The sequence below is a fragment of the Candoia aspera genome, chromosome 15 (genome assembly GCF_035149785.1).
Source record: "Candoia aspera isolate rCanAsp1 chromosome 15, rCanAsp1.hap2, whole genome shotgun sequence".
Classification (NCBI taxonomy): Eukaryota; Metazoa; Chordata; class Lepidosauria; order Squamata; family Boidae; genus Candoia; species Candoia aspera.
This window is the reverse complement of record NC_086167.1, coordinates 14,916,535-15,191,922: the sequence shown is the minus strand read 5'-3', so window position 1 is coordinate 15,191,922 and position 275,388 is coordinate 14,916,535. Positions and strand designations below refer to the sequence as shown.

The following is a 275,388-nucleotide window of genomic DNA, read 5'->3' as shown; positions in this document are numbered from 1 at the left end:
ATCACTTCACTGCTTGCCATTTTAAACAAGAGTTTAAAAAACCCTCTCTTACATCATCGCAGTAATACTTAATTGCAGTTCGCACGTGGAATGACTCCTCCGCTGCCTCCTGTTCAATAAACTTCTCAAGGTGTGAGTTGGAGCTGCGTAACACACTAAACCATACGCTAGAGTTTGCTTGACTTCGGTTTAATGCAATGTTTCTCAGCTGTAGCAGCTTGAAGATGTGTGGACTTCAACTCCCAGAATTCTGGGAGTTGAAGTCCACACATCTTCCAGTTGCCAAGGTTGAGAAACCCTGGTTTAATGCATCATTTGTATGTTGCCACTGTAGCTTGCAGACTGTGATTTATGGTTTAGTGTTGCCATTATCCTAGCCAAGTGTGCTTGTTCAACCAACCTTAGTTAAAATGGACCCTCATTCAGTAAGATGTATGAATGCAATGGCTGTGACCGACCCTTACCGGTCTGTAATAACACAGGAACGCTTTGAGACAGGAATCAGTCCAAAAGTTCAGAAGTTAAAGTACAGCATGGTTGTGATTTAATTGTTACTCAGGTATAGTGAGCCCCAATTCAGTTAGAAGATTCCAGCACCATCTGCACAAGAAACAATTGGTAAGACCTTACGATTTGCCCCGCTTGTGCCTATGTAAGATTTTTTAGGTTGTTTTCTTCTATTTCATGAGGGGTAGCTACCTCAAAATATGCCTTTATATCTGCTGCGGTGCCTTTAAACAATTTCTAGCTGAAAGTTGGACTCTTTATGCCGATTCTCTTTGTTTCTTTGTAATCCTCTGAACTGTACTTTAAAATGTTTTTTTTTATTATTTTAATAGAAAAATAAAAATTAAAAATAATCATGGAGGGGACAATCAAATATTTGGAGTAATGGTGGGGGAGGGAGGGAAGCGTTTCATTAAAATACAACAGGAGTAATAAATAAGAGGATAGAACAGGTTGTCATTTCTAAATCATAAGCTTATTGGATCAGTTAATTTATGCAGGAAGAAAATCGGTTTATATCATATATCAAATAATTCAGATCTTAATCAGCAGAATTTACCCAGGCACAGATAGCAGACATAAAAGCAAAGAAGATTTTAGCCTTGGATTCCACTTGCACCTGTCATTTCCAGAGCTCTCTTTTTATCAGGGAAAAATAGCTTCATCTGTGGCAGGAAGATGAGGAATACCCGGCAATCCGTGCTCTCCCCAAACTCTTCATGACTAATCTTAAAATGCCTCGCAAGGAATACATTCCACAACTTAAAAGTTATGTCACAGAATCACAGGGAGGAGGGAAGAGCCGTTCTTTATTTGCCATCTTCTCCCTCTCGAGGCACAAGGAGGTTTGAAAGAAGGCTGAATACGGAAAACATCCATGCAATTTTGGGGTCAACAAAACCAGAAGCAAACTGTGAGATTATTCATCGGGCTGCAAGAAGCTCGTGTAATTCCTCATCTCCCACCCTTGCTAAAGTCTGCTGAAATAAATGACAGAGGAGGACTGGAGGCTACTTACTGCGTGTATCAGATAAGCAGCCTGGCCATCCGGAGCCACAATTCACACATTTCTCACCCACCCTCCCCCTGCGATTGACTGCAGAGAGATGCTGGGCGCCTGTGCAGGCAACTGCAGCTACGCAGGGTTCTAAGAGACTGAGCTATCTGGATTGGATGGCGTCAAGCAGGCACAAATACGTTCCCAACCCTGGCACTACAAACAGCCATACAATTAAAGCTTGCTTTATTCCAGAATAATCCTATCTCCTTAAAAAAAAAATCCCATCCATGTCCCTCCCAGAGAGGGCCAACTTTATGGCTGGATCCTCCCCAAGAGTTGGGGTTTTGCATTCAGTATAAATATATAAACAGGTCATTCATTGGGGGGGAGACAGCAGCACTGACAAATCAGTCAGTTTTGGAAGACACAGCAGGAAAGTGTTGAGCGGCATTTCCTCCAGGGCTTCGCTTAGCAAAGGGCTGGTGAAGAAGCCGGAGAACTGGATGGAACGCGTGCCGAACTGCAGAGAAGGCCACAAGGGACCAGGCCTCTGCCCCACATTAAGTTGTACTGCCCGCAAGTTCAGCCCTCCTCCTTCACAGCTCCTTGGTTTTGTTCTTCTGGAATTTTGTATGCACAACTTTCAGAGTGGTGAGGAAGTTGCCGAGGAAGAGGATCAGAAATGTGAGAGCAAGCACCAAAACCTGGAGAAGACAGGAAGGAAAACAATAGGAACATACCCACATAGAGAGACCCGCTTCGGGCGCAGACGTGTCACCTAATGACATCACACTGGAAAAGCACGAGGAACAATGGCAGCCAACAGGTGAAAGGCTTGGACTGGCAGTGTGTCAGAGCAGACTGTCCTCCTGCTGTGCCAGGATCAAGAATCATTAACTCCCAGCAGCGGATCTGCAGGCATCGGATTGGGAAAGCATTTGAGTTATCACTTAAACGAATAGCTAACAGGAGTTTGTCATTGTTTATTCACCAGTGGAACAAAAAAAGGGTTTCTCTTTGTTCTCTCAGCAGCAAATTCTATCCAATTATGGTATATTAGCTTAATAAGGAAAGCAAGCATCTTGGATATTAGTTATCTCAAAACACAACCAAGCTGCTTAAGCAGTGAAGCTGGTTGCCTCTAAGTATACAGGGCATGGCTTTTGGCTCAGCCATACCACTCAGAAATGTTGGAAACTGGATGAGAATATGGGAAAAGCAGCATAATGTTCAAGTCTGCCAGATGTCTGTCTTCATTTGGATGAAAAATGAGGCCAGGACATTCAGAAACCTTCATTTTATTAGGCCTTTTCAACTGTTAGCAACTCAAGACATTCACAAACACGAAAGCATGAATGATGTTCCCTTATTTCTCAACCGTCCTTGTGTTCTGTTTCTAGGTTTCTCAACAGCATGCAGCATGAAGCCCCAATCAACTCGGGCAAAAATTATTTTGAACCCAAACACTTACTTGCCATTCTTTACACTTCTTGTGCCTGGACAGTTCAAAAAGGGTGATCGCATTGTAGAGTTGCCAAAACTTAAGCAGAGGGAAGGAGAGGAAAAAACGGAGATTTAGGAACAGCCTTCCACATGCAGAGATCTGAGCAATAATTGTAACCAAGAGCAGCTGGGAAGAATTTTAGGAAAGTTCCATTCATCACGAGATGACTAATTTGAAAGCCAGCGAAGGACCACATATGGATTAGCAGCCTAGAAGAATTCATACCAAGCGCTACAGTTCTGCCACAACGCACAGCCTTGGCATGGAAAAAAGTCCAGTTCTTGGGCAACAGATAATGGGAATGGTGCAATCAAAGCCCCATTTGTTTTTATGTGTACCTCATGTGCAGCACACTTTACAAACAGGCAGAGCAGCGCCATCTCGGTTTTTTTACCACATGCTGCAGAGGCCCCTGCCTGCCCATCAAACTAGAAATATTGGGCTAAATGAAGCTATAATCCAGCCTCAAGAAAACTACAGCCAGGTTTTATACTCATGGTATCTACAGACTGGTCCACTCATATTGGTTATGACAGAAACAATGCATTCCATTCCTTTGACTTTTGTATATACCTAACAAATGTATCAGCAAACAATGTGGCATCCAACTTACATGTCCAAAGAACAGAAACGGGAGGAGAAATGTCAGTCCTCGCCACATCCAAGACTGAAACCCCTCTATCAAGAGATCAAAATAATCACAGGCATATTAGGCAGTGCGCAGAGCATTTTTAATCTGATTTCATTATGGGTGAAACAGTTTCTTACGGGCACAGGAGACGCAATCAACCAAAGAGCAAAAAAAAAAAAAGTAACTAATTTATTTCAAAAAAGATTGAAACAGATCACTGGTGGGAGGATCCCATTTCAAATATCCCCCTTGAAACCCTTTGTATGCAAAATTAAATCGCTACCCAGTCAGAAAGAACAGATGGGATCAGTGCTGATGCAGAGCGATTGCAAATACTTGCTCGTAGTTCCATTAATCGGTGAACCCTGATCCAAATATTGGAGAATGTAGGTTAAATGCCTTGAAGCAAATAAAAGTGCCTAACACAGGCACGCCACTTACCCACTGTGAGATCTAAGTGGTTTTTTTTCCCGAGTGCACGAAGTCGATAAAGGCACCCGCTTTGATAATAATATTGAAGGAATTGAACACAGCCTGGAAGGGGAAGAAAAAAGAAAGGAGGCACCACTTTTTAAAAATGGGATTGGGGCTGTAATTCATTAGCCTTCCCTTATTTATACCTGGACACACTCGACCACATAGTAAATGTGAGAAGAACTTTCCGGATTAAATATGCTTTTCCTCTGACCCAAGTTTGCTATGCAACATGCACGCTGCTCCCCGACCCCAATCTGTGAAAAGTCCAGGTTTTAATGTGGTAGGTATATTTACTTACTCTGAAAAATGGAAAAAGCTAAAAACTGGTTGCGGAACATTTGGTACATGAGACCATCTGGCCTGTGAGAGGAGGAAGGAAAAGAAAGGAAACACAGGAATGATTTAACAGGCATTGCACAGATGCGGCTGTCATATCCTATTGCATCAGAGGCCATTCAGATGCAGAGAGGAAATTTAAAGAGAGAAAACAAGATCTGGAACTAGAAACCGAAGAAAAGGTATCTGGGTTCGGGTAATTCAGCCTATCCATCCTAACCATCGCAGATGGAAGGGAACATGAGATTCAGTGGAGTCCAGAAGTGAGAAAAATCTACATGGAAAACAGAGCAAGGAAGTAATTTATTTTATTTATGTTTATTCAACTGACTTGATTCTCTTTTCGTGTGCAAAGAATCTCTAAGGCTGGTCTGACATTCAAAGGATAAAAAAGGGAAGAGTCTGCTTACCACGTTAGCATCACCCCGGATAAGAATGCAGAGACGTAATGATGGGACACCCACCAGCCTTTAATCCTAGGATGAAAGAGGACACATTTTAAGCCATTTCATGCTTTACCACAGAGACGCATCACCTGAGCCTCCAGCAGAGCACAGACCCTCCCTAACCCTTCTTTTTGTTTTAAGAAACTTTATTAAATTTCAAAATACAAGTAAAATATGTAAAGATAGAAAAAGATTGAAGAAAGAAGCGAAAAAAGAACAAACTTAAAAGTGCAGAAATAAGAAAAAAGAAATCTAGAAAAAAGAGTAACTTCCAACCATCTTCAGTACAGATAAAAACATAAAACTACATAAACTGATTACTCTATTTTTAACGATAGTACACATTATTTCTATATGCTTATACAGTCCTAACCGTCAAATCCCAAAATCAAAACTTTGTGTTTTTTTCAGTTCCAAGCAAAAAAGTCCAGAAGAGGTTTCCAAGCAGAAACAAAGTTAGATAAATTATTTTCTTTAATCAATGTAGTCAGTTTTGCCATCTCTGCCAGTTCCATTAATTTCACCATTCATTCTTCCGCTGTGGGAATTTGTTAAGTCCTGCCACCTTTGTGCATACAAAAGTCTTGCTGCTGTTATCATAAATAAGAGACTCCCTAACTCTTCCACGTGGTTCCCAGAATCTCTTCCAAGTTCCATTATAATTTTAAATCAGAATTATTCATTCCATGGGGAATAATCATGTTACCAAGATTTAATTTACATTTTAAAGGTAAAGGTTTCCCTTGACGTAAAGTCCAGTCGAATCCGACTCTAGGGGGCGGTGCTCATCTCCGTTTCTAAGCCTTGGAGCCGGCGTTGTCATAGACACTTCCGGGTCATGTGGCCAGCATGACGACTCGGAACGCCGTTACCTTCCCGCCGAAGCGGTACCTATTGATCTACTCACATTTGCATGTTTTCGAACTGCTAGGTGAGCAGGAGCTGGGATTAACAACGGGAGCTCACCCCGCCGCGCGGTTTCGAACCGCCGACCTTCCGATCGACAGCTCAGCGGTTTAACCCGCAGTGCCACCGCGTCCCTGTAATGTAAAATTTACATTTTACATCTATATTAATGTAGTCCTGGCTTTACTCCCTTGTTAGATCTGGCTATTGTGACTCAAAACAAGGCTGTACACTTTTGACTTACACACCTCTAGTTCCTAACTCTTTAATCCTGGCTAGGAATTCTGGAAGCAGAACTCTATCTGGAGGGCACCAAATTTGGGAAAGGCTGATGCAGAACCTATTCTCTAAATGCACACTTGTCCCGTGATTTGATGCATCTCTGATTCCCTTAAACTCAGGATCAGAGAACAAGACAGGATATTACATAGTTACCACGTTAGTCTGAAGTCCCATCTCCTCAAAGCACTCAATGACCATCTTGAGGACTAGTACCTTGATCCATTGCTGATGAGGATACTTTCTCTTATCGTCAGCGTGCAGTAATACCAAACCAAGAGGAAGTTGAACACTTCATCAGTGACCCTGCAGGAAAAACTGGGGATTATTCCCCCCACTCAAAACAGAAGGAAAATACACAGAACAATGTTTATATAGGTTTGTGTAGGTACATAATTTTTTAAAATAAAACTATGAATAAAAAAAATCTTGCTTCAGGGCAGGTACTAAACCCCCCTCATTTTCTACATCCCAACCCCAGTATTAACAACTATCAATTCAAAATAATTAAAGAGGGTAAATCACCGGGTAACCAGAGGGTCTAATTGAGTAAACACTGTTCTACTGTGCTTTTTAAGTCCATCCTGCTCCCCTACCATTAAGATTCGGAACAGAATGGCCGAAAGTAAGAAAACCTGTTTCCGTGACTGAGAGGTTCTATTGGGCGGAAGTTTGCAAATGCAGCGTTAAATCCTTCTGATCCTGTTTAAGGAGACAGGTCTGGGCAAATCCTACAAGGAGCTCCCGTTAACGCTAGATAAATCCAATCAGCTGAGAAACGCAGGCCAGCCCTGGCAGGGAAAGTCTTACGTGTCTCACCCACACCTTTTTGGCTGTGTAGCTACAGGAGAGAGAGGATAAGCAGGGTTCTTCCAGAAAAAAGTCAGGGGTAGCAATCTACCATCACAAACATGGTGCTGCAAAGACACTGGCAGGTCTTATACCGTGGCAACCACCCGGTTAGGTGGACTTGGGAGTCTAGATCCTAGAACCTCATTCCTCCTTCTTCCTGATAATCTCCCCTGGAAATTGGATTCTCTTTTTCCCAGCAAAGCTATGGACAACTGCATTTTGGTCCTCAGCTTTAAGACTTGGAGCTGAGCTCCAGATCTCATGCAATCTCAGCTTGCCCTTGAGAACGTGGCCCCGGATGCCTCTGCTCAGGGCCAAAGGTGGAAATGTTTCTCAGAGGGCCCAGAACCACACAATCGGGCATATAACTCCACCATTACATACGCTCAACAAACTGCGTGTTGAGCCCTGGTGGTGAGCTGAGCCCTGGTGGTGAGCCCTGGTGGTTTCGCACCAGCATCTTAGCAAGCTGGAGGACTGCACAGAGTTGTGCCCAGCGGTGGTGAGCTGAGAATCGCTGGGCACAACTCTGTGCAGTCCTCCAGCTTGCTAAGATGCTGGTGCGAAATCCATGGCCACAGTTAAAAAAAAAATAAAAATTACAACCATTTGCCAGCTAACCAAGTTGCCATCTTACCGATAATGGAGAACAAACCGGCAGGCGACTGCTCCAAGCAACAGGATGATGGTCAAGTACAGTTTAAATTTTTCATATTCGTCTTTGTAGGCAAACCTAGAGCAAGAGGAGCAGGCTTGAAAAGATACACGCCATTGTAAAGCCAGACTGAGCTGGCATTCTGTGCCCTGTGCTCGCACATTGCCCTTCTGTGGCCAGAACACACTGCAGCCTTGTTCTGACAGACCACAATTCCTGGTTCACTCAAACCAGGATTGATACTTGTAGGCCAGTGCAGCCCATCTGGACAGACAAGATGTAACCAACACAGGAAGAGGCTCTAAGCTAGCCAATCTTCTTGATAGGCATCAGCCCGCAGTGCCCATCATCCCAGCTCACTCTGGTTGGGGAGACTAGGTGCTGTAGTCCCTTATCCAGAGGGGCCGTATCAGAGAAGATTCCCCTCCCTTTGTCTGCAGGCCGCCCCTCGCCCACCACTCTCCTCCCTCTCCTCTATACAGAAATGACCTAGAATAGCAGAGAACTTACTTACTTGGCCTGGTTACTTAGCAGAGTGACATCCACGTTTCCCAACACCAGATTTAAGTACAGACTGAAAGGGAGGGGGGAAAAAAAGTCACAACAGTAGAAACCCATCAGACTTGTCAGTGGGACAGTTTTCATGTTATTCTCCCCAGGTTACCCCTCTATTGCTAAGAATATCTGTCAGTCCAAAGAGCTGGTTTTCTCTTGCTTTGCAGTGCTTTAAGTAGCTCTCGGGTTGTTCTCCTTCAACCTGAAACCCTTCAGACACCTTGGATCACTATTCCCATCAACCCCAGCCAGCAGGCTACTCCAGACCAAGGTCAGTGGGAATTGTAGGCCAACAGATCCAGAGGGAACCCAGCGGTATTTATAATGCCCTTCGATCCACCCAATAACCAAGCCTTTATTTATTCATTCATTCATTAGATTTATATGGCCCATCTCAAATACATGACTCTGGGTGGAGTTGGAGAGCTTAAACTTACTAAGAAGAAGAGTGGAAGCAACCTGTGCATTAATAAATAGCACAACAAAGAGACAATCAGATCTCTAAAAGCCCCCATCAAGGTACAACATGGGAACACAATAATATTTTGGCTATGGGAGTCAAACGGTCCTTGGTGGAGAAGCCGTCCTACAAGCAGGGCCCTCAACCCAGAACCCTTCTCCATCTTAGCCCCACCTTCGGCTTCGCTTGCTGGGGGCTCCTGCCCTCCAAGAATGGTCTGGGCAGGTACGTATGGAGCCGGTCCTCAAATACCATTGTTTCAATGAGGCAATTGAAACTGTACGTGGAAGGAACAGCAAGGAGGAGATTCAACAGCACAAAACGCTGCACTGAAGCTCTTCTGAATGCAGCCAACACCCTCCCATCTCCAAACGGTTCCTGGTCCTCTCCATCCTCTGCCAACTGTGGATTTATAGATGGATCTTAAGGAGGTTACGGAAAGCCTCTCCAAAATGCAGCTTTCAGCTCCCTGGATGGAACATTTCACGTTGTGCTAAAAGGACACCAGGCCCCACGGGAGCCACACCGGGAGGGTTTGAAAAACAAGGTCACATGTTTCCCTTTTAATAGCACCCCTCTGCAAAACCTTCATCCTTGCAGCTCCTGATGAGCCTTAGGGAAACGCCTACCCGTTCTTCTTCGGCAAGTAGGCCTCCACGTCAAAGAAAACATTCTGGTGGTCTCTGATCTGGTTGTTTATTTGCAGGATGAGCTCCGTTTCCAAGCTGCCCTCGCGCTGGCATCTGGACATTGGGGATGAACACAAGTGCAGGTGTTTAAAAAGAGAGCCTGACAGCCAATTGCACCAGTGGAAAATGGTAACTGCCCTTGTGTATTTCTTCCTGCCCAATATTAAGAGAACAAGCTGCCATGAAGCAGGAAAGCTTGCAAACTAGACTCCCAAGCCCTAGGTTTTTAGTTTTGAAAGTGAGATTAAGGTTCTAGCCCTCATGATCATGAGAACATACCCATGACCCACGGAAGCAGAAACACAGTCATCAGCAAAGTAAAAGAAGGGGGAAAAGGAAGTGAAGAATTCTCTGAAGACACCATTTCTATTCCTTCCCCGCTCCCCCCAAATCTTGGTTTTAGGTTTCCCTGCCTGTAATCCTGAATTTTTGTTGGGAGAGATGTTAGGAACCACCTTATCCCAGGTTTGAGTATTTAATATCTCTTCTGATCGATGTCAGCAGCTGAGGACTTCTGGCAGATGAAGTCTTTCCCCATCTAGGACACCTTGGGTTGTTCCCTCTACAAGTTGTCCACAACCTGTTAAGTTTTTAAGTAAACAGAAAAGGGGGAGGACAGACAGGCAGAAAACTAGCGCATCTGTGAACACCAGCTAGCAGTCAGAAGACACAATGAAAACTGCTTAATCTCACAACACATGGACAGACTCAACCACAGTTTCAACCGGGAAACTCTGAGCATTCTAGACCAAGCCGAATCCAGAAATGCTAGGGAATTCCTGGAAGCTTGGCACTCAGACACATCAGCCATCAACAAACCACATTTACACACTATTCAGAGTCAGTAAAAAAGCTAAGAAGGAAACCAAAAGACTAGAACACATCTCCTCCAGCAGCCAGCACCCAGATAAGCAGGGATTAACACCAGACAAACAATCAAGCAGAAAACAATGCTCTGATCAAGGAACTACCAGGAGAAAACTGCACCCCCATCAACATGGGCAGGGCAAGTGACTGAACAGAACAGGGAGCAAACCCCGCACTCTCATGCATGGATGACGTTACTTAGTCAGGCCATGAAACGTCTGCCAGCCAACCACCAAGCTCAGAGAGCACCAAGGACTCCACCGTTCAACCCTGAGCCACAGAGATTCTCTTCTATTCAAAAAGGAAGAATCTGTTACCTCCGAAAGTTATACTGCAACTCCTTCAGTCTCTGTTTTTGCTTCTGTATAGAACTGCTGCAAGCTGCCTGCAAGCTTGTCAGTTCCTCCAGTTTGTGTCTGTAAATTTTGTGGGTTTCCTATAAATAAAGCATTTAAAAGATGCGTTAGATTCACAGCAGCAAGAAACAACAACATCAAGTTTGCTCGTTCAGGTTTAGGTGACTTTGGTTGATTCAATTTCCACATTAGTTGGAGAAGGTGTGACATTAGGACTGGTTATGTGGGAAGATCACCAGGCACATCAATTCCCTAATTTTATTGAAGCTTGTGCCACCTTTGGAGCAGCATCACAACTCCTAAGACAGTATCAAGCAAAAACACCACGAGGTCTTAAAAACAGATTCCGAAAAGATGCAATGGGGAAAACACCCAAGGACACATTTTCAATCTTTACTTCCCAGTTTTGGAAAAAGGCCAACATAAAATCACCAGCAGTCTTTTTCCATGAGCAGCTTGTAAGCATAAACAAAACACAGGCCTGCATTCAAACGTAGAAGCAACGGATGGCATTAAAATCGGTAATAGATTCCCAGGAAAAGCAAGTGTCTGCCTGGGGCTGGAAGAATGTCTAGTTTAAGGCCAGGCAAGTCAAGAGTGCACTCCAGTGGTGCAGTTGGAGATCCCACACAAGGTTTCAAGAAACTGGAATGCACCACACTGACATTCAGGGGAGAAGCCAGGATCCAACTCCACTTGTGCGGCTAGATCCGGATTGACTCACTGCCCTGGTCCGCAAAGGCAGGACTCACACGGCACTTCAGACCCGCCTTGCTAGAGACAGTACGAAAGAATAAACACCAATCCAACCAGATAGGCAGAATTCACCTAAAACAGCCTTCTGCAAAGGAGCAAGCAGCTGCTAACTGCTAATGAGTAAGTTAATTACACTAACACGCAAACTATTTTTCTGAGAATCCAAGGGCCCTGTAATTTAGCCTGTCCTTCCAGGGAGGTGAATTTAGAAGAGTAACTGGAGAGCAAAAAAAAAAGGATGACATCAGTACAAGGTTTTGAAAGACCAAATTGAGCTCAAGTGCTAATAATGAAAAACAACAACAACCCAGAAAGTTGTAACTGATATGTTCTTAGCAACCTTCCCATCTCTATGGCCAACCAGCTCTAACACCATTCCAGAGATTGAATCCTACATACCAACTTTTTTTTTCTGGCCTTTTTCGAACAGCTACAGAAAAACAGGGCACGCAGTCCTACTTATTTACTCATTACTGACATTTCACGGATCCCAGAAAGAGGGTGATCCTTGGAGCAGAACCCTTGAACGCTGGGTGAATCTCTGCCCTCTCTTTCACAACACCAATTCCCTGTCCAGGGGATGCCAAAGGAGTTTCAAAGGGGTGACTTAATGAAAAACGAATAAACCATTAACGTAATCCTCTCCACTTACACGGTTACAAACAGGCATTTTTTTCCCTGCCTTTCCAATGGAAAAGCTTACAGATATTGGGGGGGGAGAGAAAAGCAGATCAAAGTACTGTAGATCGACTCTTCAATTTCGTTCCCGCATCCTTTAAAAAAAAAAAAAGCATTTGCTTGCAAGGCTTAGCTAGGAGTTCTCAAAAAGTGAAGTGCTCCAAAGGGACTGCCAGTTTAGGGACTTTGGTGCAGGAGCCTCTGTCAATCAAAGGGGAAGGGTTCAGCAGCCCCACCACCAGGAATTTTCACAAAGAGGTCACTTGTGAAGGACAAGTGTCAGGTGGATCCCTGTCCCAGCAAGCAGGGGAGGAGGGCAGTTCGAAATGCCATCATCCAACCACCACTTCAAATTTCAATGCGTTATCAAGCGTTCTGGGGCATTGTGGGGAATTCTTTAAGGGTGAGTGACTCAGGGCCCCCCGGCTATCGATTGGGATCCACCAGTAGCCAGGAGTTCAGGCAGCAGCTAAAATGGCTGGATGGTGATGAATCCCCAGCTGCAGGGACAGCTCGTATGACCCAGAATGATGGTCTGCTCAGAGCTGTGGCTTCCTTGGGGCTAATTATGGTTATGGACTCAGCACAGATCCTCCAGTTGCAAGGGAGAAAGCGAACAAGACTTGCCAGTGGAAACCCATACTTTACCAGCCCAAATTAAGGTTTATATAGTCAAGAAATTATGTCTTGCACAAAATAGGGACCTGTGCTGATTTTTCTGCAATCTGTGAGGTGTCTGGAAATGGGGGGGGGGGTTGGCACACCCTTTTGCCTACTAGCAACCACCCATTCCAGGAGCCTCACAAACTGTTTGGCCAGAGCCCAACTTTGGCACAGATGCCCAAGGCTGAAGGTCAGTGGTTTCCAAGAAAGCTCCTTCAGGAAAGGATGAAGAAAGAGTGCAGCGGGTCCAATGCTGCCCACTGGAAATAACTGGCCAGAGAAAGCCCACCACGCAAGCTTCACACTCTTTTCTGGGGCTCTGAATCCACTTCTTAGAAGAAAGCAGCAGCCCACAGACTGGTGCCTGCCTGGCCGAGATGCGTTCTTCATTCGTGGGCTCGGCCCCTTCTTGCCCCCTCCAGCATTCCGCAATTGCCCATCAGCAAACTGGTGGTTCGCGCCCAAGGGCCAGGTCCATTTCCAGCCCCAATTTCTCCAGACCCCTTTCCCTGTTCACCTTCCAAGGAGGCCACGTCTGGCTGCAGCTTCACCTGAGGGCCTGCAGAAGGTTGATCCCGCCCGGCAAGGCCAGGAATATCAGGCCAGGTCCCAGGACGGCGACTCAGCCCCCCTCCCCCGCAGGCTCTGCAAGGACCTAAAAAACGCCCCGTCCGTTGAGGCAGCTCAGCCCACCCTTCCTCCCCGCTTCTCGCTTTGCTTAAAGCGCCCACCCGGATGGGTCTGGACTTCAGCTGCCAGCCAGGGATGACGGGGGGTGGCGGGATGTCACCTGAAGACCCCTGGGAGGGCCTAACGCCGGCTTGTTTTCAAGGAGGATGCGGGCAGCGCTAAGCCTTTCCAGCGGTTGCGCGGGATCCAAAGGGCCCCGCAGCTCCATGGGGGCGGGGGGAGGTGCTTTGCTCTCCGTCCTCCACCGACCCCGCGCTCGGGAGCCCCGGCCCACATCACGCAGGGGCGGGGCGCGCCCGAGCTGGGGGAGGAAGACGTTCGGCGGAGTTGGGGCGGCCCCGCCAGGTCCTTCCCACGCCAGCGAGAGGGGTGGGGGGCCCGCTGCGAGGAGGAGCGGGGGAGGGGGGCCGGGAGGGGGGGAGGGGCGGGCGGGGAGCCTGCAAAGGCCCCCTCCCCCGAAGAAGTGCCCGATGAAATCATCAGCATCGTCATCGTCGTCATCGCAGCAGCAGCAGCAGCTCCCGCTTCTCGCCCTACCTGCAGCTGATGGAACTCCCCCTCCAGCTCCTTCCACGCGCCCAGGGAGCTCGGCGAGGGGGGCCCCATAGCGCGGGCCCCGCGCCCCGCAGGACGACCCGGCCCCTCCACGTGCGCAGCCGGCGTACCCCACCTCCTGCCCCCCGCCGCCCGCCGCGCTATGAATGGGCCGGCCACGCCCCCGGCCACGCCCCCTCGCCGCGCCGCAAGGTTAATTCATCGCGGCCGCCCCTTCCTCCCCGGGAGTGCCCGACCGCGCAAGCGCACCTCCCCGGCGCCGCCCCCCCCCGCTCCGATTGGCCGAAGCGAAGGCCCGATCTTCCCGTGGCCGCGCCCACAAGGCGGCCTCGCGCCCCACCCACCCGAGTTAACCCTTCGTTCGCCGTTCTGAGCGTCCCTTCGGCATCCCCTGCCGGGGGACCCAGCCGGGAGTGGCTGGCGGGGGGCTCGTGCCAAGGCGGTGCCCTCCTGAGCGTGTGCAGAGGGTCGCTTGGTACTCATTTCTTTATAGAAGCCCCTAGCCCTGGCCGAACCTGGCTGATCTTGAAGAAGCTAGCTGTGGGGTTCACGGAGAAAATCTATCTGTGTCAGCGTTTCTCAACCTTGGGAACTTTAAGATGGGTGGACTCAACTCCCATAATTCCCTAGCCAGCCGCAGTAAAGATGTAAAGATTAGAGATATAAAGAAGTATATACACACATTAAGTGTGTCTGCTGTGTATATAACTTGTTTATATCTTCATATCTTTACTGGATTAGAAATTAAAACAGACATTTCAAAGTATTTGACTTCACGGACCCCCTGAAAGGGTCTTGGGGAGCCCCAGGGGTCACCAAACCATAGGTTGAGAACCACTGCCCTAGCCCTTTAAAGAAAAGAAAAAAGAAAGAAGAGAAAAAAGATAAAGAGAGAAAAAGGAAAAAGGAAAAAGGAAAAAAGAAAGCAAAGTCATTATTGGCAGCCACCAGATGGCAGCGTTGCGCATACATTGGACTGCAGATGGCTGGCTTGGCAGGGACTGAAGATTTCCATCTTTTTGCATTGCAGCTCAGTTGCCCCGGTTGAATTACTGACCCGGATCAGCCATGGGCACCTCTGCATGGCAAGGCTGGGCCTCCCATGGCCCTTGGGAAGTTGTGACATTAAAACACACAGCATCCTGCCCTTCTGGCCTTCCTGGGTGGGGCCTACATCTGCATCCACACACCCCAACGAACAGGAGCAGATTAATTTACTTAAGCAACGCCTGACTCGGGAAGGAAGACTCTGGGTGGCTCACAGCATAACTAACAGGATAAGATATATCCTTTTGTCTCCGGGGTGCATTTGCTGTGTGAAGAGGCTGCAGATAGTCCTCGCGTCCCTTAAGTTGCTCTACCAAAGAATCTCATTGCCTGAAACAATCAGTATCAACATCCGTATTTGTGAGAGATCCTCAGGGCATCTGCAGATTACAGGAAGGGCAGAGAATGTCCCAGGACCTTGGCTGAAAACCTGCAGTTTAAAAAAAACAAACCACTCGGGCTAGATTTTTTTTTTAAATGCATCTGCCAATAGGAAAACGTCATTACGGAGTTTGCGAAGATGGAGCGTGAGAAAAGGTGGCTGGGGAAGAGTCATCTGATTTCCTTGGCAAGCTGGGCAAAATCCAGAGCAAGTCCCTCAGCCTTCTTAACCAGTTTAAACAATGAGAGAGGAAACAGATCTTCCCAGCAAGTGTGTTTCTGCAAAGAGGCAGCACCACTTTCACACACAAATCAACAGGGATCAGAGAAAGGGGACGAAACGGCTGGTTGCTGTCTGGTGTGAGTCAAAGCAAAATTTAAGATGCCGCTGGAGAAGTTGATACCTCCCTGTTTACATCCCCTTCTGGGTTAGAAAATGGGTCTCCTGGGCACCCAAGGAGCGATTTGGTGGATGGGATTGGCTTCCATTCATCAGAAAGACCTCTGGGGGGCAGGACACACTCAAAGTCCGTTGTGGATCTGCTGTAGCAGCAGTGTGCCTGCCGTGTTGCCATGGCCACTTTAGTTGCCACACAAGCTTTGGTGCCTGGGTTGAGCATAAATGACCACACAGCATTGGCCCTGCAGTTCCACTGGGGCAGACCCACTCACTGCCCAAGACTGGAGCCACCTGAACTTACAATGGCAGATACAAGGTCGGTCTCTATTCCTACGTTTTATTTGTCTATTTATCTGCAGCCTTTTCATCTTGCTTTTCATCCCAAAAAGTTTCCAGAGGGATACAAGTCCCTTCCTTTGGACTTCCAACAGAAAGGGCATGGCATACAAGGAAAAAGCGATGGGGAGGGAAGAGGAAAGAGAAACAACTCCAGACACCAGGCCTGAATAATGGCCAACGGGGGTCATAAACTATGAAAGAGGGGAAGAGAGAGGCTGCCTGCGATCTTCGTTCCAGTATTATAAACATCAGAAGGAGCCTGTTAGCATGTTTTGGAGACTAGCAAGTGTTCACTTACGCCTCTTGAGACAATTTGGTAGTCTGAAGAAATGCTGCGAGACCTTTTCTGATTTTTGGCTCCCCTAGACTACCCCGGATCCCCTTCTATGGTAGGACTAAGCCTTAAGTCTCAGGGGTAAGATTTGTAAGCGCTGAACCAGGGTTACCCTCTCCGGGCTGCAACATTCCTGAGGATTGGATGATCCTCTTTGCTCCATCTAGGGCACCTCTGGATGCTGGCAAGATGGACAGGGCAGGGGCGGCTTGGGGCCCTGAGGTTCTGAAGGTGAAGGCGAGTGTCCTGGGGCTGCCGCATGGGCTGCATCTGCAGCAGCAACCCAGGTGGGCTGGAACTGGAGAGGCCAAGGCTGGCCGGTGATCTCCTGGACGATCAGTGCCGCATAATAAGGGGAGGCTCTTGATGTCACCGTGACCTCGGAGCAGGCCGGGACCACTCGGGCCCTGCTCCACTGAAGGAACATGCCAGCAGGGCTGCCTCGGGGATGGTGGTGAAGCCGGGGGAGAAGCTGGAGGAACATCCCCAATACTGACCTCCGCCCACAGGTGTAAGACCAGAAACACGGGCCTGGCCAGGTAACTCGATTTGGGGACTGAGAACTGGGAGATGCTGCCCTGGAGTTGGGGGTCTGGGCTGATCCCAAACCAGGTTCACCGACGGTGCCGAGTTGTAACAGGGCTGGCATGATCTGGTTGGGCTCAGCGGGTTGGCACACACCTAGGCATCGTGGCTTATGAATCAGGGCTTGTGAGGGGGGCATGGTGCCCAACCAGCCCAGGGTGGCTTCTTTCAGCACCCACGGCTAAACAAAGACGAGCATGTTGGATCATTGAAACATCGCAGAAAATTGCGTGGGCCAAATCCCACCACAGGCCAGTGGCTAGGTGAGTATTACCTAGGCTGCCCTTTCCCACAGACAGGGTGGTGGCTGCCCACAGGTTATTTATTTATTTATTTATTTAATCAAATTTGTCACCGCCCATCTCCTCCCACTCCAGGGAGTTTAAAAGAACTCTGCACATGTTCATAGGCAGTCTAGTTCCCCTGAGCCTACAGCTTCTGATTGGAGAACTGTGGAACCAGCTGTTCCATACGAGAACCCGTTCCACGGTACGTCGTGCAGTTTGTTCCTTACGGCGTTCCGACTTTTTAATTGGTTCCTTTCTGTAAACAGCACAGGTTTCCAAATTAGGGCTGGGATGGCTTTTATGCTGCTTGAACGTCCTTTCCCATCCTGACTCCTTTATGCGGTGCCGAGCCCTCAAATCAGCGATCGTCGGCCCCAATCCACGGCCACACAAGCCTGCTCAGAGCGTCAGGCGATGCTTCTGCGTCTCTTCTTGTTTCTCTCCTCCAGACGAGATGCCCATTGTAAAATACCCCCGAAGAGTTGACCCACTTTGGTATGAATGGGATAGGAAGGCGCAGAAGTGTGGGCTGAGGCACACCGTCTACGCGGTAAACGGAGATCGGTACATTGGGGAGTGGCTGGACAACATCAAACACGGTAAAAGGGCAAGGCAGGGGAGCAGGGCCAGACCGCCGGACGTTCACTGTCCTGGAAGGGGGCCTTCGGCTCGCACGGGGCTCCTTTGAACATCTGGCACGCCCAGCACAACATCTGGCGGGCTCTTCAGAGGCTAACTGAACTTACCCGCCGCCTTTTGAACCTCACCAGGCAAAGGAACGCAGATATGGAAAAAGAGCGGAGCGATCTACAGCGGAGACTGGAAATTCGGAAAAAGGGATGGCTTCGGCACTTACAGTATGCTGGATCCCGTGACAAAGGATTATAAGAAAGTGTATTCCGGCTGGTGGAAAAATGACAAAATGTGGGTAAGTTATTAGCTTTTTAATTTGCTTTCGGCGACACGTGACAGGAGAGGCGAGCCATGTCACTGAACTGCCACAGACAGTTTAGAGCAGTGTTTCTCAACCTTGGCCACTTGAAGATGGGTAGACTTCAACTCCCAGAATTCCCCACGCTGGCTGGGGTATTCTGGGAGTTGAAGTCCACCTGTCTTAAAGTGGCTAAGGTTGAGAAACTGCTCTAGGAAATGTATGGGTGGGACTCACAAGAACTCAAACTGTCCTCGTTTCTAGCATTCTCTTGCTGATTTCTGGAGGGGCATCAGCGCTCTAATTTTTGTTATTTGAAAGGTGTAGACATTTTGCCCAGAGCCCAGGGAGTGTTAAGAGTTTGAACTGAGGAACTGGGAGAGCGTGGCCCCTTCGTGAGCCAGATTTAACCAAGGCAACAATGCCCTTTGGAGAATCCCCATCATTTCACACCCAAAGAAAGTTGGCCAAGGTCATTCCTCTCATCCAGCTTCTTTTACAATTTCAGGGCTATGGAGTTAAGTTCTACTCCGACGGAGAGTATTATGAGGGCGAATGGGCCTGGGGGAAGCGGAACGGCTGGGGACGGATGTACTACAAAGACGGGTCCATCTACGAAGGCCAGTGGTCCGAAGACAAGCCCGGCGGACAAGGGATGTTTCGCTGGAGTAAGTCTCCATCTCAGTTGGGTTGATGGTGGCCACAAGATCGTTCTCTGATGGCCGGGGTTCAACTCTCGAAAAGATTGGATAGGTGGATTCCAAAACTCACTTGGTAGCCGTGAACCCATCCCTCCTTCTCAGCATGGCCTACTTCATGGGGTTGGGGTGAAGAAAAGAGATGGCCAGAAGAACATGGGTACTGCTGCTTTGGAACAAGCAGAGGACTGAAGTCCCATTTTCAAATACTGGTTTACATTTTAAGAACGGGAATAGCATATCTGATGCTTAACTGGGTAGGAAAAGGGGGGTTAATCCCATCTACCACTCAGCTTTGATGAGATCCAGACCGTTGGCACCTCTCTAGGAACTAGAGTTTAACTTCTAAAGGAAGAGGTCTTTGGCCAAGTTTCATGAAATTCTGGGCAGGAAACTTTTGCCAAATCCCAAGAGTTTAAACCTCCCCCTCCACAGATAAAATAATTGTTTTGCAAAGGCATTCCTAAACGGAGTGTCTCTATCCTCTCAGCTGGATGTTTCTTAAGGCTAAAATTAGTCCCTGATGATGATGAGTCCGGCTTGCTGGCAAGTTTAATTTTATCAGCCTCTGCAGTTGGCAATGTACTCCAGGCTGCAAATGGCGCGAGTCATGGGGCCAGGGGTGTCTTCTGTTTAGGATCATGACGAAAGGGCTGTCAAAGACCATGTTGGCTACGTGCTTGCAACCTGACCCTCACCATTAATGAAGATTTGGCTCACTTCACTCTGTTGCAGAAGGACTGGAGACAGGCAGACACAGCATCCCAAACTGCCCCGCAACCTGGTTTTCCTGCAATAAAAAAATATTCGCCTCCACCAAAATCTGGGCAAATCTGTTTTTCTTCCCCCCCATGGCAGCTCATTAATATATTGTTCTTCTGAACACAGTCTGCATTGTCTTTTGGGTTTTTAAACAACTTTATCTCAGGATTATGAGATCCTCTGCAACAAAGCTGAAAGGGAGCAGATGATGATGATGATGGTTTTTAAAAAGGGGGGGAATCTCAACCATGGCTGTGTGTTTTGCCTTCGAAAGTAAGTTTTGGGGATTTGAATGAGACTTTCCGGTGCCTCCCGGTTCCATCCCCGACCCACCTCCCGTTGCTTTGGTCTCCTGACCCACAGAAGCTGAATCTGCCCACCCGGGGTATGTGTGTTTTGCAATGGCAAACCAGCGTTTTTCTCTCCCCTCCTTTAAAGCGAAAACATCGCTACCTCTCTCTCAATTGCAGAAAACGAAAACCGCTACGAAGGTTCATGGAAAGATGGGAAGAAGCATGGCCCGGGGAAGTTCATCTACCTGGACACAGGCCAGCTCTACGAAGGGTTCTGGGTGGCAGACATACCAAAGTGTGGCACCATGACTGATTTTGGCCATGGCGAGGCCCCAGCCCCCACCCAGTATCCAATCCCCAAGGTAAGGCACAGCCTGCGTGAGCCCAGACTTAGAGGTGCTCCTTCCTATGACTTTCGCTCTTAATCCCAGGGCCTGTTGGAGAAGGAAGGGGCAAATTTGCACCAAGCCCAATGGCTCTCTTTTGAAGGGACAGTCCCTCGGTCCTGCCTTGTCCTTTCAGCTCTGAGAGGCAAGTCGTGGTGTTGCTTAGGAGCACGAAGCTGGAAGAGTGGTGTTCGTCTTTCCCGCGTTACTTATTAATGCGTTTTATTGTTTATGTGTCCAATGTTTTAAGGAAGTTTGCATGCCATCCCGATAGCTATCAAATAATATTTTATGAATAATAAGTGCCTTAGGTGCAATTCCAAAACATCTGGAGCACCCCCTGAACACTATCAGCACTGACAAAATCACCATCAGTCAATTGCAAAAGGCCGCTTTACTTGGAACAGCTGACTTGCAACAATACCTTTAATATTATTAAACAACATCTGCCTATCCCAGGTCCTTGGGAAGGACTTGATAGGTGGACAAAAATGCCAATTCCAGTCTAAACATCTGGCTGTGCGGCAACCATAATAAATTATTGGTTAGAACACCCTAACCAGATGAGCATCCAGTGGATCTTGAAAGCTTAAAGGTGTAGATTTTTAGACTGTGCAAAATTTCAAGTTCATTCTCCGGGAGGTTCAGAAAAATTCTGCCTCAAATACATGGCAATTGGGGTAAACCATTCTCCCCCTCCCTGGTGCTCCCCAGATGTCTTGAATCATAACTTCCAGCCAACAGGCCAAGCGGACATGAAACAAGAGGACACTGCCTGCTGCGGGCAATCACTGAACACACCAGACCCATCGTCCATCTCCCACCAAGACAGCCGCCCATGCTTCTGTGTGGCACCACTGCCATGCTGTGGTGAAAGGAGGGAACTGCAGTGAGTCCACCCAGGAAGGAAACCTCTGAACAATTATGCACCAAAGAAAATCCATGGCAACGTCTTATCTTCTGTAGATAGGCCCCAGAGGGCAGGGCTGCTCTGTACAGCTGGGGGGAAAGTCTCTCCACCAGAAACTTAATCGGGCTTATTCTCAGGATTTATTCAAAGCAACCCCAACATTTTGCTAAGGACAACTCTCTTTCGACACACCTGCCATAAAGGCCATGCTAATATTCCAGCCTCGACGCTGCACTATCCTGAAGCTTGTTCAAGTGCAGGAACTGCACCCAGAAGAATCTGGCCCAAATGCTGCTCCAAGGAGTGCCGGGTTCAGCATTCCCCCTCCTTGCTCTTTTTTTCCTTTAGTTTCTGCAGATAACGTGATGTCCCAGCCTTTCCCGGATTTTCAGTCAAGCTGGTCCTCAAGCAGAGCCTGGGATGTTGCATGAAGAATAAAATTTAAGGGGTCACTGTGGTGGGGGAGATGGAAGAGAGGCCCGGGCTTAATTGTGGAGGAACAATCAAGACCAGCTGGAAGGATAAATATTTGCCTTACATGGGCTTGTTTACGGCATCAATAGCCCTCTCTGGCTCTTCTCTGTGGGCGTTCACCAATGTATGAATCTGAGATTATCTTGATCCTATTCGCCCCGTGCTGGGTTTCCAGTCAGAATCAAGTGTGCTGGAAACTGGCGGCACCTGTGATATTTTGTGTATGTACCACAATGAGAACAGGGGAGGAGGAAAGTTTGATGTGGCGGATGCTGCCGAGGTACCGAAACTCATCCGTCACAAACTTATCATGCTGGTGGGACCCCACGTGAGCATAGAGAAAAAGTGGGGTAGGAGGGCTTTGCCTCCTGTAAAAATAAATGGAGGCCACTTAGAAATCTCAGGATAAGTCCCGTCCAGCCCAGCATCCAACATCCCTGTTTTTGGAAAGATCTTAGCATCCTCTCAGGCTTACAGCGCAGATACTATTTCAAAAATAAATAGCCCTCTTCCCATTTTCAACTGGTTCAATGCGTTCTTAGTTCTCTGTTCGGCATCCTTCCTTTCCAATTTGTCTAGAATGGTGTGATCCCCGACCCAACACTCTCATGAAGATTATTTCATGTATGTCCCCGCTTTCTACTGAAGGCGGCCAGCAACATTTTAAAAAAATCCCCCCCAATTAAACATATTAATACTAAAATGGATTAAAAGGGGAGAGGGACTCCTATTTCCTTCCTCTTTATAAAAATACCTATTTATAGAATGTGATCAATGATGATGTTATAGAATCTGTGATTACAGAATGCGTCAAATTGAAAATTTCAATCAAATATTGGGGAGGGGGTGTTGAAATAAGCTAAAGACTAAGCATTGCATCCTGATTATTATTTGAAACGGGAGAGGCCTGGAAGCTTAAGAGGGGCTTTTGAGCCCTCGAAGGACATACCTAGTACATCATTGGATAGAGCAGAAACCCTCGGTAGCTCAGGGTTGACCTGTGGAGCCCTTGGTGCTCTCTGAGCTTGGTGGGTGGCTTGCGGACGTTTCGTGACCCAACTAGGTAACGTCATCCTTGCGAGGGAGTGTGGAGTTTGTTCCCGGTTTATATACAGTGGCTTGCCAGCCACAGGCTGGGCCACTAAGTGCTATTCTGCTTTTCTTCCAGATTGAACTGGCAGATCCAGAAGGTGTCATAGAAGAAGCTGTTCTGATGTTAGAGAATGCCGAAGAATTCAGTTCTCAGCCTCAGAAGGAAAGATGATGGCTGTAACTCTGCAGATGCTTCACCGGTCAAGGCTGCTTTTTAACAGAAGGGCCTCCCTGGTGGATGCCCTTCCCAGGAATATATTGAGTAACCTGGCCGAGCCTTCTGGCCTGTTCCTTGTTCCTTCCTTCAGCAGGGTACTTTAGCAGCTGAAATGGACATAGGGATGAGGGACAAATCAGGGATTCTCGTATGATTGAACCTCGAGAGCCATGGATCGATGACGACAGAAACGGAGTAATTGAAAAGGAGTCTGTGGTGTGCTCCCGATAGATGCTAACCCAGGCGGATTGACTCAGATCCGGGATTCTAAAACTCTTCCCACTGGTTCTACACTTCCTAAGAAGTTTGGGAAAGTTGCACGCGCCATCTCAGGGGAAGGCTGAGATGCAGATGAGCTGCCCCTTAGTGCAAAAAGCAGATCCAAAGTCAGGAAAATTGTCTTGGTCCATTGGAAGAAAGTCCGCACAGCCTTTCCCCCACCTTCAGAGCTCCTGGGATTCCAACCAGTCTGGCTTTTGGCGTTCCCAAATTGGGGTTAAGACTGTTGGGTGAGGGAGCCTTTTAAAAATAGATCAGTCCAAAGGAGGCGCACTGGACTGGGCTGAAAGTGAGAAGAAAGTCCCAGCGTTGTGCAGCCTTTGGGGTTGGCATCTAACAAGAAGGAAGATTTCAAAGTGTGAGAGAGAATTTACCATTTGCTCCTGGACAGTGTTTTTCCACCTTGGCAACTTTAAGGTGTGTGGACTTCAAGCTGGCTGGAGAATTCTGGGAGTTGAAATCCACACACCTTAATGTTGCCAAGGTGGAAAAACACTGCTCGTAAAACTAAACTGCATTTTCTTTAAGAAGTTTCTCCTTCCCAAAGCAATGATGCTTTGATTCCTCATTCCCTCTTTCCCCCGTTCCATCTTTGGGGCTAAAAACTCCGTAGCCCACAGCTTGAGTTGAAAAGCTTTCTGCAAGTGAGCCAATTCAGGTTTTCTTATGCCAAAGGGAAAGGAAGAGAAGGGGATTATGGATGGGGGAGCTGGTTCACATACCGTGTTAAGCCAGGTTGTTCATTTTGGTTTGGCATAAGGTCATTATCATCAACAAATCTGGGTTAAAAATGGAGGGTTAATTTTATGATTAGCCAGGAATTTTTTTTTAAACAAAAAAAAAATCACCGTTTCTTTTTTACAAATGGAAAACGACTGTTGCTTAGACTTAACATACTTTCCAAGCCAGGATTTCAGAAACCTTCAAGAAACGTTGGACTTGTATTTTATTTTTTTTAGGTCAACCAACCCAAAGTTTATCAATATTAGAAAACTACAGTCTGTGTAGTTTTCTGTGCCAAAAAACCAAGATCAAAAGCCAGGGTTTGAAGTTCTGCCTGAGTGAAACCTGTAAGGAACCCCCCAGAGCGATGATAAATATTTTGCTTCTGTTTTGATGAGCCAGTTGTTCAGAATCAGCAGTCAGAAAGGAAAACCCCAATGCTCTTCCCAGAAAGCAGCAAAAAAGCTTCTCTACAGGCAGAACACACAACAAAGTAAACTGGAAAAATAATTTTTAATTTTCTACTTTCATTTCTAGTCATCTTGGCAATTACTGAGCAGGCACACGTTCTTCAAAGAAATGCGATTAAAGAAATAAATGCCCCTGCAGCCCCCAGTCAAACGATGCGTGGGGCAGAATCACGTCTTTTATTTACAGACATTGTTAGTTATCACAAAATGCAGCAGAATATGGTTTGTGTGATGGGGGGGGGGGGGCGGAAGAACTGATTGAGAAAACCCCCACTTTTGCAAAGAGACAAAAAATAAGTTTCGCTTAAAGGATGTGAGGAAACGTCTGCCTTTGGAGAGCAACTGTCAAGAAATGGGGGAGAAAAAGTGTTTTGGAAATTGTTTAGGAAAAGGGGTGGGCAGTTTTTTGGATGGGGCTCTGCAGCGGTCAGGATGATGGTACAAAATGTAGCCGGGTTGCAGAGCTGGGATTTTCCATCCGGTCGGCGAGTTTAGGTTTTTCCGAAGATTTTTTGTGTTGGCCGTCCCATTTTTTAGCAACCGGGCTGTCAAATTTCAGCAGCGTCGTTCCAAAGACTGCCAACAATAAAAAAAATAGTAATAGAGCCACACAGAGTTGGAAGGGGCCAGAGAAGTCATCTAGTCCAGGATTTCTCAACCTTGGCAGCTCTAAGCGGTGTGGACTTCAACTCCCAGAATTCCTCAGCCAGCTGGGGAATTCTGGGAGTTGAAGTCCGCACCGCTTAGAGCTGCCAAGGTTGAGGAACCCTGATCTGGTCCAACCTCCTAGTCTGTGCAGGATCCATTACAGCATTTCTGACAGATGTTCTGTTTGAAGGGAACCCACCACTTCATGTGGCAGTCTGTTCCACTGGCTGACAGCTTGTACAGGCAGGAAGTTCCTCCTGACATCTATCCTCAGCCCCCATCCTTGGTTCTAGACCTGCCCTCTGGGGCAACAGAGAAATTGTAGTTCAACAAGGTGTGATTCTGGCATTGTAGGTTGCCCACCAGGCCTGTAGCCGAGCCTGGGCTGCATTAGGACCGCACTGTTCCGTTTTCCTCAACCTGGCACCCCCAGATGTGTACTCTCCAGTTCCTTCTAGCAAGCATAGTGGGTCACTACCACCCTTCATGTCTGGATGGGGAAGGTGAGTCCACATCAGCGGTGGCCTGCCACGATTTCAGACAAGGTTGTTTTCTTCTAACCAAACAAGTGGTAGCAGCAGACCCACCCCGTTTGGCCTGCAGAGCCAAGCAGGGTTGAGCCTGATTCATCACTGGATGGGAAACCATCAGGAAATCTTAAAGAGACAGGGAGGGAATTCAAAAAACCACTTGGAAGAAACTTTTTTCCGCATGATTGCCCAGAAACTATGTAGGTGTCCATGGAGTCCCAAGGGTCAGGTTCAGCTTGAGGGAGACTTTCCTTCTTAGCTGGAGAGTCTGAATGTCAAAGCTGGGGTTTGCTGCATGCAAAGCCAATGTCCCCCCCGCCCCACCTAGGCAGTTCTACGCCCCCTAAATATTACCAGCAATTTGACATGTTTGCCAAGTATATAAATTTTGAGGATATCTTCCCATATCTTTTTCTAATCCTGGCTCACAAGATTTTAATATTTTACAGCCACAATGTTGATTAAAGATTTGATTTTTTTAAAGTTTGTCGAATTGGGAAGTTTAAAGTTTGTTTTTTTAAATTTCTGAGGGCTGCACATATAAGGAGAGGTGGACCAAAGTATTATACAAAGGCAACAATGACTTCAAAGAACACAATTGCTGGATTAAGCACACACACACACACACACAGGAGTACAAATGTGTTTTCATATTTCAGCACACCCAGGCGTAGCTCTCCAATTCAAACACTTCCCACATTCCAGACCTCGAGAGGCAATCGTAAGGAGTCTCTGCTTGGAGGAAAAACTCTGAAATCTACCATGTTTGGACACCAGAAGTCATCAGAATGAAAAATGGAGCAAAAAACACAGAACTCGAAGCCCATTTCAACTCTCCCCTTGATCAACACTTCCAGAATGGAAAAGCCATCCCTGCATTGGATGCTACGACTTACGGTCCAAAAATTAGTGCTCTTAAAATATATATCTTCAAGCAAACACAGAAAAGATTACATTTAAGGAGCCAAGCCCCACTCCTACAAATTTAAAAAAAATGCAAACAAATGTCAATACTTGTATCTAATTTATTCTTATTGATAAATGTATACCCACACTTTTTTTTTTTTTAAAGAAAAGCTATTATTTAAACCCATGGCTGTTTCGAAAGCAGAAAAACCAGCTTTTCCCCCCTTGTCTACGAGTCAGTCTGTTAATGCAAGCAATTAAAAATACTCTCTTCTGGAGCCCCCTGAATGGTTGAGGAACACCTGAGTTTGAAACATTTTGTAGCCTCTCGGACCCTCCAGCGTCAGACATCCAGACTCAGAAATCTTAGCCAAAATCTTCCTGATTGGGAAAAGAAGATAAAGTGGGTGGGCCAGAAACATGGCGATAGGAAGTCCTGTATGAAGCTGCCAAAAAGTCTAATGAACGCAGTGGTCTTTTCTGTCTGGGGAGAGGGTAGGCTAAGCCCCAGCGTACCAAAACAGCAGGCTCTGATTCTTCCAAGCAGAGGTGCACCCCATTTCCAGAGAAGACACCACTCTGGGCCTTGAGCAGAGCATCAGTGGTCCCCACTTCAAACAGAGAGCATGGCCGCAAAAACTTTAAATTGAACTGAGCTCCTATGGTGAGATATGGAAGAGGCTTAGTGACTTCCTCCATGGCCTTAAAAACAATAATTCGGGGCCAGCAGCTGGCAGAGCTCAAAGTAATGGGCAAACTTGTGGTTGACAGCCCTGCTCTGCACCAGCACTTAGCAGCTTCCCAGGTCGCGTTTCCCACCATTTCTGGACTCCCTGCCCCACGTGTCACCTGTGCAGAATCTCCCCCGCTCTGCAACCTGTTTTCTTTATTTTCTCAGGAAGGAAGTATCTAACCACACCAGATGGCTGCAGGATGGAAGCAGCTTGTGCACTCTTTCAAAGCAGCTGTTTTGGCCCTGCATTCGGTTGAACAGGAAAAGCGTTTGGCTTCTTTAATTTCTGGTACGAAATTCCACGTCTCCCCTCGGCCTCTGGCTTTTAAGCAGGTTGGGGGCAAGGGCGAGAGACGAGCTAAGCAGGGGGAACTCCATCTTTATTTTAAAGAGAGGAGAAGGCCAAACGCTTCTCCAGGAAACCCAACGGTCATCCATCCCCGTTTTTTCTAATTGGAGAGAGAACAGTACTCCCTCACCATCCAAGATCTCTACTATTTCAAGTATCCCAGGCTAAAAAAAGAAAAGCCAGTGGTAAAACGAAGCTGAGATATTCCAGTAGTAATTTCAACAGTGCAAACTCTATCAATGCAGCACTAGACTGAGGAGGAACTTCTGCCCCTAAATCATCAGGAGGCACAGTGAGCAAATGATGATTTGGGTTAGGCAGAAATCGGCACGTGACCCATCCTGCACATCCGTGGGGAGGGCAATTCGCTCACTCCACCAAAAGGTGCCCTGGATCATCCCCAACTGTCTGCCCTCCAGATGTTTGGGGCCACAACTCCCAGAAGTCCTAGCCAGCACAGCTGAGTCCTCAAACATCTCCAGAACGTCTGTGGAGAACACCAAGCCACACTTGACAGCAGAAAGAGGCAATGGATGCTCTACAGAGATTTTGGATTACAGACCCCTTGTCCTTACTATCAGCTGATGGAACTGTAATCAATGCATAAGAAAGTGCGGGCAGGTCACCTCCCTCTACCTTCCTGGGGCTCAGCCAACGTATCTGCCATCGAAATAATGGCCTACATTGGGTCACCACAGACATTCCCATTCCCTTTGCCTCTTGCTGGTTTTATCTTCCAAAACCTTTGGAGACAGGGACCAGTCAAGTTGGTTCCTTCAGATAAACAACACCCCTGCTGTTGGTAGCCTCTCAGGTCCAGAGGACATGATACAAACAGGTAAAGGGTTGAAAGGACAGATCACATGGGGGGTGGTCAAAAAAGTCAAGACATTGGCCAGACACTGCAATCCAAATTCCAGCTTTGATTGCAGCGTTGTGGCCACCATATTGACTTTTTTGACCTCCCCAAGGACACCCTTTGATCAAAGCATGTACATCAAATGCTGTACATTTGCAGTTCTACCAGGGGCGGTCGGGGGGTGGCATTGACATAACCAGAGGACAGAAGGATGTGTTTGTTAAAATATGAAGAGCAGTGTAGAGACAGATGAAGGGTCATCTCCAGCCAAGTCTTCCAGGATCCCCCCAAATTCCACTCGCCTAGGACAGGGATAAACTCTGGCGGAAGCCAAGGAAACCAGTTTGAAACCTTTTTCCTTTGGCAAGGCAGAGATCTGCAGACTTGATGGACTTTGGGCTGCCACTGTAAGACAGCAATAGAAAAAGCATTTAAAATAAAATCATCACCATCACCACCATCATCCAGGGGAAAGAGATGCAGAAATCCAGAAAACTCTTTTGAACAGAATTCTGTAAGGCAGGAATAAATAACTTATGCCTGGGGATGATGCTTTACTTACATACACGGGCACCTATGCACGCAGATGGAGTTTCGTGGGCTTTACCCAAAGGCCAGCGTGTTTCTCAGCCTGGTTCCCTCCAGGTATGTTGGCTTACAACTTGCTTGATCTCCAGCCGGGACAACTGCACCGGTTTGGGGAAATGTGGTGATTAAGACTTCACCCCTGGAGAGAAATGGCCTGTTAGGTATATCCAGGGTTATTGTTCCTTCTGTCCTTAAAAGGAAGGGTGGAAGAATGGCGAGAGATGCCCCACATTTTGCAATAACAGAACCTGGATTCTGATTAAGCCCTGGGAAATACAGGCTGATTTTTCTCAATTCTGTCAGTGGTGGGAAAAATTAAAGCGTATGAAAAAGCTCACCGCCACACACAACCCCAGCCTGATTGCACACTCATTCCCCACAAGCTTGTAAAATTCCTAACAGGCTTGGCAGACGTGCCTTTTTAAGCCTATCTCTGCCTCTATGAGGACTAGGAACGAGAGGTTTTGTTTTCCTTTTAAAAACGAAGAGCCACTTCTTAGAAGCTGGTTAAGGGCTGCCCTGTGGTTGGGATGTCTCTCTCTCTCTCTCTCTCTCTCTCTCTGCTGCCTGCTTTGCTTCCAGTTTGGCCGGTGAGCAAAGTCAAACTTCGCCGTTAGTCCCTGGATGTTCTCAAGAACTTCTGCATTCAGGCTGCGCATGACTCCAGCCAACACCAGTTAATTGACACAAAAGAGTCAAAGGAATAATAGTTCCCTCCAAGCCTCTAATTTCCTCACCCACCCACCGCCTGACGCTGTAGATTTTTCCATTTCCTCCGATGATGAATCGCCATTTCAAAGAAAAGAAACCCGGCTGACGACAAGGGGAGGCAGGGCCGCGAGAAACGTGGGCGATGGGCAGGAATCCCAGGTGTTAAGTGTTCCATAATGTAACCAGAACAATTCTTTGCCTTTTATTGATTTATTATTATTTTTTTAAAGCCCTAATAAGTCACGGTCCAGTTCAACTACCGTCGTCTCTCTCCCCACGCAGAGACTGCAGCGCAGCCAAATTTGGGCCAGGAAGGGTCAGGAGGATGTAGCTGGCTCCTCCATGCTTGATCTTCCCCTGCCAACCTGATGGGCATCTTTCTAGGCAAAATGGCCACCGGGAGATGGTAGGGAGTCCCCTCTGTGGTCCAGCTGGTCCTGCAAGCGGGCAAACTCGGCCAGCTCGCTCAGCTCTTGAAACTGACGATCCGTCTTGTGAGTCACCAGCGAGCGATAGAAGTGGACAGCGAAGATGATGAAGACCAGTCCGAAGGGGACCATGATGGTGGTGGAGGTGATGGCCGCAGCCTCACCGGCGGTGATGGTGGTGTTGCCCGCCTGCCTATCGGCACCCGTTTTCTTCTTCAGTGGGTGGAATTTCACCCAGCAGAGGAGCACTACCTCAGCCAAGAACAGCAGAGTCCCAATGACGGTGGAGAAGGCCCAGGCCAGCTCAATGTGGCGGTGCATGCGCTCGTGGGGCGACTCCTTGACTGAGTTGAGGTTGTGGACATTGCTGACGGCCTCGATGTTGGGCAGGATGCAGGTGCTGATCATCAGGGCAAAGAGGTGGACCGCCACCAGCACCGTCGTGCAGGCACTGAAGGCTATCAAGAGGCCTGGTGGGTAGTCATGTTCGGCATCTAGCTGGACTTCCACCATGGCCACCTGGAATGGAGTAGACAATGAAAAGAAAGGTTCTCAAATAGCTCTTGGGGCTGATGGGCATGAAAGATGGGGCCTTACTGGTAGTGTCCCCTTTGCTCATGGAACTCTACTGCAGTTGACATCAGTTGGCCTCCAATCTGAAAGCCCTTCAAGCAGGCCCTAAGGTCAGAGTAAGGCACCTCATGGGCTTCCTTTTAGCAAGGCCTTACTTGGAACGTTCCTGCCCTGAAAGTGTCCCTCAGAAGGTATTATCTGGACTTGTTCATTTGTTTTTGTTATCCAGTGTTGGTATTTCAGGAGAACATCACCATCCAGCTTCTGTGGGCCCTCAGCCTCATAGCTAAAGGGGACCTCCTTGTTCAGAAGCACCCCAGCCGCACCCACGCAGAGGGCAACAAATAGGGGGAAAGCTCATGCTTTGTGTTTTGCTGGTGAACCCACAGAAACATCTGGAGAGCAGCTGGTAGAAACGGAGTATTAGGATGCTAAGAACTGGGTTCAGACAGGATGCTGGGCCGTTAAACACAGCATATCAAAAGGCAGATTTTGAAATTTGCATCTCTCGGTCCATTTACATTGCGTACTTATGGTTAAGGCTGAGTAATTACTGTGATTTTTGTAAACTCCAGAAAAAGTCACAGCATGAAACCCTCGTCCTGAAATCAAGCTTTTTGAGAAGTTTTTAAACTGAGTTCAAAACATGTGCGCAATTCTTTACAAAAAATTCAGATGAGTGGTTGTTTCCCAGTATTTGTGCATGGGTCTCGCTTTGGTCTCTTACACCATGGAGGATAAAAGGTAAAAAAGAAATTTACCCAAATGCATTTATTCTGCAGAAAATTCCTTAACCGTTTTGGAACCCTGCTCTCCTTGATGTGGAAAGCAAAAAAAAATGCCTATGCAACTCTGGCTACCATGCAGCATTCAGAACAATAAAACTAATTGCTCATGTCCCATTTTGCACCTCATACCAAGCCCAGCTTGGTTTAACCATGGTTAATTGAACCACCCGCAGTTTGCAAACTGCAATGGCTAGGTTTGCACATGTCAAGTCACCAACCAACCAACCACTGGTTGGTTGAGCGTCACTGGGGAACTCAAGCAAAGAATCCAGAACTAAAGGCAGGAAAAAGAAGTTTTCATCTTCTGGATCAACACATCAAAATGGGTCAAAAGGGGAAGGAAACAGATGGCTTTCAAAAGAAGAACAAACAGACGTTTTCTGGAACCAGAGAATGCCAAGCAAAGTTTAAAAGCTCACCCTTCACCAATGGGAGGGGGGTGGTTGAGCTTTTCACCCCCCAAGCTTTGAATTTCCACCTTCCCAAGAACTAGGCGAGGTTCCCACAGGGTAGGTAGCATCAGAGGACCGTAAGGCACCAGAATCTGACTACATCACCAATTTTACCTCCTGGGAATTTTTTGAATTCTGAACGGGGACCCAGAAGAGGTGGAAACTCTCAATCAGCTTCAGAAGCAGCTGTAAAGCTGGGAGACTTCTTGGAGATGCCCCCTCCCAAGTTCATGTACAGCAAGGTCTATTTTTGTCCCCCCCTGCCCCCCAGGTGGTGTAGAAGCAACAGAAGTTTTACTCAAAGAATTTTCTCATGGAACAGGGCTTGTTTGCATCTGCTACTTTTTGTCTCTGTTAAGGCTTCTGAACAGCAGAGGCCAAATGCCTAACTCATTTCCTAGTATTGTACAATTCCACACTCCACTCCCCACTCTTCCAGCGAAGAAAGGCGGCAAAGGAAAGAAAAGAATCGATTGAACCTTGGGCGGCAGCCAGCATCATTTCGCTCAGCAACAGCAAGAGAATCGGCTGTGACGCATTTATCGAACAGCCAGTGCGCTGCACCAGAAATTGAGAAAACCACCTTCCGATCTGGCCTGAAGCGGCGCGAAGGAAATCACCACCTGCCTGAAACCAAAATTAGCCCTGCCAATTAAAAAACACTTCCGCCTTTTCTTCCACCGCCAATAAAAAAAACACTCCCCAGGATTCTATCTGTTTTGCAGCGGAAGTGAGGTAAGACAAATAAATTACATTTCAGAAGAATACAAGGAGATTGGTTTCCCCCAAGTTGGAAAAACTTGCTCCATCTTAAAAAAAAAAAGAGTAAAAATGCCCCTGCCCCACCACACTGGTATGCTAAATACCACCTGGCCATTAGGGGGAAAATCCAGGGGTACGGACGGCTACTGAATCAAGTTAGTTCAAGTTTTTACTTGAGCGACCAAGCCGGCAAGCTTTAACTGATTAAAGCTTGACTCCAGCAATCCGTGCATAATAATATTTTTATTTTTCAACAATCACTTTGGAGAAACTGGTCAGGGATTTTACTTGGTTTTATTCCCCACAAACTGCCCCTGCAGAATGTTGGTGATCGGAAGGCTTAGCAACCGAAGGAACAATCCCCGCTGGCTGCCTCTGTTTATTCAGCTGAGTCCAACCTGTTTTACCCCGAGTTTCCAAAAGATTATATTTCCATTTGAAAGTGACTCCCTAAGCAACTCATATCACTTAAAAGGTAAACAAGGAACTGACATTTCCTCATTTTGCTTGATCGCTCCTGCAAAGAGGCTAGGCTGCCCCAAATAATTTCCAGTAAAATGTGGATGGCAAGCGAACCAAATGGGAAGCTGAGGTTGCTTTTTTGGAAACAGCAGGCCTTTTTTTGCTCCCGCGAGTAGAACTCAAGAGTTCCGCTGGAGCCATTTTAACATTTCAGACTGTTAACCAGCTGTCCTTGCATACCGGCTGAACCACGCAGCCCGCTGACCCCCAGCAGGATACTATCAAAGAACGCCTGAAGCCAACGCCCTGTAGTTTAATTGTGTTTGCTGACTAAATGACAGCACACCACATAACAGGTAAGAGAAACCCATAAAACCATATTGTGGTTTGGTCAAGCCCCATGCAGCTGGGCAAGACCAAGAAAATAAGAGCTACAAAGACCTCAGGAAGGCTTGCAGAAGAGCTGTCATAGTCTACAGCAGTGTTTCTCAACCTAAGCAACTTTAAGATGGGGGGACTTCAACTCCCAGAATTCCCCAGCCTGCATGCTGCCAGGGACTTCTGGGAGTTGAGGTCCACCCATGCTAGCTAGGGGATTCTAGGAGTTGAAGTCTCCCCCATGTTGGCTAGGGAATTCTGGGAGTTGAAGTCTCCCCATGTTAAAATTGCTGAGGGTGAGAAATACCAGTCTACAGTAGCCCATAAATATATTCTTCTGAAAAGGTGTAACCCAACTCCTCCTGATTTTAGACCTTAGTAAAGTATCTTTCATGCTTGTCTGAAGGTGAATCCAGAAAGTCCAAGAATTGCCAACTCTCGTTTATAGCGAGTCATAAAGGCAGAGCGTCCCTGAATGGTCTGACATGCTCCTGACCAGCTTTCTTGCTGTGTGAAATGAGCTGCCATTTATGAAATCAACTGCTGATGGACTTGCCTTCTGTCTCTCGATTGTTCATGTCTATCTTCTTTTCTGTCACAGGTGTAGTGGGGGACGCAAACCAGACTCCTTTTAGCGAGGACCATGGCTATCTACTGTTGCACACCGGACAGTCTTTCCCAAGCTTGTGCTCATCAGATGCGTGGGAATTCTACCTCTGAGAATTCCCAGTTGCCTTACGCTTTCAAACGCACCTCTAACATAAACAATTCACACTATAATATGGTTCACACTCACGTTAAGCCCTTATAGTTTGGTTACAGCATAGGGAAACTTGCACACTCAACGGTGTTTTATTCAACAGACCAAGGTTAAATAAACCAAGCTTAGGGCAACGCATGAACTCAGCCGTTGACCTAGCATGGTGAAATGGATAGCTTCTTTAAGCCAAGAAGGCTTTTCCAGCCGAAGAGATGGGTTTTATTCTCAGCATCTTCTGAGGTCAGGGCTCTGTTAGTAAAAACAGTCCTACATCAAGAGGAAGGTAAGTTTTCCCAGCTACGGCTTCCCCTTTCTCCCAAGAGGTAAAGGCCTCATTCAGAAATCATATCCGGTTTGCAGCTCAAGTACAGGAATCACGACAACTAAGAGCTAAACTTCCAATGAAAATCAGCTTCCTAGGAACAAAATAAATACTGCTGCGCACCAGCAAGCTTCTTTAGGGCTTGAAAAAGAAGATGCGTTTTAAAACTATCAGTGGCTGTTCTTAGATGGATGTGCTTTTCATGGCAGGCTGGAACTTATCCTCCTTCAGAAGTAATGGAGTAGCTGAACAGTTTTGGCTAGGCTGCTACACCTTTGAACTCAACCTGGCTTAAACCAAAAACAGCAGCCCATGTCGTACTCTTCCCGAATTTTTAGTAATTTCAATAGACAAAGTCTATGTCACTTTGAGAACGCCCGATTCACCATGAATACAAAGTGCAAAGTTTGGCAGAGAGACCCTAAAATATAGTTCGGTACCTATATTTTAATCCAGCTTCCATTATTCCCTGGAAACCAGGTTTGTGGAATTGATTTTTGTGGGTTCTAATGCTGCATTACTGATTTGTTGATGCGTACAGTGCGTGGAGCCACAGCTCAGTCACTCGCTTGGGGTGTTCTTCATCTGCAAGAAAGTACTTTGAAAACCCCTGCAGTGGGAAAATCATAGCTCATGGCTCTTCAAAAGAAAACAGGTAAACCTCTGGGTTCAAGCATTTGCGATGGGTTGGCGGGGAGGCAGTGGTTTTACCTGGCAGATATGGAGAACCCCAGAGGAGCCTTCTGCACTTGTACACTGTAGCTCCCAGAATCCCCCAGCCAAGCATACCTGCCACTGAGAATTCTGGGAGTTGACATTCTCACATCCCCAAGATTTCCAGGTGGGTGGTAACAGCCAGAAAACCCATTATGCAACAACAACAAAAAAGATGTGTGTGTGTGTGGTGGTGGTCAACCTGGCAGCCTGTCACGCTAGGACCTTTGATGCAGCAAAAGTGCCTGCCAATGAGGACTCACACGTGTACTCCAGGGTGTATTGTGGGGAGGAGGGGGAGAGAGAGAGGGTCAGGGTGAACTTTGCACTCAACTCAACCCCCGCCGGTGCAGGAAATGACTCGACTCCGGGTGGGTTGCTCAAGGCCACTTGGAACACTTTTGCCCAAACTACGAAGACTCCTGCATTCTGCGCGTGCAAAAGAGCCGAGAGACCTACCGACCAGCACAGCTAATTCTGTGCCCGTCCCGTCCCAACTTCACCGTCACAAACACACACACACACACACACACTCACCGCTACGTAAACCCTCCAGGGGTCCGTTTCTAGCATACTCCGACGGGCACATCGGGCATCTCTACCCAAAGCAAGGCCCTCGCGCGCAGGGGCACGCGGGATCCCGGGCCGGGCCCCCAGCGGGGCTGGCGATGCAGACCCGCCCCGGAGGGGGGGGGGGGCCTTCCGCGGCCGCGGTTCCGCCAAAACGGCGCCCGGAGAGCCGCCGGGGCCTCTCACTCCCTCCCCGGCCCACCCTCCGTGCCCGAGGCCGGCGCGGAGGCCGCCCCGGGCGCGCACTCACCATGGCGAAGCCGGAGAGCAGCGCCGAGGTGCGGCTGGAGGCTTTCAGCTTGGCCCGGCTGAGGTAGAGCTTCCGCCAGGACAGCGCCTGCATGGAGTGCTCGTTGAGGCTCATCGGGCGCAGCGGAGCCCGGCCGGGCCGTCGCCCTGCCCTCTCCTCCGGGTCGCGGGCTGGCACTCCGGGCGCCCGGCCGGTCCGGCTGCCTCGCCCGCCGGCCCGCCCTCGCTGTGCTGCGGCTGCCCGCGCCAGAGCGCCTCCCCCGGGGCCGGGCCAGCGCCGGATAAGCGGACGGCCCACCAGAAGGCGCCCCCGCCCGGCCCAGGCGCGCCCCGCCGCGGAGAGCCGCTGCCCGGTGGGCCGCTGCCCGCGCCTCGCCGGAGACAGCCGGGGAGTCCCCAGATGTGCGGACCCCCAGGAGGCTCAGCCGCGGCCGGGCTGGCCGGGAATCCTGGGAATTGCAGTCTAGCCGAATGGAAGAGCCCCCCCCCCCGCTCTCCGCAAAACGCCGGACGCAGCCTTAAGTCTCCCCGCGGGGCAAGTAGCCAGACTCGGCTACAAGGTTTCAGCGGTGCGAAGCGGCGAACGCAGTCTGGGACTCCAAACGTTGCAAGCTGGGAATCATGGTTCACCCAACGGGGTCAACTCTTCCCAGCTTGGGCTTTGTCGACAGGCTGCGGTCTCCGCCAGCCACAGCTTAACAAGGGTAGGCGCTGAGCGGCCTGACACGGGAGAAATCCGTGCACGCGGCACTCTCAGCAGCCCATGAGTGGGGAGCAAGGTCGGGAGGTCCACCAGCAGCAGCCCATGAGTGGGGAGCAAGGTCGGGAGGTCCACCAGGAAAGGTTTAATGCAGGGTTCCTCAACCTTGGCGACTCTAAGCTGTGCGGACTTCAACTCCCAGAATTCCCCAGCCAGCTTTGCTGGCTGGGGAATTCTGGGAGTTGAAGTCCGCACAGCTTAAGAGCTGCCACGGTTGAGGAACCCTGCTTTAATGGCACCAGCCACCAGCCCCATTTAACAGCTCTCCCATTAAGGGAAGGTTAATGGACTTGCCACAGCTTTGGGAGGCATTATATGACACGTTTCCACACTTAAAAATCAAGTTAAAAAGCGCAGCGGATGTGAGGTTTGGAATATTTTAAGACCACAGCAAGGTAGTATCTTTTATTTCAGCAGCACAGATGTCTTACGAAAACTTTCAAGAACTTTGTCAGCAAAACGCATGAAAAGGAAACACAGGAGAAAGGGTGCAGATTGTGTTTACCTATCGCCCAGACTGGCTCTTTCTGTGCTGGGATCAAAGCTCCTGAAGTAAAGCAAAATTGGATCCAGGCAGGTCACCTCAGTCAGGATGAAGTTTACCCGGAGAGTTACCCTCCCTCCAGGTTTAGGAAACAGACAGCAAAAGCAAACCTGGATTTGGAGTTTTTATTTCCCAAAAGGTTGTTCTGACACAGAAATGAAGAACCCCACGTTTTTCTCCGGGGGGGGGGGCGCGGGGTAGAAGCACATTCCCAGCCACGGTCTCCAGCTTTCTGACAACCGCCCTACAAAGTAGGCCCCTTTTTCCTCCGCCCCGTGGCACCCCTTCCAGTCGGGAGGTGCCACCGCCGGGCGACTCCCGACCAACGGCGAACACGTCTCCGCCCGCAATTCGGCCTTTGCACCCATCATCCCCGGCGACCGGGGGGCTTTCAAGCCGCGCGGGTCGCCCCGCGAAATCTACGCGAAGGCGGAAAAGCGGGTCGCCGAGGCCGCCCCCCACCCCCCCACTCTGCAAGCCGGCCAGGACGCGGGTAGCACGGCGACGTCTGGCCGCTCCCCGCCCTGCCGGCATCCAGCACCCCGAGGACGCACGCTCCAGCGCGGTCGTGGGAACGGGGTTTGCACGTGCTTTTTCCACGCCCCCCCCCACTTCCGCGTCCTGACTGCCCTTACAGTTACGGCTGCGGCGGTGGCGGTGGCGGCACGACGGGGCGGGCGGCCAGCCCAGGAAGAGGCGGCGACGCTTCGCCCCCGGCGGCCCGGCTTCCTCTTCCTGCGGCCTTCGGGGTCTCTCCGCCGGCCAGTGGCCGCCCGGCCCCCCCACGCCCCCGGAGCGCGGAGCGGAGCGCGCGCTCCTGCCGCCCGCCGCCCCACCAAGCGCCGCGGCGCGGCCCCCCCGGGCACGCGGCTCCCCCCGCGCGGAAGGGAGGGCCCCTCCCCCGGCCATGCGCGCATGCACGCGCCTGCGCTCCCCGCCCCGCCCCCCCGTTGCAGGCCAGCTCCGGCGCCTGCGCGCTCGGGGAGACTCGTGATCCGGCCACAACACCCCCCCCCCCGCGCCTCGCGCGCGCTTTCCCAGCCCGTGCGCCCCCGAGGAGGCAGCGATCCGGAGCGCCGCTGGGCGCCCAGATCCGGGATTCCCCGCCCCGGCCCCCGCCCCACTGTTTATGTTCCGGGGACTAGCGTGACGCCTGCGCGCGCCCCCTCCCCTTTCCCCGCACGCTCAAGGCTGGGAAAATGCGCGTTGGAGGACTTTTGCATACGAAACAAACGCCAGGGAGAGCAAAGCAAAGCAAAAGCAAAAGAACAAACAACAACAACAAAAAGCAGAAAAAAAAATAATAAAACTTCGCCCACCCCCTTCCTCCCCCGCTGGTCGCCCGCCTGGCTTCGCGGCCGGCGCCGCGGCTTTGCCCACCCCCCTCGCGCTCCCGCCCCCCCCCAGCCCGGGTTCCAGCCTCTCCAAAAAGTGCTGATCGCCAACGCGGGGGGGGGAGAAAAACTTTAGAGAGACCCGGATGGCCTTTTCAAAAAAAAGAGGGGGGGCAGGAGGCTGGTTTTTTTGTTGGGAGTTGGATTATTTGGGAAGCCTCTAAATTGGAGGGGAGGGGAGGCGGGGGAATTTTCAGGGGGTTTCCTCTCTCTCGGTTCCCCCCCTCCCCGCCCCAGTTTTGGGGCCCAGCCCGGCAGGAACCCCTTCCGACCTTTGCAGCAGGACCTAAAAGGAGGAACTGTTGACAATTAAGAGATGAAAGTGTTCAGATCATGGAGGCAGAAAGAGGCTCGCCAAGAAGACTGGTGTGTACTTTCTCTTCCATAAATATCTGGGCGGGGGGGCGGCGGGGGGCGGGGGCGAGGCCGAGAGAGGACGCCCCTCGGACGGCTTTTCCGCGAGGACGCTGCTGCGGGGCGGCGGGGGGGGCGGCGGCGGCGGGGGGGCCGCGGGCCGGGGCTGCGCGCGCGCTCGGGAGGGTCCGCGCTGGCTGGGGATTTAAACGGGCGGCGGGGAGCTCCTGGCTGCCTTAGCGGCGAGGGGAGGGGCGCCTCGCGCAGCCCCCCCACCGCCCGCCCGCCGCTGCGCGAGAGAGCGCCCGATCCCCCGGCGGAGGGGCGCGCGAGTCGCGTTCCCACATGCGAGCGAGGCAGACGCGATGCTTTTCGGCTCCGCGAGCCCTCTGGTGCCGCCGCCTTGTTTTTGGAAATCTGGGCCTCTCCTCTCCGGCTGGGGGGGGGGAGGGGGCGAGGACGCTTAACTCTTTCCTAACTCCCCTTCTCTCCCCCCTCCCGCCCCCCCCGTCCCCGGGTCTTGTCCTGTTGGCCTGAAAAAACCCCAAACTTGGTTTCCGGGCTCAGCGCGGGGGAAGCCGAGCCGGGCGTTGGACGCAGCGATGCGCGGGGTGGGGGGGCCGGGGCCGGGGGGGCGGGGGGGCCGCGGCAGGAACCCCCTGTTACATAACGCCGGGTGTTTTTTAAAAGGCCGGCTTCCGGTATGACTAGGGAAACACTCGGCTTATGTAAATCGGGCCGGGCTGGCGGCTGCCGGGGCGCGTGTTGGGCAGCCCGTTGCTGAGAGAACCCCGCGATCGGGAGAGTGGTCGTGTGGAGGGGGGGGAGATGAAGGTCGCCTTCCGTCCCGGGGGGGGGTCTCCTGCACGCAGCCTGGCGGGCAGCGCGCGTGCAAGACGTATCCAACCGCGGGTGCTTCTGCCACCCAGCCGAGGGGCGCCCCGGTCGCGCGCGCCGCCAAAGCTCGGCAGCGTTCACCGGCGCCCCCCCGGGAGGTGGCGGGGAGACGGGGCCGGGGGGGCGGGGGAGACAAGCGGCGCGGCTCGGGACGACCAGGCTCGCCTTGCAGACCCGCGCTCCCGGGGGGCGCGTCGAGGGCTCCCTTTCCGCGCGGGGCTTTTCCCCGCTGGAGCGGGGGGGCCGCCCGCTCCCTGCCGCTGCCCGCCCCCCGCGGGGGGAGCCCTGCGCCGCGCCCGTGGGCGAGCCCCTTCCGCGGGCACCCACGGACGCGCGGCGTCGTGTTCCCTGCCCTCCCCTGCAGCGATCCATCGGCCGGCGGCTGTACGACGAGAACGAGGACCTCTCCGACGTGGAGGAGATCGTCGGCGTGCGCGGCTTCAACCTGGAGGAGAAGCTGAAGAGCAAGATGTACCGCGGGGACTTCGTGCGGCCCATGGACGGGCAAGGTAACCGGCCGCGCCGGGGGGGGGCAGAGATGGGGGACGGGGCGGGCGCGGGGTCTGCCTGGCGCGCCGCCGTGCCCGAACGCCGCCCGCCCCCGCCGGCCGAGCCCGCCACGTGCCGCCCGGTCGACGCGCTTCGTATTTCCCGCCAGCATCCCCAGTTCCAGGGGATCCGGTGACGCCGAGTAACGGGAGGGGAAGCGGGCCTGGAAGGAGGCGATGCCCGGGTGCCAGGCGCGCACGGAGCCTTTGGCCTGGTCGGTCCGCGCCCGTCGAGCCCTCGGCTTCCCCCGGCTCTCTTTGATGCCCTCGCTGCGCCCCCTCCCTTCTCCGGCCTGGGTGCGGGGGCACCGTCGGTCCTCCGGGCGCGCCACCCGGTGGGTCCCTTGGCGGTGACTTTCCGACTTCCTCCAACGGGTCCCGGCTAGCCCACCGCCTCTGAACTTAGGGTGTTGCAGGAAACTGGCCTGTTGAGTGAGTTAGGGTACCCTCTGTGGTGGGAACAGAGCACATCAGGATAATGGGTGCCAACCCTGAGATGCGAGTAGCCAAGAACAACTCTTTTTGCTCTGACTCCAACACTGGGGATTAGCTGTGAGTAGGGAGAACGATGTGCTGCGTAGACGGGTTGTACATCCTCAGGACCACTCCCCACGCCGGCAGTTCCAGATATGCTGGCTTGCAATTCTGGCATTGGCCCCAGCTGGGGATGGTGCGGGTTGTAGTGCAAAGGAACTGGAAGAGCAATAACTGTGTGAATTGTTAACTGTTCTCAGGGCCTCTTGGCGTATAGGAACCGCTGTTCCAGGGCACATTTGGAGTGCTTACCCGGAAAGTAGTCCTTGGTCCATTTCTTGGGGCTAATTCTCCACAAAACATTTTTAGGATTTCAGGTTGTTCTGGGCTAAATCAATTTTTGAAAATGTTCGGCGTGGGTTTCCCCTGATTTCAAGAAATTTTAGTTCCTTGACTTTTTCACGTCTGAGCAGTTGTCGATGAAAATGTGCTTCGCAGAGAGATTGCCAAGAGCTTCGTGCCATCTTGAACCTGAAAGGAGTCTTTGCTGGTTAAACTTGAGCCGGCCACCTTGGCAGGCATCCTGAGCCATCCTGCAGGGTTGTTGTGAAGGGGGAAAACTAAAGCCACAGAATTATTAGGATGAATGAAAGCAAAGCTAGCCCACGCTTCGCACCTTTAGCTCTGAAGGGAGAGAATACAATGTAATAAATGAATAACTCTCAAAATGGGCATGAAAGAAATGCAGAATTACAGAACCGGCGCCCAAAAGACCGTGAATATTTTTATTCGGTTTACTCTGTCTCAAGGACGTAGGATGATGAAAGATGTTAGGAAGAAGTTCAGGCCTTGCTTTGAAAAACTAACCACAGTGTCTGGGTTCAAACACGCTAAGCCGAAAACAGAGCGTATTAAGACCGCAGCTAAACGCCTACTCTTAAGAATTGTGGATTTCTTCTACTTGCCAAGGCCTTTTCAGTTGGCTTATGGCTTATTGCCTAAATCTTATGATTTACCTGTCTCCTTATCCACTTTTTTCTTTTAGATTTCACTTTTGAATATGTGCAGCGAGAAGCACTCAAAGTCCCTCTCATCTTCAGAAGTAAGGCTGGACTCGGAATTAAGTAAGACTGTACTCCTAATCTATACTATTGTTTGCCTTTTTCTAGTCTTCCTTTGAACTGAGCTGGGAAAGTTGATAGGAACCATGTACTTGGTGATTTTTCGATGGTGGCAATGCCCCTTCTCTTGCCTGGGGGATTGAAGGAGGGGGAAAGGGGCCATAGAACAAATCTTTCTCAACCTTGGCAACTTTAAGCTGTGTGGACTTCAAGTCCCAGGATTCTGGGAGTTGAAATCCACGCACCTTAATGTTGCCCAGGTGGAAAAACACTGCTATAGAAGAAAAACCTTCATTCCTGCAGAGCTCCTCTGAGATTTGCAATCTGGCCAGGGATTGGGGACCTTGGAAAACCTCATATTCAATGAGCAGAATTGGAGCTGAGTAACAGCTGAGCACCCGGACTGCGCAAGGAGGCCTTCGTTCTCAAGTTCATCTCTGGGTTGCATTAATTAAGGGCATCCCGTCTTCTTTTTTATATAACTTCAAATTGCAACACAGGAATGTTGAGATTGGCCTACAGGTTAGAGCTGTGACTGTCCTAATAGGACAGTCTAACCATCCCCAAAGACACCCACCCAACACTTGCATTTGTTTTATGCTGGCGCGTCTTGTGAATTCAATGCTCTGGTATAAAACGAAGAAATCAAAAAGGGGAGGAACAAAGATAAGTTGGTGGCGAAAAGCTACCAGGGGCTGAAACCTCCAGATTCAGAGAAAATATTTCTGAGAAGCATATTTGGGAAATGGGAGGATTTTAACTTCTCTCCTTGTGACCTGGTACTTTGCTCCTCAATCAGGACAGCTGCTTAGCAGAGGGCAGTCTGTTTTCCTTATTTTGACTCTGTTCTGCATTTAATTTAATCCCCCACCCACCTGCTTTGATCGTTTCAGGATGCCAGACCCAGACTTTACTGTCCGAGATGCTAAGGTGCTTGTGGGTAAGTTTCCGTGCATCTTTACAGAATGCAGAAATGATGCTGTGGTGTTCTGATTTGATTTTTCTTTTAGCAAAAGAATTAACTGGGTATTATGCATACAGTAAACTGTGTAAATTAGCATTCTGGCTAAACCAAGAATACACAACTGAGGCTGCAGGGTGCATCTGTCCCCGAATCTGTATTTGGCAGAAGCGAGACATCTCTGAGAGTTGAATACCGGTGGTATAATTTCCTGCAATTTCCTAAGCTCTAAAAAAACTTAATACAACTTTTTTAAAAAACCAGATCTTCAAAACCTATCCCCAGAGCCCAGGCAATCCTACCTCTGCCCACTTTACATCATTATTTCACCCTTTGTGACCGAGACATTGACATTTCAGGCCATCAAAATATTCCCGCTCCCCACTTGGTTTAATAACCGTAGGAAGTGGTAAGCTATAATTAAACTCTATTGTGGGCTAGCCCAGTTGTGAGCCACGTGACAGATTGTATTCACATGTGCTAAACCATGGCTTGCTAATCTTGAATCGCTGAATAAACTACAGCAGATCCCACTGAGCCATCACCTATTGCAGTGTTCCTCAACCTTAGACACTTTGAGATGGGTGGACTTCAACTCCCAGAATTCCTCATGTTGGCTGGGGAATCCTGGGAGTTGAAGTCCACCTGTCTTAAAGTGGCTAAGGTTGAGAAACTGCTCTAGGAACTGTGTGGGTGAGACTCACAAGAACTCAAATTGTCCTCGTTTCTAGCATTCTCTTCTTAAAAGAGCCGTCCATCTTCCGAGTAACTGCCAGTCCATCTTTGGGGACGTCAGTGAGAGTCAAGCCCAGGGATATCTGCCCTGGGCCCACCACTTTCTCCACTGCCTTTTAGTGGCAAATTGTAATGCTGGGAAGGCTTTCCAGCTTTTAACATCTGGTTTTTGGGCCAAGGCCTTTCTGTTTAAGGGCTGGCCAAGGAGGTCGTGAGGTTGCCGACCTTTCACCAGGGCAGCTAAGCGCTTTTCTTTCAAGTAAGTTCTGCTGTGGGTTTTGTACGCTTTTCGAAAGATGCCCACATCCGTCCCTGTTGCCAAGCCAGGTTCTCATGAAGGGTTTCTACTGCCATCAGCCTGATCCACGTGCCTGGCGTGCCCAAGAAGTGGGGAACTCACCAGAGAACGTGGCAGGCAAATCATTTTCTAAACATAGTAACTAGGACAGCACCTTCTGCTCTGGCCAGTTTCTTTGCTCACTTCTTTTGATGGGTTTCAAATGACCTTGAGGGAGTGGAATGGCGGTGTATAAATTCTGGCGCAACCGTTTTTTTTCTTGCAGAACATTACTTCTTTTTTTTTTAACCCAGGGGATTTTTGTTTAAGGGCAGGCTGAGGTGGTATGGTTTATTTTAATATCTCATGACTTTTCATCCTGAGATCAAGCTCTGTTCTTTTCTTTTAGGTCAGTCTTGCCCTGGTATTGAGGAGGCATTTTGAATATAAAACATGAGGCAAATGCTCTCCATGTGTCTGATGAAGTGGATTGGGAGCGTTGAAAGCTTACGGGACAATAAATAAGTTGGAAGGGTCACGAGAATCTCCATTTTATTCCATTTGCTCTTGTTAGGCCCTCTGGTGCTTACAAAGCTGCAGTCTTGTTAGCTTTTATTTTGAATATCTTCATGCTGGCTTTTACTGCTACAAATGGAAAATTTGTTTCCAGTTTTCTGGTTATCCTCGAATTGTACGCAAATAAGTTGGGGAACTGGATTGGGTGCCGTTTCACTAACTACATTCTCCCTGTTTCTGCTTCTTTCTTTTTTAGGGGCGAAATACTGAGGTTGATTAAAAGTTAATTTGAATATCTATTTGTTTATTCTTCAAACTTCTATTACTGCCCATCTCCCCCAAGAAAGGGGGACTCTGGGTGGTTTACAATAAAACCAAGATTAAAATCATAAAATATAAATTACAAGAAATACACCAATAAATAAAAATAAAATATGAATATGGAATTTCACTGTTAATTACAAAATAAAACCAGTTTAATCATCAATTGTCAGTCTTATCCTGGGTGTCAGACAGTTGCCTGAATCTGACTAAAGACCTACAGCTGAAATTTCCTAGGGTTTATTTTGAACGTCTTTACCAGGAATAAAAACTTCGCAGCTTTCTCCCACCAACCTCCTTCCTTTTCCAATGCACGGAATCTTCCAGGGAGCCGACGGATCGTTGACGTCATGGATGTGAACACCCAGAAAGGCATTGAGATGAGCATGGCTCAGTTTGTGCGCTATTACGAAACCCCTGAGGCTGAGCGCGAGAAGCTGTACAACATGATCAGCCTGGAATTCAGCCACACCAAACTGGCAAATATTGTCAAGCGTCCCAATGTGGTGAGTGGAGATTGTAGTTGAACTTGGGGTGAATCAGGGCATCCTAGTTGAGCGTGGGGCGACCTAGAGCAGCATGGCTGGCTGGAGAATTCTGGGAGTTGGAGTCCACCCATCTGAAAGCTGCCAAGGTTGAGAAACACTGGCCTAGAACATCCTTAGCCAAGAGATTGGGTCTTTCTTTAACATTCCCTGCCTCGACTCTCCTTTGGTTCTTCTGCAGGTGGATTTAGTAGACTGGGTGGACAACATGTGGCCCCGACATTTGAAGGAAAGACAGACAGAGTCCACGAATGCCATTTCGGAGATGAAATATCCCAAAGTGAAAAAGTAAGTTGACTTTACTTCCAGATCTCCGCGCCGAATTGTGATTGAAACCAGATGTGATGGAACGTTGAGCCTAAAGGGGGAGGAGCTTTGAGTAGCTGTGTTGAAATGACCGTTGATGGGGTACCCGGTTGGTAAGGCGCAGATTTGTGTGGTTGTGTCATGCCGAGATGCTGAATTAATGGCTGTTTCTGGAAACGGCGATTCGGTGACAGTGACGGTGCTGATAGAGAGGGACGTGGCTGCTTGTACGTCACAGAGACACTGACCAATAGGAAGCGACCTTGACTGTGATTGGCTGAGCTGCTGTGATGTCAGCAGGGCAAGCAAAAGATCTGTGTGTATCGTTCTGCCTTGCTTATTTAGGCTTTTTTGTGGTTGTAAGGAGGTTGAGCTGGATGCCAACGTTTCCCCAAGGCCACTTGGCTTTGTGTAAGAAGCTCTCCATGGTTTCTTCCCTTGAGGTGTCAGCAATGTCACTTTCAAACGTTTTCCCAGTCCAGGGATGATGGTTTGAAAGGGGAGGGGCTGCCTGTCTTTCGAAGAGCCCAACCTGGATCTGTTCTGCCAACTTTTTTGGACAACAGTGATCTTTGTCCTGTCTGAGACACTTCCTCGTCCTCTCATTAGGGCCTGAATATTGTTGCAAATGGTTTCTGTCTGGCAGAAGTGGCTGACAAGCAGAAGTCAGAGAGAAAGCAAATTATTATAAACCAAAGCACGTTTTCTGCCCTTGCTTTTGACTGCATCTCCAGGGGCGGTTGCTCCAGAAACTGGGGTGGGGGTGGCTCCCCAAACCCATTTATTATGGCCCTCAGGGCTCCCCATTTGCTACTCCCCAAAATAGACAACATTGTTTCCCACCGTTTTGAAGCAGGGAACTTCTGAAAAGCAGAAACCCCCAAAGAGGCTTAGTACATTGTTTTAAAGAAAATGCAGAAATCCTCCAAAACTGGGGGAGGGGGAAGGAGGGGGGACTGCAACCCTTTGCATTCCCCCCCCCTCATTGTTTAACTCTTTGACTCCCCCTGCCCAGGTCAAGAGCGGCCCCTTTGCCACTAAAATGTTGCTGCTAATAGGCATGCTAATAAGTTAGATCTGTCTGAGGAGGAATCCAGAATCTTCAGTTGGGGCTCAAGTTTTGTCAGGACCGAGCGAAGGGTTTCCTGAAAGTGTGGGAGCTTTGGAGTTCTCCAGAATTCTTCAACAGGGTGAAAAAGCAAGGATGGCCAAACTAGAATAAGGAATTTCCAGATTGGCCTTGCAACTGCATCCCATCTGAAGATGGAGAATTGTTTTTGGCCGGACTCGTGATGGCAATAGCAAATGACGTCCCATATTTTAATTGCCCAGTTGTGGATTTTGGATTTCCTTCTTTCTTGCAGAGCAGTGCAACAAGAGGCTATTTTTCTGTTGCCTCATGGGTAGTGTTCTCTGGATTGGTACCACCGTGGGGAAAGGGCATTTCTTCCTTTGTGGCTTGCAATGTCTAACGAGCCTTGCCGAGTAGGTCGTTCCAAGACCTTCTTCTTAAACCTTGCAAGAAAAATGTTTGCATGTCAGAATTAGCTGTGCACGTGGAGGTTCATATACGGCAATCTTAAAAGAGCTGTACTCCACATAGCAGCGTATGCTTGGCACTGTTTTCCAGATAGAAGGAGTAAAATGTGCAATGTTGATAGAAGAAGACATTTCTCTGGGTGTCCTTCAAGTCCAAAAGCGCAAAGGAACTTTCCAAGCAGTAGTTCCAGTTAATTGTTAAATTGGAATTCAGTGTCCTTTTCAGTTTGCAGTTTTCTTCTCTGTGTTGGGCAAAATACTTCTCAAGTGGTAATCACTTCCGTAAGTGTTGTTTTGGACCATTTTCCAAATTTTCCATTGTATATACAGTATCTGGGGGTGATATTTGTGCAAAGGTGAAAAATTGGCTCTCTGATTTGCTTCCAAGTCAGGGGAGGGAAGTTGAATTAAAAAAGAAAAAAACACTGGGTTGTTTAATTTGAAAAACCACCATTTTAGATATTTAGCCACTTCGTTTGCTGTACTAAGGAAGGTCCCTGCGAATGTGGGTGATCTCAGCAAAAAATGACTGTTGCCCCCCAAAGGTTTCCTTTTTCAGTTTTTGCCAACTTCACATCCTATTTTCCGGTTTGTAAGCAGCCTTGATCACGCCAATTTGGGGATATGTGAAGCGTTTAGCCATACAGTGAAAGGAGGCTGGGGTAGGTACAGGTAGTCCTCTTTTAATGACCACAATTGGGGCTGGAATTTTGGTTGCTAAGCAAAGCAGTCATTAAGCAAATCTGACCTGAATTTACGACCTTTTCGTGGCAGCCGTGAAGCGAATCACCACAGGCATTAAGCAAACCACATGGTCATTAAGTGAGTCACATGGTTCCCCATTGATTTTGCTTGCCAGAAGCTGGCCGGGAAGGTTGAAAATGACGATTGCGTGACCATGGGATGCTGCAACAGTTATAAATGCAAACCGGTTGCCAAGTGCCCAAATTGTGATTACGTGACAGTGGGGACACTGTGATGGTTGTAAGTATGAGGGCCGGTCGTAAGTCAGTTTTTTCAGCACCGTCTTAACTCCAAACCGTCACTAAACAAATGGTTGTTAAGCGAGTCCTACCCGTAAAGGTATTTGTTGAATGTGCAGATGCTGCAGCCAAGCATATAGAAATTACATGATCTCCTGCTCAAAGCAGAACTGTGTGCGTGGGAGAGAAAGAGAGTGAGGGAGGGGCCGGAGGGGAGAAGCAAACCTTCACTGTGATTCCTCTCTCCCAGCCTCCATTGACTGTAACTGAATTTTTCACTCTCTTTCTCCTAAATTCTCTGTGTGCATGTTTGAGAGGGCACGCAGCCACCTGGCCCCAAACCATGGAAGACTCATACAATCTGCTGCATGCACACAAATGACCTACTGTAGGGCGAACATGCTGTTTTCTCTCTCCAGCTGTCCTTCTACACTGGCCCACCATTTTACAGTATGGATTTGGAAGGGGTCTTTCCAGGCTCCCGGCCGGGAAAGGTTTGTTTTTCTCTCACTCAGCTGGGCCAGCTGCCTGCTGTCTCCCCCAACTTTGAAAAACAGAGCCAACAGATAAGATTTGGAAGGATTATTCCCCCCTCCCCAGGGAGAAATGTTAATGTTTCTGTGGTTCAGGTCTTGCTTAGTTGCTGCAGATGCTTAGTGAAGGATGGACATCCTATGGCCAGCATTGTCTGTCGGGAACCCTTTGAGTTCTCATATGCTTGAATTGTGAGGCAAGAGGGCCTAAACCAAGCTGAATGTCTACAAGAGATCAAACCCTGAGAGCAACCACAATTGCCTTCTTTTCTTCTAGGAGTTTTGAATGGACAGATGTGGCTCTTGACTCCCGGTGATTTGTGAACACAGCCATGCAGTTTGTGGACTGTGAAAGGCACATTTTGCCTGCTTTGCTGCGTTGTCTTTGTGGGAAACTGGGCTAGCGGAATCCGTAGGATGTGGAAGTTGATGGGGGCCGTAGCCGACTTCGGGGGTCCCTTCTAAAAACAGCTGGAAATCTGCGGTGCCACACAGGGAACCTGCCCTTGAACAATTTGGAATGGGCTGCTGTAAAGGGAAAGGAGTTTTTCCATTTTAAAATCTAACATGCTATGGCGAAAGAGGGAAGGGGGCAAGAAATCCTGTTTTTATCCCCTTCATTGCCGGAATATATGTTTCCTCTCTGTTATTATATTTCCTTGTTTTGGCATAAAATTCTGCACACACACACACACACACACCGAGTGTCTTCTGCATTGTTGCCGCCTTTCTGTTTTACACTATTGTGCACGTTTGCAGTACAGTATCATCAGAGTGAAAATATGTAGAGTGTATTTGGGGTTTTTTATTTTTTTTTTCAAAAACAAGGCAGAGGACTGTTGTTAGCAGAGCACCCAGCTGGGAATGTTCTCCCTTTTGCCATCAAAGAAAGAACTTGGGGAGAAAATAGCATTTCCAGAAACGTGGAAAGCCCTTCCCTACACAAAGGGGTGTTTCGTTGCCTTCTAATTTGGGCGCAATTAAAAGGAATTGACTGTCTCCTCCACCAAGTTCAGCGTCTTTGCCAGCCTGCAGCCTAGAAAATGCCACCGCTCACTCTTGTTTCTCGGTGGCTCATTCATTCGTCTATGGCTTCCTCTTTCCCTTCTCCCCCCCCCCCCAATTTTTCTCTATCTTCCCCATTTTTTGGCATCTTCCAAATTCTTCCTGGCCATCATTGGAAAAAACAAAACCAAATAAAAAGCAGACAGCTGCTGAAACGGTCCCCCCACCCTCGTTTCGTGCATGAGTGGAAATGGAGGTCCCTTGGCAAGGAGAAGCCCAGGAGACCTGGTGAATGGCTGTGAATGAATCCAAAGGATCTGCCCAGGGGTTCATTCAAACGTAGTGTTGATAAGGGCGGTGGGGTTGGTGGTCAGCAGGCTGGAGGTGAAAAGGATTAAGTTTTGTCTGTCTGCCTCCACCCTCCCTTTCTCCTACTTTTTTTTAAAAACGGCACAGAGGAGGGTGCATTCTTTCAACCATGTGCCGCTGGCCAGGAGATGGGGACGCCTGAGAAAGAAAGGGGTGGGGGTTGGGGTGGGGAGGAACCTCCCTGTTCCAAGATGGATGCTTGAGCCCATTTTAGGAGCGAGCCCCTTTGGAAAGTTACGCATTCCTCTCCCAGCGCAAAGGGTGCCGTGTTGTGCTGAAAAACCAGCCCACCCACTTGTCTGCTGGAGCTGGGATGTAAGATTAGCCATGCAAGAGAAGCTGGGGCGCGTTCTTCCACGTGACTCCCGCCTTCCATGGGGAGGAAGCTGTAGAGGTCAATGCAAAGGCATTTCTCCAGAGTCTGCTTTGCGGAGAAAAGCTTTTATTATCCCCCCCACCCCCAGATTCCAAGCCCTTTCATCAGCGCTTGGTGTTGGGAGAGAGAAATAATATCCTCTGTTAGAATCGGGAACAGAAAGGTAGACCCAGATTGCTACAGATCTCTCCAAAGGCTCGTTAAAAGATTTTTTTAACTAATTCCCACAAAGGGTTCTTAGAAACAGAGATTCGTTCGGGGGGGGGGGCATGAATGGAATCGACCCCTTTAAAGAAGTCTGATCTTTTCCGTCCATCTGCACTTCCTTGGTTTGAAAAACTTGCTGGCGGGGTGGGGTGGTGGGGATGCTTGTTTCAGAGTTAGGGTGTGGAGATGTACTGGGGCAAATAATTCCACAAACTGGGAGGCCCGGGCTGTAATGGTTAAAACATGGTTCAATGCCTGAAACTGGGCTTGCAGGTAGGATGGCTGAGTTCGTATAGTTAATATAGTTAAAGGCTTGAGCGAAAAGCGGTGGGGGAAGCATCTGCCTGAGTCTTTGGAAACCTGGGTTGCAGAATGCTTCATATTTGAGATTGGAGCAAGGGGGGGCTTTCTGGATAGCATGGCTTGGCTGCTGTGCTGGAGGAGGAAAACATTTTTGTGCATAAAATAACCACTTTAAATGACGTTCAGCACGGGCCAAGAACATTGGCCGGTCCATCTCCAATTCTAACACTACAATCTATCCAGACTGTTCATTTATTTCCGGCGTTGTCCTCATGACAAACTCAACTCCATCCCCACCCCCACCCCCACCCCCACCCCAGCCTGCACAGGATTGAATGGGTTGCGCTTCTAGCGTTTCATTTGCAAAAAATAAAAATTAAAAAATTAAAGCAATCCAAAACGACTCAGGATCGTGGACAGCCGCCTTTCAAACGGAGCCCTCCCTGGTGGCTGGCTGCATTTGCAAGTTGCCTTAGGCTTTAAAGTTTCTCGCCAGCCCCCCCCCCCAATGGGTGTCGGTTTCAGCTGGACCTAGGGGAAGGAGCAGAAAGGGAAGAGGGCTTAGCAACCTTGGAGGAGGGAAGGGGGACTTGTATTTTGAAAAGCAGTTCCCGCAGGTCCTCTAGGCTAGGCTAAATGTGCTAAAAGCCTGCCGTAGGGGCGGCTGATGCTTGCTTGTGTTCTCCCTGATATTCTTCCACGTTTCCTTTGGAAACCGAAAAGCTTGAAATCACCATCACCATCATCATCCCCAACTGGGAAGGTTTGATGAGCCATCAAGTGCGAAGGAAACCGCGGTGGCCGGACCCGGGCGAGGTATGCTGTTCTTCTGCGAGGCGGCAGGCATTTGAGTTGCAAAGCTGAGGGGTGGGGAGGGTGGCACCCCCTCCCCCTCCCCCCTCCCCAGGCCTGCACATTTACCGTTTTTTTTCTCATGACAGCAGCATTGCGTATCCCTCTGTCAACTCAGAAGGGGTTGCTAGGCAGCAGGCTTTTTCTCTATCCCAAGACTTTTGGATTGCCAGGCAAAGCCTAGGGTATGGGCACTTCCTCTCGCCAACCCGTCGCTCGGAGGGATGCGGGCATACACCTGAGCCGTGTCAAAGGGGAGCGGAAAACGGTGGGTGGCTGGCAGGGAGAAGCGAGCTGGGCCGGAGGCGATGGCTCTGGAGCCTGGTCCGCACACTCCGCCCGGTGGGGAAGGCAAAGGACACGCTGGCACAGGCGCTCGGGGGGAGATAAGCATCAGCCGGCAACCGGAACAAGGAAAAGAGGTCGGTGGGTTAAGCAGCACACATTTCCTGCCTCTCAAAGGTGCCTGTGGTGGGCCAGGGAACGGATCTCCGCCGTTGGGTATGAATGAGGGTCTGAGGATCTGGCAAGAAGGGAAGGTGCAGAACCGCTCTTAAAGTCTTCCAAAGAAGGGTGTGCAGTGGGGCGGGGAGGGAGGGAGGGAGGAAGCGTGAATTTAGCACTTTGCACGTTGCACCCATGGGAAGCCTTGCAGACCTTGCAAGCCAGGAAATGGCTCCGCGCTCTGCGAAACCGGACGGTTCGCCGTGTTAGATTCAAGTGGAACTGTTCCCAAACTTTGCCGGTGGAAGGATCGGGGAGAAAGTGCTTCTCTTTTAAAGTCTAGTGTGCAAAGTGAGTCATGGCTACAGTTGTTCTGAGAACTGGGGGCAGCCCACGTAGATCGCCGGCTTAATCCGCGGCCTCTCTGTGTGGCGGATTGGTGTGCGGGCTCAGCCGGGCGCTCAAAACGGGAGCGGGCTTGCCTCACCCGAGCATTCTTTCCCCTGCAGCAGAAATCCAGCGGCCGTTTCTAAAAAATCCCACCCGGATGACGAACAGGGAAGCATTAATTCGGCTTGTTTGCATAGGTGCGCATGAGAGCTCTTCTCCGCGGCTTGCCTCCTTCTGAAGAGGTTCTGTCTTTTCCAGGTACTGCCTGATGAGCGTGAAAGGATGCTTCACCGATTTTCACATTGATTTTGGGGGCACTTCAGTTTGGTATCACGTTTTCCGGGGAGGAAAGGTAAGCGAGCGCAACGTCTCCATGGAAGGGAGGGAGGGTATCCTTTACAAAATCCTTGTAAACAGCCGGTGCTCAATTTTTTTTCCAAACCAGGCTTGAGCGGGGGGGAAATCCCAAGATGGGGAGGGCAGTCTTGCTGCGGTGTGAATCTAAAATAGAATATTGGACATGCTTCTTTGATTTTTTTTTAAATGTTGGTTGACTCTGCTTTGTTTTTTTACTCTCAGTTTTAAGCAGCGCCTTGTTATTTCCAGAGAAATAAATTAAGCACTAAAAACTCATCATAAACCCCAAACACTAACAAATTGCTCTTTGGATGGATCATACATTAAATGGCTTCTAATTTTTAAGCGTCCAGTGGAGCCAGATAGACTTGGCTTCTGATACAGCAAAATAGCATCTTCCTTTTGCTGAATTCTAATTGGATCCCTCCATTAGTCCTGGAGATGAACTCAATTACAGTGGCAATGGGTGCGCTGTTTGAAGACCTGAAGAACCAGGTTGGAGACAGACCATCCTGGAGAAGACCTGTCTATATGGTCACTGAGGGTCAACAGTGACTTGGTGGCACAACATCCATCCATCCATCCATCCATCCATCCATAAATAAGTCCTCCAGCTAGGTAGCCTATTTTCACATGCAGGTGTTCGCACCCATTTATAATCAGTCTGTAGCTGTTACTGGGACAAACACACCATAGTTTAAGGAAACTGAATATGGCAGCAGGTAGTTTCGGGTGCAGAATTATAGAATATGGTGGAATCCAGTTGTTCTCCAAGACCTTTCCATTTGTATTGCCCATATTTCAGGATCATCAGAGTAGTCTTCTTGGGATGGTCTAAAGAAGTTGGGCATTGCAACTATATGACTGATTTGGTAAGCATGCCATGGTGCAGTTCCAGCCAGAAAGGTGATAGACCAACCAGACAGTTTTTGCCTGGTGAGGAAGAGAAGACAGAACTGGTAGGATGACCAGCTTCATAGCATGGAAGGAACCTGAATTGCAGGTTGACTTCTGGACGATGGATCCAGAGTATTTACACCTTCCGATTTTATATCTGTTTCTAGATCTTTTGGCTGATTCCGCCAACATTGCAGAACCTAGAACTCTATGAGGAATGGGTTGTCTCTGGGAAGCAAAGTGATATTTTTCTGGGGGACCGTGTGGAGCTGTGCCAAAGAATTGAACTGAAACAAGGGCACACTTTCTTCATTCCTTCAGGTAACTCAGCCGTGTTTTTCAAAATCAGCCCATGCGGTTAATGTATCTGTGGGCAGCCATTGTGAGATTCAGAAGGAGGGGAGAGGTGGACTCAATCATGTACGTTAAGACTCTGGCCAAGAGAGAATAATTGCCTTCATTCAGAAAAGTTTTAACCCTGTTCGGTTGGTTCTGGACCTGCAGCCATTTCTTCAAGTAGCCTTACAAAAATGATGTCCGTTTACTGCAGACTATAAAGATAGTCTATCTTTTTCTAGCTCCTCTGACTGCCTCATGTGTTAGCCTATTCCCAATACTCCGATCCAGGGTTTGTGGTGCTTCAGTGGCTCTAGCTGAACAGAAAGACTTTTGAAGCGGATCCTGAAGAAAAACACCGTTTTGTTGGCCGGATGAGAGCAGGAGTTTAGAATTTTAGAATTTATACAGATGTGACAGTTTTTTTGTGATGTGCATTCTTTCCTCTCTTCCCCATCTTTCTAGGGTGGATACATGCAGTTTATACACCAGTAGATTCCTTGGTGTTTGGTGGAAATATCTTGCATAGCTTTAACGTTCCCATGCAGCTTCGCATTTATGAAATTGAGGACAGAACAAGGGTAAGGGCTCTGTAGATTCTGACTTAACACATTTGATCATAGTTTTTTCTGCATAAGGCACCAGGCTGCCTGGAAGAGGGGACATCAGCTGTTCAAAGGAAACTTCCCTTGGTCTGTGATCTTTGGTTGGGTTTAGGTATTCAGATCTTTGGAGCATTGTGTTCTCAGAACCAAGAAGAGCAAAGGCTGAGGTGCAGAGCAGCTGGTGGAGAACTGATTTTCCCTGCCTGTCTGGTCACCAGTCTGGATAAACTTAATGGTTGGTTCACCCACGGAGTTTAGCCTGGTCACAATCAGCCAGGTTCCCGCTCATTCTGAGCCATAATCTATGGTAGAATAAACCAGAATGGCTGGATTAATGCATCCTGCTAAGCCACAAATTATGATTTCCAAACCACAGTGGCTGAGATCACACTTTCCACCACGTCATACGGTGTTTTGTTGCTTTAATGGGCTATGCAATCTCAGTTTGTTCCATCTTGTTAGCCAACCAGGATTAACAAAATTACAGCTTGGTGCACATGTGAATCTAGTTATCTTTTAAGTTAACAAATGCTGCCTTTCAAGGCCCGGTTTCTGCTCTTGCTGGGAAAAATTGGAATTCTGACAAACTCCCGGATTTGCAGGGGAATATTGGTCTTTTGTAGAGATGGGCTTCTGAAAACCTAGCAAGCATTTTTCTCACTCCCCAGTGAACTGTCCAGTTTGGACATCCCTGGTAGGGCTGAGGAATGCTCTTGAAGAAGCTTTAGTCGTGAGCTTTGAGATGCTGTAGAGCTGGGGTTTGTTTCAGCTGGAGATTGTTTCTCATCTGGAATTCTGGAGGGCTAGGGTTGTTCTTACTTCAAAATGAATTCATGAGCGCCCTGAGTCTGCCTGCCTTCAGCCTCTCCTTGGCTGCATTTCCATGACAAGCTTGCCTATGGTTAAGTAAACCAAGTTTACTCAGTTTTTTGAATTCTCACAGCACACTGAGCTGTTCAGGGACAGTTTGGATTGGGTTTCCGTAATGCACCATTGCTAAAACGTGGTTGGCTCTAAATCAGTGTATTCCAGGAATACGGTTTAATCTGTGGGTGACTGAGGAATAGGTATCTGCCGTTCAGGAGCATCCTCAGGACTAGAGGCAAAAAAGTCAAGGTGGTGGCCACCACAGGTGGGTGCTAACAGTGGGGAAGGGTTGCTCCACCCCTTGTTTCTGATTGGTTCCCCAGTGGCTGAAAGGGTTTGGAATGTTGGGCTTTGTCATGGAAACTGCGCCTGATTGGCTCTCTGTATGCTAGCAAATCACAAAACCCCACCCTGATCAGCTGTTTTTAGGGAATTCTGGGATTTTTTTCCCCTGAGGGCATCATGGAGGCCAAAGGGTCATCTCCGTCCCTGTTCCTGCTGGATGCATCTGTATCTTGCTGTCCCAGATGTGTTGGGCCTTTCCAACCAATTGCACAGATGGATGCTGGTGCTGTTGTGCCCTGTCCTCAAAGGGTGTGTTTGGGAGCAAACGTCTTCTATCAGAAGGTTTTGATTTCCTGATGGGGTAGGTGCCGTCTCATCCTGATAGGATCCGGCTCTTAACTCCTACCTTTCGTAGGCTTGAGTTGTATTGCAGAGGACAGTTGAAGGGATGAGTTGGGACTGTTGGAATATATACAGCCCGTGTTGTTTTTCAAAAGGTAAGTGTAGGACTGTTGTAATGGCTGAGAAGATCTTGAGATAATGACAGGCCTGGGTCTTCTCCAAAGCATGTGAGAAAATGAGGTCCTATCTCTGTCTGAAAAGCAACCAAGGCTCACCTTTACTGGTAGCCTTGAATCATGGCTGCAGTCAAGTCAATATCGCATGTTCAATTGGAAGAAAAGAGGCCAACAGCAGAAGGGTGGTGGGAGGGTGAGTGCAGGATGGATCAGGGGTGTGTTGATCTTCCTTGCGCACCCATCATGAACCTGGATGTGATTTCTCTCTTCTGGCTCTTCTGGTCAAACATTCTCCACTAAAGGGCATACAACATGACTACGCAAGGGGGGCATCCTTAAGATCCCTGACACCCTACTTCTGCTCTTCTTGTGTTCTTTTCGGGGGGATGGTTGTTACCTGTTGCCCTCCCTGTCTAAATTCCTTACCCAATGCCTGTTTTCTCCACCCTGACATGTACTCGCACATAAACACCAGGCAAAGGCTGGATTCTTGCAGGAATCTCAGTTTTCTTCTTCCTTGTAGCATAGAATGAAGGCCACCTCTCTCCTGATTTATTCCCACAGCAAATGTAGCCCAGCACAATACTGTCTGGGAATGTGCACGTTGTGGCAAGTTGCTGATGACACCTACTCTTGAACGTCGCTAACCTTTTCATAAGAACAGTCACCTTTCTGGATCACAGTAGAAGGTTACTCAGGGCAGAAAGTCATTTCCAACAACTTGCAACTGAGAGGCCCACTTTTTTTGTTGGTGTGTGCAAATCTCTGTCTCACATCTGTGAGTTTGCAGATTCCAATATGAGGTGTAAAAAGTTGGAGTTGACTGTTCAATGGAGTCCAGAGAGGCGAGGTTATTAGGAACTCAAATTCATGGTTGGAGATCGATTCTCCACGGTACGTGAGCACTGCATGCCGTTAACTATCTTGCCTTAAGCGTTTAAACTTCTTTTATTTTTTAAAAAAGCATTGTTTTCCCCCATCCGCCCACCCAAAAAAGAGGCAAAACTCAATTCGGTGAAGCGCAAAAAAACCTGCCAGGAAAACCTTGAGCAAACGATGTCTTTAATATATTCCCCAGGCGTGTGGCTGAAAACCTTTTGAAGGCCGAGGGGTGGAACAGGCGACTTCCTGTTTGTAAGTCAAATTCTTTGCAAATTTTGTTTCCCGCAGCGCTCTCTTTGGAATAAAATTAAATGGGGGAAAAAAGAGAATGATTTGAGTTCCTTTTATGAACGTCGCTCTTTTAACATTGCTGATGTCTTTCCCAGACTTGGGTTCCTCCAAATGTGCGGGAACGACAGAATTCCTGGGAAGTCTGAGACTTGTCACCTTTGCCCCAGGTTAGGAAGGGGTGCCTTAGAAGTGGTCCGCAACACCCCAAATCTGACTGGCAATGACACATATTTAGGAGTTTGAGAAGATTTCAGAGTCTCTCCTTTCAACGGTGCACGGCAAAACGTCTATTTTCCTAGCAAAAGATCCAAGGTTTAAGTCCCTAACATCTCCAGAGAAACAAACCATGGAGCAGGTGATCAAATCCAGAGAAACAAATCACCAACACAATAAATTATGCTAACCCAGAGATTAGAGTGGCTGCAGAGATGGGGAAGAAAGAGGCGTTTGCCAGGACTCCAGTTCTGCAGAGGACTGAGGCCCTGCCGGCCCTGTTGTTCTGACTCGGCACGCTTGTGCACCTTTGCACAAGTGTTCCAGGAGATCAGCTGCCTAAAGAGTTTTTTGAGCATTCATATCTTTTCCAGTCCACAAACTGAGCAGGAACCAAAAGGGATTGTCCTTTAGCCTAATGACGTGCCATGAGGCAAGAGCAGAAGCTGAACTTACTCCATAGTTGCCCAGATCCAAAGCTAAGGTCTGTCCTCTAAGATAACTAGCGGTGCAAGCAGAGGCGTCTGCCAGTGTGTATGGGTGTGTGTGTGTGTGTGTCAAAAAAAAAAACCTTGACTTTTTTGGCCCTGAATATGGATGCTCCTGAGGGCAAGGTTTGGCACTCAGCTGGCCTCTTGGTCACTTGACTCTGACTGAGGATTCTTTTAGATGTTCTGGGAATAGGAACATCAGGCAGAACAAATCACGCTAAACCAGAATGGTGTTGGTTGGTTTGGGCTTGACGTGTTGCATGAACTAGTCACTGTGGTTTGGAAACCATGGCTGATGGCTTGGCCCAGCATGTGAACCCAGCTGGGGTGGTGACTTCTTCAACAAATTGTGGTTCAAGAAAACCATGGCTGACTGTGCTTGTGAACTCAACCCATGCAAGATGAGGTGCATCAGATAAATTCCCCCTCGCAGGACGGTGCAAATCTGGCGAGCCGCAAAGAGAAGGAGGGTTTCGGTTACACGTGCCGAAGGCAGCCTCTCTTTCTATCTGGGCAGTCTCTGCCCTCCATATTGGGAACTGGAGGTAGAAGGACCGGCACACTTTCAGACACGTTTCCCGTGTTGTTTTTTGCAGGTACAGGCCAAGTTCCGCTACCCATTTTACTATGAGATGTGTTGGTATGTTCTGGAGAGATATGTGCTCTGTCTAACCCAGCGCTCCCATTTCCGCAAAGAGTATCTCCAAGAATCAATGTTAATTGGTAAGTAATTTGCCCGGACCTCAGTGTGTTTTTGGAATAGTGAAGGGAGAGATGGAAAGGGGTCCTTTTCTGCAGAATCTTTTTCAAGCAGGGCCCGGACTGGAGATCTCCTGGATGCAAAACAGAACCTCTGTGGATGTCCCCATCCAACTCTGGAGAAGCAGTTGTGGCCCTGGCAGACGTACAGTATGGTCACCGGCTCGCTCTTACAAAGAGCTGTAATTCTGCTTTTACTGCCGCTGAGATGCATCCTTCAGCATGGCACTGCTGCCTCTTGTGGGGAGGCCCAAGGAGGGAAGGTGATCTGAGATATTTAAGTGCGTAGAAAAACAGGGTAAGGAGAAGAATGGTCCAAAGCATTTAACTGCCCGAGGCCAAGGAGAAGATAGCACTATCTGCCAACAGACAGAAGCCAAAGAGCTGGTGGTTGAACTTGCTTGAATGCTGGGGATGGAAGAATCTTCCACCACCTTTGAGGTGGGAAGTAGGCAGAGCTTTCCCTTCCAAGAGAGAGGATTCTGGGTCCAAGGAGGAATAGCTGGGGGTGAAGAGGCTGCTGATGCTGCTCTCGTGACACCCTGCCCAGGGGCATCTGTGGACTGGCAAGATTCTGTTACTATAGCGCCTCTCAACAAAGTGGTTTTAGACTTCCTGTGGAATGGATTCCTTGGCCTGCTCTACCTAGAAGGGCTGACATCAGTCCTGCAAGTCTGATGATGATGTACCACCTCCTCCTCCTCAGAGTTCAGTGAATTAGGGAGGTGTCTGTCTAAGCCGCTTCCGAATGTTATCTAGTTGTTGTGGACTTAAGGTGTATTTTACCCCTAAGTTGCACATCCCCGTCAAGGTCATCTTCCTTACTCTCTACAGGAGGTGATTAGATTGGGAGGGGGTTGTATGTATCTATAGAGAACCAGTTTGGTGTCCTGATTGAAGGTGCTGGACTAGAAACCGGGAGACTGTGAATTCCAGTCCTGCCTTAGGCACAAAGCCAGTTAGGTGAATTTGGGCCAGTCTCTTGCTCTCTCAGCCCTAGGAAGAAGAAGACAAGGGCAAACCACTGCTGAAAATCTTGCCAAGAAGCAATAACTCAAAGGCTAGCACGCAGACAAAAAATAATATAGTGTTTTTATTTATGATGGTTTTGATGCCCTGCTTTGGTCTGTATATTGAAAAGCAGGATAGAAATAATTGGGGTAAATCAGCAAACAAGAACTGTTGTGGTCCTTGATGGAGATCCCGGTGCACTCTGTCTTCTGAAGGGCTTTAACTGGTCTTCTCCTCTCCCCCAGATACGACGAGGAAACGCAGTGTGGATAGCTTCTCGTCCGATTCCTGGGGAGACATGGATGACGAACTGTGCGATGTTCGTGCCCAGGAAGACAAGGATAACAACCCTGAAAAAATCCCCAAGATCTCGGCCGATGTGCCCTCTTCTCCTAACAGCACGCATTCGGAAGGGAAAGAGACAGTGGGGAAGAAGCCAAAATCTGCAGCCAGCCGGTACTTCAGAAGGACTCTGTCCAACGAGTCAGAGGAAAGTATAAAGTCAGCTACAGTGGACTATCCCAAAACGCCCACGGGGTCTCCCGCCACGGAGGTCCCAGCCAAGTGGACTCACTTGACCGAATTTGAGCTGAAAGGTTTGAGGGCCCTTGTGGAAAAACTGGAGTCCCTTCCAGAGAATAAGAAGTGCGTCCCCGAAGGCATCGACGACCCACAGGCTCTGCTGGAAGACGTGAAGGTGTGTAATGGGCAAATGGTTCCTTCCGTAGACCTTGACTGTGGTTTGCTGGTGGGCGGCTTAGCGCGTAGGTGAAGCCCAGTCAGCGTCATTTGTAAATCATGGCTTATGGTTAGTGCAGCATTCTTGTGCCCTTGACGTGGGGATGATGGTCCCAAGACATCTGGAAACCACCAAATTCAGGGGCACTCATGTGGGTTGTGTGAACCCACTGCAAAGGTGATTTATTCAGAAGACATCATGGCTTAGCTAGTGCTGTGAGCATAGTCGTAAGCTTTAACCATGCCCATTCAAGCAGTTTGCAGGGTTGTGTTGTGTTGTGTTGAGCAATCTGGGAACAAGCTCTCTTCGTGGTTGTTTTTAACTAGTGGTTTGTGGAGGTGGTGGGAGAGAATAAATGTCCCATTTCCTTCAGGCAGGTGGTGCAGTCCTCTCGCAGATTTATATTTTAACCTACAATTTTTAGGACTTAAACAGAACCTATCAACAATCATTAATGTTTGATGCAAAGTACAACTATTTAAATTGTGGTTAGCAGTTGGGGACATGAAGGGAGAGGAAGGGAAGGGAAGGGAAGGGAAGGGGAGGATCTCTCACCTGAAAGTTTTAATCTTCTTTTTTTATTATGCGTTTTTAAAATCTACATGTGGTAGTCCTTTTTTATGCTATGTCATTTCTCTTCTTACCCTTTTTTTGTATTTCAATATTTTAACCATTTTTTAAAAAAAGGATTATATTGTACGGTGATCCACTCAAGGGTTTGAATTTAGCACTCAGGAAAGTGAAACCTGGAAGCCCTTCTGAACTTTTGTTTCAGGAACAAATGAGGGCTTTGCTTTCGGTTACTCGGGAAAATGCAGGGCTTTCTCAGAGGGATTTTCTTACTTAATTTTTAGGGTGTGGGGTAGCATCATGTAGAGTTGATGAAGCAGGGCCTCACAAATTCGAGAGAGCAGCCACAATTCCCTTGCTTTGGAGGCGAGTAATTTCTGTTGGAAAGGGAGAAAATGTACATTGGAGCTTGCTTGCTTGGCCCACCTGCTCTGGGGAGAACTTGGGCTGGGCTGATGAACTGTCTGTTGCCTGTTCCATTTCCCATCTCCCATTTTTCCTGAGAATACCCTGCTGATCTTGGAGCTAAAGATGGAAATTGACATCACCCAAATGAAATAACACGACGGTGCTTTGTCTTATTCCAACACTGGTTCATCTGCTGTGGCAACCCAGGATTTTCCTTATTATAATTTACTGGAAAAGTCATCATGGGATGTTGTCGTACATCGCCCGCTCCCAGAAACCAGAGAGTATAGTTTTGCAGCGATCCTTGCGACTCAGATTCACACAATATGCCAAGCCCAAGCCAAGTTAACCACCTTGATTTGATTCACATGTGAGGACGAGCTAAAATTGGCTTTATTCTGGTTTGTTGAATAGGTCAGAATGGCTGGGTCCACCAGTAGGCAGACTTATAAACCCTGGTTTGTGAAGTCCAATGACTTTAAATGAAGCCAAAAGGAACAACTATAGTAGACTGTGTGAACTTAGCCCTTAGAAAACCCTGATATTTAATTTCCTTTTTTTTTGTTTGCTTTGGAAACAGAACATCCTGAAGGAGCATGCAGATGATGACCAGAATCTGGCCATTTCTGGGATCCCTGTGGTATCCTGGCCTAAGAAAAATTCAAAGGTAGGACTTGGGAGCATGATTTGTAGCCTCTGCAGCAACAGGCCTCCAAGCCTTAAGCCACGGCTGGTTTTCATTAGAGGTTTCCCCAAGATTTCCTCCAAGGCCCGTCTTGAGCAACCGCCTTGCTCTCGCTTCAACCGTCCTCTTTTTCAGCTCCCTTCGCAATCCCTGGTGCCCAGCTCATTGCTCAACATTATTTTCTTCGTGAACGGCTATTCTGTGAGAAAGGTAGAGGACAGGGAACCTCGTTGCGGTTGCTTTTATGGGGGAGAAATGAAGGCCAGGCTGGCACCCGCTTCAGGGACAACCAAACCACGGTTCGAGGTCTAACAAAGGGGTCACCCCTGGGTGGGTGACTGAGAGCCGCTGTACCGCTGTGTCAGCTGAGCGTTGGGGGAAAAGAGGCCGCCCGCGATTCTGTCGGATGCCAAGGTGGAGAACCAAAATGTGCTTCTTTTACATGGGCAGGTGCAAGGCTGGTTGGGCACGTTAGGAATCTCAGGCTGTGGTGCCCATGCTCTGCTGGGGAGCCCGAGCTGCTTCCTGGGGGGTGGCAAAGCAGAGGAAGCAGCATCCCCATGCAGGGGCTCCGCCACCCTCCCTACTCAGGAGGGGAGTTTTGCAAGGCCGCAGCAGCCGTGAATGAATGCCGGGTGGGGGCTGCGGGCTGGGAGCCCCCGCTCCCTCCCTCTCTCCCGGGGGCATCCAGCAGAGACGGGCTGTCTCTCCCCTCCCCGCTTCCAGCCCTGCCCTTCCTCCTCCTCCCCTTTTGGCTTCCTCCGCCTGGGCAGCCAATGGAGAGCCCGTCTTTTGTTCCACTCCAGGCTGGCTTGCCATTGGCAGGGGAGGAAGCTCGGCCCCTTCCTGGTTCGGCAGTCATGCATATGGATGACGGCCTTCTCGGCTCTTCCTGCTGCCGCTGCTGCTGGGGGTAAGGAGAGGGAGGGCAGCCGGCCAGCCAGCCAGGTTTGCAGCCCCCCTCCCCACCATGTCAGCCTGGCCCATCCTGGGCCCACCATGAGCGATGGCCATGTCCGTCAGCCCCGACGAGGAGGACTATGACTCAGAGCAAGACCAGGTGTGGGGTCCCTGGGTGCCTGGGTGGGCATCTGGGTGCCTGTGCGTGCATACATGCTGGCAGGGGGGGGTCTGCATGGTGGTTCAGGGGGCAAAGTTTGCACTGGCACCTCTTCGCTCTCCTTGCAGGGTTGCAAGGGGGCAGGAGGGGTGCCCTCTCCAAGAGGGGGGTCAGGCCAGGGGCGGGGGGGCAGCATCCAGCCTTGCCTGCCTTCTTCCTTCCCCCTTCCTGGGCCAGGGAGTTGGACCCCATGGGAAACAGGGTCTTTGAGCTAAAATAAAGGAGGAAGACGGGGTTTGGGTGGGTGGGAGAGGAGGTGGCCCCCCCTGAAGCCAACTTCACTGTGTTTTTTTATTCTTTTAAAAGAAAGAAGTGGCTTTTCATTTTCTTTGCAGCGGATTCTCGGGGCGACCGAAACATTCTGGGTTTTCGTTGATCGGAGGGACAGGAAGCTGGATCCTGGGGGTGCTTGGAGATCAGTGAAATATGTTCTGTTAGGAGTGAATGGAGGGGTGTGTGTGTGTGTGTGTGCACATGTGCGTGCATATGACAGGTTCCTAATGATTTGTCCTCCCCCCCCCCCCGAATGGGAGGCTTAATCCTATCAAGATACCGAATTGAGTCTGTTCCGTGTTTACAGTAAAAAAAGAATATGCATGGGGCATCTTTAAAACTGCCCCATAGTGTCTGGGAGGGGTATAAGGTGGGGGAGGGAGAAAGGACCCCCCCTAACGGAGGGCAGAGCCAAGTTTTTTGGAAGCCAGTAGGAATTACTGATGAGTAAACTTGCACTGGATCATTTAGGATTCCATGTAGGATTTAGAGGTGAACGTGCAATCCTTTCTTTTTTTTTATCTTTACGTTGATTAACTTAGAACTAAGGTGTAAGGCAAAACTGAAATACTTTGGCCACATCATGAGAAGACAGGACACCCTGGAGAAGATGCTGATGCTAGGGAGAGTGGAGGGCAAAAGGAAGAGGGGCCAACCAAGGGCAAGGTGGATGGATGATATTCTAGAGGTGACGGACTCGTCCCTGGGGGAGCTGGGGGTGTTGACGACCGACAGGAAGCTCTGGCATGGGCTGGTCCACGAAGTCACAAAGAGTCGGAAGCGACTAAACGAATAAACAACAACAAAGGTGTAATTCTTTAGCTGGGAGGCTGGGCCCCCTTGATGTACCGTGAATTTGTTTCCAGGTCTCCAACTGTCATATATTTCTTATTCCTTAAATTGTGGTTGGACTGGCTGCGTCCTACCAATTAACGTGGTTATTCCTTTGTAATATTCCTTCTGCATATTTCTTTATCCCGCCTTTTAACATTTATCAGGGCAACATTATACTTCGTCTAGTAGGTTTATTATTTTTGTGGTTGGGTTAAAGACCCCAAACAGAATTAAGGTGAATCTCGTTTAGAGGGCCAAAATTTACGCCTGGGAGGAAATTTCTGTAACACCTAGAATGCTTTTTTTTTTTTTTAAGAATTATTAGTTGTTTTAAATTAAGAACTGCACATTAAGTGGATCTCGGTTCTGCAGTAAATTTTGTACCTTGTCAGTGATTTTTAATTTTTTAAAAATTGATCACATTGGTGTCTTGACTTGTTTCTTTGGGGAAGATTATAAGCGTTGGAAGTGGTCAAAGGATCAGAAGAAAGAATCTTAGCAGTAGGTAAAAGTTGCTGCTAAAAATACCCCCTAAATGGTTAAAAAAATGTAATGGTTTGGTTTGTTAAAGTGTCACAGTTCTTTTTCCTCAAACTATGGTTACTACATTTAGACCCCACCTTAATCATGGCTTAATCATGGCTGAGCTCATGCAAGGGACCAAGACAGTGTTGGTTTTAGCTCTGGTGTGCTGAACAAGCCACAATGGCCTGACGCACACAGAGATAAGCCACAAATCGTTGTCTATAAAATAATTGGATGGGTTCTTGGTGAAACTATAGTGCGTTGAATGAGCCACAATACTTGGTTTGCACTTTGTGCTTGGCCTGAGCAGTGGAGCTTTGGACACTGCACTAAGCTGAAGACAAGGAAACAACATGATGGCTTGGCTTGGTGTGTAACCCCAGTCATTGCATAATATGCAAAAAGGCCAAACCTAGGATTGTTCCCAGTTCCACATCACTTTGACCCCTTGGTTTAACCAGAAGCCCTTTGCTTCTGTGCCAAGGATGAATATTAGTTCGTAAGGCTTCCTGGAAAGAGGAAGGTTTTTTTCATTGACAAAATGTGAAGTGAAACTCAACACAACTTTCGTTTTCACCAACTTTATGTGAGGTCTTCTCAGCAGGTTAACGGGAGTGTCTCCATCTGGTTGATGGGGGTCTTACTCCCTTTGAATGAGCAAAAAGTCCAGGTGGGGTCTGAATGGCTGTTGTTGGCCGACTGTGCGGTCACATCTGGACAGGCCTTGATGCGTTCAACTTCATGGCTGAGGATCCTCAAGTAGTTGGCAGGGAATCTGGGAACTGAAGTGTGAACATTCCTGGAGAATGGCAGGTTCACCTCCCACTTGGCCCCCTTGTCCTCAGTGGGTGGCTCAGCTGGTCATCTTTTTATTCATATATTCTGAAGGGGGTACAAGCTTTTTCAGGCCATGGAACCCCTTAGTTTAAAAAAAAAACAATTCCCAGAAACCTTGAACAAAAAGCAAAACTCTAGTGCAGTGTTTCTCAACCTTGGCAACTTTAAGATGTGTGGACTTCAACTCCCTGAATTCCCCAGCCAGCCTGGCTGGGGAATTCTGGGAGTTGAAGTCCACACATCTTAAAGTTGCCAAGGTTGAGAAACACTGCTCTAGTGATAGAAAGTTAGCTGGGTTCAAGCAAACTTTTGCAGAACCTTAGGCATAAACTGTGGTCTATTCAACCTCACATAGCAGTGGTGAGGAACATATGCGTGTGGCTCTTTTAAAATGGAGGGTAAATTAAACACGCAGTAAATAAAGGCACACTAATTTCTGAGAAATGGAAGAGATTTGGGAAATGTTTCGAAGCTGGCATTTCTGTGTGCCTCTTTTATCTTGAGGGTGGTGGAAATATCTTACACGGCTTGAACAAAAAGACCTGCACTTGGCCATGGATCATTTCTTATCACCAGTTTTCTGCAGCTAATCCATAGGTGGAATTCCCAGGCAAATCAACCAGGTTTATTTACTTATTTTATTTATTCAATTTGATGATGCCCAACTCCAAGCACTTCTGGGTGACTCACAATATACCAAACAATATAAAAATAATGGAAACAACAAAAAACACCCAACTAGGATTGTAGAAAAGGTACCTCATTCCCAGTCTGCTAAATATCACGTAAGATTTTACAGGAATTGCAGTTTGCTGATATGTCTTGCATTCGTCCGTCTCCATGATTTGGCGTCAGCAAAAACTTATTCGAAAAGGAGCACAATAAACCAGATATAGGGAATTGTATTTTTTACCCATCTTTTTTGGTTTGTTAGCTTTTGGTTTGAAAGTTAGTGATGCATTCACATGTTGTATTAAACTATGGTTTGCCTAATTCTCACGTTTTGAATAAACCACAGTGGCTGAGTTCACACTTAATGCTAAGCATAAATTATTTACGGCCAACCACGACCAACTTTCGATAGCTTAGCATAATGTGTGAATGCAGCTTGTCTTGGCTCATTTGAAAGGACATTTCTGGAACATGGATTCCACTGGAGAGATTGGCAGCCTTCTTTCTCCTTCTTTATTACAACCATATTGTGACATGTTTTTATCCTTCCATGGTGTAATAGGGGGACTGACGAATTATTGAGGTGGGTCCCCTATTATTAACATCTCTTAGCCTGTATTCCTTCTTTTATAGCTTTTTAATGTTTTTATAACAGTAATAATAACGATAATTGTTTTACTGTTTATTGATTTAACTGTGTTTTAGCCTGCTGTGCGCCGCCCAGAGTCACTTGCTTGTCAGATGGGCAGCTCTATAAATTTGAGATAAATAAATAAATAATAGATTGGTGCCTTTCGAGTTGTCTTTCTATGAGCCCAGGAGTCCTTGATGGCTGCTCGGCCTCCATGTTATTTGGTGTCCGGCCTGGGTCCGTCTGGCAGAGTTTGCACAAGGGCGAAGCCAAAAATTTCTGCTGCTGGGTAGCCTCTGTTGCCTGCAGCTCTTTAATCGCATTTTGTGGTTTACCGTATCATCCAAACTCAGAGAAGCTGCCTGCCACTTTGGGTTTCCCGAAACAGGAACCTGCACCCAAAGTCTATCGGAAGTTGTAACGTCTGCTTTGTTCCTACAAGGCTTTCTCCGAGGGCATCAGTCAGAACTTGGGCGCGTTCTCAGGGACCGTCTTCATGACTGCGATGCGTGGAAGGTAGCGGCCGTTTAGGAATTTAACCACGGCATCCTGTGGCCTGTCTTTCCCAGAACCGGACAGTTGGACGGCCCAAGGGGAAACTGGGTCCCGCCTCTGCTGTGAAGCTTGCAGCGAATCGGACGACTGCAGGTGCGCGCCGGAGGAGGACGCGATGTCGCAAGTGCGAAGCCTGCCTGAGGACAGAGTGTGGCGAATGTCATTTCTGCAAGGACATGAAGAAGTTCGGTGGGCCTGGCCGGATGAAGCAGTCGTGCATTATGAGGCAGTGCATCGCGGTAAGCCCCGTACCTCCTCGCCTGGGTTGGAGGTAGGAATCGCCTCCGGGTGAGCAGGCCAGGGACGCACCTGCAAAAAATGGAGCGTTTCAGCCCCAGAGCTGGGAAGGGGACCCTTCCCTAAATCGGCAGCGCCCCTTTGGGAGAACGAACGCCGTTGAACAAGAGTACTTGTGCAGAAGAAGACAAATCGTGAAGCTGTGTAGCCTTGTTCTCTGATGCTTTGCTTGTCTGGCAGATAAATCCGGCAGCTTCTTCATTCTTCTGCACATTAAGGCCTCCTCTGTCCTCTTGCCTTATAGCTGAAAAAAGGAAGGGGGGGCTCAGGTGGGGCAAAAGCCGTTAAAGGCGTCTCCAGCAGGCCCTACCCACCGAGGAACCTTCCTTGCAGTCTCATTCGTTCCACTGGTGTTCTCCTGAAAAAAATTCTCCATAGTTCCTGTCTGTGGCTACGAGATTGCCCCCTAAGATAACAAAACTGGGGCTGAATCCTTCAGGTTTGCATTCTTTTAAAAACAAACAAGCGCACCCAACCAAGGTCCTTGTAAAACTACGAATCTCACCAGCAAGGGATTTTAAGTCCCCGTGGTGTTACCTGCTGTCGAATCGTTTGCATCTGAAACGTGGTCTAAAAACAGAGGCATTTCCGTAAACCCATTTAGTCCTCCTTAAGACTGCGTATGCTTATTAATGCTTTCTGGGGAGAGCTGTTTGTTGCTGTGCACCTCCCTTTCTTTCCTGTTCATACTATCCCCCATCCCTGGCACGGGTTGCGTACCACTGCCGTAGGCAGAGCTGCACCCTCGCAAGGTTGGATTTAAAAGTGACGAGGGGCGTTGGCTTAGCACAGCCTTTCTCAACTTTTTGACCCTGGAGGAACCCTTGAAATGTTTTTCAGGCCTCGGGGAAGGAACCCCTGCCCATTCAGGCTCAAACACAGGCCAGAAGTTACAAAATTACTGTATTTGTTTCCTGGGTAGGCCTGTCTATATGCATTCCCAGCGTTCTTATACTAAAAACAAAGAATGAAACTGACCTCTTTCATGTGAAGTTGCCTGAATTGGAAATAATTTTTTAAATAAACCGTGACCTCCCAGGGAACCCCTAGGGTGCCATGGAACCCTGGTGGAGAAACGCTGGCTTGGCAGAACTGTAGGAGAACAGGCTGCATGAGATGAGTTGTTGGGGGGGGTTGCCTGGGCCAACCCCGTTTGTGCCTCTTGCTTCCTGGCCCCCTGATCTCATCTTTCTTCCTGCCCTTTAGCCAGTGCTGCCCCACACAGCTGTGTGCTTGGTGTGTGGAGAAGCAGGGAAAGAAGACACGGTGGAGGGAGAGGAAGGCAAGTTTAATCTCATGCTTATGGAGTGCTCCATCTGCAATGAAATCATACACCCGGGGTGCCTGAAGGTAAGAGCCGTGCTTCCGTGGCTCAGAAGGATCCAGTCGACGCAGCCCTGTCTGTGCCACGGGAGGACCTGCCTAACTTTCTCCCGGCCTTTTCTCCTCCTCCCCCTGCCCGTCTCCCCTAGGTGCGGGAATCGGACGGCGTGGTGAACGAGGAGCTGCCAAACTGCTGGGAGTGCCCGAAGTGCAATCATGCTGGCAAAACTGGGAAAGTGAGTTTTACTGGAATGATTTGCTTGCCCGGAAAAGGAAGTGCGAGTCTTTTTTCTCTGTTTTCCCTGCTGAGTCTTGGTGGGCCCCAAAGATGACTTCTTAACCTACAAGCGGTGGTGCAGGTGGAGGATCCGCAGACAAATTTTTAACAAAACGGCCCTGGTGCCGGTGGTGTTCCTGGGACCCCGAAATTAGAATGTCTGCAAGCTGGCAGCCAAGCTCAGAGAGCACCAAGGACCCCACCGTTCATTCCTGATCTCTGTAGTTCTTCTATTGGTCCTCTGAAATTAAATTAGGAAGTCTTTTTTTTTTTTTTAATTAAGCAGGGTTACCATCTTGTCCCAAGAGAGCTTGGGACTTCCCCCTGAAATCTGATGAGATTCCGAGGGAGATGTGGTGATCTCCAGGGATCGCAAACCTGTTTTTATTCCATTTCACCTGCACTGAAGCTCAGCTGAACTATCTCTTGGATTGGCCGCGATCCCTGCGTTGTTGGCAGACCTTCAAGGTTCCCTCCCGTAATGTACGAATAGGCCCTTGCTGCCCAGTTGGGTGAGAAATGGAGAGACCTGGGGTTTCTGGAGCCCCTTTGTGGTGAAAAAGGCATAAGATATAAAGTTTGCTTGTGTGTTTTGTCTCTTTCTGGCGTACAAGCAAAAGCGGGGACCTGGGTTCAAATACGCATCCAACCTCCCGGGCTCTTTGCTAAAAGAGCAGAAGCTCAATCGAGAGAACAAGGAAATTGTCGCGGAAGTCGCCAAGCGGAAAGTCGAGGGTGAGGAATCCGCCCGCAAGAAATCCGACGAACGCCCGCCCAAGCCCCCCCTGGATCCCCTTTTGAGGAGGAAGTCAGAAGAAGCACACCTACGCCGGAAGCGGAAATTTGAAAAACCCCAAGAGCCTGCGATGAGGAAGCGGGTAAGGCCAGGGAATCCTCGGCCAGGTGTGCAGAGATTGCAAATCCCCAAACCCCAAGCCTCCTGGTCTAACACATCTGGAAGGTGCCCGGTTGGAGAAGGTCTGACATGTGTGTTTTTAAGCCAGGCAAGGCGTCTCTAGGCTTCAAAAAGGAAGTCCTCTTTGTGGCCCCCAGATTGCAGTGCTGAGATCAAAGAGCATGGTTTCCACCAGTTTTCAGCAGAAAAAATCCTGAGGGCTGCAGGTAGTCCTTGCTTAACAGCCACAATTGGGACCGGAATTTTGGTTGCTAAGCAAAGCGGTCATTAAGCAAATCCGACCCAATTTTACGGCTTTTTTGTGGTGGTGGTTAAGTGAATCTCTGTGGGCATTAAGTGAACCACGGGGTCGTTAAACAAATCATGTGGTTCCCGATTGATTTTGATTGCCAGAAGCTGGCTGGGAAGGTTGAAAATGGCGATCATGTGACCGCAGGACGCTGCAACAGTTGTAAGGGTGAGGACCGGTCATAAGTCAGTTTTTTTTTCCAGCACCGTCGTAAGTCTGAACCATCACTAAACGAACGGTTGTTAAGCGAGGACTACCTGCACTGCCCATTCTGGTGTGAATTCTGTGTCTCATCTCAGCCACCAGATGGTGCTTAAGGTCCTTCTGGTTCTCTTCTGGTTCCTTTCATGGAGCCGTTTCTCTCCCAAAACGTCTGGGTTCCATCCCAGCGCGTGCAGGTAGGACCAGCAGAGGCCCATGATGCCAACTTGCAGATGTTCTTTTGCGGTACTGTATGGCAATGGTGGAAAATGGTGCTCTGCACTAGAGCTGGGGAACTCCAGCTGGGGCTAGGGCTGCTGGGAGCTGTAGTTCAGTGACTTGGACTGGATTACAGATTCCTCCGAAGAATGCCCGTGCCCAGCTTGCTGCCAGCAGTTCCCAGTCCCTGGGACTCCTTCATTCTGTCCTATTAACGCCTTATCCAACCATCACTGTCTATCAAAAGCTGGCCTAGTTTGTAGTATGTATAAATTGATAAACATAATTAATAAAAATAAATAAATAAGCTGTCAGAAATTGCAAGGTGGGGAGCCCGTCATTCAAAAGGATCAGAGTCTCTGCTTTCTGGCCTTAAGATGCATGTAGAATAGCATGGAGGGGGCCATAATTAAAAAAAATAAAGCAGACCTGCCCTGCCGACGATCGTATCAGCCAAACCTTGCTGGCATTTTTATGCGTTGACGGGGTTCGATTCCCCATCACGCTGCTCTCTGGGGAATCCCGTGAACTGGGACTCAGCTCGTCAGTTAGTGAAGGCTGTGGAACCCATGGCTGCTCCTGGAGTGGTTCCGTGTGTGTGACTTGTATGGCTTGTCCTTTGCTTTTAAAAGCGTCTGTGCTGCAGGCTTCCCCAAGCTGGTGGTGTCCAGGGTCTGGCAGGGGATGATGGGCATTGTGGTCCAACACGCTTGGACCCCGTTGGATTGGGGAAGAGTGACCTCCAATAAGTAAAACTCTTTTTTTCCACCACCACCCTGCTTCCTTCCCTCTCTGACTGCAGCTAAAACTGGGCAAAGAAGAGAAGCTGTTCAGGAAAAAGGTATTTTGTTCAATTGTGTAGATTTCTCCCACCCCCAAACTTCCCCAGGGATGCGTCACTATCATATTGGTCTCCCGCAACTTGCTAAGCTATTGTGTGTTTCTTGTGGTCGGGAGTGACAAGCAGGCCCAATTGTGGTGGTTTGTGCTTAATGTATTGAGTGTCGCCAGCCCATTGTGCTTCGTTTACTAGATTGCGGTTGAGCAAGCACAGTGCTTTTCAAGCTTGGCAACTTTAGGATGGGTGGACTTCAACTCCCAGAATCCCCCAGCCATGCTGAGGAATTCTGGGAGTTGAAGTCCATGCATGCTGGCTGGGGAATTCTGGGAGTTGAAGTCCACGCATGCCAGCTGGGGAATTCTGGGAGTCAAAGTCTGCTCATCTTAAAGCGGCCAAGCTTGAAAACTGGTTCAGCACAGTCCTTGGTTGCTCTGCTTCCCCTTGCTAGAGGCGATCCTGGAAGACCCCCGATGACCGGGCGGCCGCCCTCAAGCCTCTGCGCCGTTTCAAGCAAGAGCCTGGGGAGGGTTTCCCCGAGGAGCCCCCAAAAAGCAAGGAGAGTGACCAGTCACGTTCGAGCTCGCCCACCGCGGGGCCTAGCTCAGAAGGGGCCGAGTCCCGGGAGAAGAAGAAGTTCAAGACCCGGCGGAAAGCCCGTCTCCCCAACAAGGAGCTGAGCAAGGAGCTGAGCAAGGAGCTGAACCAGGAGATCCAGAAGACCGAGAACAGCCTGGCCATCGAGAACCACCAGCCCATCAAGTCGGAGCCGGAGAGCGAAAGCGAGGACCCCAAGGGCGGCCTGGGCCCTGAGCAGCCTCGCCCACCCGGCAAGGGCTTGAACGGGGCCCCCCGCGAGCTCCGGCATCAGCTCCTCTCGAGCCTTCGCAGCAGCGCCCCCAGGGCCATCGCCCGGCCCCCCCCTTCCCTCTCGCCCCCCAAGTGCGTCCAGATGGAGCGGCACGTCGTCCGGCCGCCCCCCATCAGCCCCCCACCGGACTCGCTTCTGCTGGACGACGGAGCGGCCCACGTGATGCAGCGAGAGGTCTGGATGGCCGTCTTCGGCTGCCTCAGCCCCAGGGAGCTCTGCGTCTGCATGAGGGTGTGCCGGACCTGGAACAGGTGGTAAGCGCCGGGGGGATTGGGCCCCCCCGAGGAGCCAGCCCGAGGGCAGGGCGGCAGTGGCCGTGACCCTCGGCAGGGAGGAGGGAGCCGAGAATTCAGCGGTGCCTGGAAACATGGCTGGCCTCTTAACTGGGAAGCTCCTGGACTGCTTGTCTTCCTTCCAAAGCGGTTGAGAGACGCGCTCCCGCTTGGGATAAATAAAATAAATTCTGTGGCGGGTGCGGAGCAAGCAAGAGGCAGAGTCGGTGCTGAGCTCGTCTCAGAATTCACACCTTCCCTTCTGCTCCATGAAATCGAGTGGCTTGGCTTGCGTGCTCGGCTACACCGTCCTATTGTCTATGTTGAAGCTGCGTCTTCAGACCCAGCCCTCTTGGGCTCTACAAGCCCTGATTTATGGCTTAGCATTAGGGGCGAGCTCTGCCAACATGGCTTAGCAAACCATTGTTAAAACAAGCCACAAGCTGCTGTGAGGCTTGAAGCCGGCCCTCACAATTTCATTACTGAAATACCAAACGGGGAGCCATGTGAGGCCCTGCACTTGGTTGTTAAAAAGAAAAAATGCCTCCCAAAAGCTGTGGGTTCTGGGCCAAAAGCTCCCCTGGACGTTGGAAGGCTTCATTTCTTTTTTAAGGTTTTGAAGGAGTTGTGCACTCTCGTATTTCTTTCCAAGGTGTGGGCCAGTGTCCTTACGAGACCTCCTGTCTGCTCTCCTTCAGGTGCTGTGATAAAAGGCTGTGGACCAAAATAGACCTAAACCATTGTAAATCCATCACTCCCCTTATGCTCAGCGGTATCATCAGAAGGCAGCCGGTCACGCTAGATCTGAGCTGGACAAATATATCCAAAAAGCAGCTGAGCTGGCTTATCAGCCGGCTTCCAGGTAGGTCCACCTTGGTGATCCCTGCCTTAGGCAGACCGGGGAATGGCGTGAGGTGGAGGATGGAAGTGGGCTTAGAGGGTCCTGACGCAGCTGCCTTTTGTGGGGGAAGGAGCTGAGCCCCCCTCGAGATTCGAATGGCCCCCACCTGTCAGCCCTCCAAGGTAGACCAGGCCAGGAAACCAACATTATGCATACGAATGCTACTTTTATAATGTTGTAGTAGCAGGCGCTCGCAAGTCCCCCCTCCCTCCCTTTATCTTCAGGAGAATGAGGGAAGGTCTTGTCTGAGACGCTTCCTCAAATTAAATTGCTGCCCCGGACTCAGATTTCTCTTACCTGACTCTTGTCTTGGTTGTGCCTCTTCCTCCTGTTCCTCAAAGTTATGCCTTCTTCCCGTTATACCAGCCTCCTGGTGTTTCGAAGGGCCCTGAAGACCAGGCTCTTTGCTCAGGCCTTGGTCGAGGGGGGTTGAAGCCCCCTTTTCTTCTTTGAACCCATCTGGTCTGGTCAGTTCTGCCATCTTTATTATTTTTTCTTGCTTCCTTGTCCTAAAAAGTTTTTAACAATTCATAAACCACACAGAGTTGCTGGGAGTTGGGCAGCATATACATTTAATACATTATTATTGTTGTTGTTGTTGTTGAGCCATTTGGTGTAGTGGTGAAGACAACAGGCTAGAAACTGGGAGGCCGTGAGCTCTAGCATCTCTTCCCTGCCTCCCAAGGTCTTTCCTACACAACATCACACTGTGGGATCACACCTGCCCAGTGTTGCCTTCTTCCCTCCACAGGTCTCCGGGATCTGCATTTGTCTGGATGCTCGTGGATTGCCGTGTCCGCGCTCTGCAGCTCAAGTTGCCCCCTCCTCCGAACTCTGGATAGTCAGTGGGTGGAAGGCCTGAAGGATGCCCAAATGAGAGACCTTTTGTCACCGCCAACGGACAACAGGCCAGGTGCGTCCCCATTTTTGCCTCCTGCAGCAAGGCTGGGAGTCTGTTTTCTGGAGAGACCCTGGAGGATAATAACCAGGTTCCCTATATTCAGGGTTCCGTGACAGCCCCAGGAGTGGGGCAAAGGAAATAGGTAGAGTAGGATTGTGGGTGCACCACTCAGGTCTGAGTTACTCAGGTTTTTTTTGAAAAAGTATATAAATTATCCTACTCCCAGAAGATTTTTTTTAAAAAAATGAATAGTTCAGGAAAACAGAGAATGGGCTAGAAGTTTTTTTCAAACCTGGCAACTTGAATTCCCCAGCCAGCCATGGGGATAGAACTATCCAGCTGCAGCAAAGGATGAGTAGGATGGTTAACTTGTGACCAAGCCCTTTTTCAGTTTTATTCTCCCCTGTGGTGTTTTGTGTGTAAAAGGCCTTTCATCCCACGGCCTCGGGTAAACAGAACGGCCAGACGGGAGCCGAGAGGGTCGCAAAGGTTTAGCCTTGCCCTTTTTTGGCGGTGCATAGCCGCGCCTGTGGCATTGTGGCTTCTGCAGCTGAAGGGATGACTGACCGAGTTTGCTGCCTGTTGTTGTTTGCGCAGGCCAGATTGACAACCGAAGCAAGCTGCGCAACATCACGGAGTTACGCCTCTCGGGCTTGGATATCACGGACGCCTCCCTGCGCCTGATTATCCGGCACATGCCTCTTCTGTCCAAGCTTAACCTCAGCTACTGTAATCACGTGACGGATCAATCCATCAACTTACTGACGGCTGTGGGGACCACCACACGGGACTCCCTAACCGAGGTTATTTTGAAAGGTAGGCAGTAAAGGGTAAAGCAGGGGGAGGCTCAACCGTAGATTTCTTGGAGGGATCCCTGTGCACACCGTGACTTAGTTGTCCAACTGCAATGCAAACCAGTGTTTCTCAACCCTGGCGACTTTAAGACATGTGGACTTCAACTCCCAGAATTCCCCAGCCAGCATGGGTGGACTTCAACTCCCAGAATTCATGCTGGCTGGGGAATTCTGGGAGTTGAAGTCCACACGTCTTAAAGTCGCCAGGGTTGAGAAACACTGATCCAAACAGTCCCAGAGGAGAATCCTGCAGGCTTGGTGGATGTGGGGGATGGAAGAGGGTATAGAATTAGCTACTTTCTGATCAACGCTCCTGCATGTTACCCTGCAGCAAGAGTTTGGAGATTTATTTATTGCGCTTATATACGGCCAGAATCGGTTGACTCCTTGCGGTTGCTTGACGCAACTCCCTCAACCGCACCTCCTGTGTTTGGTTCCTAGACTGCAATAAGGTGACGGATCAGTGCCTCTCCTACTTCAAGCGCTGTGGGAGCATTTGCCACATCGACCTGCGGTACTGCAAGCAAGTGAGCAAGGAAGGCTGTGAGCAGTTCATTGCTGAGATGTCCGTGAGCGTTCAGTTCAGCCAAGTGGAGGAGAAACTGCTGCAGAAGCTGAGTTAGTATTTGCAAGGACGGATTTGTAAATAGAGGCGAACGAACAAGGGAGGGGAAAAAGGACAGAAAAAAGGTTAGGGGTGTGTTTGTTTTTTGGAGGCGTGGAATAGATGCAGAGCGAACAGACTGGATTATGCAGGAATGTACGGCAGCCAAGTTAGCCATCACCTTCCTGCGGTGGTGGAATTTGGTGCTCTGGTGGCCGTTTATGAACCTTCCTAGGACTTTTCATGCACCGAGGAGGATGTGGATACGCCGACTCAGGATTGCAGCTGGAGCGCACGTACGTTTGCAAAGCATTTTTGCAGGCAACAGAAGCAATGTTCGTTCTGGGCTTGCTAAGGTGGGCCGTACCCTGCATTCCTGCCTTCTGAACTTTTTGTGTTACATCTGACATTATGCAAAACTATTTTTGTACAAAATCCTTTTAGAGAGTTATTTATGCAAAGTTGTTGAATGCATTTCAAGTGTTTGTCTTGGGTTTCAAATTGCCAAATTATCCTGAAGCAGGAGAGAACTTTTAACTTCTTAAGAGACACGACCAATTGGACTGACATTCCCCAGTTTTGAAGGGGTGGGGAAAATAGGTTAATACTTTAAAATGAAAAAGCATGTTTTATATACAGCTTTGTATACTCTAGAAACACAGTAAAGCATGTTGTGGCAAGGAGGTGTATAGAGGTGTATAGATTGATGATGTGTCATTAAATTCCCTGCATAAAGGTCATCTTTTCCTTAATTTTGAAGCTTCCAGTTATAGCCAGTCACGTGGAGAAGTTTAAAGACATTTGGGGTCTCAAACTTGCTCCACATTTGCAAGTCAAGCAATTTTCTCGTTTTTAAATGGGTTGTTACAATTGGTTAACTGCTAATTATTTTTTAAAAGGGGGGGGTTCAGTATACATTAAGTGCCATTGTTGTAAAGTGGTGTCTCTCTGATTGACTTCCTTCCTCATGCAGTTTTACCTCTGTTGAATTTGTATAAATGATTGTACAAAAATAGAGGCTAGCTGGGCATTCTGCTCATGTTTGTATTATAGATGTTGAGCCTTTGTAATATTTCCCGGAAAGCCGCTCGGCTTCCACCCCTTGAAGTTGTTCCAAGGGGAAACCCTGACAAGTAAAGAGATGCTCTGTTCAGTTGTCATCAGTTATGGCATTTGGGATCCAGGGGAATCCAGTTGCTCTGTCCCTTGGGTAAAGTAAACTTTTAATAAAAGATCAACCTTTGCTACCTGGTGGTGTGATTTTTTCACCAGCTGTAGAAACGGTTCTTAAAAGAAATATCCAGTATAACACCACTTCACAGATCCTTAACGTGAAGCTGTCAAACCTGTAGATTTAATATCGCCATGACACAAAGAAAATTAGAATACTGTTAAGTCTCTCTGCTCTGCATCACTCAGTTTTCCGGGCTATTTCACAGTAAGGAGGGAGAGAAAAGCACCCCGAAGCCAATTAACGAAATATTTATTAAGTCAGCCATTACTCAGAATGTTATGGATATGCTACATTCTTGATTATGCATGTATCCCTTGAACAACTTGATTTTCTACACAGTATCCTTAGAGATATTTCTAAAAATAAAGCCATGTCTTGCTCCCTTCTGAAAAATGTCAGCTTTAAGGTATGACAGTTACACCTACTCTGCTCAGCTGGATGCAGAATAGCCACCAGGCTCCAAAGTCAACCCCCTCCCCCATTTTCAGAGCCTTTTTGCAAACACTGAAATTCATACTGTGCACCCAAGCTCTGAAACAGCCTGGCTTTTCATATGCTCTGTGCAGTAAAGGATTTTGCGTGGCATGGTAACAAGTTTTGGTGGCCTTTCATGCCTCCCATGCTCTCTCCCAGCCATTTTGCCGTTACAAATCTCCTAGGAGCCACTGCCCTGCAGGCTGTGGAGCGTCTGCAAAATGTGTTGCTGAACAGGAAAGACCCTGGCAGAACTGATCTTCCTTCAGGGCCCCCCCAAATAAGCAAGATTGCAATTCCTGGTGAATGTTCTCAAGGTGAGAAAGAACGTAAACTGAACTATCCGATTTGCCCACGCTGACTCTGGGGGCATTTCTAGGGTCTTAGAAGTTTGGTCTTAGAACTGAGATACAAACTGGCTCACTTGCTCACTCTTTCTGACACACACTCACAAGGGCAGTTTTCAACTGTTTCAGTTAAGGCTACTGTACGCCACCAGATACGTATGGGGTGGCGTTCTGGGTAATTGGCACAAGAAATGCTCCGCCTGCCTCCTCAAAAGAATTTCCCCGGTCCATCCATGGCTTGGGATGGTATGTGCTAGGTATCATTCCATCAAAAGAGGAATGTGGGGTATTAAATGCTCTGGGGGAAGAAGCTGCGTCCCTCCCCTTGCTCTCTGGGAAGGCAAACCCGCTGCTCCTCCATCCTTCCTCTGCTTTCGTGCTATTTTTCAGAAGAGAGCAATCTAGCGTGGGATCCCCTGCTGCAAGTTTGTCTCTACCTGATTCTGCCTTTTTAAAAAAAAAAATCCAGTTCACACAGCTCTATCCTTAAGAGGCATCTGACTGCCAAAGCAGAAATACATCGGTCAAGCTCCTAAGCTTCTGGTCAGGATGCTATGAATTAATTGGAACGGAGGCTTTCCAGAGCCTCACACGTGACCATGCTGGTGGTCTGCACCCCGTCTCAGGAGAAAAGTGCAGCGGGAAGCTCCTGGTTCTGGGCTCGGCCCCTCACGACTTGAACACGTGCACAGCCCTGACGACGTACTGGCGGCAGATGGGACATTCACTCATGCGCTTGCCACATTTGGTGCAAGTGACCATGTGACCACACTCCAGCAGCACGCAGTCGATCACCGCGTCCATGCAGATCCTGCAGAGGTTGTCGTCCTCGTCGGTCAGCTGAGGCTTCTCTCCTTCTGCCGAGGAGCAACAGGTACAGTTAGAGGAGGGGCACAAGCTGGTTCATGTTTGCAGACGCAGAAGGGTCAAGTATGCAGAAATAGCACCAGTGTTTTACTTAGGAAAGGAAAGCAAAATTACCATATATAATCGCGGATAAGCCGACCCTCAAACTTTCAACCAAAATACCAGGAAAAATGTATCACCCGCAGATAAGCCGACCCTCAAATTTTTAACTGCAGCAACAGGCGGGAAACTGCAAACTGTTACATCATCATTTATAAAACCGTGCAACGTTAAGGCCGCGATGGGCTTTAAAAAATCTGAGGTCTGGTCTGAAGATAAGCCAAACCCAATTTTTCAGGCGTATTTTGGAACCTAAAATTCTTGGCTTATCCTCAGGTATATACAGTAGATTTCCAAGTTTAAAACACATCTGGCCCTTACTTGGTCAGGATTGATACCAAGTTCCTGCATTCAGCATTAAAAGACCCCAGAAGAGGAACGTGTGAGAGCTCCCTTCCCCGCTCCCACTAGCAAACACACAACGGAAGAGAAAAAATGGGAACACTCACGCAGCCTATGATTCGCCTGGTTCTCTCTGTAGAGACGGCTGACTTTTTCTACCAATTCCCATTTTTCACAACATCCCGAATAATTGACAAAGTTACAAGCCAGGATTTCTTTCAGCTGCCGAACGCTCAGCCCTTCAACATCGTCCAGGCTTGAAATATCAGACAGTGAGGCCCTGGCACGCTTCCTGGACTGCCCTGGAGTCTGAAAGAGAGTTATTTTTGATTGGCAAAGGAGCAGGTGAACTCCCCATGTGCAATGAGCCTGCAGACCCTGTGAACTTGGCCAGGACAGTGGAAAGCAAGGCAACCACTGATTCCCCCTTTCCCATCCCCCAGAGGGCATCTGCCTTGTGCAGGAGACGCCAGCCAGAAAACGCAGCAGGCCAGCCACAGCTACAGTCCTGGCACCTCTTTGCGACTCCCTCCCGCAATACTAGTTGGCATCAAACACAGTTGATCAAAGATCTGCTTCTGTGTTTAGGGCCCTGATACCCACGCGGGCACCAGATTATCACAAGATGGCAATTGGTTTTAAAACGTTGTTTGGCTTGCCTTAAGCTGTACCAGAAAACTAACTGAGAAGGGCGTAAACACTTTGGCCTAAATTTCTTCAGGTGGCTCGTTCCTTACTTCTTGTGCTGCGTGGTCCTCCTCCACGCCAAGGTCTGCCGAGAGCCTCTCGCTTGGCCCCTAAATGCACAGGAAGTGTTACTGTGTTGCTCTGGCCCATCCCATCCCCTTCTGCCGGCTAGAAGATGCCGCTTTTACTCCCCACCTGCCCAGCCTGGGTCAGGAAAGACCCCCCCCCTCCATTAACGTACCTGTAACTGCATTTCATTTCCTGTATTTTCTGGCCTGTTGGCAAGGTCTCCCTGAGAGGAGGACACTGAGCCAGACAGAGAAACGGGATGGGTAGAAAAACTGGAAGTCTGTGATCGTGTTGAATACAAACTGCTAGTGTCCGTATCTTCCTCGGAAGCCAATCCATGATGGCACAGGATCAGGTCTACCAAGTCTTCTTTTTCTCGACAAGTATCGGTAGGGATGTTCCTAAGGAGCAGGTACTGGCGCAAATCTTTGACTTTCAAACGCATCAGCTGTGGCCGCTGGAACGCCGTCTCCTGCAGCAGCTGACAGGTGGAGCATCGACGGAGGTTCTCTTGCAAGACGGAACACACGGAACAGAAATCCTTCTTGCATTCACAACACACGTGCTAGAAAAGAGGAGAGAGATGGGGGAAAGAGGAGTTACACGCCTCGCTCTCAGAAGGGTGGCCAACTCAGAAGGAAAAGGAAATCGGGAGTATTAAAGACACGCGGTCCCCAACTGAACAGGTCTCCTGAATTCTTAAGTCTAGCCGTTTTTCCTTCCTCCCTCTTTAGTCCTGGGCATCCTTCATACGCATTCAGGCAAGCATCACTGAAAAATGACAGGAGGCCAAGCAGTTCCGTCCTCAAGTCTGAATCAAAAGGTGGACCTGAGGCCTGGCGTTTCTCATCTCCAAGCTACAAAGACTTTCTAATTTTCCAAGCTCCATTTTATTATCTTTATACATGATAAATAATACCTGATCCACAAGCAGAGCCGAGTTTAACTCTGAAGATTTATCAGCCCTCCAAGCACTAAACACTCACCCTTTTCCTGAATACGGAGAAGGAAAGGCCACAAGATTTACAGACTTGGTTCGCTCCTGTTGCTGCCGCAGAGGAATAGACAGTGAAGTCCGTACTTGGTGCAAATCTAAAGGGGTTTGCTCCACCCCCAAAACCGGGCTGCTGCCCACGAACTGCTCCTGTCCCCATGACTTCATTCAGCAACCCGCAGCAGGAAGCCCACATGGATGTTGCTCCTGCCTGGAAGAAACCAACAGAAGCTGGTTCAGCCTCTGGAGTTCAAGAGCTTTCCCAGGCTAGAGGAGCATGCAAATTCGCCCTTCTGTCTTCATGACATCCCGCTGGTAGCATTCCCTGCATAAGAGTCAATCTCTATCCACTTAACCAATGGAGAAGATTCACAACACCACCGAACAAAGACATCTGGATCCCCCCCTTCCCCATCAACAAGTTCATGGTAAGCTGCAGGAGGCTTCTATTCTGCATAAATCTGGAAGAGGTACTTGGTTCTCGGCAATCACTCCAGGTGGTGCGCATGCTGTTTTCAGGTCTAGGTTAAGGGAGAGCACACACATACACCATTTTCTCTATGACGGAGGAGGGCATCTCCAATAGATGTGCCCCTCGTTTCAGGAGGCAGTGCTGATATGACACAGCTCGGTACTTGTTTTTCATTGAGGGAGCTCCATCTTTCCCTCCCCAGTTCTGCAGAACTCCAGGGTGTCTGTGGACCTTTGCCACGTCTATCATTTTCTTCTCTGATTTATCACAAATCATTCAGCTAAGGTACGAAAATAAAGAGCCCGAGGAGACTCAGAACAGGCTACTTGCACCACAGATACAATATTCCCCATCCAAGCAGCCCAAGAGAGGCTCCTTGAAAGGGTCCAGCCTCTCAGAAAAACGACTGAAGCCCTGAGATTACACCGAGGGGAAAGCAAAAAAAGAGCAAGCAGTAACCGTAGGCTGGCTGGTCCCAGGATCCAGGCGCCATCTGGCTCCGGGGATCAGCCTGTTTGATAATCAGTCTGGATTTAGATACCTGTTGATGCCAAAAGAGGCTAAGATCCCAACAATCAGGATTCTACTTCACGTATCTTTGCCTCGTTTTCTTACTTTTTAGTTTGTTTTTGCTCCTCCTTATCTTGTTCCTATTTATCTTATATATTGTTATTCTGCTTGCTGTATGGCGAGCCACCCAGAGTCGTGCTGGAGTTGGGTGGCACCAAATTGAATAAATAAATATGTCACCTGAAGAGTCTGCTGAGAAGCACACCGTCCTCATCAACACATTCTGAGGGACGTCGTCGTCTTTCAGGTAGTTTAACCAAAAACGTACGTGAATACTTGTAACATCGGGCTGTTTCTTAGGGGGGGAAAAACCGCAAGCGAAACACACAGCATTTTTATGGAGTAGAAACTGTTGCTGCGTCCTTCTGAAGGACACGCCAAATGTATCATTCCGGAAGCCTCACGCCCTGAGCAGCAGCACCGTAGAAAAAGGAAACACATCCTGTAGGAGCGCCACAGAAATGAGAAAGGGCTGCAACCGAGTGTAAACTGGCTAGGATTAGAATCTACTTGCGTGACTCAGGATTGGGCCAACAATCCTGTCCATAATTCGTGCCCCAAACTAGCACTAAATCTTTGAAAGGGTCTTCTATCTACGGATGGGGTAAAAGCTGTCAGAACTTGGTACACCCGAGCCTCAACAAAACACAAAGTCTAGAAACCCCAAGATACTCTTTAAAACGAGATTGTGGGCAGTTTTGATATGGCATCCAAGCCAGGGGGAGGAAAGAGGCTGTCTAAGAGGCAAAGAATCTGCCTCTCCCACTCCCAATCAAGCCCTACGCTCCCCACCCTGGAGAACCTGGAATCAACCAGAGAACAATTTTTCCAGATGCCTTCTTTTTCGCTTTTATCAGCCTGCTTCTAGTTTGCAAGCTGGGCAAGTTTGCCACTCAGGCATTCTGAACAACCTGAACTCACTGTGGTCAGGATTACCAAGAAAACATTTATTTGGAATTTAAGGACTCCTTAACCGCCCAGAGGCCTCCGAAAGGAAGAGATGGGCGGGGGTAAATTAGATAAATAAATAAATAAAATATTTAGTAATAATGAGGGGGGAGGGGCTTTGCCCTTACCATTTAGTACCCAAAGTCCTTCTGTCCTCCCTGTCTTTAGCCAGTTTCATTTTCAGCCACTCCTGGACCTCACTGACCACCCTCAAACAGCCAGTTCCTTTTATCAGTTTCAGCTCTGTTGCTTCAATCCTCCTTGGGAGTGTGCTGTTTCTTTTAAGCATACTTTTTTTCATAACCATGCTTTCAGACAAACAATGCAATAAATATCCAGATTAAAGATTAAAAACACAAATCTAAAATCAATCCATAACAATATGGCTTCTAAAGAACCCTATAAAACTACATGAAGCCAGCCTAAAGGAAGTCTCCAGCTAATCCCAATTCACCCAGAAGAATTTTTTTAATTATCTGTTTATAGAGAGGGACTAGGAAGATATATATATATATATATATATATATGGAATTCCAAGCAAATAGAATTCTTTAGCTCTGGGGCTATGCCAGAGAAGACCCTGCTGCTAGTAAATAAGAAGACAATTCAAGAACTGTGAGTTGCAAGCATTACCAATACAGCTGCTGCTCCCTTTCCTTGCTCCGAGCCACTGTGGGGAGGAGGAAATTATATCTAGAAACACTTTTTCCCATTACGGAATCATACCTGTATTACTATTAGTGTATATTCAGTAAACTTAACCTTTTATGACAACAAAAATCCTATCCATGTTTATTCAGAAACAGACCTTTGGCATTCAAAAGGATTTATTCTTATGTAAGTGGGAGGATTGCAGCTAAAGATTTGTTTAATCTGATGAAGAGTCTTTTTGTCACAGATTTTGAACTGGCCACCAAAGTACAGGTTGGATAGTCAATTGTCATGGACCTTTCATTTAGCATCGTGCATTACGCAGGGAGTAGGATTTGATGGCCCTTCTCATTCTAGTTTTCCATACTTTTGTTAGCTTTCCTGCTTTGTTGCGAGGCTATTGGTTAGGCTGTATTGTTATTATCTGCACTGCACTGAACATTCAGTAAGCTCCATTCTGCATTATCATCCACAAAGGGCTGGCTGTAAAGAAATTATAATGGGACCCATGGCTCTGGTTCACCATATTTTCTGGTGGAAGGCTGGGTGTTACTTCCAAGAAAATACACCCAGGGCTGGGCTTTGTCATCTTACACACTCTTACTTTCCAATAAACAAACTGCATTCCTGTACATGTTTCTCCAAATAAGCCCACTTGAACACCAGGGGCCTTACCACCGAGGAGAGAAAATAGCACCGCCAGTTGTTATGGAGCAAGCCTGCCTTGGGAAGCATACTGACTTTTGGAAGGAACTCAAGACAAAATTCTCAACATCACTGATTATTGCTCCACCTCATTTTTTGAGCCCTTTGGCTTTTCTGCTGGGGATGGGGGAAGAGTAGAAGAAGACCATTTGTATCCGTAAGAAGTAATCATGCAAAGTCATTTGTGTCCCATCTTGCAAATGTGTGAGCAGCAGCCAGCAACGGGGTACTATGACTCTTCTATCTCCTGCATTTCATTTCCCCCACTGTTCCCAATCTGAACAACAGGTGTTGTGCAAGGGTGCACGTGTGTACAAATTTAGGTAGAGTCCTTCTGAAGTTATCCAACAGGCTTTGTCCTGGTGGCCCCAGCACCTGGGAATGCTCTCCCCCATCTCTGAAATTTGTATGATGCCTACAATTAGCATCTTTTAAGACTCCCGAAGATCTCCCTCCTCATGAAGGACTTCCCTCCATGAATGGCTTTTATTTTCCTTCCACCCTTATTGGAAACCGAAGCTCTTTCTCGACTCCTTTAATTCACGGCATGCATTTTGCATTTTCACAGCTTCTTGTACACTGCCCGGAGGCCGGTGCTTATGCCAAGCGGCATCCGTGGGCACGTAGGCTGGCCCTCCATCCCCAAGCACACGGTCCTTTCCCAAGACTAAGCCAGCTGAGAGACCTGGCAGCAGCTGGGGCTGAATTCCTGTTATTCAGGAAAAGGTTCCTCTCGCAGCTGCCCCAAGAGGGAGGGCTGCTGCTGAAGGGACAGGGAGGGCTCCAGGTCCAGACGTGATAGAATTGCTGCTGCTGCTGCTGCTGCTCCCTGGTGCACCACTTTGATCTTTCTGGGCCAGGACGGAAGTTTGTGGTCCTGCTCGCAGGTCTGTTTGCAAGCCCTGCTGGAATTAATGGGGAAGCCTGTTTTTAGGGCGCCCCCTGAACCCCTCTGAGCTCCTCGGGGTGGAACAGCAAGATAAATAACAACAGGATGATGATGATGATGATAATGCCCGTTAATTATTGCTTGCTTAAAGCTCCGCCCCGGATGCTCAGACCCACCCCCTCACTCGGGGCGCCCGGAGCCCCCAGCCCCAATTCCTCCCCCATGGGGACACCCGCAGCCCCCATTTTTCTCCTCCTCCTCCTCCCCCCTCCCCTCCCCTCCCCTCCCCGCTGGTTCACCTTCATGGCCGCTCTGGGGCCTCTTCCTGCCTTCGCCTCGACCGGGACGGGACCGGAAGTGGGGGCAAGGGGTGCCAACGGCCCAACGGTCTCCCACTCGCGCCCCCGGCCCGCGCGTCCACGCGCACGGCCACTCGCCTGGGTCCGCGCATGCGCGGAAGCGGCCCCTCAGGCTCCCCAGCGGGTGGGAGGGGCCAGTCGGGGGGCGGGGACCAGGAAAGACTCCGCTCGCCTCCCCAACAAACATCTCCCCGCCTCCCCATTGGCTGTCCCTGAGGCCCAATGAGCGCGCGAGCGTCCTGGGCAGCGGCGCCAATCGCGGAGGGAGGGAAGGAGGGCGGATCCATTCTGTGGGAATTGGAGGGGGGGCGTAAACGGCAGAAGGGATGGCTTCAATTAGGTCGCCCTTGAGAAGCGGGGTGGGGGGGGAAGGAGGTGTGACGTCACAGTCCTTCTGAAAAGACTGGGGAGCCTCTTGTGTCACACGTCGTTCCCTTCTTCTTCAGAGGGGTCATGATTATGATGAAAACCATTAACATTTATTTTATTGGGATTTACTTTATCATACTAAATATACCTTCTGGAAGAATTGGAAGAAGCTGAAGGAGAAAAGCGGTCTCTAAATGGTGTTCAATTCTATCTCTTGGGTTCCTCTCCTCAGTTCCATATTCTGCAGATATTCCCAAATTATAAATTATAACTATAAATGAATAATACAAACTAGTCCCTGAGGTTCCCGTCTTGCGAAAATATTTTAGAAACACAGCTGTTCTTTAAAAAACAGAAACCGCCTTCGGTATTTGGGCAAGACTGTGCAACGATCACTCAGAAAAGCATCTCTTACAGTATAATCATGTCATGTGGAGAGAACTAAGCAGAAAGCTTTTCTGCTTAGGAGTTTTGTCTTTTCCCAGCCTAATCCTGCATCTGCAAAACCTAAAGAGATTATGCTGCCTTGCTGGAGAGCCATTCTTACCCAGCTATTTTTATCATTAAGTCTTCTTAAATTTACACCAAGGTCATTAGCATTGCTATTACAGCTGGTAGCATGACATACAGAACATTTGCTTAATTGTAGAATTAAATAATACCAATAAAATCAACTTAATATTAAAATACATGTATTGACATGCTGAATGTGTAATATGCTGGCATTACACATACATTCCTATTAATGTTTTGTACACATAAAGCAAAATGTAAGCAATAGGAATGACAAAGAGTGGGAAATAGGCCATTTGTATCCCTTTATCTTTCTATGTTTTGTTTAGCTTCCCATTTCCAACACAGCACCAAAGATGCCTTATTTTTCCTCCATCAATTGAGTCCACACAACTCAACCTGCTTACTGAATCAACTCGTTTTCTGACTTTGCACAATAAATGAACTAGAAGCCAGTAGGCAGGATTCACAGAACTCACTCAGCCATTAAACTAATCCAGGTTACACTAAGCAAGTGTGGCATGGTATGGGAATGCAGCTGCTAGGGTTGTCAGTGACCTGGTTAAAAGTGTTGTGTGAACGTACTGGAAAAGCCTGCAAGCTTTCATGTATTCCAATAGAAGAGAATATTCGTAGCTCAGGGATGAACGGTGGAGTTCCTGGTGCTCTCTTGCTGGGTGGCTGGCAGACCCAACTAAGTAACATCATCAGTGATGAGTGATCAGAACATCATCCACTCTTCTAGGGAAGGCTACCAAAAGGAAGAGACAAAATAAAACTATAAAAAGGCTAGATGCTTCCAATATAGAATCAGTTGGAAAAGGAACCGGCATTATAAGTGTACTTTTGAAAATTCGCTTAATTTACCGCTGCTGGCTTCCAGGGAAGGCTACACAGGATGGCAGCGCTTACATTGCAACGATAGGACAACACTGAGGCTTTCCTCTGAAATTTTGCCAAGCCCATACATCTTTCAAGCACAGCGGAACTTTCGGCATCGCGCCTTTTGTTTCCGCCCCTACCCAGACCGTGACTCCCCTCAGCTTCGCTCTCATTGGCTCAGGCTCAGCCCCCGCTTTGTATCTTCGGCGTCGGCGATTGGCCGCTCAGGGACCCGTGCGCGGTTGCCCGGGTGATGGCTGCGGTTGCTTAGCAGGTGTGCCCTTCTGTATGCGGTCCCCCATCGCGCCACGGAAGAAGTCATGGCCAGCGTCCACGAGAGCCTGTATTTCAACCCCATGATGACCAACGGCGTGGTCCACGCCAACGTGTTCGGCATCAAGGACTGGGTCACCCCCTACAAGATGGCGCTGCTGGTGCTGATCAGGGAACTGGGCCGGACTGGGCCGCATCTCAGCCTGCTCGAAAGGCGGCGTCTCAACCGGCTGCTGCTCCCGCTGTTGCAGGTTCTGGGGGGTGGAAGAAAGAGGGGGGGGGGCGGTCTGCATCGCTTTGGGGCTTTTTGGTGGCGGTGGGGCACTTTAACAGCTTTTCCTATATCATTCGGGGCTTTTAAGGTGAGGCAGGGTCTTGAGGCAAGGCAGGATTTCATTTATTTCGATTTATTTCAACAAATAATTTAACTGAAATTATCAATTTAATGTAATTATAAATTCGTAATTTATAAGCCCGCCCAACTCAGATAGTGTGACTCTGGGTGGTGGACGACAAAAAAAGCACATGATAAATCCAAAAGAAGAAAAAACAAAACCATCTAACAGGAAACATGTAAATACAAAATATAAAATGGCTGCCAAGCACACAACAAAACAACCACTATAGACTATCATGCACGGCCTAGAAAATGTGGGCAGAGTTCTCTCTCTCTCATATAGATGTTAGACCTCGGGGTCATCCTCCAAGGCGAAGTACAGTATGGGGCTACTGGGAGCAAGGAGAGAAAAATGCACATCATAGTTAACAGGGCTGCTGAACTACTCCACTGTCTGGGTTTGCACAATACATTGAATCATAATCGGAAGTTGCCAAAAGCAAACCAATTTTCATATTGAACCGAGTTTATTGGGTGGAATGGATGTGATAGGTCTCAACCTGATTAAGCGTGTTGTGGGAACACAGGTGATGTATTGTTAAAGCCTGTGGAGCTCATTCTTGTCTGTTTGCTTGTTGGAGTTATATGACTTTCCTGCAGGAGACTGAGGTGGCTAACATGGAGTCTGTCTTTGCTTTATCTCCCCAGTTATCAAAGTTATCCAACGAGATGGACTTGAACCTGGGTCTAAAACCAGTTCTTGTCTAACACCTGAACTGGCATAACCACTCCGTTGGTTATGACCAGCAATATATAAGAGCTTTATGAGGAAAACTAGACAAATCCGTGCAGCATAAGCCATCAGTGATTTTGATGGCTGCATACCACCTTCTCCATCACAGGAAACATGACTCAAGTACTAGTTTCTGAGTAGTGAGAGTAAAATAGGTCTGTTGCTCTCCTAGAATGCTTGTCTCCTTCCTGGGTAGATATATTATGCTAGATACTAGATAATCAAAATCCCCATTTAGCATGGGCACTTTTGCCTGCTTGTTGAAAAGTAATTAATGTGTTCCCTGTAGTGCCTAATTCTGGAATGATATACAAGTCCCACGCAAAACAAGTATAGTCTTTCTGGTTATGATAAATAGGGCTAGGGTGGTATAGTTTGTTCCTGTACATTAAGAAATCATTGGTTAAGTTTGCACAGCATATTAGACTAAATTGTGGTTGAGTGAATTGGGCACATTCTTCCAAAGTTTATTTCGTGATTCCGTATTCTGTATAAATCCATGCAATTGGGTTAACTCAGGAAATCATATTTCAGTTAACTGTGAGTTAATGGATCGTGTGAATGCAAGCATTCTAACTGTTAGTGTTGCTTCCCATTCTTCATTTAGGGTCCTGATATGACACTGTCTCGTTTGATTCAAAGTATTGATGAATGCTGCCCTGAAATAGCAAATTCTGTTCAAACAAGGTAAGTGTTTTTTTTTTCTTTTGCAGATACCATTTTGTCTTATTTGTGTCCACTCTGTTTTCCTTACCCAAGAAGACTTGTTAGTGGGGTTAAATGTGCTTTGAAGGATATAGTTAGGGATTTAATGAATTTCTCTACAGTAGGTTTTAGATATTTTAAGTGAGAAGAAAGTTTGTTTTACAAGTTTGCAACGATAGAAAAGGTTTCTTTGGGTGAAAAAGCTTGTTCAGCTTGTGATCGTAATTATATAGATATTTGTAAGAGCTGCTTTGAATGCTCCTCCTGGGTAGAAAGGCAAGGCTTAAATCAAATAAAAAATAATAATCTGGTAAAAATTAATTCTACTTACATATACATAAGCACTCTTGACCTTTCTTGCTTTTTAATGATAAAGTAACATTTTCTAAGAATTTGTGCATAAAAATACAGATAGTTGATCCATTTTTCTGTATTTGAATTTCAGTTTCTGGCCTTGAGGATAAGCATATTCTGTATCCTTTTTTTTTTTTTAACTTTGGTGCTACAATTTCAATTCTGTTTTCAAAATAATTATTTTCTAACATTCATCTTTTGGGGAGGGACTATAGTTCATGTGTTTTGCACACAGAACCAGGTGGCACATCCTCTATTGGCTTTATTTATAGGATCAAGTTGATGGCAGAAGGAGAATTGAAAGATATGGAACAATTCTTTGATGATCTTTCAGACTCATTCAGTGGAACAGAACCAGAAGTACACAAAACAAGTGTTGTAGGTAAAAATATTACTTCACATCTTGAATCTTTACTCCTTGATTAAATCCTAACTGTCTGAGCTGGCGGTGACTGATAAGGAAATGGATTTTGCAACTGGGTGGTTTAAATCAATAAAAATATTTACCTGGTGTGAGGTTAGTCAGAAAGGATAAATTACATATTGGGCTGTATTAGGAAAGGAACATAACTGCTAATATCTCTATGCCTTTATACAAATTGTGGTGCAACAGCAGTTGAAATATTGTATACCACTGCATCTCAGACAGGTGTTTAAAAGGGTGAGTAGGTTCTGTCAGGAAAGATTATAGCATTTAGAGATTTGTGACAAGTAAGGGTGAAATATGCTATAGATGTTTAAGGTATGGAGAAAGTAGGAAAACGTTTGTCTCTTAATCATAACACTTGCGGAACAGATTATGGCTTCTTAACACAATTCAGAGAATCTTACTGTAGCTTAACCACTTGCGAACATTTTTCATAGATACATTTCTAAACTACAAATGGCTGCAGCTTCCTGCTGCACCATACATAAAAGGTTGTCATGTACAACTTGGATATGGTTGAAGAGGACTTCCTCAGCCTTCTCTGCAATTTGCACAATCGGTTGGCTTTAGTAAAATAAACGGGACTTAGTTTGACATGCTTCTTTTCTATGGATTTGTAAAAGTCCCAATTTTTTGATGCAAAGATTCTTTGTGCAAAAATTTTCCCATTCGTTCTGCTTGGGGAAATGGCTCCCTGTAGTGGTGGGAGTGGGTATTACAAGACCTGGGGAAGATGCGGTTTGAACGTGCTGCGGCGTAAACCCTCTGGAGCTGACAAGGCAAGAGAAGGCCCAAGTCCACGATCACAGTCTCCTTAATGTCTCTGTAGGGTTGTTCCTGCGCCACATGACCCTGGCCTATAATAAGCTCTCCTTCAGCCAAGTGTACAAGCTTTACACAGCTCTCCAGCAGTACTTCCAGAAAGATGTAAAGAAAAGCAGGGGTGATGAGAGCGAAATGGAGCTGACACGGTGCGGAGAACCGGATGAGGAAATGGAGAAAGAAGAACTCGATGGACCGCTCGGGTTATTTTTTATTCCTTTCTATGAAGTCTATAGGCCGCCCCAATCTGTGAGGCCTCTGAGCTGCTTATGACACGATAAGACAATGTTGTACATACTCTAAAAAGCCCCAAGTCTGGAGAAACCAACAATCATTGAATAAGCCAAAACCCACACAAGGAGTCTGTCATCCTCTCTAACCCAAAACTGGGGGAAGAGCCAGGTTTTTAGAGTTCATTTAAATAAGGGAAGGGCGGGAGTCGTACGAACTGCTAAAATTAAGTGTGTCTAGATTTAGGCTGTTGGCTGGTTTCAGGGTAAAAGCCAGGGGTGATCCCAAGATTTCCTGGTTTGTGTGTGGCCAATTCAAACTCTTGGGTAAACTTCACAGAAAGTTAGTTCTGAAATTGTTCTGTTTCTATAGTTTGGCAAGGGAGGCCCATAATTGTGTAATACGTACAGTTGCTGTAACTTTATTTGGACCTAGCAGAACAGCTTGCAGGTTCTCAGAGTACCTTAGCTAATGAAGAGTTCAATCAAAATGGGAAGGCTTGCATCCTCTTGTGTGACATCTGGGGGGCCTCTGCTGTTTTTTTTTCCCCTTTTGAACCAAGCTGCTATCTTTGCTGCTGCTTTGCTTTGTAAGTTTCTGGTGAAATCTCATGATGGGTTCTCTCTTTGAAGGGAGGAAGAGATATCCTGCAACGGCCCACTCTCACAGAAGCAAGCAGAATACTTTCTCTCTCAACAGGTATGTTAATGGTTAAGCTCAAGGTAGACTGAGTACTTTGGTGTATTCTTCTCACACCGCTCCCGCCATCACAGCATACCTGAGATGTGGGAAGCTGAACAGTGGTATGTGGAAGATACTCAGCAGCCTGAGGACTAAATGGGGGAACAGGAAACCAAACCATCCTCTGGATATGCCTGCAACCCCAAGGGGCAAAGTATTTTATTTGATGAATTTCCTACTATCTCTATACAAGAGTATCTGTAATTGGTTGCACAAATATATACACCGCAGAGAGGCATACCCTAATATAAAGTGTACATGTACTGGATTATAATGGGCATTCCAGAACGGGGGGCCCACCAGAGAATTCCTGTCACCTTCAGCCTTTGGGAAGCTTCAGATCCGGGCAATGCTGAGGATGGGTCTGTGCTGACTTCTGCAGCTTTTCATCTCAGGAACAAATTAGCAGTAGCCTCTTCCTCATTCTTTTGGCATAATAATGCAGAGCTTTGGCGAAATCTCTCTCTGGCGGTTTGCAAACATCCTCTCGGCCCATCTGTTGCTGTGTTAATTTTAAAAAATGCTTAATTTTTATTGTTTCCGTAAATTTACATCTCTCATCTGAAACTAAAGGTTCTTTTTAAAAAAAAATTAATTCTAGGCATCATTGTTGAAAAATGATGAGACCAAAGCACTTTCTCCAGCATCTTTACAAAAGGAGCTGAACAACTTGTTGAAATTTAACCCAGATTTTGCTGAAGCGGTAGGTGTGGATTAATTTGCTTTCTTTGCCCCCGTTCCTTGCAGCATATTGCATTGTAGTGGGCCAAGCAATTGGGCTGAAACCTCTGCTGCCGTTGGTAAAGCTGCATGAGTGTCAGAGAGGCATGGCAGGCCAAAGAGCTGCCCACGGTGGTTGACCTGGTGTTCTGACCCAGAAAAAGGTTTTGGCGGGTGGAAGGAGCTGTAGAAACAGCAAGAATCTAGAGAGTTTGGTAGTGGACAGCCTGCAAAGATAAAAGTCAGGAATCAGGGGAAGTGCTGGATTACAGGTAGTCCTCACTTAACAACCATTCATTTAGTGATGGTTCAAACTTATGATGGTGCTGGAAAAAACTGACCTGCAACCTGTCCTCACATTTACGACTGTTGCAGCGTCCCCACAGTCACGTGATCATGACTTGGGCACTTAGCAACCAGTTTGCATTTATGACCTTTGCAGTGTCACATGGTCACGTGATCGCCATTTTCAAGCTTCCCAGCCAGATTCCGGCTAGCAAAATCAATGGGGAACTGCATGATTTGCTTAACAACCACATGGTTCACTTAACGCTCATGATGATTCGCTTAATGACTGCTGCAAACAAGGTTGTAAAATTGGGTTGGATTTGCTTAATGGCCTCAGTTAGCAACTGAAATTCTGGTCCCAATTGTGGTTGTTAAGTGAGGACTACCTGTATGGGAAGAAGCAAGTATGCAGAAGACTGAAGGATAAAAAGTAAATATCAGCTGGGGGTGCCCATGTTGGGAAGGAAAATGGAGAAAGAAGAATGCACAGAAAACCACAGAATGGAAGGAGTGGAAAACCTTGGAGACTTTCTAGTCCAGTGCAAGAATCTAGAGAGCCGGAGAGGTGAGGAAGGTTGAAAGTCTCTCATGGAAGAAAGAGCTTGCCAAGCGACTTAAATGCCGCCTGAAATACCATGTCTAAAGGCTGGTCTTGTGCCCTGTGCTGAGCCATAACATGCTTGGCTTAGCCTGATGGGTCAACCCAGCCATGGTTTGTAAACTATGGTCTGTGACTGAATGTAACGTGTGAACCCAGGCAACTGTGGGTTCTCCCACCAACTTGCGGTTAAGGAAACAATTATTTAGCCCAGCATCCCCAGATATGGCTCTGGCAGCTTACGCCTTCTCGGTTGGTTTGTTTCCAGCACTATCTAAGCTACTTAAACAGCCTTCGTGTGCAAGACGTGTTCAGCTCAACGCACAGCCTCCTCCACTACTTTGACCGCTTGATTCTCACCGGGGCAGAGAGCAAAAGCAATGGCGACGAGGGCTATGGGCGAAGCCTGAGATACGCTGCTCTTAACCTGGCTGCGCTGCACTGCCGATTCGGTCACTAGTGAGTTCTTATCTAGTTGCAGAAGGTGGCACGGGACCCCTTTCCTTCCCACCTGCTTCCCCCCCCTGTCCTCCCAGCCGTGCGTTTGGGTCTGGGTCAGATGTTTCTAATATCTCTTATTTGTTATTTATTTATTTTCTATCCCGCCTTTATTGTTTTTATAAATAGCTCAAGGTGACAAACATCCCCAACGCTCCTCCCTCCTCCTATTTTCCCCACAACAACAACCCTGTGAGGTGGGTTGGGTTGAGAGAGAGGGACTGGCCCAAGGTCACCCAGCCGGCTTTCGTGCCTAAGGTGGGACTAGAACTCCCAGGCTCCTGGTTTCTGGCCCGTTGCCTTAACCACTAGACCAAACTGCCTCTCAGCATTAGCAAGCAACATTAGCATAATGGGAAAGCATTCTCACTTTTGCCCCTCCGCCCTGTGGAAACTACATTTCTGCTCCCTGCCCCAAAGAAAACTAGGTCGAGTGGCTAACCTGTAGCATCTTCTTTGTGGGGGGTTCCATATTAATAGACCCCTAACAGTGGCTGTGTTTCCTTTCTGACTGCAGCCACCAGGCTGAGCTGGCCTTGCAGGAAGCCATCCGGATTGCCCAGGAATCTAACGATCACGTCTGCCTGCAGCACTGTTTGGTAAGCTGGGGGAGGCTTCATGGCAGGAGGTCCGAGATCCTCCCCACTGCCATTCCACTCTGGTGCTTTGAGCCGAGACTGCAGTTGCCAGAGTCTGAGGATCACGTAGGCTGACGTACACGTCCTGGCCAGTTTTGATCTAGCTTTAAAAAGAAAAAAGTTGGCTGCTTGAGCTTCCTTTCGTGGAGCCCTTTCTTTTTTTAGCTGCAGTAAATCTGACCACATGCAAGGATGCTTCTGCTGAATCTGGAATTCCTAATACGGGGGTAGATCCTGGGGTGTCCGTGGAACCCAGAAGACCCCCAGGCGCCTCCTTTTGTGCTTCCTGTCCTTATTATAAAATAGGAAGGCCAAGAACTGGCCTCTGCCGTGGTCTTTATGTCCAGCAATGCCTTTGGGCTCCACGGAGGGATGGGATGGTAAAGAGTATCTTGGGGGTGGGGAGCTCTGGAAACAGGAATCTTGTGACTGGTGTTGCCCACCGTGGCAGCCCTTTATGACCAGGCAAGTTTTCCATGAGAGACTTTTTGGAGACCACCCTGTGCTCTCCCAATTCCAAATCTGATCCCCCAAGAAACCGTTGCCTGCCTCAGCCCTGATGCCTCCAGCAAAGAAATCCACAGTAAAAGTCTGTCCGTGTCCACTGTGATGGGACTTATTCCCATGTGAGTATGTCCAGGCTAGCCTCATCTTTGCCTTCAGAGTTGTAGCTGAGTTCTCTGAACGTACCTGGTTTGCTTCCTTTTTAACAGCCTTTTACATGGCAGAGAATACAGATCTACAAGTCATAGGAGTGGCTGGCCTGAATTGGGTACTGTCCATTTCCTTGTGAAAGCACCAGCATCAACCACTGCTAAACAGCGTAACTTTAGTTCTCAGAACTCATTGATCTGCAGCCTTTGCACATCCATTCTTAGCGGGTGGTGAATTTTGCTTCCGCGTCGGTCCTGGGGGCGCTTTGCAAGAGAGACTCATCTATGGTTTTCCTTGTGTAGCTGTGAGAGTAGCAGTTCTGTCTGTCTTGTGTCACTTTTTCACCAGAGCTGGCTGCACATCTTGGAACAGAAAAGATCAGATAGCTGCATCCTCCTAGAGCACTCTGTGAAGAAAGCGGTGTATTTTGGATTACCGGTATGTGTCAGTTACCTAATCAATTTCTTTCTTTTTTAAAAAAAAGTCTCTTTTGCTTGGGTGACAATTTTTTCTTTCAAAACACCCTCTTTCCTCTTTCCTAGTATTTAGCTTCCCTGGGGATCCAGTCCTTGGTTCAGCAAAGAGCTTTGGCAGGGAAGACAGCCAACAAGCTAATGGATGCTTTGAAGGACTCAGACCTCTTGCACTGGAAACACAGCTTGTCCGAACTTATTGATATTAGCATCGCCCAGAAGACAGCCATTTGGAGGTTGTACGGGCGCAGGTACGTCCGCTGTCGGTCAGTGCAGAAGGGCTGAGCATGTGTAGGAATTCTTTGGAAGCTCAGAAAATCTGCTGACGCGAAATTGTCAGGAAGCCAAATTCAGGATTATTAATTAAATTCACCTTAATTAAAATTAAGAGTGTGAAAATACATCTTGGGGCATTCACTGTAATCTAGCAAATCAGAGGAGCTGAATAAGACCTCTAGAGCACCTTCCCATGGACTTGCAGACAAGGGGAAAAGCACAGAATAAATTGTACCTATTTATTTATCCAATTTGTCCCCACCCATCTCCTCCCATTTGCATAACAGCCACTGCAAAATTGAGCTCTTGAATGGCAGAGATCTTTTTTTTAAGGTACTGGGAGCATCTCTTCCAAGTGGAATATAAAGAATGGGCCAGAGGTCAAAGCTTTTATTTGATGCCCATCAGTAGCCTGTGTTTTTTTCTTTCCCTAGCACAATGGCACTCCAGCAGGCCCAGATGCTCTTGAGCATGAACAGCCTAGAGGCCGTGAATGTGGGCGTTCAGCAGAACAACACCGAGTCCTTTGCCGTGGTGCTGTGCCACTTGGCTGAGCTGCATGCAGAGCAGGTGGGTGGCATGTTTCAGTGTGCTGCGATTCCGTGCGATCCGTCTCATCCTGATAGATCCCTGCTCTCTCAGTGACCCTCCTGCTGTACCCACCACTCCAGTCATTCTAGAGCAGTGTTTCTCAACCTTGGCACTTTTAAGAGGTGTGGACTTCAACTCCCCGAATTCCCCAGCCAGAATTCCCCAGACACCTATAGAAAATATTCCAGTTCTCAGGTGTTTCTACAACTTCTCCTTGGGTGAAGCTATTTCTATGTCCATTTCTGTATCTGGCCAAGTGATCTATGGTACCCTAAAACAGAGCAACATCTTAAAAGAGAACAAGACTTTTGAAAGTATTTACAGCAGTGCAGCTTTACTGTTTATCTGGTCATGAATTAAATCTTTTTTCTGGAATTGGTATTTTGTTGTAAGCCACCTAGCATCACGTAAAAGTGAGATGGGTGGCTGTATAAATTGGATGGATGGATGGATGGATAAAAGCACTTCTTAACGTTTTGTTTTTATTTTTGAAACTAGGGCATGAAGTCTCTTAGCTTGACTGCCAATTTCTACTCCATTCATTCCAATCTCCCTTTTTATACGTCAGGGTTATTTCACAGCCGCCTCTGAGATACTGAAGCATCTTAAAGAGAGATTTCCCACCAACAGTCAGCATGCCCAGGTGAGCTTCAGCAATGAATTCCGAGAACAGGATGCTTTCTGACTTTTTTTTACTTTATGCGTTTGCTTGCCAAACCCTGCAAACATATCCCAAAGCTGAGTTATTAACAGGGTGCTGGCTGTTTCCAGAAGTACTTCTGAAGTGCCAGATCTGGATTTCTCTCCTGCCATAAAAAAAGATAATGTTGAAGGGAGATAAAGAAACCCTTTAAGAAGTAAAGTCTAAGCACAAACTATATTAATGTGTTGATGTATAAGCCAGACTGTCATAACCTGCTACTTTCTGGACTGCAAATCTCAATCCTAGAGCAACATGGTCCATTGCAGAAATCGGGAATGATGGAAGCCGGAGTCCCAACACATCTGGGGTACCATGTATATTGGGGCAAGCTGGATATACAACAATATGTGTTGGGTGTGCAAGCTTCACAAATACATGAGAATCCAGTTCTTCCTAAATCTAGATTCTCATCCACTCCTCTTGCACAGCTGTGGATGTTGTTTGATCAGAAGATCCAGTTTGATCGCGCCATGAACGATGGCAGGTATCACGTTGCCGACTCGCTGGTGGCTGGGATTACTGCTCTGAATAGCTGCGAAGGGGTTTACAGGTGAGAGATCACCAAATGGCAAAAAAAAAAAAGTGTTTGGGGGCTTTTGATACCTCATTGTAACAGGATTAAAATGTGTCTCCCATAAAAGCACTGCCTTCTTTTGCACAGGGCTGCCCTAACATACAGTACAGAAGTGTGTCATACCTCTGCCGCGGTAGTTAAAATGCTCCGCTAGGATCCGAGTTCGGATCCCCTAATTAGTCACAGAGTAACTGAGTGACCTTGGCCTCAGTCTTTCGAGCCCAACCTACCCTACAGGGCTGTCATGAGGATAAAATAAAGGCAGACCCTCCCTTCTCTCAACCACTACTTTGAGCTCCCAGAAACAAGCCAAACTAAAAAAAGCAATTATAAATTGGTAAAAAGTGAAAGCAATTCTACCTCCTGAATTATGGAAAGCCTCGGTTTCTTGCTTGTGGGCACACTGATTTTCTCCTTGGGGGCGATGTTCATCAAGTACCTGGATGCTTGACCCTTCTGTGAACAAGATGGCACATAGGCCGGCTGGCTAATACCTTGCCTGTGCATCCGCGTCTGGGTTTTGTCTTTCAGGAAAGCCGCTTTGTTTAAAGCCCAGAATCAAATGTCCAAGGCGCACAAACTGCTTGAGAAGCTCCTGATCCACTGCCATAAAATAAAAAACACTGAGATGGTGATCAGGTAAGATCCCGGGCAACTGTTTCTTGCAAAAGGTGGCATTCTGTGGGTTGTCTTTCAGCCTTTCCGGCTCCACCTGTGCTCTCTTCGGTGCCCAAGAATAGCACAGAAGAGAGGAGAACTTGCACGCGGGTGGCGTTTACTCCTGAGTGGTAAAAATGGGAAAGTCGCTCTTGGAGTGAGATGGGCGGCGGCTAAATGTGAAATGTATATACATAAATAAAACAAAAGCTTTGCATAAACCTTTGCACAAAGCAGAAGGGTTGATGTCCTTTAATGTTTTGGAAGCATTGCTATGAAACGGTAGCATGCTGCTTCATCTCTGCTTTGGGGTATCTTCCAGGTGTGGTCGAAGACGAGAGGGAGTGCTTACTTAGTTATTTATAGCTCATATAACTCATATTTCTAAGGCCACCCAACTCCAGACAACGCTGGGCGGCCCACAACAATAAAGCAAAGCATGAAAACAATTCATCCAAGAACGTGCAGCGGTTAACCTGAACCTCAAGAGGCAGTGCTTAAAAGGGTCTTGGGGACGTAAGACCGAGAGGGATGGGGAGCGAGTCACTTGTTTCTAGGACCTCTAATTCCTCAGCCATATGTTCTCCCGTCTCTTGGGGTCTAGCGTCCTGCTGTCCATTGCCGAGCTGTATTGGCGGTCTCTGTGCCACACGATCGCTTTGCCCATCCTGCTTCAGGCCCTGGCGCTGGGCCGGGAATACCGGCTCCAGTTTTTGGCGTCAGAAACCATCCTCAATTTGGCTTTTGCCCAGGTACAGCTTTGCTTTTTCTTCAGTTTGTCTGTCTGCCGTAAGAAGGCAGAACCCTTTCTACAAAGCTGACAGCCCACAAACATCCCCCACGGACTTGGTTAAGCTGGTTGGGTATTGAGTAAACTACAGCCAGCTGGCGTCACGTCCTACTAAACCACAAACCATGGTTTATAAACTACAAAGAAACTCCACTTTGGTTTCCTGCGGTGGGTGCTGTCAGTTGCATGCAGGCGCACAGTGTGTGGTTCCCCACCCACCCCCCGCACGGTCATGTGCTTTTAGATCAGTTTGCCACAAGGGAATTGGCCAGCAGAGAGGTAGGATCAAGGAAGTAGCTGTCTCGAAATGCAATTGCCTCTGTATTTCCTTCTTTCCCAGCTAATCCTCGGGATCCCTGAGCAAGCTCTGAGCATCCTGCATACGGCGATAGAGCCCATCCTGGCCCATGGGGCCGTGTTGGACAAAGGAGCGGCCATGTTTTTGGTTGCCAAGTGTCAAGTTGCTTCTGCAGCCTCTTATGCCCCCCCAAAGAAGGCAGAAGGTAGTTCTCCACACTGTAAATCTCCTTAAAATTCTGGAAAATCTCAGTACAATGTTGCAGTTGCTATTAAAAAAAAAAGGCCGACCCAAAGAGGAGTTTCTTCCAGTGTGGCTCCCTGACATTCAAGGCACTCCACCTGTGGTTTCAGAAAGAGCAAACACTCATCAAGATGAGTAGCTGTTGGCAGCCCCTCCCTTAATTTCCCTGTCCCCTCACTTTTTTGGGGGGGGTGCCTTTGAGTTAGTGTTGACTCCTGGCAAATGCCTGGACTAGTCTCCTTGGCAAGGTTTTTTGGAAGTGGTTTGCCATTGTCTCCTTCCTAGGGCTGAGAGAGAGGGACTGGCCTAAGGTCACCCAGCTGGCTTTGTGCCCAAGGCAGGACTAGAACTCACCGTCTCCCAGTTTCTGGCCTGGTACCTTAACCACGACACCAAACTGGCTCCTGCTAGCATGTTTGCTGCTAGTTTTACATTAGAGAGAGAGAGAGAGACCACTACACCAAACTGGGTCTCATTCTCCTTTTAATATTATCTGACTTGGAAGTCGTCACCATCTCTGATAGCAGCAAATACAGTTATGTGCTGTGCAAAAGCAGCCCTCCCTCCCTCTGTGTTTATCTTCAGTAGGTGAGCCCGCATCCTAACGTTGCGAGAGAGGGTTCTTTTTTAGGGCAGAATCACACTGTGTTTGGTTGGGTGGTGGGTCTCTGCCGAAATACACATTTTGAAAAGGAGAAGGCTCTAGCTTAAAAACTGATTATTTTTTTCTCTCTTTTTCTCCCACAGCTCTGGAAGCAGCTATCCTGAACCTGAATGAAGCCAAAAGCTATTTTGCAAAAGTAGACTGTAAAGAACAACTCCGGGATGTCCTTTATCTGCAAGCCAGGCTCTTCCACAGCCTGGGTAAGACCCAAGAGAGAAACCAGTGTGCCATGCTCTTCCGGCAGCTTCATCAGGAATTCCCTGCCCGTGGGGTCCCCCTGATCAGTACTTTCAAATGAGGCCTCTGAGCAAAGGGATCTGGTCCTTTGGGAAGACCCCTCGAGCCACTGAAATGGAGTGAAACCTGCACAAGGGCACCTATTCAGGTGCATTTTCCTCTGCAGTTCCTCCTTTCTTCCTCCTTCACTCGTTTCCACATGTCTCTTATTCCGTGTAATGTTCAGTCATTGGAAATACCAATAAATTGGTGTGTGGGTGCAAAGATGTGTGTGTGTGTTCTGGGGGGAAAGGTGCATGGAGTCAGTTTCAGATGCCCTTCACACTTGGTTTGTCTTTTTGGTGATCGAGGCCGACTGACCCATCCTGGTTAAAGTTGGCTTCCCCAGATGCAACCTGCCACAGGCCCACGGGCAGCGTCTTTGCCAATTGTGAACCATTGTACGGAAAGGCAGGGCCTTCTGTGTCCGTTAAAACTTCCCCTTTTACAAGCTGGTGTGGTTTGCTCCTTAGTCTGGAGTTTATACACTTTGAAACAATGCCTTGTTTGAAGTAGGAGAATGTTGCTGGCTTTACAGATGGTGCAGAAGCAAACACCTGAGTACTCCTCCCTCGTGTCTGTAGGTTTTTCAAGTCAGGAAGCTTGGTTTGCATTTGACCCTTGTATATTTGGAGGTATAATCTGCATTGTAATGACTCTTTGTACACAGAAACACACTTGGAAGGAACTGCAGCATGTAACAGGGACCACTTTCGGAGTTTAGTCCTGCTAATGTTGATTTATACTCAGCGCTCTCCTTTTTCAAAGTACCGTGGAGATTGGCAGGTAACACTTTAAGTTTTCAAACCTGCACAAACATCTATGGCCCAAAGTCCATCGGAGATAGATTTGCTTTCCAAATTAGAAGCTTTTACAAACAGACTCGGACAGCATGTTCCTCCTCCCCTTCTTGCATTATTGAAACCTCTCTGATGGAAAAACCCTTCAGTTGTAATCTGGATGCTGAAGACCAGCTTTTAGCGTAGGTAAAAGCGGTGTCAATCTGTTGTGAAGTTTTTCTTGCTTAAAAGTAGCGTTGCCACACCAGCTTTGAGTGGCTAAGAGTCAATATGTCTGAATGGAGGAACTTTTAAAACCTTGGCAGGGCCTGGATTGTGACAGACCAGTTGCAGGAAATGATACAGTGAAGTGTTGCATTTGCTGTGTCCACCCTGTAGGTTGTACGGGTGGGGGGCAGAGGAGAAAGAACACACAGATTTTGCCTCCTTTGTGTAAAGTATAGCATCAGGCTATAATCCTGAATATATTTGGCCACAAACATTTAATGCAAAGGGAATGTGGTGTAAAATAGGCTTGAGATCACCACCTTGTAAAATGTTGGTTTCTTCAGCAAGTCAATAACTGGCTGGCTTCACTAGACTAAAACCACATCAACCACGTTATGACTAAGGGGGTTGCTCAATAATGATCATCTCTGTAGTGTTGTAGTCCTGTTAGGGGAACTGAGAAATCTGTGCACGCCAACGGCTGAGAGGCGGGAATGGTAGCAGTGTTCTACCTCACCTTAATTGTGGTAGGGAGTTGAGAGTGTTTCGGAGAGATTGGTGACTGCCTTAAACCAGGTTGGATTATTGGTTCCTATCTTTTGCTGTCCATTCGGACGGGCTGTGAACCCCCAGGGCTCAGACTGAGGTCTTTGTTCTGACCTTGGACCCAAGGCCACATTTGAATCTGAGATGCTAAAAATGGAGTTTGGGATCTCCTGTGAGCTCAGAGCATGCGTTCCTTTCCTATAATACAGCGGTGAATACACAACTGTATTTTATTGTTCTCGCGGTGGTCCTTCATGCACCCCAATCTTTCTGGGGCACCTTTCCCAGTCTCCTCCACGAGCAGCCTACCTCACAGGTGTGTTTGCCAAGATGCCAACGCAAGGAGGCCTTGACACCCCCAGCATTGTCCTTCCAAAAGTTTGCGCTTCCGTTCTCTCAACCCCAATCTGCGTCGTTTCTCCCTACAGCCGTACGAAGGGTAGGGACAGGAGAAAAGTTCTCTGCCTTGATGGCTTTTCCACCTAACAGCAAACAGCGAATGCCAAAAAAAAAAGGGGGGGGGAGATTTGGGAGGTGGACTGATAACAGCTCCCTCCCCCCCTCCGCACCAATCAGAGCCGCCCTTGACAGCCCAGTATAACCAATCAGCGACCAGCTGCCTGAAGCCGACTCTCACTTTCTGGACAGGAAAAGCTCCAGGCACAGCCAATCGGGGTACAGCTGCCAGCATCTGGGGCGTCTGGCCGCCGCCGCCGTAGTGCGATGGAGACCTCCCCAGACAGGCTGCGGGAACCTCTTCGCCTGTAGCTGCCTCTCCTGCCAGCCGGAGCGACACACAGGTAGGTGGCAGAGGAGGAAGAGGAGGGATGCTCAGCCTGGCTTTTGTTGCAACGGCAGCACCTCTTTCCCCGTCTTCCCCTGCATGCGTTCTTCGTGGGAGGGGGTGGATTGGGCTGGGAGGGGTTTTCAAGGGAGGGCCAGGCTGCTGGCCTTGCCTGGGGGGCTCTGGGAAGGGAGGGACGGAGGTTCTGCTCGCCTCCGACCCACAAGTGTCTGGATGCCTCTCAGGTGGAAGGGGAGCGGTGCCCGGATGCTTTAGGGAAAAGGCACGGGGCGCAGATGGCCACCCTTGTAACATCTGTCTGCAGGAACCAGAAAGGGCTGAGCGGGAGCCAGGAAGGAGTGATCTGCCGGCAGGAGGGCTGTCCTCGAAAAAGAGAGCCCCCTGGAATGCCATTCTCTTTGGCTGCCATAGAGCAGTGTTTCTCAACCTTGGCCACTGGAAGATGGGTGGACATCGACTCCCAGGATTCCCCAGCCAGCACAGCTGGCTGGGGAATTCTGGGAGTTGAAGTCCACCCATCTTCCAGTGGCCAAGGTTGAGAAACACTGCCATAGAGCAAACCTCCCGAAGGAGGGAAGAATTGATGCGCAGGATCTGTGTTGGGGCTTCGAAGGACTGTGCTGCGTTTTGCAAAGTTTTGTTTGGGGGCCGAACCATAGGGCTTCTTGGCGTTGCGTTCTGGCATGGCCAGGCAGGAGGGAACCGAGCGAAGGAGTTTCGATCTGGGGCACGGGCAGTTCCACTCGCCTTTAGGCGCTCAGGTGAAGTCTGGCTGGAGGGGTCGGGCGGAGAGAGAATTTGCGGTTGACTTTCCTGGGGGTGGTTGAAATCTGTGAGAAAAGAACTCGGATTCTTTATGGCTGATGGGAGGGGAGGTGGTTCTTTCTGGTCCCAGGAATTAAGCTCGCTTGTTGTCCTGAATGACCTGGGGACAATTGTGCCTTGCCAGGTATACCAGAAGGAATAATCAAAGCTCCCTTTAGTCCTCGGCAGGCAAACAAGCACTGAGCTCACAAGCGCTTGGATGGGGCGCGTGTTGAGGCTGCCAACTCGTTGACCAGCTGGTGTAACTGCACCTTCTGAAAACCCTTTAGAGGGTGTGTCTGGGCTGTGAATCCCTTTGGCTACAAATTTGGGACAGTAGTTGAACAGGCCGGCCTGTGTCCTCCTCCCTTCCCATCAGCTAGCCACCCATAAGTGGCCTTGTGCAGCGAAGGGGACAAGGTGTGTGGATGTGTGTCTTTCACACCCAGTCTGAAAGACACAGCTCTCCTGTTCCTGTTGAAGGGGGCATGGCTGATACGAGCTGGAAGTAATACGCTGGACCTGGATTTACCTGGAAAATGTGCCAATTTAAGCACTGCCTCTCGTAAATTATTGTGGTGGGAGGAACACTGCTTCCTCTCCTATCTGTGTTCCTCAGATTTGCATAGTGGATGCAAATTCTCTGTGTAAATCAGGTCAGCTCCTGTCTTCTTAGGATACAAGAAATGATTAAAAAATAGTAATAATAAAGCTGGAAGATGATTCTTTGAGGAAGCACGCGCCTTTGTCAACCGGTGCCCCCAGCTCGAATAGCCTTCTCTCTCCACAATTTCTGAAACCAAAACCCTTCTCTTGGACTCCCTCCTTGAGTCGTTCTAGATTTCTTTTAGGAGCCGAAGCTGCTATTTTTATGGCTGTTACTGTTTTCTAGCAGCCTTGGGGCTTGTTTCTCGCCTCGCCGCTGATAGGCAAAATGTACGTTCAGTGCAATTCTGCTTGGATACACGCCTCCACTCCAGGTCCTTGAGAGCTGCACAGCGTGGCCCGGGTGTGCGGGGTGGGCTTTTGAGCAAAATGGCTCTTTTTGAATTCCCCGGAACAAGGTTGGATTCCAGCATGCAGAACGACTTTGCCCTTGTATGCCCAGAACCTGGACATTGTGATGAATAATGGAAAGAAAGTAAGAGAGAAAGAGAGAGAAAGGGAGGGAGGGAGGGAAGGAAGGAAGGAAGGAAAGAAAAACTTTAGCAGTGGTGCTCCATATGCTTTGTCTCCTTCCCGTTGATTCCCTCGCTTTTTGTCCTTGTTCTCCTCTGTTTTATCTGTCGTTTCCCTTTTTGCAAGCTGTACAGTGTTATCTCTACAGATTCCCCACATGCCGTGGGCTGACGAGAGCGTAGTCCTTCTGGGAAGGCATGTGGCTTGGGCGAACGTGTGATGGGATGAAAGCTGGGGCTTTGTTTCCTTTCTGTGGCTTCTCCCCCGCTCCTTTAGACTTCATTGTTGCAAGGGTGTATTTTCTCCCCCAGTGCGTGGGACTCAAAGAGTCCTGGAATGAAGTTTCAGATGCGTGGGATGAATCGGAGGCTTCAGTGTTCCCACGGAACCATATTTAGAGCGTATACAGGAAGAGAAGAAGGAATTAAAAACAACAGAGCACTTGCAGCTTGCAAGACCACATTCTGGCAGGTGTAGCTCAACCATTAAAGAACCTTCCCTTCTTTTACATTTGCCAGCGCTATTTTCACCATACCCAGAAATCTAGTCCGTCAGATGGATGCATTCATTATCCTAGTCCAAAGAGAGGGACTGATTTGGATGGATCAAGCATCTTCGCTTCTGGCATGCGGATAGTCAGAAGATTGGTCCATCGGGCACAAGTCCAGAGTCCCATTGCCCAGGGGCACCTCAGGTCCAGCAGTTGCTTTCTCCAAAGGCTTCAGTTAAAGCAATGTTTTTCAAAGTTGGCAACTAAGATGTGTGGGCTTCAACTCCCAGAATCTGGGAGTTGAAGTCCACACAACTTAAAGTTGCCAACTTTGAAAAACACTGAGTTAAAGTAATCGACGCTGCCTTGGGACCTCAGTTTTCATATATGAAAGGAAGTGATTTTTTTTACCCAAATGGCAGCACTGGGAAAAAAGCTTTCTCCTTTCGTGCCAGAAGAACAGGGTTAGGGTTATGGTTAGGGCCTAGGTTGATGGTCTGAACCCAAAGCAGACTTCTGGTTTCAGAAATAGTGGGGGCAGAAGGCTTCCCCACAAATACACCTCCCCTTTGACTTCTGCCACCCACTGAATGGTCACACTCTGAACATGAAGCCATTTGAGAAATTTAATTCATGGCTTGGAAAATGTCTGAAGCTATTTCAGAAACTTAATTCAGAGCTCAGAAAAGGGGATTTGACAAGTTAAGGGAGGAAGGATCAGCCGGTGCTTATTAATCCATTAGGTTAATTAATTAATTAAAGCAGGACTCCCATATCTACAGTAGGTGTCACATTCCCAGGGAACCCATGAGCTCTTGCTACCCTGTTTCTACCTAGGCACATCAGCTTGGCCAAGGTAGTTGGATGTGGCTAATCAATGGTGGTCAAGGATCCCATTATGTGAGACCTTGAATGCATCCCAAAGGTCAAATTTAATTATCGTACCATCCAAGCTACTTTCACATTTCATCAAATTCCTTGCAGAAGATGGTGGGCATATTTAATAATGCAACCCATTTTAATTCCTCAGATTCAATGGGAATACTGACACAGTCCGATTTGTTTGTTCCCATCTGGGCAAGGTATGAGAACCCAGCTATTGTGGTTTATAAATCGCAGTTTATGGCATAGCATGACATTTAGAGCCTACTGATTGTGGCTTATTCAATGAATGGTGGTGAAGCAACCTGATTTTGCGCAGTATGTGAATCGTAAGCCGGTATTGGTTGGTTTGGGTTACATCTGAGTGCAACCCTGCGGCTTTGATCAACGAGCTGTGCCGTAATGGAAACAAACTATGGTTTAGCATCTTGTATGAAGCCAGCCATTCTTTTCTCCCAAGCTTCTGATCTGTGACTGAATGTCAGCCTTAATTCAGCACTGAGAACGCTTTTCATTATGTTTCATTATCTCTGCTCTCATTCTTCCTGAATTGCTGTTAAGCCTCTGCATAATGGCTTTGGGGACATTTTAGAGCTCTAAGGAGGACAGAGAGAATTATAACAGGGAGTTTTAAACTCGTCCCAACTGGTAAGATCAGTTGGCTAGCACAGTCCAAGGCTACCGGTTCATAGCAAAAGGGTGTTTTGTTTAAGGGTGCTTCTGATGAACCCGGAATGGAAGTTTTAGACGGGTCAGCTAGAGGAATGGGTCTGTGGCAGACCTATTTCTAAGAAAATATTAGGTTCAGTTTACTGCTCATGGGATAGGCCTGTGTGCTGCTGTAACCTAGCTTCTGTTAATTTCACATCGTTCTCCCACTAGCATTTCTTCTCTTTTGAACAGATTGCTGTTATCTAAATAACTTCCAAGCCTGCTTGCTGAGTAGAGGGGAAAAAGCCAAAAATTTTTTGGCTCTATCCTGGAGTCTAAAATCCTTGGGAACCCCAGTCTGCTTCTGCCCGAACCTCAGCCTCCCTCTGGCCTCCAATGCCACCCTCTTAAGCCTGGTGTTGTCCTTGTTGTCTTTCTAAAGGTGAGGCCCTAAAATACCTTTATATGTTTCTGCACAAGACTAAGGGGTTTCTCTCTCTTTTTAATGTTGAATTTGAAATTTCCTTGTTTTCCCCCTTAAGTAGGGGAGGTGGGTGGTGAATCTGTCAGTCAGCTGTTTTGAGGAAAAGCGGGTGTATTTAATGCACATTATTCAGAAAGAAAAAGGTATAATTATAAAAGAGTTGTTGGCACCTGCCATTTACCTGCCCACACTGCTTTAATTGCTCTTTCTGAATTAACCTAATGGATATTTCTCTTACCGAGATGCAGAATTGCTTGGCCTGAGGGTGGAACTAGAACAAGCATTTTAATGGTAGATGAGCCAGTTCTACTTTTGATGAACCCTATTTTTTTTCCCTCCCAAGAGTTAAGATAAGGAAAGAGGAAAAATTATTCCTGCAATTGTATTTCTCGTTCATGCTTATGGTTTCTTGCAATTTAGAAAGAAATGAAATATATAAGTTTTATTTCACTTTTAAAATATGCATGAATAAGAACTTGAGAGGTCTGCTGGCTGTAGCTTCTAGGAATTGCAATCCTAGAAATATATGAGGACCCACTGACTGAGGTGTAGTTTTTCCGGTTCTCCCTGTGGTTCAACTCCCAGGTGATGGCTTCCTGTTCTAACCCCAGGAGCAAAACATATCAGCTGGATTTATCCATTGCGCTGAGCCATGATACAGTTGGATTTGTCTTAGCACCTTATGTGAACCCAGGCATTGTAGTTTGTCAAGGGTTAAGGCACCAGGCTAGAAACCAGGAAACTGAGTTCTAGTCCTTCCTAGGCACGAAGCCAGCTGGGTGACTTTGGGCCAGTCACTCCCTCTCAGCCCTAGGAAGGAGACAATGGCAAACCATTTCTGAAATCTTGCCAAGAAAATTTATTTATTGTAAACCACCCAGAGTCGTCATTGAACGAGATTGGGCGGTGGATAAATTTAACAAACAAATAAATAAATAAAACTACAGGGACTTGTCCAGGCAGTCTCCGAGACACGACTGAACGGATTAAAAAACAAATAATTAAGAGAGTCAGTTTGGTCTAGTGGTTAAGGCACTGGGCTAGAAACTGGGAGACCGTGCGTTCTAGTCCTGCCTGAGGCACAAAGACAGCTGGCTGACCTTGAGCCAGTCACTTTCTCTCAGCCCTAGGAAGGAGGCAACAGCAAACTACTTCCAAAAAACCTGCCAAGAAAACTGCAGGGACTTGTCCAGGCAGTCGCCGAGAATTGGATACGATTTAACAGATTAAAAAAAAAAAAGGTTTTGGCTTAGCCCGTGGTCCATCCTGAATTCAGTTGCTTGGTCTTGTTTCTCCTTTGTCTCGATTCAGCTTCCAGGAGAGCCACCGCCACAGCATGGGAACTAAGCTGTCCGGCACATAATGCTCCAATGTGCCTCCAGCAGGCCTGCCCCCGTGGAGTTCCTTCTCTGCAATGAACTCTTTGGCCACAGGCCACAGAAGCCTTCCTGCTTGGCGGATCTAAATGGGACCCCTTTGAGCCCCATGGAGTCCTTCGGGGTGGTAGCGGAGTACGACTCGACTTCCAGTGCCACACCAGGCCAGCTGGAGGGGCTGGCGGGCGAGGAAGGGATGGAGCCCCGCGTGGAGCAGATGCTTGCCCCGGATCCTGGAGGCCTTGGAGAACCAGGCTTGGCCCGCCGTTCAAGGACTTCCTTTGGAGAGACCAGGGAGCCTTGGATCAAAGTGAACCTTTCCAGCCGCAAGCTGTCTCTCCAAGAGAGGTCTTCGCCTGTCCAGTCCCCCGGCGGGGGCACAGGGCTTAATGGGCGCTGCATTTACCCTTCCCTTCCTTACTCCCCTGTTACCTCGCCCCACTCTTCGCCCCGTCTGCCCCGGAGGCCGACCATTGAGTCCCACCGAGTTTCTATCACAGGACTGCAGGTAAAGGGAGTGATGTCCTGGCGGTCGAGTGCAGGGTGTGTCTGTTGCTTGTTTTTAAGAGAAAAGTAAAACAAAAACGAACAAGTGAAAGGAGAAAAGGGAAAAAAAATTGATCAGGAAAAATAATACCAATGAGCCGGCGAAGGAACGGCTGAGCTCGCACAGTTATTGCTCGGTACATTGTCGATGAGAAGCTAACCGTAAAAGACAGAGTATGTTAAATTATTTTAGCAGTGTGAGAAAAGATTTCAGTCGCTGAGCTCAGGGCCCAAATCTCCACTATTTGTTATTTAAAAATACAAAAAAGAGGGAGGGAGGGAGGGAGAAGAAAAACTAGTAAAAACCCAGCATGCTGGCTGGGGAATTCTGGGAGTTGAAGTCCACGTATCTTAAAGTTGCCAAGGTGGAGAAGCACTGATTTAAGGAACTTGCGAGGAACTCACCTCCTGCTGCTAATGCTTGTGGTAACGGCGCACTGAGCCACCCCTCTGATCACTGGCAGAATAAGTGCCTAATGCTTTCTAAGGCACTTAATCCCAGCGCATTTTGAGCAAAGAAAGAATGATTGAACGCTGCATTAGCTGTTCTACATCAAAGAGTTGTGTCAAACGTATTTCTGGACTCGGCACTATTTCCCCCCCCAGGTTCCCAAGAACTGCAGTGTAGTTCTCAAAGACTGCAGGGTGTGTGTGTATGGAAAGACCCTATTTCTATTTCTGCCGGGTTTTCTTTTGTTCTTGAAGAGTCACTGCTGTTCCCAAACCATCCTTTTAGGTGAGAAAAGAGACCAAATGCTTTCTCCCCCGACCCTCAAAGGATGAAGCGAGTAGAGCAAATGTATTTATTTTATGTTTGTTCGTATATTTATTCGGAACGTTTACATTGCTGCCGATCTTAAAACAAGCAACTCGGGGCAGCTAGCAACGATGCAAAAAAACAAAACAAAACAAAACAACCCCCACCATGTTACCAATACAAAGCGATACAAAATGCAGCAAAAAAGAAGAAAAAAAAAAAACCAATCGCGAAATGGTTGCTTGGAGCAAGCGTGTTATGTGCAGAAAGCTTGAGGGGTGTGTGCTTTTTTTCAACTCCCCCTTGGATTCTCAGAAGCACAATTAAACTTGCTGCTTCTCTCCCCCATGGATAGCGCACAATTGCGTAACAAAATCTAAAAAAGGAGAGGATGGGGGTGTGGGGAGCCTTTGGCATCTTTGACCAAGCGAAGGCTTTCTGCTTCTTTTTGCCTCTCAGCAGAGCCTCTGGCATCGGCCAGCCGGAATCGCGGTGCGGCCAGAACCCCTGGCCTATCGTGTTTATTCAGGGAAAGGCAGAAAGGGGGAGGAAGGGAAATTTAGGTGTTCTTTGCCATATATGTAGTGAAGACACGGCGACGACAGCAGCTGATTAAAAACAGAAGTGGGTGGCTCCAGCATTTTCAGCCCGTTCTTTCTCAATTATGTATTAGAAAAGAGGATGCACTTATGCTAATACCGTTCGGCTCCCAGCATGAATTCTCTGCATGATTCAGTGCAGCAGATGGGAAAGCTGGTTGGCAAGACAAGGCAAAAATTGGGAGAGGGTGGGATGAGCTTCCAGCCACCTAACGTAAGGGATCACCCAATTACTGGCCGGGTGTGACCCTTGTCCGCCCGGGCTTAGTTCTCGCTTTCTGATCCAGCTGGGGGAAGAAGCATATTTCCAGGAAGCAGAAAGGTAGCAGGAAAGACTTTGGATTTTTCAAACTAGCAAACAAGCCTTGGCCTTTTTACAAGGGGCCCGGGGATGGTCTCTGATTCACATTTGGCAGTTGAAGAGTTTTCTGATGGTCTGAGAACGATCAGAGGTCCCGGTGCAGTTTGCTGGCATTTCTGAGGTCCATCAGGCATTTATAATGCAGATCTGAAAGGGTGAATTACCTGCACCAAAGAACATTTGCAAGAGGACAGGCCTGTGTACGTGTGTGTGAGTGAGAGAAAATGCATAAATAAACGCGGGCAACCAGATGTCTTCCAAGTGTTTTGAACTCAAGGTTTCACAGTCCGTGGCCATTCTGGCTGGTAGCTGAAGTCCTAGGCAACTCATCTCTGTTAGATGCTTATCTGTTTATATGTATGTGTACACACACCCACACAAACACACCCATGTTCCTGGCTTCTATGGAAACAACTGGCAATAACTTAACTGTGAGAATGGATGAGGTTTTATGATCCCAGAGGGGGAGGAAGAAGCGCAGTTTAATAGCAGGGCCCTTTGCTATCAGCATCCGTAATTAATTTTGCCTCTGATTTTTCTCTTTCTCAGGACTGTGTGCAACTCAATCAATACACACTGAAGGATGAAATTGGAAAGGTAATGAAACCCCTACACACAGACACACACACACACACACACTCCTTGCATACTTGGTGCATGTTTGGGGTGGAAACTGTCTTACCTACAGGGAAGTACAGTTCTGGTCCAAGTTAGGCTGCCTTTGTAAACAAACATACAAATACTGTAAAAAGAACGTGTCAATCGTTTCAGCAGCATTTAGGGAAACTGTTGTTTGCTTCATGTTTTCTTCACCTGCAATTTGTGTGTGTTCCCCCCCCCCTTTCATAGGGCTCCTATGGAGTTGTGAAACTGGCATACAACGAAGATGACAACACTTACTATGTGAGTAAGCACTCATCAGCTGGCATGGATTGCCTCAGTTTAACAGAAAAAGGAGAAGGAAGTTTTTGAACTAAGCGGAGGAGAGACTGTGACTGAGTGATGAGTTTTGGTAACGGGATTCATCTTCTTGCACAGCACCAAATTGGATGGGAACCCAGGGTGGATTGTTTAATCCCTCTATCAGTTTTTTTCCTGGAATAGTTTAGAAAACAGACCTAAAATGGCATAAAAAGAACAGCAGCAGAGAATTCATCATGAAACAGTTTCAGAGCAGCCAGCAACTAATTTTTGTGTTGTGTTGTGGGTTATTTTGTTCCCCAGCAACTCAACGCAATTGCCTTGTCTCCTGCAGGCAATGAAAGTGCTTTCCAAGAAGAAGCTGATGAGGCAGGCGGGCTTCCCACGTAAGTTGGGATGTGCAGACAGCGCTCCTGGGGAGGGTGGGTGGGGAGGAAACAAATCAGTGGAGGAAGAGATGGGCTGAAAGGGATTGAAAAGATCAAAGGTCGGCCTGTTTTCCGCAAAAGACCTGTGCACCAACAGACATGCCACTGTATGTTCTGGACCTGATGGAATTAATGCACTGAAGCCCCACTTGGTTCGGGTCCTGGTTGTCTGGTTTTGGCTTGGCTTCCAACTTGGGTGTCCTCCACATCTATGGACATTGACTCCCAGAATTTCCCAGCTCCTGAAAATAAGTGGGAATCAGTCCTCATATTAGATCCGTTCCCCAAATCCTGTCCTGGTGACTTCCCTCCTTTCAGATCAGTCTTCTTTGTCCTTCTGGCCCACACTTTTCTGCCATACTGGTGGTGGATCTTCAGAGCCCTGGGTAGAGGGTAGGCCTCACCTGACCGGAGTTGAGGGGGTTGCAGTGTTTTACCACCCTGAATCCAAGCCTCGCCACCAGCCTGGATTTTCACAGTGGCTTTGGTTACAGGTATGTTTCCCCTTCTCAGCACCTCTGCATCTTCCCCCTTAGGCCGCCCCCCTCCTCGTGGTGCCAAGCTCCCCCTGGAAGGCTTTTGCCAACCCAGAGGACCCATTGAGCAGGTGTACCAAGAGATCGCCATCTTGAAGAAGCTGGACCACCCAAATGTGGTGAAGCTGGTGGAGGTGAGGCTGAACAGGATGTGAAACCTAAGGCACTTCCCGGGCATGGGACTCCCAGGAAGTATTTGTGGCATTGGCATATTGCTTACCAGCCAAAAAGTGGCATTTCTCTGTAGAATGTGCAAGCAGTTGGGTTTCCAATATCTACCCACTTCAACTGCCAGAAAGAATGAGAGGTATCGGCTCCCAACATTCCATTTCCCCCTCTTTCTGCTCCCTGCCACAGCAGTGAGTGGCAGCCATTTTTTTGTAATTATTAGGGGGGCAAAATCAAAGGTTTAACTTGGAGTTAGGGGAAGAGCTGAACATTCCTTCTGAGCCCATTTTAATGAAAGTATGCAAATTGTTCTGAATTTATACATGGGTTTTTCTGGACTTTCTGGAAAGGCCCGGTGCCCTTCCAACCCTTCTGGATTTCAGGAGCTGAGGCAGTTTCTAGAAACTGCTTACATGTTTTAAGAGAAATCTGTGAAGACTGTCTAAGAACTGGAATGAAAAATTCAAGGTCTAGGAAAGATTATCTGCCATTTAAGTAGGGGAGATCTTGCCCTGGGTTATATTATAATGCTGTTAAAATCTGTACTTATTAGGGGAATTTAATGGTGTGGGTCACAGCTAAGACACCTTCCCCCTTTTGTCTTTATTTTTACCAACAGGTACTAGATGACCCCACAGAAGATCACCTATATATGGGTAAGCCATCCCATCCTCTTTCTCTTTAGCCCTGCAAAGTGAAATGGGGTTTCTCCTGCAAGGAACTGTTGCATCGCTTCCCGCTTGCCTTGGGCTGTGCAGAGGCGAGTGGTCTCAAGGCTTCACAAGGGGTGCAGGTCTTGTCCGCAGCAAAGGACTCTTTCTTTGTCAGTGCATAAATACCGGGCTGGGGCCGGTGGAGGAGGAAGCCAGGCTCATCTGGAATTGATGCTTTGACAATGAAAAACGAAGCAGGGACTGTAGCATTAACCTCGGTCTGAAAGGGCAGGCTTCTGGCCCGCTCCTTCTTTCCCAGCCAGCAGAAGATTTCATGTAAATAAAATAAAGTCTCCACTCAGTGCTTCATAGGACGGCCTCTCAAACACGCTTCCTACGTGAGGGCCCAGTTCCAGATGAAAGGGAGACAAAAATAAATAGTGGATGGTTTTTCCATATATTATTCCTCCTCGTATCATCTGGTGTTTGTTCCATGTTGTCTTCTTTTAATTAAAAGTTATATATTTAGTTTAGAGCACAGCACAATTCTTGGATCATTCAGCCAGGTGTATTCTCCCTGCTGCTCCTCTGTTACTGCTTAAGGGTGGCTGGGGCGCTTTCATACAACTGCCAGACGTTCAGCCAACCCCTGCCCGCCCCCCACTATTGACTTGCTGGCCATCTTCTCATGACTTTAAGTCGATCAGGGAGGGGCTAAATAGATCATAGGAACCCTGAACAAGGGTAAATTGACCCAGTCAACTATTTAACCCAAAACAGTCCAATCAAGCACAGTGGTTCTTAAACTGTTTGACCCAATCATCCCTTTTCCCGGTCTCAAATAATGTCATGACCCCCACCAAAACAACAACAACAGACTTCGTTGTTTTACCCAAGTTTCTCAGCAGCAGTCTCACAAACAAGCAACTGCAAATTGCTCCATTCCCCCCAGGATATGCCCAAATGACCCCCAGTTTAAGAACCACTGCCCTAGAAAGTCAGCGAGTTGACTCTTCGCTTGCCACCCAGGGCTGGCTGGGAATTCAGCATCTACCAGTTCTGAAAGACACCAGGTTGGAGAAGGTGAGTTTAGGATTTCATGAGAACCAAGCCTTGGTCTCCTGGGTGAGCCCTGCTAAGCAGGGGCACCCTGAATTTTAACTATGCAATTGCCCGCTTTGTCTGTGGATGAGGTTGGTAAAATATGAGGTCACGCCGCCTCTTCTCTTCCTGGAGCTCACTATTAAAAATGGGACCATTTTCTTATGTGAGCATTTCTCCTTATAATTAATTGCCTGCCTCTTTTTGCATTTCAGTGTTTGAACTTGTGAAAAAAGGGTAAGATAATTATTGCTTTTACCATTTTTAATTAATAGTGTGCATGATGCATGGCAGAATGAGAGGAAGAATGCTGCCCTAAGCATGTTATTCTCTCTAGCAGTGTTTTTCAACCTCAGCGACTTTGAGACGTGTGGGCTTCAACTCCCAGAATTCCCCAGCCAGCCATGGCTGGTTGGGGAATTCTGGGAGTTGAAGCCTACACGTCTCAAAGTCGCTGAGGTTGAAAAACACTGCTGTGCTGCATGACAGTGGGGCTTCTGTTTTTAAAACTCTATTTCCCCCTTCTTGATTTATTCTTCCCTTTGCAGGCCTGTGATGGAGGTTCCCAATCTGAAGCCTCTTACTGAAGACCAGGCGCGGTTCTACTTCCAAGACCTGATCAAAGGCATTGAATACTGTGAGTGTGTAGAAAAGCTGCACAAAGTTCAGAGCCAGGCCTGTGTTGAGAACGAGAACCCATTTTCAGGCTGGGCCTTGTAAGAAAAGATGGAGGTGGTATCTTCGGAACATGTGCCTCCTTTCTTTCTTGATTGCCTTTTCCTACAGTAACGTAGGAGCTGAGCACCTGTCCTAATTGTGCAGCCTTGACACTGGAGCAATCTTCTCTTTACCATCTTCTCTTACGTTTGCCTTTCTCTACAGTGCACTACCAAAAAATTATCCACCGGGATATTAAGCCTTCCAATCTTTTGGTCGGAGAAGACGGTCACATCAAAATTGCCGATTTTGGCGTGAGTAACGAATTCAAAGGGTCGGATGCCCTGTTAACCAACACAGTGGGCACGCCAGCATTCATGGCCCCAGAGACACTCTCGGAAACCAGAAAAATATTTTCTGGAAAGGTATGTTGAGAGAAAGAAAAGTTGTGTGTGTGTGTGCGTGCGTGCGTGCGTGCGTGCGTAGACTATAGTGTTTTTCTAGCATTGGGAAGAATTGGAAAGGTTTTTAGAAGTGACTCATAATTCAAGCTAGCATGGTCTGTGAACCCAGCCTAAAGCAAACCAACGGAGTCTGGGAATTTGGCTTAGTGTGTTGTATAAACCCAGACAACTGTGGCTTAGTTAACAAACCATGGTTCAAACAAACCTTAAAATAGCATGCTAGGTGAACCCAGACAGTTGGTGGTTCAATGTCAGAATAAGGCTTGGGGAGGGGTTGGATTTATGTCCCCACTCCGGCTGTGAAGCTGTGTGATCTCAAGGCAGGCCAATCCTCCCTGTAGGACTGGTTCAGTGTGTCAGCGTCAGAATAATTTCTGTTAGCCTTGGAAAGTGAGTAGGAAATAGATACCACTGTATAAAGAGGCAAAAAATCCTCCGGCAGATGCTTCTCGTTCAGTCTTCGAGGAGCAGCAGTGATCATAATGCAAGGAACAAGTGTTTTTGGAAAGCTAAGTTCCTCCTTCCCTTTCTCTCTCCCTCTTTCCTTTCCAAGGCTTTAGATGTCTGGGCAATGGGAGTCACACTGTACTGCTTTGTCTTCGGACAGGTAACAAAACATCACCTCATTTTCTATCTGTTTGCCATTTTATTTGTTTGTCGGATGCCACGCTAAAGGCAGCATTTGGTTTACAGAATCCAAGCCCCACTTTCATGGGTGTTAAGTCAGGCAGGATGTAGATGTTACAAAAAAAAGTGGGGGAGCACAGAAGTTGCGGGGGGCTGTTCCAGCCTGCACTAGGGGCTTTTCCCTGAGCAGTTTTGCAGGGCCATTCTGAATGCTTTGTTCTCACTGTACATATTGGTATCTTCTGATGAGCTTTGGAACAAAAGGCTACCAGTGCTGAACGAACCAGCTGTCCCTAAAACCATCAAGTCCAGAGGCTGATTTATAATCGCCGTCCTGCTAGAAGTAGAGAATGATCTGGTGGAGTTGTCTATCTTCCTCTTCAATTTCTCTGTCCCACCCATTTTTAATTATCTAATCCACTGAGAGAGGTGCCTGGTGAAATGGGAGAGGGTAAGAAACTTACATTGGAAGTAGGGACAGGGTGGGAAGGAAGTTTTTGTCAGCTCCATGAAAATATGCCTGTTTGTAGAGTTTCCCCCTTCACTATGTTTTGACTGTTTTACGGAGCAGGGCAGCTCCCTCGCTATGATCTACTGATACGCCTGGGGAACGTGGTGCTAAACCATTTGTAGGTGACCCGATTCTGGGTCAGGGTTTCATAGAACTGTTTTGTCACCCTCGTTGTGCAATTTGAAAGGGAACTCAACCAATTTCTCCCCTGCCCCCAATCCGTGCCAGCCGTAATGTCTCCCTGGGCATTCTTATCCTTCCCAGTGTCCTTTTATGGATGAGCGGATCCTCAGTTTGCACAGCAAAATCAAGAGCCAGATGTTGGAATTTCCGGACCAGTGAGTAAGAATACAGCAGTCTTCTTACGAACAAAGGATGACAAAGGCGCTTCCCAATTTGCAAAGGGCAGTTTGAATTCTGGGAGGTTCCCCCTGCTTTCCTTCCACACCAGGGAATCTCAGCGGTAGGCTCCTGGATCTCATATTGAATCCTGGAGATGTGTTGATGCCTTTAGAGACATTTCAAAAGCTCAGCACCACTGGGAGGGATCTAGCAGTGGGGAAGGAGGGCCGTGTTTCCCAAGCTGAGCAAACTCACACTTCAGGTTGTTGACCGTGACTTTCTTCGAGGGGGAGGCACAGATAAATTTATTACCACTTTCTGAGCATGGCCGAAGTATGTATTGAGGGGGAGCAGCCCTTAATGACCAGTCTGAATGAGTCAGCCCCCAAAACAAGTAATAATCCAACAGAAGAGAATCTCCGTAGCTCAGGTTTGAACTGTGGCGTCCTTGGTGCTCTCTGAGTTTGGTTGTTTTCTTGCAGACGTTTCATTGCCAGACTAGGCAACATCTTCAGTGATGTTACCTAATTGGGTAATGAAACATCTGCAAGCCACCAACCAAGCTCAGAGAGCGCCAAGGACTCCACATGTGATAATGCCAGGGTATTTTTAAAACTTTTTTTGTGGCCTTGAGGACTAGTGACTTGCTCAAAATAAGTGTGAGATTAAAATGTCATGATTCTGACACCCAATTGTGTGTTTGTGAGGCAGGTTAATGCTCATAGCTTTAACCAATAAATCCAAAGGACAATCTTCTTATATTTTTTAATCATCCAAGACCAGACATCTCTGATGAACTGAAGGATCTAATAACACAGATGCTGGACAAAAAACCGGAATCCAGGATCACTGTCCCAGAAATTAAGGTAATTTATGACCAGCCTCAGTTTCCTGAAAACCGTAGATACCGAATCTAGTGGAGATGGGAAGATTCAGTTGTATAATATATACCAAAGGGTAAATATTTATAGTCTTCTGCTTATTCAGAAGGGTACAGAAATAGAGTAAAATCCTGATTTAACGGACCATTTGTGAGGAGGGATGCCCGTTAAACCTATATTTACGTTGCTTGCATCGATTTAAATGTTCACACATAAATCGTATAATTTACAGTATAATTTCAATTTAATAGACAAGTCTAGTAAATAGGGGTGAAGTTAGTACAAAATTTGCCTACTGTATTTGAAGTCTTAAGCTGAGATCTTACTTACATCTTCTTGTATTTTTAATGTCTTTTAATGTCCCTCAGTTTTCAGCTCTGAATCATAACGAATGATATGAGGCAAGCTTGCTCACCACGTTTTGGATTTCAATCTCCCCAATTCCCAGCCCACGTGGCCCCGAAATGTGGGAAGGCAAATATATAGTTGTCTGTAAAGATAATATGATTAGTGGCTACGGAGAAAGGAAGGGAAGGGAAAAATGAGCTACCAAAAGTTCCTCCTTATGATTTGATTTGATTTACTTTTTAAACTTTCTTTCAGTATCTCACTTTTCTGTATCCATATTCTTTATTCTTTACAATCAGCTTGACGAACGCATAGTGGCTCTATGCTTAACGTTCCCTATTTTTTAAAAAAAGATTTATCGTCATGCATTTGGGATGAGTGGCTGTGTTAATCAAAATAATACATACATGCATACGTGCCTACAATAAGGATCAGCATATCTGAGAGCGGAATCTCTGAAATCCCCAGGAACAATCCACTCTGTTCATTTATTCATGACCTACTGAGATTTCCCAAAGCATTCATCCGAGTCGGACGTTGAATTGCACTATCCAGTGTTTGCCATTCCACTTCCTATGGCAAACGGTACATTTAGCGACCCTTTCTCCTCTTATTTGCGTTCATGTTTAAACGTCGCATTTACGTTTTCCGTGTCTCTGGTATGCCCAGCCATTTCTGTGATGTTTTCTGAAATTAGCTGCCAACGCTCGCCTCTTTCTCTCTCGCAGCCGCATCCCTGGGTCACCAAGAATGGAACAGAGCTGTTGCCGGCAGAGGATGAAAACTGCACTCTGATTGAGGTGACCGAAGAAGAGGTCGAGAATTCAGTCAAGCACATCCCGAGCTTAGCCACTGTGGTAAGTGGATTTTGCATAGTCCATCCTGCGGTTTATGCTCAGCCAGCATTTCAAGAGTTCGTCTATCCGCCTTCTTTAAATCGGTTCCAATTTCCGTAATGGCCTCGCCGTTAAACCGTATTGGTCTCTGTGGAGAGCAAGAATGCTGACTAAGAGCATAAAATGACGTGGGAATGGGCTGAGCTGGTCGAATGCTGGATTATACTGCACAAGATTGATGAAGGCTGCCTGTGCTTCTAACTCCCCAGCCCACCCCCCCAACCTATTTTATTATTTTCTATTTGTCGACCACCCATCACCGAAATCTAAGAACAAATTAAAAGGTATTAAATATTTATGACATATAAATATTAATTTTAAGATGGGAAGTCACTGCGACATCTCTGATAGATGCGCTAGAGAACGACTCTGGACTGGGCCATAAAAATCATTCTGTCTACCTTGCTAATGCATAGAGGGCTGGTGTGTGCAGAGAGGGAGATGGACGACAAATTTAAGGAGCCCCTAAGCCAAGCCACTTAAACTCTTACGCAATTACACATTTTATCGGCCAGTCTTTGAAAGTTACCCGCCATCTAGATTTTAATTTCGCTGTAATGCAGTCCTCACCTTCCTTTTAAAATCAAAAGCACCAGCAGATTAACTGCAGTCCTGCATCCACCTTTGTATATGCTCTTGTGCCATATTTACCCCTTCTTTCCTTCCTCTGCTGTTTTCCTTGGGTTTATTTCTGGATTGTAAGACCCCTGGGAACAGAAGTGGCTCCTTTTCTTGGGAGATCTGTTTATTATATATAGAAAGCATTTATCCCTGCTTTTTATCTTGGAAAGCTCCTGTCAGTTGGCTGGGGCGTACTTAATAATAAATTTAGACATCCCTGCCTCTCAGAAGACGTGACACGAAAGGAGATGAATGGGAAAAAAAGAACAAGGTAATTCAGACCCATAATTGTGAAAGTCCAGTTTTAGATGGCTTGATATAAACACAGAAATCTCTTCTGTTCTCAGATCCTGGTGAAATCCATGATCAGGAAAAGATCTTTTGGGAATCCATTTGAGGGGAGTAGAAGAGAAGAAAGATTTCTGTCTGCACCAGACAGACAGACGTACTTGATGTAAGTGCCTTGGAGTGGGCTATAGATTAAGCAAAGAGATTTCAAACAGTACTGTGGGGAATTTTTTTTTAAATTGATTGGAGATTCTTAGGCAAGGCAAATGAAGGTGAACGAACATTCCATTCATGTCCAAATGTCTCTCTTCCTGCATAACTGGCATATCCCATTCCTTTTTTTCCACGTAAATCTACTTTCATATACACTCTTGACTTCCCCCACAACTCAAAAAACCCACACCTCAAAGCTGAGGGAAGATTATGATTGCCTGGTAGCTTCTCTTACCTGCCACCTGTCCGTCCCTCAATCAACTGAGATGAAAATGAACATTGCAGGAAAAAGGGAGAACATAAGGTTAATTTCCAGCACGTGGAATGTGCCTTCTAAAAGCAGTAGCATGATCATCTTTGGAGTGGTTTAATTTTTGAGGTGAATAATGCAGAAAGGGATTGAGTGGGTTGTTGGCAGAGATCTGCTCATGCTGACTTCCATCTCCATCTTAAAGCTACATTCTGCACTGGGTTTGAGATATGAAAGATTGGGGGGGGATTCTTTCCCTTCTTTTTCTTCCTCCTCTTCTTCCTCTTCCTCTTCCTCTGCTTCAAAATTTCTTCGGATTTTACATCTAAAACAAAACTTGAAAAAGTGGGGTTGGGGAAAATTCCCCCCAACTTTGCTTCTTTCCCTACAGGGAGCTAGCTAACAGAATGAAGTAAAGTTGCCATCTGGGGCAGACAAAAAAAAAAGCATTGCAATCTCTCTCCCACCTTCATTTGTATTAAGAGCAAAACTTTCGGCCCTGACTATATTTTTCTTCATTTTAAAGCAGAAAACAAAGTAGCGAAGAGGCCTTCAGGGGCATTAATGACCTGCCAAACGTTAATGAAGACGAACTGCTTTCTTGAAAAAAATGCGGCTTTCCCGTAAGAGAGCTCCTGTGTGGCTCACCACATGTGGTCTGCAAGGGAGAGCACCCTGCAGGCCGCTGAGCCGGCCTGCCTTCTGTGATGTTGGTTAATTGTGTAGATGCCGAATGTAAAGATTTTTGCGACAGCATGCTGTACAGATCAGAATCCATTCAATCATCCTAAGAAAAAAGAACTCTGCTGATAAAGCAGGATGTCGGAACAGAGGAGGATTATCTACAGGCCTGCTAGCGGTCATCACCCAGCTGAAGCATTGTGCCCACCTCGGGGGAGAAAAAGCGAAGAATTAACCCACAGTAAAACCAAGTTTGGGGAGAAACATGTAACTGCTCAGGCCAAATCCTTTGCAAAAACGACAGTCCAATTTTTTTATCCGTAGGTGGCTAAGCAATGGTGCTTCCTGCCAAGCGAGGATCAAGAAAGTGCTTGCTTTTGGATGTTCTGTTTTTTTTTAATTATCATCATACGTTTTATTGCATGGAAACCAAACCCATGTCAGATTAAGGAGCTATGTGAGGAATGCTTGGCCTTTTGTGAGCAGGTGATTCGGTTTCATTCTGACAGCAGTTTTTCAGGGGCCCCGTTTCCTGTACTCAAGCACGAAAGACAGAAGGGACGTGCATCGCAAAAGGGCAAGGGAAAAGACGGCATGTTCAAAAATGGGTTGTGCGATTGTGTTCGAGCACAACTTGCAAATATGCATTGTTTGGTGAAACAGTCTGTCCAGCTGGCAAAGCACAGGCTTGTATTTACTGATAATAATTCTACTTTATATCTGTGTTACTGTATGGCTGTGTACATGAAATTCAGGGTTTTATAAAATAACCATCCGGTGCTTGCTGGCATGTTTAACAGTTGAATAACTTTTAAGATGAACGTAGAGATTCTGCAGTTTTTTCAAATACACTCCAAGGATTTAAACCAAAACAACACATAGATTTTTGCTGTTGAGCACTTTTCCAATTCACTTATAAATGGTAGTTAATCTCCTGTTCCTTTGTACTCGTTTCTTTGTAGAATGCAATCAACATTACATATTCCTGTAGAGTCGCAGCTACCAGCTAAGGAAGCTGCTGCTGAAACCAATTTATAGGGGATCAAGATGTATACAAACCTCACATGTAATCTTTTTCATAGATGTCAACCTTCTCTGAAGCAAACTGCTCACTCAGCTATTTGCATCTGCTTTTAAAAACAGCCAAGAACTTACACATGGAAACGCTTCCATGTTTTTTTTCCCTTAAGATGTTTTTTTTTTAAATAAAAAGCCCTCACCTTGTCAAAAAAGAAAAATATGAGTGTCAGGAAATTTCTGACAGGTTCCCTCTGTGGGCCAGGTAATTCTGAATGTAGCTTTCATACCTTCTGTCCTGTTCTAAAATGGCAGGATCCTGAGAAAGTAACACTCATTGCTGTAAAAGCAAATGAGAAGGGCTAATTGTAATGGGGGTGTATATTTTCACTTGCTACTCCCCCAACAGTGCCAATGCTGGTCAGGAGTGATGGGAATTGTGGTCAAAGAAGTGTTGAGGATGCTATAGTTGGATGGAATAATTTGGATGTGGGTGCTCTGTGTCTACATAGCCATTCACAATCCCACTTTAAGTATCAGGAATGTTCGTCTTTAAAGACATCTTTTTTAGAAGGCTCTCTAGGTGGCTGCTGAATAATCCCTGACAATCGCTAATTTTTATACCAGCAACAAATGCCTGTGGTTTGTACTATATTAAAGCCCTACCAAGCATTCCACTTTTATCCCCATGATGTATTTAACACTTCTGCTAAATACAGATTCAAAAAGACTTTTTTTGGGACTGCCTTCTATGTTCAGGCTAAAAAGGGTGGATTAAGTAGCAAATTCAGAAAAGGACTCAGGCCTCACGCAGTTGTAGTCTTAAATTGCAAGCTTGTGTATCTTTGCTCAGAAGTTAAGTCTCATGTTCAACAGACCTTCCCAGATCAATACTTTTAACTATCATTTCACACACACTCCGAAGAACCATAGAAGTATTTTACATAGAAGGGAGACTGTGGGAATAGTCTGTTGATACTGTATTTTCAACTCAACCATCCACTAATATAAGGAAGAAAATGATAGAAAGCATCTTATTTCCCAGTGCCTTTATTTTCTCCTGCAAAGTAGATTATTCTCACTGTCGTTGCATTACATCTGTCTCCTATAAGAGGGAAAATGTCATTATCTTTTCGTTTATAAATTAAAGTTTAATGGATGTAAACAGGGCAGTGGGAACTTACTAGTAGAAGCTGGATTGGGGACAGGGAGGAACATGCCTGCATGTTGCATTTATTTAATGTCACGGGATTTCCCCAACCACTCCAAAGGCTGGGAATTGTAGTTGAGAGAGAATTCTCAAGATCTGTTTGTTCTTACTGGTTTGATTAGTTTCAGCAATAGAGGGGATGCCTACAAATTGCATCCAGTGGAAGCTTTTAGAAGGAAGCCTATGGAAGTATCGAAGCGAGTGAGTAGGAGGCAAAACTTTCCAGCCTCTCAAAACGAAGAGGGATGTAGTGTGTGAAAAGGGAAGCACACCAGAAATTGGCAATTCTAGAAATATCCAAGGAATATTTCAGTCCCACCCCACCCCTCCGTCTCTCCCTCCATGGCATCTGTCCATGAACTGAATGGTGGGAAAGGGCACATAGAAGATCTGATTCAGAATGATCTGACTGCTCAAGGCTTGGCAGATCCTACACCCAGAAAGCGTGGAGGATTTCCACGCTCGCTTTCCTCAGGAGAATCTCTAGGTTGATCCAGGGTGCTGCCAACAGAGGCAAAGCAGGACAGAGCCCAAGAGGATCGAGAAACCACAGATCTGCTCCTTTCCAAGCAGGAAACCCAGGCCACTCGGCGGTGAAAGGCGTCCTTTGGCTGGGTGAAATGAGCAGGACCTGTTGTGGCACGGTCTGGGAAGGATCATCGCACTGTGCAGCAGTCCTGAACTTCTGCCTGGGATCCGTAAGATTCATTTGCTCCCTGCGAAAGAAAAGGCCACGCTCAGGACAGGAGGAACCAATTCAGACTGCCATTTTCCCCCAGGCTGGCAGGTTAGCAGTTAACAGTAACTGGATCACTCATTCAGAGAAAATAGTTTAGGTTCTTGGCAAACCCGGCCCAACCCCATTTTTGCTTAGCATGATAGTTGGACCCACTCAACCTCTCTCTTGTGCTTGCTCTCCCACACATACAGGAGAACGACAATTCTCAGGCTATCTGGGGAGAAGGCAAGTGATTCCCCTGCCAAGTTGGCAGTTAACTTTCTATATTTCTTCAGAAGGCAAAAACTAAAACCCACAACGAGGGAAACATACTTTTAATTGAGAGTGGTTTGGGTACAAACCCAAACCCTATAAAACAGATGGGAAAGTGGCGAACTTACCAGTTCATAGTCTTCTACATACTTGTATTTCTTTTCTCTGTAATAGTATCTTTTCTTCATAAAATACAGGACAATGATATCACACAGGACAGTGGCCTAGATGAGATTCCAAGAAAGTTCCTTTGAGAAACGACGTTTTCCAAAAACTGCCCAGGATGAAGAAAAGAAGGTTCTTACCACACCAAACAGGGCCAAGCCGGATCCAATATTGATCATAGTAGGGATGATATCAAATTTTCCAGCCTATGAATAGAAGTAAATTATTCAGGCATACCTCCTTAAGAACACCGCAAAGACCATCTATACGCTGCTGCTGCTGATTCACACAACACGCTAAAGCCACAGTCTGACCTGATTCCACTTCGCCTGTGTGACTCTACTGATTGTGGCTTAGGTATCATGATTAATGGCTTAGAGCAGCATTTCTCAACCTGAACAGCTTCCAAGGGTATAGGCAAGTGACCACGTTTTATATAAGTTCCAAAAACCCTACCTCGCCGAACACCATAATGTCAAAGCGAATGCCGTAGGCCTTGATGAGTGTCCGATAGTCTTTGTTGGGAGCAGTCTGGTAGTATTTTGCAAACCTGAACCAGGGAAGGAAGGAAACATCTAATCCAATGATGATGACACCGTCAGGGCAACATTTCTATGCTAGAAATAACGGCCAAAAAATCAATTATTTTAAAACTCCCTACCCTCCCAAGATCTGTGGGCCATTCATGTGGATCTCAAAGAGCTTCATAGTTATTTTTATCACAAAATAATTTCCTTCACAGTAACAGCTTAGTCAGTTACAGAGCCCTCTGCTATATTCATGCAAAATAAAAAGACCGCAAAGCTGTTCAAAGCAGCTTCCCCCAGTTACCAAAAACCCATGGATAAGTGTTGCACGCATCTAGCAGTACTTCCCCAACTTCGGCACAAAATAAAAATCATGGGTGGAACCATTTGTCAGACCTAAAATTCTCAGTGGATAAAAGCATCTGCACTTGGTGCCGCGATGAAATCCGCCTCCGGAGCCAGAAAGGCACCCAGCTGGGATGCCCCGCACCAGATTCCAGCTTTGGCTGCCCCAGCTGCTTTACCTGAAGTTGTATCCTGGAGAAACTGTGTGGGCAGAATCCTTGTTGTCAATACGCCGAAAGGAGTACTTTGGCACACAGCGAGAAGCAGGCTTGTCTAAATCACAGTCCCACCGGATCTGCAATCCCATCACGCCACCCTGCAGATTGGAAGCGATGGGTCTGATTTACAGCTGGGCAAGGGCCATGGGCAGGCTCAGAGGTCTCCAGCAACTCTTTCAATAGCCGTGGGGTGGCCTTAATATTTTCGAGAACCGAGGGCTGCAAAGTGGGATGACAGCTTGGAGGGAGACCTTGGAGGGCGTCAAGCCAAAACCAAGACGAAAACCAAAAAGAGGGATAAGTGCTTTGCCTAAAGTCACACAATTACGTTCAGAGCAGGTCTCTTCCAGAGACTTCCCGGTCTTTGTAATGACAGCCTTTTAGAAACGCAAGCAATAATGAAACCAGATTAGAAGGAAAACACAACATCTTTCTCTCTCGTGCAAAACCAAACAAAAGATAAGTTCATAAAACAGATCTGCGCTCTAGCAGGAGCCCTGAAAGGTAAATATTCGCTCATGCCAACATGTGGTATTATCTAGCTGACCTTGGCCACCTCAGAAGCCAAGCATTTGAGACGACTGAGGAACTCGAGGGCTGCAGGCTGGACTGGGAAGTTGGAAGAACAGCTGTCAGCCATACAGTCTGTGCAAACTGCTAGCCAGCTGCTATTGGTCCAGTTCTCGCTGGGAGCCGATCACGCCAAATTCCAGTGAAATTGGTGGTCAGCTCTGAATTCATTTAAAAGTCAATAAAACACACCAAGCCGTAAGTGCTGCCTTTGGCAGAAGCGACGTAAACCCAAGTCAAATTAAACTGGTCTTCCTTTCCTTTCCCGACACGCTTTTTGACCAACCTCAACCGCCATCTCTTGGAAGTTCTGCGCGGCAGCTTCCACCATGTCACGGAGGCGGAAAATTGGGCAAAAGGGGTCCGTCTTGGCATTGTATTTGCAGTTCTTGAGGTATGTTTGACTGATGGTGGGGAGAATGTTTCTCCTGGGAGAGAAAAGAATAGGTTTCTGGGCTTGTGCCCACTGAAGGGACCCATCTTCAGGTGTTTTACTAAATGCTGGAAGGGCTGTTCGTTCGGCCTGGTGCCTGGGCAAAACTCTTAACGGTGGAATAAGATTGTAAATCATCATGCTGTAAAATCGTCCGGCTATGAGCCCATGGCAGTTTGGCTACACAGCCACTTACTTACTGAGAAAATCACTTTATATTCAAACCGTAGAGAGTTGTGCAGCTCCTCCACGTCCCCCTCTTTACTTTCAAGGAGCCCCAGGTCACCCTCTCTAGTGTTGCACGCTCGTCCCCACAAACCCCTTTCCTGCAGAAACATAGGCCGTCCTTTCTCACTGCCTCAAATATCTGTCCTTTTCATCAAAAGAGCATCAGTGCCCAATGGAACCATTTTGCATTAACACCCCCCCAAATCTCTCCCCCCAGTCTTATTCCAGCCAAGAGAGATTAATGGTTTGGGAAGGGGGAAAAAAAATCACACATACTTTGTAAAGTTGAACTTTGGGTACCAGATGTTGTTCTTCACAAGAATGGTAAAGTTCTCAGCATCCCGCAAGAAAGCTGGCCTGGAGGAGATTGGGCAAGAGAGAGAGGTGAAAGAAAAAAGATCTTTGTGAAAAAAATCAGTTTCTTATAGCCAAAGTTTAATTCCTACCCCATCACTTGCCCATGAAACACCATGATTTCAGATCCAGCATCACCCCTTCAAAAAGGACTTTAAGATGAAACGAGACATAAGGGCTGAGGTTGCACATAACCCTAAATGCTATACGCAAGCTGTTTTAATTCAGTTCTACTGAACAAGCCACCATCAATCTTGCAAAACAGCACTGATATATTTGGACAGTTCTTGACTTGTTTTTTTTCCTGCTAGTACCTAAGTGAGATACAAATATAAGCCAGGATTCTGATTTCAGACATAAAGGCAAGGAGCAGTTGAAACAACCTAGATTCCTCAACTAAACTAAGGCTTTTCAGAATAAACTCTTCTTGGTTGCTCTGGTGGTTCTAGATATCTAAATAAGCCACATTTAGCTAATCTATTTTCTGACCTAGGGTTCTATGCAAACAGTTGAATGAAATGTTTAAAAGATTTGTTGATGTCATGAGTACTGATGGCGAGCTGGAAGGGGCCTCTATCCAGGGGGGAAAACACATGCACAGTACTGAGGAGCTGAGCAGCCATTCAAAGAGACACAGATCAGACCCGCCTTGACTTTTGGGGTTTATCTGTCTGGATTTTTCCCACGCTTCTTCAGTTTGTTAGGATTCTGTCTAATGTAGCAGTAATAAAACACTAGAGACCTACTCCTCGTCTCAGCGTGGTTCCTGGCTGTTAGGACAGTTAATGCAGGTTCATAGATGCTAATCTTAAAGCTTGGACAAGCTCAAACGGGTGCAGATGATTCTTTAGATAATTCCATAAAACTTTGGCTGCTTAAGGCTTGGCACACTTGGCCTAGCTAGACCGACGGTTTTAACTCAGCAACAGATTCATGTGCTAAACTACAATATGATTTGTTACACTTTACATGTGACCCAAGCTGGCTTGGAAATCAGACTTTATGGTGCAGTCTGACGTGTGAACCCAGCCAATTCTGGCTTATTCATTAAGCCTTCGTTCAGCAAGCATGATATGTAAATCAGGATAATATAAGGTCAGTACATGGTTATATTTATTTACACCTCTATGTCCGGAAAAGAAGATGGGATGCAAAGATAGCTGAAGCAGCAGGCATCATCAACACTTTAGAGGTGATTCAGCAAGATGCTATTTCTAGCAGAGATGCCTGCCAGCACTCAGCCACACCCTGGCACTGCCTTTCTCTTCCTTCTTATTCCTATTCCCACCAGATACTTACCTGGGTACATTCTCATCATTCTCCACTGGACACCAAGCAAAGACCTCGCAAGTTTTGATGGAGGGATTTGTACTATTGTATACACTACACCTTCCGGTCTGAACACCTGAAGGGATACAGAACGATCATCATAAAACTGGAAGGCAGACGGGGGTCATCTCAATACAGCAAATGTGGGCTGGGGGAGGGAGAAAGCCTTAGGCTACACCCCATGGTGGGTAATTAAAGGACCCTCCCCATACTAATGTCATTCTCTTCTGAAACTCCAAATGGTAGCTTCTGCTCAGTTCTGTTTCACATTTTTACCAATTTCTTAACAGCAACATCCTCTGTTTTCCGCTGGAAATGTTGTTATCTCCTATTTAAGGAAGCTTTTAAGGGAAGGGGAGAACCTCAAGACCAAAAACGTGACTCATACCACTGCTGTGAGTTCCAATGTAGCCTTTTTTGCAGTCTGCATCTGACTGACACATGGTGGTCTTATCTGGGAGCTGGACAGGAAGAGCAGTGAAGAGATAAATAGAAAAGAATGTGTATCTGTTTTGCTAGTACAAAGGTCTCTTCCAATGCACTGCAGACCTCAGCTACCAGTGCTTTGGAAATAATTGCACAGACACGAAGAAGAAAGCCAAGAACTAAAAGTTAATCTGCTAAGCATGGATTTATTGAAGGCAGCCAAAGAAGCTGAAGAGAGGATCCTCAGAAAAGGATCCTAATTCTGCAACCTGTACAGATTACACATTTATCCATTTATCCCATACCTCTGCATATTCCTCCCAGTACATGCAAGGCGGCTAACATCTGGGACATAGATCAGATGTCATCTCCTACCCCTCCCCAAACTCTGCTCACAATTTCACAGCCTTGCTTTAGTTTTTCAGAGGAAAGATAAATGAAATCTGAAGACGAACAACTGTCACTGCGCCTACCTCTGGACAAACCCCCTGGGTCTGATTCAGCGTGATGATCAAGTTTGTCATGATGAACACAGAGTTCTCAGCCTAAACAGAGAAGAAGCAGGGTGGAAAAATGAGCTTAAATAGCAAAGATGTTTGATCTGGATTGAAAGCCTTTTCAGGAAGAAACTGCAGTATTAAGGACTTCCTTCCTTTACCAAAAAGCATCAGTTGAATTAAAGATGTCCCTTCGCAGAATGCAAGAAAAGTATTTCACCATTCGTTACTTACAAGTCTACTTTTTTCCCAGCCACTGGCTGAGCTGCTGGTTGTTGTTTATTCGTTCGGTTGCTTCCGACTCTTTGTGACTTCGTGGACCAGCCCACGCCAGAGCTTCCTGTCGGTCGTCAGCACCCCCAGCTCCCCCAGGGACGAGTCCGTCACCTCCAGAATATCATCCATCCACCTTGCCCTTGGTCGGCCCCTCTTCCTTTTGCCTTCCACTCTCCCTAGCATCAGCATCTTCTCCAGGGTGTCCTGTCTTCTCATGATGTGGCCAAAGTATTTCAGTTTTGCCTTTAATATCATTCCCTCAAGTGAGCAGTCTGGCTTTATTTCCCAGAGGATGGACTGGTTTGATCTTCTTGCAGTCCAAGGCACTCTCAGAATTTTCCTCCAACACCACAGTTCAAAAGCATCGATCTTCCTTCGCTCAGCCTTCCTTATGGTCCAGCTCCCGCAGCCATATGTTACTACGGGGAACACCATTGCTTTAACTATGCGGACAGAATCGTCAGCAGTGTTTCCATGAGAAGTGGAATCGTCAGTTTAGATGTCAGACATACGCTGGGGTTAAGTGCAGGAGGAGTTGCATGTTGTGGGCAGAAAAGCATGGAATAAATCAGGAATTTTGGAGTTAGTGCAACTATGAGCTGCAGAGGCAGTTTGGAGAGAGATGCCGAGAGATTTGAATCGGTTGGCCGACATTTCTCCGCTAACCACATGTTTCGCTCATTGTTGCTACAACAGAAGCCAAATCATCAGTGCATTTCAATAAAAACCAAGCATCACCACCCAAACAAGAGAACTTACTCACAGCAGGGACTAGATGGTTGCAAACTATAGATCTACTGTACTCCGTTAGTAGAGATCAAGAGAGGGAATCCCCTCTAAATCTGGCAAAAGCACAGCATTAATCTCCAACAGACCCACCTGAGATGGAATCACATAGTCAGCTACATCCCAAAGTCGGGGCCCCAAGTCAGAAGTGTTGGTCAGCGTGACACCTTTCACCTTGGTGGTTACTGAGCTGACTACCGAATCGGTTTCTTGATAGCCTTTTTCCCACACAAACACCCAACTGCAAGGAAGAGGAAAAGAGTTGCTCAATATTGTCGCTTCGGGCCTGAGAGGGAAAGAAAATGGACGTACAGATACTGTGTGTGTGTCTGAGTTTGTGTATTTTACCTAAATTCAGTTTCTCAGTGCTGACCTGATAACCAGGCAAGGGACAGAGTGCTGCCTTTCCAAGTCACCTGCTAACCCATTAGGACTTAGAAGATAATATTCTTTGCTATAATAAAGCTGATTTTGAGCTGTTCTCTTGGGTGAGAGGGGTTTTAAGGACAGAAATGGAAGTGTTTGCCTCCCTCTCCAGCATACACCCTAAAATTCCCCTTAAGGGTTGAAAAATATTGGCCTTATCACTTCCTATGGTATCTCCAGAAAAATCAGGAACTTGATTCCTGCAATTCCTGGCCATTCAAAAATTTCCCACTCCGGTTTGGAATGTGGCATGACTCATTCTGAAGCCAACTGTGATTTATACACAAACCATGTTTTAGGACAACCTGCCCAACAGATTGATGACAGGGTAGACTGGTCCGCTCTAAACCCAGTCTAATTCTTGAGGTCTTCCCATTAAGGTTAGGTTTTGGCTTGTATGAACTCCCTACCTGTGGTTTATAAACCATGATTGATGGCCAAGCCTACTGTGAGGGTCTAGCCAATTATAGTTTCCTCAATAAACCACAGTTATGTAGACCACAGCCTAGAGCTGACCACAGGTTCTCTTGGGGTAAATCAGTGGCAAGTGAGGAGTACAGCAGAGGGTTGCCTCACCTCATAAACAAGGAAAGCTTAAAAAGGCCTTTTTAAGATCTTCCAACTTAAAAAAAGAACTTTAAAATGCTTGTAGAAGCGATGGATGGATGGATGGGTCGATGGATAAGCAAGCCTATCTTGTCTCAGTGTTTTTGCTGTTTATCTCACCATCTATTTTAAAGACATTATTGTATATTTTCCATTTAAGCATTGATAAGCTAGCTTGTGAGACTAGCCTTGCTGAATCTATGGATGCGGGGAAAGATATCAAGTTATTACTTAAGAATCTTGTGGTGGTTTTCATTTTCAGTGACATTTATAGAAGTTTTATTGGCTTTGCAGCAAGGCACTTTCACTCCAAGTTCTGTCAGAAGCCCAGTAAGCTGGGGAAAAGATTTACAGTAATGGAAGCATCAGCACTGGACTGAGGAAAAAATATAAAAATGATGCAGTTCAAAAACCTGCCACGTCCAGCCAATGGGAGGCCGTCTGAGGAAACTGGGGCTGTGCGGGCGGGCGAAGGGCCAATGAAACAGCGGAGCCCCAAAGCTGGGCTACCAATCGGCCGTTTTGGCGGGAAAAGCGGTTATAAAAGGGGGCCACAGGCGAGGGCATCTGTCAGAGAGCCAGAGGCGGGTGAGCGGGAGGGGAGGAAGAAGAGCAGCAAGAAGAGCAGCGGCCCTGAGGGGCGAAGGAGGAGCTGAAGCCACTGGCTGCCTCAGAGCTGGCTGGGCTGGAGCCCTGAAGAGGCCCAGAGAGGCCAGAGCAGCCGCCCTGAGGGGCCAAGCAGCAGAAGTCCCTCCCGTCCGAGCAGCCAAAGTCCCTCTGGCCCAAAGAGGCGGAGGGCCCTGAGGGGCCCAAGAGCTGAAGCCCTCCAGAGCATCTGGGCTGAGGCTCAGAGAGGCGGGAAGGGCCCATAGAGGCCAGAGCAGCCACCCTGAGGGGGGAAGGAGCTGAAGCTGCCCTCTGCCTTGAAGAGGCGCCTCTGGAGCCAGCCGGGCTGGAGGAGGAGGGGGGCCAACCTGCTTGGCCAAGGAGCCCGTGAGCCCCTCTCGGGGCAGAAGAGCCTCTCTGGGCACTGGGAGGACCCCCCTCTCGCTGCTACTGCTGCCCTCCGCCTTCCTGGGAGGGGGCCAGCCGCTTGTGTGAATCTGACCCTCCCCTGATCCGGGAGTGTGTTTGGAGAGGGCGGGAATTGAAAAGAAATTGCGGTGGGGAAGCCACTGGCACTGGAGGTGAGCTGGAGCCGTTGGGTGTGGCTAAACCTAGGTGGATGCCAGGTTGGACAAACAACACTTGGCCTGCTTCAGCCAGGAAGCCAAAGCCTCTGGGCCGGGCTTTGAAGTGCCCTGAATGCTGCCTGCAGAGCAGCTGCTCGGCCTCTCATGCCAAGACACGGGGGGGCGGGGAATCCACGCCTCAAGTTTCTGATGGAAGGCTGGCAGCGGCCCCTGCGGTCCCAGAGAAAGGCAGGTGTGCCTGTGTGTTTTCCCCCGGGCCAAGCCAAGCGCAGGAAGTTCGAGGAAGCCAAGTGCGCAGGGTTCCGTTGCGCACCCACCGTTCGGGGAAGATGAAAATTAAGCAAAATAGGGCAGGGGACGGAGACAAGAGGACCAGGGACTGCGGGGGGCGGGTTTGCTAAGATTTACCACTCGCTTCTGCTGCTGGGGATGCAGGAGGCTCCCCAGACCTGTGGGGATCGGACCGGCCCACTAGTCAGACAGCTGTTCAACAGGGTCTGCCTTTTCCAGCTGGGCAAAACTCACTTCTGGAGGGGTTGAGCACAAAACTTCAAGGCAAACCAACGGATCCCCGGTCCCCATCTCTCGGCTCTCCACGTTGGCTGGGAATGCTGGGCGTGGGAGCCCCCACCCAGCTGGAGGGCGGCAGGATGGGATAGGGGGGCTTGAATCGCAGGCGAAGGAGTTCCGAGGGCGCGCCCGGCGAAGACGTTAGTGAGAGCCGCGCGAAGGCCAGCCCGCGCCTTACCCGATGACGTAGGCCAGAATCGCCAGCTGGACCACCCGGTTCATGAGGCCCACTTTGCGGCTCTTGATGGACACGATCCGGGGGGTGTCGTACTCGAAGAGGAAGCCGTACAAGCCCCCGCAGCGCCTCCAGGGGGTCCCCATGGCTCCGCTCGGCTCCGCTCGTCCCTGCGCCCGCGACGCGAGGAATCCCAGTCAGCAAGCCGGCCTCCCGCCGCTTCTCCACATGTTGCCGGAGCCGCCGCCGCGCCGCCGCCCGCCGGGAAGGGCTTCGGGTCTCCAGCCGAGGCGTGTCTTTGTTCCCTAACCGGCAACAGGTGGAGAAGGGGCTTCCCGCAGCCGGGCGACTTTTTCCGCTTGCGGAGGCAACAAAGCGAAAAGGAGCCCTCAAATCCTCCCCGGAACTCCTCTGCGCAGTCACTGATTTAAAATCCCAGAATGCGAGTAGATGCGATACCGTATGACCCCGATTACGGCCAGGAGAGGCTTATGGGAGCTGAAGTCCAGCTTCACCAGAGGAGGAGGGCGGAGGGGCGGGCGATGAGGAGGGCACCGCACCGGCCCGGTTCCTGCTGGGGCGCGCCGCACCTCCAGAGCGGAGCCCGCTTCCTCTGGCGGAAACCGCTGGGAGGCGCCCAGGCGGCCCCATCGCCGGAGCGACCTGCGGGACACCAAGCCGGAGCCCGCACCTTCGGCGGGGCAGTTGCTATTCTGGGGCCAGAAAGCTGGCCAAAATAAAGTGGGCACCTCAGAGGGTCAAAATCCTCTCTGAATAATTCCTGAACCGCCCACCGTAGCTCGCCAGTTCTTTAATTTGCTTATGTGGTGTTGAGCCTGAGCTAATCAGGCAACCCCGTAAATCACCAGCTTAACGAGGCTGCAAATCTTAGGCACCTGTTAATCGTGAAATAATCCTTTGGCCTGTATTCCTACGAGTGCTTACCTGTGGTTCAGCCTGGCCGTGCAGCTTATTTCACTCCAGAGTAAATATGGATCCAGAGAGTGACTCTGATCCCAGGCACACGGACACGCCTATCTGAGGTGGCCAGTTCTATGGGAAAGCCCCGTCAGTCCTTCTGTGACAGCAAAACAGTTGGCCAACTGCCCGGCCTTCTCTTGGCTCTCTTACAGGTAAGGCTAAATGAACAAACCCCCTGAAAATGCCGCCTGGAATTGCTGGTACACAACTTTTTTTCAAACTATTTCCATCGTGCTTTACGATTTCTTGTCAGTTGAACTTAAGCACACATAGGATCTTTTATTTGTTTTTATAAATTTAATTTCCATCTGTACTGTGCACAGGGAATTCACATAAGCATACTGTAAAAAAGGCAGAAATGTAGGAACTCTGCAACAATATATAGTCCTTATTGCAAAATGAGATTAAAAGAAAATGAATTGCAAAAAAAAATTAAAATGGCAAATTAAAATGAGAAATAGATTCCATTTTGAAACAAGTACATCAGCGCAGAAATGTTTTTTTTTTAATCCATTCAAATGTGTCCAATTCTTGGAGACTGCCTGGACAAGTCCCTGCAGTTTTCTTGGCAAGGTTTTTCAGAAGTGGTTTGCCATTGCCTGCTTCCTAGGGCTGAGAGGGAGTGACTGGCCCAAGGTCCCCCAGCTGGCTTCGTGCCTCAGGCAAGACTAGAACTCACCATTTCCTGGTTCCTAGCCTGGTGCCTTAACGTGGATTGTGTGTGCTCCATTACTTTTGATAAATAGAAACCACACGAAATCGCTTGCTAGACAAGTTTTGTGGGCTGGAAGAGAGCTGTCCTTTGCGCCAGGCCACCAAATGACCAAAAAAAAGCAAAGCACGGCGATCCATGAAAAATCTGCGGGGCCAAGTCTCTTCCTGTGTAGACTTTTACAGCACCAACGTGCTGTTAGGGATGAAATCAGATGCGAGAGTTGGTTTACCACGTTCAGAAGGAAGCAAGAGTAAAAAGAGAAAAGGCCACTGCATTTTTTCCCCACTCCCTGAGAAGCCAGTCGGTGACAGCTGAGTTATGGGAAAAGGACAAGCAGAAATGGCTTCAAAACAAAATAAACCAAGACAGGGATGGTTTTGTGTGTCTTGGACGACAACCAAGACAAACTGGATTAGCAAGGGAGACCTTTCTCACCTGTAAACCGCTGCTAAATTTCTGGGAAAAAAAAGCAGGCTTGATTCAGTAGTTCAGTCGCCTAAACATGAGAAACCTGGGCCATGTAAAATGGCCTTTGGGTGAGGTAGGTGAGGCTGAGCAAGAGCAACGTGGTGCAAAGCCTTGCAGCGATTTTCGTGGCTGAGCAGGGATTGGAACCCGCATCTCCCCTCACCTTATCTAATAGTCTAAACCAGTGTTTCTCAACCTTGGCCGCTTTAAGTGGTGTGGACTTCAACTCCCAGAATGCCCCAGGCAGCATGGCTGCCTGGGGAATTCTGGGAGTTGAAGTCCACACCACTTAAAGCGGCCAAGGTTGAGAAACACTGGTCTAAATATCGTTACGCTGAAGAGCAAAGATTATGGCAGAGCCACAAATGGCAGCCTTTTTGAAAAGGAGCGGGCAAAGCTGTCTAATCGGCACGGGAGCGCGTCCACCATACCGCAGAGCGGCCGCCAGCGGTTACTTCTTCTTCCCGAGCCCGCTGTATTCGCCGCTCTCGCTAGGAAACGCATCCCGGATTTTCCACCTGCAGCAGTTTGGGATCACGGCCCGGGCTTCCAGCTCGCCTTCCCCGAAGCGCCAGCGGATGTACTGCTGGTAAGCGCAGTGCCGAAAGCGCCTGTGGGAACCCTCCGCCCTCAGGTCCAGTAAGGGCTCTTTGTAGAGAAGAACAAACTCCAGCACTGATCGGGAAAGGACGAGCTGCTCGAACAAAGACGCGCCGGCGATGCACGCCCCGCCCGTCCTTCGGCAGCAGAGCTGTTCCCAGAAGGGGCCTGCCGGCCGGCATTCCCCACAGCTGCACCACGAGGGGCGCTCGCGGAAGGAAGGCTTCTCCCCTCGAGTCTGGAGGGGCTGCAGCTCTTCCGAGTTTGGGGGGCAGACCGGACTGTCTGGATGCGGAAGCTTGGGAGCCGGCACAAATTCGCCCCGGCGTCTCTGCAGGCAAGAAACAGCGTCCACGTGATGGTGTTACTTTATTACATTTTTTTTTTTATTAAAGGAATTTATATAGCCGCCCCCAACTCACTCCCGGTGACTCATAGAAATAAAACCCCAAATGCGAAACGCCCCACCCCCACCCCCCTGGCAACAGCAATACATTCAAGCAAACTGCTGGATGGGTTCCGTATCAGTCTGGGATCCCCAGGCCCGCTGGCAAAACCACGTCGTCAACCACGCCTTTTGGAAGAGTATTAAGCTGGGGCCAGTCTTATCTCCATGGGGATGATGTTCCACGGGAGGGGGGGAGCCTCCACGGAGAAGACCCTCCTTCTCGGTCCCACTAGATGGACCTCCTTAATGGGGGGGGACCCGTAACATACCCTGCCTCCCCCATCCGGTGGGTTGGGTGGATGGAACTGGGGAAAGGCAGTCCTTCAAATAACCAGGCCCCAAGCCATGCAGGGCTTAAAGGTGATCAGCAGCACCTTGAATTGGACCCAGAAGCAGATCGGCAACCGATGCACCTCCTGCGAGAGGGGGGATGCACATGCAAATCTAGACTTGCCCAATATGTTATGCTTCATACTGGTGGGTGATAGTTCTTCCCAAAAGGGAGGCACTTTCAAAGGGAGCGATTCAGGAAGGGAATGTGACTGTGAGGACTACGAAGGAAACGCTTCCCCACTCTGTGTTTCAACCCAGCCTTATTGGAGGCCTGTGAAAATCTGGGCACCATTCGACCAAAGGCCTTTCTAGGCCAGTCCAAAGTTCCGGGTCCTTTCCTACAGCGGCTAATGTGCAGGTTCCTATAATGAGAATGAGCCACACAGAGACTTGTGGGTTGTATTCACCCCAATCAGAGTGTCATCCAGACCTAAACTGGGATTTATCTCAAGCCCGATTAGTTGCCCCAAGCCAACTCATTATAAAATATTGCTGAAGCTGGCTCCTTGAGATTAAGATTAGCTGCAGGGTCTAGCATTGAACAACAAGCAAGCAGTAGTTAATTGAAAATAGCTTTCAAACTCCTCCTTGTGGCCACTGGAGAAGAGAAAGGGAAGCACAGAAGTCCAAGGCTTGCTAGGATGTTTCACTGTAATACTAAACTGTGGCTTGGCATCATAGGGCACTGTTGTCAAGCCTCGGAGCACGTTTAATCTCTTCACAAATCTCTAGGCACGTACCCAGGCCGGCCACAGATAAAGGAAGTTTCCAAACTCACGTGAATAATTTCCCCTTTGATATTCTGCAAACTGGTCCTCAGCCATTTGTCGATCATCAAGATGTGCGGCCCATCGAGGAAGGTCACGTACAACACAGTCTGCCCAGCCGAAGAAAACCAAATAAACTTGCATATCAGAACTTAGTATTTTACTGGACAGGTCTGGCATTCCACAATTACTAACAGCTGAAGTTTCCATCTTGCGCCAATGCAAGAAAACTCTTTCCCGGGACGGCAAAAACAGAGAAAAAGGGGATACGCTGCCTATCAGTAGCGACGGAACAAGCATTTATCAATAGACACGTAACGATTCTTTTGCCACTACTGTCCACATTGCCTTGGACTCATTAATGGGGATGTAGGAAAGTAGGATCACAGGCCTCTAGCAACCCAGCATTTACTGGTAACACTGTGGTACTCCCGTGTTGTAAACAGTTTACAGGCCACAATGGAGGGGTTTCCACCCAGCATTACAGCCATAACATGATCTGTTTGGCTGATAAGGGAAGATCTGGGATCCCCTCCTGATGCTGAGTATGACCCTTTTCCTGCAGTGAAACCAACCTCCTGGCTCTGTCTACAAGGAGTGATGTCAGTATGAGTTGCATCTCTTACCCATCTTGGTCCCAGTACTGTTTCGTACTTTTTATTGTAGTAATACTCCTTCACTGGGCTGGATTTGAAGCAGGGGAATGTATATGAAGTAAGAAGAAAATCAACAACTAACTGAGCCTGCAAAGACAATACTGTGGATTATTGTACAGGCATTCTTCTAAAAACATAACAAAACCGTGTAACGATTTTGTAATTTAAGCCAATAAATATAACAGCACAAAAGCACGACCAACACGCGTTCAACAAAACCATCAAAAACTACGTTTTTGAGCTGAGCTGGGCCTCCTAATATCAGCAAGGAAGGCCACCGTTCTTGAATCCCAGCGGGAGGGCGGGGCAATTCATCCACTGCAGACATTGACCCCTCCTCACCCCGAGACCCTGCGGTAGAAAATTCTCTTACCAGGCCAAAGTAGGACAGCGCGGAACCGATGTACACCAGCAGCTCAAAGAAGTCGAACCTCCCAGCCTTTGGAAAATGAGAACAAAAGGGATGGTCATCACGCCTGAAGGACGCCACATTAGAGAAAACCGCTAGGATGTTTGTGTGGCCTTCAGGAGGATCTCGATTTAGAGCCTGCAGATCCAAAACCCCGATTCTTTCTCCTTGCTGCCCTTGGCATCCCACCAATGGAAGTTTCCCTTCTCATCTGAACAGCAAGGAGAGGCGAGGGGAACGTGTTCGGGACCAAGGCTTCACCGAGGGACGAGGGGCTGCCAGAGACATACCCCAACTGGGATCGCCACACTAATTACTGACTTGCAACCCACACCCCCTGGAATGGAACTGCTAAAGGCAGGATGGACATTTTCCACTGGACTCTGAATTGTGTGTTTTTTATCATCTAAAATTCAGACGCGGGGAGGAAAACCAAGTTGCGTTTACCATGCCAAAGATAAGGATGTCAAAGCGGATGCCGTAGGCTTTCATTAGGGTTCTCTCCTCCTTTCCGTTGGCCCTCTTGTAATACCTGGCAAATCTAGAACAACCAGACAGGAAGAATTGAGAATCTGTATCAGTGTTGCTCAACCTCGGCAACTTTAAGATGTGTGGACTTCAACTCCCAGAATTCCCCAGCCAGCCATGCTGGGGAGTTGAAGTCCACACATCTTAAAGTTGCCGAGGTTGAGCACACTGATCTATATAGTTCAGGGTTGAACTCCTGGGCTCTTCGTGTTCTCTGAGCTTGGCTGTTTCCCTGCAGAGGTTTCGATGCCAGGCTAGGGAGCATCATCAGCGCTCTCTGCCAAGCACCCCAAAGAAGAACTGAGGAGGGATGCGATATCCGTTTGCTGACCAGCTAAAAAGTGTTCTCTTCTGTCTTGCCCAGCTGCTCCAGAGAGCCAGCAATCCTGGTTCTACTGTGGTCTCCCATCTGGGGCTTCCTGGATGTTTGGAATTAACATCCAAGAATCCCCAGCCAACAAGGCAACAGCTTGGAGAAGACCATTACATCAAAGCTGGGATTCAGACCTCTCACTAAACCATAAAGCATCAGTTACAATCCACTGCCAATTCTAAACAGGCCACTTGAGAACTGGGTGATAATGTGTGAACCCAACTTATTAGTAGATGCTGATTATGAACTCTTGCTTTGCAAGCTTCAAGGAAATTTATTTAATCCATTTCTTAAAGACTCTAGCCCAGGGCTTCTCAACCAGGGTTCCGTGGCACCCTCGGGTTCCGCGAGAGGTCCCTAGGAGTTCCCTGGGAGATCACAGTTCATTTAAAGAATTATTTCAAATTCAGGCAACTTCACAATAAGGAGGTAAGTTTTATTCTTTACTTTTAGTTCAAGAACACTGAGAATGCACACACGCAGGCCTACCCATGAAACACATATAATAATTTTGTAACTTCTATATTTGAGCCTGAATCTGCAGGGGTTCCCCCAGGCCTGAAAAGCATTTCCAGGGTTCCTCCAGGGTCAAAAGGTAGAGAAACCCTGCTCTGGCACTTACCGGAAAGGGAAATGAAAGAGGAAGGAGGAGGACTGCTGTGTCCTCACATGCAAACACAGCAGGACCAGCAGGAATCAAAGGGACTGTTACAATGGAAGCTAGCCGTGAAAATAGGATGTCCAGCATGCTGTAGCAGCACAACTGTAGATGGTCATCATGTGGAAATGTCGTGAGCAGAAATAAAACGGACCCTGCAAGATCCTCCCTCCCAACCTGCTATATCCAGAAAAAGAATCTCAGAACCACAAGTGCTTGAATATCTATTACCTAAAGTTGTAGCCAGGGTACAAGGCTTCGCTGGTTCGTTTGTCGTCCAGACGCCGGAAACCGTAGCTCGGCCTGCAGCGGTGCAGCCATTTGTCTAGGTTGCAGTCCCAGTTAATTTCAATGCCGATAATGCCTCCCTTGGAGAAGAGCATCAGAGAAGTAAGTTTGCAAGAGGGGCCGAGCCGGCGAGAGCGGGCTTTTAGCAGGCATTCCCGATTTTCCCCATTTTACAGACTTGCTGCGTATAAATCGAACCGCATTTGCACAAGGAGCTGTTGCAGCAGCTTTGCAACTGCCTCCTGTCAATTTCTCAAAACAAGGGGGGAAAACTAGAAAGCCATTTAGATGATATAGACGTGACCTACTTTCTGGCTGGAAGCATTTATCGCAATCAAAAAAAATATCTGATTTATTCTGCCACGTGAAGCAAAGCTAATCACGAAAGTGGATGGGTGGGGGGCTACTTCCAATTCAGCTTCCTTGATTGCTGGCTGGAGGAGATGCCGTATAGCTCATCTGTGCAGGAAAAACCCCACCATCACCCTGAAGGGGGGAGGATACCTAAGCGGAAGGTGTGTGTAAGCCCCCCCCCATCAAGATTGTGAACTACAGTCCTATAAATGCGGGCTACAGATTAGGCTTGCTTGGAACAAGAAAGTTTTATGGAGACCCAGAGGGAAGGATAATGTGTAACCCGTCGAGTAACGGAACTCTCCTGGGGGGTGGAATATGGATTCTGCTTCCCATTTTTCCTCCTCCTGAGTTCTTCCAAGACCTCTGAATTTCACTGGCTTGTCTTTCTGACCACATGAGGTTCCTCCTAAAGTCCTACAAGGTTTGCTCCGGTGTTTTTCACAATCCCTTCCTCTTATCCTCAAGGTCTGACGTCTCCCTGCCCCGTATCTCTTTCCGTATATCCAGATGCATCTCTGCCGGTGACCTTTGCTTCTCCAAGTCCACGTCTCTGTCTCTTTCTCCTCCAGCAATCTTCTGCCTCCTCCGACAGCTCCAACTTTGCTCCTTGTGCCCAAAAACGCCTTCAGCGACATTTCCACGACCCACTCCTCTTCCTGTGTTTCAATACTCTGAAAAATCCTACCGCTTCCTGGAAGCCTTCAGCACAGAGAGTGCCAAGATTCCTGTGGCTGGAAGGAGCCCATCTTCTTCCACAATAAGAGTGCTGAAGATTCAACCGTATTATAGTCCACAAATCTGCATTTCAGTGGAATTTGCATTTCAATTTCCCTTCTGTGGGAAAAGGGTACATGTGAAACCTGAAGGCTGTTAAATCTGAATTTGTATCGTTGGTGCCCATCTCACCAGCAATGAACTTTGGGATGACAAAGGGTGAGGTGTGCGGTCTACTGTATCAGAAATTCACTAAACCAAGGTCCATTAAACTGAGAGTTTTAAATGGTGGTAAAACACATTCAGCAGCAGGGCGTTCTGGAATTCATGTAAACATAGCCGTCACCCCGCTCTAGTCTGCCAAGAAAACGTCGCGAAGGCGGCGTCCCCCCAAAGGGTCAGACGTGACTTGGTGCCTGCACAGGGGACCTTTCCCCTTTCACCATGGCTTAGAAGGGAACTATCATCCCTAAAGGGCAGGTGAGATAACATTAAGACAGCTTGTTGGGATGTTTTTTCAGGATGGATCTAAACAAGAACAGCTCTCTTTCCTTTTGAATCCTCATTTTCACAGTCTAATCCAGTGTTTCCCAACCTCGGCCACTTGAAGATGTGTGGACTTCAACTCCCAGAATTCCCCAGCCAGCCTTGCTGGCTGGGGAATTCTGGGAATTGAAGAACACAGCTTGAAGTGGCCCAGGTTGAGAAACACTGATCTAATCCAGCGTTTGCCCTTGTTCACTCAGTCCTTCAAGCTAAGAGCAGCAGAAAACGGGCAAGTCCTCTTGCAACTTCCAAAATGCCACTGACCTCAACAGCCACCTCTGAAAAGTTCTCTCCTGCCTCTTGAAGAATATCTCCCAGACGGAAAATCGGACAAAGCGAGGCCTTGTGCTTGCTGTATATACAGGAAGTATTAAATTCCGGTGAAACGTTCCTTCTGTAGGGAACGGAGGGGAAGCCGTTTTATTTGCCTGGCCACACAAATGCGGCTTTTTAAATAAAGCGCGGGATCCAGGGTCTTGCGACGCAGGCAGACACAGATTTTAGAGGCTTCCCCGCATCTTAGCAAAAAATCGCCATCGGGGATCCGTTTCCCAGGGAGGGAGAAATAGGGACTGCCCCTCTCAACACTGCCGCCCCAGGTAAAGATGCTACTTACGTTGTATAGTTGAATTTTGGAAAGTGGACATTGTTTTTTATAAGCACGGTGAAATTCTCAGCACTCTTCAGGATGGCTGGCCTGGGAGGATGGAGATATTCAGATCAGTTCTCACTTGCTAAGTAGTCACAGCCACCACTACGCCATTTCATAACTTTAGCCGGGAGCCTATTCAAGCAGCTGGGCGTTGGGGTCTGTAAAACGCCCCCCCGCCCTGAAACCTGCAGGGTCTGCACTGATTGCCATTTCTGGACAGTCTTCAAGGGTGGCCCTCAAAAATACCCTGCAGTCATCTATCCAGGAAGCAATTAAGGCACCATCACTGCCTTAGTACTATGAAGGGGACTTGTCTCAGATTAACCTGCAGTACAGATAGTCCTTGACTTACAATCACAGTGGTGACCGAAACTTCCATTGCTAAGCGAGGCGGTTGTTAAGTGAGTCATGTCTGATTTTATGACCTTTTTTGCTGTGGTCGTTAAGCGAATCCAGCTTCCCCCATTGACTTTGCTTGTCGGAAGCCAGCTGGGAAAGTCACTTATGGTGGTCATGTGACCCTGGGATGCTGCAACCGTCATAAATGCTGTATATGCCAGATGTCAAGTGCCTGAAATTTGATCATATGACCACAGGGACGTGGCAACTGACGTAAGTGCGAGGACTGGTCGTAATTTACTTTTTTTCAGTGCCATAACTTTGAACAGTCACTAAACGAATGGTCATAAGTTGAGGACTACCTGTATATAGCAAAGCAGGATACAGGAGTAGCTAAGAAAAACACTGTTTTACCTTGGGGCAGTTTTAACTGACTCCACAGGACACCAAGCGGAAACCTCACAGGTTTTGACGGTGCTGTTATAGTTCACACATTTGCCTGTCTGGATTCCTACAGAGGGAAGAAACCACGTCTCATTCAAGGAACATTATCTGGAGAGGAAACAGCTCGTCAGGAAGGAATTTAAGATGCCACATGCCCAAAGCATGCTTTCTCTTACCGTTACTCCGTGGATCCATACGGCCTTCCGTACAGCTCTTGCTGGTGGAGCACACTGCTTTGGTGATAGGAAACTGAACCAGGAAAAGGGGAAAAACGTCTATTACGAGGTTCCATTTAAGTCCCCCAAACGTACCGTTTTTTAGGTTTATCGGTCTTCCTCGCAACAGGCTGCACCCTGATCATATTTTCATAGCCTCAATCCACCCTTTCTTTCATGAAGCTATTTTTTCTTCTCCAGGATGGCTCACGGGGAGTAGCTCATTTCGAGGGATACCTCCCCAGCCTGGTGTTCCTGAGATCCCACCCCAGTTCACAAAATGCCCCTGCTTTCCACAGCCAGCCTGTAAACATACAGAATGAGGCCCAGCCCAGAGGCTACCTTGCCAGCTTCTGGCAGAGGGGAATGGAATAAATCACGCAAAGAGGAACGCTGGGCTAGTCGTGACCCGTTTCCCAACATATATATGTCATCATTTGCCCAAATGAGTAGCTGTCTCTTGCCTTTCCCACCAGGTATTAAGATCAGGTTTGAAACGCTGGTACCTCAGGACAAAGCCCCTGGATCTGGTTTTCAGTCATGATGATATTGGTCAGCACTAGAAAGGAATTCACTCCCTAAACGAGCGAACAGAGGGAAAAGGGGGATTAACTTTGTCAGTCTGCTGAAAAATAGTTCTATCACAATGACTTTAAAATCTTACGCTGCTTCGTTCGAAAAGATTCAGAAGCCAGGAGGATAAGAGCACAAGGTGTTGAAAAATGGGTCAAGGCTTGTCTTTTTTCTAGCTACCTGGTTTGGGGGAGGAGAAGGGGGGGAAGGTGAGGCTAAATCCCAGTCTGCAATAAACAGGCAGGGCCAGCCCTACCTGTGGGTAGGGGAAACTGGCTTCACACAGTGGGCCAAATCAGAAAGTGGTTTGGTTCAAACACGTTAAACCAAAAGCAAAAAACCACATTATGTCTTGCTTTACTGTAATAACACAGCCTCAAGCAGCAGATGTTCTAGAGGAGTGTTTTTTGAGCCTGGCAAATGTAAGATGGATAGATTTCAACTCCCAGAATCCCCCAGCCAGCATGATGGTTGCATTCTGGGAGCTGTAGTCCACCCTTGCTGGCTGAGGAATTCTGGGAGTGAAGTCCACCTATCTTAAAGCTGCCAAGGTTGAAAAACACTGCTCTAGAGGCTGATGGGGGGACATCAGTGGCAAACGCCAGCCATTCCTCCTGGATGGCTTTTCTAATACGTTTTGCATCCTGAGGCTCAACTCTTCGCTTCACTGGGAACCTGACAGTTTCCTCCTTTGCCTTCAAAAGAAGACTCACCTGCCCAGGGATTGTGTATTCGGCCGTGTCCCAAACCCTTGTGTCAGTCTGTGACACTCCCTTCACCTTCACGTGCACTGAGCTGATGACCGAATCTTTCTTCTGATAGCGCCGATCAGCCACAAGGACGACACTGAAGAGGCACAACAACGGAAAGGGCCTGACCTGGTGGGTTCATTTTGTGCTCATTTCACAGAGGAGAGAAATGAGGTTTAGAAAGGACTTGATTATCTGCTGAGCATATCATAGATCTTGCTTCAACAAAATATATTAAGCAAAACGTGGCTTAAAAGAATGCGCAAGAGTCCTAGGTTGGTGGATTGTTATTAATTCATTTGGACTGCACTAAAATCCAGAAGCTGGGACTTTCAGAGTGGCCGGTTACATCAGTGAATTTGTTCTGTGTGGGTGGAAAGTTCACGTGCCAAAGTCACAAAGCTGCACTTGTCTGGACGAAAACAGCTTCCATTGAATGATACGCTTGGAAGTGGGGAGATCCCATAAAAAAATCTGCTCAGCTCAAGTGGAAAAGTGTCTCCGTTCTGGGAACCAACTTCCTTAAACCGTGATTGTGCCCGCACTTACCTGAAAATGCATTCTTTCAGCTCAGCCCATGTACCCAACAGGCATCAGAGATCATAACAATAACTCAGTGTACCACATGTAACCTGACAAACTTTGGACACCCTAAAAATGAATATATGTGGCTTTCCCACGGCAACAGATTCCTGGCAATTTCTCTATTATGTTTGGGGCAGCAAAGCCCCCCCCAAAAGGATCTCACAATATCTTAACGTCTTCAATATTCATGGAACTATCAGATGAGTGGGGAGCAGGTCTACTGAAAGTCCCTGCTGAAGCCAACATTCAAGGCAGTGCTTGCCAAGGCTGGGTAAACTATCCCAAATTGGGTAAAAGTGGCTGTTCTTTGGGTAATGACAAACAAACCCATTAATCTGACTTCAAGTGTTTTACCTATGTTGGGTGAAAAGGACTTTCTGATCAGCGGTTTGGGGTAATGAAGGGAAAAGGTTGGGAAGCCCTGATTTGAGGTCTGCTTTTGAGAGCAAATTGTTGTGTGGCTGTTATTAAACATACTGACCTGGAGATACGCGCAACCCAGTTCCCCCATTTGCTTCCATCGCCCCCTGGTTGATCCAGACTTTCCCTTTCCCACTTACCAGACGTACACCAAAACCACCAAATGGATCGCCCACTTCACACTCCCGTAGAAAACGCTCTGGATGCGCACCACTTTGGTCGTTTCGTATTCGCACACGTTCTTCAAGCTGCAGCAGGCTGCCATCCTGGTAGATTATGATCTCTTCCAGTGTCTAGTTTTGCACCGAAGTGTGCAGCTCCTTGGCCTTGGGCAGAAACAACTATTAAAAACCACACAGCAGATTTTAAAGGCACAGTGAGGAATTTAGGGAGAGACGAGTTCCCCAGAACGCTCATTCCTCTCCCTGGAAGGCTTGTGGCTCCAGTGCACATTTTTCTCCCCAGCTTTTTATCCAGCATGGGGAGGGCAGGGTGCAGTTGAAGTGCTCGGTTCCAGCTTATTCCTGGATCCGAGGAAGCTGCAGTTACTGTCGAGAACTTGGCATTGTTCAAGCTTCATTGAAAGGGAACGGAGAGGCACAGCCAGCCATCTTGGCAGGAAACGGGCTGTATTTCTCTGATTTTAGAGAAAGCCTTCTGGATACTTTGCATGCCCAGGGCAAATCCAGATGGGGGGTTCCTGCGCAGTCCCATTTGGGGGACCCCAATAAATACAGCAATGAGTTCCCCTGAAGTTTCCTAATCCTAATTTTAGGATAGTGTTACAGTATGGGGAGGGAAGCAGAGCAAGGCAGGTTTCTGCCCCGCTGAAACGGACTAATTATTTGTTTCATGTCCTAAATCATTCCGCCCCCCCCCCCATTTCTGACTTTTTGGTCTTCAGGTAATCAAAGATCCGGTCACCCCAACCCCCACCCCCGTTTGAGCCAAACCCAGGAGCCTTCAGGCAGTTTGCTTGGCAGCAACAGGGAAGCACTTTGCCCTTCCCTTCCTCTTTTGCAGGATTTCCTCGTGGTCTCCCTTCCAAGGGCTATCCAGGTGCCCTAGTCTTTTAGAAATCGCCTAGCTGGACTAAACGCTGGGTTGCATACGGTCATCCCCATTACAACCCAGAGGGGATGCATTGGAATGCAACGCCCCAAATCCTCGGCCAACTGGCTGTGGATGCTGGGCGTTGTAGTCCGCCCCTTCTGATGGGAGAGGGAAGGGGGAGACCGAGTTCATCTGACAGCGAAATGACCCTCGACCCCGCCGAATCCTCTTTTTCCCCTTCATTTTTAAGAAAGTTTTTTTCCTTTCTTCCATACGGGGGAGGGAAAAATGCGCTCCCCCGCACCGCGCAGGCGCTATCAGACCTCCCCGCCCCCTGCCCCATCCCGACCCTCGACCCGCCCCACTCCGCGTCATCGGCTGGAAGGGGCGCGTCCTCCGTTCCGAAGCGCGCGCTCGGCAAGCCGCACCTTTTTCCCTCCTGCCGCCGCCACGCCGGTCACGTGAGCGGAACTGGCCCGCCGCCGTAGCCTAGCAACCGTCGCTAAGGGCCCAGGCGACTGGGCGCTTCGCAAGGTGGGGAAGGGGCGCGAGCGGAGGGGAGGCGCGGGTCGTCGTGCCCCTCTGCGCCTGCTAACATGTAGGGGGCGCTGAGGGGCCCCGCTTCCTCCTAGCTGTCTTCCCCGGACTGGGAGGGAGCTGGGCTGGGCCCCGAGGAGCATGCAGTGGGGAAGCAGAGGAAGGGCGGAGGGGCAGGGGCCCATGGCTTGGGAAAAGAGGGAGGCAGCCCTTTTTCGTCCTGAGAGGGAGGTGGGATTTCCTGGGGGTGACGCACAACTGGGGTGACACAACTGCCAGCCCCAAATACCTCAGTTCCTAACCTGGGCCAGTTCCAGAGGGGTGGACTTCAACTCCCAGGAAGGAAGCTCCAGTAGGGAGCTGCAGTTTTGGGGGGGCTCCCCTTTCCCTACAGAAGGGCATCATAAAACCCCAAAGCCCACACATTTTCCTGCAAGTTTTCATTGGCTTCGGCAGAGCAGCCAAACCGAAATAGGTCGGTGTCCACTAGAGTGACCGAAGGGGCCCCGTCCACAATTGGAGGGAGGGGGGAACCTCCTTTTCCCGGCAGAGGGGTGCAGCCCGGAGGGGTGTCAATCCCCAGGCAGCACAGCCTGGCTGTGGATGAGCATCCTCTATTTATTGATCCCGCCACTGCCCAGCCAGGACAATGGGAATCCGGGTGGCACACGAGGAAGGAAGGGGGGAAAAAAATCCACAACAGAAGCAACAGAAGAGAAACAATCCCAACTTTTAAAAAAAAAGGCTTTCTACATTTAATGGAGACAAGAGTCTTTTGCGGGTGGGCGGCTTTACTTAAATAAGCAAATAACATAGTAAAACGGCGAGAGCAGATTAAAAGATGCTTCAGCTCATCCAGTGGGGCGCTCTGTTCCACCAGACCCCAAGGCCTGGGGAAAGAGCTATATCTTAACTCCCTTTCTGAAGACCAGAGTTGGGGCCAGTTATGGTTGAAGAAGCACCCGGTTGGGGGAGGCAGGTCCATGCCCCTCCCTCCCTGATACCTTTTGCATAGGCTGTTTTTGGGGCATCTTGAGAGGCCCGGAGTAGCGGCAGCTTCTTTTTCCTAACCCTTCAGCCCATTTCGCTTTTCCTCTTCTGCAGGTCCTTTTCTAGACACCATTATGAGCGACCAACTGAAATTCATCGTTGAGAAGCTCAACAAGGAGCCATTTAAAAAGAACTTCAATTTGATCACTTTTGATTCTCTGGAGTCAATGCAGCTCTTGCAGTTGCTCAGTGATGTCCTAGGAGAGATTGACCCCAAGGTAGGTCAGACTTTAACAAGGCTGAAATCTGGGTTTGGAAAGCCTGTTGATCCCTTATTAACTGAAAGCACCTGCCCTGCATTTTGTATATTTGTGTATTATAGTTACAGATTGCTATAATCAAGGACTTTGATTGATTGATTAATTAATTAATTCGACCTTGGGGGGACTGGGGGTGGTGACAACCGACAGGAAACTCTGGTGTGGGCTGGTCCATGAAGTCACGAAGAGTCGGAAGTGACTGAACGAATAAACAACAACAACATAATCAAGGACTAACTCCAGGCCCCTTAATCATATTATGCCCATGGCAGCAATAAATGCACACACTGTCCTTCATCCCTTGACATCTACCAGAATCTTTTCTTTCTTTTAGCCACTCCCCAGTTTAAAAAATTATGCTGCCTAAACCGAGGGTCAGCCCTTCTATATTGATGTCCTCCTGAACTGGTATAGGTAAATTGTATTTTTAGAAGCAAAAATGGCATGCTGCCTTTAAAGAATTGTAATGCAATATTTTTATAATCCTGTTTAACTATAAGGAAAAACTTCCTGATCTGGCCAACAATGGAACAGTCTACCAACAGAGGTTGTGTGGTTTTCCATCTCTGGATGTTTTTCAGAAGAGGGCTGGGCAGCCACCTTTAAGAATAGTTCAGTTGTTTTTTCTGCATCTTACAGAGGGCTGACCTAGATGATCCTTGGGATCCCTTCCAGCTTTACAGTTATGATTCAATATGATGGGTTGATCATTTAGACTAGCCTTATCCAGGCTGGCACCCTGATCTGAGCGAAGGCTGGGCTGACTGGGAATGGTGGGTGTTTTGACCAACTTATCTGGAGGGTGCCAGATTGGGGAAGGCTGATACGGTACATAGAATGCAGACCTGGTTGGCTTGAAATAAGACTCTTTTCTTCATCTTCATGCCCAAGACTGTTGAAACCCTGTGAATCTAACCATGCGCAGGCTCAGATCATGGCAGGGAAAAGCCCATCTGATCGCATTACTAGTTTTTTCATAGAATATCCCCAGGCTGTTAACCCTCATTATATTTGGTCCACTTAAGTTGCATAATGAAGTTTATTATGTCAATCGTACCTCAACTGTGGTTAAACATTTCAGCATATTGTTGACATTAGAGAAGAGTTGCCAGAGCACACAGCGAAACGGATGTTGACCCTGCTTGGCATTCTTAAATATAAACCTCCAGGAGGTACCAGCGACTTGTAAGTAGTAGTAATAATAATAAAAATAAAAATAATTTATTAAATGTATATGCTGCCCAACTCCCAGCAACTCTGAACAGTTTACGAATTGTTAAAAACATTTTAAAAACAAAGAAACAACACAACCCCCCCACAAAACACATTAGTGTTGTTGCTAATTGAAAAATGCAGCTGTTGTTGAATGTAATAACGTCATATATTTACACCAAACATATCTCTTATAGAACCACCAGTTTGTTAATTTATATGTCACATAATGTTTTACTATTACCACTGTTTATTAGGTAATCTTAATTGTGAAGACTAATTCTGCTGAAGAGTTGGGTGTAAGGATGGGGACAGTCATGAAAATCTCAGAAAGTTTGTTTTGTATTTATCTTTCCATGTCGGCAAGTTTATGAATGTACAGTATGTGGGAATAAATCTTAATAAAATCAGTTGGACTCAACATCCAGACCAACAATATTGAGTTTAGGTTGTATTTTGTTCAGACTGGATTGGACTCTGCTGCTTATATTTATTTCAACAGTAGGTCCCTATATTCATTCTGCTCAGCACTAGAGGGTGCTACTGTTTTAACACTTACGAAGCGTCAGGGTCTTTTTCCAAGAGTTTATAATATAAAATAGTGCAGATTCAGTTGATTAAGGGCAAATCAGTAGTTGTTTGCTAGTCAATTTCTCTGAATTGCAGCCATGACTGTGGGGGGGAATTTGCCAGCTTTATCTGAAGAGGATGGTATTTAGCATGGTTCCAGGGCTAAATAAAATTGGGCACATTGTGTGGCCAGTTTTTACAGACAACCTCTCACACACAGTTGCTGGGAACGGGAGATTTTAATTCAGTTGTCTGAATAGATACAGAGGCTGGAAAAGAACAGGGCCTTCACCAAGGCACAGTCAGTGGGAACAGCTGGGGATGAAAACGGGAAGCATAGAAATGAACAGCCTTTTGGAAAACGTAGAGTGTGAGAAAGCTGAGAGAAATGGGGAAATGGTTTGATTGATGAAGAATCGCACGAGAAACAGGTGTCCTTGAGGTTGAAAAACATAATGGAGATAAAGATAAGCAATGAGGGGCAGGAATAAGCAAGATGGCATCAGACTAATATGAAGTGTCTCCAAGAGAGCCAAGCAGACATCCTAGAAAGGTTTGGCTTGGCCTGGAGCTGCCTGCCTCATCCCAGAACTGGCCACGGTCGTACTAAGTTAGAGTCGCAACTCTTGAGCATCTTCCTCAAGTGCTTGCAACTTGAGGGGTGGGGAAAGAGTTGCGAAAACCTGTGGGGCAAGCATGGATTGATACGCGTTGTAGCTAAATAATTTATCTTCCTATTAAGTTTATCTCCTCTGATTCAAATGATCCTGCTGTTACTATTTCAGTATTTTTTGTAATGTTGTAAAGGTCATTTCTATTAGCTGCCTTAAAGTCCCTGTGAAACTGAGGGGCAGGATAAGAAATTCTGTAAATAAGCAGGATCTCCTTTGGTTACTGCCTTCAGTAGGGTAGTACAGGGTAGGTTGTAATCTGCAGTGAGAATTAAAAGCCAATACACATTTAGTTTCATTAGTTCTCAGCCTTTTGATAGGTATGCAAGAAACGGCTAGCTATTGGTTACTGTTATTTTAAACCTTTGGATGATTTTACTCCTGTTGTGCAGGAGCACGTTCCGCCAGGGGTTAGTTACGGGGAGCAAGCCCGTCGTTCACCCTGTCTTGCACTGGCTCCTTCAACGGACCAGCGAGCTCAAGAAACGGGCCTATCTTGCACGCTTCCTGATCAAAGTGGATGTGCCAGCTGAGTTCCTTCAGGATGACACAGTTGCTGATACCAACAGACAGGTAGCATTCATAATCCATTTCTCATACCATACTCAGGAAAGCCAGGCACAAAAAGTTTATCAACTTGTGGCTTGTAAGACAGGCAAACCAAAGGCAGACCATGGATTAATCTCTTTGGGATTGTTTAACTGTGTCATAATGAGATGCTTGGTAAGTTTCTGTCTGCTGAGGCGAGATAGTAGCCCTACGATTTGGCTCTGCTTTGTAATGTGTATTTTGTTTTGAGACTAGAAATCAGTTTTTCATGTCATCTAATTGCAGAAAATTTGTGTGTGCATTTTTGTGTGTGTGTGTTTTGTTCTTTAAATGCAGGACAAAGATGGTTTTGGATTTAGTTGATAAGGTTTGGCCCATAAAATGGATCATTTCAAGAGGCTGCCATAGATCTATTAATCTGTTCGCCTGTGGTTAGATCAGGGATCACTGGGGATATAAACCATGCAAACGTTTTGGTGCTCAAAATTAATTGGACCCTAATATCGGCATTAGAGATAATCTTTTCCTTTTTGACAGTATGAAGAACTGATGGAAGCTTTCAAAAGCTTACATAAAGAATGTGAGCAGCTCAAGACATCTGGCTTCTCAACTGCAGAAATAAGAAGGGTAAAAAAGTGTTGAGATTTCTGAACGGGTGTTTGAGGGCAGAAGCCCCAGCGACATCAAATGTGTCATGATGTCGTTCAGGAAATGATGCACGTGATGTCATTTGCATCCGACGTGTGTCCTAACTTAGAGCAAAGTGCCACGCGGAGACAGTGAGTTGGTCCCTGGTGTTTATTGAATGCTCCAGTAGATAGAAATCCTGCCAAACTGAAAGCGCGCGGGAAACCCAGACAGATAAACCCCAAAGGTTAAGGCGGGTCTGTTCTGTGTGTCTTTGAAGGACAGTTCAGAGCCTCTAAACTATGTGTGCGTTTTACCCCCTGGATAGGGGCCCCCTCCTGCTCGCCACCAGCACTCACGACAATATGCCATGATATCATTTTGCAACGTATATCATGATGTCATGATGTGTATGATGTCACTTGCCCCCCACCTCTCCCCACAAATGCCCATATTTTTCAATTTTTTCTAAAACCGGGAATCGATTGTGTTGTTTACAAAACTGCAGTGTTAAGAAAATAGTTCCATTTCAGACAGCTGAATTTTTAAAAATATATCTAAGCCAGTACTACTGCAACACTTGCTCTGAAAATGAGCACGAGACTTCCATAAATTGAATAGGTAAAGCCACTTTGGTCTTCCGTGGACATCTAGCTCAGAAATATTTACAAGCCTGCTTGCCAGTTCATAACTACTTGGTTGCCTGAATTCAGTACTAACTGAGAATTGAGGCCCCCGAGAATTTGTATGTCAGAGGCCTTGGTGCACCTCAACAAATTCTATAAAGTAAGGCCTGTCCTCCTTTGACGACGCTGACGTGATTCTAAGCAGAGCACCTGAAGTAACAGGATGGGAACCCTGAGCCGGATTCACTCGGTCACATTGTAGGAATTTCTGATTTGTAGGGCTAGACGTCCCCTCACTTTTACAGCGTGATGCTGATTTGTATCTGTGTCACTACTAGGATATCACAGCAATGGAAGAGGAGAAGGATCAGCTGATGAAGCGAGTGGAGCGGCTGAAGAAGCGGGTAAGCGGGAGGATCATCGCCCTCGGCGCTCAAGTGTCACTGGGGAATGCAAACAAGAATTAAGGTTCACATGCTGCGAGTCTGGAGGAGGAATCAAATGGCTCCCAGGAGGAAAGGGGATCGTCTTCAGGCAGGGCTCCAGAACGTCTAGAGGCCTTGAGCCTGACACTGAGGGGGCAGCTCCGCAAAGTGTTTAGTGCAGGAAGGAAGCGTGGTGTGAACCTGTGAGACACACAATCGCTCTGATGGATTTCTCACTCGCTTGCTTGGCTCGTCCCCTCTTTCCAAAGGTGGAGACGGTGCAGAACCATCAGCGGATGCTTGAGATGGCACGGCAGCTTCGAGTGGAGAAGGAGCGGGAGGAAGCTCTTGCCCAGCAGAAGCAAGAACAGAAGAACCAGGTATCGGCGTAACTGTCCTACACCAAGTGCGTTGTTGCTGGACTTAGTGCTCCCTTTTTACAGGTGCTAAAGCTCCCAACGCACACTGCTTTCTAGGTGGCGGAGAAAGTAGGGGTTCACATGAATCCCTTCCTGCTTCCCTATACCAGACCCTGTGGGGGGCATTTGCCTTGCTTGGGAGCCTCTGGAGAATCTGCTAGCCAGCCAGCCAGCCCCCCAGCCAGCCCGCCTCTGCGTTTGAGTGGTCCAAGACTCATCTGTAAAAGGCTTCCAGTGGGGACACTTGGTTACAGTCAGATCAGACTCTGGAATGTCTCTTTGAGATGACAGATTAATGCAGTGTTTCTCAGCCTTAGCCACTTGAAGACGTGTGGACTTCAACTCCCAGAATTCCCCAGCCACACATCTTCAAGTGGCTAAGGTTGAGAAACACTGCATTAATCACCTGACTTCTCTAGGAAGATTTTCCCAACTGTGTGCTTCGCCAATGTAATATTAACCAAGTCCCTCCAAAAAATGCTGCCCAGAGTTGGCACAACAGGTGGACATTTTGTCTTGCCAGATCTGCCATTTGAATGCCCTCTGATTTCTCGGAGGAACAGAGAGCTTCTTGTGTGTGTTCTCCATCTATTTAGCAGGCTTTTCATAGACATTTCCTCCTTGTTTTGCATGAAGCTGTCTATTTCCAAAGAACCAAGAGGTCGAATAACCCACCCACCCCCCGTGCATATTTTTCAGCTTTTTCATGCAGAGCAGCGACTGCAAAGAGTCCAGCTTCAGCTCAAGGACATGCGTCATGCAGCCGTGGATTCGAAGCCAGAAAGTAAGTAGGAGACCTCAGTTTTTTTTCCCCCTCTGCCTTCTGGTCTTCTGCCAAAAACATGGACTTTTTTTTTTAAAGCAAAAGCTATCATTTATACCCTTCTGAATTTACATTTACATTTTCTGGGTTTGGCCTGATGCAAATCCACGACGTTCTAACATCTTTATTTCTGTTCACCTCAGAAAATACTATTGCAGTTAAGAATTAGTAGGGTCTTTTTAGAGACAGATCAGATTGGTCTGCTGAAAGACAGCATGTTATACTATTTTTAAAACTTAAGCCCTGAATATTGTCTTTCCTTTTGGGTTATAGCAGGCCTGCATAGTTTGCCTCTGCGTAAGCTACACTAAGATACATAGGTCTTTCCTGCTAAGAACTGATGACATTGGCTGTTGACAGAGTTGAATAACAGTGAATGATGGTTCGTCTAAGATTAAGTACTTTGAAGACTTGTGGATTTTCATTTGGAGTGTTCTAAGTTGTCACTGTGGATAGGCACAAGGTTGGGAAGCCTGGCCGAGATCCCAATTAGCCTCTGCGTTTGCTAAGAAGCTCTACTGCAACAGGGGAATGAGTTTGCAGTCTTCACACTGTTTATGTTTTGGTAAGCCCAGGCTATATGCTGTGCGCTGCTGGAGACGAGTGCAGTCAGAAGCCCTAAATCACGCATTAGGCCTTGTTCTGCTGCAGAATCTCTTTCCTGGCAAAAATGCCAATCACTGATGTTTATGGTATCAGCAGAAAGACTTAAATCTTTGGTTCTTGACTCTGTTGGTATCAACACGAGGATTAGAAGAATTAGCTTCAAGAATGCCGAAGCCAAAAAAATCAATACCCAGTTCCAGTTATTTTACAGACTGTTGACAGGAGCCTTTCCTAATATTATCAGGGAGTGACTCTGCATTTGAAGTCAGTGTAAACAGCAAGTGCCTATTCTCTTCAGAAAGAGAGTTTCTCAGTTTAAGTTGTCTTCTAAAGTGGGCCTGGAGAACTATGCTGAACTGCATTGATGACTTTAACCTTCCCTGTCTCTGTTCCCCAGCATTTGAAACTTCACCTGATTTTTTTTTTAACAACTTGCAATAACGTTTGTAGCAGCATAGAAATCAGGTACCACTTTCTGACAGGCAAACTATGATAATCACTTGGCTAAGTTTTGCATATTAATGATGCAACCGACTATTTGTTCCTTGCCCCCTCTGCAAATAATTAGGCAGGTACACCTTCAAGTCCTACTATAGCAAGTGCTAGGCATTGTGCCAGACGGAACTGTGCTGCCATGTGAACCCATCCGTGAGTTTCAAGCCAATGCTTGCCAGTGGAGGGCAGTGTAATGCACAGAGCATTTAAGGATAGAAATTCTTCCAGATTGGGTTTGTTTCTAGCGTCAGACCAGATTGGAAGTGGAGAAGCATTACAAGCATCCCAGGGGAGCTGAGATTTGGGAGAGAGGCAGATTGATAGCAGGAACTATCAACACTGTATTGGGACCCCCATGCTTGCTTGATCATATTTAGTCCTGCCCTGAAGTTTCATTCTGAAATTTCATTTCATTTCATTTCATTTCTGTAGATTTCCATGAACATCATATTTTCTCGATTATAAACCTGAGTCCTAATAGATTTTTTTCTCTGAGCATTCAAAGTGGTATACTATCTGAGGAGGTGTCCCCTAAAGATAGCTAGGTGAAGAGCAAATGGGTGACCCAAAATCACCTAGTGAGCTTCATGGTCCTGGTCCAGCATCTTGGCCGCTGTCCTGTACTGGCTGTCGATGTAGCAAAGGAGGTTTTTCCTGGATGATGTATTGGTAGCTTTTTGTCCTTTGTACAGATACTACAAGCATTCTCAAGGGCCTTAAGTCTCAGGAGAGAAGTGCAATTTAACTTGAACTGAACTGCAGGCACTTTTATTGAGACATGTACATCTCTCTCTTCCTGGCCAGAGCCAAGTTCCTTGGTGCATCCTCACAAAAAACTTCTGCCTGCTTCTCCATGTGTGAGCAGATCACTAACCTGCTCTTTTTTTCCTGTAAGAAGAAAAACATCCAGAAAAAAGACTCTGGATGAATATGAACTCACAGCTTTTCGCACGTAACAATGCCGTTGGCAAAATGGCACTCAAGGGAGCTTAAGCCCCAGGCCAAGTACACTCTGCAGTGTCTGGGCTTCGACACTCCATAAAGAAACATTGAAAAAAAAGATGATGAAGGATAACAGAGAGCTCTAAAGTGCACTTTATTTTTTCTCCTCTAGCCTACTTTCAAAAGGCAGGATTCTCTGATGAAGTTCAGTCAAAGTAGGGGAAAAATAAGGACAGCTTTTTGTCCCCAAGAGGCTAATCTCACAGGGTCTGAAGTGTGCAGTTTTCCAAGCAGACCCTCCCTCCTCCTCTTCGTGTGCCTTTGGGAGCAGTCACTCAAGGACAGGCTTGCTGGGTGACTCGGGGCCAGTCGCGGACACTTATTAAGCCGCCCAAAGTCACTTGCTGAGATGGGCAGCTATAGAAATCAAATAAATAAATAAAATAAAATAAAATCACAGGGGAAACGAGGGAAGCTGGCAAGCTACACATTTTGGTTCCTCTCTGAAAATGCATATCTAACCTGCTTTCTGAAGCAAAGAAATGGACAGTTTCTGGCATTGGCTTACGGGAGGAGGCACAAACAAACATTAAATATCAAACAAGCCCCAGAAAACCTCGATGGATTAAAACCTGTAATATAAATTTTGTTGGTGAGATCCATTCCTAACAAGCCATGATGGTGTGTCATGTTCGAACAGTAAGCCTTGTTTCCCAAAGTTTCCTAGGGCAAGTAAACACGAAGCAGGAAAATGTACATTTGGAGTTGTCGCATCGCTCAGATGCTTGCAGGCTGTGAGGTTTCCGTTCTTAGGACAAGTGTTGGTCATTATCCAGTGACCCTACTTTGTGTTGGTGGGACCCAATAAACACACAAAGCACACAAGTTGAAAAGAGCTGCTATGTTCACTCTGACGAGGCAGAGAACAACTTAATCTAGGCTAGTGTTTCTCAACCTTGACAACTTGAAGACGTGTGTGTATCAACTGGGAATTCTGGGAGTTGAAGTCCACACATCTTCAAGTTGCCATGGTTGAGAAACACTGGTCTAGACTGAAAATTCCTCTTACATATCCCTGTGCAGGAAAAAAAAAGAGAGAGAGAAAATGACATCTTTTTCTACAAGAATCGCTATGACTTGGGGTTTCTCCAGCTTACTTTTTATATGCTAATGTGCTGTATATTTATCCCTGTACACTGTAAATTGAAACACAGGGGACTCCCTCCTTATTGGTTCCCACAGAAATTAATGCAATGCACTGCTAAATAGCTTGATCTAAATTACAGTTATTACAGCACGACGCTAAATGGCCCTTCCCTTCCCTTTGTTTAGACATATGTGGATGTGATGGTTTTGTTCTGTTTTGTTGTTCAGGCTTAATGAAGAGTCTAGAAGAGGAGACGAAGTTCAACACATACTTGGTCTCGGAGAAATTTCCTAGAGAGCTGGAAGCAAAGAAACAGTCGTTGCACCTCTTGCAAAAAGTGGTGGCCGAGCCAGCCATGGGCCAGTCGGACCTCAACGAGCTTGAATCCAAAGTATGTTGGCAGGGGGAAAAAAAACAACCCAAACCAACTAGCAAAAGTACCATTTTGAAGACTGCCTGAGAGCAGGGTTGAGAACCATGATCTGCAGGAGCAAATGGCAACAGATTACTTTTTCGGGTGGCTTGACAGGATGGTTGGTCTTTTAATTGGGTTTGGGCAATAAACCCCACCATCCCCAGCCAGCACGAGTCAGGGTTGTTGCTCAATGTACCATGTGGGGGAATCTCGTTGGGGCTGAGGCTTTAGTTTTAAACTCAGCTGGCTCAGGAGACCCAAACTGGCTGGATTTCATTATGACTAAAGGCCACTCAAGCTGCAGAGGCCATTGGCCATAGACCAGTATTGTATTTTTCAGGGGGGCTGTAGCCAGATGGCCCTGGGATGCCCACCTGTGGGAGGGAAGGGTAAGAGTGGACATATTCAGAATAGTCAAAGCCTTTGTCGTGCTGGCTGAGAAGTATGGGAGTTGTGATCCATTCCATTCTGAAGGCACCAGGTTAGAGTAAGATGACTTAATGTCAGACCTCTTTTACAGCTGCCCAGCCATTGTCCAGATGCCCTGAAATAGATTGTTGGGGTTATCTCAGGATAACGTTGGCCTCCCTGGAGATTATCCCAGGGGACCCCTTTCACATTCAGGAGTTGGAACGACAAAAGTTCCTTTGACCCAACGTCCTCATTCATGAAATGCCAGAAGAATGCAGAGTCAATTTACTTCCTCTGCGAAATAAATAACGTGAATAAATATCCATTTCCTTATTAGCAAAACCCCCAAAGAACAGTTGGTAGTTAACGAGCTCCCAGGCTGCTTATTTTTAGTAAAATACAGCCTTGAATCAGAAGCGAAGTAACAGGTATTGGTGACTGTGTCTTTCATTGTCTGGCCAGCTGCTTGAGAAGGAGGACCCTGAGCTGGAGTGAAACAGGGAGATTTACAGGTGTGGCTTTGTCTTGTTTCCTGCCCAATAAAATGCCTTGATTTCTATAGTGCCAGACCATTCCAGAAAAGTGGGAATGAAAGAGAAAGATCTTTGATGTATCTTTATTTCAAAAGATAAATCACATCAGGCAGAGATTTTAGAAGTATGAATTTGGTTATAAAATTTGAGAGGGTCTTGGAGCCAATCTCGGTTATTTTAGTGGGTAATATAATGGCTTTTGCTTCTCTTTGCAGTCCCACTGCAGCCTCCTCACGATGTATTTTTTGAACCACCAGTTTGAGCAACTGGCCATAATTAATTATGAATAATTATTACATGTGTATTAGCTTTTTAGGCTCCACAAGACTCTTAGCTGTTTTTTTGATACAATATAGGCAAGTTTAGCTGAGTGTCAGCCTGTTCACTGAATATGTGTAAGCAAAGGCTGAGCTGCCACCTGTTTGGGATTTTAATCTTGATTCCTGTACTGAACAAGTAGTTGGACTCAGTGGCCTAACAACCCTGTTCAGCTCTAGGATTTTGGCTTAAATTGCTTGCTCACCAACAAGAAGTTTAAGCGCTGAAAACGACGCAAAAATGAAATAAAAACAGGTGGTTGCCATTCGCTATATGTCAGTGAAGATTCTCCGTCATCCAGGTAGAATTAATTGTCTGTAGGTTGTGTCGTGGCAACTGGACTTCTTTCTTTTTAGTTGAAATGTTTCGCTGCTTGTCCAAGCAGCTTCTTCAGTTGCCATTTGCTATTTTAAAACTCACGGTGTAATTTTAGAAGAGTTATTCAAAATTCCAGAGTCTGTATTTTAGAGCCTCGATGTAACGCTGCCTCATATGAATCCATCATTGAGATGCTAGCCTATTTCTGGAACTCACTTCTGTCTGCGGATTTGGTGCTTTTATTGCCCTGGCTGTGAAAATGTTCTCAAATGTTTTCTCATTCCAGATAAAAGAGGTCAATGCACAAATCAATCAGTTAATTGAGAAGAGGATGATGAAATGTGAGCCCATTGATAGTAAATTTTCAATGTATCGGCAACAGGTGAGGACGAATTCTTTGCAGGACAAGCATGTGGAGAAACTGGATATTGTATAACGGAATTCTGACCTTTGTGACCTTGAATATTGCTGATTTCCTGGTGCGGTGGTAATTGCGTTGTGTGCACCTGATGATTCCAAAACTGCTAGCCAGCGACATGCATGGTTTAATGGGTGGGGAAAGATACGGTTTTGGGGAATGGATGTGGCCCAGGGCCTTTTGCTTTTGTGAGCCTCGTGTTGCAAGGTCGAGAATGCTCCATAATGTGCTGGTACGAGAGACCAGTTGGCTCTTAACATAAAGTGCTGGCATCCTTTGGAGGAGCCATTCCAGGAACCCAGAGCCCTTCACTCAGTCAAAACAGATGGCATCCTCTGCCCAGCTCCATGGGACACTTCCACCGGCTTTACTGGGGTGCCCTGTGTGTCTTTGACCCTATTTGTCACCATGGACCCAGTTTAGAGAAGCAACGGGTTTGGATAACACCCAGACTGAATTATTTCAGTCAGATAGAAGACAAAACTCCATAAGGGGAGGCTACCCTCAAAATTACCCATACAGTGGCAAAGTCTGCCTTTTGAATTAGCAAAAACACCGGGCTCGGGTTTAATCTGAAGGTATTTGTAATATATGCAGCTGCGGGTTTTGCCTGTAAAATTTACTTCCAATATGTAGTTGCGCCTTGAGCATTATTTGTCCTTGCGCTCGATGTCTACATAACAGTGTGCTATACAAAAGATAGTATAAAAGGTGCCTACCTGGGTTTTTGTATCTCAGTAAGGCCTAAAGAAAATGAAATGATCCTCCAGCTAATGGTTTTTGGCACTCAAATTTGGCACTGCGCTTCTGCTCTCTTTACCATGACCCCCTGCAGGCCTCTCATAGAAAGGATTGCAGGCCACCAGCGAGTCCCAGAATGCTAGCTTTTGCACATGCAAGGTGCAGCCAGTTAAATGCCATAAATGCCTCAAGCAGTTGAGGAAAGGTGAGATGCACGTATTCAAATGCACCAGTGTGCTTGGTTTACGAGAACGAGAGCAGCAGACTGGCGGAAACTGCTAACTATCAAAATGTGGATGCAGTTTGCCCTGCTAGAATTGGCCTCTGTTCCCATTTTCCAGGGTTGGCTCAGCTGCCAGCAAAGAACTTGAATATTGCTTTGTGTCTGAAATGGGATTAGTGTTTGGAAAATTATACCGCTTAAAAATAGTACAGTGGGCATCCCTGACAATCTTTTATATCAGTCTTCCCCGAAGGTCATGCTGGTGGAGAGTTCTGGGAATTGTAGTCTATCCCATGTGGAGGCTGCTAAAGGTCAAACAAGTGAGTTGGGACTAGTGATGGCCATCCAGTATATGTAGTAAAGGAATACTACTGCATCACTGACTGCAAGGATCTTTTGAAAATGTTGAAAATGTATCTTTTGCGAGATATTTCTTTCTGCCTTACTCTGTGTATTACCTATGTACGTGCCTATGCAATATATGTATATGCTTCCTCAAGGAACTTGTGACCTGATTATGATTATAATTGTATTGTAGAAAACAGGTTGTACGTTTCCCTGCTGCTCTGAATGGGAAACAGGTTCGAAATATGTAATGTGATCCTGAAGTCAGCATATCTTGGTTTAAAAAGACCCCAAAACTCAGCCCTGCCCAGTATTATAGCTGCAGCTACTTTGCAATCTTTGGCCCACCAAATGTTGACTGTAGCCTTAAAAGATTCTCCCACCTCACCTTGCAGTCTATAGGCCGGGATCGAGCTATAAGCAACCACATTTGGAGTTGGGTGAAGGAACAGAATTTCAATTGCCAATGTAGTATACTTGCAGTAAAATAAATTCTTTGGTCATCTAGCCTTGTGCTACAATTTCTGAGGGTTTACTTGTCTTAAACGATAACTTTCAATGTGTCCAACACAGTGTTTCCCAACCTTGGCAACTTTAAGATGTGTGGACTTCAACTCCCAGAATTCCCCAGCTGCCCATCTTAAAGTTGCTGAGATTGGGAAACACTGTCATGTCAGCTCCTTTCATGGCACGATCCTCCTTGATGCCTTGCCCTAATACTGAACGGTCTGGGAACCCCCACAGGCCTCCATCATTTCCCGGAAGAAAACAGCCAAAGCAGAGGAACTTCAGACCGCCAAGGAAGAGATCGCCAACTTGGAGAGGCAAATGATGCAAAAGTCAAGCCAGGCTCGGGAGCTGAACGGGGCAGAAGTCTTGAAAGGCGATGAGGTAAGCACCACCATTCTGAGGGAGGCTGCAAATAAGTCCAAGCTCCTGATGCACCCTTTGTGTTCTGGCCCTGCAGATTTGTGCTGGCTGCCTGGAAATCTTTGCGAGAGAAACAGCCATTTTATGAAACTGGGTTGGTGGTCCCAAGTTGACTTGTCATGTTATCTGGAAGAATTATGAGTTCAGAACCTCATTCTCTACCCAAGCAGGGTATTCATTTTGCATGTTGGCTTATTGTGTGTGTGTGTGTGTGTTTATTTATTCAAATTTCTATCACCGCCCATCTCCCCCCAAAAAGGGGGACTCTGGGCGGCGGGTGTATCTCTTAAGGATCTCATTCATTCCCAAGGATTGATCATGAGGAGGGCTGTAGAGTGCTGCAGACTCAGCTTGGAAGAGGTGCTTTGGAATCTCAGGAGCAAGAATGCAGTGCCTTTTTTTTTTTTTTGACACTTTAAAGCAACCACATCTTGTGCAACTGTGGTTGCACTCTTGTATATTCTGAAAACCTCTCCTGAATTGAAGTTGAAGAACATACACTTTGTCACAGCAAAGCCCCATGAAGAAACTGCTTTGTGACCCTCATGCTAGCAGTGATTACAGCACAGCAGCACCACGCTCTTCATGGAAGGCAAAGGGTCTTGCCTGTTGTGTGTTCACTACACTGTAAAGTACCTTGCAAAGAACTACACATTGTCAACACATCTGATGGGAGCAATCGGTTGAGTCACTAAATCTTAAGATAAATTACAGTAACAGAATGGACATTGAGAATTAGTTGTTGGGTTTATGGCTGGATTGCTACACGGAATGAAGAAAAGATGAAGACCAGTAGGCCTGTGTAAGTTGCAGGCTTGGTTCACACAACAGCTGTTGATACTCAGTCATGGATCGGACTTGTCCTCTTCTGAAGCCATCTGAGCTACTTGTCTTCATGACCATTTTGACGGGAGTTCCATAAAAGAAGAATGCTGCGTATGAGGGAATAACTGATACCTGGATCACCTGCCCATCTATTTCATGCTTGATCCTGTATTGTTGCATATCTTAAAAATCCTGCTGTCCTCTCTTTCCATCCAATTGCTCTTTTTTAATCTCCTTAACCTAATGAAGATATTTGATGGCAAATAACTGCATTGCTGAGTTTGAACTTGGTGGAATTAATTTTGATTCAGCACGATCTGATTTCACCCTCTTTATATTCTTTTTACGGGTCTTAAAGACTGAGAGCTGCAGAGGAGCAGTGTCTTGAAGGAATCGAGGATGCTGGACGAGTGAGTGGGGAGAGCTAAACACAGGTCTTAAGTAATGCCACGGATGTTGTCCTGTCAGCTTTGGAACTTCCCTGGGATTCTTCGCCGGCTGTGAGAAAGGCAGAAAGCACCAGCCAAAAGGCCCGTTTGCTTTGAGATACGCAGTTCTCGTCTGTGCACAGATAGGGTGCCAAATCCATGCACTTCTTTAATATTTCAGACATGACGCTAGTGCCCTTAATTATTTGTTGAGACCTCAGTTGCTGTGTGTCTGCGCCTCCCACCACCCCCAGGGGTTTGAGCTACGGGTATCCCCTTATGGCCTGTCTCTCACTAAGTTTGGCGCTCCAGTGAATCAATGCCTTTTCTGCCTGGACTTCTGCATGCCAGCAATTGTATCCTCAGCTGAGGTCTTAACACTTCATCCGCAGAAAGGTCAGCTCTGGCTTATGGTTTTACCCACCAGGGATACGGAGGAGCACACTGCCTTCTGTGGCAAGGAAAGGCCAGTCTTTGTGCAAACAGCAGGGAACAGTGGGTGGATTTTTTTTTTTTTAGGGGAAACTGGGAAAAATGTCCAAGGGCTAAAATGGCTTCTTGCTGTAAGGACAGCATCTTTAAAAAAAAAAAAAAAATCCAGACCACGCTGGCAAGCTTCTTCCTGCAGCTATCAAATCCTAAAAATTAGAGAATTGTTTGCCTGCACGAGAAGGGGAGATGGTTCAGTTACAAGTGATCCTAGGTAAACCGGGGATAATTTTAGCTCCTTTTCATGGTACATTGTACTCTTTGCAGTTGAACACTGGTTCTGGGGAGCTAGGGTTGGTTGGCTGTTTCCCTCCCAGTTGGCTGGTCATAAAGAGAGAAAAAGACAGGGGAACCCTTACAGATAGTCCTCACTTAATGACCATTCGTTTAGTGATGGTTCAGACTTACAACGGTGCTGAAAAAGCCAACTTCAAATCGGTGCTCACACTTATGACCATTACAGCATCCAAGCAGTCACGTGATCACGATTTGGGCACTTGGCGACCAGTTTGCATTTATGACCGTTGCAGCATCGCGTAGTCATGTGATTGCCATTTTTGACCTTCCCGGCCAGCTTCTGGCAAGCAAAATCAGTGGGGAACTACATGATTTATTTAACAACCATGTGGTTTGCTTAACGACCGCAGTGATTCGCTTAATGACCACTGCAGAACGGTTGTAAAATCGGGTCAGATTTGCTTAATGACCACTTCACTTAGCAACTGAAATTTTGGTCTCAGTTGTGGTCATTAAGTGAGGACTAGCTGTATTTTCCTTTTGTTATTGTTTCGACAGTTTCAGAGCTCTATCCAGCTCTGAAAAGATGTCAGAACGGAGATCTTCCCTTCTGGAGAGTCACTCTCCCAGTTGCAGTGAAGGCAGTGCTTTTTCTGCCTTATTTTTCCCCCTCTCAAGCATCTTTATTAGGAAAAGGGGGGGGGTTGAATATTTTCTTCTGGAAATAGGTGTGATAGGGATCACTGGTGTTGTTTGTAGCAGAATTGCACTGGTGACGCCAAAACAAATGTGCAGAATAGTTACAGGAGCCAGGAACTTTTGAAGCAAGACGTTGGCTATCAGTGAAGCCAAATTTACGATGCAGCTTGGATGTAAAATACAGCTGAGTGCTCTTGAAACACTCCATCCCTTCGGTATGCTGAAGCCTTCGCTTTGTTGTCTGTAGCCTTCCGCTGAGAACCAAGATATGGCTGATTACCAAGTGTGCTGCAGTATTGGTCTACCTGATTAAGATGGGTGCTGCTGTTTCTCCCGGGGGAGCTTCTGGCACTGGCCAAGGGTTCGCTTCTGCTGGAGGCAGTTGCCTGCCCTCCTCACGGGGGCATCAGACAGGGAGGGAGACGCGTGTAAGGAACCCATGGAGAATCATCTCTGGAACCTGGATAGTCTGTACTTGCCGGGGATTGGGAACGAGCTGCAGAGAGAAGGGAGTGGGGCTGGAACAAGAAAAGGAGATGCAGCTTGCTCAAGAGCACAACCTCATGGCTCAGGCCCGGGGCCTAAACCTGAGTTCAGACATCTGCCGAGCTGCCAAGCCCACTCGGTGGCTCTGGCCCACGGAGCTTTCAGCCAGAATTCTCCCATCATTAGTGTGAAGATGCAACCAGGTATTCCCCCAGGTTGGGCACCCTCAGCTCTTTGGAGGAATTACAGGACATCATTGTGAAGGATAAATGAATGGATGAACCAGCTCAGCCAAGAGAGCATTTGAGACGGCAGGCTGGAACGAACCTTTGGCATTTTTCTCTCTCCTTTGTCCTTCCTTCCTTATCTTTGAACCCAGAACTTAGGAAAGAGAGGAAGCATGCTAGATAAGCTTTTGGATCACCACTGAAAACTGAAGAAGAACCAGCAGGTTTATTGTAAGCCACTTGAATGCGTTCTTGCCACTGCAGGCGGATGCCAGCTTGTGGGCCGGAGGTGTCTTATTTTAAAAAAGGGCATTTTATTTTAAGGCCCACCTGGAACCGCCAGTTGAAAACTCAAGCGCTCTGGACCCAAAAACTTCCCAGATGCTTCTGTTTATTCAGAACTGGGATCTCCAATAAGTCCCCAGCTATGGGAGGGCCTAAATCGAGAGGGACGTCTTTAAAATAAGGTAAGGTCAGCATTGCTCCCAGCAAATGGCAGAGTGGGCCAGGAGCAGCAATTAATACTAATTAAGAAATGCCTGCCTGGCCCATCTAAAGAGCGCATCCTGTTTTTCTTCCATAAAAGTTTGAAGTCATCTTTGCCACAAGGGTTTGGTGACAGGCACATGGGCATGTCTGCTTTCCCATTTGCCTTCCTCCTTTCCCCTTTCTGGTGACCACGAGGGGGCTTATTTTGTGTCACTGAGAATGGAAGGGATCCCCAAAAAGGCATTCCCCAGCAGCTCTCTCAGAGATGGCTTGCAGGTGATTTGTTGAGAGCTTGTCACAGCCAGAAATCTGCTCAGACTAAATTATCTTAATTGCCTGCTGAGCCTTTATTACATTAATTGAATGGGCAGGAAAAAATGGTCATCTGCTCCACAGTTTTCAATATACAGCTTCTGCAAATGGGTTTTTTTTTTTAGAGCTTCCTGCTGAGATAATGAAAGAGCGTCTCTCTTTTCATCTCATTAAAATGGTGGTTGGAAGTCTTGATTTTTTTTGCATCTCCTTTTCTGTTCTGGGGGTGGGGGGAGACTAAGGCAGGTGTTGCTTTTCTGGTTTTACTACCTCTTTCGAAGAGCGAGAGGGCTGTCCCGAGAGGATCTGTTTCCTTAGAGAAGAATGCTCCATGCAGCACAATGACAGTGACTGGTGGAAACCTGTTTTTATACACCTTGGGCAGGTGTGCCCAAGCAAGCATACAGAAGTGTCCCTTTTCGTGGCAATTTTGGCTACGTCACCCCAAATCCAGATGGCTCGCTAATTGGGCTTCTCACCGATGCCATTTGTGCTGTATTCGCCCCACAGAACTCCTGCTAGTAAGCCTGTAGCCTCTCGGCCTGGCTAGAGAGAGGAGCCCAATCTGCTCAGCAGGATTTTGGACGCTGGAGGAAGACGGAGTTGCTTCCCTTGGGGGGGCATTCTTGAAAGTGATATTTGGGGGGAGTGAATCTGCATTAAAAGCAAGCAAAGGAACAGCGGTTTAGGTTCACTGTTGAAAGCTTAACGTGTTTCTGCCTAGCTGCTCAACACCACAGCAGCAGCCTACTGCCATAGTATTTTTTTCAGTATTTTACCAGGCTGAGGCGGAATTGTTGAGCAGATTGGGAAACAGTAGTTTGCATAGCCACCTGTAGTGATCTGGAAACGCCCACAGGTGGCCAGACATAGCAGTTCCAGAAAATAGGAAATAAGGAAATGAGATGTTGTTTTGTGTTGCTTTTTAAAGGGGTTTGTGCCATAAGGGACAACTTAGGTGTTGGCGGGCAGATTTCTTGTCAAGAAGGCTACCAATCCTTGTAAATCTCCAAAGCAAAGAGAGACTTTTCTTTTTCAAAAGGTATTGCATAAAAATAACTTTCTGTTGTTAAACCTGCCTGGTTCCCGTGAATACGCACAGCACCTCCTGCAGGGAATTTGCATCCTCCCGTTCCCATCCAAGTCTGAGAAAGTGTTTTTCTTCGTCCTATTGCTTTGTGAAGTTACGCGACTCCTGTGGCCTTTCCTGAGTGGTATGGGCAGCAAAACCAGTTCTTTAAGAAGCCAGAGTCCCGTCTTTCTAAAGCAGGAGATGGTCAATACCTGGGTCTGCTCTTTCACTGAAAAGTTTTACAGCTTTTGGTTTAAAAATAGTTGCAGGAGACCAGGAAAGTAGACACGGCCTTGGCAGAAGATGGCAGATGAACTGGCATGATTTGATTTTGGGCTCTTTGCCCGAGAAACTTTTTATAGCGCATACAGTTATTGGCATGTGGGGTTCTCACACTGAGTTCAACTCGGACTGTAAGAATTTGTTCTTTAAAAGGGACAGTATGTTTTACACTGGGAAGGGTTATGTGCAGATAGATACATTTTTTTAAAAAAATACAGTTTTAAAAGTTTTCATTGATTTAAGGCAACACTGAAAGGACTAACAAAGAAATGTACCATGGCCTAATCCTTTGTTGGGGGGGGGCGGGAATATAACACACTAACGTATCTAAACCCTGATCTTTAAGAGCTAGTTTTCTCTTTCTACCCAAGAGAGATAAATACCTGATTTCTCTCTCTCTCTCTCTCTCTCTCTCTTTTGAAAGAGTAGGGAGGTGTTACCTCTGTAGTAATGACAGGAGCCAGACACAACTTCTTTGCATTTCCAAGGGTCGTGATCCTTCTCGTTTCAGTTTAAGCGGTACGTTAATAAGCTTCGAAGCAAAAACACACTTTACAAGAAGAAGCGCCTGGAAATAGCAGAGATTACGGCGGAGTACGGCATCCTGCAGAGAACAGAAGAGCTTGTGAAACAACGGCATGAAGACATTCAGCAGCAGTTGGTAATTGTCCGTGCCTTCTGTAAAGCCAAGCTTGCTCTTGGTTGATGGCAGCATCACTGTGAGATCTTCGGCCCATCTGAAATTCCACAGAGGACCCTGGGAGTGTTGGCAGAGTAGATGAGGAAAGAACTCATTAGCTAGGTTTACGTAATATGGCTTGTTTAGTTAGTGTATTGTGGAAATCCAGCCAATTGTGGCTTAGTTAACAATTGAGAGTTAACTAACCATGGTCTAGCTTGCATGAATCCAGTCATTCTGTCAGTTACACATGCTGAAACTTAATTGCAGACACCGTCGTTACCATGGTATTTCATGTCCAAATGGCCATTTCTGTGATTATGTTCTTTTTAAGAAATCACCTAGGGTTCCTAGTTCGCCCCATCCTTAAAGCTGTTTATCTTTTAGAGAAACAAGACAAGTGGCAAAACACGTAGCCATATTTTGCAAGATACATTCTTCTGAAGACTGAGCAGACTCAGGACAAGGCTGTGAGATTACCATATAATTTGTCCGTCTTTGTTTGTGAGCAAAAGACATGGCTAAGTTAACAACAGCGGTATATTCAGAACGACTTTGCCCAGGATGGATTGAAGTAATGGATTACGCCAAACGCAGCAATGGTTTTCAGAAAGTGGAAAGTGGTCCTCAGCCATTTTACTGGGCTTTTGGCCAGATAGTTTAGCTACTCTAAGGATGTCTGGCATAACATCTGAACTGTTATAAATAATTTCCATATCAGTCAGCCAGTTTAAAAAAAAAAAACAGCCTCGGTCAGTCCTTAACTTCACATATACTGTACATTTCTTACAATAATTTTCACTGCAGTTGATAAGTGATTTGCTCCCTGGCTGGCGGGACTTGTATCAGCTGTTCCTCCCCAGCCCAGTCAGGATTGCCAGTCATTACAGTTGACAAGAGCTGGACCCTGGAGCATCTGGAGGGCGTCTGAAGGCTGATCCATCCTGAAGTTTTGTTTCTTTCCTTGTCTCACCAGCAAGCAATTGAAGACAAGAAGGGTATTTCGGGATACAGCTATACACAGGAGGAACTGGAGAGGGTGTCAGCAGTCAAGAGTGAAATGGATGAAATGAAGGGCCGAACTCTGGACCACATGTCTGATATGGTACTTTTCAAAGGCTTTACAGGGAATGGGGTAGAATCAGCTGTTCTAACCCACCCCACCCTCGTCTAACCCCGATATTCAGTATGCCGCAAGTGGGCTTCACTCTAAATGCAGTAAGTCCTTCCTAGTCTCTGCCCCCCCCCCAGCTTCCATTGAGCAGGTTCACCCACAGCACCCTCTTCCTTTCAAACAGGTGAAAAAGCTGAATGCCATGGTAGCCGATAAAAAGTCAAGCTTGGCTCCGATCATCAAAGACCTAAGGCACTTGCGGCAGAAGTGCCAGGTGAGTGCAGGCAATGCTCAGGATGAGGCTGAAGCTTCCCCGCTGCTCCGTGTTGCACTGCCCTCTGAATAAGAGTTGTTTAAAAAAAAAAAACAACGAACTAAGGGGTATCTGGATTCGCAGATCGCACTTAGCCATCATGTCTTTGCTTTAGTGGCGACGTGTGATGGTTGTACAGCTTAGTGCATCCTTCCAGACTTGGCGATCACACGATTGGTTGGAACAGCCAATTCCAGAGTTCCCAACCTGGAGTGAATCAGTTGGGCAAGGCAGGCTGGGGGTCATGTGTGGACCAGGCTGCGATGGCCTATTCAACAAACCAGGGTTGAAATAAAACATGGCTGAGCACGGTGTGCGGACCCAGCAGCCGCTGAGCAACAATTGCAGAGCAAAAAAGAGTTTTAAACGTTTCTGCACTGGTATAGCACTGGTATGGGGTTCAAATTTGGGAAGAAGGAATCATGAATGGCAGCATCTTCGTACCCCAAGGCATTTGGTAGGTTGCTGTTCAAAACAACGATTGTTTTGTTTCATTAGTACTCAGTTGCCAGTTCCAGATACATCAAGCGTCCAGTGGTGTCATTTAAGGAGGGGCACCATCATTTAACTCTCTCTTGCAAGTTTACTTCAAATGCAGCTAAGTCAAACATCCCTGTTGCACTGTGAGCAACTTAGAAACTTCCTCTATCACCCCCTTAAGTGTGTTAGAAAGCAGTTTACTGTAACAAGTGGGAAGGAAGCTGCTGCAGCTCCAGCTAGGAATCTTTCATGCAAGCTGATGGGTTACCCCACCCAACAAGGCTCAGGGGTCCCTTTCATTTATGTAGGATGCCTCTGTGCCCCAGTTGCTGAGGTTGGACTGCAGGATTCAGAAACACACCACCTGCCAGGGGCCACCTGTTGTATCCTTACACTTTTTTTCCTGTCCAGGAATTAACCCAAGAATGTGAAGAGAAAAAATCCCAGTACGACAGCTGCGCAGCTGGCTTGGAGAGCAAGCGTTCGTCCCTGGAGCAGGTAGGAAAGCAGGGGGAAGGGAGTGTTACTCTCCACCTTGCCCCTCCTGTTTTGTTTTTTTCCCAAAAGATACAGGGGCTTGATTTATACTAAGTGATGTTCAGGTTTGGGCTTATTCGCTGGAGTTTTCCAAAACATGTATTTGGGAGAATACTATTTCCCAGACTGTAGCCTGAGCTCAAAGGTGTGGCCATTGTCCTGCCAGCTACAAATGTGAGATAAAATAGTGCATCTAATCCATGCTTGGGCCAATTAAATGTCTTGGCCACCGTTTTCGATTTAGATTTTTTCTCTTTGGACACTCTATCTTAGGAGTAAGAAGCTTGCATCGTTCAGATATTGTTGGTCTCCAAACCCCATTCACCAATTCAGTCACAGATGATGGGAACTTTAATCCAATATCATCTGGGGGGCTTCCAGGAACCTTGTCTTTCATCTCTATCATCATCTGTGCTGTAGACGACTGGTGCTCTGGACTCTTTAAAATGCCCTTCTCTCCTGTCAGGAGGTGAAGAGCCTTCAGGAGGAGTGTCTTCAGGAGGAAAGCTGCTATCATCATGTCAACTGCATGAAAAAGGTGTGCTTGTACAAGAAACTAGGACTTTTCTGGGTGGGGTGGATGGCTGGTTGGCTTCTAAATCCAGATGTTTCTTTTTAGATTTTTGAAGCCCAGCTGCAGCGTGTCAAAGATGAGGTGAAAATGTATGTTTCTTCAGACCAACAGGAAAGAAAGAAGGCAGTCAGGTATAGAGTCCGCTGGAGTGGGCAGCTATATTAAATCAATAATAATAATAATAATAATAATAATAATAATAATAATAATAGTAATAAGGGAGCATGGATGACTCCCAAAGCTTTCTTTAAAAAAAAGGAAGTGGCATTCTTTGTCTTTGAACCATCCTTGGTTGGATTCTCACACAGTGCGACACGTGTTTTTTTTAGCCATGTTTTATTGAACAAGGCAATAAGCCACAAGTTGCAAGAAGTTTCTTTGTAGTAAATTTCCTCCATTTACAAAGCTGCTCTTTGCTGGCTCCGTTCCTGGGCTGTTGGACTCCCTGTTGCCTGCGAGTCGTCTTCACGGTCCCTCGATATGGGAAGACGGCTGCAGCCACAGGAGTCTGCTGCAGATGGAGGTGGCGTCAAAATGTCCACCCTTAGGTACTTCTGTCCCAGTGTCTGACACTGGCAAGCAAGTGGTGGGTTTGTGCTGCGACTGTGTGGGCTGTGGGCTGTGTTTTGTGGCACACATGTCATGTGGGGACGCCTGCAGCCCCAGAGAGAAATATAAAGTGCAAAATACTGCTTATGTCACTTGGTTATCTCGTGGCTCTCCATCTATGGTGGTTTAATTGAAGGGCAGCCAGGGACAAAGAGCAGATTACACCTCTAAATATTTGCAGTGGATTTATTATCTGTCTAAACAGAGGAAAGAAGCTGAGGTTGAGAGGAGGAACAGTAGGAAGGCTAATGCTAAGCAAGAGGGCAGCTGTGGTAGGAACGCCCAGGTCCTGCCGGCTAGATGAGTTCCTGATCCCGTATTTCTCGGCTTAGCGTGTATGTATTTTATTTTGTTTAGGATTTGGCTTGGCTTGGCCTGCAGCATTCTTGAGGCAGACCTGCTGAGCTGTGTTAGGTACTCCAGAGTGATTCTTTTGTAGACTTTGTATATGTTTTAAAGGGTGACTTTACTGGGGCATCTAAGGGTAGCCTGCTAAGAGCTTGGAGCGCGTAAGGCCAAGGAAGACACAGAGCCTGTTTTTGGATGGTTCTTGGTGCTTGTCCATTGAGCCCTAAGTGGCCACACACCGCTCACTTGCCCAGTTCTACACCAGATTTGAAACTGGGAGATGCACTCATTTGTAGCACGAGAAAAGTTGTCCCCAAGTTTCACGTGCCCGCCAAGTTCAGCTGTAGCATTTCTACATTTCTATTAAATCCACCACCCAGTTAACGAAAGACGTCATATTTGGGCCAAGTGAGCGAGCCAAAAAATCCCAAAGCCAGCAGAGTTTCTCCTGGAAAGAGGGTTTTGACAGGTGACAGTTCTAAGTACGTGCAGACTTGAAAGCGAGTTTCTAGAAATCCTTTTGGGTTAGGTCTCTTTTCGTGAGCTCTGGAATGGGAGCTGCGTTCTGACAACCCATAAGCATCAGCTCTCAAGTCGGGGACCAGAAGTTCCCTAATTCTTCTGATTCCCTACCCAATCTCCGTTCCATGGAGTCAGCAGTCAGGAATGCGAAACGTTAATTTGGTTCTCTAAAAATAGTATTCACTTTCAAAATTAAGTTGCATTCTTTCCAAGCATCGTTTAAATAGCTAGGAAGAGAAAATATCTGGCATTCAAGAGCCCGTCTTTTTTTAAAAGCATAAAAACAAACAAATCTGAGATTACGAATCCTTGGAGAGCTCATAAGGCGATGCTCTTGAAGGTGACAACCCTCCTGCTGCCCACAGAAGCAGAGAGAAGAATCCTGAACTCAAAGAAGAAAACGTGTTCCTGATGCAAATCTCACGTCCCCGTGGAATGTGCGGTGGGGGGACCCGGGGGTGGGGATGGCCTGGAACTTGACAATGGAGCGAATGTCTGCATGTCTTGGTAGTGGAGGGGGGAGGAGGGGGTCACCTCATTCCTGGCTGTATGAGAAAGCTACTTATACCTCTTTGATAGGATTTATAGTCCCTCCTCCCCCCCACCCCCCCTTGAGAGGTTTGCTGGGAGGAGATGCGAAGCCCTGTTGCTTCTTTCTCCTTCCTTGCAACTCAACTCTCCTATCTCGGGTTTCCTTTTCTGGGAAGATACTGGGTTTTGAGCAGGGTTCCTGAGAGGCCCGGAGACTTCCCCACGTCCTTCTTGGGACTTTGTGGCCTGTTCTGGCTTCCCACGGCTGTTATCAGCAGGAAACCAGTGATCTGTTCCCTACCCTAGCAGAGTGGGGAGAGAGGGAGTAGATGGTGAGAAACGTGGGTGGGCTTCCAGTGGTTCCAGGGGCTGAACTGTTTGTAGCCTGTTTTTTTTTTTTAATCGTATGGCATAGCAGTTCGGTGTTCGTGCTGCTTTCCTTGCTGGGAAATCCTTGTGAGGTCCAGCAGCCAGATGTGTAGACTGGTTAGCCGTGACAAGTCACGTTGCCCGGGGTGCACCACTAGGAGGCTGGACTACATTGCACCGAGTCGGGCTGAGAGAGAAGGTGACTGGCCCAAGGTCACCCAGCCAGCTTTCATGCCTAAGGCAGGACCAGAATTCACAGCCTCCTGGTTTCTAGCCCAGCACCTTAACCACTAGACCAGACTGGCTCTCTTTGTAGCCTGTGAGCTGCCCTGTATAACGTACCTTAAGGAGCTGTTGTAAAACAAAGAACACCATACACGAAGTGCTTCAAACACTCTAAAATACTATATACTGTAAATTTTGTTCTTAAACTGCTTGTTTTCTTTAGGGATCAGTATTCCAAGATGATCACAGAACAAGAGAACCTTGGAAAGGTAGTAGTGGATTAATATTGTTGATTTTGTTGTTGTTGTTCTTCTTTTCCCTCTGTTTAGAAAATGCCTAGTAGGCACAGCTGCTAAAAACAATTCAGTTTTAGGCACAGATAAGTTGTCTTCTTAAAACAAACTACACAAACCATTCTGAAGTCAGCTTCCTACAGATAATGCCTAAGCTAATTGACAAAAGGCATATTCTACAGAACCTCGGAAATAAGGCATTGCTTTGTCAGATCAGTGGCACATACAGCAGTTGGCTGCAGATAAGTACAATATTTAGTGATACACTGTCCTATGGACCTACAATCCATTTTATATCCCTTTGTTTACAGTTGGTTTTGGAGTAGTCCTACATTATGTAGAAAGAATTAAGTTTTCATAACAACTTTCTTCAGTGTTCTTATAAACCAGTCACGTACATGTTATCCTTCCAAAGGCAGTCTGTCTTGTAAGTTTAAATATAAGATACTCTTAATTTCAAAACTATTAGTTAATCTGCTTTGCAGTCTTGAGCCCAGGCTGAGGCATTATTACATTTAAGCCATTTTTCTGATGTTGTTTAAAAATGATGAACAAGAAAGGAAAGCAAAAAAAAAAAAAGGAATGAAGGCATTTGGAATATATACTTTGAAAATCTGATTTGGCTCTGGATTTGGTTATCTGAGGGACTTCTTCCTCTTCCTCTTCTTCATCTGCCTTCCAACTACAGTATACGGTCAGCTTCCTCTAGGTCCCACTTTGTCATTTTTTGTATGCACTGGAGGTAGTATTTTATGTTATGTCAACATTGCTAGTTGCCCAAGACCTCTGAAATGGGGGCTCATAGGGACAGTAAAGCAAATAAAAACTGATCACTACCCCTCCCTAAACAGCATCTTTTTTTTTAATATCAGAAACTGCGAGAGAAGCAAAAGGCTGTCCGAGAAAGTCATGGCCCCAATCTGAAGCAAGTAAAAATGTGGCGAGATCTGCAGTTGCTGACAGAGTGCAAAAAAGACTGTTTCTTCAAGCAACAAAACCAAGCATCCGTTGGCCAGGTCATTCAGGAAGGCGGAGAAGACCGCCTGGTCTTGTGAAAGCTCACCGCTTGGTATCCAGGTCATCCCTGAGCAAGTCTGTTGCAAATGTTGGTTGAGGTTTACAATTGCTTCTATGCAAATGAGGTTCCTAACTGCCCTGGTTCAGGAGTTTAGCTAAAAGGTTCCTGGCTTTAAATAGAACAGGGCTGGGATTGGCGATGGTTTCACTTGTTCCTTCTTAGGAGGAGAGGAAATCTTTTATTCTGCTGACGGATGGGCAGGCCTTCCATCCGTGGAAAGCCGGCTGTGTGAGAAGGTACGTAGATGTAGTTGCATTCAAATGTCTTTAAGAGGCAAAAGCAAACAATTCCAGAGAAGCAGAGATAAAAGACAGGATTGGGATGGCTTTGGTATCTGGGGTTGTAGATGATGTGACATGCCACAGAACCAGCCAGGTTCAAGTCACACGGGCCCCCATCCCCTCAGGGGCGTAACTTTCACACCCTGCTTCCTTTTGGCCCAAAACAGTGGGACCAGTTCATTTCTCCAAAGCCCCTTTTGCAATCCCAGTAGCCAGAACCAGGGTTGAGGAAGGACTTCAAATTTTTGAAGGAAACAATGCATGCTTTAAAGCACAAGGAAGTTGCGGACAAAGCTTCCTGTGAGCAACGGAGTGGCCCATGATCTTTGTGGGCCTCGATTCTTCTCCTGAGTTGCACCCATGGACCCGCCTGGCTGCTCAAAGGCCAAAAAGCAGAGGACACACTCTCCTTAATTCACTTGGATCCACTTCAGCACAGGTGATCTGAAATTCTTCTGCCTTTTCTCACTTGCTTGACCTTTAGTGAACACGCTTAGAAGTGTTTATTTTTGTGTCGAAATTGATTTTTAAAAAAACTCCCTTCTTCAGCTTATTACATTGCTGCTGCTGTTGACTTCCTTGTGGCATTCCACGTGCACACACCCTCTCTTTTTAAACTGGCTGGTGCTTGTTTTCCATTAATGTAGCAACGAAGACAATAAAGTTATTTGTAGTGTGACTCTTTCCATGTTGTCTGTAGGAGTTCATTGAGCGGAGTTCCTGCTCTGGGAAGCCATTTTCAGGTGCCTCTTCAAAGGAAGAAAAACCAAGCCTAAATGAACGTAACGTTAAAAGCAGCCTTTGGTGGCTGGATTCAGATCTCACCTACGCTAAGCATCGTTACCGCGACCAGGCAAATTAGATTGTCCAACCCTAATTTCCCCTTCTTTGATGCATTTGTGTGAGCGGATGCGGTCTAAAGACAGCAGTTACATATTGTAGAGAGGGCCTTGAAGGGGACATTTGGAAACCATTCCCAGAACAAGGACGGAAGCATTTCTTAAGCCCTGGGAAAGGAGATCGCGTTAGGAGGAGGCTCAAGCTGGCTCCTCCCTGACTCCCTGGGGCATATGAGGGAGGGAAGGCAAAACACAAGCGTATGATTCTGCTACTGGAGCCCATCTCAACTGAGCTGTAGCCTTCCTCTGGAGTCGGTTTCCTGATGTTATCCACCTGATTGGCTGACATACAGACCAAGTCCACCCATGGTTGTGTGATCTGCAATCGGCTGGCCAGGGAATTCTGGGAATTGAAGTCCACCCACCTTAAAGCTGCCAAGGTTGAGAAATGCTGGCCTAATGGTTAAGCCCTGGACGTCGGGCCAGTCACTCCCTCTTAGCCCTAGGAAGGAGGCGATGGCCATCTCTTTTTTGAAAATGTTGCCAAGAAAACGGCAGGGGCTCGTCCACGGAGTCGCCAGGAGTCAAGACTGACATGAAGGGACCCAAAATAAATCCCCCAAACAGCCACCGCTTCCAAACGTTTAGCAGCCTTGTCGTCTGCCCCTTGCAGTGGGCTGCACCAAATAAATAGAGCGCGAGCCCTGCAGTGGGGTTAACCTCATTTAGAAAACTTAACAATTGCTGATGGTAGAATCGCTTGCCCCATTAAGATCTTTTTCTCTTGCCTGCTCGCTTCACAAGTGAATGACCATGAAGCGTTTGAGCCTTTTGAGAGTGGGTCAGCCAGCAGGTTTCAGAAGCCTCATCCCCCGGGGAAGATAAATTTAAACCTGGTCTAATTCAATCCACACAGAGAGGAGCAAGAAGACTTAGCGTGGTCCCAAGGTGTGAGAAAATGTATGTTGGCAGAGGGGCAGGAAATATAAATAGCTGGGGGGTCCCAGCGGAAAGCAGCTTTGAATCTGCATCCTGAGGTAATTGTGGAGACCCAAATGGCAGTTTAATGGGACGTGGGAGGTTCATGGACATCTCAAAATTCTACCCCGGCAGGCTTTAAATCACATTATCCACTAAGTCATTCAGCTATAACACAGCCTGCAGTCACAGCAGTGGCATTTCTGAAATCGCAAAGTGGTGATTGGGGTTAGGTCTGAAACATCATTTCTCGCTTCTTGGGTTTTATTTTAAGGACGGAGACGTTCTCGGAGGATTGGAGAGCGAATTTTTCCTCCCCGTTGGTGTAAAATGCAATGTCGGAATAACATCTTGGAAGACCCCAGCTGATAAGCACAATGTTTATTTCTGTTATTTAGACTTAAATCAATTTGAATGGTACTATAATGATACGTAGTAGTTTTATTTCTCAGTTTCATATATGTTACCTTATTCTGATCTTCCCAACAGCCTTGTAATGTCAGTATGATTACTGCCATTTTACAGATGATGTATTGAGGCTGGGAAGGAAGGAAGGAAGGAAGGAAGGAAGCCTGGTGAGTCAATGGGTGAGATTGAATTCAAACAAGGATCTTCTTTCACGTTTTAAATTCCTCTGCTGCTAAAATGTCTTCAATCCCAGGGAGAAGAAAACCTCAAAAATTAAAGTAGAAATACAGATTTGCATATTCTACTAAACCATAATTTAATCATTATTTCCATAAGCCATCATTGGCTGCATTAACACAGCTTGCAAAACCAAAACTAAACAAACCACATTATGGCTTATATGCAACCTGCAACCCTGGTCAGAGATCCCTATTATATAGCTATCTAGCATTCCATCTTCAAAAACAGGAACATGCGAGGTCTCTGCACCTCAACTGGGCTTTGCAAAACACTTGAAATAAGAACAGGGTGCATCTTGACTGAATATAATTTACAGAGGGACAGAAAAAAAGTGGCAATCGGAATACATTTCTGAATTTCTGACTTCAGAGAGTAAATACTTTACTGATATGGAACAATATTTGAGAGGCACCATTTGGCCAAATGCAAAATAAGTTGAATTAAATTAAAGCAGGGCAGTTTTTGCAGTAGCAATACTTTGGTCATCTGGAACCCCCATCCCAAAAAGCAACAAAAGATGCTTTTTACACGCCTGCTTGAAGTGCTGCGTCATTCTGCTGCCCTTCAGAAGAGCAAACTGATTACGCACTTCATCAGCATCTGAAATTACTTTCTCATCTCAGCTGAAGCAGAAAATTATAATTATCCCCCCCCCCCCAAATGGGGAGGGAAGATTTCTGGAGAAACAGATAAAGTGGCTATCTTTAGCTCTTAAGAAAAATGACATTCAATAATGCGACTTCAATTCCGTGCCCTCCACCTTCCCAGTTTCTTAATTTGATTGGAATCTCTTGGGAGGGAGCAGGCTTTTGAGGGAATGGGACAATGCCATCAGCTTAGCATTAAAACTCCAGCTCGCTAATGACATGAGATCTGACAAAGTTCAGAAAGTCACCTGCCTGTTTTCTCCTAAAGCTCCATTTTTAAAGAACATACCCATATTCAAAATATGTAATAATGCACATACTAGATTCCTAAAAAGCCTGGGAATCTCTTTGCATGACCAGAGTTCTTGAACTGACCATCCAAATTCTCTTCTACAACAGATTTGCTTATACATCTGATGAGGTTTGATCAGGAATTGCTGTGAGCCCTCAGTTCAGCGCTTGGGCCCTTAAATGCAAGAGCATACTGGAGAATCTGAAGCCTGATTTGAGCCGGATGCCAAGGTTTTATACAAAAATTACCAACTCAGAACTATAATACTTGGAGATGCATCGAAAGGAGCAGGTTGTTGTTGTTGTCTGCAGTGTTAGCATGCTGGTACGGTATCCTCTCATGGTTCTGATCCCTCTGTGACGAGGCTACCTGATTTAGAAGCTATACTTCGCAATTCTCATTCTGTGGGTGGTTTAATTTCATTTCATTTCCAAATTTTGTCACTGCCCATCTCCCCCCAAGAGGGACTCAGGGCAGTTCTCTTAGGTACATAAGGTGTCACCTTTCCATCAAGCCAATCGACAGCAACTAACAACCACCACCACCCCTCCAACCAGACCATGCAAAACCTTTTCTGCCAGTTTGATGCCAACAAGTAGTAGGATGGATGCTTTATTTTTGTTGAACAGTTTGGATACCTTGATGGAGGTCGATCTGTTGACAAGCACAGCCATTAAGCATCACAGCTAAGCGTAGTGTTTATGTTGCAGCATGCATCCTGGCATTCCACTTTCAGAAAAGAAATACTGCGTTAGACAGAGCTTTGGACTGATCAAGCAGGCCTCTTCATATTGTCTTTTCCCTTTGTCGGAATACGAGGGGCTGGGATTGACGAGTTACCCGGGAGCTTGCAGGAGCATCTTGCTGTCCATTGCTAGAATGAACATTGGTTTACTGGGGTGCTTTCAGCAGAGAGCAAAGACAGTGTTAAATATCTTTGACATACAGTAATCAGAAGCCAACAAAGCTGTATTTTAGGCAAACGATCTAAGTCTTTTCATAAACTGACCACGTTAATTGTACTGATTTGAAATGGTTTAGCTGTTATGGAAGGTAAGTGTCCCCAGAAGATAGGACTTTCCAAGTCACTGCTTTTTCCATTGTAAGGTATGCCCCAAAGAAATCTGGTGACTGGAAATCTTAAGCTGTAAATTGGCTGAATGAGAGATTTGCTTTGCATGACTGCAGTTTTTCTGAACAATAACATACCACTTTTGGACAACTCTTGGCAACTGCAAATGAAAAAGAGTTAGGACTGAAAAAGAAAAAAGAGGAATCAACCAAGTCAGGAAGTGTTGCTGGGAGATACAAATAAGTGTTTGGTAGCCCAACTATTTTGTATGCTGTCCCCTCGTTTATGTAACTTATACCCAGAATACATCATGAGAATGCTGGACTAGAAAAGCTAGAAATCGGAATTAAAATGGCAGAGAGAAAGCTGATGTCCCTTTAAATAGGGTTCGGTCAGGCTGTGCACAGCTCAGCTCTGCATGTGCTGCTCCATCGCTGAAAGATGCTTTGGACCCCATAGTTTTGAGTGGGGATCCTACCAGATTTCTTCTGGTTGTTCCTTCTGTATCAAAGTAGCCCCATGTAACTGGCCAGTCAGAAATCTATTGCAATTAAAATGAAATGCACTTAAATTAAAACTGAACTGGGAGGACACCGTTCTGGAATTTTCAGCTTTAGAGGTTTTTTTCAGCCAACACCAGCTTTAGAAGAAATGTGGGAGTGTTTTTCCCCCCTTCTCTTTTTTCCCCCCGCTGATGACTCAACAATGTCAAAACAAGTGGCCGGCTTTTATTCTAACACTTCTTGAAGAATTTGATTGAAACTCTGTATGTCCAGATAACGTCCAACAAAGTGGCCCTCTTGCGTTTTGTTTCAAGATATTTTTGGAAACAACATAAGTGACCTTGGAACGCTAGTGTTGCTTTTTCCAATTTAGGATTTTGCAGCTGGCCCAAAAGGAGTAAGAATATTCTTGAAACATTTTGAATTGGTGCCCAAAAGACCAGCAATGTGTAGCAAACTATTGATGTATGCAAGTTACGAGAATTGTTGTTCCCCTCCCCTGGTCTGTGTGTAGATGTGTCTGGATGTGTGTTTACTTATTTATTAGGCCACCCATCAACAAGCTACTGCTGGATGTTTGTTTGTTTGTTTTTGCTGTTTTATAGCTTGCATTTTGCTCATGGTCAAAAATTCCTTCTAGGATTTGAATGGAATGCTATTTTGTTTGTCTGCTTTTGTTTCTTTGGAAGTCATCATAACTAGGGACTGGCTTTTGAGTTACCAACATCGTGAATCTGTTACCAAGCCAGACTTGATGTGAAGTTCAAATGAAAACAGCCTGTAATTTTGGCTCGGTGCCACATTTTTTGGCTTGTCTCCTGCAACAGCTAAATTCCTTGCTGTTGATGATGATGGATGATGGTGATGAAAATTCCTCATCTTGAACAATTTCAAGAGTTGTACCAAATCTAACGAAGGAGAGCCATGCCAAGCAATTATCCTTAACCTAGGGTTTAATTTTGTAGGAGGACTCTCACGTTACATATATAATATATAATAGTGTAATGTGTATAGTGTAGTGTAATATATAATAGTGTACAGCCTGGTGTTTATTTTTATTTAAAATACTTCTATTCCAAATGCCAATCTTCATTTTTAACCTAGGCAGGAAAACTCTAAACAGTAATACAAAAGAATGCCATACTTTAAAAAAAAAGAGAAGGAATTGACTAGATCGACTAGATCCTGCTGTTCCATACACCTTGGGTTACAGATCACAAGAATGGGGACCGTGCTTTGTACTAAGTTACGTGATTGCAGAGTGCAAAGGACAATCCCACCAATGACCATGAGAGAGGGAAAAAGTGGAAGAAGGTGGTGAGTTCCATTAAGGCGTAATATTTAATTTGGGTTCTCCATGAGAGAGTAGCCTTTCTCGTATTTGGTTTATGGTGTGGCATTGCATGAACCAAGCCACTGTGCCTTGTTCTCCAGCCCAAATCATGGCTTAGCAGTCTACTAACCCATAAAGCAAAGCAGATACCTGCTTAATTGTCTAACTGAAATTGTTGTGTCTTCTGTTAATGGAAGCCCACCAAGTAATATTTTCAAGAGTGACCTCATGATGTCGTTGCCCTGCCTGCTGCCAAAAAAACTAAGATAAATCCAGGAAGTATGGCTTCTAGCTCCCAGTGTTCTTAGAGTCTTTGAAGGTAGACTGCCTGCCATCCCGAAAACAAATCAAAGCAATAGTTTGGGCTGGCTCTGGTGCTTTAGAGCAGCCAGCTCCAACGTGCAGAAGTCAGCCAGTGAAGCTTTTCTGCGGGTGACAGAGATGAGGGTTAATCCTCTCCAGTGCTTGGGCCTCAGCTGCAACAGAAACGATAAATGCCCCTTCCTCACCTGAACAGCCGGGATGACCACCTCTTCTTTCGCCCTCCGGGGATATTCATAGAGTGGGTATCGCGTCCAGCTTTTGCTCAGGAATGTCTTGTGCTTTGCAGTTGACCACCAGAGAGGGGGATGCAGCAGGATACATGGACAGCCTGCCTGGAGACACAGCTTGGCATCCTCAGGCATTCTTAATACAATTAAGAACCTGTCTTAAAGTGCTGGTGAATTTAGCACTTAAAAGCAGCCAGAGAGATGAGCCGTTCTCATGCTCAGGAAGATTCCAGTAAAGACTGAGTCATTCACTTCCCTATTGTATAATATAATTGCAAGGAAGGGGAAGAGTGTGGTTTAATTACTTGGAGCTAGGATGGATCCTCCCTGGATCCGGCTTTCTGTGTCTGGGACAAGCACCACAAGTTAAGCTGCCAACTTTTCCGACTAGCGTAACAGAAGGTCTGTTTGTAGCAATCCGCCTAAGTGGATGTTGAGCAGTGCTGTGCCGGTAGAAGAATATTGATGAACCACCCACACATTTCTTCTAAAAATCCGCAGAGGCAAAGCTGAAATTGTACAAAGCAGTTGCATTTTCTTCCCCTAAAACTCTTCATTAGACAAGATGGACAGAAACATCCTCCTCCCCAAAATGCTGGTAGGGATAAAAGACAGGTCTGTGCCAATTTACACATTTCTGCAGTCAACTAGTCTTCTAAATATAGGAGCCTGCAAATGCCAGGGTACCCCTGCCTCTGGCAGGACCTATCCTGTCTGTAAGACAGGAGGTCGTGAAATGAGAACGCCTGCCTCTAGCCATGCCGGTAGTCCCTCTGAAATTTGCTGCTGTGAAGCCAGAATCCACTCAGAGGGTTAGAGGGTGGTAACAGCCTCCATCCAAAGAGATTTTAGGCAGCCTGGCAACCTAATCTGGGAGCTACAGGGAAGATCTATACAGGTGGAATGTGAAGCTGTTAAGACCAGAAGTCTCTGACATGGAACATGGGTAACGATCCAAAGTAGAAGGACCTAGTGGAACGAAGTCCTGCACACGTTTACTAGCGAGCAGGTCCCACTGTGACCAACCACGGTTTATGCCCTAATGCGTGTCTTTGGTTTTGCAAAGCAAGAGGGCAACTTGGCTGCCACAGAAATCTGGTCTGATCTTTGGGTAATAAGGTTGGTGGAATTTCTCTGTTCCATTGCAAAGGCATTTCATATCCTTTTACCGGTACTAAAATTGTCATCCTTCTCTGTTCCCAGATATCGTGTTGCCTTTAGTTTGCTCACTTGCCTTTTAAGGTCCTCTTGGTGTTTTCCTGATTTGCTCTCATCTGCCCTGCAATCCCCACCGGTCTCCACGTGACTGTGCCTTGCAACATCTGTCCCAGTCATTTAAATAAAATGTCCTAATTAAAACAAAAGAAAAGCAAAACATTTAGTGAGACTGGATCTGGGAGCAACGCTAATGGAACATTCACAGTGACCAAGGATCTTTTTTCTGGCCCTTACAAAACTGCTTTGAGGGTACTTTTGGATGACTTCAAATTTTTCTCAGCAGGAGGGTTGTGCAGTCAGTTGGCTAATAATGGCCCAGTAAACCAAGCAGCCGGTTTCTTTGAATATATTGCATGTCACACAAATACTTGCTTTCAAAATACAGATGGCAAGCACCTTCTGAGAAAAGGCAGAAAATCACTCTGAAAGTGATGCTTGCTACACGCTGTGTGTGTATTCAAACCAAAGCCACACAAAAAGGGCATGTAAGCTTCTTGGTTCAAAACTACAGGCTGTGAAATAGGCAAGATCAAATAAAATTCATCAAGAGTTTTAGGCAATTAACTCAGTATGATTGCTTTAATCAGGTGGCAGCTGTAAAAATAAATGGGGACCAGATTCTTCTTCATCCATAAAACAACCAAGCATGAAGGTATTAAATAAATACATATTATCCCACCTAAAAAAAAAGCTGTAATAGTCTTGTGTCTCCCCAGTAGAATTTCTTGCTTATATTTTTTATGGAAGAGCACCCTGGTACGTCAGACTGATTTCAAGGCCAGATGTGAGCAGTCTTGGAAGAGTAAGACCTGTGCTTTAATCTGAGTCCTACTCCAGCCAGATTGCATTTTGTCCCAATCTCAGTTTCCCACGTTTAAGATAGGGCTTCTAGTGACCTGAGTGTGGAAACGTTAAGGTGAACATCTGAAGCATTCAGAACCCAAGATAAAATCAGCATTGGGCCCGATAGACACATTGTCCTAAGCTGTGATGTGATTTGGAGCTGTGCAGATCGTGAACCAAGGTTCCCGGTGTCGTATGATCTCAGCCAGTTGTGGTTGATTCAGGGGATCAACCACGGTTTGGTGTGGTCCACGTGCCCCGTCCTCCTAAACGCTCATCAGAAGTCCTCTCCTGAAAGGAGACCCACCTTTCCCTCTCTTGCCCAGTCTTTGCAAGGTGCCCTGGTGTATTTGACTCAAGAGAGCGAGACCATTTGTGACCATTGAACGAAGGGGTTGTCAGGAAGGCTAGCCCAGCAGGATTACTTCGCGGTGGACCCAAGTAACCTGCCCAGAACAAAATGTCAAAGGATGAGTTGGCCTTCCATCTGCCGGAGGACGCAACAATTATTATTAGAGGGAGGTGTTTTCTCTCGCCTGGAGGTTGCCCAGAAACCTTCTCTGGGTCGGATTCTCAACAATGCCCGTCAGCTCATATCACCACCAGCTGGGGTAGCCAATAGTAATGAGCACCAGCTGGCGTGTCTCCTTTCTCTGAGCCTGTTCTTGGGAAGGCTCTTAAGCGCTCCCATCCCTCCCGGGTGGCTTGAATTCCCCTTGGGAGGGGTAGGGTGTCGGAGGAGGTCCAGGGAAGGTATTATGTTCCTCTGCTGCTCCAGTGGTCAAGCCAGAGGAGCCCAACAAGAACATCCAACCCGATGCTATTATTACTGCAAGTCTCAAGTGGTTGGCTCACCAAGGCAGGAGATGGGAGCCCTCCCCTTGACCTTTCGGAGCCCCACCTAGGGAGCCGCAGCATGGACCTGAGGACTATTTATAATAGAATTACCAAACCTGAAGGGACCGCAGGCACCCGTATTGCAACCACCATGCGCTGGGAGAAAGATGGGGCTGGACGGCTCAGGGATGAGACACCACCTTGGGGCGACTGGAATTCGGCTTGTTGAGCAGGACGCGGGAGCCTGGCTGTAAGGAAAGGGTTCGTGGACCTGACCAACGTCGTGGGTCACACGACAACGTGCAGAGTTAAAGCCAGCCACGTCGCACAGCGTAACATCTAACACAGATGTAACCACTGTGGTTTTCTGTAGCATGGCTTAGAGCTTAGCATCCAGCCAACAGTGGTTTATTCAGGAAGCCATGGCTTAATGGGCTGCACGAGTAGGGTCTGTTAAGCAAAAGAGGCCACTCTACGAGAGGGAAGACAAGGTGGCCACTTCAGACGGTGCTCCGTTTTGCAACATACCAGCCTGGCTTCTAGGCGTTTCCCATCTTGCTATAATACAATGGCCTGTGCTTTGTTATCAGTGGTGAAGCACAAGATTACCACCCTGAAACCTGCAAGGAGCGATTTCCTATGAAATCAGTGATTGGTGACGATCACCTCTCCAGGGCAGTGGAAGGGATGCAGTTTTATGACAGGCTGAATTCCAAACCTGGTATTGGACAGAGTGGTGAGAAACTCAACCAAAGGTACCCACATGCCACGATCATGGCAAAACCGATCTCCTTGGAGTCCCCCATGCACAAGGCTTGGGATTTCCTGATCCCCCAAGTCAAGGAAGATCTAGCTTCTCATTGCAAGGCAGGAAATCCTGACTGCCAAAGTTTAAGAGGTTAGGTGACTCTGGTTTACATTAGTCTTAGCATCACTCCAATATCGTTTCCTCAGAACATTAATAGGTCATATAACGCAGAGGGCAGAGCTTGATATTCCTTGTTTTATTGTAAACCGCCCAGAGTCCCTTTTGGGAGATGGGCGGCGATAAATTTGATTAATAAATAAATAAATAAATTCCTAATGCTTTTGCAAAGCGAGGCTCTTTCTTCCTGGAGACAAGCCAATTCCTACAATCCTACGGGTGATGGTCCTCATCCCCCGCTTGGTTATGGATGCGTTCGCGCACGGCTGCGTGGCGGTTCCACGGTGAGATGAGACAGACTCCCCTTCGCTGCTTCGTCTTGGTTGGAAAGGCCGGGGAGAGAACAGCAAGGAATGGACGGTCTATTCGGGTCATGCACGATGGGGTGCTCTGCAGAGAGAGGCTGGGATCAGGCAAGGACGTGATTCCCAAACACGGATGGGAGAAGGTGTTGGACAAGAAAACGGACAGTCTAATGGGAGAAACTACTGAAACAGTTTGTCTTTCAAGGAACCGTGTGGTTTCCGGGGATGCATCTGTTGGGAGAACAACTGGGATCATCAGTCCAACTCTGCAATGGTGATGTTCCACCTCATTCTCTCACATGCACAGAGTATCTTTATCAGATATCAGGAAAAGGGGGGGCCTTCTGCCTGAGCCTGCCAGGCCAGAGGGATTAAGGTGCAGAAAGCTAGTTTAATAAAGAAGATATTCTTCATGTATACACATTAACTGGTGGGTTTGCTCTTGGCACTAAGCCATGGTTTACTGAATAAAACGGTTGCCTGGGTTAATGCAATGCTAATCCATGAACCACGGCTGAATCATCCCAGGGGTTGGGCTTGCACAACACGATAGACCAGTATTTTTCAACCTTGGCAGGTTTAAGACGGGCGGACTGCAACTCCCATGGCTGGCCGGGGAATTCTGGGAGTTGAAGTCCACCCGTCTTAAACTTGCCAAGGTTGAGCAGCACTGTGATAGACTGAATGCAAGCAAACCACGCTGCGTGTTGACCTAGCCTCTGTATCTTTGAAATATCACGTGGATCGCTTTGTGGTTTCATTTGATATTGGATGGCCAGTTCTGATTTCGGGTTTTGATGATGAAATGGTTTGATTTTAGAGAAATAATGTTACTAAATGTTTAATTAATAGCAAGAGATTAGCAATAGCAAGATATGTGCTTTTATATCTGTGCTGGAGAAGGTCGGAAGTCACCAGTCTTTTATGTTTTTCTGTCTATTCTTGCACTGTTTTAGTTTTTCTTGTTTCTTTCTTAGACTTGCATTCTATCTGTTCTATATTCTGCATTTTGTGTTTCAATTATATTCTGAAAAATTAATAAAGCTTTAAAAAGATACTGGTTGGCCACAGCCCTCTATCTTCCTCCCACTTCTGCCACGGAAAACCACTGGTGGAATCCTTGGCTGGCTCCACCATTCGGAGAGATAGAGCCGCCAGGGTGCTGAAGGTGTGACTGAGTGTTTGCATGGGGCGTGCAGGCGGCACTTCCCAGTGGTTGCGAGGAGATGTGTGCCATTCTGCCCGCAGCCCCATTGTTAGTTCAATATGCAAAGAGATGGAGATGCATGGAATGGAAGAGAGATTATGGAATTAATCTCCAGGCGGCCACCACTTTGCAGGGAAGAGAATGCAATCAACTTATTTTTTCTGCCTGCGCTGACAGTTGCTGTAATGGAATATTAACAGCTTTGCATCTAATTACTTCCAAAACCGACCTTGCTCTCTCACACATGCGCACCCACACACTCTCATCAGCCTTTGCTGCTCCCAATTCATTATTTTCTTTAGCCTAGTTTAAGCCAAAAAAAAAAAAGTGTCTTGCTGGGAATCTTGAGCCCCCCCCGCTTTTTACATCTTTACTATGCTTTCCCCTCCAGTGCCAGGCATTTGATCCCAGATTTGTCCGTTTAAAACTAATCATTTCTGCTGGCTGTCTCTTCGCTATGACCTGCTCAGAGGGGCACCAGAAATACTTCGGCTTATGGTCAAGAGCGAGGAAGCCCAAAAGAGGGTCCCATTCTTAATTTGGGTCCCTTGATGCTTCTCACTGCTGTCCCTGTCAAAAGTCCTGCCAGATTAATTTATCGCTGTGGAAAGCTCCAAAAAGGATGACCAACTTTTTAAAGGCTTGCCCAAAGGAGATGCCCTTCCTCCTCTTATCTCCATCCCATGGAAAGCCTCATCTGCGTCAAATAATAGGAGCAGAGAAAAACGTGTGAAAGATGGTCACTTTCTGGAAAGTCTCAGGCTCTATAACAGTGTCGTTAATTTAAAGCTTGCTTTTTCATTTAATAATTTCACTGTTCGGCTTTGACAGGGCCCAAGGCAGGCTTTGTGTAAGCCCACTGGCTGGCAGTCCAATGACACAACACAAAGGAGAAAAGGAATGGGTGGGAAAAGGATAAAAGCAAACTTGTCTGAAAGCAATTCTTCAAGATACACAGGAGGCCATTTCCTGACCGGTAGAAGGGAAGCCGTCTGGGGGCAAGGGGGCTGATGAAGCTCATCTCAGGCCAGTCCTGCAGGACTGGTGTGGCTTCCCATCTCCCTCTCCATCTCCTGAAGCTCCCTGGAACGATGGCTGTCTGTTGAGGGCGCTTCCCTGCCTGACATCTGCCTCTGCAATCCTGTGGGTTTGGGTAAAAACGGAGCAAACCAATCTGAGAATATCTGCAGAAGTCAAGAAGCCACACAGTCTAAAATAGAAAAGAGGTTCTGGAGGCCAGGACAACTTCAGCAAGCACACAAATCCCTGTGACGTCGGAGAGAGCTGCGTAGCAGTCAGAACTGCAGGATGCCCCGCCAGAAAACAGTCTGCTCTGGGAACGTTGTCGTCCTCTGAGAGGCCTCAAAAACTTTTACAGCGGTAGGCTAGTTAAGCCACTGGTGAGTGGCCCGAGTTGTTTTCACACCAGTTTGATGCAATTGAACTGAACTAGTGTTATTCAGAGCACAAGCCCCATCAAATGTGAAACGGGCACCTTTCTGCCAGCAATGTTTTCTGAAAAAAGAGGGTAATTTTTTCCAAAACAGAAAAGCCGGCAGGGGAGAAATTAACAGGCCAAACCTTTAAGAACCATCGCTTCTCAGCTAGGAGCTGGCCAACTATGAAAGGGCCACCTTCTTTTGTGGCCAACTGTAGCTCCTGAGATCCCCTGGAAGCATATTGAGAGCATGTGTAAATCAGTGGGAAGGATGGCTTCACCATCCGTTGGGTCCTAGGCTAAATTCAAATATCCTGCTAAACCTGGCCTACTGACCACACAGTTTGATGTCCAAAGGAAATAACGTGCTCCACCATGCAAATGTAGCAGAGCTGATGGTCACTGGTTCTCTCAAGATCATAGGGATCATGGGGATAGGTCTAGAACCTGGGCAGGTGATCGGCTCTATTTCCTTCCCTGCAGCTCACATTCCTTCTGCTTTTGGAGAAGGCCTCATGGGGTGGGTTTCCTGCTCCTCGTTGGGTCCCAGCAACAAGGACGGAAAGCTGTTGAGCACATTGCCAACCCATCCTTCCATGTTGCAATACCCAGACCTTCCCTCCCACCAATGACCTCTTACCCATCATCTGCAGGACATTGGACTTACCAAGGGCGTCCATCCATCTGGCACCGAGAAAGGGTTGTTCCACCCTGTGCAAGACAATGAGCAGCTGAAGCAGGCCAGGTTTTTTCTTCCTCACTTAAGACACGGGATGGGGACATGGCGTTCAGTAGCTTAACGTCTCCGTGTATCCGCCACGTTATGTAAGGTGGCAGATTTGCTCAGTATTTCGGTCACTGCCACAAATAGGGGACACCGAAGCTCTTTCTGATGCTCAAATGTCAGGCCAAAGTCTAATGACTTTGGGGCTAAGTGAAGCACAGGGAGGTGCCGTTCAAATCCCCAGGCAGCTCGTCCAAACACTGAACTGCCATGCCCTTTCTATTCTTACTCCGGGCATCTTCCACCTGGCCACTCTGCAAAGCCATTGCCAATGTTGTCCGCCTCTAGGCCTGCGGGTGGCTTTGTTCACAGATGGTGCTATGCCACGGTTTAAGTCTGGTTTGCTGACCAACCCAGAACTGGCTGGACTTACACCTCAACCCATCACAACTGAGCAAGACGCCTAAAGCCAACCCACACAACCCAGGGCTGGCCTATCCTGCCCTTGGTTCAATCCCTGGGAAAACTCCTGCGTCGGCGCTAGAGACAAAAGAGGATCTCACAGCTTGGTTGCTGAATTGCGTCCCGTCAAAGCTGGCAGGATTTCTCCAGGAATGAATCTGACCCACTTTTCTGACAAGGTCCCGCTCTGCATTCATGCCACAATCCCCGCTCCTCCTGAGCGGTGCATTTGTACATCTTGCTCTCTCCCATCCTAATGCTTGCTCCATTTCAAGAAATTTAAGCTGCCCGAAGCCGTCAGACTTCCACGGTTTACAAAGCATCAGAGCCTTCCCGCTGACAATCCAAAATCGCTGGTGAAGAGGCAAATCTGCCAGGGAAACAGTTGGGTTTCCAAAGCATTCTGTCTTTGGCAGAGCCTGTTGCTCCCAGCTAAAATTCTCAGAAATAAACAGGAAGAGAGAAAAATGTGGGTTTTTTTGGGGGGTGGGTGGGAGAGAATTCAAGGCTAGAGATGGCGGTGTGTGCTGGGCCTTTGAACACATCACCCCGTTGCTGCTTTCAAGCATCCTTCTCCTCCTTGCCAAGATGGGCAGCCGGGTTCAGCTTGCAGGTGGCAAAGGTTTTCTGCCATCCTTCTGTTCTCAGACCACCATTTGTCACTGTCCAAAAGCCTAGGAAAGCTTTTCAGGAAGGGATTTTCCTGCTCTGCTCCTGTGGGGGCTTTTTTTTTTTAAAGTGTTAGGGTGACCCCCCAATTGTTTACAGTCAGAAGGTGTTGTGCCTTACATCCCCCATTTGGTAGCTGATGAACAAAGCATTTTGCTTTAGATTGGTCAGGCTTGTGTCAAGCCATCATTAAGCATGACAAAGCAAGACTATGGTCTGTTTCCAGGACCCTTTTGTCCTGGCCGCCTTTCTGCCTTTCCTTGCTCTTGCATTCTGAGCCAAGCTACTGGGGCACCGTCTGCAGAACGGCTGCGATGTGGGGGTTCTGGAAACCCGGATTTGCAACCCAGGAGAAACCACAAGCCTCCCATCCCACCAGATCAAACCGTGGCCTACAACCGGGTTCTTCAGATTTACCCTACCGAGGTGGAACTGCAACCCTAAACTAAAATTACCAGTGGGTGATGCTGGTGGAAACCCGCCAGTTCGGCTTTTTCAATAAACCAGGATTCATCATGATCATAGCTTGACTTTGCCCGGATTCACACGTTAAAAAAAAAACCATACACACAAGGGTCGGTTTTAGCACGTTTTACACACCAGGCAGTTTTCCGCCAGCCCGAACCCGGCTGCGTGTCCCACCATCGCGGCCGGCAACCGGCTGGGCCCCCGACGGGTCCCCCGCAGCCGGCTAAGCGGCGCGTCTGGCCCGGCCGACCCACGTGGCGACCGCCGCGCGAGCCCTTCCGCGCGCGCAGCGGGGGCGGCAGGCCCCGCCCGTCCGTTAACGCTCCACGCTCGCCGCCGCCCACACCTTTCGGTTCCGGCGCCCGCCCGCGTCCGCTCCGGCGGCTCCTCCGCCAGAGGGAGCGGGCGCTCAGCGCTCCCGCAGAATCAACGCCGGGCGGGCGGGCGGCTCGTTTTCTCTTGCCCTTCCCTCCCCCAAGCTCGGCGCGCGACGTCCCTCGCTCCCTCTGCGGCGATTGGCGCGGGCCGCGGCGGGGCGGGGCCGCATCCGGGTCCCGGCGGTGACGCGAGGGGCGGGCGGCCAATCCGCGTCGTCCACATGCCGCGGCCGCGAGAGGGGCAGCGGCGAGTCGCCTCGGATAAATTCTATTAGAGCAGCCGCCGCCGGCTCAGCCAGCGCCGGGCAGGCAGCGAAGGGAGCGCGGCCGGCCGCAGAGCATCGCCTCGGGCTGACGCGGCCCCCTCCTCTCCCCTCCGGCGCGCGTCGCCCCCCAGCCCCCGCGAAGGGGCTCCTTCGCCCCCCGAGGCGGCGGCCCGCTTCCCCCCGCGCCAGGAGGGGCCCACCGGAGGGGGAGCGCCCCCCAGCTTCTCCCCGCTTTCCCGGACTTCTTCCTGAGGGAGCGTCTCTCCCCCCGGAGAAAGCGAGCGAGCGAGCGAGCGCCCCCCCGCGAGACCGGGGCTGGCCCAGCGGAGGGGCCGGGGGCATCCGTAGGGAAGGGAAGGGAGGGGAGGGCGGGGGGAAGGCAGGCAGGCGGCGAGGCCGGGAGGCGCCCGTTTCGCCCCGCCGCCGCCGCCGCCGCCGCCGCCGAGGAGGAAGAGGAAGGGGGGAGAAGGCGCGGGAGACTCCCTGGGCCGCCGCCGCCGCCTCCCGCCATGGAGAACGCGCACACCAAGACGGTGGAGGAGGTGCTGGGTTACTTCGGCGTCAACGAGAGCACCGGGCTCAGCTTGGAGCAGGTCAAGAAGCTGAAGGAGCGGTGGGGCGCCAACGGTAGGTGGGGGGGCGCCGCAGCTCCCGGCCGGGGGTGGGAGGCAGCCGGGATCTCCCCTCCCCCGCCCGCCCGCCCGCCCGCCCCCGGGCTGAGGAGGACGACGGCGGCGGTGCTGGTCGTGATACCCCCACGACCCTCCGTCCCCGACCCGGCATCTGCTTCAGGACCGGCAGAAAAGAGGGAGGAAGAGAAGATGGCTGACTTGGCAGCCGACCTCGTGGGTTCCCTTCGGTGCCCCGGGCTGTTCCAGCGTGTACGCGCTCGGCCGCTTCCCCTCCGCCTTCCCGGACAGAAGAGCGGCTCCTCAGCTGCGGGGGTCCCCCTGCTCTCCCCCCCCCTTGCTCCTTTGTACGTTGAAGCTTCCCGGTTGCGTATGTGACCTTTGTCTCTCCCCTTTCCGCGCGGCTTTGCTGCGCTCCCTCAAACGCCGGCGCGCGCCCGCATCCAGAGGGGGGAAACGGCATGCCCGAAGTGGAGCAGCCCTCCCCGATGGGCATAGAGAACCACTGCCCCTCTCCTTTTGCGGGGGGGGGGAGAGGTTCAAGAGAAGGTGGGCTTGGCGGCCGTCTAGGTCAATGGAGATGGGGAACTTTCAACCCTGGAGCTGCGTTAGAAACTACAGTTAATAGCAGTGATGACTTGGCTGGATTGGTAACCCTTACCAGCTCGCTGCCGAAATGTTCTTGACGTAAAATGCAGAGAAGCCTGCGCCCGCCTCTGTCTCATTGAAGGAAGCCGCCTTAACTATTGCATTGCTCACACCCTTAGAACGTCGGCCTTTTAGCATTTAGAATACAAAGCTGTTTAATCTAGCTCAGATACCTTTATATTTCTAATGGTTGTTGGGTTTTTCTCCCCCCCCCCACCCGCTTGGTGTGATTCCTGGAACTCTTGGCGTTTTAAAGAACTACCAGCCGAAGAAGGTAAGCCGGCATACGAAGCCTTTTTTGCTATTGGTGCTTGGCTTTTCACGGTCTGTGCTTGACAACTGAAGTCTGAATCTTTTTCTTGGCAGGAAAAACTTTATTTGAGCTTGTGGTCGAACAGTTTGAAGATTTATTAGTTAGAATTTTGTTGCTGGCAGCATGTATATCTTTTGTAAGTATATTCATCCTATTGAACTGATTGCTTTACCTTCATTGATGCACAGGTTTCCTGGATTGCTACTGAGGTTTTGAAAATCATTTCTGGTAGAAGACCGGGTATCGTTACTCTGTCTTGTCATTTGCTTGAAATAAGTGTTTTGCCCTTGTGTCAAAGTTCAATAAGTTGGACCCCAGACTCTTGAGCGGCTTCTTGTAGCAAACCCAGCGCCACACATACCAGTTTAAGCCAGACATACCTGAATATTGTGAATAGACGTTACTGTCTTCGTCTCTCTATTTGAAATAGTTTCTTCTGGTGCCATTGCCTTTTAACCTTGGCCCCAGCAAGAAGGTGAACTGGTATAGGGTTGTTGATTTTTTAGCAGTTGATTGTTATGAAACTAACTGAGACTGCTGGAAGTCTTTTTTTGGATGCAATGCAAACTGTAAATAGAATTTGTATGGGGGAATATTCCAGTTGCCTTCTCTTGCTGATAATAGCAAGGTGACAGTTGTTGCTCTTGACAGTGACAAGAATGATGACAGCAATGATGGCACCATTGTTGACCAAATTTGGTAACTGACCTTTGGGAAGCCTCTGGTAAAGTAAACTCCTTGCTTCGTGCACAGAATTGGTAAGATGAGGGCTGTGAAATCAATTCTAAATTTTAAAGTAATTTGTAAAACGATAGGTTCATGTTGCCAGATGTGAAGCATGAGTTTGGAGAAGGGTGGAAGGTAGGAAAAAGAGCATTAAAAGTGGTGTACAGAAGGGTGAGCTTTGCAAAACGTTTTGTCCAAACTCCTAGGTTGTCCTTCAAAGTTTCCTTTAGACGTAGATTGTTGCTGTGTTAAGTTCTCAGGATACTCCTCTGAAGTAGATTTTCAGGGCACGTTAGGAAAATGTGAAGGAATTCACAGGAGGAAAATCTTTTATTTTTGGTGAAAAGAGAAGGTTCAGGTATTCAGGTGCACATGCAGAAGTTGTAACTTGTGTGTGGAACTCCTGTTCTCAGCTCTAACTCAATTACTGTTGATGCACGTGGTAGTTTTCTGTGTATCTGAGGCAGTCCTTAAAGAGACCTTAAAAATGGAAACAAAGAAATGGCGCAGACTTGACTTAACTGGAGTGCAGAACCAGGGATATGATTTAAAAATCTAGGAGCGAGAGACGGATTGTCCCTTGCACCATTAGGCAGTATAGTAAGTTACTGATTCTGAGCCAATGAGGAATCCCAGTTTCATGCCATTGACTCACTGGCTGAGAGAATAGGGTCTTCTGCAGAGATTTTCTTTCCTGCAGCAACATGTGATTTAGTTAGTCTGTTTCAGCTTTTTCTCAGGGGCTTTATGGTGGCAGGATCAATTTTGGGTGGGTGAATGTTGTACCTATAGGTAGCTACAGGTGCATTATGAGAACCACTTATTTTGAAGGTTGCCAGTAGGTGGTAGATATATAATAAAATAATGAAATGGTTGAGTGATAGATTTGTTCCATTAAAGGAAGAAATAAAATATGAATATATGTAGAATACTGGTTTTGCAGGTAATCGGTTAAAACAATCTGTTGATTATGGTAGACGTTCTGCAGGTAAATTATTGTTGCAGCAAAAACTTTAATATTGCTGCCTCACACTAAAATTCTGTACATGACGATGAGATTGTTTGCATATAAATTGCCCAATGTCAAACTTGAAGATGACTTGAAATACCCTACCAAGAACACTGTTCCTGTTACGATGACATGATTTAACCTTTACCTGGAGAATGATTTCCAAAAAAATTTCTGTAGCATGTTGTGATATTTCTGAGTTTAATTTAGAGAGAGTTATTTCCATAGCAGTAATAGCCTTCTGTTCCTTGCAGCCCATGCATCCCCTTACTTTTAAAAGTTACTGTTATAATATTGGGTTTAAATTTTGCCTGTTTGTATACAGTTGTTCCATGTTATACAGTGGTAAGTTGTACAGTGCTCTTCAACTTGAAAGCCAACTGCTTCTTTACTTTTCCTTGTACGCACTGACTTGGTTTTGATGACAAAACAAGCTTTAATTCTAAAGGGTTGCAAATAAGCAGGCATGCTGGTACCCACAGCCCAGTTGTCCCTGCTTGGATGCTCCTCCTATTTTACTGACTGTGATGCCTTAATGGAAATCCCTGCCTTGCTGCTGTTGTAACAAGCAAAGGCTTGTTCTTGACTCCCTGATTTAGGAATGCCTTTCCCTGGCAGAACGAAGCAACAGTAATCCCAATCACAATTAGCCAGAATTCTGAAATGATGTCTGAAGTGTCCCACTTGGTGCTGAAGGAATCGTTGGAACAAAGTACTAATCATGATGCTCTGATTGCTGCCATCATGGATAAACTGGTTTCTAATGGAATATTAGAACCTTGTGTCATTAATTTAGAAAAAGCACAAGAGTTAAATGCATATTAGGGCAAAAAATAGATCACTTTCTAAGGCTATTCTGAATTAGGAAATCGTGGTTGGCTGTGTGACCATATGCCCATAGCCAGCGTTTGGAAGACTTTGCAGTATTGGCCTTGTTTCTTGGATGCAGAGTGAAGGACGAGGTATTAATTGAACAAAAATGGCTTGCTGTGCTTCCAAGTGTGGCCGTTAAATTGGTAAGGCCAGAACAGCATAGTCCATACAGTTGTTCTTCTGGTGCTGAAGAATAACAGATGTAACACAGATAAGGGACATTTTGAAAGCAGAACTCCAGTTGCACAACATTAGCTGATGCCTTATTTCTCTGTACGTTTCAATCAGACCTTTGATTTAAAAGAATGTGATAGAAAAACAAAGGAGAAATACTAGCCTTGCTCTGGAAAAGTTTCTCCTTGCTTAAAAAGATCACTTCTAGTTATCTCCCCTAGCCACTGGTGTACATTTTCTCTTCAATCTTGCCTCCAAAAGGCATGATTATTTTATTTACTTTCCCTGCCTTTTAACCAAAAATGCCCCGAAGAATGGCTGCTGATGTGTCAGCAGACAGAAATGAGGAATGTCCCCTTCTTTTAGCAATGTTAATAAAAGATCTGAGCTTACTGTCTGCTTGAGTGAGTTCATACAAGTGGCAAAATAAGCCATTGAACCCATCCTTGAGCCTAATGCTGATGAGAAACGTGAGAATTTAGGTGCTTGCACTGTTAGTCAAGCTCAATTATAATGGATTTTTCCCCAGGGCTGTAATGGAAAGAATTTCACACTTCTTAGAATTTGCGGAGTCTTTAAATGTGTAGCATTGGTTTTTTTCTTGATTGCAAAGATCCCCTCTATATTTAAGGATTGACCTGATAGGAAACGGCTCCTACCAATTTCTTCTACTAACAGCTTTATCTTTCTCGAACAGTTGGTAGGGAGAATTGGCTTGTGAAGAATATGGGAATAACCTGAACTGATGGCTGGCAATCACCCCCCCCCCCCCACCAAGGACTTAATAATTTATATAGAATAATTTGTCAAGACTATTCTAGGGAAATACTTCACTTGTTTAATTTTAAGTGAAATATGGTCAAGTCAGTAAGCTACTGAGGGAGCCAGATGGTCCTGCAAGGAATATGAAAAGACGACAATGTTGACATTTAATAAGATCCTCCAAATTCCATAAAATGTACCAAACAGGCAGAGATGTAAGAAAAACTAATTTTAATGAATCCTCTTTAATTAGATGAAGAAAGGATGGATGTTCTCCTTGTCTTGTGTTAAATACCATTTGACATGTCTGTCTTTGAGGCCCTATTTCCCATCCTAGTAGAAGTGAGATGTTTGTGGATAGCTTGTAAATTGCATTACAGCATTTGGTCCCTTAATTTTACCTATGATGTCAATTACTGCAAGATAACTTAAAATTATGTATTTGCTTAAAGTTGACTTTATTGAGCTCGGTAGTTTTTCTTTCAAAATTTTAACCTTTTGTGGACTTACCTGGGAAGAAAAATCATAAATCCCAGTTCCCTGTCAGCAGTATGTTAGCATCCCCTGCCTTTACTTGTTTAAGATAATGCATCTGCTGCACTTGGAGGAGAAGGGGAAACTGCATTTAGGGTAAAAGTTTACTTGGTAATGAATGCAGAATGGAAGGGCAGACGGTTAACACTTGAACCATAGGAAAAGCTCTAGATACATCTCAGAAGGAAGGAAGGAAGGAAGGAAGGAAGGAAGGAAGGAGCGAGCTGTTTAGGGAGGAGGTAATTGTCCTTGGAAATGCTTGCTCAGAGTCCAGTGCAAGGTCAGAGGTATGGCCCTGTGGCTTGGTTCACTTGGAGTTAAAACAGAAAATAGGTGTTGCTAGTGACCTGAAAATTCATTTGTGGCTGAAGCTTTACATACAGAGCCTAGAGTTTGCTGACACTGAAATACATTGGCATACATAATGACATGGTATCCTTATGTATGATAGTAATTTCAAAAACTGACATGTCCCTCCCCTTCACCCAACGTTTTGTAGACTCAGTTGCTAAATTGCCTTGGCCCCTTTGCGTAGCCGGTAACCCCACTGGGAGGAGAGGCCCCAGCTATGTTGCATTTCACCTCCTGGAATCCCTGGTCTTGCACATCCCAAAGAGTCCAAGTTGGAGAAGCCCGATCTGTGCTTTGGATTGGGAAGAAAAAGGGATTTTTGTGAACCAAAAATCAAAAGGCCCAAAGAAAAACACACGCATATGTATGCATCCCCCCCTCTGGTATGTATTGCCAGTATAGATTGTGCAGTAGGAGAGAAAAGGTAGTTATTCCAGTGTCGTATATTCAAGGACTAATTTTAAGTTATTGAATATCTGCATCATAGCTTCATTAGTGAAGTTCCATCAAGTGGGTAACAACAGTTGTTGCACCCATTTTTATAGAATCTGTGGTCAAATTTTGAAGGTAAATTGGGCCGCAGTGGTCTTTTCTGTTGCTTCAGTCTGATTCAGGACAGGATCACTGATTTTAAAATGTTCAGCACATGCCTCTTGCTTGCCCTGCGGGCTCTGTGTCCCTGGTGTAGCACTGAAAAGGTACAGAAGTGAATTGGAGTTGCGTTTTAGGTTACAACCCAAGTAATAAGAACTGGTGTCTGCATACACGCATTCTGCCAAACTGTAACCTGGTTGGTTTGGTTTGGTTTGGGCGTAGTGTGTTTTGTGGTTTGTAAAGTGAGAGTTATGGCTCAGCATGTTGAGTGAACCCAGCCAGCTGTGATGCCCTCAGGTGTTTGACCCAGGGCACCATCTTCCATTTTATCAGATAGAAGAACTTTCCTATTTTCTGTTTTTACCACTTTTTTCAGTCATACGGCCTCCAGGTTGTAATGTGTCATTACCCCTTTTCCCAATTTCCTCTCATCTGGAGACCCACTGAGTTGCCCTTAAGGAATAACTGTAGTAAAGCCACCCCGTTCCTCCCCCCCCCGCCGCTTCTCTTGCGGCCTTCTTTCTTCGAGAGAGATCTGAGCAGTGACTTACTGCTGAATGCCTTCCAAATACTGATTTCAGCATTCTTCAAGTCAGTTGCCTTGTGCTTCCTGTTGCTCAACATATTGAATATAATATTAGCCCTTTTCTTCATGAATCATTGCAGCGTTTGGTGTAAGCTCCCAACTCACTGTAGATTACTCATATGGTCTAAATTGGCATTTGCAAGCTAGTTTCGGTCATCACCCCATATGGCTTTTTCAGTAACATGGTTCTTGGAGTGGGGGGGTGGGGACACATGGCACATACATTCCTTTTCTTAACAGCTAATTACTAATGCTAAATGTCTCAGACGGCTTGCGAAAATATTCCAGAAGACTTACTTTGCAGCCTAGAACAAGAAACAGGGCATAGATTTCCAAAAGTCCTTTGATCAGTGCTTTGTTCTAACGTTTAATACATACTTTTTGAAGCGATCGTTTACGAAGCTGTGGTGGAGCTTGTGGAAATACTCACAAAATGACATACTTCCAGAATAATGAGCTAGCTTCATAAAAGTGTCACAAATTAAAGGACTTCTTCCAAAGCTTCTGCGATATATTTTAGAACGGGTTCCAAGATATGCAAAGCCCCAATAAGGTTGGCTGGGTTATGGCTTAGACTCCTGTGTGTCCTCAGCTCTTTGTTCCGTACTCAATACATCCTGGTTAAGTAAACCATTATTTAGCATGATGTATAGTTCCTAATTGAAACCAGCACCTTTTTTGTTGTAAATCAGCAGAGAATGCAAGCTGACTTTGGGTCCTGCTGCAGGAGAATCCCAAGGGGTGGTTTCAGGGATATTCTACCCTTAGATGTTGATTTTCTTTGGCTTTACATAAGGTCATTCTTGGTTTGGAGGCAATGAAGCTGCTGTTACTAGAGAATGATGAGATCATACATTGCATTCAGCCATTGGTTGCTTCATCAAGTTGATGGAATAAAGCATAGTTGGCTGGAATAGCACGGCAGACTTCACCATAAAATCATGGTTTCCTGTACGATCCCAAATGAAGGACTTGGTGGCTTAGGACATGTTGCAAACCAGACAAAAACCACTTTACCATAGATCCTGATGACTCCTGAGAGGGAGCAGAATCCCTCGCAGTCAGGAGCACTCAGGTTCTCGGAAGCCAGCCAGCCAGCCCGCCCTGGAGCTCAAATAGAAAAGAAGTCTGGTTTTGAGAGACACTTAGCTGCTGGAAATGGGCCTGGTGTGAGCAGCAGACCATGATGGTAGTAGAGAGCCTGGTCTACTGATAGATCAATTCTGTCTGCCATTCAATTCCTGGCAGGCTGACCAAGCACAAAAATGCTAGTGGAGAATCTGCCCTCTGTTAAAGCGGCGATGCCTTATCTTCAAGTAAGCAATACGAATCAAGTCTCCTGATTTTGAAGAGGAGCTTCTTACGTTGCCACGTACGCAACCCTCAGGAAGGGGTGATTTATTAACAAGGAATGCAGTGGTGTTTCTGGTGCTCTAATCCAAATGGGATTTATTTACAGCTTAATTTGTTTTGAAAACAAAAGCAACAATCCTAACCTGATCCGCAAATTAGTTTAAAGCAGCAAGCTGTTTCAAAAGTGCAGGTGAGGCAATTACTTCCTCGTAATAGAATTTGCTTCTCAGGTGTGCTTAAGTGAGTCAGCAGACATTTTGAAATTACGCGATCTCGGGAAGTACTTACGGCCTGGCGAATAAAGTAGGGCTAAAATTTAAGTTGATATGTAGAAAATGCCACCTCATCCTACCTGTAACTTACCGAGTTTCTAATCTCTCTTGTAGGTGTTGGCTTGGTTTGAAGAAGGAGAAGAAACAGTCACAGCCTTTGTAGAACCTTTTGTAATCTTACTCATATTAGTTGCTAATGCAATTGTGGGTGTGTGGCAGGTAAGCAAATACGTTCTTCGAAAATCGTGAAAAGTTGTTGCAACCAGCATGCTGTTTTGACAGATTATTTTAAGTTGCGTAGAGTTAACATATTAAGAAAGTTGAAAGTAGATGCTAGCTCTGAAATTATTTATGCCTTTTCATTCTTAGATAGATGGTGGATGTTGTAACAGTAGGACAGGATCCAAGTAGCAGTGCATCTAGTTCAGTCCAGCAAGGAGACTTTGGACTTTTAATGCTTAACCATCAGCTGGTGTCTTTCTTTGGTAAAAGAGTGATGAGTTCCATGCTCTTTCAGGGCAAATGTAGTCAAGTGTGTCATTGATAGAAATTACGGTTGCGAATTAGGCAATATGCTAAATCTATGAAAACTCAGAGCCCCCAAAGGGCTAGGGTTAAATATTTTCATTTATTTGGTGTCAGCAACTGACACCCCCCAGGCTTTACCCAAGCCATTGCGTCCATCAAAGTATATCCTTAAATCAGGCCACAGTCCATGTTTACCTGCTATTCCAACTCGAATTTTCCATGAGAGACCATCAAAACAATTTTGAGGATACCATATCATCAAGATGGAGTGAGCCCCTCTGCTTATTAAGATTGCCACTTCCAAAAGCTGATGGGTTGGTCTTAAAGAGCTTCATTTTGGTGTCCTTCAGTCAAACCAGCCTGGGTTGACCTCTTTCCTTTGAATCACGGCAGGTGGACGTGACGTTGCCAAGGGTAGCTGGGCTTTGTTTCAGTGGACATAACGGTTCAACGCTGTGCATCACATGTGGCTGGGCCCTGCCGCTGTGATATGCAGCACTGAATATTAACAGCTTGCTTCCTAGAAGTGAGTGACGTTTCTGGCATGAATATAGCGTATTTCTATTTTTCACATTGGCCATAGGAGCAAAACCATAATTTGCCCAGCTTTTATGAAATCCATATTTCATAGCAGGGCGTTGTTGCCATAGGAACTGGAGGGGGATATCTAGGGAGGTATGGGAGGCAGAACAGAGAGAAAGTTTGGAAATAATAAATAATAAAAACCCTGAAGCCCAATTCTGCCCACTAAAAATAATGATTTAGAATTTAGAGGGATTTAATCTACAGTTGATTCACTGGAATGGCTCAAACTTGAGAGGCTTTTTTCAATTGGATTTCTGCCTATTGAAGAAGACAAATAACTATTGCCCACCCCTCTCAGTAATGATACGCACATTGCTTTTAAAAGCAAGAAAAATACTTGAGTTGAGTGAAGAATTCTCCCAGCACTCAGATGAAAGCGTAGTTGTTATGATAGAACAGTGCTATAAACAGCCTTAATATTCACTAATCGTTTGTCTGGAAATGTTGGTGACGTTTTAATTTGAAAATGGAAATGGTGATTGCTTAAAAGTAGGAGATTGAAACTGCCTTCTCATGATTACTTTTCTTAGCGTATATCTCCTGTTTCAAGAGATTTGTGACAAGTAAAATACCTGTGAACATGCGTTTCTCTTACATAGATGCATCTATTTGGTAATTTTGTTTCCAGCAGTGTTACATCTCCACGTGTAACAGCAAAAACTATAGGCAGATGTTTCCCAATAGCCTGAAAGAGTAGATACTGATGTTGGCTGCTTGGACTTCTTTTCATGACACACTAATAATTTAGCAAGATTTTAGCAGTAAACTGCTTGGGGAAGACAGCTGTATTGACTCAGAGCCCTTGGTTCTTACCAAAGAATTGCAGAAATGCTCATGAGGCATTAATAGTTTCTGTTCTAAAATCCCAATCCTATCATCATGTTGTGTTAACAGTAGGTACTTTGTTAGCAAGCCATGGGTGTGAAATGTGTTGAAAGGAAGCTGTGGGAACTGTGGTTTGCTTCCAACGGCTACTTTGGCATCTAGTTTGGAACGAGGGACACAGTCTGCCAAGCAGGGCCAAATGTTGTGCGGGAGAGAGGATAAGGGAGCTTGATCACAAAGTTGTAAGTCTTGAGTTGTCAAGTTTATTGGTCACCCATTTAGTCAAGCAGTACGCTTTGGATCAGAGTTATTATTTGCTCTAAAAGGAGACCAGATGATATCTTCTTTTTTAAGGGAGACAAGAATCTGCACCTAAAAGTGATCCTAACTGGAACTGCTTCCCTTTTTTGCTTTATATGCACCAAAGTTGCTTTGAAAAAATGTCATTTAGGCCATATTTGACAGTGAAATTTCTCAGGCTGCTCCCTCAGCTTAGCTGCAGCAATATGATGTATCTCCTTCTGTCAGAGAATGATCCCAGATTATTTATTAAACGGTAAAAATGGAGGCCAGCTGCTAACCACAGTAGTAAAAACTAGAACTACTGAACCCATGATGTTGATACCGGCTGTTGCAGGAGCGAAATGCTGAAAACGCCATCGAAGCTCTTAAAGAATATGAACCTGAAATGGGAAAAGTTTACCGACAAGACAGAAAAAGTGTACAGAGGATAAAAGCAAGGGATATCGTCCCTGGTGATATCGTGGAAGTAGCTGGTAAGATGTTTTATTTAGTACATAATGATGGGATTTAAAATGCTTTTTTGTGTTGTTTCTGTATTTTGAGCTACTGTCAAGCATGAATTCGTTCTTGATGTGCAGCTGAAACCTAGAAAACAAGCAGACGAAACGAAAACCCTTGCCGCGTAGGGTTGATTCCTTCAGGGAACCCTCTTCCTTCTATCCGAATTTAATGTTTGCACCGATGAATTACACGGCCGTGCTCAGCTTGTGCCCTTAAGAGACTTTGCAGTCAAACGGCTACCACATCTATAGTCCATCTAGGCTGCTTGTATTGCCAGCAGGCCATTTCGGACCACAGCTCTTTTTCCTCAGTACCAAGAGTACACAAAATGGATTCCTTCCATTTTGCCAGACTTGTTGCCAGAGCAATATTTGAACCGATGTGACCATGACTAGACTGCTGCCACAGCCAGCGTTGCCCGATGCCTGCTCTGCCAAGGTGGGGTGGGAGGTTTTGCAGCGGCCTTCCACTCTTCCGTGCGGACTCAAAACCAGTGTCTCCTCTGTGCTGTGCTGTCCCTGGAGGCCTGGTGGGACCCTCCTCCCCAATCTCCTAGGCTGCTCTCCCAGCCCACCCACTGGGCTGCCTGGGATATGGCCTCCTGCCAATGCGATGGTCACCTGGCACGTCTTGTATGTCCTGCAGAGAGTGGAGAGTCCTAGTCATTGTCACCTTCAGAAAAAATGTTAGGCATCCCAAAAAGGAGCTGATGGAAAGTCATTACTTCTAGAAAACCCAGGCATTAGATTAAAGGAAGGGGGTTTCTTCTACAGGACAGGAAACGGTTTTAAGCCTGCCTTCTGGCTAAGGAAAGTAGAGGTGAATGTTTCTTGCCAAGTCCATCTTCCAGTTACCAAAAAGTTCTCTGCAGGACATCCAACTACCAATCTGTATAGCCATGAACTTAAAGTGAAGCTGATCCAGCGTATGCAAGTAATGGCAACTGAGCTAAAATTTCATGGTGGAAGGCAGGGAACATACACCGTGTTCCATAGCTGATGTCAAGACCCAGAGGTGTGAAAGACTGTGGGCATGCCTCTGTCAAAAGCATAAGCGCATTGGATGGCCTTTGACATGGTGTCTGCCAAAAGAGGGCCATGTAGGGAAGCAACAAAGCACTTGATCTGGGGATGCATATCTGATTGTGGAATTTTAGGCAGCATGCCAGTGACATTTGCATGTTCACACAAAAGCTCCTCACTATTGACCAGCATAAAATAACCAGGTGGCTATCATCTCCCCCGTGTCAGTGGTGCCCAGTGATCAGGGATACTTCAGTATAGGTTTCAGTGGGAACAGAGTGGCTGACCCTAAAGTAGGGTTGCATGGAGGCTGCTGTGGAGGTTGCTGTTTGCCAAAGGGCGTCCATAGTGCCAACAGTCAAATTGTGGGAAATGGAGGCAAGAACTCGATGGCAACTCCTTCTTTAGGGAATACATGGCATCTTGCCTTGTGACAGAATTACTGTATACCACCTGCTAGAGCTGGGCTCCCTTAAGCTTTCTTCTTCGGTATCATTATTCCTGTCAGTCGTTGGAGAAACTCGTTTAGTTACAAAAGAAGAGATGCACGCTTACGGACCAGTTGCCTAGGATTCAAAACCTTTCGGTCTCAGCAGTCAAACAGGGAATGCACGCTCAAGACTTCTCAATAATGTTAGAGATGGTTTTGTTTCTGGGGAAGCGTCTGACTCTTCAGGGCCTACCATTGTGGGACTTGCGATAGGCATCCCTTTCTAAGAACTGGAGCAGTCAAGATGGGAGGCCTAAGATGACGCACTTCGACTCTTGCCCGTTGCTACCTGATTCTCTTGCTCAGTAGAAACGCATGCTCTGATGACAGGCGCCTTCTGCTGGCTCCCAGCCGTAAAGGGTTTCTTGCAGGACTCTGTGATTTAACGGAGTTTAGTAACCCAGGGCCAACCCTGCACGTTGGGATGACTTTAAAGCCCTCTGGGCTTATTCTGGAAGGTCTGAGTGGCCGAGCTGATGTTCCGAGCCGCAGTGCGGTTTCTTTGCTTTGGTTTAGCTGTGAGTTCGGGCTGAAGGCTTGGGATGACTCATGAACCCACCACAGTGGCTTCTTTAGCAAATCACGGTTAAACCTAACATGTCTTAACATCCTGCATGAACTGAGCCAACTTTTATGTTCAGTAAATTGGAGAAGGCTGTTTATAGCTTGACCATCGGGACTGCTTTAATTCAGTGGCTTGTTGAACACTTCAGTAGAACAAAGTGGTAAAGTAAAATCTATTGACTGTTCATTGACAGCAGCCTTAAATCTGGGCATCCCATTGTAATGTGCATGAGTTTTGTGTAACAGCTTGTAACATTTCAGAGAGTATTGGGAGCTCATGCTTGTTCTCACTCTCCCTGTTTAGTGCTAGTATAAATCCTTATCTAGCAGTGAAACAACATGCATTTATTTAATAAAACTAGTTGGTAAAGCTAGGCTTTATGGGGTATGTTTGCTTTTGGCATGACTTGGCTCTCTTCTAATCTCCCTGAGTCACAATGTCAAACTGTGTTCAGTGGATGAGAAATATGTAAAGTGCAAGAATATTCATCATGGTTAATACAGTTTTCAGCCTGCTTTGATAGAGTAGTCTTACTAAAGTAATTCTAAAGGAAAATAAATCTAACCCGCTAAAATCTGTAAAATGGAGTTCAGACTAGGACAGAGCACTTATTTCCAGAATTATTTATAAAAGGGTTGTTGAATTTGACCTCTTGCCGTGTGGGTCGTTTTCCCCCTGTGAGTTATTGAAGTATATAGCTTGGAGAACGTGAAGCCTACGTTACTCTCATGCTTTGGATTCACAGAATGCCTGCTTTCTTAGACCCTTAATAGAACTCAAAGGGGATTTATTATTGGAACAAAAGGTACCAGACAGAATTCTTGAACATCAAGATAATTTGCCGCTGATATTCCATTCTGCTTTGGCAAATATACATAATCCGAGCACAGAAACTTTTTGAATTGAGGCAGTGAGAACTTTGCTAAAAGATCTAGCAGTTGGCCAAGCCTCCTCGGAGGTTGCTGTTTTGCTGGACGCTCTGTTGCCTGGTACAAAGTGAATAAGGATGGTTCTCCTTCTGTGAGGGAGAGAGTGCATTTCTGCCCCCAGCTCTCTCGGTTGTGCCGTTGTGGCTGTCTGGCCAATTGTTCGTTCTTTCTTGCGTCTGTAAAGCCCTCTGTGCATAGTTATTGCTATGATTAAAGTCTCCACGTTATTTTCAGCTAATCAGTTTACGATTCTTAGCATTGAGACAGTAACAATTACCTTCATTAAGAGAACCAGAGTGACCACGTTTATCAAGGGAAGGGCACTCAGGAACCTGTTTGGCTGATTTACAGGAGGGGGCTGCAGGCCCATTCACTAATACAGTGCCGTGTGAATTTGATTATGAGCATCTCTGATGTCACCGTCTGAAAGTCAGCCTGGCAGGAATCTGGTGGCATCTGGCCAGACTCTGTGTGGAAACCATTAATGTGTGTGTAGGGAGGAAATGCATTTACAGGCTTAGATAATTTTGTTTTTTCCCGGCATTGTTCCTAAGTTAACACAGAAGTCTGTTTGATGATTGTGTCCACGGCAGAGGTTGGGGAATCCAGGGAAGGGAAAGAAATTGGGCAGCAGAGATTATGAACAAGGTACTGGATTTGATTGTAGGCAGACAGCAAAACTCGGGTGAGATTAAATACACTGCGGGAGGCTGTGGTTTGCTTTAACTATGGTTCATTGAACAAGCCATTATGCTAAACCACAGTTTACCCCTCCGCATGGCTGGGTTCACATAGCAGTCTAAATGAAAAGCAAACAAGCTTGTCATGGTTTGTGAGCCTAGTCAGTGTTGTCCAGCAACAGGCTACAACATGAGCTTGGAGTTGCTCCTTGAGGTTCAGTTTGTGGCCTGGTAGTAACACTTCTGAATGTGTGAGTCGCAGAACAGATTTAGCTAAATGGTGTTGCGTACTCCCGATAGCCAGCAGTAAAGTTTGAATTTGAGCGAGAAAAACCGGACTGACTCATTCAGAACAGCTAGATAAATTATCTGTGCAATGGGAGGCACATAATGCTGAGGCAGAGACCTGGATATTAAACTCAAGAATCTGTCAGGTATTCAAAAGTGCTTTTTCTCTTTGTTCCCTCCCTCCAACCCCCATCCCTGCTCGGGAAGACGTAGGTTATTAATTGTGTCTCCTGATGTGGATTAGAGTTAGATTCTTGGAATTAAAGATATCTCTGTAAAGTGAAGGAAAGAGAAGCACAAATGTTACTGCTCCCCCCCCCCCCAAAGACTATAAGAAAGCCAAAGCTTTCACTTATTTTGGTGTTAGAATGATTGTGGCGTTGCACGCACCACACTGCCCAGACTAACGTCTTCGCTTTGGATGGCTGAGAACGGCTGAACTTCAGCTCAGCTGCCGCACTTGCTGTGTACAACAGTAGGAAGCAATAGTACTGTGAACAGTTATCAGGTCCCCGTGGAATTCAGTTTATTCTTTCGATTGCCTCATTTTGGGATGCCACGCAGTCCGCAGAGCCTGTCAGTGAGGATCCTCTAAGCGCTGCCCTGAGCAACAGATAGCTGTGCTGCTGCCTTTGTGAATATCCAGCACCAGGCGGGCTAAGCCGTCCGGTGCTTTCTTGAGGTCGTTATTTTAACAGCCGGGAGCAGCGAACCTCATCCGTATCCATCCCCGTTAAAGGGTTGCATTCAGTGCATTTGAGACATTCAGCTGTCAGAGCTCGGCAGCCTTGTGCTTCCTGACGGACGAATGGGCTTTCTCTCGCATCATGCCAAGTCTCCACTTGCTGTTCGGTGGAATTGTGATAGCCGCAAAGCAGCTGCTCACCGCATCTCCACGTGAACTTCCTCACGACATCGGGAGCGCGTTCAAATAGTTTGCCCATTTTTGGCTTTGGTCATTGTTTGTCTTACACTATTTTTCTCTTCAGTGCTGAAGGGCAGAGAGAGCTGAGAATTGGTTTTTGTCTGCAATAATGGAATAGAAAAGGGACATTGTTCCTGGGCAGCCTTATATAAATAGAGGAAGTCAATGAAATAGCTGTCTTAGGGGATTTTTAAGAATGGTTACAGCATTGCTTCCCACCGAAGACTGTCCAGGCCTGCGTATAATTTAACTTGAGAGGTTGCACAGAAACCGCCTTTCTCAAAGGCCATCCTAAGCCACAAGTGGGGTCATCTGAATCGTGGGGTGACAGATCCCGTTTTCCTGGTCATGTTGCAGATCTACTATTACTACAGTGGGATCCTCCCTCTGTCTCTGATTGCTGCTAGTTGCATAAGCATTCCCTGCAGGAAACCTAGGGGGACCTGCTGTAACAAGGCCGTTCTCTGTGACGGGATCAGCCATTTATGAGGTGGTAGCCTCTGCTTGGGCTGTGGGAAGACCATTTTGCACAAGTGTTTCTTACAGATTTTGCACGGATCTTGCCCCAGGAATTCCTAACGGATGAAATGTGGGCTGCTGCAAAGAAATTAGATGTCGGTCACTGCCAGTCTTAACAACAAAGAGCGATATCAGATCCTAGGTGCTTGCATGTCCCTGTAGATTTTTTCACTGAATGTGGCAGAATACCGCTGTGTCCTAAGCGCACACTCTACTCGGCTGCATCATGGCAAGACCGAGCAAAGGTCGATCTGGATCAGGAACCTCTTCCCACAGGCTCCACCAAATGCCAGCAGGAAACCAATAAGCCCATTGGCACCTTCCTACTCATACTAGAGTGAACGTGTAGCCACTGTGATTACAGTCAGCTATGTTAGCAGAATGAGATTTCTCCGTGGATTGAAGGCGGAAAAATGAGAAGTGACACGTCAGCTACTAGGAGAGAAACTTCCACATGGTGAGACTTCCTACCATGGGTGTAATTGCAAAGAAAGGCGTGGAATTTCTGTTGTAGGGCACTCCGGAAAATAGGCCAGCAAGAGAGAAGTGCTTTTGAATAAACGCACAATAGGGTCTGCTTACTCTGATGGTAATTGCACATCTGGGAAAATATTTGGATTTCCTAAAGGTCACTTAAACTCATGCGCTTTTTTCAACCCACAGTTGGTGACAAAGTTCCTGCTGACATAAGAATTACTTCCATAAAATCCACAACTCTACGAGTAGACCAGTCGATTCTGACGGGTAGGTGGTTCTTAAGAGAAAAGCAAAGATTCCTGGGATCCGTGGTGGCAAAGTGCCACTGCAGCGGTCATGGCGAAGATGACCTGTCTGTACTGCACTGGGTGCGTGTTGTGATCTCCCCCCAGTGGAAAGCATTTAAGCCGATTCAGAACAGAAAAGTGCCTCCTATCTGGTTTATTTAAAAGCTGGAATGAACATGTTCTCTCAGCTTTAGTCTTGGAATGATCTGTTTGTATCTGGCTCATTTCCATTATTTGATTGCCAACATGGCTTGTAAGAAAAAGTGTAACAAATAAACTATATTAAAATGGTGTTGGGGTGAGAAATGAATGGGGAGGTGTTTGTTTTTGCTTTTGCTTCCAAGTTGGTTTGGTTTGCTAGGCAGTATAGGCAGTATGTCCAACGTGCAAAGAGAATTCACACTTCAGCGGTAAAGCATTTGATTTGCATGATAAAGGACACACAAAGCCCGCCCCCCATGCACTAAGCCTGGGAAATTCCACTGCCAATCTTGAGAATGGGAAGCATTTGCAAGCAGAGGAGCTTCCCGTTAGAGATACCCTGTGGCATCTCAGAACAACCTCTCTGTGCCAGCTGCGTCAGGCAAGATGGCAGGGAGCTGGCTCTGTGAGGCTCCCTATCTCACCACTGATGCGGTGACCTTTTTCTAGGTGAATCTGTCTCGGTAATTAAACACACGGACCCTGTGCCGGACCCTCGTGCGGTAAACCAAGACAAGAAGAATATGCTCTTTTCTGTGAGTAAATCCTGACCCATGTGCTTTTGTAAATTATTTGATGCTTGCTTTGTGCCTCATGGAAAAAAAACCAGCTTCTGTTTGGAGCAACCTGCTGAAAATGTTGCATCTATTTTGATCATTTAAATCAGTGTTTTTCAAACTTGGCAACTTTAAGACTGGGGAATTCTGGGAGTTGTCCCGACATCTTAAAGTTGCCAAGTTTGAAAAACACTGATTTAAATTGTTACCTTAAACTGAGCCGTAAAAACTCAGGGTGCATATAAGCATAGGCTGAGTCAAGTTGTTTTCAGCTAGACTCACACATGTAAAGGTTTTCAACAGTGAAATGAAAAGGGAACCTCTTGGAAATGTCCAGCAAGACAATGCTTCCCTCCCTAGCTGTGGATTCCTTTTGGGGAGACAGGCTCTGTTGCGCAGAGAACAAGAGTCTTCTGGTGTTGAAGTGGGAACTTCCACATCACGGACTAATTACTACTCAGAGTTTCATAACTGGAGCCCTGGCTATTTAGGTGATTTATTACCTTGGCTTTAACCACTCCTGCTGTTCCTGCGTCTGGCAAACTGGCTGAGAAACCTCCCCCCCTTCTCTTGCCGCTATTCTGAGGCAGTCACCACAGTTAAATTTATGTTCCCCTTCTGCCCTTGGGTGAGCGTAAGATGCTGCTGCTTGAGAATGTGGAACGAGTCTCAGAAGTGCGTGTTCCAATATGTAATATGAACGCTGGCAAAGTCTTGCCAGATACTGGCTGGATTGTGCCAGTTTATGGAAACTGGTTAGGTTGGTCAGAATGAAGAAGGGCGTTGTGAAATACCACTGCTATTTTTTGTTTAAATTGAATAGTGCTGTCACCTACACACTCAGGTCATCCTGCGGGAGTCATTGTGGAATTGCAAAGCTAGAGCCCACCAAGCAAGCCCATTCTTTCAGAAGCTGTTAAGACCTTTATGAGTAGGCATCTAGACCCTGAGCTCTTGGCCAGCTCTTGAAAACACTGCTTGTATGTTGATTTCCTTTGCATTCCTAACTGATACTGTTGTTGGTGCTCATAATTTATTTCTGTAGACCCTCAACGTAGATTTTTTTTTTTTTTTTGTGCAGTGGAATTTGATAATGTACAAGAGGAATGAATGAATTGGAAAGGGTATACATCTTAAAACCTAGTTAGGAAAGAAGAAGAAACTATAGATGTGTGTATACTGTACAGGTAGTCCATCATTCGTTTAACAATGGTTAAACGACGGAAGTTACGACGGAAAGTTACGACGGAAAACATCGCACTCCCTCCCCCCCCACCCTACAGTTACATGATCACGTTTCAGGTGCTTGACAGCCAGCTCACATTTACAACCAGTTGTAGCGTCCTGCGATCACGATTGCATTTTGCTGACTTTTTGGCAGTTTTCTGGCAAAAAAGTGCACATTGGGGAAGCTGGATTCACTTAATGACCGCTGTAAAAAAAAGGTTGCAAAATTGAGTCTGGTTACGTGGTGACTTGACTTACTACGGAAATTCTGGTCCCGATTGTGGTCATAAGTTGAGGACTTCCTGTATACCTAAAAGCTCCTGTCTTTAAAATGGGAGCACCAAGGCACTGATGAGGACAAAAACCAGGGGGGGGGGGGTTGCGGGTGTGTGTGTGCGTGCAATTATGTACCATATCAGAAACATGCTCCCTGTGAAATTTTCCTGGAGATGACTAATCTAGTGGGAAATACTGAAGAAACAGGTTGGTTGGTAACGGGAGTAAAATATACATATTGTACAACAGTTACTTTTACAAAAGTCTGTTCACAGCTTGAAGATCGAAGCGTAACGTACCCGAAGAATGCTGGATCTAGCTAAGACTAGATTCTTGCAGTAAGACTGTACTGGTTCTTAGTGGGAAATGATATATGAAAGGATGACTTTTGGGGTTTTTTAAAGCACTTCCAACACCCGGCTGAATTTCCTGTCCAATTGTTTCCAATCAAGGGTACGAACATTGCTGCCGGCAAGGCCATGGGGGTTGTGGTGGCCACTGGGGTAAACACTGAAATTGGCAAAATCCGCGATGAAATGGTGGCCACCGAGCAAGAGAGGACCCCGCTGCAGCAGAAGCTGGACGAGTTCGGGGAGCAGCTGTCGAAGGTCATCTCGCTGATCTGCATTGCCGTGTGGATCATCAACATCGGCCACTTCAACGACCCCGTCCACGGCGGCTCCTGGATTCGGGGCGCCATCTACTACTTCAAGATAGCCGTGGCGCTGGCTGTTGCTGCCATTCCAGAGGGCCTGCCTGCGGTCATCACAACCTGCCTGGCCCTCGGCACACGCCGGATGGCCAAGAAGAACGCCATCGTCCGAAGCCTCCCCTCCGTGGAGACCCTGGGCTGCACCTCGGTGATCTGTTCCGACAAGACTGGCACCCTGACCACGAACCAGATGTCGGTCTGCAGAGTAAGCTGCTTCGGTTTCTATTGGTTAGGAAGGGAGAACAGTGAAATCGGGGGGAACTGGCCATCTCTGTCCCTCTCCCTCCAGAACTCATTCCCCGGACCTGATTTTATCAGCTTCCCGTGGCAAAAGCAGAGAAGCCGCCTTTATTTTGAAGCCATTCCGTACCCAATAAGCCAGGATATAAGCCTTGATTTAAACCAGGGGCTGTGCCTGCTCCTAACTTCTTTTTTTTTGGCCACCCCAAGACGTTAAAGTGCTTTTAACACGCTCCCTTCTCCCCATTAATCCAGCGCTCCTGACTTTTGGAAGATAAAAGGAGGCTAAAAAAAAAATCAGGTCTTAGTTTATAAAAGCTAACGGTAAGAAGTTTATTCTCATCCCAGGAAATTCGCTAGGGAAGATAAGAACAACCGTGAAATATTGATTAATGTGCCTTTTTCAAAGCGGTCTGGAGGGAAGGAAATTGCGCTCTTCGGTCGCAAGGCATTCTTGCTTCTGAAGGGCTAAACAGAAGGGATTCTCTCTGGCTGTTCTCAGATCAGGATGTTGAGAGGGCTTGAGTCAACAGTGGTAAAGACGCCAGTCGATTTTTCTGGGTATTTTCCATAGCTCAAATGAACTTTTGTTCTCTTTCCCAACGTGCTGCCTATCTATTCACGTTGCTCCCTTGCCCCGTCCGGCATTTGGCTGCTGAAGGGGGCCTTCTCGCGGAGGACAAAGCTGCGGCTCGTCTGTATTCCGGGAGAGGTGCTTTGCAGGGCTCTTGCATAACAGCCCGTCTTTCAGAACGGCTCCACCACAAAGGAGCATCCAAGCCTTTTCTCTTCTGGAAAGCATCCTTGGCCGGGCAGAGTCGTTGATTTGGCTTTTTTTTTTTTGATCTGATCCTATAGCGTCAGATCCGTTAGGCAGCACCGAAAAACATTTCCTGGAGATTGTGGGGTGGGTGGGGAATGGCTCAGCATGTAAAAGCAGGATTTGCTTGTACAAAGATAACCCTTCAGCAAGCTTAGTGATGCCCGGGAAAGGATTTTTCTGCATTAGGCTCTGTTGCCAAACTCTGGCTAGTCCAAGGGGATGCGATTTAAATTCCTGAGACTTAGACGGAGCTGGACTGTCAGTAGCGACAGCACAGTGGCAAGAATCCAAGTTTGGGAGGGGGTGCCTGGTGAGAGAAGGGGTGGGAGAAACAAATTAAGACCAGAACATCATCATGTTCCTTTTCTACGTTTTGGATCGCCCAGACCTGGGGAAGGAAAAAAGTCAATATTTTTGGATGCTTTTCCAGCTGGGATGTTTGCATCATGGAAGAGGCTGCCCTTCTGCGTAGTCTCTGTGTATTGAGGTGAAACTTCCTGTGGTTTACGTGGGTGGGCCCCTCATTTTGAATGGTGGGAGCGCAAGAGGTTTGACCCACTGCCTGAGCACAGGGCCTCGTGTCTTGTTCTAATCAGGTAGGAAGAGAGGGAAGGAAAATAGGGGAAGGTGTAATTACAAGGAACAACTGGAGGAGCTTGCCTGTGACCTACATTCTCAAAAGTACAGCTTGATCTTCCTTTAAGGTAACACAGAGTTGGTTCTGAAGAGCAATGGGGCCGATAAGACTTTCCTGCCCAGCTGTCTTTGACATGAAAATGTTCTCGATTGCCTTAGCCGGTGGGGCATAACCGTGCCCTTGTCTGTCTTACAGATGTTTATTGTGGACCGGGTAGAAGGGGATAGCTGCTCTCTGAATGAATTCACCGTGTCTGGTTCAACGTATGCTCCCGTCGGAGATGTGTGAGAACTTTTATTCTTGCTTTTCGCCAGCTGGTCCATCTGCAGGTCTCCTTGTATGCAGGGTGGCTAAGCCTAGAATTACAGGGCCTGAAAGGAAAAATCGATCCTGTAAAAGGGGATTGGTCTTGTTCTGTAGATTCAGAGTTAATGGTTTGGAATAGTTTCCCTTTTGGGAAGCAGGAAACCTGCATATGATTTTAAGGCATGTTATTAATACTTTGTCTGCCTCTTGTGTGGGGGGAATATGCATAATTCTCTACTGTAATCTTTTATTTTGTGTAAACATAATCCAAAATCGTCTTTCGGAGTTGCACTTTTCCCCTAGAATAGTTTTATTGTAACTGAATATCACGTCCCTCTCCTTCGACCTTTGATTTTCAGGATCTTACCCTTTTGTAGTTTCTCTTACCTTTATGAATCTGTCCAACGTGTTGCTGGTTCTCTGACGCCTCTGGCCCTGTGTGGCATGTTTCTTTCTGTATAAGAACCTGCACAAGGTGGTGGCTTTTCAGGTCTCCGTCATTTCAAAGAACACTACAGATGGTTAATGTGAGTTGAGGCTGAAAAGGCATTATATTTGCCATCATTCCCTGGTTGATGGCTTTGATGGCGTTCAGCCAATTTTGTAAAATTTCCAATGCTATAAAGCAACTTCCACTGATTCGTTGCCCTCCAAATGTTGTTGAGGCTGCAAGCATTAGAATTTACAGCCAGACACCCACCCACAATATTCAGAGGGTGCCAGGCAAGTTTAGATGTTGGAGCCCACCCTCTTGCACAGTCGAGGAATCCAAATGGAAGCATCCCTGATGGGTGGCTATCCGGGCCCTGCTTGAACACATCCACTGATGGGGAGCCCAGCATTCGCGGAGGGCACTGACGTGACTATCAAAATACTCTCTCTATTAGGAAGTCTTTGCTAACAATCAACTGGAATTTGTCTGAATCCTCCTAGGATCAGATTAGCTAGCTGCTAAATTATGATTCTTCACAGTCATCTGAAGTTTTGCTGTCTTTTATTTTTCCTGATTCCCCCTCCCCCCCCCGCAACAGTTACAAAGGTGATAAACCTGTCAAATGCTGTATGTATGATGGCCTCATTGAATTGGCTACAATCTGCGCCCTATGCAACGATTCTTCTCTGGATTTCAATGAAGTAAGTTACGTTCAAGGGAACGGCCAGAACAAAATTCTTTTTGGTCTTGCATGCAAGGGAAGAGTGTTGCTACAACCTCATGTCAAAATTCTGCTCTCCCTTTCTTTCCCGCCCCTTTCACTGAAGAACCTGTTATGCTCTGTTTTGAATGCTGTTTTTGAAGCTTGTGAGTGCCTGAGAAAAAATCAGCCTGTTGACTAGCACTGAGTGTAAGAAATGGGAATTTGGAGCAGGCCTAGTGAGTAATGGAAATTCTGCAATAAAAGCCTTGGCCCCATAATTCTTTGCTAAAATGGGCAGCGTGAGCAAGCCTGCGTACCCACCTAGTAAAATTAACACAGCTCAGACTTTTAATGCCACTGTTCTGGTTTTTGTGTTTCCTATTGATTATATTTTATTCTTTAATGAATGTTAGTGATGCTTTTACTGGGCTCATAAAGCCATTCAGAATGGTTAAACAATATAAAACATTAAATCACCAAATAAACCATTACAAACAGAGATCTTATCCCAATTTAATAGGCTTCAGTTACATCAGATAGCCCTTGATGTCAGTATGTTTTGTTCAGTGACATTCCATGGATATCTGAGTTTACCAAGTGATCTTGCGCATGTGTAACCATTGAGCACTCTGTGACTTTGTACTAATAACAGCTTTTTCATTAAAGACAAAAGGAGTTTATGAGAAGGTCGGGGAGGCTACAGAGACCGCCCTCACTTGCCTGGTTGAGAAGATGAACGTGTTTGACACAGAACTGAAAGGATTGTCCAAGATTGAGCGGGCAAACGCTTGCAATTCGGTCAGTGCTTCTCAAATGCTGGGAATCTGGCGCAGTGCTGCGGTTTCCATGCAAGTGGGTTGCAACGCGGTTCTCCCTCCCCCATGCAGGTGATCAAGCAGCTCATGAGGAAAGAGTTCACTCTGGAATTCTCCAGGGATCGGAAATCCATGTCTGTGTACTGCACTCCAAACAAGCCTAGCCGGACTGCCATGACCAAGATGTTCGTGAAGGCAAGTGCCCTGAGGGGGAAGGATGTCACTTAAAGTGATGCCAGAACAGACTGGCTGGCGGGGGGGGGGGGGTTTACAACAGAACACGACTCCGTGTTCAAGGGACGTTTTGCCTCCTTAGTGAAGCAGCTCTGTGGGTGGAGTTGTCATGCCCCAAATGGTTCTGCAGTGAAAAGGTCAAAGACACCTTGAGTTTGTAGGCTGAATCGGTTTCTGGTTTGCTTTCCTGCAGGGCGCTCCAGAGGGGGTGCTTGACAGGTGCACCCACTTCCGAGCAGGAAACATAAAATTGCCCTTGACCCCGGGGGTGAAGCAGAAGATCATGAGCGTCATCCGTGAGTGGGGCACCGGGAAGGATACGCTGCGTTGCCTGGCCCTGGCCACCCACGATAACCCGCCAAGAAGGGAGGACATGAACCTGGAGGATTCTGTGAACTTCATCACCTACGAGGTTGGTTTAATGCTGGGTCGGTGTTTTCATTATTGGAACCTCAGCGGTTGATCCGACCTGCCTGGCAGTCCCAGGTTGGCTTGCCCAGATGGAGCTGTCCCCTAGGCTGGCAAGATCTAGATTAAATCTCCCTCTGATGAGTAGTTTCAGAGATTCCACTGCTCTCTGACAAGTGGGAACGACCAACTTCTCTAAAGCATGAAACCGAACGAAAGAAGAGATGGCCAATTAAGTGTTTAAGAACTATAAAGCGATACGGGTGACTGCACAGCATTGTAAATCCCCTGCTTGGGGTCTCCAGCTGGTGAAATGCATGCCGCTTCCTTCTGACCGAGAAACCTTAACCAGATCCGTGTTGCTCTCCTTTCAGACCAATTTGACCTTTGTCGGCTGTGTGGGAATGCTGGATCCTCCCCGAATCGAGGTGGCATCATCCATAAAGTTGTGCCGACTAGCAGGCATTCGCGTGATTATGATAACCGGCGACAACAAGGGGACGGCTGTGGCCATCTGCCGGCGCATTGGCATTTTTGGTGAAGACGAAGATGTCACTACAAAAGCTTTTACCGGTCGGGAGTTTGACGAACTTTCGCCAGCCGCCCAGAGAGATGCCTGCTTGAACGCCCGCTGTTTCGCCCGCGTGGAGCCGTCCCACAAGTCTAAAATCGTGGAGTTTCTCCAGTCCTTTGATGACATCACAGCAATGGTAAGTGTGCTTATTGGGAGTGCAAGTCAACAGTAACCTTTTGGGCAGAGGTAAGTGTGTAATGGGATGAAGGGTTTTGAGGAAACATATGGCATCAGACCTTTTTTCCCCTCTTGCTTAGTTTCCAGGGGATGAATAAAAGTAGAATGTAGTAGTGTATCCTAAGACTTCAGAAGTGTTCCAGATGCTCTTCTGCCAAAAGAACAGCCCCAGCCGCCACCGAGGCCCAGAGCTGAGGCCCTTGGCAGTGCATCCTGACCAGACCTGAAACTTTTTTCAGACAGGAGATGGCGTAAACGATGCCCCAGCTTTGAAAAAGGCAGAGATCGGCATTGCCATGGGCTCAGGCACGGCCGTGGCAAAGACGGCCTCGGAAATGGTGCTTGCGGACGACAATTTCTCAACTATTGTGGCTGCCGTGGAAGAGGGCCGGGCCATCTACAATAACATGAAGCAGTTCATTCGCTACCTCATCTCCTCCAACGTTGGCGAGGTGGTCTGGTAAGTATCCCCGGTGTTGGCAGCCTGGAGCAGAGCAAGTGCTGAATTTAGGTAGCTGTCACATCCTCTGGAAAGAACAAATGTCGACGGACCCCTAGGCGGGGCATCCGTTCTGGTCCTTGAGAACAGGCTGGGTTGTGGTGTAGCCTAAACTAGAGAGCTGTTCAAGCACAGCCCTTTAGTTATCTAGAATAAAAGATGGGACCCAGATCTATCCCCCAGATCCCTCTTCGTTGAGCGCAGCTGACCCTCTAGGGCTGCGTTCAAGGATTCCTTCTTGTTGGCAGCTTGCTCAGGGCTACCTTTGTCTTCCAAGAGCATTAGAAGTCAGGGCAGCGGCTGATCCTTGTGGTTTGGCTTCTTAGCATCCCTGTTTAAGACCCTCCTTTGCAGTCACGTGGCTAACTTGTGTTCTCTTGTTTCCTTTTCCTCCTCTGGGTAGCATCTTCCTGACTGCTGCTCTGGGTTTCCCGGAAGCTTTAATCCCCGTCCAGCTGTTGTGGGTGAACCTTGTGACTGACGGACTTCCTGCCACCGCGCTGGGATTCAACCCCCCTGACCTGGATATCATGAACAAGCCGCCTCGCAACCCCAAGGAGCCCCTCATCTCTGGGTGGCTCTTTTTCCGTTACTTGGCGATTGGATGTGAGTGTTGGCTTCAGTTCCCCGGAACCAGAGAGCGCAGAGCCCTTCCCTCTCCCCACAATCAAATAGATCCAGAGAAATCCGTTGCATGGCCGAAACCCATGGTCCCAGCTCAAGTTGGGGTAATGGACACAGCCTCCGGGTACCGTAATTGGGTCTCAGGGGCTGCATCCGTTTCCCCCCCTGGTTTCTCCTGGCTATTTTTTAGGGACTGCGGTCTAGTCAAACAGGGAGTCGGTGCCCCTGTCGGCATAGTATCTCCAGCTGATCTTGTCCTGCAGTTGCCGTGCTAAATGCAGCCCTCTAGTCTTGTTCTTCGCCAAGGACACCCGGGGGATAACTGAGGAGGGGAGTGCAACGCGCGTCCAGGGCTGTGCTGTCCGATAAGAGAGAGGCTGCCCAGGCTGAGGCTTTGCACACCAAATGCTTCTCACTCGTACAACACAGCCACTTCCCTGGATGTGTCCTGAACGAGAGAGGCGATGTGGGAAAGAGCCCGCTTGTGAGGACTTGGCCGTTGGGATCTAAGCATGCAGAGGGATGGCAAGGGATGCCCAGGAGGTGGCTCTCCAGGGGTGTGGGGTGCCTGTCATTCAGCAGAGCGAGAACTAAAACGCCTTTTCTTCTCCTCAAGGCTACGTTGGAGCTGCAACAGTGGGAGCCGCGGCTTGGTGGTTCATAGCTGCTGACGGGGGCCCGAGAGTTACCTTCTACCAGCTGGTATTTCCTTCTTGATATTTCAGTTCTCGGAAACCGCGTTCAAGACAAAGCTTTTTCCAGTGTGCAGCAAGCCTGCCTTTGCGGCATGTCATTGGAAGACAGCCTCAAAAATCTTATTGAAAACCACCAGCAAGTATTGTGGACAAACCTCTTACCCATCCAGGTGGTCCCTGCTTAACAATAAAAATCTGATTAGGAATGGTGTTCTTTGAAAAAGCATTGGTCTTCTCTGCTTTACAGCGGTGCCATGCTGTTGAGAATGCTTCAATGGATTTGGGATAGAGAAAGAGCAAATTGGCGTGAGGAGTTTATTGAGATTAATGTTGTCTTCTGCTGTTTTTCAGAGTCATTTCCTGCAGTGCAGTGATGAAAATCCAGAGTTTGAAGGAGTTGACTGTGTGGTGTTCGAGTCTCCCTATCCTATGACCATGGCACTCTCTGTCTTGGTCACAATAGAGATGTGCAATGCCCTCAACAGGTTAGCCTGTCTGAAATGAAAAATAAAAAAGATGTTCTTCTTTCCTCCTCCTCCTCCTCCTCCTCTTTGCATCTCTCCCTGATGTTGAGGTCGGAATTTATCCACGATTTATCTGTTTATAGAATTAAGAAGGTTCAATTTTTTTGCAGTAGGTTTTAAGTAAATTCAGGGAGGTATACTAGATAGGTGGAAAAGGTGTCACCCATCCTCCCCAGCTTTGAGCATCAGAAGCAGATCCATTTTGACATTGTTGGAGGAACGCTGCAAAGCTGAAGCTTAGGAGGCGGGGTGGGGATCAGAGAAAGCTTCTCTTTTGAAGAGAAACAATAATTGTGTTTTCCGTTAAAGCGACCTTCCCCAAGTTAGTGCCCGCCAGGCACGCTGAGCTGAAGCCCCTGTAACGCCAGTCTCAACGGCCATTGCGAACTCTGAAGCCAGCCTTTTGCCTTTTCCTCCCTCAGCCTCTCGGAGAACCAGTCCTTGCTAAGGATGCCTCCGTGGGAGAACGTCTGGCTCCTGGGATCCATTTGCTTGTCCATGTCTCTTCACTTCCTCATCCTTTATGTAGAACCACTGCCAGTAAGTTCCTGCGACTCATGCCCGGGGGCAGGAGGGTCAGCATACGAACCCCCCAGCTTGCTAAACCATGGAGAGGGTGGCATTCTCTCCTTTCCTGGCTGACCTTCAGCTGGGCAGAAACGAAAATAAACCCTGGGTCCTTACTAGCACCTCACCCGGCTGTGCTGTTGCTCCCTGGTTTACTGCTCCAGACCCACCGATTTGACGTCCTAAGGCCTGTGTCCCATTCGGGGGCGAAGGAGACCCCCGTTCTGTCTGAACCCAGCCCGCCAGCCTCTCCCCAAATGCCTGGATCCGGCGTGTCGCGCCAGCTGATTTGCCCTGACCTCTGTTTTCTCTTTCCCAGCTGATTTTCCAGATCACCCCTCTGAATGTGACGCAGTGGCTGATGGTGCTGAAAATCTCCCTGCCCGTAATCCTGCTGGATGAGACTCTTAAGTTTGTGGCGCGTACTTACCTAGAACCTGGTAAAGATAGTGTGCCGCCTGCCACCAAACCACGTCCTCTGTCCGCATGTACTGAAGGGATCTCCTGGCCGTTCGTGTTCATGTCCCTGCCGCTGGTCATTTGGCTTTATAGCACAGACACTAACTTTAGTGACATGTTTTTTTCTTGACCTGAAGTGATAGTAGCTTGGCAGTCAGAGAGATGTTTAACTTAAATCGATTTTTTTAATTGTTTAAAGCAATTGTCTTACTCTGCTGAATTTTCACATGAACATACTTGCCGGTGACTGAGGTTCCATATTCTAGACTCTGGGTTTCCCTCTTTTCTTTTTCTTTCCCCCGACTCCTGTGGGGGAGTCCTCTTACCCCCTGCCTTTTATACACAAACTAGGGTGTCCATCGACATGTACAGAGAAATTAAACACTATTTTATGCAAATATTTTTTGTAGAGGAGAAGCATGTACAGTGTTCTGTTTAATAGTTAACTCATCCTTGTAAAAACAACAGAAGTGCCGGGGGGGGTGCGCAGGGACACTATTTCGAGAAAACAGTGATGGGTAGCAGATTTTAGGGAGTGGATGTTGTGGTTTTTTTCCCTTAAACCAGACGCATGCAACCGTTCATGTCTGCTGCATGATTGATCATCTAATCCTAGTTTGTCATTCAGTTGGGTGTTTTCTGCACTGGGCAGATTATGCTGCTACCTCAATATTTTCCTCTCTCTCTCTTTTTGGTTTGTTTGTTTTGTTCTGTTCTGGATTTTTCTTATTGTTAACTTTCGATTCCAGATGCATCTTGTTTGTTTACACTCTGTCCTTAAGAGGTATGCCTGATCTTGCTGGTGCAGAAAATGCCATTTGAGAGGCAACCTGCTACAATTAGTTTTTTTTTTCCTTCCTATCCCAACACACGTAGAGGGTTTTTTAAAAAAACAAAAAGCAGAAACAAATTATTTATTTAAATATCGTATGTATTTTTACTGTAACAACATTGTTTCACCAGCATTGCCCACTTTGGGAGGGTGGGGGAGGAACAGAAGAAGGGAGAAGGCTATCTGGATGGACTTCAAGCAAAGAGCAAAAAAAAATAAATTTTTTTAAAAATTGAGACAATTCTGTTTTTCATTTCATTTCTACCCTAGGAGGCTCTTAAATTCCATTCTAATTCGCGTGTCAGATTTTTTTCCCCCCGTTTCATGACTGTTTAATAGGGGCATTTATAACCCAACCTGGAAATAAAGTTGCTCAGATTTTTTAGAGCTGGATTTCTCTTTGGGGATTTTTCTTTTTCACTCAGGCCTGAAATCCTCAGTGCCACCTTGCTGAGGTATCATCTGCTAGCTGCATCTTATGCTGAAGCAAATAAGTAACAACTTCTGTTTGTGTGTGTTTTGTAAAACCTGTAAATACCGCATAACTAAGTGAACATACTGTATAAAACTCTTTTTATTTTTACTGTGGCACTAACCACCATTGGTCTGTTGTGATAAATGTCTGTGCATGCTGTCTGTTTACTGCTTCTCCAAACTGCGTCCTGTATGATGCGTAAGTTCATTAACAGCCTAACTGTGTGGTGTTTCTCTCCAATGCCTTCCAACATTTCATCGACTGAAGTGAGTATCTCTCTTCCATTTCGCCATTTCAGTGGTGGTGTGCTGTGTATGTAAAAGGAACAGAAAACAAAAGACAGATACGTGTGCTGTATGCCCTTCCAAGGAACTCAATAAATAAACGTTCGTGTTCCCCTCCATTGCAAGCTGCGTTTCCTGTGCCAGGTTCTCTCTAGCCTACATTTACTGCCTTAGGAGAGCCAACGTATTTGGAGCTGGGGTTGCTGGTAGAGATCCCCCTGCATTCTTGCTGATTTAAACCTTGAACAAGAGGCTTGTCAAGGTTTCACAAGAGACTCAATAAATTGCTTTCCAAAACCCTGTCGGCCCGCTGCACGCGATGCGTCAGCCCCTGCAGAACAAGCAGGTGGCGACAGTCCCTTCTCGGCTTCGTAAAACACTTGGCGTCCCAAGCAGGGTCTCCCTGGCAGTGCTGGGCTGCTCCTGGGGTTTCTTGGAAAGGTGCCCTGAAATGTGGTAAAGGTGTGGCCAGGAAGCCCATGCCTACCTTTGCGCAGAGAGGCGGGAGCTGTGTGTGGTCCGAAGCCGGGCTCAGCCTGCGCTCCCAGGATGTGCTTGGTTTAGGAGGCGGTTAGACGCTCGAGTGGATGTGGGATAGGTGAGCCTGGAGGATCAACTGGGCTGTATGGTGGGTGCACCAGGTGATCTCCAGCAGACTTTGGGGGGTGTCGCTCTGGGTTTCCGTGGCAAGTGTGGTGGTGGGATCTCGAGCTCAGCCTAGGACAGCTTATTTCCTAGATCTCTGAGCATATCCAGAGTGCCTTCCCTTTGCATAATTGTGATTGGGGTCTGCGTGCCTGCCACTTAAAAAAGGATACAAGTCAGTGCTGTTTTTCCATTTGCACATACGAGGATGTGACTTACGGTTACAGTCGTTCTTCGTTCCCAGGTCAGGCTTGGATGGTAATTCATCCAAAGCCGTTCGGAAAGCTGGTCGTTTGGTGTTTTTAGAGGGAAGGGCTGCAGATGGTTCAGCTTAAGAGAGTAAAGCTAGAGGACGTCCTTGATTGTCTCTCTCTCTCTGGGCAACGGCTGGCCAAGAGAACCTGGCGCTCTCCAGAAGCGTTGCATTTGTCTGGGAGTTGTCCCATAAGCCCCAGGGAACAAGACCCAAAGGGCAAGGGGGTTCTGGGAGCTGTAGTTCCAAACATCTGGAGAAAAACAAGTTTTTTTTATTCTTGGAGTTAGAATACTGAAACAGACCCCAATTCGACATGGACATCCTTTATTCTGCAGGCCTGATTTTGCAAATGTTTTATACCACCCAGCCCAGTGTCATTATTCTCCCCACACAACTCCTTGATTCTCAGACAGCAGGATGATACATATTTTTTAACACAGAGCTGAGCCTCCCTGGTATTTGTTTTCTCCCTTTTTTTATTTACACAATACAGCTGCCTTAAATCAGCAGAATGTGGCTTGTTTTTGTTTCTAGATTGCATTGTGTGCAAATTTACAGCTGCTCAGTTTTGAACTTTACTTTGTCTTCAGAGAGCATCTGGTGCTGGGGAAAGTGGGGTAGGGACCTTTACTCTGTGACGATAATAACATAACAATAATAAATAACAAGACCTTCTTCCCAGATCTTCCCAGGACACAACTGATAAAGTACTTAGCTGAATGAAAGGGGAAAGGGAGGGTTTCAAGATAGATGAAGCATGTAAAATAATCCAAACTGTCTTGTGTCCTCACACCTGTCTCGTTTTACATCTTGCACTGCTTAGCCCTTGTTTCCCTAATGTCTGCTCATTGCTTGGAAGCAAATTTACACATCAGCAAAAAAGAATGCTGGGTACTTTCTGGCACACACTTTGCACACTGCAAAAGGCAAATCAAAAATGTTTTATTCAGAGGGAATGAATAGGGCACGGCAGAGTAAATCTTGTGAGGAGATTTCAGGGGGGAAAAAACATGCTGGCCAGGATTGGTCTGCAGTTCTCAGTCTCTCCTATTTGCTAAGAAATTTATTCAGGGGCAGGAAGTGAAGAGTAAGGACAAGACAGGATTCTTGGCAGATTCCTAACCTCCAGTAACATGCAAGAGGCTTTTCATTTGAAGAAATGCCTCTGAAATTAATGACTAGGGTTTCTTAAAACCCGGAGAAAGCTTCAGCAATCTACTCGTTTTGCATAGCGCAATTGCTGGAAAAGCATGGACGTGAAAAGGGCTAGATGGGCAGAGGTATCGCGTATCGGGAACCTGATGGATAAAGACGATAACAGCAATGAAAGGCTGTTGGTCAACAGATGGGGAAAGTCCTAGAAATACAAGAATATTAGTGTTCTACATCCAGCGGGTGGGTGTAGGTTTTCTGAAGCTTGCTGGAAAAAAAATAGTCATAAATTGCTAGGCAGTAGTAGCGATGCTGTTTTAAAGTTGCCTCTGTTGTCAAGGTCCTTAATCTGAGTGAGGTCTAAGTGGTGAAGATGGATGGATGGATCAGAGTCAGTTGGCTCCAGGCCTTTGGGGCCTTCCAGCCCCTCCCAAAAGCTCTGGGGAGGGAGGGATTACAAGCCCTTGCTTGTAATCACGGGGTTACACAAGAAAGTAAATCCTGAAGAGTGTCTGGGTTCAGCAATTGATCTATTCCTGTCTGATCCACTAACCAGCTTGCAGCTTTGGGGTGGGTGGAGAACTGCTAATTCTAAGTGTCCTCTTAGCTTTTTAATTCTTTGTTCTTTTTCCATTAACCTGTATTCTCCTGTTGGAACATGGGAGGTCGTTATATCGCTACTAAGCCTTAAAAAAAAAACAAGCTTGGCTTTTATTAAGCTTTCTTTATCCGTCTTTTATCACTAATGTTTTCCTCCTTCTCTCTCTCTCTTTTCTCTCTTTTTCCTTTGCAGTGATGCTGGAGTAATCATTTAGTCCTAAACAAATTTTTGCAGAATTGTAAGGTTAATTTTCTTGCATGTGTCTTTAGCAACGCATCTGCTGAAAACATCTGCATGAGTCTTGTAAATGGAAAAAAAAAAAGCCTTCCCCTAGTGAAGGAGAAAAAAAAAATTGAACTGCAAACTTGTGTTCCGTGAAGGAAGTGTGTGGTGCTCTCTTACAACTGAAGTTTATATACAGATCTACCAAAATGTGCAATATAGTTTTTAACTGATAAAACAGACCTCTGCAAAGATGTTTTGGGAATGCATGAAGATGGGCCTCCCTAAACCGCTGAGCAAGAAATATGAGTGGTGACTGGCCAAGTTTTTTCCCTGTTTTTTCCTTTTCCATATTTCATTGTGTAAAATGTTATACTTTATAAAATGTACAGTATTAGACTGTAATGCATGCTTTTCAGTTGTACGTAGCCAATAATCTCTATTGTATCTTAAAGTAACAGTTTAAACAGCTCTGTACAATATGCAATTCTATTTATACAGATCATTGATGAATGGTACTGTTCCTGAAATGTTTTAAGAAACTGTTAAACCTTCAATTCCATAACTTCAGCTTTTTTAAAATCTCTCGGAGTGTGCAAATAGACCTCTTTTGCACAGTAGTAATGTTAACTTATTTAAATCTAAAGCCGTAGACACCCGTTCAGTGCAATACATGTGCCGTGATGCGTTTTAGCTGAAGAGTGAACCTCGAGTGCTTCCAGATGGAGACTTCCCAGCGCCAGCAAGCAGGAGACCCTGTTTTCCTTCGTTTGTTTTTCTTGGATGGATTTCAAACACGACGGACTACGTCAACTGGATCCTACCTCCACAAAATTCCACAGGCGAGGCAGGGCCGAGGCCTTGTGCAGCTCTGCGCACTGGAAGCACTTTGGATCCGTTTATAAGATAGCATGCGTGACTTTTTTTTTAGAAGTTGTAAATAACGTCTGATGGAGCATCACACTACCATCCTGGTTTCGGGTAAAATAAAACTTATTCTACAATAACACTGTTGCCTTGGATGTATTTTCAAGTTCTGTGGTTGGCTCCCCTTCCTTTGCAACTTAGCCAGAGAGCATCATATTCAGGGCATCCTGGATTGTATTCCTTCCAGTAACTGGGGCTCTTAGGTGATTTAATATTCCTGTAAGTAGCTTTTAAACGACTCACTTGATTGCTTTTCAGCCTCAAATGATAGACTCTCCTGGATGGACCAGCCAACCAATTACAACCTTTGTAATTTAGTTCTTAAAAAGGCAGCGCAGTGGCTGGAATTCAAAGAACCAAATCTTGTGAACTTGTGATCGGCCACAATAAAATTACATCTGCCCTTGAAGAGCATTTAGAAACCAAGTTAGCGATACAACAGCTGTCATTCTGACAGAAAAAGATGGTAACAGCAAACTGAAGCCCTTTGCTCGTTTGCAAACGGAGATGCTTTTTTTTTTTTTTTTTTTTTTTTTTTTGAGTATGTCTTCTTTTATACTGGTCTTGCGATTTGAGTTTGCATTTTATTGCTTCCAGTTAAGGCAATAATGGAAGATCGAGGGATTTTTATTTATTTTTTTTGGCATGGCATCTGCATTTAGAAGGACCTAAGAGAAACAAGTAATTACTATTGGGACTTTTGCTGGTAATCCTTGGCAAAAAGCATCAGGGTTGTAAGCTGGGAATAATGTTATTTTAAGCTATTCCTATAAAAAGATTGCACTTCAGTTTCCAGCGTGCAATTCAACAGCTGGAAAGATTGAGAGATATTTTATACCAGGACATTGTTGTTGCTCCAGTTGAGCTAAGGCCAGATCTATTAAACATATAATCAGTTGATCTTTGTTTATACTTAAGTTGCAAATATACTTCTCTTGGACTTTGAGGGTTATTTTGGAACAGGAAGATTCACTCACTGCAAGCTGCAGTTCCACGTGACCTGCATTATAGGAAATTGAAGCAAGTTTTATGCTTTGCCACCTTTCAGTTCAAGCTGATTAAGCAAGAAGGAAACTAATGAACTCTGTGGATTATAAAGAAATTAAGACAGTGAAACTGGTAAACCCATTCTTACAAAATGGTAGGTGTGTCAAATTCTGCACTTGCCTCCCCCTCCAGGCGGTGCCTAGTGTGTCTTCTCTGGCTGTTTTCTTTCTAATTCCAGATGTTCACTGTTCTTTGCTCGCTAAACTTCATTTCTCCAAAACTGGCTTCATGTTTGCCCCTGTGAAGTATGAAGCAATGCTAGATTGCATGCCCTGGCTTGTAATGGACGGGTGGGTGGGGGCCCTGCCAGTTTGGAATGACGAAGAAGCTCCAGAGTTTAAGAGTGCATATAAATAACTAGTGAAAGGTAGTAATCGGCAGACGGAGTAATGTAGCAACAAATGGTCATGCTGGAAGTGTCTGGTTCCTAGCCTTGTCGGTAATTTAGATGGTGGGCTTTGCCAAGCATCCTTATAGCTGGAGCATGGATCCATCTAACTCAGCATCCTCTAGGCTACAATGTGGACTTCAGCATGCTGGCTGGGGAATTCTGGGAGATGAAGTCCACATATCTTAAAGTGGCTGAGAAACACTGGCTTAAAGCATTGGGTAAACAGGGTTTCTCAGTCTCAGCCACTTTAAGATGGGTGGACTTCAACTCCCAGAATTCCCCCAGCCAGCATGTTGAAGTCCACCCATCTTAGCCCCAGCAACCATAGAGTCTGTTGTCTAGAGAAGCCAGACCCTGGGGAATTCTGGGAGTTGAAGTTCACACATCTTAAAGAAGCCAAGGTTGAGAAACATTGACTTAAAGCATGGGGTAAACCAACCCAGTGAGCTCCAGCAACCATAGAGTTTGCTGTCTAGAGAAGCCAGACTCTCTGGCACATGCCATAAACAGACTCTATGGGCAGAGAACCCAGATGGCCCCAGGTGGGGAGGGGGAGCATCACCCACCATATTGGTAAGCAAAGAGGTGTGCAAATGAGGGGGGGCAGGCCAAGGGCCCCAGGGGGCCCCCAGTGGCCCACTCCTGGCATTCTCAGCTGTTGGAGGTCTGCCTCTAGCAGAAAAGGCTGCCTGGTGGCTGCCCCCCACTTGTGAGGCTTGTGTTGGGGGTGAAGGCTGAGCTGCGGAAGGGGGCCCAGCTGGGGCCCAAAGGGTGGGTTGTTGTTGTTTTTTCCAACTATCTGTAAGCAGCCTGGGGTGCCCCTTCCTTGGAAAAGATACATTAATCAAACCAACTTCTAGCAGACTTCGGTTGCTCAGAGGAACTGGGGTACTTTGTCCCATTTTCTTGCACGGCAATTAACTCTCGCTCTTAGCTGTTTGCTGCTCAGTTCCCTTTTTGGAACTGCAATTCATAGCCAGGGCTGGAGTGGGCATCCAAGTCAGTCTTAAATATAATAATAATTGCAAAAAGAAACTCTGTATTTTTAAAAAAACAGCTTCTTTTGTGATAAAGGACTGTTGTTTTTTCAAGTCCATTAAGGTCCGTTTCTCTGTGTGCGTGTGAATGGAAGAATGCTGCTGGTAATTTTAAACATGGATTTAACGATATAAACATCTGTCACTGCAATGAAATGTCCAACACTCCCGTTGCTGGAGTGTTAGCGATTAAGCCCATCATTTGCAAGACCGGAGGCGGCTCGTCCAAATATATTAGGAACAAGCAAATGCTGGTAACCACCCACCCACCAGGGAGGCAGGAATATTAGCCCCCACCTGTTGGTTGCAAAGAGTTTGTGGCAACAAGCTCAGCCAGCTCTGATTGACATATAATAAATTATAAAACTTGCACCAAATGAAATAAGCTGAGAGGGTGCATGCTGTGTGTTCCAGGTCTGGTGGACTAAGGTAATTAAAAGACTCCAATTTTTTTTTTCTTATTCGTGTTCAACAGGAACAGATAAGCATTATCAAATGACTGAATAAGATAGATCTGTAATGTACAGGGGGGAAAATCCACTAAGAAGAGGAAAACATGATAAGCATCTTCATCGTAAGTATAGCAATTGCAATTAAAGTAATATATGAAAGGCATCCAAGTTTGGTAGAATTGAGATTCCTGTGATACCTCATTATTCTCACTTTGTAACCTCCTCTAACATGCCAGTTGAAGAGGCCTTGTAAACCCATCTAATTATTCAGATTTCCAATGTCGCACAATTATTATTTTAGCTAAGATTAAATAAGTTCCATATTTTTAAGCTTAAAGCTCAATCACATAAATAAATGTAGGAATGCTAACTCTGGGGAGCATTTAATTCTTTGCTGACATTGATCTCACCAAAAATTTTACGTCAAAAGGATGTATATAATTTTAGTGCATGATCACATGTGAAAAAAAGCCCCTTGTAGACTTTCCAGCCTTTGGGATAGTAATCATGATGTATGTGTGCTATGGGGTGGGGGTGGGGGTGGGGGGGAAGGGACTGTCCCTTCACTTGGCTGTCACATGCCATTTCTTCTCTTCCTTGAAATTTGGCGGGGTGCAGTTAAGCACATCTGGAGGGCACCAACTGGGGAGGGTTGCTATATGAAGGAATGGGATGCCTCTGAGGTATCAGGTGATGTTTCAAGCGCTGGAATTCCCCAGCATAATGCTCCGTTTTTTTTTTAAAGGAGCAGAGTTAGATAAATTGGGCAGCTGCAGGTCCCACAGCCAACCCCATCCTCTTTATCGCTCCAAAATGCCTTTGGACAATGAGTTCATTGTCTGAATGTGCCAAAATCTGGGGTAAAACGGCCTGCTCTTGCTGGTACAACTTTCATTTCTTTCTCAAAAAAATAAGGGTGGAAAGGGTGAAACAGGAAACTGCCAGGATGCAAATTATTCCCATACCTCTCCTGTCCCTGTTCTCTACAAAAGGCAGAAATTGTGGTGGAGGACATTGCAATAAGTTATCAAAATGGATGAATCCAAAGTGTATTTTGCTAGAACAGTACACATTTATTCCCAAGGAACGGTGGAATATTGCAACGATGGTGCATGTGGTGGGTGGTGGGAAGCTAAGAATCTCCCCCAAACATATAACCAAGAAAAAAGAGTTCTGAGTGGGTGGGTAAAAGAGGTTCCCAGAGGGTCGGGCGAAAGATGGCCGGCTGCCCATTCCTTTGTGAAAACGCTGAACACAATTCACACACAAACGACTTCATGGGATGGGCCTGGTGTAACTTGCTGCCAGACCGAGTAACTTAACGCGAGCCAAATCAGAGTCTGAAGCAGAAAATCCGAGCAAATGTTTTTAATGGTAATCTATGCAGGGAAGGGATGAAGCTTAATCACAGCTAATTGGGATTATCAGGTAAGATGTAAGAGCCTTTCCTTGGCGCTGCTCCATTTCACTTGATCTAATATCCACAGCAGGGTTTAAAGGGAAAGTCATGTATTAAGCTTTACAGAAAGGACCGATTTCTCCATATATACTTCTGAGAGTTGCTTGTCAGCTAGAATCCTGAAGCAGCCCGCTCCTGTTCCAAAAATGTGCCCGCTAAGCATCCTGCTCAAAGCCCTGGAGACGTTGGGGGCAAACGGTTAGAAAAAGCTTGGCTCCCCCAGCACAAGACTCCTGCCTGTTTCTGGAGGTGTTTGGGCCTCTAAAGACCCTGAACAAAGGCCTCTTTTGTGAAAGGAAAGAAAAACAGCCCACCTTTAACGCCGCTGGGGATGGAAGCCTAATTAGTTTGCAACGATTTGCAGCACTGGCGCATGTTCGGGAAAGGTTTAGGTTAGGGTCTAATTTTAGAAAGAACTCGACATTATGTTTGACACCGGCCTCTCTGCTCCCACCCCCCACCAACCAAGTCGCTTAGCCTTCACAGTCAATAAATAGCATTATGAGCACAATGCGGAAACAGAATTTTCTTCTCTTTAATGGTTCAGGGCCTCAGCCGGCCCCTCAATCCATGGTCCTGTCCATGCCGAGGAAGACCGGGACACCCACCGTCCCTTGCGCAGTAAGTGCTGGATGATCCTCCAAGGTGGCCTCACTGCCCGCGAAACCACTGCTCCTGATCAACCCACAGGGCTGCCTCGCTGTCGCTGCCCTCGAGGTCCCCTTCCTCGCCGCTCCCCTCCATGTCGTCCACATCCTCTTCCTGGGTAGCGTCTGTGGGACTTTCCTCTTTTTCCATTTTCTGCATCCCTTCCAGTGACTTCTGATCATTTGGGTCCAAACTGGGGGGTGGGGGGGAGACAGAAAGATCACAGCCTTGAGGACCACTGCCCAAGTGGCTGGGGAATTCTGGGAGTTAGAAGTCCACCCAGCTTAAAGTTGCTCAGGTTGAGAAACACCGCTACATACTAAGGCAAACATTTGACTATCTGATGCTAAATAACTGTTCTGACTTATGTAGAAATTTGACTTGAGGACAGACTTAAGAATGGAACTCGTTCTTTAACCAGGGACCAGCTGCACTTTAACCGGGAACAACCGAGGCACCTGAAACGTCTTTTAAGAGGCTGAGGCTGTCCTGCCTGTGCGGCCGCGAGAAAATGAGATGCAGAACTGCGGAAGGGAGAGTGGCGAAGGCGGGGAAAGAGGCAGAAGCCATGGGGGTCGGGCTGGGTTACCTCAACGCAATGCTGTACTGGTCCATGGCTTCCTGATACTCGTTGACCGCCACGAGAAAGTCCCCCAGCATCCGATGCAGAATGCAGTCGCTCTGGTTTGTCAAGGCGCTGCGGAGCAGAGCAATCCCGTCGTCGTACTTCTGTTCTCGGCCTGTTGGCAAAAGAAAAGGGGAGTGGTCTAGCGAACAGAGAACCCCGCTGCCAGTGCCAGCTTCTGCAACCCGCTCACTTCACCTTCCAAGGACGGAGGGGCCGCTCTGCAGAGCCCACCTCAACGGGCTGGACCGAACCGGCCAGGGCGCAGAGAGGGGGAAGCCGACTTACTGAGCAGCTCGGCCTTTTTGACCACGGCCTTGGTGTAGTCGGGGCGCTGCGTCAGGGCTTTGTCCAGCAAGGTCTTCGCTTTCTCCTGGGCCACAGGGTCCTCCAGGCAGACTGTGGCCAGGAGCGTCAGCGTCTGAGCGTTGGCTCCCAGCGTCTTGTACACGTTGTTGGCCATGACGGTGGCTTCGCGGAGGCCGTTGGAGGCCAAATAGCATTCGATGAGACCTGAAGGGCGAAAGGGGCCCATGAAGCAGCAGCAGCAGCAGCAAGGGGAGCGGGAGAATTCTCCGGCTCGGAAACAACGCCACGGCCGAAGAGTTCAGCACAAGAAGCCGAAAGCTCAAAGCTTCAGGGATGTCCGTTGCTCTTTGTTACTCTGCCCAGAGGATCAGAGACACCCCAAAGGAGGCCAAGGGGCCCGATTCCCACCACGCAAGGATGTTCAGGCTGCCACAAAATTCACCCTGAGGCGGCCACTTGCCTTCGTAGCAGTCCAGCCTGCAAGGCGCGAGCCGTATTGCTTCGCGGAAGTGGATGATGGCCTCCTGCACTCGGCCCATGTTCCGCAGAGCGGCGCCTTTCAGCAGCAGGGCCTGCACGCTGTTGCTGTTCAGCTGGATGGCTTTGGCACCCAGGTACAACGCCCGGGAGTAGCGCTTGCTGTAGAAGCTGTGGCAGCTGTGGAAAGGAAGGGGGGCGCTCAAATTCCAGCCCCCACCCTAAAGGCAGCCTGGTGATTCCTCAGCCAAGGCAGCAAGCCAATCCCAGTTTAAAGAACAGGATGTGAAAGAAAGAGGAAGGGTTCTCATCCATTCCACTGGTTTCAAGAGAAAGGTTCCTCCGATTTGCCGGGCTGGAGTTTTTGGCTTCCAGCACATCATCCTGCCAACCCCATTTCCCCCCTCCATCGCTCTTTCTAGATGAAAGGGGGCAAATACTTTTCCCTGGCCAGGTACGCACCAAGTCATGGTTTGTAAGCCACAACCGGTGAGCTCACAGAACATGCTAAGCTAAAACCAAAGCATGTTATAGTCTAGCATGAAACAGGAACCCAATTTCTTCTCAAATTAAGCGAAACCTTCTCCCTACTCAGACCAGAAAAGTTGCTTTTAAATAACACTGTAGTAGCTTTAGCATCCTTTAACAGATTTTTCAGAAGTGCCTCCAAAAAATAATTGTTGAAGGAAAACATTCCAGTTTCAGGATTCCTTTAAGGGAAGATTTGAAAGGCTGTTTATATGCTTTAGGAAAGATATAATAAACTCCCTGTTAACTTGGGCAGCATTGCTGGGAAGGCTGAATGGCAAGCTCTGCTAGTCATTCTTTGCCCTCTGCATCAAGATTTTATTTTTGACAGGCTAGATTTAAAGCCCACAGAGATTCTTGTACCCAGCAGCAGTACGCAGCTCAGTAAGAGTAATTCTTACTGAGTTTCAACCAAGAGTTACTTTGAAAGTGGTCTTTTAAATCCAATGCCCCTTGGTTGCAAAAACTCCTCCGCATCTACATACTAAGGACTCCCTCAGACCATCACAAACTCAAGGCGATCTACCCACTTCAAATGAATCAAGACGTCACCGCATTTGTTCTCAACTAAAATTGACTTTAGCGAGACGCCGAGAGTTGACTGCTACTTTTCTTAGCCTGGAGCTTGGATGGATTCCGAATAGTTTGAGGAAAGAGTTGTAGGACAAGAAGAAACAGTGACTATTACCCAGATACTACCCAAGGTTCTGCGTGCTGATCGGAGATGTTGAAGAGCCGGCATCCAAGGTTTTCTACATCCTCAAGGCGACCTTCCCGAGCTAATAAGTAACCATAGACGTCCATTCCTAAGAAAAACAAACGAAAGAGCAATAAATGTCAGAAGAGCAGTAAAACTACTCAAAGCACCACAACCATTGTTATGAGAGGCATCAGAGGCCAAATCCATTCACCTCTTACAACTAATGTGCTCAAACATTGCTAAGAGTGAAACTTTCTCTTTTTTTCAGTCACAGCTGGGAACACCAGAAAAGTGTTGAGAGATCCATTCACATGCATGCAAATTTGCAGAACTAAAAAGCTGGAAATCTCTTTTACCATAATTTAGTTTTTAAATGGAAAAAATTAAATTTAAGAGGCGATCATTACCCCTGAATATTCTTGTCCAACACAAACTTTAAAAAGCTTTCAGTGTTCCCTGCAGTAGTAATAGCAAAGGATTCCACTTGCTGTTAACATGTCAGTGCTCAGTGATATATATTTTTCAACCAATAACAACAACTGAGATCTAATCATTTGCCTAATTTTAGTGAATTCATGAGCATAATTAATTTGCCCTAGTTTTTCTTTCATCTTCACTGCCATTATAAACTTTTTGTTTGTTTCATTACAGCTTCAATCTTTCTTGGGAGCAAGACCCACTGATTCAGAGGGGCTGATTTCTTATGCCTAAATTTATATTGCAAACGAAGGACCTAAATAGCTCTCCCTATTTTCCAGAGCCTTACCTTTTATTAAATAGGGATCCAACATCTGTGCCTGTTCAAATTTTAGAATAGCGTTCTTGTTGTCACCAGCTCTGAAATACAGGTCTGCTAAACTGCCCAATATATCCACATTGTCTCTTAGGAGTGACTTTTTCTCCAGGGAGCTTTTGGGAGAAAACAGAAATGGAAAAACAGAATTTATTATAAAACAATATCCTAGAGGACCTATCTGTGATGAATGAGTAAATGAAGGGAAGGGAAGTTCTGTAATCGGGAAAAAGGACATGTGAAAACGTATTCTAGATTTTACAACTAGCATTTTGGTTCCAAGGTCCAAGGACCGCTCCATGCCAATCAGGATAAGTCACCAGGAATGGTGAATCTCACCAGATAGTGTTGATTGCTCTGGTGTTATCGCCTGTGTGCACAAACGCGTATGCTTTGATCCACACCGAAAGCCAATCCAGATTTGGGATGCTCTGGATCACATTCATGGTCAGGGAAGCGACTTCTGCGCCTTTCACCGAGAGCGACAACAAGCCTACGTGAAGACAGACCATTATTATGATCTCCAGGCTGACAGAGGGAGCTCGATCTGGTAGCTGAACCCAACCAGACTGGCTGAGAGTTGATGAGAGCTGAAGCCCAACGTGGCCAGAGCAGACCAAGCTGAGGAAGTTTCAACCAGAGCAATTCGGTCGTGCCGACAGTGAACTGCCACGCCAGCTTCCCTGCTGTTCCTGCACTTCATCTTCTCCCCTCAAAAGAGAGACTGATCCCTTAAAACTTGACAAATTAACAGAGGCACAAATACATTAGCGCTCCCTCAGGAGCATCCCAGCATCCCTTCCCTCAGTACTTTGACACCCAGCCACACCATGACGTCAAGCTCGCCAACTGTTCTCACTGCAATCAGCGACAAGACGCGAGGGAAGGGGGAGGCTACCTAGAATGGCATCGAGAGCCAGTGGGCACTGCCTCAGAACTTCCTTGTAGCTGGTCACTGAGGAGCGTTCCTGGCCCGTCTTCTTGTACAGGCTTGCCAGCATCATGTTAATCTGCAGCAGAAACGCGAGAGCGACTCCAGCAAAGCTGTAGGTTGGCCGTAAGGGAGCCCAAGCGCCAACACGCCGCCCCCAGGCTTCGCAATGGCACCTTAATGTTTTGCAGCAAAGCGATGCCCTTGTGCGTGAGCATCTCAGGCATCAGGAAAAGCTTTCTGAAGGCTTTGATCGCAAGGAGGAACCTACCTTGGGGGTCCTCTGCCTCGAAGGGATGCCATCCAGGACGGCAATCGCGTCTTTGTCTTGCTTTAACATGGTGTAGCACTCAGCCATTTTGTATTTCACTTCGATTTCAGAAGGCAGACTCTGGAAAAAACCAAGGGGGGGCTACTGCTTAATGGCTTTGCGGCTCCGGCAGCACCAAGAAGAGGAGATTCGCCCCTTGTTTAAAGGCAGTGCCTTCTGAGAAGCCAAACTGATGGGCCAGCCTTATTGTGCAAGAGGAACGCCGCCAAGGATTGGAGAACGGCCCTTTTCTATCTGGGATACCTGCTCTTGGTTGATTACGCGCCATCGCATCAGTGTCGGCTCTCAGTGACCGCCTTTCCCAGATTCAGAGCGACTCCGATTCACTACGAATGAACGGCAGCGCTGACTGGCCGAAGCACCGGCCTCAAGAGGGAAAAGGCAACGCTCGCCCAGCAGAGACCCAGCCAGCCCCAAAGGGAAACCAGGAGCACGGGGAGGGGGCGAACCCCCAAACGACGGGGGTGGGGAGAACCGGGCTGGCCCGCCGCCCACCTGGCTCTGGGGAGCAGGGGCTGCGCTTCCGGTGGACGGCCGGACTTTGGAGGTTTTGCTCAAGGCCTTCTTCTGCTGCAGGGCCATGGTGTACTTGCTGACGGCGTTCCGGTACTCCTTGTCCTGGAAGAGGGAATCGGCGTGATGGACCAGCAGCTGATACTTCTGCGAGGCGGAGAACAACTCGCTGCAAGAAACGCAAGTGGGACTGTGGTCGGCAGAGGTGTGACGGCCCCTCGACCTGTTCCCCCCAGCCGTTGGGAGCGGATCCCGGCCTGCAGCACCAGCCCCCAATGAGGCTGGTGCTCTCTCCGTCGCAGCTCCCGCCCAGGACGGGAGAGCGGGTCCGGGCGGCCAGAAGCGTCCTCGCAAGGGGCAGCCGCGCTCCGTCTGGTTCAGCCTCACAAGATGGTGCGTGGCGCGGCCAGAGGGCGTGATCCTCGCAGCTCCGGGGGGTTCGTTAACGGCTGCGGCAAGACCCCTTGCCTCCCCCCCCTCCACCAGCCCTTCCCTTGCACACCGGCCCTGCAGGGCAGGCCAAGCGCAGAGGAGCCAACAGGGAAACAGAGCGGGAGCAGGCTCCGCGGGGAGCTCTGCCATGAATCTTTGCAGGGTGAGTTTCCCCCACCCCAGCTGTGCTTCCACTACAGCTCCCATCAACCCCAGCCAGCCTGCCCACCAACTCGCTGGGTTTGGATTCCCAGCTGCCCTCTCTGCCTAGATCCCTACCCCATCAGCCTGTAGGGTCCCACCCTCCTGAGCCAGCCTCCCATGGTATCTAGAGCCACCACCCCCATCCTCCCCAGCCAATCCTCTTCCAAAGGGGCTCGCCCTCCCCTCGCTATCGTAAACGGGCGTGACGGCAGCAGGCTGCTTTTCCGGGCGATCGCTGCGTGGTCTCCTTTCCCAGCGTGCCCGACCTCGCAGGGTTGTCGCGAGGCCGGCCCCCGGGGTGGAGGAGGCCCTGCCTCACTCACGGGTTGTTGCCGCTCATGGTGAGCAGGAGCCCGCTGAGGAGCCGCACGTTGGAGTGGAGCCCGGCGGCCGCCATCTCCCGCACATGATCCACGACGCTCATGACTGCGGAAAACCGGCGGCGGCGGTGGCGGCGACTCTAAAATGGCACCTCCCCGAGGGGTCCTCGCGCGAAGAGCGGCCATGACACCGCCCGCCGCGCCCCCTTGGCGGGGCTGCCTCACGCCCGCCTGTCAGAAACGCCAGAAGGAGCCGCCTTTGTACACCAGGAAAGGCGTCACCGCGCCTCAGGTTTCACTTTCCTCTTCTACAATGTAAATATATGTGTGTACAGTCTTTATCGTTCATACAATGTGGGGAGGTTTACATTAGGCACTGGGTTAGACACCCTGTTCGAAGCCACCCTGGAAAATAGGAAACGGAAGGGGCAACGGTACCTTGTGAGCATGCGCGGAAGAGGACCGGCCTCATTGGCTCTCGCCTCCTTCGCCAACCGGGCGCCCCCAGCAATGTATTGCAACGTCCTTCGCCATACATACTTGTTGAGAACTACAGATGGCACTGCTGGATGGAACCAGGTCCTTGGCAAGATGCTTCCATTTGAAGATAAATAGCAATGGAAGGGAGGCTATATTGTCATTTCATGGCACATTTTGCGCCACATTCCAATGGGCTATTTATCGCTAAAGCAACAGACCTATTTGTGCTGCAAGCCATCTTTTATGTGCACTTCCTCGGGGTCTGTGTGATGCAGTCACGCGTCTGCTACTTCTCTGCACAGGACGTGCTTCAGAGCAGATGCACGCTGCAAATTTATTAAAAGCGCACGATAGCCTTCCCCACCCAATGCCTTCTGGATGCCTCCTCCCATAATTCCCAGACATTAAGAATGAGGGCTGAGCTCTTCTGGATTCGGGCAGGATGGTGTCAGGGCAAATACAGACAAAACAGCGTTAGAAACAACTTTTGCTTTTATTATTACCAAGCTCAACAAGAATTGCACATGATTTTTAGTTGCATCGTTCCCCCTGTTGGCAGCCTTCGATACAGAAGCACCTTTTCTCTTCAGTAGAAAACTTATATTAAAACAGAAGCAATAAGCTGGACATCCCTGGAAACGCGGTGCTGTGACCTGAGATCTGCACACTGTCTTCACTGTCCTGGTCCTGAAAGGCTTTTGTTCATGAACTGCCTTTTCACGAAACAGGTCCACCACTAGGGCAGAAAAGGAAAAGATAATAGAAAGCCAGTTCTCACCGCAACAGCCACTCTTAGCCCCTTTTCAAGACCTGAGGCCCATGCTCTGCGGTTGAATGCCAAGCGAGCAATCTCAGGCTGCTGAACTGGTTGATGAAGTCCTACAGCAGTGTTTCTCAACCTGGGCCACTTGAAGATGGGTGGACTTCAACTCCCAGGATTCCCCAGCCAGCAAGGTTGAAGTCCACCCATCTTCAAGTGGCCCAGGTTGAGAAACACTGTTCTACAATATTGAAATATACCCATTATTGGACCAATCCTGCTGTTCTTTTTTTAAAACAACCTGAAGAAAACACAGCTACGGTTAGTCTTGAATAGACCCAAAACAGAAACAGTGCTTCTCACCTTACTCGGTTTGTCACTCTGGGGATCAAAGACCTTTTCGCAAAGCCTCAAGCCAGTTTCTTGCCTCAGTTGCTGTAAATACGCTCTCATAACCTCTTAAAGTAGAGAAGGGTACAGTCAGCTGAAAGCAGATCACTTTAGGGCACTCACAAGTTCAACACTTAAATGCTTCAGAATTCTCCTCCTACTCCCAAACCAACAGCTTTCCTAGCACCTTTTTTTCCCCAAGAGATGAAGCTAGATTTTGCTCTTAGGGAAACCTGTTATAAAGCAAGATATTACCCTTTCTGATGGACAGATTTAACCAGCCAGCCGTATTTCTGATGGCATTTTGGAAGGATGTTCAAACCGTGGCTCTGATGTAGGGAAACTGAGCTCTGCTGTAGATTGGTATTTTGAGGGTTTCCCTTGCCCAATCCAGTGGAATAAAATAAACTAAGCGTTCCTTTGCAAACAGGAATTGCCCAAGGGATGGGAAGATGGACAGTGAAACCTTGATATTCAGTTACATGGAAAAAGAAGCTGCAGAAAACCATGGCTGAGTAGCATAATATTCCAATGCTATGCACAGAACTCAGTAGTTCTTCTATCTAACTAACCATGGTTAAGACTGAGATTGGGTGGACTCGCTTGCAATTTTCCTTTTTTCCAATTTTCCTTACCTTCTTCTTGCTTGTTGCTGGGTCTGGCATACAGAGCATTCAACGGAAAGCCCGGTTCTCCAGGGATTGGGAAATTGGTGATCCCCAGAGTATACATTTCCTTCTCCCCCTGGCCTTTTGAATTGCACTGAAAATAAAAGCGAGCAAAACCATTTGAGCTGTTTAAGAAATTAAAGCAACAATTTCAATCTATTGCTTCTCTAAAATAAGCCTTTTTTTTTAGTGCCGGGCTACGTTCAAAAACGAAAAAGAAAATGTCACAGTCATCTGACAGTTTGTATTACATTTTATTTATTTGGATTTCAGAGCATTTTTTAAAACTTAAAAAAAGGCACTGCCTTTCATTTTAAGGCGCCACCAAACCCTCAGCCCCCCCATACCTTCTGCAACTTTTTCAAGCACTCCGAAATATACAGGGTTATGTAGATCAAGGTTCTGTCGGCCTCATTCTGCAAGAAAGAAAGAATTTAAGATGGAATACCAAGCCTTTTTTTTCCCCTCTCAAAAAGGAACTGTATTTATTGGTTTGATTTTCTCTTTGATCTCTCACGGAGCCCCGTCAAGTTCTCACAGAATACTAGGGTTCACAGGACCCAGTCTGAAAAACCCTGCCGTCCCAGACGATGTTTGATTAGGCAGAGATCTGAAATCATCCCCCAGGGCTTCCCTGAAGTTTTGCATTTCCATTATTGAGAACACAAAGCTCTCTCGGATTCAACTACATACACTGATTCAGAGGATTTTAAAGATTAATATACAACTGAAACCAGAATTTTTCCTCTTGGGTGATGGATAAACAGTTGGAAAAAATGTCAAGGAGCATTGTTTTTATATACGATAACTGCCGTGAGATTATTTACACACAAAGATGGAAAGATTTGGTAATACCTACAATGGAGGAATGGTTGGCGAAGATGACAGCACTCACTGAAATGGCCAAGCTGACTTGTTTGATTAGAGAAAAGACAATAACTACGTTTATTGGTGACTGGAAACCCCTTATGGACTTTTTGGGTAAAAAAGAAAAAAAAATGAACTTATGATTTATGGTTTTGATGATTAGATAGGATAGATGATAGAAAGAAGAGTCACGATGTAACTTTAGAGAGGGAGGTCCATTTATAATTGTACTTATAACTGCTATAAAGAAGATTGGAAGCTAATTATTTACGTCTTTTTTCTTCCTTTTCTATTTTTCTGCTATTTCTTTTCTTTTTGCACCTTTAGTTTTTTTCTTTCCTTTTTTTTTTGCGCTGTATCTTAGTTTGTATTACCGTTATTCTTGTGTTTAAAGTTTTTAATAAAATTATATATATCTAAAAGAAAACACAAAACTCTCCCATTCAAAAGCATCCCACGCTGCATGTGGCGAACGTTTTAAGGCCCACTTTCCCTTACCTTGATTTCGTAATTTTTAAAGAACACGTTGGCTTTGAAGTAGTAGATGGCTTCATCTATTATGTCTGTATCTTTGGCTAGCAAGAAAGAGGGAAATGCAATGTCTTTTTTGAGTCACCTTGAAGAAAATGAAATTTCCTAAGAAACACCTGCAAACAACTCTGTATAGTGGTTGCAGCATAATACACTGATTGATTGATTGATTGATTGATTGATTAACACTTCTGTGCTGCACAAAAACAAAACAGGATTAAAAACAACACAGTGATAATCAACATCTTAAATTATAATGGCATTGACCAACAGGGCTGGGTGCAAAAATCCAAAATATCCCCAAATGTTCTCTCCTAGAGCCAAATGTTTTTAAATCAACCTGGCAGGTAATTTGGGGATTAGGTCCAAAGCCCTCTGTTGGCTGGGGAATTCTGGGAGTTGAAGTCCACCCATCTTAAAGTTGCCAAGGTTGAGACAAACACTGGTCTAAGGTGTTGAAGGCTGAGGACTACAACGAACCGGAGCTAGGGAAGATTCTCTCTTGCAGGGGACTTACTTTCGCGAGGGGCCGGTCCCTTGAACTGACTCCTGATGGGCAGCAGAGCCATGTTCCCAACCAGCTTGGTGTCTGGGTCCATCAAAGTGGAGTGATAGGCCTGGGATGGAAAAGAGGAGGGGTGATCAGTGAAGAAGGACCAACGTGGGGCAAAAAAGGTGGGAGGGTCGTGGCTCTTCTTACAAACATTGAGAAGATGCCGACTCCCCCACCAGGCCTGCCTCTAGACTCCTGGCAGAACACGGAAGCAGCCATAAAGGCCGAGGGTCGGCAACCTACAGCCCTCTGACCCAAACCTGGCCTGAGAAATGGAGGGGGGCTCGCTCCCCACCCCCACCCCCACCCCACCCCCTGGAGCTGGCCAGTTACGCCCTTGGGGCACAGACGCTTCCCGGCAAGAAGCCCAACCTGGTGCCCCCAAGGTCGTGCCCCAGACCCTCCCCCAGCCGGAGCCCCCAACCCCTCCCTCTGCCAGCCCCGCCCCTGGCTCTAGAGCCCGGGAGGGAGGCAGCCATCGGGGCCGCGCACCGGCCCTTCCCGTGCCCGGCGACCGAGAGACGCTGCCGCCAGCCCTCCCTTTCCCGCGGGTCTGAAAGGCGGGCGAGCGGGCACGGAGCACCCCTGCACAACCACGCGCGCGCGCGCACACACGCTTCCTCCTTCCCAGCCCAGCCAGCAGCGCCCCCGCCTTCGGCGACCCCCGGCCGGCCCCTTCCTCTCACCGGCATCGCGGCGGCGGCGGCTCCTCCGGGCGGGCGGGCGGGCGGGCGAGGCGCTCCTCCGGGCAGGGCGGCGGCGGCGGCGGGGCGGGCGAGGGCGGCGGCGGCGGCGGCGCGCTTCCTTCCTCTTCCAGCTGCGGGGAGCCGGCAGGAAGCGCGCGGCCGATGCAGCGGCCGGCAGGGGGCGGCGCAGCCGGCCCGGGCTCCCGGCGGGGAGGACTTCAACTCCCGGCATGCCTCAGCGTGCGGGCGGGCCGGGGAGGTTGTGGGAGCGGCAGTCCAGCACATCTGGCGGGGAGAAGGCTGTGCTGGCGAAGGGCAGGAAGCCGCTGCCCCCCTGGTGGGAATGTAAGCAGGCAAACCTTCGGGACGTCGGAGGCGCGTCACTGAAATCCAGCCGGGAGCGCATCATCCCTGCCAGATAGATGGCGATGGCGATGATGATTAATTTATTAAACTTGTGTGCCACCCGACTCTCAATGACTCTGGGCAGCTCACAACGAAAGTACTATTGCTATTACTTATTTATTTATTTATTAAATTGTACGCCACCTGATTCCCAAGGACTCTGGGTGGATCATAACCAAAGAAATTCCAATAAAAACAATAAAACTTAAAAGCTGGCAAGCGCAATGGAGCAAGGGGCTCCCCCTCTCCCTTGACAAAGCTGTTTCTTTGATCCCCTTTGCTGTCCTACTGTGGTCTTTAAAGAGGGAGTGTGGGAGCTTGAAGCCACACCTGTTGAATTGCAGCTGGCACATGGCTGTTTTTGGCACAGGAGGGAGGGTGAGAATAGTTTTGAGACCTGGTCCCAAAGGTTGCTTGGGAGTGGCATCGCACACAGTTGCAATGAAATAATATTTCATTTTGACACACCTTTGGTTTTTCTAAGTAAACCAAATCGCAGTACTATAAACAATGGCAAAAGCAACCCGAAGCTTCTTTTCTTTGTTAACTGAGAAAACCACCAGGGGGAAGAAAACGAAACACAATAATTTATTTTTCATAATGCATACTTAACTTCTTCCAAAAATAAAACTATGTGGCCTTATATATGTTCTTGTGGGAAGAGAGCCCCGTTCTTTGATTGCTCCTAGAGAATCACCCAACAGTTTGTGAATTTCGAAATACAGTGTGCAGAAATTTTAATGAAATCGAAAGCCGTCATTCGTCCACTCGATCTTGGAAGTATTCATCGAAAGCAGAAGATTGCTCTTCTTCTGATTCCTGTAGAAAACACAAGATTTAATTTTGGAATGATTTAAGATTATACAGCTGTCCAAGACAGAGAAAGACCGCAGTACTTGTACTGCAACTGTTCCTTGTAAAACCAAGACCCACCATCCTTCTAGGTCAACTGATCCAGGCTTCTACAATATTATTTGCACCAGGGCAGGAAAAAATTTACTCCAGAATAAGGAACCTGCACTCATGTTACTTCTTTCAGGCCCAAAATTAGTTCGAGATAATCATCTGTGGCCTTTGGCCTCGTAACAGCGAGGGTGTGGGTGTGCTATTTTGTTAGACGCAGAATCATCGGATCAGAGAATTGGAGGGGGCCTAAGAGGTCCTCAAGTCTAACCCCCTGCACACTGCAGGATTCACCACCGCACCCCAGTAGATGACTATCTAGCCTGTTGGAAAACCTCTGGTGAAGGAGAAGATACCACTGCAGGTATAATCCATTCCACTGACTCACAGCTCTTGTAGTTAAGACATTCTTCCTCATGTCTAATTTGTACCTATATCCTTGAAGTTTCACCCCAGGAGCACAAGGCAGCACACACCTCTCTCTGCCTTCATTTTTTCCTGCACAACAGCCTTGTAAGGTAGGACGGATGAAATATAGTGACTAGCCAAATCTTACTCAGTGGGTTTTCACAGCCAAGGCAGAAGCAGCATTTGGATCTCCCCTGCCTTAGTCCAGCATCTTGACTCCTACCCGACGCTGGCTTGGGACAAAGTAAGCTGCCCGTTGCCAATTCTTACTCCTTGTCTGCCTTACACTTGGAGAAGCTGCATCCCTCCTAGCATTCAACTCCATTTTTTTAAGCTGGAGATGTGGTGGATCCAGCCTGAACTTGTGGGTGCTAAAACAGTCCACATCTGATCGAACTAAAGTGGCCTGGGAGTGGTAATGCTGGTGGAGCCCAGAGGAAGAGGCTCAGCACCTTCACTTTTGGTTCTTTGAATTCCAGGTCTTCCCCGTACTGAATGGCAAAATCGATGTGCTGGAGTATGATGTTCACGCTCTCCTCGTCGGAGCGATCAAGAGGCAGGAAGCGAACCATGCTATAGTCATCGATCTACAGAAAACACACGGCCATCAGTCCATCTGGAGAGAAAAACTACAGGCTGGATCAGTTACTATTAACATCCTTCGCATGACAGGTTGCCTTAAAACAACGTCTTTGTCCTCCCTTGTTCGTGAATTGGGAAACATCTTCCCATTTCCAACAAATATGGGGACTATTAATTGAGGCCAGGTAAAGAAGGACAGAGGGAGTCGTGTGTGGAAATAAACAAACACCACTCACCAAGCCACAGATAGCTTTGGTCAGCTTCTTAAACTGCCTGCTTTTGAGCAAATCTGTCGTATCTTCCAGCACAGAATACATGTTGGGATCCAGATATCTGAAAGAAATTCACTAAGGTTTACCCCATAGCAGTTCCCCAGCAAACGCATCAGTGTTCGCTTTGTTCTTTTTTCCCTTTTTTCCTACACCTCTTAACTGTTTTTCTTTTAATTGCAAAACTTCCTGTATGCTTTGCAAGAAGTGAAATACAGAAGATCAAATAAAGCTGAGGGTTGAGACCCACCTTCCCCGTGTCCCAAAATACAGGCATTCCTTGTTCACACTTACTTTTCAATTTCAGTTTTTGCTTTTTTGCTCAGCAGGTCCATCTTAGTCATGACGTTAATTTGGGGAATCTCTAAGGAAACCATCGCACTGAGGGCTACCATCGCACCGGAAATAAACTATTATCAGAATGAGACAGGACATAAGAAGAAAATCACAGGAGGTCTGTGTATGCCCCATTTCCCAAAATGTTTCCTGTTTAACCACCACAAAAGGGTCACTGCAAACCCCAACAAAGGATATGCCGAAGTTCTGCAACCGTGCAGAACAAAATGAACGATTGCTCGCTGATCAATTTTCAACACCTCTGAATCAGTAAGATACCTTAAAAGATTCCACCATGAATTGAGAATCCACGAGAAAAACACCACAGACACGAAATTCCCACTGCTGCAGCTGTTCTACAAACTGTTTCATCACTGGCAAATGCGTGTAGAGTTCAATCTGACCTAAAAAGCACAAATAAGTTTATTCATTTCAAATATCCGTCCCCCTCCCCTTCCCTCTCCCAATTTCCACAGAAGAAAACCTCAAGGTCACTAGGAGGAACGTGCTTACCTGGGCAATCGAAAAGGATATAATCGTCTTCCACGTGGCCAAGGCATTCTTCCAGCCAATCAAAATTGTTTGCGAAATATTCCATGCAAAAAACTAAGCCACCATTGGGGCCAAACCGGAGAGAATCATCTTCCATGACATCATCCACTTCGATCAGCTCTCGGATATCTGAAAGACAAAATGGGGAAGCATCAGGGCAGGGGTCCCCAGCTTTTATTTGTCAGCTCAATGATGCAAGGTCACCACGCAGTGCTGGGCTCGCGGGCATTGCCCGGGGTGGGGGGCATTGCACCATGTTGGAAAGATACTTGGACTCCAAAGTATCTGGCTGTATAAATTCCCAGTGAGCTGCTTCCCTCTCAACCCAAAGGGGTGCATTGAACTCGTTGGCTCCTTAAGGTCCCACACGGGCCCCGTTTTAAAAGGGAGGCCCCCTTACCTGCCATGACGTCATAGTCAAAGCGTTCTGCTGCAGGATCAAGGTTGACCACCTGCATGGAGCGGTTGAGGGCTTCGCAGTGCTGGGCCATGATGGAGCAATAGGTACTCTGGAAGGGGAGGGGAGAGGCTCGGTTGGCAGCTGCAAAGGCCCCCCGCCCCCCAGGATGGCAGGTTGGCTACTCCTTGCCTGGCACGGCTGGAGCCCTGCCCTGGGCATCTGGGTGGCTCATCCCCGCCAAGGAGGGAAATCAAGGCACAAGGAAAAAAGGCTGGATCTGGAGGCAGCAGAACCACCAGCCACTAGATGGGTGGACTTTAATTCCCAGTCTTGAAGCTGTTTCTCAACCTTGGCCATTTTAAGATGGGGGGACTTCAACTCCCAGAATTCCCCAGAATGCTGACTGGGGAATTCTGGGAGTTGAAGTCCACGCATCTTCAAGTTCCCAAGGTTGAGAAACCCTGCACTAGATCATAGAAGTTCATCCCCGCCCAAGGGAGCTTGTAGCTCCCAGGACAAAACCACGCAGTCCCCAAGACTCACCTTCCCGCTCCCCGCAGGCCCCATCACCAGCTGGGCATAGCGGGGCATTGCCTCCCCTGTGCCAAGCCGGCCCCCGGAGAAAAGGAAACAGCGAGTGTTAAGGCGCTTGACCCAAAGAGCTACCGGTAGCAACGTTCTTGGCCCTTCCTTCCGTAGCTCTATGGTTTGAGGCTCACTTCCGCAACTACGGCGAGCCCCAGAGTTCAGGAGAAGGAAGTCAAAGGCAGCGGAGTTAACCCTTGAACGGCCACAGCACCCCATGGGGGCTGCCAGATCCGGGCTGAAAATAATCCGGATGACCAGGCAGAGGCAGCCAAATGATTTCTTGCTGCCATGAAGCGGTCGCCCGGATGCTTGCAACGTAGATGCTGGCCGAGGATGATGATTGTAGTCGTCCAACACTCCTGGTTGGGACTCCAACATTCATCTCACCTCCATTTTTATTACTATTTTTATTATTTTTATTATTTTTATTATTTTTATTATTATTATTATTATGTAAATGTTTCAATTACCGAAGGGGGTTCTCGGAGAACAACCCATTTCTTAGCTGCTCCCTATTGATTTTATTATTTATTTCATTTTATTCTTTTATTTCTATTGACTATTCTAAAGCCTTTGACTGCGTGGACCATAACAAATTGTGGCAAGTTCTTAGCGGTATGGGGATACCAAGTCATCTTGTCTGCCTCCTGAGGAATCTGTATAACGACCAAGTAGCAACAGTAAGAACAGACCACGGAACAACGGACTGGTTTAAGATTGGGAAAGGAGTACGGCAGGGCTGTATACTCTCACCCTACCTATTCAACTTGTACGCAGAACACATCATGCGACATGCTGGGCTTGAGGAATCCAAGGCTGGAGTTAAAATCTCTGGAAGAAACATTAACAATCTCAGATATGCAGATGATACCACTTTGATGGCTGAAAGCGAAGAGGAACTGAGGAGCCTTATGACTAAGGTGAAAGAAGAAAGTGCAAAAGCTGGCTTGCAGCTAAACCTCAAAAAAACCAAGATTATGGCAACCAGCTTGATTGATAACTGGCAAATAGAGGGAGAAAATGTAGAAGCAGTGAAAGACTTTGTATTCCTAGGTGCAAAGATTACTGCAGATGCTGACTGCAGTCAGGAAATCAGAAGACGCTTAATCCTTGGGAGAAGAGCAATGACCAATCTCGATAAAATAGTTAAGAGCAGAGACATCACACTGACCACAAAGGTCCGCATAGTTAAAGCAATGGTGTTCCCTGTAGTAACATATGGCTGCGAGAGCTGGACCATAAGGAAGGCTGAGAGAAGGAAGATGGATGCTTTTGAACTGTGGTGCTGGAGGAAAATCCTGAGAGTGCCTTGGACTGCAAGAAGATCCAACCAGTCCATCCTCCAGGAAATAAAGCCAGACTGCTCACTTGAGGGAATGATATTAAAGGCAAAACTGAAATACTTTGGCCACATCATGAGAAGACAGGACACCCTGGAGAAGACGCTGATGCTGGGGAGAGTGGAGGGCAAAAGGAAGGGGGGCCGACCAAGGGCAAGGTGGATGGATGATATTCTAGAGGTGACGGACTCGTCCCTGGGGGAGTTGGGGGTGTTGACGACTGACAGGAAGCTCTGGTGTGGGCTGGTCCAAGAAGTCACGAAGAGTCGGAAGCGACTAAACGAATAAACAACAAATTATTTTATTTCACGTTTTAATTTCATCTATTTTATCACTGAGCTCGCTACTCTTTTTGTGGCCGCCCGGGGTCGACCGCGACGCGAGGGCACAACCGATTTCTTTCGCCCGCTGCTTTTCCGGGCTGCCAATCAAAACGTTCTCAGACAGACCTCAACCGCCCCGTTCCCCGGGGAGGGCGGGGGAAGGAGGGAGGAAGAGGAGAAAAACCGAGGAAGAGCAGCTGCGGTCTCCCCTCCGGTCCGCTCCGCCACTACGGTGGCCGGGGCGGCTGGGCTCGGCACGCCTCTCGCGGGAACTGCGGCGCTCTCGCGAGATCTCCCGCCTGCCCTTCTGCGCGGCTGCTGCTGGACGGCCGGCGAAGCGACCCGCGGTGGGCGCTGGAGGGGGCGTGCGGGTAAGGGCCCTCGGCTCGGGGCCGCTCGGGACGCCCCCCCAGGGCCGGGTCCTCTTCCTCGGGGGGCTCTTCCCAGCGCCGGCGGCGCCTCCACCATCGAGCGGCCGCAGGGGGTCCCTCGGGGGCTGGCTTGGCCCCCGCCCGGCGGGGGGTGCTGGGCTGCTTTCAGCCTCGTCCCCCGCCAGCCTGGCCCAAAGGCTGCTCGGGGAAGGGCCCAGCCCTGGCACGGGGGCGCTTCCCGGGCAGCTCCGCCTTCTGGATGGGGGTGCAACTGCCCTTGGGCTTCCTTTGGGGGGAAGCTTCGCCTCGGGAGGTCGGGCCCCCCTGGTCTGAGTCCGTCGAATCGAGGCGCTGCCTGTTGACCCGCAGCCGCCACCTGGCAGTGTTTCTCAGCCTCGGCAACAGTGAAGATGGGTGGACTTTAATTCCCAGAATTCCCCAGCCAGCGTGGGTCGACTTCAAGTCTCGGCATGCTGGCTGGGGAATTCTGGGAATTAAACTCCACCCATCTTCACTGTTGCCGAGGCTGAGAAACACTGACCCACACCCTCTGGGCTGAGGCAGTTGATCAATTTGATAAATAAAAACGAACACACACCGACCACCCCCCCAAAACAGCCACCCACCCACCCACTCTGAGTAAGTGTCACCTTTTTGCTGGGCCCATTCCCCCCCCCCCCATTATTACTGCCTTTCCTTGGATGGCCCCTTCCTCCTTAAGGATAAGCATCCATGCACAGTTGTTGCCAAAATGGTCATCCAGGGTGCCCACTGCCTTCCTCCGGTGCCAGCAGCCCTACTCCTAAAAGAATGCATTTATTGTATTTGATTGTTTGTTGTTTTTCTGATTTGCACACGCTTCTCCCCATGAGCTGTGCACCTGCTGCCTATTCATCCATCGCCTTGCCCAGCGTTCCCCAATCTGGTGTCCCCTGAGGTTGGATTTCAGAAGGACGCGGGATCTCTCTGCTCGCGTGGAGGGAACCGGCTGCACAAGCCCACATTCACAGGCCACTTTTTAACTTGCTACCTTTATGACCTTGGGAGACCAATTGCCTGTTGGTTTCTAGGGTCGGTGCTTGGACAGAAGGTCTCGGGTTCCCGGACTGGCAAAAGGGCAATGGAGGCGGCAGAGACGGTGGTCCTCGACTGCAGAGGAGACCAAAGATGTAACGCCAGGCCAGATGCAGATTACCCCCTTCGGGTGCTCTACTGTGGAGGTAGGTGTGGGGGAAAAGGCAGGGAAAGGGGGAGAAGAAAATGATAGTGGACAATCTCTTTTCTGTTCCAAGGCCTCCACAAACCTGGGGCAGATTGAAGAAAATCTCTGTAGCTCAGGGTTGAACTGTGGCGTCCTTGGTGCTCTCTGAGCCTTGTTGTTTTCTTGCAGACGTTTCGTTGCCAGACTAGGCAACATCTTCAGTGCGAACCTGCCTCTTTGCCTGTCTCTTTTAGTTCGCACTGAAGATGTTGCCTAGTCTGGCAACGAAACGTCTGCAAGAAAACAACAAGGCTCAGAGAACACGAAGGATGCCACTGGGGCAAATTGTCAATCCTTTAAAAGGGCAGAGAGGAGTATTCTCTGATTTATATTTATGTCCTTCCCCTTCATCTCCCCCTGGCATGGCTGTGAAGATGTTAGCAAACTAGATGGTTAAGGTGAAATGTTGGTGGTTCGATGGCAGATACTTTTATCTGCTTTCCACAGAGAATCCTACCTTAAAACCAACCAGCTTCATAAGTAACAATGCTGGGTTTCTTTCCACTTATCCTAGTTAAGGCTAGTAGTTAAGGTTATCCAGGTTTGGACAGCAGAAGCTGTGCTTTACCTAGAGCAGTGTTTCTCAACCTCAGCAACTGGAGCTGGCTGGGGAATTCTGGGAGTTGAAGTCCACCCATCTTAAAGTTGCTGAGGTTGAGAAACGCTGACCTAGAGCATGAGACCAAGCTTCCAGCCTCTTCTGGAAGTTGGGTGATGATCCTGTTGGCAACTCACGTGAATGTCGTCATAAAGCAGCCTTTCCCACTGTGGGGCTGTCCAAGAGGCTGAACTTCAATTGTGGGTATGCGGGTGTGAAGAGCTGATGGTCAAGATATAATACAGGCTGCAGATATCTTTGGTGTGTCTGTGCTTTTAAAAATGAAAATAGGCTTTTAAAAATAGAAAGTAATTAATACAATCTTTATAATTTAGCACCCAGGGCAAAATGCTGTTCTGTGACTAAGAAAATACAATTCATGGTAGGAACCAGCACACTAATGAGAAGGACCTGTCTTATACCTGGGACAGGTGACCTGTGGGTTTCCTGATATTATCAGATTATAACTTCCAGCATCTCTTTATCGGTCATGTTGGCTGGGGCTGCTGGGAGTTGTACTACAGGTGCGTTTTGAGAGACCTGGATGTACCCTTAAATAAGATTTTTAAATTAGATTGTAAAGAAAAAATGATCATTGCTTTAAACTTTTCCTGTTTTCTTCCCCAGTCTGTTCCTTGCCAACAGAGGTGAGTTGCTTACGTTTAATTTTTGCATGGTTTGTGCAGTCAATGGAAAAAGGTGTAGCTTGAAACTGCAGCTAGAGATCTTTTAAAAAATGTTTCTCCTGTACAAAGATTTAACTGGAAGCCAATGGAGTAGCACATTGGTTAGAATTATGCCAGCTCAGCCGATTCACAGATGCATTGATCTGTTTTTATTATTATTATTATTTGTACCTCTGAATCAGAAAACAAAGATTTGGCTGAGGGACCCGTACAATTTTTCAAAGAGTTCTATAAATAGGTGACTATTCCATATTGTGACTCTCCTCCTGAGTACCACAGTGGTAGAATCTTTTCTCATCCACTTTATGTCTTGACTGGTTTCTTGATGTTCTGAATTTGAGGACATCTTCTGGATATTCAGCAGATTTGGCCATTTATTTTTCAGTTAAATTGGAAATACTTATTGGAAAAGTCTTGGAAAAATTATTGGAAATAGTTGGAAAATTATTTACAGGCATGGGAACCCTTCCTTAGACTAGTTGATTATCTGTTTTCACCCTCCCCTCCTTTAACCAAAATGAACTTTGTACTGTAGTTCTGAACAATTCTGTTCAGTTCTGACAGCTCTGCAATTGGATTTTGTTGCCCCAAGTTTAAAAAAATGAAGAACAATGGTCGGTTTTAAGAAATGTGTATCCTATCCTCTGAAAAGACTCCCAGCAACTTTTAACAGCTTAAATTATGGAAAGGTTTCAGTTCTGTTAAATCAAAGCTGGGTTAGGTTTACTCCTCAAGGTTAAGTTATTGTAATTTATCTTCCAAGGCCAGTAAGATTGAGGATTGGTGAGCTATGCAAGAAATGGAATCTCGCAGAAGATGGCTGAAGTTCTACAGCTTGTAATCAGCTTGTATTAAAGGAAAGGACCGTCTGGGTCAGATCTTCCTTTCATTGGGTGGACAGGCAGTCCATAACACACACTGCCCAAGTGGATTTCTCTGCTCTTGTGTACAAGTACTGAAGCTTTGTGTTATGCTGTATACAGTTGGCCATTCTCAACCAACAATTTTACTTGGTTTTTTTCTCCAGTACTGTGAATACATGCCTGATATGGCAAAATGCAGGCAGTGGCTGGAGAAGAATTTTCCAAATGAATTTGCAAAGCTTACCGTAGGTAAATAATCTTTGTGACATTTTGAGTGTGGAACTTCTGCCTCGGTCCTGTCCCTGTGTGTCTGGGAAACCATTCCATTAAATGCAGGGGGGTGGGTTTCCTCAGTTGAAAAGGGGACTCGGGTTGCATTTTCCCTCTGTGAGAAAAGGATAACGATATGTCGGGTTAATTTGCTAAATGGAAATAACTCTCCGTAGGATCTTAATAAGGGAGCCCCATAAAGAAAGCCCAGTAAAAAAATCTGTAGCCACTTTCTTTTTTTTTTCATAAGGCTTCAATAACTGTAACTATTTGAATTCCAGAAAACTCCCCTAAACAAGAATCTGGCATCGGAGAAGGTCAAGGAGTAATCGGTGAAGAGGAAGAAAAGAAAAAACAAAAAAGAGGCAAGGATTAGCTGAATACAGCTGTTTTTTCCCCCAGGATTAAAACCCAGACACATCTGGAGAACCCCAAGCTGGGAAAGGCCAGCCCAGCTGTTGCTGGGGGGTGTTGGGTGCAGAGCGCAGCTCTGCTAGACAGCTAGGAAGTCAGAAAGCCGGCAGTCTGTTTTTGCATCTTGCAAGCTAGATTTTGAGAGGATATTGATACCTTTTCCTTTTCTGTACCCCCCCGCCCCCAGGTGGAAGGGGTCAGATAAAACAGAAGAAGAAGACGGTACCTCAGAAAGTTATGATAGCAAAAATTCCCCGAGCCAAGAAAAAATACGTCACACGAGTATGCGGTCTTGCGACTTTTGGTGAGTGAAGGAAGGCCCCGTTTTTGCTGGGGTCTCTGGACTTGATCAGTGGGGATCAGCTAGTATTATTTTTTTTTTAATCTCTCTGTGGAGCAGCTGGCCTGTTGGCAAGGAGACTGGGCCAGAATCGGCTTTTTGGAACCTGTGAATCTGTATAAGGGAGTGCCCTTCGAATGTGGGCCTACAATTTGGGGCATAATGTAGGAATATAGCTTTTTTCTTTTATAATCTGACTCAGTAGTTTTACACTCTGACTGGGATTGCTCACAATCTTGTCGCTGTGAAAAAGCCCCTCAGACTTTGGTGGCTTTGAACAGTGTTTCTCAAACTTGGCAAGAGGTGTGGACTTCAATTCCCAGAATTCCCCAGCCAGTCTACAGGTCTTAACGTTACCGAGTTTGAAAAACCCTGGCTTGGAAAGGAATAACTGATCCAAGAGGACATCGGCATTCCTTCATCTCTTCTTTTTCCTGTCCCCAAGCAGAAATAGATCTTAAGGAAGCACAAAGGTTCTTCGCTCAGAAGTTTTCCTGTGGAGCCTCAGTCACCGGGGAAGATGAAATCATCATTCAGGGAGATTTCACAGATGACATCATCGAAGTGATTCAGGAAAAATGGCCCGAGGTAGTAACTCCAAATTTATTCTGTTAAAGAACTTTTTAATGTTCTTGGTGTGGAGTCACTTCTCCGTTGCATTTAAGACTTTGCATTATAGTTGTAAAGGTGGAATTCCATGATATCCTGTTGCTGAATTAGAATCTGACATTGTGAGATGTTAATTTACTATGAGGGCTGAGTCTTCCCTGAAATGGATTGATTACGTACCATTGAGTCATTGTCAACGCTTAGCAACCACGAAGATAGATTTTCTCCATGGCTTCCCTGAAAAAGTATCCCATAATGAAAGAAGAAATGGGGGAAAGTGGCTTAGGAACCCTCTTTGAGAGACATGACTTTGAGAGGCATGACATACAAGGAAAGAGGTGGGGAGGGAGGAAGAAAAAAAAGTCAAGCTTGGGTGCTAGTTTTCTTAAATTAGTTTAGAATTACTCGTTGGGGGTGGAAACATTCCAGATACTCTGACTGACAGATTGAATCTTGCCTGGGTAAAATTTGGAGAAGCCTTAAAGCAATTTAGTTACCTCTCCCTGTATCCCACCTCCCCCCAAAAACCTTTAAAATTCAAGATACTCAATTCAATTCTATATGATCCTTTCTCTGCAGGTGGATGATGATAGTATCGAAGATCTAGGAGAAGTAAAAAAGTGAGGTTCCTTTTGAAAAACCAGCGACTCAAGTTCCTGGCTTTTTTTTTTTTTTTACAAACCCCTAATTATAGCCAATGTAGCCAAAGTGGGGTTTTTGTGGGGCTTTTTCTGATGGAACTGTTGAAGAAGCATGTTTCTTGATGGCATTTTCACTGTTGCGTATTTGCTGCTTTTTATTTTTTATTTTTCATCTGTGATTTTTGCCAAAGTTTAAACTTGGGGGAAGTGAGAGTATCATGCTTCTGCTCGAAACAGAGATTTAATAAAATAAAGAAGTTACTGTTCTTCGCCATGTGTGTGCTTTTTTTTAACCCAAGTTGACAGCTTAGTCGAAAGCAAATAAACTGCATGATGGCCAGGTGTAATGTGTGCGCTCCTGGGCCCCTAGGGTTGTGCCACAATATGTCCATTCTTGAAAAACAAATGAATTTTGTTTCGCTTTTACAAAGAGCTGCTTCTTAAGACTCCGGTGTAAGCTGAAAGCTTGCAGACTTTTCACCTCTGGGCCAAAACCCAGCGAGAAAAGGAGGTCTCACAAGCTAGTTAATGGATGAAACTGAGGTCCCGAAAGCTGAGTTCTGGGTCTCGGTCTCTCCATCCCCGAGAGCCAAACCTTGTGCCAGAAAAGGTGATTTCGCAGCCCGATAAAGCGTGCCGTTGGTGGAAGCCAGGTCCGGAAAGCAGACTTTTGTGATTGGGCCTTGCGGGGGCAGGGGCGGGCCTCTTTTTAACATCTCATTTTCAAAAATAGGAGGAAGGAGTATTAGGTATGTTCGGCACCTTGAGTTATTTATAAAAATAATAAAGGGATAGTAAATAAATAATAAAAAGTGTTTTTTGCAGCTGCAGATGGAGCGTCTTTGGAGGTGGGCAAGAAAGTGGTGGAGCTGGGCAGAGAGTCGGGTGGGTGGTAAGTCGAGGGGCATAAAGGGGGTGCAGGGAGGGGTCCCATGGGGGTTCAAGTGGGGGGTGAGAGTGAAAGTGCCCGCGATGGGGCAGGTGAGATAGAAGCCGGCCCTCGGAGCGAAGAAAAGCCTTTCTGGAGCTGGGCTGCTCAACCTGGAGCTGGGGAATTCTGGGAGTTGCAGTCCGCGCATCTTAGCGCGGCCCGGGTTGAGCAGCCCAGTTCTGGAGCCTCCGCGGAGCGTCCAACCGCCCTCGGGGCAGGAACTCCCGGCCCGCGAAGGATGGAACCGCGCCGCAGGGAGGCTCCGAAGGCTTCCCTCCGGTCCGCCCCGCCGCCCTCGCGCTCCTGCCGGACAGGTGGGCGCCCGGCAGCCGGAGGGAACCGCCCGGGAGGCGGGCAGGGCGGCGTCGCCCGGGGGGGACCAGCGATGGGACGCCCGGCGGCGGGGCGGGGCGGGACGGGACGGAGCGGGGCGGGGGTGCCGGGCCGGGGGCGGGGCGGGCCCGGCGGGTCGGAACGGGAATGGTCGGGGCGTTCTGCGTGTCGGGACGGGTCCGCCTGCGTGTGGCTGCGTGTGGCTTGTATCCGTGTTTGTATCCCGTATCACGGATGGGAGGGGGTGTTTTCACGTGTGAGCGGATCTGTGTGTGTGTGTAGCTCTGGGTTTCCCCGTCTGCGGGTATGGGTGTGTATCAGGGTCCGTATATCGCGTAACTAATGTAGGTCGGTGTGTTTTCACGCAGCAGTGGCTTTCTCTGTACGGAGAGACGGATTCACCCGGCTGTGGACGCGTGTGTGTGTATCGGTGGTTGTAATATCCCATCATGAATTTGGGGATGGTTTTTAGGTGCTTGTGTTTTCACGTGGGGGTGGATCTCTGTGTAAATACGGATTCACACGTCTGTGGATATGAGTGTGTATCAATGTGTGTATTATACAACTAATGTAGGACGTGTGTGTAGATACGGCCCCACAGGTTGGGAGGCGTGGTTGTGTATCGCTGTGTATATCATCCGATGAATGTGGGCTTTTGTGCTTTCACACAGGTGGATCTCTCTGGGTGTAGATAGGGGTTCACACGTCTGTTGGATATGTGCGTGTATCAGTGTTATCATGTAACCAATGCAGGTGTGTGTGTGTTTACATGGGGTTGGATCTCTCTGTATGAATATAGGGGTTCACATGTCTGTGTGGACCACTGTGTTTGTGTCTCGTATAACAAAAGGAGGGATGTGTTTTTTTCATGCGGGGATGGGTCTCTGTGTGTGTGGATATCTGTATCTTGTATCGATGTTTGTGTATCATATAACAAATGTAAGGTGGGGGGGTTGCGTGCATGAATATGCCTGTGTGGATACGGGTTCACGTATCTGTGGATATGCCTCTGCACATATGTATCTGAGTGTGAGCATCTGTGTAAATATGTGCATGCCTACATATCCTGACTTCTCTAGCTCCTGGCCAGCCTGAATGAGCAGCAGTGAAATTGGCCACAGGGACGCTTTCCCATAACACTTTCTGCTGACACCAGAACTGAAAAGTTGATGTTTTATGGGTTAACAAACAAACAAATAAACAGACTTATAAACCTGTGTGTATGTATGTTTAGATAAGGGATGGGATAAAGGGATAAGGCATAAGGGATGAAGAGATAGCTGTTTAGCCTTATACGGGGTGAACAGTTATTAAATTTGTGGTGAAGGTTGGAAGTCACTGCTTTATATTTTTCTTTTCTCTTTATTACATTCTTACTTTTTTCTTTTTTTCTCTTTCTTTTTCCTGGTACTTCTTACTCTTTCTCTTCTCTTTTCTCTAACTTTAGTTTGTATTAGACTTTACTATTGTAATCAAAATTCCATATATATATATAACCCTTTTGTCTTTAGCAAAGGAATACTGTAACCGAGTTTCACCGCTTTGCACCTGTGCAACACCTGAAATGAAGTTGGCTTATTCGATCCTGCAAGGATCCCCAGGATCCCTCTGAACTCTTTGTAGCCAGCGCAGGTCTGATCTCAGAGGCCTGATGAATTCATTACCCCTTTCCAATCCCCTCCAGGTAGGAAAATCTGAAGTATTAAAACGATACCGGCATTAGGGGTTAGCTCTGGGATTAACCTAGGCCAGTGTCTCTCAACCTTGGCCACTTTAGGACGGGTGGACTTCAACTCCTGGCTGGGGAATTCTGGGAGCTGAAGCCCACCCACCTGAAAGTGGCCAAGGATGAGAAACGCTGACCTAGAGATTTGTAGAGGGGTGTCTGCAGGAGAGGGTCAAAACATTTAATAGAAATGAGGCACTGAGTGATTGAAAGAATGTATTTTAATAAATGATAATTGATCAGAATGCTGTACTACTCCTTTTCCCTTTCCTTCTCTCTTTAGAAACCCCCTTCTGAACCAGAGAGTGACACCATTCAGAAACAGAGGCAGGAACTCCAGCTGTTAATTGCATTGCTGGAAGAGCGGGATAAGGAGCTGAACAACACAGCTGCCATTCATCAGAAGCAATTTTTGGCCTGGAAGGACGATCGCCAGAAAATACTGACCCTGGAAGAACGAAGCAGCAGGTTGGAAAGTGAGTCTCACAAAGCGGAGGCTAAGGGCCTCGGCCAGTACGGCATTCTTACCCCCATATTACAGATCCTAAGACTGAGGCTGACAGCAGCTGGCTTAATCGTGGGCAGGTAACGGGCTTGTGGCAAAGGCGGGATTGGCGTTAGCATTCCCTGCTTCTTCTCCGCTTGCGGAGGCCCCGGGGTCTTGTAAGTGGGTACAGGAGAACGACTCATTTCTTAGCCATGATGCCGGGTTTATGCTGTGCCACAGCCTTCCTTGCTTGTGCCCTCCAGAAAAAGTCACTTTCAAACCCCGTTTCTGGCCCGTACGATGGTTGGCGTCTGCAGGACTACAGAAACCTGTCACATACATGGAGGAGAAATGTTCTACCGCATTTCAATCACAACGGAAGGCGTTAAATGCAAGCCCGCTTTTGGGGAAAAAGCACCACATTATACTCTGTACCCCCCACCTGCTCCACCACACACAGATTAAGCTGTTCGTGTCATTTTAGACAGCCAGCAAGGAGCAACTTAAACAGTTTGCTTGTTCAGCCCTGCAAACGTTGGCCAACCACGGCGTAGAGATCTGTCCTGCACCATGGAAATGGTGGAATGTTATGGCCCGCAGGACACGTGTAGAACTTTTGCGAGGGATTCTCTAACACCAGCCAGCGACCAGCAGAGCTTCCCCAAACCGTGTAAAACCGGTGATTTGATGCTCTTCCAACACAGGGTTTTATGAATGTGCTCGATTGGTTGTATTTTTTTACCGTCTGTATGCAAAAGCGTCGAATAAAACTAGCAAAGGTGCGCTGGGATTCCCTTACAACTCCTTCCACCACCACCAGCTGGGCAGTTTAAGAAGGAAGAATCATGGCAGGTAAACCGTCTCAAAATGGGCAGTGAAATCAGGTTGTGCGTTCCTTTTGAGAACTGTGTTTTTCTCTCTCTCTCTCTCTCTCGATTCTCTTTTTCCAATATTTAAAAGCTAAATTGGATGGGATGCTCCTTACTGACCTTATCTGTGTGCATCAGAGTTTTCAGTTGCCATTTTTAGACAGAGGTGACGGTGATGATAATTAATTAAATGTATATGCCGCCTGACTCCCAGCGACTCTGGGCGGCTTACCCTTGTTACGAGATCGAATCTTTCCCCCCAGATGAGCTGCAGAAGAGAAATGAAATGATAAGCACCTTGACCAGAAGATTAAAGGTCCTTGAATGCCAGGAGAATGACCACAAGTCGACGCTTGAAAGCACCCAACACGTGCTCCAGAAGTTGTCTCAAAAGGCATCCGACCAGTCCCTTCATTGCCAGACCCTTGAGGTAGGCTGCTATTATTATTATTAATAATAATAATAATTTGTTGTTTAAATTTATATGTTGCCCAACTCCCAGCGACTCTGGGTGATTTACTGATTGTTGAAAGCATTTAAAACCGGAAAACAATGCAAAACAAAAACAGACCCAGGTGGGAATAAAGAAAAAGAGGAAACGGGGGTTTCCACCACCCTCACCAAAGGCCTGGGTGAAGAGGCCCTTTGGACCACCAGCAAAGTGGGGCCCATTTGAGTCTTGGGGGGAATCTCCTCTGTCACAGGGCCTGCCCTCAGCCCCACATCTGCCAGTGAATTTGGTGCCAGGCGAGAGGGAAAACTTTCAGCCCATTCACGCACTGTTTGCAATGTGGGTCCCTTTTGGAATAAAAGAGTTGTGTTGTCCTTTGGGGGGGGCAGTGGGCTGCCCTGATTCTTTGGGGTCCTTTAAATTGGCGGAAGCAAACCGCAAGTGACTTCACTGTGTTCGTATGACAGGTTAGGTCAGCCAGGGAGAAAGGCCCCCAGAAGCTGATCTCCAGGGCGTCTTTCTTCTCCCTTGTCTCTTTCGTAGGAGAAGAACCAAGCCCTCACTCGCTCCGTGATGGAACTGTCCAACAAAGTGGGGCAGCTTCAAGCGAGGGAGGAAGAACTGCAGACGATGTTAAGTCTCAAGGTACTTCCTTCATTTCCTTGGAATTGCCCTGCCTCTTGGGGTTATTGGGGGTAAAAGTCCCCAGAGTAGATCCATCTGATCCTTTATAAAGTGGGAAGACTTTCAGTTGTGTGTGAAGGTCTTTTTTCCAATGTAATGGTCTGTGGGAAAGACCTTGGGAGACGGGGCCAAGAGACACTGCCTTGGGAATGGTCAGATAAGAGGCAGCTTAGCCCACACTGCATAATGGGCGGGGCAAGAGGCTCAGGAGGGACCCTCCCTAGTTTCTTGGGCTGTAAAGGAGATGGTAGGAGAATTGTACTTTCAGACTTGCAAGATGCTGTCAATGTAGCTCTACAATAAAGTAGAATTAGCTCGTCTGGTTGTGTTTCCTGTCTGGCCTCCCTGGGAAGGCTGACGTCCTCTTAGTGAGAAGTTCCTTTCCTTTCCTTCATTACATTAATTTTTTCTCTTCTGCTTTGTCTTTTGCCCTGGGCTCCACAAGGAGGCAAACAAGGCGAGGAAAAAATGCTTGGGGAGGATGAAGGAGAGGCAAAAGGGTTCAGTTTCCTGGTCACCTGGGTTGGAATTGAAATGGCCACTCTCCTTCGAAGGATTGAGTGCAACTGCCTTGGATATGCGCTGGCCCATTTCCAAAACTCAGGAGTCTGGTAGTCCCTTTTCCATCTCACAGATTTCATTAAAAGGCATCAGGTTTTGCAAGCTGCAGCTGCAGGTCTTATTAAAAGGCATAGACTACAAGTTTTATAAATACCGTAGGCCAGAGTTTCTCAACCTTGGCCACTTAAGATGGGTGGAGGTCAACTCCTGGCTGGGGAATTCTAGGAATTGAAGTCTACCCATCTGAAAGTGGCCAAGATTGAGAAACTCTGCTGTCGGCATATGTTGATGCCTTTTAATAAAACAGGCAAGTCTGAACAGGGGCTTCAAACTCCCCCTGATTTTTGAATACCATAAATTAACATGCCTCTCCTCCTACAATATCTACACTGGCTCCCTGCAAGAGCTAAGAGAGAGGTAAAAAATATCTTAACTTTCTCCTTTTTCAACCTGTTTTAAGAGCTGTACCTTTGAAGAGCGATGGCTGCGGTTTTGTTCCTCCCTGGGAATTTCCCCCCCTTCTTTCTGTTTTGGAACGCAGTTATTTTAAAATTCATGTTATTGACCTGTGCTCCTCCTCATAATTCAGATTCCTTTCCAGAAGGAGCTATTTATTCTATGGTTTTAATTTTAAAAATGCTGGGTGGGGCGGTAGGGAGGAATAATAGAATCGTTGCAGATCATTTGGACTTTCAGAAGCTTTGGGGATGCTGATCAATGTGCAAGATGCGACTCAAATAAATGAAGTAGGAGGACATTTCAGAGGTCAGAATGAACACTATTAAGCTCGTAACTAATGGATGGCTTTTCCAATAAGATCCTTGCTTTTAGGCAGAATAATGCACCACACTGTTTATTTGTTGGCTTCGGTAGGATAACGATATTCTTGAAGCAGCCAATCATATTGCGGAGTTCACCAGTAAATTTAAGAAGTTAGAAATCGCTCTACGAGAAGCCAAGAATATGAACAAGGAGAAGCAAGATTTTAAACTCAAGCTAAAGGAAGTTATGTTGGAAGCAAGCAAACTAAAAGGTAAATTACATTTGGAGCATAGTGTGCATGAGCCTCAGTTTGAAATGCAGCGAAATGGGGAGTTAATCAGTCTGGTTATTTTTAGTTGATGAATCTAAATAAATGTTTTAGTTTACCCAAGCCACAACAGTCCCTTTTGCAGATACTAAAGAGTGTTTGACAAATATTCTTGTGAAGGCTATCCATAATACTTGAACCGGATCATAGAAAAGGCCCAGAATTTAATACAGTATCCAGCGGATAGTCTTACTGGAAGTTCTTAATATATAGGAGGGCTATTTTTGTGTAATTTTAATGGCAGACAGTTAAAAACAAAAGATAAACCTGCAAATGTTGTGTGGAATTTTAATAATGAAAATGTATTCCGATTGTTGAAATGAAACAATTTCCATCTGGTATTGTGGTGAGAAAGTTCTGTTTAAACACTTGGTTAATTGCGTATTGCAGGTGATTAAGAAAGTATGAAGTCAGAATTCAGGGGGTTTGCTGTTTCTTTCTTTTAAAGAGGATCTCAATGGAAAAACAAAAGAAAACAATGCACAGAGGGAAGAAATTATACAGCTCAAGCAAGAAAATGCTTATTTAAGTAATGAATTAATGTTTACCGGTGAGTAACTCTTAAGGGTTGGTGAGCCTTGAATTCTAAATTGCTCCTGACGAATTGCACCCTTATGGTTTTTATTGTTTTTGGTTGGTTCAAAAATAATCCTTATTTTTGTTGTATACCTCTCTGGGCTCTTCAGAGTGGAACAGCCCAGAAATGTCAGTGATGACAATAAATAAAAATAAATGAGTAAATGAAGCTAAAATACATGAAACTCAGAGCCCTCGCTTCCCACATGTTAAGTCACAAAAACTCAACACCAGTCAAGCGGAGTGTCTACATGGCCATGAATGCATCTGTTTGGTCTTCAAGCAATCTAATTAACGGTATTGAACAAAGGCAGGGAAATTACTGAAATGTGTTACTTTTTTTTTTATGTCACCTATTTGACAAGCACATGAGTCCAAATTACTCAATTCAGCTGCTTTAAAGCTGGAGAAAGTCATTCTGTTTTCTTTCTTTTTTTGATGCTAACTTTGGGCAGAGGAAAGGACAAATTCTTTTTTTTTTCGTTGTCACGTTTATTACAGCCCTAAGGCCAGACACAATCCAAAATTAATTAAGAATGAAAATACTAAAATACAGGAGTCACTCTACCTGCCTGGAAATTTCTTCAGTAATGGATATATAAGGATCTGTCTAGAATCCTTACATAGGGAACAACGTAACAACATATGGCTTAGGGTTTCTACTGAGCCGTCACCATTATTGAAGAAATTTCCAGGCAGGGAGAGTGACTTCTATCTAAAGTTACTTCTTTCGGACAAGGACCCCAAAATATCCTCCCAGGATGCCCAGTTTTGTGCTACCATCAGCACAATACGCCGCACCATCGCGTAGATTCTGAATTTCTTAACACAGTATTTTATTTCAATTCGTTTTAGTATTTTCATTCTTAATTAATTTTGGATTGTAGTTTATTAATTGCTTTTGTTTTTATGCTGTATATATATGCATTCATGTAAGATTGTTGCTATTGTATCGTTTTATTGTGTCTGGCCTTAGGGCTGTAATAAATGTGGTGGTGATGAATCCTTTTTTTTTTTTTTTTTTTAAATCTGCATCCCTCTGAGCGAATGCCTTTCGAGCAATTTGGGGGGTATACGAATGATGCTTATTTATTGTTCTGCCATTTCCTTTTGGCTTCTGGAAAATAACCTCCACGCCTTCCTTTCCAACAGCTGAGATGGCAAACAGGAAAGATCAGCTTCTTTTCTCCGCCAAAGCCAAAGAGCTTCGGACCGACACAGAACTGAACAATTTGCGACAGGTTTGACTCCCGTTTCTGTCTGTTGGGGCCTTTTCTTTTGCAGTGTGGAGCAGAAGGGAATTGGAAGCGCAAAGAATGCTGCTTGCAAATTGTGTTGAACTTGTTTGAAGAACTGGGATGTGATACTGGGGGGCGGGTGGGGGGTGTTTCCGTTTTGAAACAGCTTAATTAAGTAAAAGGAATAATGCTGAGGGAGCCTTTGCAGGCGAACAGGGTCTTGTAAATTGTTTTCTCCTAAATGTGGGTATGGATGTCCACACCACTCCTGATGGTGCCACCACACTGGGGTCAGGAACATCTTACCAACATCTTCCTAGTTTGTTTTTTACACACACACATATAATTTTTATTAAAACTTTTAAAACAAGATAAAAACTAAGACGAACTAATATAAAGGAGAAAAGAGAAAAAGAAAGAAAGCAAAAAGTGCAAGAAAGGGAAAGAAAGTTAAGGAAACAGAGAGGAGAGAAGAAAGATACAAAGCCATGGCCCACCATATTCTTCACAGTGGTTAAAAGAACTATTAGATTTTCCAACATCTTCTCAGCTTGGATATTTGCATCCTTCTCCTGGCCCCAACGGTCTTCCGGGTTCTCCACTGTTCTGTCGGTGGAAGGGAACTTGAAGCAGATCTGTTTCTCCCCCTATTGTGTGTTAAATAATAACGTCACCTTGTTGAGAACCCTCAGCCGTGATAATGGGGAATTCCCTGTGAGAGGGTCCCCCACACTTAAGCTAGGTTGCTAGACAGTGGGAGTCCCTTCAGCTGTGGCCGCGGAGGCGTCCCCCTCCCTTAGCCTGGCCTGACCATAAGAATGAGGTTAATAGGAGAAATCAAAACATTTGTCAATAGGGAGAGGCCTCGGAAACAGGCTCCAGAATTCATTGGAAGAAGGGTGCATCTAAACGTAAGAGATAAAATAAAATTAAAAATAATGACATGAAAAAAGGAAAGGAAAGGAAAGGAAAATGAGCTACGACTTTTTCCAGAAATTTTTTCTGGAGGATATAAGTAAAATTCTTTTAAAATTCATTTTTCATCCTTGGAAGTCTCTGGGCAAGATGATCCAGAAATGAGATGTCCGTGTTCCCAAGGCTGATTGGCGGTTTTGTCCTCTGCTGCCAGATCTATCTGCAACAGCAGCGGGATCTGCAGTTTCTGCAGTTCAACTTGGAAAGTTCCCAAGAATGTAAACAGAACCACAAGACAGAACTGCAGGATGGAAGGTATGCAGCTTTGCTGATGGGGGTAGTAGGAACTGTTTTAAAGGAGATTCCTGAAAGTCCACAGCCGGCCTGGGAAAAAAGATAATTCGGAATATTAATTATCATCTGATGTTTGGAACCTGGCTAAGAGAGGCAAAAGAGGAGAGTTCAGAGGCTTAGCACAGCCTTTCTCAACCTTCTGACCCGGGAGGAACCCTGGAAATATTTTTCAGGCCTCGGGGAAGGAACCCCTGCCCATTCAGGCTCAAATATGGGCCAGAAGTTACAAAATTATTCTATTCGTTTTATGGGTAGGCTTGTCCATATGCATGAACAGTGTTCTCAAGCTAAAGATAAAGAATGAAGCTTACCTCTGTAATGCGAAGTTGCCCAAATTTGAAATTTTTAAAATAAATCGTGATCTCCCAGGGAACCCCTAGTGACACTGGAGTGCCATGGAACCCTGGTTGAGAAACCCTGTCATAGATACTAGAGCACCGATGAAAACGTCCACGACACTCATTTTGCCCTCCATATTTAAAATGTAACACACGAACTCCCCGGAAGGCAGAACTGCAAACGTGATTCCCTTTTTAGCGTGGCGCTGGGTTATCAGCAGGACCACATCTCCCCACAAGGGAACACAGCCACTTCGGTTATGGGAGAAACAGCCAATTATCCCCCATTTGGGGGAGGCCTGGGGGACGAAACCCCAGAAGTGCTGCTATTCCCTGGCGAGCCTGGCCTCTGGAATAATTTCCCACCAGAGGTCCACCTGTCTCCAACATTATCCACCTTCCAGAAAAAGCCAAAAGCAGGGCTTTGGGGCTCCGATGCCCCACATCGCTTTGGCTTTTGTTAAATGTACTCAAAAGATGTGTTTGCTTGATCATTGCGTTCTCTGTGTTATTGTGAGCCACCAAGCGTCTTTTAGGATTGGGGTGGGATATAAATCTGACCAGTAATGGTGTGGCCACCAGAAGGGGGAGGTCCATTGGGTGAAATCTTCCCTTCCATTCAGCTGATTAGTTTCGAAGTCCTAAAGATTTGGAGGAAAACTACGGTAACCTTTAAAATATACATATATATGAAGTGTTGGTCCACTTCACATGCAAGAAGGTTAAGGGCCCCTCCCTGCTGTCTCAGTGTGCAGAACACACAATAACTGTCTTGTTATAGGAAGGAAGATCCTGGCTGAGTTCGAGGAAAAACCTTTTGTGAGTGAAAGCAATTTGGCAGTGGAAACTACAGGTAGTCCTTGCTAAACAGCCACAATTGGGACCGAAATTTTGGTTGCTAGGTGAAGTGGTCATTAAGCAAATTTGACCCAATTTTATGACCTTGTTGTGGCAATCATTAAGCGAATCACCGTAGAACTATGTGGTCGTTAAGCAAATCATGCAGTTTCCCATTGATTTTGCTTGCCAGAAGCTGGCCAGGAAGGTTGAAAATTGCTATCACATGATCACAGGACACTGTGATGGTCATAAATGCAAACTGGTTGACAAGCGCCCAAATTGTGACCATGGGGACACTGTGGCGGTCGTAAGTGTGAGGACTGGTCATAAGTTGGTTTTTTCAGTACCGTCGTAAGTCCGAACTGTCACTAAGCAAATGGTTAAGTGAGGACTACCTGTATTCTCTGGCAAGGTGGAAGTCCTCCATGTCTTGGAGATGCCAGGCAGAGACCAAATAGGTATCTTTAAAGTGGATTTCCCTGCTCTGCAGGCAGTTTGGACCCGATTGCCCAAATTATCCCCTTCCAACCCCAGGACTACAGCACAGATCGCACATGGTTATGCTTTAAGGGCCACCTTGATGACGGAGGGTCCTTATTGTGCTGTTTTTAGCCGAGGAATGGTTTTGTCAGACCTCGAGGGTGGCAGCGACCGAGACTCAGTCTGCAGCGAAGTTGGTCAGAACACACATTTCTACCTGCCCGGCTGTCCTTTGAAAAACGTCGGCCACCGGTGCCAAGGTCAGAACAGGCAGCGAGAGAGACGGCCGGCAATCCCGGAGTACGTCCAGAGAGGGCCGTTTTGTCTCCGTAGCGAGGAGTTGAGGCTGAGCAGTCCAAGGAGCGCGGGGGAGGCCGAGAACAGATCTGCCGTGTGGCTGCAGAGCCCCTGGAAGCCCGAATCCAGGGAAGCGGCCTGGGCGTCACAGGTGGGCACCGCTGCCCCGTTACCGAACCACGAGCACTGGCTCGGACTGAATCCCCACGTGGCGCCCTCAGACTGCTCCGCTCCCAGGGTCTTCGACAAATCCAGCGGGGATTGTAAAGATGCATCCGTGGACCTTGCTAGGATTGCACCTCGGCAAAGCCCCTCCATGCCTTCCCCGAGAAACCAGGAGCGGATGGAGAAGTTCGAGCTTGCAGAGAAAGGCGGCGGCGGCTCCTTGTGGTGCAGAGAGTTATCCGAAAGCCCTCGGGATGCCCTCGAGCTGAAAAGGTTCTGTAGTTTGGCTAAGCATAAGGCTATTTGACGTTCGCCCACGTCTTCCCAATCAGTCCTGCGCGGGAAACATAGAACAGCGATGACCTGTTCGCAAAACCGTGTCGCCGGCTTTTTTAGGCAATTGGTATTAGGCTACGCAAAGTGCAGAAAGAATCGTATTATTAAATATGTGGGCGATCTGTTTCTCGGCTGGCCAGTTTCTCTTTTTAAACAAAGGGGGTATCAATTGCATTAAAGCCGTGTTTCTCGACCTTGGCGACTTTAAGGGTTGTGGACCGACTCCCAGAATTCCCCAGCCTGGGAGTTGGTCCACATACCTTAAAGTCGCCAAGGTTGAGAAACGCTGCATGAAAGATGAGACCGCTTTGCGAAGGCAGCTGGGCAAAATCTCCCACTGGCTTGATGGTTGAATGATCTGGACCTCGTTCTTCAGGGTCCTTTAACTGGAGATACCGGGGGACAGAATTTGGAACAGCTTCCTGCAGTGGGCTGTACCCCCAAGTTAAGTTATCCTGTGAGCATCAGATATGAGCATGTTGCTGGAATCTGCTCTGAAATCTTAGCCGATTTCCCTGATGACGATTCTATCAAACGCCATGGGGCTGCATCGCCTGAATCGGGAAGCAGAAAATTTGAGCAGGCTTGGTGCACATTCCGTCAGCTCTTCAGACAGGGAGGCTTGTTTGAAGAGATCCCATCCCCTTTTGTTGCAAGGGCCTTTACAACCTATTGCAAATACCAGATTTTTAGCAAAGGTAAGTGATGTTTCTTACCTGAGTTGTTAGGTTTTGAATGCCTGGGGGGTGTCTAATGGCCCTTTTTTGAGGAAAACACACATTACAGTTTGGCCTGGGGCTGGTCTGACCAGCATCGATCAGCCTCTCAGCTACATTCAAGGCCACATGCCGTAAAGCGGAATGAGATCCTGGCCCACCTGGCTTGCTGCAGAATTTGTAAACAGTCTTGAGTTTTGCTCACAAGGCGTCAAGAGGCGTCTCCTCTTTCTTTTGAAGCCTGTAAGATGAACTGCCCTTATCCAAGGTGGAAAGAAAGAGAATCTGCAGAAGTGGGGTCCAAACACCGCAGCGTTATAGGCTGCTTGAAGGCACGATCCATGACAGTGATTCTGTTCTCGGAAACGGACTGGTTGCTCTGTTGGTCTCGGGAGATAAGAAACACAGAGAAGGCAAAATGGTGTTACGAATGTCGTCATTTGAGAACCATGCAAGCTTTCAGACTTCACTGGGGTCACTGCCCAAGAATAACCCTGTGAAACCTGAAAGCTTGCACGCTCCAGCTGCAGTGAAAGTCGGTCCGTTTTGTTTTAGCTATTTTGCATCTCGCGGATTCTGCATCTCACGGGGTACCACTTCTTCATTTACTCTTAAGCGTCTTTACGGGGAAGGGCACCCAACGCTTTGGAGGGGACCAGCTCACCTTGCAGCGGATAATACAAATTGCAGTAGAGACCGCTCACGAGCCCACAAATATTTGCAGAGAAAACTAGGGCAGGCTGAAACGAACAGGACTTGCACACCACCACTCACACCTTAGACACTTCCCCTTCGGGTTACTGCAACGCACTTTGCACTGGGCTGCCCTTGAAGACCTCTCGGAAATTACAACTGGTCCAGAATGCGGTGGCACGCATAGCACTGGGGCTGGATAGATTAGAATAAAAAGAACGGAGCGAGGATAACAGGAACTTGCTGAGGGGCATCCTAAGGGGCATGATTAAGGCACAGGGTTTTTCGTTTTTGTTCGATCGTTTTCCTATTGTATTGTTTTGTGGTTATGTTTGATAGTTACTGGCTTTATTACTGTTGTGAGACAGTCAGAGCTGCTTAAGATGGGCGGCCAAACAAAGGATTTTAATGGTGGTTTGAAATGAGGATAGGCTATGCCAGTGTTTCTCAACCTTGGCAGCTTGAAGATGGGTGGACTTCAACTCCCAGAATTCCCCAGCCAGCATAGCTGGCTGGGGAATTCTGGGAGTTGAAGTCCACCCATCTTCAAGCTGCCAAGGTTGAGAAACTCTGGTCTGTGCTCTCTCTGAAAGGCCCTTTCTGTTCAACACTTTGGAGACGTCTTGCAATTAATTTGAGCAACTCGTTTACCTTTAAAAATATTCCAAGAGAGATCACCCCTAACCATACATTGAACAGATTCCGATCACCTGCCCATTGCCAGTCTCGGGCACCACAGGCCATGTTAACGACCACAGGTCCTGCCTAGCATTTATCCAACTTCCTTAGAGCGTGGGCCGCCCTGGCTTTCTCAGGAAACCACCCCACCACTGTTCATAACCATGAGATTATTGCTATCCCTGATGGTGATGATTTAACAGCGACCGTGGTGCGGGCCTGAACGTTTTTGACTTGGATGCGCCTTGCTTCACATCGACCCAGAAGTCAAAGGAGACGAAGGCTCCCGAGATGCTTTCAGGCGCAGAGCACCCTTCAGGCCTTTCGGGGTGCGGCTGCCCTCCCACCCATCACGTAAGTCTCTGGGACTGAAAGACAGGATATTCTGGAGCTCTTGAGCCAACCTGACCTGCCCCTCTGGGTGGCATTTCCCCAATTCTAGCTCCTTTGCAGCCACCATCCCTGAAGAAAAAACCCTGACTGGCTGACTGTTAAAATTCTGGACGCAGCCCTCTTAATCCAGATTGGGATTTCTGCCTGCTCTGCTCCGGCTCACAATCTGGGCCAGGCTGTCCCTCTGCCTGGCCCAAACCCTGGAAAAACCACAGGGCAGGATGCCAGCCTTCCGTTGCCATTCCTGAAAGTGGGTGGGCCGTCCCGCCCAGCTGCTGCTGCTCGGTCTGTCGCGTGGGCTGAATTTTCCTGGATGGTTCCCGACCTAGTCTGTCTCTTCTCTTCCTCCTAGGATTCCCGCTCGCCCACTAGCGAGCTGCAGCAGCTGTTGGCAAAATCTTGGCAGGTGGTCAACAACAGCCTCTGTACAGTATGGTTTGCCTTTCCAACTGGTTTGGTGCAGGGAGAATCCAGGGTGGTCAAAAACAGCAAGATGGCAGCCGTGACGGAGTGCTCGAAGCTCCGCCTGCTTTTGTTAATGGGCGTTTTCGGTGACCTTTTTATCGTTTTTAGGTGTCTCCTTCCACCCTCCCACTTGGACATCCCCGGGGAGCAATTAACGCAGGGACGTCTCCCCTTCTTTTGCTTCGTTTTGGTCAAATGATCCCAGCCAGGCAAAGAGGCGTGAGGAAAACAAATCTGCCTTTTGCTGGTGGAGGAGTTGGGACTGAAATCCAAGCCAAGAAGGGTTTATATTGACATGCAAATGATTTTGAGAGGAAGAGTCAAAACCTCCTTTCTCTTCTAAATCGGGTTTCTCCAGCCTACCTCAACTAGTTTTTTTTTTCCAGTGCTGTTATTGAATGCTGGTGGACGAAAAATAATGTATGTAGATCTGGGAAGGTGCAGTGGCAGCGGAAATACGGTGATTATGGGCTGTTAGCTGCCCAAGAACATGATAAAGCTGCTTTGTTTTTGACAGGCAGGGATGGGTCCCGAATCCTTCGGTGAAGGGAGGGTGCCTGCTGAAGAAGAAAGCAGCATCAAAGTTCCTCTCTTTCCTTTACAGTCTCAAGTAAGTTTTCTCTTCCTCTTTCGGCTCCCGTTTGTCTTAATTGGACAGCTGGGATCTTGTGGGAATACAGGTAGTCCTTGCTTAACAACCATTTGTTTAGCGGTGGTTTGGACTTATGACGGTGCTAGAAAAACAACTTGCAGCTAGTCCTCACACTTATGACCATCGCAGCGTCCCTGCAGTCATGCGATCACGATTTGGGCATTTATGAATGTCACAGCATCCCACGGTCACCATTTTCAACCTTCCCAGCTGGCTTCCGGCAAACAAAAACAATGGGGAACCACATGATTCGCTTAACAACCATATGGGTCGCTTAATGACTGCAGTGATTCGCTTAATGACCACCGCAAAAACGGTAAAATCAGGTCGGATTTGCTTAATGACTGCTTCACTTAGCAAACAAAATTCCAGTCTCAATTGTGGTCATTAAGCGAGGACTACCTGTAGTAGGAACTTGGCTATGAATTTCTGTAGCCTTACAACTTCAGGTGCATCAGCCAAGCAAAATCTAGGCAGAACAAAGTATTTCCTGGAGTGTCTTGCAGTATATATGCACGATATTTGCCCACATCTGCTGGCGTGAAAATGCAGAAAATAAACAGCTTGGTTTGCTTCCCTGTGAAATTGCAGCCAGATTTGGCTTCCTGGCTACAGAGCCTCCTTGCCCAGCCAAAGCTAGACACGGGCACGAAGGTGCCACCCTGGCAGCAGGGTCTGAGAAAACGAGCACGTTTTGCACTCAGCTCCCAAGGCCACCGAGCACTTGACAGTTCCAGCAAATCTCACAGCCTGCAAATCCTGCTGGTCCTGAT

General features: G+C 47.2%; 17 protein-coding genes across 27 annotated transcripts in view; 9 read left to right on the top strand and 8 right to left on the bottom strand.

Annotated features, from left to right (window-relative positions):
• The window catches only part of RHOF (ras homolog family member F, filopodia associated), a 5,823-nt gene extending 5,233 nt beyond the window's left edge, over positions 1–590 (top strand). Inside the window, exon 5 of the mRNA XM_063315352.1 lies at positions 1–590. This exon is cut by the window's left edge and continues 402 nt beyond it. The gene's annotated coding sequence lies outside the window, so the exon portion shown is untranslated.
• Positions 591–1,299: 709 nt separating this feature from the next.
• TMEM120B (transmembrane protein 120B) lies at positions 1,300–13,962 on the bottom strand. 3 transcript variants are annotated; one of them, XM_063315347.1, is made up of 12 exons: positions 13,845–13,962; positions 10,482–10,600; positions 9,238–9,351; positions 8,108–8,167; positions 7,576–7,671; positions 6,303–6,392; positions 4,866–4,931; positions 4,418–4,479; positions 4,084–4,176; positions 3,625–3,689; positions 2,979–3,047; positions 1,300–2,211 (listed from the first exon to the last, which is right to left on the bottom strand). In XM_063315347.1, exons 1-12 carry the CDS (start codon positions 13,911–13,913, stop codon positions 2,104–2,106), a joined length of 1,011 nt encoding a protein of 336 aa, XP_063171417.1. In that variant the 5' UTR covers positions 13,914–13,962; the 3' UTR covers positions 1,300–2,103. The 3 variants fall into 3 exon arrangements, with proteins under 3 accessions (XP_063171417.1, XP_063171418.1, XP_063171419.1); XM_063315348.1 differs by lacking the exon at positions 2,979–3,047; XM_063315349.1 differs by lacking the exons at positions 2,979–3,047; positions 3,625–3,689.
• A 3,666-nt stretch (positions 13,963–17,628) lies between these two features.
• On the top strand, positions 17,629–23,160 carry MORN3 (MORN repeat containing 3). The gene is made up of 5 exons (XM_063315522.1): positions 17,629–17,834; positions 18,006–18,163; positions 18,675–18,834; positions 20,097–20,281; positions 22,858–23,160. The coding sequence occupies exons 1-5, from the start codon at positions 17,690–17,692 to the stop codon at positions 22,951–22,953; spliced, it is 744 nt and encodes a 247-aa protein (XP_063171592.1). The 5' UTR covers positions 17,629–17,689; the 3' UTR covers positions 22,954–23,160.
• Positions 23,161–24,494: 1,334 nt separating this feature from the next.
• On the bottom strand, positions 24,495–36,474 carry LOC134505582 (calcium release-activated calcium channel protein 1). Its single transcript, XM_063315350.1, has 2 exons — positions 36,254–36,474; positions 24,495–30,741 (listed from the first exon to the last, which is right to left on the bottom strand). The coding sequence occupies exons 1-2, from the start codon at positions 36,365–36,367 to the stop codon at positions 30,175–30,177; spliced, it is 681 nt and encodes a 226-aa protein (XP_063171420.1). The 5' UTR covers positions 36,368–36,474; the 3' UTR covers positions 24,495–30,174.
• A 2,657-nt stretch (positions 36,475–39,131) lies between these two features.
• Positions 39,132–78,373, top strand: KDM2B (lysine demethylase 2B). 5 transcript variants are annotated; one of them, XM_063315600.1, is made up of 23 exons: positions 39,132–39,316; positions 40,566–40,710; positions 42,269–42,347; positions 43,238–43,284; positions 45,482–45,660; positions 45,881–45,987; positions 53,265–53,358; positions 54,428–54,581; positions 55,062–55,177; positions 59,345–59,471; positions 60,764–61,215; positions 62,816–62,902; positions 68,382–68,606; positions 69,871–70,014; positions 70,137–70,223; positions 70,879–71,142; positions 72,692–72,730; positions 73,179–73,852; positions 74,569–74,732; positions 75,523–75,684; positions 76,270–76,488; positions 76,968–77,144; positions 77,366–78,373. In XM_063315600.1, the coding sequence occupies exons 1-23, from the start codon at positions 39,284–39,286 to the stop codon at positions 77,515–77,517; spliced, it is 3,927 nt and encodes a 1,308-aa protein (XP_063171670.1). In that variant the 5' UTR covers positions 39,132–39,283; the 3' UTR covers positions 77,518–78,373. The 5 variants fall into 5 exon arrangements, with proteins under 5 accessions (XP_063171670.1, XP_063171669.1, XP_063171672.1 ...); XM_063315599.1 differs by having other exon boundaries at positions 39,133–39,316; positions 70,137–70,224; positions 70,871–71,142; XM_063315601.1 differs by lacking the exon at positions 39,132–39,316 and having other exon boundaries at positions 40,661–40,710; positions 42,269–42,325; positions 70,137–70,224; positions 70,871–71,142.
• A 1,268-nt stretch (positions 78,374–79,641) lies between these two features.
• On the bottom strand, positions 79,642–86,939 carry RNF34 (ring finger protein 34). Its single transcript, XM_063315604.1, has 6 exons — positions 86,778–86,939; positions 82,236–82,454; positions 81,422–81,814; positions 81,231–81,290; positions 80,601–80,802; positions 79,642–80,042 (listed from the first exon to the last, which is right to left on the bottom strand). Exons 1-6 carry the CDS (start codon positions 86,781–86,783, stop codon positions 79,855–79,857), a joined length of 1,068 nt encoding a protein of 355 aa, XP_063171674.1. The 5' UTR covers positions 86,784–86,939; the 3' UTR covers positions 79,642–79,854.
• Positions 86,940–88,856: 1,917 nt separating this feature from the next.
• On the top strand, positions 88,857–102,450 carry ANAPC5 (anaphase promoting complex subunit 5). 2 transcript variants are annotated; one of them, XM_063315539.1, is made up of 17 exons: positions 88,866–89,125; positions 90,612–90,691; positions 91,336–91,445; positions 92,320–92,515; positions 93,176–93,242; positions 93,886–93,987; positions 95,159–95,349; positions 95,906–95,987; positions 97,029–97,118; positions 97,223–97,404; positions 97,864–97,999; positions 98,589–98,663; positions 99,152–99,273; positions 99,829–99,936; positions 100,559–100,706; positions 101,085–101,247; positions 102,033–102,450. In XM_063315539.1, exons 1-17 carry the CDS (start codon positions 88,922–88,924, stop codon positions 102,245–102,247), a joined length of 2,271 nt encoding a protein of 756 aa, XP_063171609.1. In that variant the 5' UTR covers positions 88,866–88,921; the 3' UTR covers positions 102,248–102,450. The 2 variants fall into 2 exon arrangements, with proteins under 2 accessions (XP_063171610.1, XP_063171609.1); XM_063315540.1 differs by lacking the exon at positions 101,085–101,247 and having other exon boundaries at positions 88,857–89,125; positions 102,033–102,192.
• Positions 102,451–104,408: 1,958 nt separating this feature from the next.
• Positions 104,409–124,233, top strand: CAMKK2 (calcium/calmodulin dependent protein kinase kinase 2). Of its 3 annotated transcripts, XM_063315314.1 has the most exons (17): positions 104,409–104,578; positions 108,842–109,031; positions 110,385–110,957; positions 113,262–113,309; positions 113,562–113,615; positions 113,968–114,019; positions 114,598–114,731; positions 115,385–115,421; positions 116,735–116,756; positions 117,068–117,156; positions 117,402–117,601; positions 118,194–118,247; positions 119,043–119,116; positions 119,899–119,986; positions 121,078–121,206; positions 122,214–122,320; positions 123,144–124,233. In XM_063315314.1, the coding sequence occupies exons 3-17, from the start codon at positions 110,436–110,438 to the stop codon at positions 123,220–123,222; spliced, it is 1,689 nt and encodes a 562-aa protein (XP_063171384.1). In that variant the 5' UTR covers positions 104,409–104,578; positions 108,842–109,031; positions 110,385–110,435; the 3' UTR covers positions 123,223–124,233. The 3 variants fall into 3 exon arrangements, with proteins under 3 accessions (XP_063171384.1, XP_063171385.1, XP_063171383.1); XM_063315315.1 differs by lacking the exon at positions 108,842–109,031 and having other exon boundaries at positions 123,147–124,233; XM_063315313.1 differs by lacking the exon at positions 108,842–109,031.
• Positions 124,234–125,349: 1,116 nt separating this feature from the next.
• P2RX4 (purinergic receptor P2X 4) lies at positions 125,350–135,819 on the bottom strand. Its single transcript, XM_063315282.1, has 12 exons — positions 135,644–135,819; positions 132,764–132,911; positions 131,585–131,656; positions 131,074–131,146; positions 130,656–130,761; positions 129,279–129,359; positions 128,628–128,769; positions 127,733–127,869; positions 127,138–127,231; positions 126,822–126,887; positions 126,645–126,740; positions 125,350–126,241 (listed from the first exon to the last, which is right to left on the bottom strand). Exons 1-12 carry the CDS (start codon positions 135,784–135,786, stop codon positions 126,182–126,184), a joined length of 1,218 nt encoding a protein of 405 aa, XP_063171352.1. The 5' UTR covers positions 135,787–135,819; the 3' UTR covers positions 125,350–126,181.
• Positions 135,820–138,119: 2,300 nt separating this feature from the next.
• On the bottom strand, positions 138,120–148,760 carry P2RX7 (purinergic receptor P2X 7). Its single transcript, XM_063315637.1, has 13 exons — positions 148,599–148,760; positions 147,418–147,550; positions 146,638–146,709; positions 146,093–146,165; positions 145,887–145,983; positions 145,098–145,178; positions 144,746–144,875; positions 142,808–142,944; positions 141,465–141,558; positions 140,982–141,047; positions 140,579–140,695; positions 139,964–140,062; positions 138,120–138,735 (listed from the first exon to the last, which is right to left on the bottom strand). Exons 1-13 carry the CDS (start codon positions 148,721–148,723, stop codon positions 138,256–138,258), a joined length of 1,704 nt encoding a protein of 567 aa, XP_063171707.1. The 5' UTR covers positions 148,724–148,760; the 3' UTR covers positions 138,120–138,255.
• A 1,193-nt stretch (positions 148,761–149,953) lies between these two features.
• On the top strand, positions 149,954–179,300 carry IFT81 (intraflagellar transport 81). 2 transcript variants are annotated; one of them, XM_063315655.1, is made up of 19 exons: positions 149,954–150,045; positions 151,153–151,316; positions 152,440–152,543; positions 154,204–154,384; positions 154,898–154,987; positions 155,952–156,017; positions 156,308–156,418; positions 157,157–157,241; positions 160,698–160,861; positions 162,752–162,847; positions 164,937–165,083; positions 171,180–171,329; positions 172,324–172,452; positions 172,646–172,735; positions 173,666–173,752; positions 174,258–174,329; positions 174,411–174,446; positions 177,193–177,238; positions 178,135–179,300. In XM_063315655.1, exons 2-19 carry the CDS (start codon positions 151,173–151,175, stop codon positions 178,374–178,376), a joined length of 2,040 nt encoding a protein of 679 aa, XP_063171725.1. In that variant the 5' UTR covers positions 149,954–150,045; positions 151,153–151,172; the 3' UTR covers positions 178,377–179,300. The 2 variants fall into 2 exon arrangements, with proteins under 2 accessions (XP_063171725.1, XP_063171726.1); XM_063315656.1 differs by lacking the exon at positions 149,954–150,045 and having other exon boundaries at positions 151,129–151,316; positions 174,411–174,496.
• A 16,402-nt stretch (positions 179,301–195,702) lies between these two features.
• Positions 195,703–225,714, top strand: ATP2A2 (ATPase sarcoplasmic/endoplasmic reticulum Ca2+ transporting 2). Its single transcript, XM_063315831.1, has 20 exons — positions 195,703–195,850; positions 196,757–196,774; positions 196,867–196,949; positions 204,162–204,266; positions 206,623–206,761; positions 212,871–212,951; positions 213,623–213,708; positions 215,685–216,149; positions 217,840–217,928; positions 218,982–219,084; positions 219,753–219,884; positions 219,974–220,096; positions 220,329–220,547; positions 220,918–221,253; positions 221,534–221,754; positions 222,197–222,399; positions 223,034–223,119; positions 223,464–223,597; positions 224,059–224,176; positions 224,523–225,714. Exons 1-20 carry the CDS (start codon positions 195,733–195,735, stop codon positions 224,790–224,792), a joined length of 3,129 nt encoding a protein of 1,042 aa, XP_063171901.1. The 5' UTR covers positions 195,703–195,732; the 3' UTR covers positions 224,793–225,714.
• An 8,622-nt stretch (positions 225,715–234,336) lies between these two features.
• On the bottom strand, positions 234,337–241,397 carry ANAPC7 (anaphase promoting complex subunit 7). Its single transcript, XM_063315418.1, has 11 exons — positions 241,257–241,397; positions 240,280–240,466; positions 239,725–239,844; positions 239,421–239,532; positions 238,862–239,015; positions 238,496–238,638; positions 237,718–237,835; positions 236,485–236,681; positions 236,004–236,228; positions 235,680–235,830; positions 234,337–235,283 (listed from the first exon to the last, which is right to left on the bottom strand). Exons 1-11 carry the CDS (start codon positions 241,355–241,357, stop codon positions 235,094–235,096), a joined length of 1,698 nt encoding a protein of 565 aa, XP_063171488.1. The 5' UTR covers positions 241,358–241,397; the 3' UTR covers positions 234,337–235,093.
• An 897-nt stretch (positions 241,398–242,294) lies between these two features.
• Positions 242,295–246,230, bottom strand: ARPC3 (actin related protein 2/3 complex subunit 3). The gene is made up of 7 exons (XM_063315597.1): positions 246,189–246,230; positions 245,467–245,566; positions 244,917–244,993; positions 243,899–243,967; positions 243,519–243,645; positions 242,857–242,951; positions 242,295–242,469 (listed from the first exon to the last, which is right to left on the bottom strand). The coding sequence occupies exons 1-7, from the start codon at positions 246,192–246,194 to the stop codon at positions 242,407–242,409; spliced, it is 537 nt and encodes a 178-aa protein (XP_063171667.1). The 5' UTR covers positions 246,195–246,230; the 3' UTR covers positions 242,295–242,406.
• Positions 246,231–247,162: 932 nt separating this feature from the next.
• On the bottom strand, positions 247,163–250,743 carry GPN3 (GPN-loop GTPase 3). The gene is made up of 8 exons (XM_063315640.1): positions 250,587–250,743; positions 250,044–250,152; positions 249,605–249,772; positions 249,371–249,495; positions 249,050–249,165; positions 248,723–248,819; positions 248,363–248,491; positions 247,163–247,412 (listed from the first exon to the last, which is right to left on the bottom strand). The coding sequence occupies exons 1-8, from the start codon at positions 250,632–250,634 to the stop codon at positions 247,350–247,352; spliced, it is 855 nt and encodes a 284-aa protein (XP_063171710.1). The 5' UTR covers positions 250,635–250,743; the 3' UTR covers positions 247,163–247,349.
• A 2,927-nt stretch (positions 250,744–253,670) lies between these two features.
• On the top strand, positions 253,671–258,617 carry DENR (density regulated re-initiation and release factor). The gene is made up of 7 exons (XM_063315527.1): positions 253,671–253,885; positions 255,152–255,171; positions 256,238–256,322; positions 256,625–256,708; positions 256,945–257,061; positions 257,546–257,685; positions 258,286–258,617. Exons 1-7 carry the CDS (start codon positions 253,786–253,788, stop codon positions 258,328–258,330), a joined length of 591 nt encoding a protein of 196 aa, XP_063171597.1. The 5' UTR covers positions 253,671–253,785; the 3' UTR covers positions 258,331–258,617.
• A 702-nt stretch (positions 258,618–259,319) lies between these two features.
• Positions 259,320–274,306, top strand: CCDC62 (coiled-coil domain containing 62). The gene is made up of 11 exons (XM_063315840.1): positions 259,320–259,328; positions 261,621–261,813; positions 262,957–263,123; positions 263,688–263,789; positions 265,263–265,422; positions 265,928–266,029; positions 267,208–267,296; positions 268,423–268,523; positions 270,353–270,986; positions 273,301–273,459; positions 273,851–274,306. The coding sequence occupies exons 1-11, from the start codon at positions 259,320–259,322 to the stop codon at positions 274,160–274,162; spliced, it is 2,028 nt and encodes a 675-aa protein (XP_063171910.1). The 3' UTR covers positions 274,163–274,306.
• The last annotated feature ends 1,082 nt before the right edge of the window (positions 274,307–275,388 follow it).

What these genes read in the sequence shown, in the direction of transcription:
- LOC134505582 (XM_063315350.1), bottom strand. Translation starts at nt 36,367, where the DNA reads ATGAGCCTCAACGAGCACTCCATGCAGGCGCTGTCCTGGCGGAAGCTC. An exon ending in TGCTCTCCGGCTTCGCCATG is followed by an intron (nt 30,742 to 36,253) that starts GTGAGTGCGCGC and finishes ACTCCATTCCAG; the next exon opens with GTGGCCATGGTGGAAGTCCA.
- ANAPC7 (XM_063315418.1), bottom strand. Translation starts at nt 241,357, where the DNA reads ATGAGCGTCGTGGATCATGTGCGGGAGATGGCGGCCGCCGGGCTCCAC. An exon ending in GGATCCCTATTTAATAAAAG is followed by an intron (nt 237,836 to 238,495) that starts GTAAGGCTCTGG and finishes TGTTTTTCTTAG; the next exon opens with GAATGGACGTCTATGGTTAC. An exon ending in GAACCTTGGGTAGTATCTGG is followed by an intron (nt 236,682 to 237,717) that starts GTAATAGTCACT and finishes TCCTTTCCACAG; the next exon opens with CTGCCACAGCTTCTACAGCA.
- ANAPC5 (XM_063315539.1), top strand. Translation starts at nt 88,922, where the DNA reads ATGGCCAGCGTCCACGAGAGCCTGTATTTCAACCCCATGATGACCAAC. An exon ending in CACTGCCGATTCGGTCACTA is followed by an intron (nt 95,350 to 95,905) that starts GTGAGTTCTTAT and finishes TTCTGACTGCAG; the next exon opens with CCACCAGGCTGAGCTGGCCT. An exon ending in TCAATTTGGCTTTTGCCCAG is followed by an intron (nt 100,707 to 101,084) that starts GTACAGCTTTGC and finishes CTTCTTTCCCAG; the next exon opens with CTAATCCTCGGGATCCCTGA.
- CAMKK2 (XM_063315313.1), top strand. Translation starts at nt 110,436, where the DNA reads ATGCTCCAATGTGCCTCCAGCAGGCCTGCCCCCGTGGAGTTCCTTCTC. An exon ending in AGAAGATCACCTATATATGG is followed by an intron (nt 115,422 to 116,734) that starts GTAAGCCATCCC and finishes TTTGCATTTCAG; the next exon opens with TGTTTGAACTTGTGAAAAAA. An exon ending in GATCAAAGGCATTGAATACT is followed by an intron (nt 117,157 to 117,401) that starts GTGAGTGTGTAG and finishes CTTTCTCTACAG; the next exon opens with TGCACTACCAAAAAATTATC.
- MORN3 (XM_063315522.1), top strand. Translation starts at nt 17,690, where the DNA reads ATGCCCATTGTAAAATACCCCCGAAGAGTTGACCCACTTTGGTATGAA. An exon ending in GGAAAAATGACAAAATGTGG is followed by an intron (nt 18,164 to 18,674) that starts GTAAGTTATTAG and finishes TTACAATTTCAG; the next exon opens with GGCTATGGAGTTAAGTTCTA. An exon ending in ACAAGGGATGTTTCGCTGGA is followed by an intron (nt 18,835 to 20,096) that starts GTAAGTCTCCAT and finishes TCTCAATTGCAG; the next exon opens with AAAACGAAAACCGCTACGAA.
- CCDC62 (XM_063315840.1), top strand. An exon ending in TAATGAATTAATGTTTACCG is followed by an intron (nt 266,030 to 267,207) that starts GTGAGTAACTCT and finishes CCTTTCCAACAG; the next exon opens with CTGAGATGGCAAACAGGAAA. An exon ending in ACAGAACTGCAGGATGGAAG is followed by an intron (nt 268,524 to 270,352) that starts GTATGCAGCTTT and finishes TGCTGTTTTTAG; the next exon opens with CCGAGGAATGGTTTTGTCAG.
- IFT81 (XM_063315655.1), top strand. Translation starts at nt 151,173, where the DNA reads ATGAGCGACCAACTGAAATTCATCGTTGAGAAGCTCAACAAGGAGCCA. An exon ending in CCAGGAGGTACCAGCGACTT is followed by an intron (nt 152,544 to 154,203) that starts GTAAGTAGTAGT and finishes CCTGTTGTGCAG; the next exon opens with GAGCACGTTCCGCCAGGGGT. An exon ending in ACTTGCGGCAGAAGTGCCAG is followed by an intron (nt 172,736 to 173,665) that starts GTGAGTGCAGGC and finishes TTTCCTGTCCAG; the next exon opens with GAATTAACCCAAGAATGTGA.
- ATP2A2 (XM_063315831.1), top strand. Translation starts at nt 195,733, where the DNA reads ATGGAGAACGCGCACACCAAGACGGTGGAGGAGGTGCTGGGTTACTTC. An exon ending in AGAAGAATATGCTCTTTTCT is followed by an intron (nt 213,709 to 215,684) that starts GTGAGTAAATCC and finishes TTTCCAATCAAG; the next exon opens with GGTACGAACATTGCTGCCGG. An exon ending in GGGCAAACGCTTGCAATTCG is followed by an intron (nt 219,885 to 219,973) that starts GTCAGTGCTTCT and finishes TCCCCCATGCAG; the next exon opens with GTGATCAAGCAGCTCATGAG.
- P2RX7 (XM_063315637.1), bottom strand. Translation starts at nt 148,723, where the DNA reads ATGGCAGCCTGCTGCAGCTTGAAGAACGTGTGCGAATACGAAACGACC. An exon ending in TCCAGGGGCTTTGTCCTGAG is followed by an intron (nt 146,166 to 146,637) that starts GTACCAGCGTTT and finishes TTCCTGGTTCAG; the next exon opens with TTTCCTATCACCAAAGCAGT. An exon ending in CGCTGTCCTACTTTGGCCTG is followed by an intron (nt 140,696 to 140,981) that starts GTAAGAGAATTT and finishes TTGTCTTTGCAG; the next exon opens with GCTCAGTTAGTTGTTGATTT.
- ARPC3 (XM_063315597.1), bottom strand. An exon ending in TTAAAAATTACGAAATCAAG is followed by an intron (nt 243,968 to 244,916) that starts GTAAGGGAAAGT and finishes TCTTTCTTGCAG; the next exon opens with AATGAGGCCGACAGAACCTT. An exon ending in GCTTGAAAAAGTTGCAGAAG is followed by an intron (nt 243,646 to 243,898) that starts GTATGGGGGGGC and finishes TTTTATTTTCAG; the next exon opens with TGCAATTCAAAAGGCCAGGG.
- P2RX4 (XM_063315282.1), bottom strand. Translation starts at nt 135,786, where the DNA reads ATGGGGACCCCCTGGAGGCGCTGCGGGGGCTTGTACGGCTTCCTCTTC. An exon ending in ATTCTGGCCTACGTCATCGG is followed by an intron (nt 132,912 to 135,643) that starts GTAAGGCGCGGG and finishes TCTTCCTTGCAG; the next exon opens with TTGGGTGTTTGTGTGGGAAA. An exon ending in TCCAAGAGATGGCGGTTGAG is followed by an intron (nt 127,870 to 128,627) that starts GTTGGTCAAAAA and finishes TCCAATCTGCAG; the next exon opens with GGTGGCGTGATGGGATTGCA.
- TMEM120B (XM_063315347.1), bottom strand. Translation starts at nt 13,913, where the DNA reads ATGGGGCCCCCCTCGCCGAGCTCCCTGGGCGCGTGGAAGGAGCTGGAG. An exon ending in TCCGGGGTGATGCTAACGTG is followed by an intron (nt 4,480 to 4,865) that starts GTAAGCAGACTC and finishes CTCCTCTCACAG; the next exon opens with GCCAGATGGTCTCATGTACC. An exon ending in CCACTTAGATCTCACAGTGG is followed by an intron (nt 3,690 to 4,083) that starts GTAAGTGGCGTG and finishes ATCTCTTGATAG; the next exon opens with AGGGGTTTCAGTCTTGGATG.
- GPN3 (XM_063315640.1), bottom strand. Translation starts at nt 250,634, where the DNA reads ATGCCCCGCTATGCCCAGCTGGTGATGGGGCCTGCGGGGAGCGGGAAG. An exon ending in GGCCTGCGGGGAGCGGGAAG is followed by an intron (nt 250,153 to 250,586) that starts GTGAGTCTTGGG and finishes CTCCCCTTCCAG; the next exon opens with AGTACCTATTGCTCCATCAT. An exon ending in TGGAATTCAAAGAACCAAAA is followed by an intron (nt 247,413 to 248,362) that starts GTGAAGGTGCTG and finishes TGTTTTCTACAG; the next exon opens with GAATCAGAAGAAGAGCAATC.
- KDM2B (XM_063315599.1), top strand. Translation starts at nt 39,284, where the DNA reads ATGGAGGCAGAAAGAGGCTCGCCAAGAAGACTG. An exon ending in ACGTTTTCCGGGGAGGAAAG is followed by an intron (nt 53,359 to 54,427) that starts GTAAGCGAGCGC and finishes ATCTGTTTCTAG; the next exon opens with ATCTTTTGGCTGATTCCGCC. An exon ending in AGAAGCTGTTCAGGAAAAAG is followed by an intron (nt 72,731 to 73,178) that starts GTATTTTGTTCA and finishes TCCCCTTGCTAG; the next exon opens with AGGCGATCCTGGAAGACCCC.
- DENR (XM_063315527.1), top strand. Translation starts at nt 253,786, where the DNA reads ATGGAGGCGGCAGAGACGGTGGTCCTCGACTGCAGAGGAGACCAAAGA. An exon ending in TCTGTTCCTTGCCAACAGAG is followed by an intron (nt 255,172 to 256,237) that starts GTGAGTTGCTTA and finishes TTTTTTCTCCAG; the next exon opens with TACTGTGAATACATGCCTGA. An exon ending in AAAGAAAAAACAAAAAAGAG is followed by an intron (nt 256,709 to 256,944) that starts GCAAGGATTAGC and finishes CCCCGCCCCCAG; the next exon opens with GTGGAAGGGGTCAGATAAAA.
- RNF34 (XM_063315604.1), bottom strand. An exon ending in TCTCCGTATTCAGGAAAAGG is followed by an intron (nt 81,815 to 82,235) that starts GTGAGTGTTTAG and finishes CCTCTTTTCTAG; the next exon opens with CACGTGTGTTGTGAATGCAA. An exon ending in CCAGGCGAATCATAGGCTGC is followed by an intron (nt 80,043 to 80,600) that starts GTGAGTGTTCCC and finishes GCTCCTCGGCAG; the next exon opens with AAGGAGAGAAGCCTCAGCTG.